The sequence below is a fragment of the Coenobita brevimanus genome, chromosome 70, assembly GCF_032717465.1.
Source record: "Coenobita brevimanus isolate Jiangsu-jjx chromosome 70, ASM3271746v2, whole genome shotgun sequence".
Lineage (NCBI taxonomy): Eukaryota > Metazoa > Arthropoda > Malacostraca > Decapoda > Coenobitidae > Coenobita > Coenobita brevimanus.
The window spans coordinates 41,261,546-41,506,723 of record NC_137023.1 but is presented as its reverse complement, the minus strand read 5'-3'; the positions used below and the strand labels follow the sequence as shown (position 1 = coordinate 41,506,723).

Genomic DNA, 245,178 nt, shown 5'->3' with positions numbered 1-245,178 from the left:
GACAAGGATGACTGGAATAGCAAGGGACACCTCATAGGGGATAGCAAGGGTGGGGGTGGTAGGGTGGGTTGCAGGGTGGTAAGGTTAGGAAGAGGAAGAAAGAGGGGAGGAAGAGGAAAGAAGAACGAGGAGAAGAGGAGGCCTAATACAATAAGAGGGGGAAGAGGAGGAGAGGAAGCCTAATACAAAAAGGGGAGGAGGAGGAGGAAGGAAGAAAAGAATGAGGAGGAGGAGGAGGAAGGAAGAAAAAGAATGAGGAGGAGGAGGAGGAAGGAAGAAAAAGAATGAGGAGGAGGAGGAGGAGGAAGGAAGAAAAGAATGAGGAGGAGGAGGAAGGAAGAAAAGAATGAGGAGGAGGAGCAGGAGGAAGGAAGAAAAGAATGAGGAGGAGGAGGAAGGAAGAAAAGAATGAGGAGGATGAGCAGGAGGACGGAAGAAAACAATGAGGGAGGAGGAGGGAGGAAGGAAGAAAAGATTGAGGAGGAGGAGCAGGAGGAAGGAAGAAAAGAATGAGGAGGAGGAGGAGGAAGGAAGAAAAAAATGAGGAGGAGGAGGAGGAAGGAAGAAAAGAATGAGGAGGAGGAGGAGGAGGAAGGAAGAAAAGAATGAGGAGGAGGAGGAGCAAGGAAGAAAAGTATGGAGGAGGAGGAGGAGGAAGGAAGAAAAGAATGGAGGAGGAGGAGGAGGAAGGAAGAAAAGAATGAGGAGGAGGAGGAGGAAGGAAGAAAAGAATGAGGAGGAGGAGGAGGAAGGAAGAAAAGAATGAGGAGGAGGAGGAGGAAGGAAGAAAAGAATGAGGAGGAGGAGGAAGAGGAAGGAAGAAAAGAATGAGGAGGAGGAGGAAGGAAGAAAAGAATGAGGAGGAGGAGGAAGGAAGAAGAGGAAGGAGAAGAATGAGGAGGGGAAGAGGAAGGAAGAAGAGGAAAAGAACAACAAGGAGGAGAAGAGGAAGCCTAATACAATACGGCAAGGAAGAGAGGAACAACGAGGAGAAGAGGAAGCCTAATACAATACTTAACTATATGAAGTACTAAAACACACAGAGAATAAACACTCAACTTTGTTTTCCTTTGTAATATTAATGCCAGCAAGGGGTATCATTAGTTTATGCTTCAAAAACTGCTTGTGGGTCAAATAATAATAATAATAATAATTTACTGGCAAACCCCTATCAGTAATTCCTCATTTAAGATACTTTCACTAAGCACAGTCTCTCTCTTAATGTCACTCAAAAATACACTTTTCACAAACTTCTTAATTAATCTCAAAGGTGTGCTGTGAAAGATCAATGTTAATTCATCTAAAAATATAATTTTTTTAAATTTAACACAAATAAATCTTGCTAGTTAGTTCTGTCTTGCATATGATCCTTAAATGCTGGAGAAAAAGTCCCTCTTGCTGGGACCCGACCCTAACTTCACGCAATCAGCAATTTACGGGAACATATATCAATTATTAAATGAGGAATTACTTACTGCTGGCATTATACACAAACAAAGCTCACAATTTACACATATTCTGTTTTTAACTGTGTGGAAAATGTGCCACTAGATCTCAGATGATCTAGATATACAGTATTTCAAAGCTATGCATATATATACTGAGGTGTACATGATGGGCCTGCAGAAACAGTTCAGTATTTTTATATCATTTGTATCGTACCATTCATGAAGGCTCCAACATGCATTCATTGGCCATAGTCACCTAATGGTGGCTGTCTATGCTGCTCAATCTCTGGCTGCCACCCTATGACCTTGTCTCGTATTTTTTTTTCCAGTCTGCCTCACAACCCTACCCCCGTAATTCACACTTCTCACCTTATGCACCCAATTGTTATAAAATTGCGGTGCAGGGCAGACACCTTCAGGTGGTGGCACTGATATAACCAGGCCATGTCCAGTGAAAAGGGCCAGATGCTCACTCACTGACCATTTAAGCCCCTGGAATCCTGACTACCTCACATATTTCTCCCTACATAAGTGCTTCAAAATTATCAACTCCAGGATTTTCCTATTCCAGACCAACACCACTACAATACCAGCTGGTGTTCTCAGTGCCAAAAATCCCTCGTGGCTAAACACACAGACACAGGACAACAAGGGGACTCTCAATGCAGAAAAACACGAACACATAAACCACCACCACAACCCAACAAGACCTCCACACAGAGTTATAAGGCTGCCTCCTACCCCCAGCCTCACTATGTACCTCTTCATAATAAGTAATCCCATGAAACAGTGAAATTTTTAGTACTGAGACAGGAATGAGTCTCCTTGATTACTAGTTCAACTGACCCTCCAGTCTGGCCCCACTTTGTCAGAGGAACATAAAAGCATTACGGCCATTCAAACCACCAAGGAAGTTGTACTATACCTATTACTTGACCACTGCCCCAAATTAGAAAGTTACCTAAATCCAAATAAAATGTGCAACCATTTTTATTTTTCCTCCTTTTTTCTTATTTCCTTTTTTTCTGTTAATAATTTATCCTGTACATACTGCCTACCTAGCCACTACAGCCATTCAAAGCCTATAACACTGCACGCCAGTACTAAATTTCACAAGATAGAGTCAATATTTTTTTTCTTGCCCCTAAAACGGCCCCCATTCAGAAGGAACTGTGCTGTGAAAATACATGGAATTTCACAATACAGGTCATCGGCTCCGACCACCTGCACTTGTCGCACTCCGCCGATGGCTGTGGCCGTCAACCTCATTTTATTATTATTTTTTTTATTCCAGAACTATATTATTTCACAGTGTACACAGTTTTTTTTTATAAATATATATATATATATATATATAGTACTTTATTTTTATTATTTCACACTGTATCTAGCTACCTATACACACAAGGCCACTACAGACATCCACAAATCTGCAGCCAAACAGGACCCTTCAAAAACCATCACCAGACACCCACCCTTCACAAACAACCCTACCCAGAGAAACACGAATACACCTACTCTCTCTCACCCTCTCTTTACTCTTTGTCTAAAAATGCCTTGTGCTCTCTCTCATGGATCTATCTATCTATTGCCAGACGCCTTAATCCCGTACGGGATGGCCACAAACGTATCGCCTCTCTCATGGATGCTGGGTTGTAAGCATAGTATATAAACACTTAAATACGATGCTGGTTATGAAGAAGAGCTATGGAAGGCATGTAATAAAAACTTGCATTACAAAAAGCAATTTAAAAAAATCTATAAGCCAAGAAACTGTTTACAATGCTGGGTGGTAACCATATAATCAAACCATATGTGCTCCCTATGTGTCAACAAGTGGGTTGGTGAAGGGTTAGTGCCCCTCCCCATAAATAAAAGTCAAATGGCCACCCCTTACGGGATTATGGCAGCTGGCAGCAGGCAGACAGATAGATAGATATTCTCATCCTATACCCAACACTAAAATTCACAAGGATACATATTTTCTTTCCTACCCCCTTAAAACGGCCCCCATTCCAACAGAACCATACTGTGAAAAACATATGGAATTTCACAGTACAAGTCACCGGCTCCGTCCACCTGCAATACCTGTAGCCGAAGTGCAGATCCGCCAGTGGCTGTGGCTGTCATCCACTTTTTTTTTTTTTCTCTTTTCCAACTTTATTTCTACTACTTCAGACGGTACATAGCAACTACCTGGATATACATGGCCACTACAGCCAAACAGAAGCCTTCAAAAACCATCATGAGACACCCACCCTTCAGACACAACCACATCCAGAAAAACACAACCTATACTCTCTCTCTCTTTTTACTCTAACTTGGTCTAAAAATGCCCTGTGCTCTCTCTCATGGATGCTGTATTGTAAGAATACAGTATATAAGCACTAAAATATGATGCTGGTTTTGAAGAACAGCTATGGAAAGCATGTAATAAGAACTTACATTACAAAGAGTACTTACAACCTATTCTCATCCTATACCCAACACTATTTTTCAGAAGGATACATATTTTTTCCTACCCCCTTAAAACGGCCCCCATTCCAAAGGAACTGTGCTGTGAAAAGCATATGGAATTTCACAGTACAGGTCACTGGCTCCGACCATCTGCAATACCGGGGGCCTAAGTGCAGTCCAGTAGCTCAAGTGCAGTCCGCCAAGTGGCTGTGGCCGTCATCCACTTTTTTTTTTTCCTTCTTTTTAAACTTTATTTCTACTATTTCAGACGGTACATAGCTACTACCTAGATATACAACAGAAACCTTCAAAAACCATCACCAGACATCCACCCTTCAGACTCAACCATACCCAGAGAAATACAACTCTAACTTGGTCTAAAAATGGCTTATGCTCTCTCATGAATGCTGAGTTGTAACAATACAGTAAACAGGCATTAAAATATGATGCCTGTCACAATGAAAAGCTACGGAGTGAATGCAGGTCTAATGTTTTGTTTCTCCCAGTGGGACACGTTAAAAAAAAAAATACCAAAACATGAAAATTTGTGCCAAGTTGGAGTGAAATGAGTATACCCAGACTTCAACACAATCATCATCTTTCTCTACTTCAATGCCAACACAATACACAACTCACACATAATGCACTATGCCCACAGTGTAATGCTTCCTGCCACACCACACCACACTCACATTTACCACAGTGTAAGGCCTCCCCCCCTCACCACAACACACTACTACAAACACTCACCACATGTACCACAGTGTAGGCCTCCTCCCACACACCACACCACACTACCACAACAGACAATCCTTCAACATATACCTTTGGGGCTGCCAGGGTTTCTGTAGTCAGTCAAGTGGGATTACAAGCCAAGATTTACTACTAATACATAGCAAATATTCTTCAAAACAGTATAATTTTGATATAATAGGTTTATCATCCACTGACAAAGGAATTCAATTTATCATGAGAATTAATTTGCTGGAAGGGAAGGTTATGACGGCCAATACAGGTGATAGGAAGGTCGGAGGCATGTAATGATTTTAGCACTACAACAACAGGGTCTCTCTCTCTCATGACAGAAATATCTGAGGTGGGAGCAAAGAACAAAGAATAAACAAGCATTAAGGGGGCCAACTATCAGTACCATGCCTAGTGAAGTGGACTAATCATCATCATCATCATCTTCGTAACCAATTATTTTTCAATCATCGTAACCATTTTTTGTTTCTTTTTCAAGCAGTCACTCCTATCCTGTTTATTTATTTTTTTTACACATGGATAAAATGCATAGGGCCCATAAAGCAAAGAGGAAACCCAAGAGAGAGTGAAACTAACTGCAAGCCCAATGAAATGGCTCATACACTCATTCACTTACCATTCAAATCCTAGTACCGGGTATCTTACACACACACACAAAACCATGGGGACATCACACATCCTTGCTCTCTCTAATTATAAACCACGACAACCCAACCCAACAGACATCAACACCATCACAAACACCCAAACGATACACAGACCAAGAAAACGCAACAATGAAGGAGAAATATCAACAGCACAGCCTAAGAATCAGCATAACGATAGTAATTCTAAAAACGTATCAACCATTGGCTGTCATGTTGGAGACCTTGCAACTTTATACAACATCGTCTGCCATCATCCAATCCTATGTCACCCCATAAGGAGTGTAGGAAGCCAGAGCTAGGCATACTGCACAAAATTATCTGCTCAACACATAATACTGCTGATTTCTGAGATGCCCTGGGTTGAAAGACGATAGAGACCTGACAGGCAAACTGGTTCTTGCTCATGCTTAGGAAAATATGGCAAATGACTGTGTGATAGGAAGAGATATATCAAAATAGTTTAGTCTATGGGCACCCGAGGATCTCTCCCTACCTATCTATCAATCTACATATAGCCTGACGCCCTAATCCATATAGTTATAATATTTCAAACACGTGGCACATTTTCCACCATACCGATAAGAGTATAACATATTCCAATTCAACATATAACTATAGTCAGTTTATTTCCTTCTGACAAAACAAGGCAACTTTTATCACTTCAGTACTAAATCATTGATGTATAACATTCAGTATGCTTTAGTGATGGGGTACGGATAAGTCTCCTGGGTTACTAGTCAAATTAACTCTCCAGTCTGACTACACTTGGCCATAAAGCTAACGGTTATGAATCTCTGTCAGGTGAAGCAAACTGACTACAGAATAAATCAACAGAAATAAAGACACCAAAAAAACACTCCCACATCAATATATAAAACATAGTCAGCCACAGGAAAAATAATATAAAATACATAAACCGTATTAACGATAAATGTTCGTATATATGCAGCGAAAAATCTCGTTAATCTCTCACCTAAATGAAGGGAATCAACCGCTATGTTTAATGAGGGGAATAAACTCAGAATAATAGTTATTTTTGGATATAAATGAAGGGAAACGACTCAAGTTGCTCATCAACCTTTGACATAAATGGTCGTTACCTAAGGATGCTTGTTATTTTTAAAATCTCAGTGCTATTTAGGACAATACATTTTTCTTTTTAATGCAGAGAAGCAGAAACTGAAAAGTGCAAGAAATAATACACGAAAGAGAGCCAAATTCAAGATATCTTACATCTGAAATTCCTGCACACATTGCATTTACAAGACTGGAGGTCACAGGCAGAGGGAAATAGAGATTGAGAAAAATAAATTCAAGTTGACCTGTTGCCAATTACAATCAACCAAAGAAGGACAAGAGTACATACTTTTTTCAGCATATTTTTTCCTGTGGCTGACTGTGCAGTGCATCACAATGACATGGTAATAATAATAATGCAAATACTGTATAACAAGAAAATGGGCATAACAATTGCCGTACAAATACAATAGCCAACATCAACAGTTCAGGAGGGATAATATATACAAAACACCTTTTTTATTGTTGGGTACACAAGCACTATGGCTTTTTGCAGAGTCCTTTTATTTGCCACAGTTATTTACGATCTTTTGGGCTGATAATACCTGCTGTTGTGGTGGTCCCTGGCTCATTTTAATTACTAAGAATCAGAGTCAATGCTGGAGAAACTAAATACTGGAATTTAATCAAAGAAAAGAGGCAATAGGAGCTCCAAAATTCTTACAACCAAGATTATCCTCTAATATTCTTCAGACGTGTGTGCGCATCTTTCAGGAGTTTACTCTGGAAAATGACACGCATATATCCTTAGCAAAGTTTCATAGCTCATTTAGCCACATCTCATTCAAGAAGGTAGATGATCAGCACACACAGATAAGCTACAACCAACTGACACTGTTTTACTTAGGCAGCAAATACTGTACTGGCAAAAATGCTGCAATTGATGCTATGTTGGTTCAGAGAAGTGGTTTGATTACAGCACTACTACACAGGCATATCCAAACACCTGCCACTGTCCTACTTAGCCAGAAATACAGGACCACAGCAACTGCAGCCCACAATTTACTAAACCAAAATACAAGGCTGACCATATATATCTGGTGTTGTTGGCTCAGTCTGCGGGTATGGGGGAAGCACGTATTTTGACAATTATGCTCCGTTTAACTGGGTATTAAATTACCATCATTCCTTTGTAAATGCTAGTTGAAACATGGCTAATATGGTGCTAGTCATGAAGAAGTGCTATGGAAAGGATGTTGGGCCACAGTGCTATCTTATTCTGCCAGTGACGTAAGGGAAATAAATCTGCATAAGGACAAAAATCTTGTCTCTTTGTGTCATGTTTGTGTCATACCTTGTGCCATGCTTTTGTGTGTCATGTCTGTGTGTGTCGTGTTTCTGCATGTCATGTCTCAGTGGCTCTTCAATTTGTATATGGATGAAGCTATAAGAGAGGTAATAGGAAGGAATCTGAATATATTGGTATCTAGTGAGGGAGGGTAAGATGTGGAAACTTCCTGAGCTGTTGCCTGCTGATGATACTGTATTGTGATGAATGTGAACTGCAGGGCTTGGTGCATGAGTCTGAGGATGTAAGAAACAGAATCCTAAAGAGAATATACGTATGGGTAAAGTTATGGTCTTGAGGGAAATCACAGCATACAGAGTGAGACTGGATGGTGAGGAAATAGATAATGAAGGTGGATCCAAGTACTTTAGAGTGATGAGTGAGGATGGAAGGATGTGCTTGAATGGGTACAGCAGGGTAGAAAGGTTGTTGGATCACTGAAAGCTGTGATAAGACGTTGAGAAATGAGGCTTAGATCCTGTTGGAAGGGCACAAGAGTGAGAGCAGTGGAAATGACCTGAGGAATGTGTGGAGTTTTATGGACAGACAGATATACAAATGAGGAAGTGGAAAAGTGCTGTGGTGCTATTAGGAGAAATACTTTGAGACAGTTTGGCCATGTAGAGGATGGGGAATGAGAGAATGACTAGAAGGTATGTGTATGATGTGAAGAGGAGGAGAGACCATGGCAGAGACAGAAGACTGGAGTGGAGAGATACAAGGGAAGGAGGTGCGAGTTGGAGAGAGGGCAGTCAAATAGCAGATGACAGAATGACATGGAGTTAATTTGTTTGTGGCCTCCCCTTATGCGATTGAGATGTCTGGCAATAGATAAAAGTCAGTGGAGGGTAAAAATCTCTTCTTACCAAAATGAGTGAACTTTAAGCAATTACTGAAGAAAATGCAAGAGGAGATATTAAATTACTTGATAAAAAAATGCAACCAATGGATGCAAACAAGTAATCACTATCAAGTAAGAAAGGGTTATGGGAAACAGAAAATGATGCAGGGTAGTGATGGTAAAGCCGACTGAGCCTCCACCATATCAATCATCAAATAATCAAAATCAATATAATAATCATCATTCATTATTATTAATATCATCACTGCAATCGTCATCATCATCATCCCAGCCTCTTCTTCCCACCTAAGGATGGGGTAAGGTATGGTTCAAAATGCAACAACAAAACACACCGGATCAGACATGTTATATATGAACCACCCTGTATTTTTTAGCATCTGTGGCACATAACCAGGACTTAACTGCATCTGTTTGTGATGTACAGGCATGTGCAAAAGTATGCCAACAATACTCTGCCAGCACTAACTTGTATTTCATATTTACCACTCTTCCCCAAATGACTAGAGGGTAACATTCCTTCTGTTGCCTGTTTTCCTGATCCCTGGAACAGACACCTTCATATGGCAATGATCAGATATTGAATGTCAGATTAATTAAAATAACAGCCTTCAGTTCCTTTACTATCCCCATACAGGAGAATGGTGGACTAGGAAAGAATAGTAACGCTGATGTGCAGTCCTTACCACATAAAATATTTCAAACAACACCTTCCATTCCTACAGCTGGCAGAGAAGTGTCTACATACTTTGCTCATGCTCAGGACAGGATTTATGCAAAACATTTCATAGCCAATGGTTGTGTACAGCTGGCCAGTTGTCTATAACCTTAGTCACTTTACTCGAATCTGGCGAAGATGTCTTCTTTCAGAGCTGATGGCAGCAGGTAAAGAAACTGGTTGTTTGATATGATTACTAATCAAAGTGGACATCTCGTGACTATCATGAGTGACAAGCCAAGTGGCTTCTGGCTACCCAGGATATAAGTTACTACACTTGGTGGTAATATACAAGTAGACAGTCATGTTGTGGTGTAAAGAGTTACAGCGCTCCAGCTGGATGTGGCAATATCCGGTATTACATCAGTCAGTAGCTAGTCCCAGGTCTCTTCACAAAATGGGGAAACAAAACATTGGTGAATGACTGGGTGGCTGTGAATGTGAGGTCCAGCATCTGATAGATGTGAACAAAGTGTGCAACGTCTGGCTTGCAATATCCACTTAAGAGCGTATGCCCAATCCTTGAGGCATTGCCTAGGCCGTAAAAAATAAACAAAAAAACTGGCCATCAAACACAACCCCCTCATAGAGCATTCCGCCCCCTTACTGTACGGCCACAACGTGATTATTGCAAGCAAGCCATGAGTGCATATTTATCTATATAATCATCCACCTGTGTGCCACTTATCCTTCCAACATATGCAATGATGGACTCCTTCTCACTGTCCGACAGCCCCCATTACCCACGTCAAAACGAATATACATCATGGCACACAATGGTGGGTTGTGTGTGCTGTAAAAGTATTGACCCAACCCCCCAGGCATCCCCAATCCCCCAAAACTCCACTAGCAGCAAAGGGACTTGGGGCCACGCTACACGACAGTATTATGGCAACTAATTCGGCGCACAATTTTTAAAGCTTATTTTTACAAAGCAGACTTTTCGTTCATTTACTGCCGGCGTAAAACTTTAATCTCCTTGGTCTGACATGGCGCATATTTTTACATCCGTACTTAGCGTTCTAACTTCCAGCATAAAACTTTAAGAATTTATACATTGCTCTGCTGCCTTATGTATTATGGTAGTTATTCCCACACCATACTTGTTACTAATCTTAATCAAACTTGTAGCATGCTTTTATAAGTATGTCCAATTTCCATCTGACGTTAAGAATACAGTAATCACTTTTCCTGCCACACACGCTGTCATGGAACAATAAGGTTAACTGCATACAAAGGGGAATTGACAGGGTCGTGGTTTGTAAACAATGAGCATACAAATAGACAGTCACGTGGTGGTGTAAGGAGTTACGGCGCTCCAGCTGGATGTGGCATTATTACATCAGTCAGTAGCTAGTCCCGGGTCTCTTGCAAAACAGGGGAAACAAAACATTGGTGAATGACTGGGTGGCTGTGAATGTGAGGTCCAGCATCTGATAGATGTGAACAAAGTGTGCAACGTCTGGCTTGCAATATCCACTTAAGAACGTATGCCCAATCCTTGAGGCATTGCCTAGGCCGTAAAAAAATAAACAAAAAAACTGGCCATCAAACACAACCCCCTCATAGAGCATTCCGCCCCCTTACTGTACGGCCACAACGTGGTTATTGCAAGCAAGGCCCGAGTGCATGTTTACCTATATAATCATCCACCTGTGTGCCACTTATCCTTGCAACATATGCAATGATGGACTCCTTCTCATTGTCCGACAGTCCCCATTACCCACGTCAAAACGAATATACATCATGGCACACAATGGTGGGTTGTCTGTGCTGTAAAAGTATTGACCCAACCCCCCAGGCATCCCCAATCCCCCAAAACCCCACTAGTAGCAAAGGGACTTGGGGCCACGCTACACGACAGTATTATGGCAACTAATTCGGCGCACAATTTTTAAAGTTTATCTTTACGATGCAGACTTTTTGTTCATTTACTGCCGGCGCAAAACTTTAATCTCCTCAGTCTGACTTGGCGCTAATTTTTTTAAAAGCATACCGGTACTTAGCGTTCCAACTTCCACACAGGGGAATTGACGGGCCGAGGTTTGTAAACAATGAGTAACGCCAGAACTGCAGGGTCGATTGGTGCGGGTGATTTAAACGGACAACATAGCGACAATATACACAAGTATCAAACAACTGGCCATAAAAAAATCTGTCCACTGTACATCAATTACAATACCAACATCAACATAATAATCAAGCAATAATCATATGCATAATTCACTTGGGTGTCTTCTAGGTGGCTCAGGAGGCTTGCTAAAAAATCACGTTAGGAAATCACCCCAGCCACAAAGAAGACAAGCCACTTTGAACTAACACCAGACACTGTTCAATTGAGAGAAACACTACTAGTAGTCAAAAGAATAAAAAATAACATGAGGAACCTTTCCATCACAAAATTCTTGCAGTATACCGGGTATCTACCTAGCTAACACTTACTGCAATATATCTACTATCTATGTGTATCTGTGTAATGTTTACCTATCTGTGTACTTTATCTATCAGCTTGAAATATTGCTGACCTGAGGCAACACCTTAGCAAGGAGACATGCTAATCATGAAGTCCAGGGGAAAGGTTTCAAAACTATCTGCTATTGGTAAACCCGGGGAATTTACTTACTGTACTCTTGTTACTCTACCCAGGCATAAAATAAGCATCTTAGCAATAGTTTATCAAGCAGAATGCTAGTCATGAAGAAGTGCAGTGGGATGGATGTAGACATGTAGTACTGTGTTATTCTACCACAGAGATATATGAAAAAAGCAGGTGAATGGACAAATCCTGGGCCACGTTACGGTGCAAGAAGTATGATAATTGAGCATAGACGAATATAAATAAGTTAAAAATCCATCCAATCAGCCATCATCCAATCCCACGTCGCCCCACAGAGGAGCGTAGGAACCCAGGGCTAGGCAAGTTGGTCCTGACATTTAAGATGAAAATAAGTTAAAAATAAAGCTCATTATTATCCTTAGACCCCCAATGCATCACTCTCAGTTGAATAAAACCATCTGGTGTTAGTTGGAATAAAGACAGTTGCTCTCCCACTTACGAACAAGAGCTAAGAAGAATTGCTGTTGAGATTAAACACTTACCGGCTTGAGATTTCATTCGGCTGTGTGGTTGCCAGCCTGATAGTGCCAGGGATTGACTCCTGGCACTGCATCATCCTAGCTCATCATCAATCATCGTCGTCGTTGATTGGCCAGTAAAATCAGCACCTAGACTAAGTTAACTGGCCTTCTATATCCTAGTGGTGGAATGATCTAGTTATGGAGCCTAGCACTAACTATTCTATCATCAATCATCGTCGTCGTCATCAATAGGCAAGTAAAATCAGTACCTAGACTAAGTTAACTGGTCTTGTATACCCTAGTGGTGGAATGATCTAGTTATGTAGCCCAGCACTGCTATCATAATTAAAATCATCATTAGGCATTATCATGATCATTCCTGACTCCTCTTCCCACCCAACGATGAGGTCAGGAGTTCTCTATTAAAATATCGTAAGTAGGGGAGCAACTGTTATACTCTGTCCATCTCAACTTGGCTTAAAAGTGATCTGGAAAGGATGCAGAGCCACAGTAATGCTAGCCTTGTCTTACTCTGCTTCTGGCCGATGAAATTAGGCTGCCAAGGACAAAACTCTCTGCCAAGTCAAGGTGGACCAACCAAAAATTTTCTAACTCACATTTCAGACGGGTGGTTGTAGCTGTAGTTGTAGTAGATGGAACTGAGATGTAGAAAGGTTTTCAGGATCAACAGCGCTGGGAACCTCTATATCTATCACAGGTATTTCCCGAGTTTTGAGGCCACTGAGTATTTTTCAACATTCACCACACAATCTTGTATCACTCTATGAGCAGCGAAGGAGCCCAGGGCTGGGTAAGTTGGTCCTGACATTAAAGATGAGAGTGACCAGCCACACTCATCCCCAAGTGGCATTACGTTAACGATGAACCCCAACCACCCTTGGGTATAGCCACTGCAAGATGAGAAAAATTGAGCCAGCACCGCCGGCTCCAGCAAGCAGCACCACCAGGATCAACTCCAGCAGGCAGCACCACCAGGATCAACGCCAGCACGGCAGCACCACCAGGATCAACACCAGCACGGCAGCACCACCAGGATCAACTCCAGCAGGCAGCACCACCAGGATCAACGCCAGCAGGCAGCACCACCAGGATCAACACCAGCATGGCAGCACCACCAGGATCAACGCCAGCACGGCAGCACCACCAGGATCAACGCCAGCACGGCAGCACCAACTCAGCAATCGCAGGAACAGCAGCCTGAGTAACACAGACGGACCCTGAAAATAAGGCAAGGTTTTAGGAGATAATCTCAAGTGTGTTTAAACTTAATCCCTTTGTCTGTGGAGGAGTTCAATATGGATCTTAATTAACCCCTAGTGTACTGGTGCTGGATGGGGGGGGAGGGATGCCTGACATTTACACTTCTCAATGCCACACCTATCCCGCAAGAGGAGAATGATGGACTACAGAAGGGTAACTCAAGCTGCAGTCCACTGGGATAATGTTCTGCTGTGCCTGGGGTTGAACTACTACTAGTACACAAGACCTAAGATGAACAAATTCATTTTACATCATCTGTCCAGCTCAATTCCCTGGTTATAGTCCCTCAAGTACTTCCTTATTCCCAGCAGAACAAGAAGTTCCGACGGCTCTGCATTATTTACCAAACTCTTCATGACTGGGTTTATTCCTGTGTTAATCTTTTGTTACAACTCAGCACTGAATAAGGACAGATGGCAGTTTAAACAGATAGATAGTGGGAAACTGGGTAGTAGATAGATTCCTTCACAATGATGGCCGTCTCCTAATATAAATGAAAGAGTCTGGTGGTAGCAAGTATATTATGACAAGAGCAGAAGGCCCCATAATACAGGTCCCTTTGGCAAAATTCAAAAAAAGTCACAATAGGACGCTTACCTGAGAGTGGAGGCAGATGGTTGGTATTACCGTGATTGGGCAGCTGGTTGGTATTAATTTGGCAGCTGGTTGTGGTTTTCTTCTCTCCTTTCTCCGTCTCTGTTGGCAGTTTCCACAGCTGGGTCAATTAACACACCTGAAAAAATAGTACACATTAGTTCCTTCCTTCCAAACCTTGATTAACAAAAGTATCTGGTTAGCAGCAAGAACAATATAACCTGGGAACAGTAAGGTTTAATTACATGGCAGTAAGAATTTGCGAAGTCTGTAGTAATAATAATAATAATAATAAATAATAATAATAGTAAAAACAATAATAATAATAATCGTTTCATTTTTAAAAGCTCCAACATGCTTGCATGAGTCGGCCTTGGTCACCTAATGGTGGCTCTCCATGCTGCATGATCAATTGCAGCCTCCCTGTTCAGTCCCTTAACCCTGAGGTCACACTTAATGACCTCGTCCCATGTATTCTCGGTCTACCCCTCATAACCCCACCCCCAATATTAACATTTCTCACCTTCCTCACCCAATTATCATCCCCCATCCTCTCCACATGCCCAAACCATCTCAATTTACCTCTCCTCATCACAACACCAATACATTCCAGTCCCATCCTACCTCTCAACTCTTCCATCGTAAACCCAACCCCCTCAGACCTTGCACACAGGGACGCACTACACATCCACCTAATCACTGTCATTTCTGTACGTCTAAGCCTGCGAATATCCTCCTCCTTTACTGCTCAGGTCTCACTACCATACAGCATGACACTCCTAACACATGCTGCATACAAAGACCTCTTAGCACGTAGGGAGAGTCCTCTCAATGTCATGAGAGGCAAGAGCTCCCTGAACTTCTTCCAACCACTTCTCACCCTAGCCACAGAGCTACCTCCAGCCCTACCTCCAGCACACAACATGTTTCCCAAAGAACAAAACTCTTCCACACACTCAAGAGATTCACCAGCAAGATCAATCCTTTCACGCCTGACAATCTCCAGCTGCTCTCCCGACACGCCGTACACATAAAATCAGCAGTATCTCACAGTATACCTCTCACAGCACTAAGATCTCTTGCACCCCCATTTATCACAAACACCGCACAAGATGGAATTACATCCCACGCCCTCGTGTCAAACTGCACATGGCCACTCTCCCTTGTCTTTGACAGTACCGCCACCAACCCTAGATATCATCACTTTTGTTTTATCTGCAGTTACCCTTAAGCCCTTGTGCCCCATACCATCCCTCCACTTCCTAAATCTTTCCTCCGCTTCCCTTTCATTCTCTGCAATCAACACCAAATCATCGGCATGCAACATCTCCCACAGGAATCTGCTTTTGAAGTCATGTGAGAGGGCTTCAAGTACCATGATAAACAGCATAGGACTCAAAACTGACCCCTGATGCACACCAACGTTCACGGAAAACTCATCACTCATATCTCCATTCACTCTTACCTGGGTGCTACCTGGGTGCGTGCACCCACATACACAGCCATAACCACCCTAACCAGCCACTCCTCCTAGTCAAGCCTTCTCATTGCCCACTTCACCACCTCTCTAGGGACTCTGTCAAAGGCCTTTTCCAAATCAACAAAAACAAAGTACAGATCCCTTTTCTTACCAATATATTTTTTCTGAAGCTGTTAACAATGAATATGGCATCAGTGGTCCCCCTACCTGGCATAAACCCAAAATGCATCTCATCAACATTCACTCTCTCTCTAATCATACCTTCTAAGACTCTCTCCATTACCTTCATTATCTGATCTAAAATCTTTATACCTCTATAATTTTCTATTTCCAGGTCATCACCCTTCCCTTTATACACATTTACAAATACATTCTTCAGCCAATCATCTGGGACAACACCATCCAATCCTACAATGCCCCATGAGGAGCGTAGGAGCCCGGGGCTAGGCAGTTGGTCTCGACATTTAAGATGAGAGTGACCAGCCTCACTTATCCCTAAGTGGCATTCACTCATAAATAATCATATTTGTCAAGTCAGTGACTAACCGCACCCCTATATCTCCTGAGGCCTTCAACATTTCGGCAGTCAACCCAGACACACCTGCTGCCTTACCCACCTTCATCCTGCCTATTGCCTCACTCACAGTAGCAGCATCAATCAAAGGCCAAGGGCCAGACACTGGATCTGCTGGCTCCAAACCTTCCCTGTCCCAGTCAAACTCCTCATTCAACAACCGGTTATAATGCTCTCTCCATGCATCTTTAATATCCTCACTGTTCACCACAACCCTTCCTTCAACATTCTTCACACACTGCTCACCTATAATATCCCGATTATCCCTCTTCATCTGATCACTTCATCACTTAAATATCATATTTTTCCTTTCCACACCATTTAGGTTATCAAACAAAAGTCTCGGTGACTCAGACTTCGCCCTGTATACCTCTCTCCTAGCCCTACGCTTGGCAGCCAAGTATTCCTCCTTGCTATAATGATAATCATCATCATCATCATCCGGGCAGGGTGAGGAGTAGCAATGTCCAAACAGCCCAAATTTGCCCAATCCAATGGGCCACGCTTTCATTCGCTCACCATTCAAGCCCCCAGAATCCTGGCTCTGTATGATACGCCAAAAACATTGACCACGTTCTGTAGCTTCACATAAACGTATCTGAGAGTCAATAATAATAATAGTAATAATAATAATAATAAAAATGCAGTACCCCAGTCTGCAGTCCACATACAGTATACGCTGGCTACAGTTTACATATTGAAGGGACAAAAAAAAGTCACCATATGCTGAATTAATCTGCCTTCCAATACAAAGAATTACAGAAATCTGCCTATATCACACTCCAGGGGTTGTTGCTGTTGATCAACCCTTGTCTGTCTAGATGAGCAGACCCATCAACTGCAGGGAAGCAACTGCCCTTCCCATGCACTGAGTCTGTATTCCCTTGCGGCTGACAGCGGGGAATAGTGTAAAAGTTTAGTTCCTGGATGGATGTCACATTTGGGTAATTCCACGAAGATGTCAACCTTTTGTGTCAAAATCAGAATTGCTTAAAAGTATATAAATTATACATCAATTTAAAGCTTAATCACTGAATTTTATGAACCTGAAGAGAAAGACAGCCTAAACTGTCAACTTGGGAAGCTGCATAAAAAACTGTCATGTTATGTCACCAGAGAGAAACCAGTGCTGAATATAGCAACTTTCATAACATCATTGACCAGAGTATGTTATTGTTTGGAATGCTGACACTGTGTTTTACTGAAAATGTGTCTATTTGAGTTGTGATTGACACTACAGTTGTCTACATATACTGTATGTTGTGGTCAGAATGTAGCATGACCTTTCAATGGAATTATTTCAGGAGTAACGTGTCTCATGTTTTTTCCTCATTTTTCCCATACACAACTAACAAACTGGAGCATACCAACATAACTTTATATTATAAACAGGTATCTCAAGGCCTTAATAATGTAATGTTGGGATACTTTGAAACAAACCCTGGTAAGCCATATGGTTTGTCACACACGTTACATGCCCACTGTGAGGATCGTTACCAGAAAATGATGTAAAGTTTCTCACGCACACCTTTGAACAAAAAATCAAAGTACCTGCACTGAAGTCCAATGATAAAACCCCTGTTTTTGTAATTTACTATGTTATCTTTAAGTTTTTATTCTTTCCAAACAGTAAATTGATTTTGCCTGGTACCTGGTGAGTGTCTCTAATGACTCCAGCTGATTATTTGAATTCTGCTGGTATTCATTTTACACATGTATCATTGTGGACTGATGGGGCAGCAGCCCACTTCAAGAACAGGTATTCTATGGCAGCTCTAACCTCTTACAAAGCCATCCACAACTGCACTGCTAAATGGAACTTTCAAGAAAGTTATCATGGCAAGAGCCCTCATGATAGGATTGGGGCTTTACTAAAACGGAATGTCTACAAGCGAGTTTTGCAAGGTCGCTGTACAATAAGGTCTGCTGTAGAATTTTATGAGGAGGCTGAACAAATAACACATAAAAATGAACTAATGTATGTGTCTACTGAACATATAAACACTGAGAAGTCAAGATATGTACAGATCTGGAAAAACTGTAAGGCAGCAAAATCCATTCACCAGTGCAGGTCAGTAAAACCTCTTGGCCACTGTAAAGTAGCACTGTATCATTTGACTGCAGACCAATCACCTTTTAAGCAGTGCTAACTTCAGGAGACTGGCTATGACCCACAATCTGACTCCAGTACTAGCAGTGATAGGGAAGGTACACCATCTCTTGCAGAAATGTCAGAATCATTCATGTCCCAGCCTGAGCCACAGAGTACTACTGATATTGAGGCAACACAAAAACCATTCCCAGGTAACTATGTACTAGTTCATTACATTACCAAGAAGCTGTCAAAGCATTATGTTGCAGTGGTAGAATCAGTTCCGGAGCCGGGCATGTTTGAAGTTAATTATTTAAGAAAGAGAGGCACTGACAAAATGGGTGATAGTCAGTTTCATTTTCCTGACAACCTGGACAGAGACGAGATCTCAGAGGATATGGTTGTGCAGGTATTGCCAACTCCTCATGTGTCAAGAATGATACGCACATTCAAAGGGGTGAACTTTCCTTCCTCAATTAACCCCTTAACCGCGGGGCGTCACTTTCGTGACGCTTGGGAGCAAGGGATCATACCACGGGGCGTCGCTTTTGTGATTCTGTGTTATTTTGAATTCACCCGGGCTTTCAAGTGGGGGCTTGTATCATCTATCAGTACTGACAATGTCCAACACTAGTCAGCACTCCTAATCTCATCTGTACTTCCATCCATTGTTGACAATTTAGCCATTTCTCCCCGTTCTTGACTCCCCTCCCTACCCCCCCTCCATTACCCTATCCTCTCGCCTGCCCGGCCATGCTACGCTAAGTAAATCTTCCCTGGAATTTTTCACTGATTTCATCCATTGAAATAAGCCCTATGTCGTATTCTTATACCAAATAATATATACAAGAAAGAAATCAGGTAAGTGAGAGTGCCATACACCTGGAATTGGCTAATTATCACCTGACAACACCTCACGTGAACTCGTTCGCTAATTTTCGCTGTTTTTTTCCCCTTGAAATATGCCGTATAATCTATTTTCGTAATAAATATACATGTAAGGAGAGAAGGGAGAAGCCTAAGTGATATTTACATTCACCTGGAACTGCCTAATTTATAATGTATTGTCTAGATTTCCTGCCAATCATATCAGTGCTACACAAAGCTGTTTCAAGATTTAACATTGGTAGCTCTGATTATATATCTCCTAAGTAGGCCTCTAATCTATTTTCGTAATAAATATACATGTAAGGAGGGAAGGGAGAATGCTAAATGATATTTACATTCACCTGGAACTACCAAATTTATAATGTATTGTCTAGATTTCCTGCCAATCATATCAGTGCTAGACTTAGCTGTTTCAAGAAGTAATATTGGTAACTCTGAATAACCCCTAAAGCAGGCCTCTAGGCTAGCTGGCCTGGCCCCTGCGTTATCAGTGTACTCTCATCTTCCGAAGTGAGAGGACGTATGTTTCATCTTGCTGACTTCAAGGCCTTTTTTCACCCCCATGCAAATGGCTCTGTGACCTTTACCCCCTACTAAACCTCGTGTGGAAAGAGGTAAAGGGCTGACAACTGATAAAAGAGTGACTACGATCTTTCTATTGAGTAAAACAGTGCAAGTGGAATTGTAAATAATGTGTAAATAATGTGTAAACAGCAAGTGAAAGTAATGAATGTAAATATATGTGAACAATGGAAAATAGTTTTATAAGTTATTTCAAGTGACAGTGCATAACACTGTAAATAAAATAGAAATGTAAATAACGTAAATAAAATAGAGAACGTAAATAGAAATGTAAATGAGTAGTATTATAAGAATACGAGTATATACCCTAGGAGTAATGAAGGTGAAAGTTTCACTCTAGCATGTCTGAATGCTATGAGTTATGAGAGTGAAGATGAAAGTGACATTCACTCTCAATGCCAGTATACAGGACGAGAAAGTGAATGCTACTTTTTTTACTGAAAGAAATTGAATCCCTACAGTGACAATAAACTAATACTACTGAAGGAAACTTATGGATAAAGACTGTAGATATATATAAGTGTTATATAGCAATAGAAATATAAAGTGTGAGGGGTTTTATGAATAATAAATGACAGACTACCATGAGCGAACTAGTGCCAGTGCGACAATCAGACGCGCTCGTAATTTCCATTGCTTTCACAGTTTTTTTTTTTTAGTATGGATCCCAAACTACTTGAAAATTGTAGAATAGTGTTTATAGTGTTTGTATCTGGCTGTGGTAATCATATTACGGGTTGTCGGGAAGTGTAAAGTGGAGACTTCGTTACCCTACTTCAGAGGTCTCCACAAGTCCTACGGTAACCGACGAAGGCTCAACAATCATTCCAGGAGAAAGCTGAAGGTATGTGCCATATGCATATGTAATTTTATTATTCTAGGACTAATAACTGATTTTTGGCAAATATTTTTTGAGAGTCTGTTGGAGCCCAAATAACCCCGCGGCACACGCAAGTCATTCGTAAACAAGCCCGCGGTGTAGGGGTTAATTAGTCTAAAAGGATGAATTTTCCATCTTCGATGAGCAAGTAGTTGATCTTTGTCTTGTTTATATCGCTGCTGTGATATACAGGTAAGCTTATCATGTAACTTTCACATCTCTTACTGGCTGTAGGGTTACCTATATTTATAAGGTAATTTCTGTTCATAATATTCAAAATTACATTGTTCTTTTCCGCTGCATCACCCCCAACCCTGGTTTACAAGAATCATGTTTTGGTTAATTTATCGTGTTTCACATTAATACATGACTTACATTGTTTTGTGATACAATTACTGTAACCTTCATAAAAGATGATTTTGTAATTATATGAGAAATATAAATCGCACAAGTAACGTTTCTCACTTTTCCTGTTACGTGTCTCACGGTCACATTTTCCTTAACAGTAGCAAAATTCTTAGGGGAAATAGAATTTGCTGGCTATGATTATGATCCTCATACACTGACATATGACTGATATAAAGCACTTCTTGACCTAACCAGTAAAATCACAGAGTTATTGAAAATACTCACGCAAAGTAAAAGGTGGGGTAGCATCGCGGTAACGTTTCTCACGCCACTTTTAAAAATTTATATAAAATCAGAATAAAAACATATGAATAATCTGACCATGGCATAATGTATTGTGAGGTGTTGGTAGTATACCTTGCAAACAGCATTTATTTATATTGCCTACATAATACAAGTGAGAGTAGATCTGTAACTTATCTCTGAATATAACGTTTCTCACAATGGAATGACCCATTTACATCTCTCCACTCAGTTAACAGGGGCACCATAGCCATAGTTGGCTCCACTTCACCTCATAAAATGGTTCACCTCACAAAAATGGTTACCATTCACAGGTGTGTGTTCCTGGGTTACAGAAGTGAAATCAAAAGTACATTCAAGTCCCTTCCTTACTCTCAACTCTTCCATTGTAAACCTAGCCCTCCCATGGTAGCATTCAAGAACACACAACACATCCATCTAATCACTGTCCTCTGTATGTCTGAGCCAATGAATATCCTCTTCCTTTACTGCCCATGTCTCACTACCATCCAGCATTACACTCCTAACACATGTCCAAGATGAATATAATTTCCTGACCAACACATATACAACATAAGGTCCAATACTTAGACTTCCTTTACTTAGCCTAAGGTGCCTTCGCGTGGTGGCACTGATGTTTGAGAGTGGTGGAGCTGCCCAGGTATTTAAACATCCCTCACCACCTTCCCTATCTCTGCATGGAGGATGATGGAAAAAAAAAAAAATGTTCATCCTTGGTTTGTATAAATCCACTGATTGTGTATATTAACCCCTAAAACGCGGATCGTCACATTTGCGACGGTCGGCCCAAAGGACAGAACGGTGGGTCGTCGCGTTTGCGATTTGAGTCAATTTTGAATAACCGCGGGCAAGCATGCTCCAGCTGGTATTGTCTATCAGTCCCGCCACCCGTGAGCTACGTTTAGCACACTTGACCTTTGTACTACTGACCTCGGTTGTTGCCAAGTCTCATTTTTTTTACCCACCGACGCACCGATGCGAGGCCCTCCCTCGTCGTGCGATATGGCAACGCGCGGACGGCTGATACGTGTCAATCTGCGCCGTCATCTCGCAAGCACTTTTTGCTATTGGGAAACGCTTGTTTCCCCAGTTGTCACACTGTCATTTTTTTGCGCGGTTTGCCCCAGAATAGTGTCAGTCCACGCAAATCTGCCACGGTGACACCATGTCTAACTCGAGCTCTTCCGAGTCTGTGCCTTCTAGCCCTCCGAAAAAGGGTTTTGTGACCTCAACCCCCTTCAAAACCTTACCAGGAACTACAAACGGGCTAAGTGACTCTGCAATAGCCTCAGAACTTTTGAAAGCCTCAATGGACTATGGCAGTGACGTCGGTGTGTGGTCGAGCCTGGCTGAGTCAGAGACACAATCTAGTGCTGATTCCGGCCCAGAAGTGATTGTTTCTGTGCCGGAGGAGACTGTGTCAGTGCCCAGCACCTCAACAGGGAAGGCTCCGGTGAGAAGGGGCCTCGAGTATGGGAAGGGGGAAAAAAGGAAGAGGAGCGGAGACCCCAGCTCACCGCCATTGTCCCCTACGCCACGTCACGCCACCGCAAGCCCGCCACGTACTCCCAGCCCTGTTCTCTCGTCCTCCTCCTCTGCTGTCCTGTCTCCTGAGTCGTCGGAGTCTCCTTCACCACCGAGAAAGGGAAGTAAAAGAGCATCTTTACATTTGAGAGGTTATCGTAGGCCTAGTGTTCGTGTTGGTAGAGTTAAGTCCCCTAGTATAAGGCTAACTCGCACTAGGCAACTCAGGAGTCACGCCACCGCGGGTGACCTTGACCCAAGTGATAATGTCCCTCCCACCACCACCACCACCACCACAACACCAACACGGCCTGGGATAGCCTCTGCCTTACCTACTGTTGCCCAGCCTGCCTCACCCACTCCCACACGACCTGCCTCACCCCCCGCCGCCCCAAGCACCTCCCAGCCTAGGCAGGGAACGCTAGATGCCTTCGTGTGGTCAGAGGGATCAGATTTTGTGCCTGAGGATCTGCCCTTTGACGACAGTGAGTGTGGACTTCAGGCTGACTTCCCTGTGGACGACGATGGTGAATGCCTTGACTACCTGTTGGCCTTCCTTGACGACGAGGTTATGGAGCACATCTGTACCGAGACAAACAGGTACGAGGGGCAATGTGCGCCAGTTCGCGAAGAAGAAGGTGAGGCGGCCACGCCATCCACGTCGCGGATGGCAGCATGGGTGCCTCTTACGATCCGCGAGCTTTTTGTATTTATTGGATTGATGTTGCTAATGCCGCACAACTGGAAACACAAGTTAGAAGAATACTGGACTTCCGACGAGCTGTGCCCAACACCCATATTCAATAAATACATGAGCCGCGATCGTTTTAGGCAGCTGATGTCTTATTTTCACTTCGCGAACAATGATGAGCCTTCCCAAACTGACCCATTATGGAAAGTGAGGGGAATCCTGAACATGATCAAGGATAAGTTTACGAGGTTCTTGCGCCCGTTCAAGAAAGTCGTGATTGACGAGTCTTTGGTATTGTTCAGGGGCTGTCTTCGGTTCGTCCAGTACATTCCAAGCAAACGCCACCGCTTTGAAATCAAGTTTTTCGTGCTGTGCGACTGCAAGACGGGGTTCATCCTTGACTTCGTCATTTACACCGCCAGCAATGTCGATTTGGATAAGACTGACCCCCTTGGATTCTCTGGTTCTGTGGTGAAAGTGCTTTTGGAAAAGTACTTTGGCGAGAATCATGTCCTGTATACGGACAATTACTATACAGCTCCTAAAATCGCCAAGTACCTTTCTGAACACGGCGTCGGCTCCTGTGGCACTGTCAGAAGTAAAAGGGCACATTACCCTGCCTTCCCCGAGGCTGAAAAGTCAAAGCGGGGAGACGTGCACCTGAAGAAATCTGACAAGATGCTTGCGATCAGGTGGCATGATAAGAGAGTCGTGAACATGCTCACCACAGTACACAAGGGTGCAATGCTGGCAACAGGGAAGGTCGACAGAAGGACTGGCGAGCCTGTGATGAAGCCTGATGCTGTCATTGACTATAACGTCAATATGCGGCTGGTGGACAAGTCTGATATGATGATTGGAGAGATTGACTGCCTGAGGAAAAATCGTCGTTGGTACACGAAGGTGTTCTTGCACTTGATTGATATGTGCATGTTGAACGCCTTCATCCTGTATAAAATCAAGAACAGGAAGCCAGCCAACTACTCTCTCAGACGATTTTCCAAGACTTGTGTCTACCAGCTGCTTCAGCGTTACGGCCAGGTTCTTTCTACAGGTCCCAAACGCCACCCTCACACACCTCCAGACCGCCTACAGTGTCAGGACTACCTTCAGCGACACCGCCTGGAGCCACTGCCAGCCACTGCAAAGAGGGGGAAAGCACTGAGGAGGTGTCATGTGTGCAGCCACACTACCAGGCAGGAAAGAACCTTTAGGCGCACCTCCTTGCAGTGCAAAGAGTGCAAAGTTCCCCTCTGTGCTTACCCGTGTTTCTTTGACTACCACAGCCTAAGTAGATTTTGAAAATAAGGGTAAGAATCTTTGAAAAAATACTGAGAGTGACAGTGATAATATTGTTTAGTTTTCTTTTACGTGCTGACAGTGACAGCCTGATGAGTGTAAATTAGTGTATGTACTTGTAAAAGCACTGACAGTGACAGTGTTTTTTGGTGTAAATAATTGTACATAGTAATAATATAAGTATTGCGAGTGACAGTCACTCCAGTGTAAGAAGATGAAAGCATATTTTCCTATTCTATGTTCTGACAGTGACAGTTTGTTGTGTAGAAAATATTATTTTTATAACACTGGACAGTGACACTGATGAATAAGGCAAAAAAAGGACAGATACAGTGAAAGTGAGCGATAGAAATGAAGTGCGAGTGGCCGACAGGAGCGAGAATAATGTGCCTGCCGTAAGGCTGAATAAACTTCGCGCCGCGGTGGTCTTCCTCAGTCCCAATCCACAATACTGGCAGTGACATTGATTTTTATGGCCGTAATAGTGACAGGCAAACGTTTGCGAAGTCCTATGATGAAAAAAAGTAGTATACGTGTTTTTGCCGAGAAAAGGCAAATGTGACAATATTGACGGGAAGATCGCCACCGCGCTGCATGTCGGCCGTGCGCTCCGTCCATTTTAGCCTTATTTTCAGTTCTTATTTACAAATACGGATTCCAAACAACCTGTACATTGTTGTATAAAGTGTACTGTGACAGATTGAGGCTGTGGTAGAAAGAAAACCGGGTTTCTGGAGGTGTGAGAGTGAAGACTTTGTTACCCAACTTTGCAAGTCTTCACAAGTCCTTTGGTAGTCAACGAAGGCTCAACATGTGGCTCAGGAGAAAGCTGAATGTAAGTACTATATGCCATAAAAATTTTAATGCTCTAGGGTTAATCTATGATTTTTGGCAAATATTTTTCCACAGGTACTCAGACCCCACTACAACCCCGCCACAGCGGGGGGATCGTCCGTACACAGCCGCGTTTTAGGGGTTAAAAAAAGAACTGACGCTAAAGAGGGATGCCTTCACCTGGTGACACTAATATACAACCTCCCTCAACCCACAATTTCAAATAAGGAGGATGGTGGAGAGGATGGAAAGTGAGAGGCTAATGAAGATAATGTATGTGAGTGAGGTGGAAGGGAGGAGAGGGAGGGGGAGGCCAAGGATGAGATGGAGGAATGGAGTGGAGAGGTATATGAGAGAGAGGGGTGTGAGCTGGGACCAGGGCAGTGAAATGGCGGGGGACAGGGCAACATGGAGGCGATTTGCTTGTGGACAACCCTTATGGGATCTGGCGTGGCGGGGGTTCCGTCGGCATAGATCATGGGTCCAGGGCGAGATGGGGCTCGGGCCTGTGCTAGAGGGTACAGGACATTGCGGTTTCCAGGCTGCCGCTTCCGCCCAATAGAGAGGGGCCGAACCTGGGAGTAGCGTCCCAGGAGGCTGCCCTATCAGTGGGTGTATAATGGCGGGATAGTTGCAGTGCCAAGACGCGCTTGGAGGGTGTCCCTGCAGCTGTCCTGGCAGGGTGCCCCGAGGCCACTACCACAGCCACTGGTAAGCTGGTGGGCTAGGGGTCCCAGATCCATTGCCTGGACCTGGGATTGTGCGGTGAGTGGGACCTGTGCTGTGTCTGTCCCCATTTAATAATACTGAAGATGACAAAACAAAAAAGGTTTCAAAGCAAGCCTGAGGACAGTAAATCACCCATGGGGATGAGGGTGGGTTCATGGAATGTGGGAAGTTTGAGGGGAAGAGCAGGGGAAGTCGTTGAGGCATTCAGTAGGAGGTGGGTGGACGTGGCGTGTTTGCAGGAAGTCCGGTACAGGGGTGGATCAGCCAGAAAGATTGTTGGGAAGGACTGTTGCTATAAGTTGTTTTGGCAGGGGAGGACAGACGGATATGGAGGTGTTGGTGTGATGGTTGCGGAGAAATGGGTGGAATATTTTATGAATGTTTTGAGAGTAAGCGATAGGATATTGGTTGTGAAAATTCTGTTGGGAAGAAAGATAGCTGTGATTATATCGGCATATGCTCCACAGGCAGGATTGGATGAATCAGAGAAAGATAGATTTTGGGATGATTTAATACGTGTAGTGGGTGGTATGCGGGATGATGAGATAGTGATTTTGGGAGGGGACTTAAATGGTCATGTAGGTGAAGCAGCCCAAGGTTATGAAGGAGTGCATGGGGGATGTGCATATGGTCTAAGGAATGCAGAAGGGGAAAGGATACTCGAGTTTGGGGAGGCAACGGACATGATTGTGTGCAACACATATTTTAGGAAAAGAGACAGTAGGTTAATTACGTATGAGTCTGGGGGAAATAGCAGTCAGATAGATTATTTTCTGGTTAGGAGGGCCGATAGGAGGTTAGTGAGGGATGTTAAAGTTATAGGAAGTGAGGAGTGTGTGCAGCAGCACAAACTACTGATTTGTGATATGGTGCTTAAAGAACAAATGATGAAAAAGAGGACTTATGTACCTAGGAGGAAAATATGGAAGCTGAAAAACCAAGTAGTAAGGGATGCCTTCTATAGCAAGTTGAGGAGAGTGGTGGCTGAACAGGGAGCTGTAGACAGAGGAGTTAATGAACAGTACAGAGCCCTCAAGAACAATTTCTTGAGAGTTACTGATGTAACATGCGGCTGGATAAGAGGACCACCAAGACATAAAGTAACTTGGTGGTGGGATGAGGGTGTAGAAGCTGCAATTAAGGAGAAAAGAAGGCTTTTCCGGGAATGGAAGAAGGGTGGTAGCAAAGAGGAATATTTGGCTGCCAAGCGTAGGGCTAGGAGAGAGGTATACAGGGCAAAGTCTGAGTCACAGAGACAATTACTTGATAACCTAAATCATGGGGAAAGGAAAAATATATTTAGGGTGGCAGGTCAGGTGAAGAGGGATAATCGGGATATCATAGGTGAGCAGTGTGTGAAGAATGATGAAGGAAGGGTAGTGGTGAACAGTGAGGATATTAAAGATGCATGGAGAGAGCATTATAACCGGTTGTTGAATGAGGAGTTTGACTGGGACAGGGAAGGTTTGGAGCCAGCGGATCCAGTGTCTGGCCCTTGGCCTTTGATTGATACTGCTACTGTGAGTGAGGCAATAGGCAGGATGAGGGTGGGGAGGGCAGCAGGTGTGTCTGGGTTGACTGCCGAAATGTTGAAGGCCTCTGGCGATATAGGGGTGAGTTTAGTCACTGACCTGATAAATAGGATTATTTATGAGTGTGTTGTCCCAGATGATTGGCTGAAGAGTGTAATTGTAAATGTGTATAAAGGGAAGGGTGATGCCCTGGAAAGAGGGAATTATAGAGGTATAAAGCTTTTAGATCAGATAATGAAGGTAATGGAGAGAGTTTTAGAAGGTATGATTAGAGAAAGAGTGAATATTGATGAGATGCAGTTTGGGTTTATGCCAGGTAGGGGGACCACTGATGCCATATTCATTGTTCGACAGCTTCAGGAAAAATATATTGGTAGGAGAAGGGATCTTTATTTTGTTTTTGTTGATTTGGAAAAGGCCTTTGACAGAGTCCCTAGAGAGGTGGTGAAGTGGGCAATGAGAAAGCTTGGCTTGGAGGAGTGGCTGGTTAGGGTGGTTATGGCCATGTATGTGGGTGCTCACACCCAGGTGAGAGTGAATGGAGATTTGAGTGATGAGTTTTCCGTGAATGTTGGTGTGCATCAGGGGTCAGTCTTGAGTCCCATGTTGTTTATCATGGTACTTGAAGCCCTTTCACGTGACTTTAGAAACGGACTCCCGTGGGAGTTGTTGTATGCTGATGATTTGGTGTTGATTGCAGAAAATGAAAGGGAGGCGGAGGAAAGGTTTAGGAAGTGGAGAGATGGTATGGGGCAAAAGGGTTTAAGGGTAAATGCAGATAAAACAAAAGTGATGATATCTAGGGTTGGTGGCGGTACTGTCAAAGACGAGGGAGAGTGGCCATGTGCAGTTTGCCACAAGGGCGTGGGAAGTAATTCCATCTTATGCGGTGTGTGTGATAAATGGGTGCATAAGAGATGTAGTGGTATCAGAGGTAGACTGCGAGATAATGCTGATTTTATGTGTACGGCGTGCCGGGGTGAGCAGGTGGAGATCGTCAGACGTGAAAGAATTGAACTTGCTGGTGAATCTCTTGAGTGTGTGGAAGAGTTTTGTTATTTAGGAGACATGTTGTGTGCTGGAGGTGGGGCTGGAGCTAGCTCTGTGGCTAGGGTGAGAAGTGGTTGGAAGAAGTTCAGGGAGCTCTTGCCTCTCCTGACATTGAGGGGGCTCTCCCTACGTGCTAAGGGGTCTTTGTATGCAGCGTATGTTAGGAGTGTAATGCTGTATGGCAGTGAGACCTGGGCAGTGAAGGAGGAAGACATTCGCCGGCTCAGATGTAAAGAAATGACAATGATTAGGTGGATGTGCAGTGCGTCCCTGCGTCCAAGGCCTGGAGGGGCTGGGTTTACAATGGAAGAGTTGAGAGGTAGGATGGGACTGGAGTGTATTGGTGTTGTGATGAGGAGAGGTAGATTGAGGTGGTTTGGACATGTCGAGAGGATGGGGGATGATAGTTGGGTCAGGAAGGTGAGAAGTGTTAATATTAGGGGTGGGGTTATGAGGGGTAGACCGATAAAGACATGGGACGAGGTCATTAAGTGTGACCTTAGGGTTAAGGGACTGAACAGGGAGGCTGCAATGGATCGTGCAGCGTGGAGAGCCGCCATTAGGTGACCAAGGCCGACACATGCAAGCATGTTGGAGCCTTTAAAAACGAAACGAAACGAAACGAAACGAAACGAGATAAGATGGTGGACTGCAGGAGAAGAGCAACATCAGCCTGCAGTCCACTATATTTCATAATCTACCTTTTGATTCACTTTCATCGCGTCACCCACAGATAAACAAACCGAGATACATGAAAGCAACAAAACCACACGTGCCCTATGGTAACATGCCACACATACCTTCACTATAAGCGCATGCACGTGCACATGCACACGCACACACACACACACACAAAGATTCATATCCTGATGGGCCTGAAGCAAAAACAAGAACAAAGAGGCATCACATTCACACACTTACCACATTCTACAGGCAGGTGTTGGGGTTAACGTCCATTACAGTTTCAAGTTAGCTGGGGATTCCTCTTCTTCTTCTTTCCGCCTCTCTCTAGGCAGCTTCCACGGGTGACAATCAACTCACGCACCTGAAAAATATATTTACACAATTACTCCTTTCCTTCTGAACCTTAAGTTTGCCTGGTAAGAAACGTATCTGGTGGTATCAAGAACAATATCATTTGGGGACAACAACAGGGTGACATGGAGGCAATTTGTTTGTGGCCACCCCTGGAGGCATCTGGCAATAGATTGATACTTTTATTTATTTTATTTTTTTTAAATGCACAGAAGGAACACAAGGCTACAAGCCCACAAGATTGTTCCCTCCAAGAAAAAATAAAAACACGATAACAGAAGCCATATTCAAGACCCAATCATTTCAAGATGCCTGGACACACTGTATTTAAAACACTAAAGATCACAGACAGTAAGAAATACAACGACAGTTCCTGAGTTGACCTGTTGCATACATGAAGTACTGAATGTAATGGTTAACTCTTGCATTTGAGAGGTTACATATTACAGTGAAAAAAAAAATATATATCACCATAGACTGAATTAATGTGTCTTTCAAAACAAAATATGGAATCAGACTTAACAACATTCAGGAACAGACTCAGCACTCTTTCTCTCTCTCTCTCTCTCTCTCACACACACACACAAATGGGGGCGATGCCTAGTAGATTTACCCCTTAATACACTTAAAGCATCATACTGGCAAGTGCAAGTGCAATAAGATTGTGTCATATCATATTGTTTATAAAGGCTCCAACCTGATTGCATACATTCGCCTTGGTCACCTAATGGCAACTCTCCACATTATTTGATCTCTGGCAGCCTCCCTATTCTGTCCCTTATCCCTGAGGTCACACTCTATAACCTCGTCCCAGGTCTTTTACAGTCTGCCTCTCACAACCCTACCTGACATTCATACTTCTCACTCTCCCCACCCAATTGTCATCCTCCATCCTCCCCACATGCCCAAACCATCTCAATCAACCCCTCATCACAACACCAATACACTTCGGTCCGATCCTTCCTCCCAACTCTACCCTCAACGTTCACACCTCTCACCCTCCACACCCAGTTGTCATCTTTCATCCTCTCCACATGCCCAAACCGTCTCAAGCTACCCCTCCTCATCACAACATCAATACACTCCAGTTCCATCCTTCCTCTCAACTCTTCATCAACATCTCTCACCATACCAGTTGTCATCTTCCATCCTCTCCACATGCCAAAACCATCTCAATCTATCAATCCTCATCACAATAATGTTTTCATGTACATTTTTATACCCTAACTCCTGTTGCAACAATAATCAACTTACATGATGAAACTAAAAAATCCCTAATTATGTATGACATGGTGGGCTTACAAAGACAGAAAAAAAAAAGATCACTTCTATATTTTTACCTTAGAAAGTGCAGAACTAACCATCTACATGATATCTCCTTGCTGGGTATAATTTAGTCAACTACTAAGGGTGTGTTTATACTTCAAGATTACTTTTCTCATTTATCTGTACCCTTAAAATTTGCACACACACACAGGTTCATTTGTGCAACATTGGGGGGTTACAGTAGTCCTTAGCTTTAACTCATCTGATGTCTGTCTATCTGTTGCAAGACGCCTTAATCCCATTAGGGGTGACCACAAACAAATCTCCATATTGCCCTGTCCTCTGCTATTTCACTGACCTCCCTGCAACTCAACATCCGCTCTCCGATCTCTCTCCACTCCATCTCATCCTTGGTCTCCCCCTCCACCTGACTCAAACAGATCTCCATGTTGCCCTGTCCTCTTCTACTTGGTTTACCCTTCTCTAACTCACACTCTGTCTCATACATCTCGCCACTCCATCCCTCCATCTCATTCTTGGTCTCCCCTTCCACCTCGAAATGAACGATCTTGAATTTGGCTCTCTTTTGTATTGTTTTTGTTTCTTTCTTGGAAGGAACATTAATGTGGGCTCAGACTGTGGTTCCTTCTTCCTCGCATTAAAAAAAAAAAAAAAAAAAAAAAAAAAAAAAAACACTTCCAGCTATTCAGACTCTTACACTCTCTTTCAGCCAGTCTAACTTTCATACACTCTACTAGTCAGTCTCTCATTCTCCATCCTTTCCACTTGGCCAAACCACATCAAAGTACTTCTCTAAACACTTTCAATCACAAAAGATTTCACATGAGCTAAGGGGTCTTTGTATGCAACATGTGCTACGAGTGTAATGCTGTATGGTAGTGAGACCTGTGCAGCAAAGGAAGAGGATATTCACAGGCTTAAATGTACAGAAATGGCAATGATTAGGTGGATGTGCAGTGCATCCCTGAGTGCAAGGCCTGGGGTAGCTAGGTTTACGACGGAAGAGTTTAGGTTGGTGGGACTGGAGTGTATTGGTGTTGTGATGAGGAGAGGTAGATTGAGGTGGTTTGGGCATGTGGAGAGGATGGGGGATGATAACTGGGTGCAGAAAGTGAGAAGAGTTAATTTTAGGGGTGGGGTTGCAAGGGGTACAGCAAAAAGGACCTGGGACAAGGTCATTAAGTGTGACCTCAGGGTTAAGGGACTGAACAGGGAGGCTGCCAGAGATTAAGTAGCATGGAGAGCCACCATTAGGTGACCAAGGCTGACACATGCACGTTGGAGCCTTCAAAAACGAAACTAGTCACACCAGGTATTGACCAGAATTTTCGGCCATGTACCTGCACAAACAGTTTGGTTTCTAAGGGTGCTGTTTCCCCTCCATAAATATAAGTTTTTTTGCTTTCGTTTTATAATCCTGACAGTCTGTTTATATGTGACAGTATGGTGCAGAGACCAAGGATGAGTTGGAGGGATGCTGTTGAGTGATATATGAGGGAGGGGGGAGTGAGTTGAGGGGAGGCTAGTAAAATGGTGGGTGACAGAACAACTTGGAGGCGTTTTGTCTGTGGCCACCCTTTGCGGGATTAGGGCGTTGGGCTATAGATAGATAGACAGATAGATAGATGGTGCAGCACAGATGATCTGCCACACAGCACACCCAAGGCAATAACCCTACATGGAGTTTACTGATGACTGACACTGTGTAGGCAGAGCTGATGGAGAATATGAGATAGTAGAAGGTCAAAAGGAATAGGGAAGTGAGCTTAGAAAGACAAAGAGAGAGAGAGAGAGAAAGACAAGTAGATAGATAAACAGATAGAGAGAAAGAGGGAGAAACTTTATTACAGTACAATGATCCCTACTCTATCATATGGAAGTGAAGCTTAGCCTTACCTTATGACACCCTATGGAGATCTCAGCCACTAAGCCTCAGTTACGCAGTGCCGTGGCATCAATATATTCTTGCAAATACCCTAGCCTGTCGCAGTAAGCGGCAAGAGGTGGTGTGTCTCCCATCTTTTGCAGGAAGGCGTCTGATTTCGGCTTGAAGGCTTCTACGGTGCAGGTTAACATGTTTGTGAAATATCCTTTGACGTGGCAGGATCTTCCCCTCTTGCTACGGAACTTTTATTCAAGCTTGGGTAGTACCAGACTCCTCCACAGGGTTAACATGCTGGTCTCATCCCTGGTGAAAGGACACAGGTCAAGGGTGAGAGCAGTGGAGGAGTGGCAAAGAGTGAAAAAATGTTATCTGAGAGGAGCATGTGGAGTGAAAAAGAGGTATATGAGAGGTGCATGTGGAATTATATGGAAAAACAACGACAAATGATGAAGGTGACAAACACTGTGATGTGGATGTGACTGAAAATGTTACGAGAAATACTCTGTGATGGTTCAGTCATGTGGAGAACAGAGAATGAGACTGACCAGGAGACTGAATGAGTGAGGTATTAGGGGAAACTAAGGCTAAGATGGTGGGATGGAGTGGTGAGAAATATCAGAGGATTTGTGAATGGCAGAAGACAGTGACATGGAGGCAATTTGTCTGTGGCCACCCCTTGAAGGATTAACGTGTCTGGTAAGACGTGTCCGACTCAGGGCCTATTTCTTGGGGGCAGTCACCTATCCCAAGGCCAAGTAGTCCTCCTACACCTCCACATGTCACCACTTCGGCGCTAACACCCACCGTCCATACTGAATACATGCTAGGGCTGTCTCATACAGGACTGGTGTACTGGTATTAGCGGGGGTACTTTTACGACATGTCGGCGGGTCATCTGGTAGATCAGGAAAGTCTGCTTTTTAGGAAATTCAAATCCTTAAACTGTTCCCTGCCCCAGCCGGGATTCGATCCTGGGTCCATTAGGACTGCAGGCCGCCTCTCTACCGATTCAGCCACCGCCTCCCCCAGATATATCTATCTATCTATCTATAGCCCGACGCCCTAATCCCGCAAAGGGTGGCCGCAGACAAAATGCCTCCAAGTCACTCTGTCACCCACCATTTGACTCCCCTCCCCCCAACTCACCCCCCCCTCCCTCATATACCTCTCAACTCCATCCCTCCACCTCATCCTCGGTCTACCCCTCCCTCTCCCTCCCTCCACCTCACCTACATACACCCTCTTAGTCAGTCTTTCATTCTCCATCCTCTCCACATGTCCAAACCACCTCAGTGAATTTCTCCTAATCTTCTCAACCACATCCACATCTACCCCACAACGTTCCTTCACTTCTTCATTCGTCAACCTGTCCCTCCATGTCACTCCACATGCTCCTCTCAAGTAACTCATTTCCACTGCTCTCACTCTTGACTTGTTCCCCTCTTGCAAGGTCCACGCCTCGCTTCCATACGTCAGGGTAGGGATCACAATACCATCATGCAGTGACTTCTTAACTTCCATACTCACCTCCCTATTTCTCATCACTGCTTTCAGTGTGCCAACAACCTTCCTTCCCTGCTGTACCCTTTCACGCACTTCATCCCCCAAAGTTCCATCCTTACTCATCACACTACCCAAGTACTTGAATGCACTCACATTCTCCATATCCTCACCATCCAACCTCACTGCACACTCTGTGACTTCATTCCTCTCAAACACCATAACTTTACTTTTGTTTACATTAACTTTCAGCTTCCTCCTCCTACACACTGTCCCAAATTCATTCACCAAACCTTGCAACTCCCATTCATCTTCACTCAACAATACTGTATCATCAGCAAACAGCACCACCGGAAGCTTCCAAATCTCACCCTCATTCATTAGGGCCACCCCCACATCCACTGCCCTACCTTGTACCTCCTTTACGACCCCATCCATATATATATTAAACAGCCATGGAGACATTACACACCCCTGTTTCAGTCCCACATTGAGATCAAAGAACTCACTCAGCTCACCATCCACTCGCACCGTAGCCCTAGCTCCCTCGTACATACTCTTCACAGCACTCAACAATTTCCCCTCCACTCCATATATTCTTAATACCTTCCACATACCTTGCCTATCTATTCTGTCATAAGCTTTCTCCAAGTCCATGAAGGCAGCGTACACTTTCCTTCCCTTCTCTAGATACTTCTCCACTAAACATCTTAGAACAAATATCTGATCTACACACCCTTTTCCCTTCCTAAATCCCCCTTGTTCTTCTCCAACTAGCTCCTCTGTCATATGCCTAACCCTATCAATGAGTATTCTACCATATATTTTACCAGTCACACTAAGAAGGCAAATACCCCTATGGCTACCACATACTTCTCTCTCCCCTTTTCCTTTGTACAGAGGAACAATTATACCTGATTTCCAGTCCCCTGGAACCCTTCCCTCTTCCCAAGCCAATCTACACAACTTCCATATCCACTCCACAACAATCTCACCCCCATATCTAAGCATTTCACCACACACTCCATCAATTCCTGGGGCCTTTCCCAGCTTAATCTTCTTCATCGCTTCCACTACTTCCGACCTACTGATCTCTTCCTCCCTCCTCTCATCTCTTCTTCTCCCAGCCATTCCCCAACCACTTATACTCACACTGCTCTCACTCTCTACATTCAACAAATCCTCAAAGTGCTCCTTCCATCTCCTCAATTTCTCTCTCTCGTCTCCACCAACAATCTATTATTCCTATCTTTCACTCCCCTACTATTTCCCCTTTCACACTGCCTGACTTTCTTTACCTCCTTCCAAAACAATTTCTTACTCTCCCTCCATTTCACACTCAGATTCCTCCCAAACTCTTCATCCACTTTCTTCTTACTCTCCTTCACCAGTCTCTTAACCTCCCTTCTCCTGCTCACATATATACAGGTAGATAAACAGACAAGGTCAAAGGGAATCTGCTGGTAATGCATGACTTCCTGTAAATGTCTGTTACTATGACCTCAATCTTGGCTATAAAAAAATAAAATAAATAAATAAATCATGCCCTATGGGTCATACACTTACATATTGAAACTTTATTTATTTATTTATAAGTGTACATTAGTGATTATTTAATGCACAGCTTCTCCCTTTCCTATAAATATTCTAATGCTTGATCATTTTAAAAACACTTCCCTACCGTTCTTCCTGCCTCCCTCCCTCCTGGATGGTGTGGAGGGTGGGAGATAATCCTGTCTATTCTTTTCTCACATGTTTGTTAAATCTTTGTAGCCTCACATCCACTCTTTTTTTTTCTCACCAGAATGAGAGACTGATGAGGAGTGTATGTGAGTGAGGTGGAGGGGAGGAAGAGGGAGAGGGAGGCCAAGGAGATGGGATGGAGTGGAGAGGTATATGAGAGAGGGGTGTGAGCTGGGAGCAGGGCAATGAAATGGCAGGGGACAGGGCAACATGGAGGAGATTTGTTTGTGGCCACCCCTTATGGCAATAGATAAATAGGTAACCTTAACATGTGGCAATAGGCCCCCTGTTATTCCTGCTTCATGTGAACGCCAGTATGAACTTGATAATTCCTCATATAACTCTCCATTCACTCTCTCATGAACAGCAGCTGCCCATTCATAAAACTTCACCAAGCCTCCATAATACTCCCTGTGCCTCATTTTTTTTTTTAATGCAATGAAGAAGGAGCCAAAGGCCAGGAGCCCACAAACTATTCCTTCCAAGAAAAAAACAAAACAAAAACAATACAAAAGAGAGCCAAATTCAAGATCCGTTCATTTCGAGATGCGTGGACACAATGTGTTTGAAAGACTAGAGATCATAATAAGTAGGAAATACAGACAAAGGAAGACAGTTCCAGAGTTGACCTGTTGCATAAATGAAGGACTGGGAGTGGGGTGTGCCTGCTGAGATAGATGAGAATGGGAGTGCGTTAGTGGACATTTGTGCTGGGAGGGGGTTGGTGATAGCCAATACCCTCTTCAGGCATCAAATGATCCACAGGTATACATGGCGAGTGATGAGAAGGGTGGGTGGTGAACTGAATGAAAGGAAGGCAATGATTGATTATGTGTGTGTGGATAAAAGGATGCGAAGATGTGTAATGGATGCAAGAGCTTAAAAAGGTTGAGGGAGTGGACTTTCTGACCACTACTTGGTGGTGGCCAGAATTAGGATTGAAGTAATATGGAGGAATAGAAGAAGGGAAAGACGAGAGGAAGGAGTAGTTGCAAAGGAAAGTGGAAAGTTTACAAGAGGATGAGAAAAAGGCAGAGTATAAGAGAGACTTGGAGGAACGATTGGGTAAATATGAATTGGAGCAGATGGGAGACGTGGAAGGTGTGTGTAGGATATTTACGGAATAAATATGTGCAGCAAGTGATGTGGTGTGTGGAAGGAAGAGAAGACGGAGGGGGGTGCAAGGAACAGCTTGGTGGACTGAAGAGGTGAGACAGGCTGTGGCACAAATGAAGAAAGCATACAATTAATGGATGAGAAATAGGGGCATGGAAGAAATTGAGAGGCGGAAGAGAGAGTTATATGTAGAAAGAAAGAGAGAGGTGAAAAGATTAGTAAGAGTAAGAAGAGAGTGGATGAGGAATTTGGAAGGAATTTGAGTGTAAAGTGGAGGGACTGTAAGAAAATGTTCTGGAAAGAGGTGAAAAGAGTAAGACAGGGTGGAAGTGAAGTTAGTAGGGGAGTGAAAGATAAAAATGGTAGATTACTAGTGAAGAAGGGAGAAAAAGTGAGCAGATGGAGAGAACACTTTAAGGAATTGTTGAACATAGAGGATGGAAGTAATGCGAGTATAAGTGGCTGGGGAATGGCTGGGAGGAGGAAGGAAGTGAGAAGACAGGAAGAAATCAGTACGATAGAAGTTGTGGAAGCAATGAAGAAAGTTAAATCGGGGAAAGCCCCAGGAACTGATGGAGTGTGTGGTGAAATGCTGAAGCATGGGGGAGAGATAGTAGTAGAATGGATGTGGAAGATGTGCAGATTGGCCTGGGAGGAAGGTAGAGTCCCGGAGGATTGGAAGTCGGGTATAATTATTCCCTTGTACAAAGGAAAAGGGAAAAAAGAAGTGTGTGGTAATCACAGGGGCATTTGTCTTCTTAGTATAACAGGAAAAGTGTATGGTAGGATACTTATTGACAGAGTTAGAGAAAGAACAGAGAAATTTGTTGGAGAAGAACAGGGAGGCTTTAGGAAGGGAAGAGGCTGTGTACGAGGGGTGATTAGAAAGAAATGACAGTGAGTCCATAAACTTTTATTAGCATGAAGAACTATCAAACTATGACTCACATTCCTTCAAAGTACTCCCCTCCATCCTCTATGCAGCGTTCCATTCTCTTTCTCCACTTCATGAAGCAAGCGTGGTACTCTGAAGACGGTATACTTCGGAGTTCTGAATTGACGGTCCGTGCCAAGTCTTGGATGCGATGAAATTGCTTCCCAGTGATGGCAGATTTAATTTTTGGAAACAACCAAAAGTCACAGGGAGCCAGGTCAGGGGAGTAGGGTGGGTGGGGGAGCAGAGTTATACCTTGTTGTTCCAGGTACTGCATAGTGAGGCGAGCTTTGTGGGGTGCAGCATTGTCGTGGTGCAGCAAAAGGCGAGACCGACGGCGGGTTGGTGCGGTGTTGGCCTTGTGTTCCAAGACTTGTGGAAGGACCTGGTCTGTGTAGTATTGGGCTGTGATAGTGGACTTTTCAGGCATCACATCCACGCATATTGGTCCTTGAGAATTGAAAAAGATGGTGAAAAGGCGCTTCCGGCTGCGAAATCCTTCCTTCAAAATCTGAGGTCGAGGGTCTTCATCGCCCAACCACACCATGTTTGACTGCTTGTCACGGGTTGTGAAGAATGAAATCCAACACTCATCTCCAGTAGCAACATCTGAGAACCGTTTTGGACCATTTGGTTCAAATTCAGCAAGCCAGACACGACAAATCCTCACCCGTTCAGCCTTTTGCTCATCAGCCAACAAATGGGGTATCCATTGATAACACTTCTTCCTCAGGTGTAATTGTTCATGCACCATGTCATATGCACTCCCATAACTGATATCAAGCTCCAAGGCTAAGAACCTAAGAGTTACAGTTGGATCCTCGTCAATGATGGACCGTGCACGGACAGTTGTTGCTTCGGTCACGGATGTCCGGGGGCGTCCAGAGCGTTGTTCATCTTTCAATTCAGTTTTTCCTGCTGTGAAAGCACGAATCCAGCGGGAAACAGTTTCCAGGGAAGGAGTAGTGTCTGGATATACCTGTAATAATTCCCCTCGAATCTCTGTTGCTTTCTTTCCCAGTTTCCACCTCGTAAAAATGTAGAACCTGCAGCCTTCTTTCGAGTAATCCATTTTTCTGGCCAGAGAGCAAAAACATGAGTGAAGCATTCACTCACAACAATAAAACAAGAAAAGTCAGGCATACGGCGACAACTTCAAACTCGTAAGGACAGGCAACTCTGCACTCTCCTTGCTCCCTTACCTCCCATCATTCAAGGTTTTCATGTTATAGCACGAACTGTCATTACTTTCAGATCACCCTTCGTAGATCAGATAGTCATTCTTAGATCTTTAGTGGAAAAGTTTCTAGAGAAGGGAAAGAAGTTGTATGCGGCTTTCATGGATTTGGAGAAAGCATATGACAGGGTGGATAGACAAGGATTGTGGAAAGTGTTAAGAACATATGGAGTAGATGGGAAGTTGTTGAATGCTGTGAAGAGTATGTACAATGGTGCGAAGGCTGCAGTGTGTGTGGATGGTGAACTAAGTGAATTTTTCTCTTTGAAAGTTGGGTTGAAACAGGGATGTGTCATGTCTCCATGGTTGTTCAATCTGTACATGGATGGGGTAATAAAAGAGGTACAAGGTAGGGTAGTGGATGTTGGAGTGGCCCTGGTGAGAGATGATAGTGTTTGGAAAATCCCTGTACCGTTGTTTGCAAATGATACTGTGTTGTTGAGTGAAGATGAAGGGGAGCTGCAAGGCTCGGTGGATGAGATTGGGAGAGTGTGTAAGAAACGGAATCTAAAGGTGAATGTAGGGAAGAGTAAAGTGATGGTCTTTGAGAGAGGTGAAGTCAGTGAATGTACAGCGAGGTTGGATGGTGAGGAATTGGAAAATGTGAGTATGTTGAAGTACTTGGGTAGTGTGATGAGTAAGGATGGAGGTTTGGAGGGTGAAGTGCTTGAAAGGGTACAGCAGGGAAGAAAGGTTGCTGGTCCTTTGAAAGCAGTGATAAGAAACAGGGAAGTGAGCATGGAAGTGAAAAAGTTACTACATGACAGTATTGTGATACCAACTCTAACGTATGGAAGTGAAGCTTGGACGTTGTTGTAAGGACACAAATCAAGAGTGAGAGCAGTGGAAATGAGTTATTTAAGAGGAGCCTGTGGAGTCACATGGAGAGACAGGCTGACGAATGAGGATATAAAGGAGCGTTGTGGTGTGGATGTGATAGGAAGCGTTATGAGGAACACACTGAGGTGATTTGGCCATGTGGAGAGGATGGACGGTGAAAGACTGACGAAGAGAGTGTATGTGAGTGAGGTGGAGGGGGGAAGAGAGAGGGGGAGGCCAAGGATGAGATGGAGGGATGGGGTGGAGAGGTATATGAGAGAGGGGTGTGTGGGTTGGGAGCAGGGCAGTGAAATGGCAGGGGACAGGGCGACTTGGAGGCGATTTGTTTGTGGCCACCCCAAACAGGATTGAGGCGTCTGGCAATAGATAGTTAGATAGTAATGCCTTCTAAATGGAGCTGAGAATTTTTAAAAGATTGACGGTAAAATAAATGGATGTAAAGCCCATTTTACTCGTTACTCTTCTGTTAAACCTTCCCATTTACCTGCCTCCTTTTATAGTTCTGGATATTTTACATCCTGTGCCAAAGAAAACTATATTTATCTAAGCAGTCGCCTTAATCCTGTAAGGGGTGGGCACTGATAAATCACCTACATGTCGCCCTGCCCCTGCCATTTCACTGCCCTCTGCCCCAAAGAAAACTACACATGGATAATGATACCAATGACTGATAATTGCTACAGAACTGCAAAGCAATACTAACCTTCGTTCCACTATGTCTTAACTTGATGTGTAGTACCAACTGCAGATATGTGGTTTGGTCCAGTCATGGATGGCGGCTAACTTGGTGAAGAGATAGAAATGGCCAGAGTTGAGTCACCAGCAATGGCAATCCTTCTACTCCTGAAAACCATCCACACCACATTACTCACTAACTCAAGGATACTGTACTTGTCTATCTATCTATACTGTATATCTATTGCCAGACACCATAATCCCGTAATAGGTGGTCGTTTGGCTGCAAGTTAGTTAGTTTATATGGAGGGAAACTAACCCACCACCAACCCACTTGCTGACACATAGGGAACATGTATGGGTTGGTTATATAGTTACCACCCAATGTTGTGAATGGTTTCCTGGCATCTAGGAAACTTTTTGGCTTGTCAATCAATGTAAAGCCACCTGAAAAAGAAAACAAGATTAACAAAAAGTGACAGAAAAGATGGCAGAAACAGGAAGAGATGAGGACAGACACAGAAAAATGAGAGAAAATGTCGCAGTCAAGCTCACCTGGCAACACACGTTTATATACGGTACTGTGATCCCTTGGTTATCATGCATACCTGGTACAAGGCTTGGTGTGTGATAAAGAACTTGCACAATAACAAAAGCACACTACCTATGGGATTTACCCTATGGTATTAACACCTGCACTTCTGGCAAACTCTGAATATCATTTAAACTCCTGTCTGTCAAAAAAAAAAAATAATAATAATAATAAAATACAAAAATAATAATAATCACAATAATACTTTCAGTATGAAATATTAAATTTTGCGCTTATTTACAGTTTCCAAGCATTTTCAGTGTTAGATATTGAAACTTCATTGACAGGTCAACTTGGGAAATATCAAGAAATAGGACCTCCTTTCCCACCCTAGGGCAGAGTGAGGAGTGGCAACGTCCAGACAGCCCAAATTTGCCCAATCCAATGGGTTATACTTCCATACGTTCATCATTCAAGCCCCCAGAATCCTGGCTCTATCGGATACGCTAAAAACATTCACCATGTTCTGTAGCTTCACACAAGCGTATCCAATAGGGTCAATCCTGATGATACCACGCTAAAAAGGGGTGCCAAATCCCTGATCATGCACTTCTCCTCACAACATCCATCCAGCCAGCTCGATCTCTTGTCAGTTCCCTAGCCTCACAGACTTCCAAACCTCTCTTCCTCACACTCATCCACCATATCTCTCCACCTTCTCCTTGGCCTACCTCACCTCCTCCCTCCTTCAAATTCACTCGGCTATACCTTTTTCACCACTCTATTGTTATCCATTCTCTCCACTCAGTACACTCTCTTCGATTCTGGTGTCCACCGACTTCCTCACTCCACATCTTTCACGAATCACATTATTTCGCATCTATCCACCTACGGTGCTCCACATACATTTCTTAGCAGTCTCATCTTAGTTGCTCTCACTCTTGACTTTTCATTTTCATGCCACATTGCAGTCTCATGTTCAAGTTGGCACTAACACTCCTTCATGTAAGCCTCATGCAGCTGCAACTCTCAATCCTCTGTTTTATATCAAGGCCTTCATTGCACCAGCTACTTTTCCTTGTCACTCTACTTTCAACTTCTTTTGCACATTTTCCTCTCTTTTCTATCACTGTACCCAAGTAACTGAACTCTTTCACCAATTCCAGTCTCTCTCGATTCACTGCAACATAGCACTGGGAGTAACCTTCTCTCTCAATAACCATCACTTTTCTACATTTACTCTCAAGGTGCAATGCTCACAGTCCATGATTCCAAAACATAACTTTTTGACCACATTACAAACATGATGGTCACAAATGTGTTGTCCCCAGCATTATTATTAAGCTTGCTACCACTACACCATAATATCAATGAGTTCTGTCTACTTTCCCATACACTGTCACTGAGAGTACCTTGTTCCTAGGGTTCTCAACAAGCACCCCAGGTTTTAAATTTAAAGCTTTCCCTATATAATGCCATTCATCTTTCCAGTGATTAACACACCTGCTGTATGTACCTAGTGCCTGTTGCCATTAAAGACGACAACGCAGTGACCTGGCTCATGTATTCCTCTACAAGAGTGGACACAACAGTCGCAGACTCTTGTGTCTCTGCAAACAACGGAAAAGTTCCCATCTGGAGGGAAGAACTACTGCTTAGAACGAAAATATCTGATTCTCCAATATCTGCCATGCTGCTTTGCGTCGTCAGCTGACCGGGGTGTTTGTTTACATTCGTCAGTACAGCTCGAGTACTGTTTTTGCGGGGCCACTTTGGCTTAAGCCAAACAGCGAAGCCAGGCTTGAGCCTCAGGCCTCACAAAAACGCGCCTTTACTTCTGGCGATGTCAGCTAAAGCACCCCTGCATCCTCCCCATTTTCCGCCTACCTACCGTCGTGATTGCACACTTGGTGGCATGGCTGCCTACATGCACGCTTTTGTGGTGGTGTCCTACCTGCTGCAGGCCTTGCTGTTTTTCTGCTGGCTCTTACTCGTGTGTGTGACGATGGCCCCACCACCTGAGATGAGGAAACAGGTGGTTCTGAATAGGAAGAAGAGGAAGATATTGGACAAGGTGGACACAGGAGAGTCGACCTCCCGCAGCCTCCGTGAATGGGATGGGGTTGCTTTTGAAAAGCCTAGTATTCCGTCAGATGGCTCCACTGTAGCAGTAAACACATTCCCGCGCTGTTTAAAAAGCATAGTTCTATTTGTTAAATATTTACACTGTTGTGTGAAATTGTGAATCATGGTAACGTCATATGCCGTAATATAAATAATACAAATAGAACATGTATATATAACGTATCATGAATTGTTTATATTTATCATAAACTGAAATTAAAATATCACTGATGGCATGTGATGGCAATCCGCCATTTCAGTGGTCCTATATTATTTAATTTCTGCTACATTTAGTGCAAGTTCGATTCTTAATACATAGTTTGTTCAGAGTGTAAAGTACGCCTAGTGGGTATCTTGACTCATCCAGTCACTATGTGGGCAGAAATTTAATGTTGAGTAAATACTGGGATTTACCATCATAAATCATCAGGTCTGAGGAACCGTCCCAAAACCAAGATCGTTTACGCGTCATTATTTGCTCGGTCTCACCGAGGACAGACGACTGTGGAAGGTAAATAAGTCAAGACATCGCCTCCAAGTGATCCACAAGATTCACACGGAGTCAAGTTCAGTATTCACGATTATATATATATATATATATATATATATATATATATATATATATATATTCACGATTATATATATATATATATATATATATATATATATATATATATATATATATATATATATTCACGATTATATATATATATATATATATATATATATATATATATATATATATATATATATATATATATATATATATCACGATTATATATATATATATATATATATATATATATATATATATTATATATATATATATCACGATTATATATATATATATATATATATATATATATATATATATATATATATATATATATATATATATATATATATATATATATATATTTATATATATATATATATATATATATATATATATTCACGATTATATATATATATATATATATATATATATATATATATATATCACTTATAGTCTTTATATATATATATATATATATATATATATATATATATATTTATATATATATATATATATATATATATATATATATATATATATATATATATATATATATATATCACGATTATATATATATATATATATATATATATATATATATATATATATATATATATATATATTTTTTCACGATTATATATATATATATTTTTTCACGATTATATATATATATATGCAAACGTGAGAACACATGACGAATAAATACTACTGCATCCTCTTAAATGTCTACCCCCAGTGAGATTGCATCCAGGTCAAGAGGACTGGTATGTGCACAAGCTACTGACTCAGTCAGTGGAAGATCTTACAAACATATGTGTGTGGACAGGTGGGCTGGAGACAGTTCTCACATGACCATACCATTAGGGACTTGCCAAGAGGGGGCAATGTGTGTGAGATATTGATGATAAGATGACCTTAAGGTATTTATTTGGTAAGCACTTGGTGAAATGTAAAAATTAAAATAACCACTAGTTCTGGCCCACTCTACCTTGTTTGACATCAAGAAATCCTGGAACAAACTCACCCAGTACACGGCAGACTTTGCATCAAAGACCAAACACAACATGCAGAGGAAGATTATGTACCCTCCCAGCTTTGCAGAAGTCAATCGCCCTATGATGATTTGGTATCGTCAACAATGTGCTGCTAGTGTGCTGGTGTGTGGCACGGAGCTGAAAGCTGCCGCTGAGAAGTTCACGAGGTTACACGACTCCCCAGACTTCAAGGCATCCAAGGGTTGGCTCTTCGCCTTCAAACTATGGCATGGCCTTACCAACCGTAAGGCCCATGGCAAAGCTTTGGATGCCATTGAGGAGGGAGTCAAGGAGTTTCAGCAGAAGGTGAAGGGCTTGATCGACCGGGGGGGTCTCACTCTTGGTAAAGTCTACAACGCTGATGAAACCAGTTTAATCTATTGCTCGCTGCCCACGAACACCCTAGCAGAGGAGAAACAAGAGCGTGTACCTGGATGCAAGCTCTCCAAACAGCGGGTATCTGCTTTGTGTTGTGCCAGTGCTAATGGAATGCACTGGCTCAAGCCCATTATTGTTGGCCGTGCAAAACAGCCTCGGTGCCTTCATAAGTTGATGGACGTCCTTCCTGTCGTTTGGTACCATTCTGTGAAGGCTTGATTCACAGCCAAAACCTTCAAAGACTGGTTTCACCAGCACTTCGTCAAGGAGGTCATCCATTATCAGACGAACACACTGGAAATCCGATGCAACCAGGTAAAGGCTCTCCTTCTCCTGGACAAAAGCATCTGCGCATCCATCCAACAAGGAGTTGGTGGCTGAGAATGGCTGCATTAGGTGCTTGTTCTTACCACCTAATACGACTGCTTTCATCCAACCAATGGACCAAGGAGTGATTGTGGCAATGGAGAGGCTGTCCCGTCAGAAGTTCTTGGACGAGGTGATGGTTGTTCTTCAGGACAAGGATGAGCACAGGGAGGGACAGGACATGCGAGGCCAGCGGACTTTGGAAAACCTTCGTTACTACAACCTTAAGTCAGCCTTCTACGACTGGGCAAGTGCATGGATAGAAGTCTCTGTCAAGACTCTGGAAAGTGTTTGGTCTTGTCTGCTTTTCGGAGCCGATGTGGTGCACGACTTTCTAGGTTTTAATGTGGATGACTTCCATGCGCGTCTTGTGGCTGGCAATGAGGCGAATGTGGACGAAGTCCGTGAGTGGTTGGATGACGACGAGGGCAATCCTGGGTATCAGATCATGTCAGATATCGACATTATATTTTCTGCTGCGAGTACAAGTACCCAGATGGAAGATTCCGAAGTGGACAGCAATGATGATGCGGACTCCTCTCAGCACGCCACTACTCCAGCCATCCCCAAGTTGAGCGCACTTCAGGAGTATGTCGAGTTTGTTCTTGACTACCTGGAACACCCGGACTGTGACAGGGAAATGGGGACCCTGAGACTTGTGGAGGAAGTGCACGCTTTTAGGCATTGCATCATCAGCCGCCAGAATCGCTGTACCTTTCGTCAATCAACCATTGACAACTTTTTCTGGCCTGTGACCCTCGTCGTGCCCAGCCCTGGCTCCATACCACTGCCTCACCAAGATCTACCTTCTACCTCTGAGCCACAGCCCAGCACATCGGCCATGGTGGAGTCTCCACTGGATGTGAGTTTGCGGCTATCTTCAGAGTCGCCCGTAGCAGGTAGCCCATCACCATGTCCCAGCGACGTGCCTCTGGGCCGCCTGCAACACCCACTCTCTGGCTCTGACAGTGAATAAACTGCAATACTTCACCACTAGACCACATGGGAATTTACAGTGTTGTGCAGTGTTACAAAATAAGAATTCAGAGTGCAAAGGATTAAGTGCAGAGTGCAACACTGGCGCGTTTCCAGTGCAGCGCAAGTAAGACTGGAATGTGCATTGTTAAAAAATTATAATCAGTGCAAAGGATCAGGTGCAGAGTGCAACACTGCCATGTTTCAAGTGCAGTGCAAGTAAGAATAGAATGTGCAGTGTTAAAAAATTATACTTCACTGTGCAGAAGATTAAGTGCTGCGCAACACTGGATTACTGTACGTGCTTCAAGTGCACCATCATCACTGTCAGAGCCTTAGAGAAGGCAGGTTAATCTTTGCGACGGCCACGGACGTGTTGTAAGTACCCTGTACACTGCTAAATATTTTCCATACTCACTTCTAATTTCTTATTCTTAGGTTCCTTTTTATTTATTTATGGTTTCTGTCCCTTATCTGTGTGCATAGGGTCTTAAATAGGTGCTGTGCATGTCAGGTAGGAAGTTATTTGGGTGGCTTTCAAAGTTAGGTTGGGTTAAGTACCTGTCCAGAGGCATTTTTCCCTAAGTCCCGGACAAGACCAAGTCCCAGATGTTGCTTTGGCTCTAATACATCAGATCTTGAAGGGATTACGGTATTATTATTTTTATTATTGTTACCATAACCAAGGGGTGGTTGGAGTCGATTGCTCATGTATTGCCACTCATGGATGAGTGAGGCTGGTCACTCTTATCTTAAATGTTGGGACCAACTGCCTAGCCATGGGCTTCTGTGCTCCTCATGGGGCAATGTAGGATTGGATGATGGATGGATAACCAAATTTTAGCACCTGGTGGTTTAGTAGGTAATTACGGTGCTCCAATCGGACTGAGCTGGTGAAGGTTTATGTCCAAGGGGTGGTTGGGGGTTCATTGCTCATGTAATGCCACTCAGGGATGAGTGAGGCTGGTTACTCTCATCTTAAATGTCAGAACCAACCTGCCTAGCCCTGGCCTCCTACGCTCCTCATGGGGCAATGTAGGATTGGATGATGGATGGATGGGATTATTATTATTATTATTATTATTATTATTATTATTACTATCATCATTATCACTATCTTGCTCTCTGATTTGTTTTCCCTCATTTTTCATCATCAGTTCTACACAGAACATAGTTAAATTTTCATTCACCACATGTTTTGTACACCTCAGTACTTTTCTACAAACCACATCCAGTAGATCTACTCAGACTCTGTTTTGTCTAAACACTCATTTTTGTACTGTACATGTTAGGACAGGATCTTAAGGGACACACTACACAAAGATACTAAGCTTTATAACATGCATTCAAATAAGTGGTTGTATAAAATTCTACCAAATGGACTCTTCCATGTTCTGTGTTGGGTGAGACATATGGGAAATAGTGATACCCCTTCATTTCATCCTCTCACTATTTTAGTCTTGGCACTTTCAAAACCATAACTTATCAATTAGGGAGACATTTTCAATAATATAATGCCACCCCTAGAGTACGGCAGCCAAACCTGTCCTCAATACTTTGAATGGGACTTGCCAATACTGTTACCATTACAGTACTGTGTATAATTCCAATATGGTTAATACATATATATTAATAAACTGTAACATAATAAATATACTGACAAAGTCAAAGGGAAAAGGAAATGGTCCCTCAAGCTAGACCTTATTTGATCATATAGCCCTGCTAGGTGACAGGAGGGCGCTACCCCTCCCGGCATGGCAGCTACCAGGCGTGGCTCGAACTCATGACCCGCCCTCCTCCCTTCCTGTTTCTCCCTGACCTTCTTGTCGCTTTTTATTACTCTTCTTTCCACTTCAGATGGTTCTACACTGAGTGACAAGCCTAATCGTTTCCTGTAACCCTGGGGGACAGGGGGACAGGGTGACACAGTGGTAGAGTGTTGGACTTGGAACTGGGGGCTTGCGAGTTTGAGCCATGCCCGGTAGCTGCCATGCCGGAAGGGGTAGTGCCCTCCTGTCATCTAGCAAGGCTATATGATCTAATGAGGTCTAGCTCGGGAGAACATTTTTTTCCCCTGTAATCCTGGAAATCATTTACAATGCTGGGTGGTAACCATTAAAGCAGACAACAGGTGATGTGAAGCCTGCTATGGTGCCCCTGCTAACTGGGTGGAGCAATGCTAATGCAGAAATCATCTAGGAACCAAACCTTTATATTATTCCCAGCACCTTGTTGTCATGAGGCACTGTCAACTACAAGGGAACAATAGTTTCCTGTATGGGACAGCCCTGCAGGGGTGGTTTCCTGTCTACTGTTGATGGGTATGCTCAGTGGGGTTGATCAACGACAAGTGTCAAAGCCAGGGACAGGAATATCATGATGCAAAATACACATGATCAGTAGTTAGCAATATGCCATCCAGTTAACTAACACCATTCCAATGTTCTGGTCATTACATTACAGTATTTTATTAGCATACACTGTGATCAATCATGGAAAAAATAAAGGGGTATTGCAAAATGTGTGCAGGCTTATCATTAAAAAAATTATTTGACCTAATTGGCATATAATTACAATATTCTGTACAGATGCAGAGTATTTTTTATGATATGGAAACCTTAGCTAAACCCTTTCTTAAGTATTGTTAGTCGTATTGCAAGAAAAAACACAGTAGAACTTGGATTATCCATAGAAAATGCCTGTAAGGTCTTCTGAATCACTTGTATGCTGGATTATAAGAAACCTCACTCTGAAGCACACTCCTACTTCATTTCCTGAACTGCTTGTCAGCAATTAATAAGTAAGAGAAATGAATAGCCGAAAAGAAACTTAGTAACAACTGCAAAATCGGCAACAGAAAAAGAGACCAGTTTAAGACAACTGGAAGAATTCTACTAAAGTGGCGCATGACAGGAGTTATGGAAAATCGAGCAATTGGATACTCAAATTTCTACTGTATTCTATACATATAATTAGTGTTAACTAAATCTCTGTCTTATCATACAATTACATTTTTGTCATTTATACAATATACATTTTTTCTTTATATATACTTATTAAATGATACCATCTACCAATAAAACCTCCTCTACAATTACATGGTTTACATTATAACACTGCCACTGGTTTATAAATCAAACCCAAGTGTCAGTTTGCTGTAATATACAGGGTGGCACACAGGTCATTTGTTTTTATGTAGAACAATATACTGTACTGTACATTAATTCCTCATATAACATGCTTTCACTTATTAAGTTTTTCTTTATACAGTAAAGCTGTTACGAACAATTTTCAGAGAACATGCCATTGCTCATCATAAATTTGTCTGGATGTGCAGTACAGGGTCAGGGTAAAATACAGATGCTAGTATTAATCTCAATCTATTACAGTAGGTACGCACAGGATGCGAGTTTATGGGCAGCAGAGGAGGTCGCGTACTAAGATTTCGTGTACTGTGAATACATAAACTTATGGGAAAAATTACATATGGGCAGCACCTCCTTTCATCGGTAACCCTTGAGACTCCTTTCAGACCTAAGTATTGTACTATACAGGGAAACTAAGACATATTACCAAAGATAAAGTAAACCAACAAGATTATGGCTTTACTAAATCAACAAGGATATGGCTTAACTAAACCAACAAGAATATGGCTGCTCACCTTCACCCAAGAGGACAACAGGCTTGATGGATGTAAGAAGGGATATGAGGCAGGGTGAGGCACCTAGCGTGCACCTCCTGCACCACCCGCCACACCACCTTCCTCACCACTCTCGTCACCAGCACTTTTAACACTTTCATTAGCTAATGCGCTCACTTCGTTTATAAACCCTTCAGAGTCTATTTCTGACACCTCAGACATCACATCCTCCTCCTGAAGCATTGGGCATCATGTCACGAGTGCGCATCATTGACATCACAAGGTGGGCAGAGTGTTGGCAACCGTTGGTGCTTCTTGGGGTGCCAATGTCGCGTGCTCGGGGTAACCCCGGATTTGGGCCAGTCTTCACTGCCGTCTCGCCTATTACGAGTTCAGGTCACGTTCTATTCAAAAATACACTAAAACTCGATAAATAATAGATCCTTGCATACTATGTGATTCACGTACTGTGAGCTCACGTACTGTACATACCTACTGTACTTATTTCTTTACACTGCTTGTGCAGTAGCATTACACAGATACCCTTACGCATAACATCAGATTTAGTTGAAACTTATATGAAGTACTCGATATGAATTTTTAAATGGCTTATGAGATCACTTTTCTTGTTGAAACATAACCCTCACTTTAAGAAACTATCACAACACAGAAAATTTTGGAAATACACCTACAATGTTGAGTGAGGAATTACTGTACTGTGTTTATTTTTCAAATGTCAACAAAATTACATACAGTAAAAAAATAAGTAAATAAATCTCTTGCTTCACTCTGCAACACAGGACAAGGTGATTTACAAGTAAACTCTCAATTATCTGTCGTATAGTGGCCAAGGGGATGTCAGATGGTGACATACTGACAGGTAGTGAAGTAGTGTTCCCCCAAACCCACCCCCCAGGGAGGTCTAATACCATATAAAACCCTATGGCAGCAGTATATAACTGCCCAAAGATAGAAAAACACCCTTAAATACTGTAAAACCCACAAAAAAATGTCACTGTACTGTAAAGCTGCCTGGAACATGTGTCTGGGCGGCAAAACAAATGGTGCAGAGTTCGACTTTTGAGCCTCCCAGGGAATTTTCTGGGGGAAAATTCATTCATTTGCTGTGGCAAATAATGACATATGATGCATACCTAAGATATGTGAGAGTAAACTGTATTGTTCAGTACTGTGCTGATTTCCACAATCATACAGTAAGTACAATTTAGCACTGTCATTCATTAAAGGGATACAGTATTAGTCTTAATACAGTTATTAACAATTATCCAATATTCTGAAAGACTTTGTCTAATTTCATTACCTATGGATAATTATATATATTTTTTTGTTGCCTGTAAAGCACATGTTGTAGTACTATATTTATGAGGGCTTATGCACCCTATTCAAAAATAAAAGAATGGAGGATGGTGTGAGAAAGAGGGGATTATTTATTATAATGTATTCTTGGTCTAACCAGATAATTTATTCAGCTTAGGTGAAATTTTGTGAGCTGAAAGGGTTGCATGAAAAATACTGTATACAGTATATAAGGGCATCAGAGTAGTGAGAGCTTAACATTTGTATGTCTTTTTAATCCATTACATGTTCAGTTTAATTTGTTCTACCTACCACTAAACTATTTCATTCAGGTTAGGAGGAACCCTATGTAGTCTATCTATCTACAGTTCGATGCCCTAATCACGCAAAGGGTGGCTGCAGACAAAATGCCTCCAAATTGCTCTGTCACCCACCATTTGACTGCCCTCCCCCCAACTCACTCCCCCCTCCCTCATGTACCTCTCAACTCCATCCCTCCACCTCATCCTCGGCCTTCCCCTCCCTCCACTTCACCTACATACACCCTCTTAGTCAATCTTTCATTCTCCATTCTCTCCACATGTCCAAACCACCTCAGTGTATTTTTCCTAATTTTCTCAATCACATCCACATCCACTCCACAACATTCTTTCACTTCATTCGTCAACCTGTCCCTCCATATCACTCCACATGCTCCTCTCAAGTAACTCATTTCCACTGCTCTCACTCCTGACTTGTTCCTCTCTAGCAAGGTCCATGTCTTGCTTCCATGCATCAGGGTAGGGATCACAATACTATCATGCAGTGATTTCTTAACTTCCTATGTAGTAAAGGGGTTCATAATTGCAAAGCAACTTATGACAGGAAAAAACAGAAAAGGCTGGGCAAAGTTCAATTAGTGGAAAAAGCAAAAGATGAGGCTGGACAGAGCTGAGTGAATGCAAGAAGAAAAAGAAAGCTGGATTGAGTGAAGACTATCAAGATGGGGGAGTATAAATGGGAATGTTTTATCAGGACTGAAGGTGGGAGGGGAGGCAGTGTAGTCAGAACAACAACCAGGAACTGGGACGTCTTGAGCTTGTTTCCCCCAGCAAACTGCAAGACCATTGGGTAAATTCTTTTTTGCCCCAGCCTTTTATTACCTATTACTGAAATAAACACCTTGAATTTGTAAACTGATGGTAATGTGTTGCTGCAGGAATGCTTGCTAGTTATATGCTGGAGTGGGGTTGCTGGAAGACATAGACAAAGCATCAGGTGACACATCAAGCCTGGGTAGCCATTTCACTCCAATCTTGTACTGTATTATTCTATTCTTGCTACCTTCAGGCAGTTTTATTGAATTTAGTACAGGTTTTTTAAAACACAGGAGTGAGGTGCAGCATTTATCAACCTCTGCAACATGGCAGGTCTTCTCTAAACTGAAAAAATAAATCATCTGAAGTTTAGAAAAATAAACTAAAAGTTCATAGACTCAAGGGGTTAAATAAGGGGTGGTGATGTCATGGTATGAAGGGAGAGCTGTTGCTGGGTTACGACAGCAAAGCCTGGAGATAGTTTTGTTGAGGGGGAAAAAAAAAATAAAAATAAAAAAAATAAAAAAAAATCGCTTGATATGGTTTCCAGCACCACATAGACAGACTTGTGTGCCCCCTGTACAATATATAAGAATATGCTTATAAACCAGTACTATAAAATATTACATTACAATGTACATGCTGACTTATTAAGTATAAGGTAACATTACAAAGGTTATGAACACATTGAATCCTAACAGTGTACATATGTATGTATGCATGTATGTGCATGTGTTTGTGCTCAAGTGCCTGTGTGTGTAAGGGTGTAAATGACAACAGTACCTGATGCAACACCAAAAATAATTTTGTGAAAACTTCAAGTTGTACATAAAAACAGTCCTTAAATTATTATCTTTATTATCTAATATATGCAATACCAGCTATCACGAGAAACATGGCCCAAGTAAACACGGGAGGGTCGCACTTATTATGAATTAAAAGCAGCAAAATTATGGAGATTTAGGGAAGAAATTAAACCAGCTGCGTACAAGAGAATAAAAAATCGAGACATTTAGAGAGAGGCAGAATCTGACCTGTTTCTTGAACTACACAGGGGATGGTTCAAGAGATATTTGGGAAGATACACATACCAGCATCAGCATCCAACCAGTTTCCCATACCACAAGGAGCTGGCTTTCACTGATTCACTGAATGGAGTGGGTAGGATACAGAAACAGGAAACCAAGGAAGTAGATGCTACATGTACAGTAATCCCTCCACTATCTGATGTAATAGAGCCAAAGGCATGTCCGGAAAGTGGTCCCGTCTGGAAAGTGGGCCCCTGGTTCCTGGACTGGTACTTAGGACCCTAACCCAGCCTAACTTTGAAAGCCACCTAAATAACTCCCTACCAGACATGCATAGCACCTATTTAAACCTATTTAAGACCCTATTCACACCAATAATGGACATAAAGCATGAAATAAATGAAAAGGAACCAAAGAATGAGGAATTAGAAGTGACTGTACCTCAGCCAGGGTACTTACAGCACGTCTGTGGCCACCTTCTCTAAGGCTTTGGCAGTGGTAAAAATGCTCTTGAAGCACGTACAGTAATCCAGTGTTGTGCTGCATTTACAGTAATTCTTTGCCCTGTGAGTTATAATTGTTTAACACTGCACATTGTTAATTGCAACACGCCAGTTTGCACTCCACAGTTAATCCTTTGCACTCTAAATTCTAATTTCTCAACACTGCACAACACTGTAAATTCCCGTGTGGTCTAGTGGCGAGGTATTGTAGTTTATTTACTGTTTATTCACAAAAAATGAGCATGTGCACCATCCATTGCGATAAGCATCTACTTGTGATCGCAGTTAAGCAGTAACTGGTGGTGAGGGAGGAGCAGGGTTGCCAAATCGGAGCCCAGCCACATTACCACACTCTTCAATTTTCATTACCAAATTTAACTTTTCATTACCAAATTAGTAAAGCTAGCATTTATTCTTCACTAACAAGTGGAAATAAATGTAATCACTCTCCTTATAATTAACAGCATGTTGATTATTTTCATGCTATGTAGGCTAGCAGATTAATCAGAGACAGCAGACAATCCACCACCTCCATCCTGCGTATCCTCATACACGTGAAAAATCCATTTGGTAATGAAAAATACCAAATGGCAACCCTTATAGGGAAGAGGGGAGGGGGGAGGAAGGAAGGGGTGAAGGGGCCGTGGTGTAAATAGCTGTTTGGCGTCATGCGGCAATTTCAAATTACGGGTAGGAAAAAAATCGGATTATGGGGGGATTTTTTTCTTTTTTTGGCCTTTTTTGGGTTCCGAAGGTCCAGGCCCACAATGTCCGGTAAGTGGGATGTCCGGATAGTATAGGGATTACTGTATTGTATTAACAAAGGAAGCAGTGGGGGGGGGGGAAGACAACTGGATAGAAAATTGATAAACAGACTGGTTGACAATTATACTGACAAATTATTTAACAAAACGGTAAAAAATTAATGGGTGTAATTTTACAAGACGGTGGTGTATACATTAATAATAAAGTAACACAGCATACGAAATATCTGATGATGTTCGCATGCTCCAGGTATCAGTAAGTCTTATGAATTTCCAATGAGTTTTCACTGTGTATCCCTTGTAGTAACTGGAACATGACTATATATATATATATATATATATACATAGGCGGAGCCTCTGTGGTAGAGTGTGCGCTTCGTACACGGGTGAACCAGGGTTCGTGCCCCGCCAGGGTGATAAACTTTGGGAGTGTTCACCTGGCCACGTGCTGCATTGGCGGACACAAGGGGTGCTGTGGTTGAACCAGTGTCGCATACTATAAAGTATGCGTGCACCCAGTCAGCTTGCACAGACCGATTATGCTTGGTTCACAAACTACGCACACATCCAAAGCCACTCCAACACTACAATTACACTTACAAGCACTTCTCACCCTACATACAATCTCTACCAGACAGCCTAAGCCACTTGGTAGAGATACATTGGCTGTATTGTCCCGACTTTGGTCGGGATAGGCCGGTCCTGCAGTGGATACTCAAACGGCTGATGGTGATGATATATACAGGCAGACCCTGAGATACAATACCCCTAGATATAATGCCTCAGCATACCAGTGCAGGTAGAAATATCACCCAACCTTGCCGAACAATGACCAAACCCAGGTATAACTATTTTCGTTTTGTTTTAAACCGATTTTAATAATAATTTAGACTTAGGTTTATTTATAATCTGTTCTTAGATTAATGTGTTTTAATCATAGGTGGGGTGAACATTGTCATTTTGGGGTGTATATATATATATATATATATATATATCCATCATCCAATCCTACGTTGCCCCATGAGGAGTGTAAAAGCCCGGGGCTAGGCAGTTGGTCCTGACATTTATGATGAGAGTGACCAAGTTCACTCATGCCCGAGTGGCATTACATGAGCAATAAACCCCAATCACCCCTTGGATATAAACCTTCACCGGTTCAATCCGACTGGAGCACAATAATTACCCACTAAACCACTAGGTGCCAAAATTTGGTTTTATATATATATATATATATATATATATATATATATATATATATAATCATCCAGACCTCCTTTTCCACCTTAGGGCAGGGTGAGGAGTAGCAGTGTCCAAACAGCCAAAATTTGCCCACTCCAATGCACCACACTACCATTCACTCATCATTCAAGCCCCCAGAATCCTGGCTCTCTCTGATATGCCAAAACCATTCACCACGATCTGTAGCTTTACATAAACATATCCAATAGAGTCAATCTGGATACTATCACATTCCCTGATCATGTGCTTCTCCTTACAATATTCTTCCCGCCAGCTCGATCTCATGTCAGTCCCCTAGCCTCACAGACTTCCAAACCTCTCTTCCTTACACACTCAAGCACCATATCCCTCCACCTTTTCCTTGGCCTACTTCAAGTTTGTTTCAGATTAGCTCAGATATGCCTTTTCACCACTCTATTGTTATCCATTCTCTCCACATGACCATACCATCTCAGTACACTCTCTATGATTCTGGTGTCCACTGACTTCCTCACTCCACATCTTTGACGAATCACATTATTTCGTATCCTATCCACCCTCTGTACTCCATGTATATTCCTCAGCAGTCCCATCTCCACTGCTTTTACTCCTGATTTTTCATTTTATGCCACACCATAGTCTCACATCCATATGTTAAAGTAGGCACTAACACTCCTTAATGGATTAAAAAAAAAAAAATCATAATTAATATAAAAAAAAACTGTGCACAAAGACAAACACAGACATGCATGCATGCACACACAAGATCACAATTACTTCCACACTGTCTTAATATTTCTGTCTTACAAGACAACATGGTCTGAATAGGTCAATATGGAATAGTATTACATGCAGGGTAGACACTGATAAAGTACATTCAAAAATATTAGTTCCCGATCAACTTATCTTTATCAGGTTCAAATGAACAGCTAAATTTTACCAGCAAGGTTCTATATACAGTAAAGTACTGATCAGTGCAGTACAGACACTGATAATACTGTATACTGTACAGAATAAACCACCTAGTCAGCTTCATTCATATGGCAGCCATAAAAACAAACTGTCCATGTAGGATATCAAAATGACCACAAGTGCATTCAGATGTAAAAAAATGCCAAGCATTTGTAGTACATAAGCAGATTTGGCTAACAAACACATCACTATGGTAAGGTTAACCTTACTTAGGAAATATATTTTATGACAGGGATGTGCTCCAATATACAGTATAGCATTTTTCATACAACTTGTACTGAAAATTGAAATAGATCAGTCAGCATTAGAGGCAGTGATGGAAGTTCAACAGGTATTCATCATCATCATCATCCTGACCTCCTTTCCCACCCTAGGGCAGGGTGAGGAGTAACAATGTCCAGAAAGCCAAAGTTTGCCCAGTTCAATGGGACACGGTTCCATTCACTCACAGTTCAAGTCCTCGAAATCCTGGCTCCATCAGATGGGGGGGTGGGGGGACACACACATACTGTAGCTTCATATACTGTATATCTATATGACAGATTCAATCCGAACGCTGTCATGTTAAAATGGGGTGCAAAATCCCCAGTTATGCGCTTCGCACAAAATTCATCCAGCCAGCTCTGTCTCTTGTCAGTCCCTTAGCCTCACCAGCTTCCATACCTCTCTTCCTCATACACTCACCCATTATATCCCTCCACCTTCTTGGCCTACCTCGCTTCCTCCCTCCTTCATATTTGCTCAGATATACCTTTTTCACCACTCTATTGTCATCTATTCTCTCCAAATGACCTAACCATCTAAGTACACTCTTTTCGATTCTGGTGTCCACAGACTTCCTCACTTCACATCTTTTGTGGATCACATTATTCTGTGTCCTATATACTCTCTGTACCCTACACACATTCCTCAGCAGTCCAATCTCCACTGCTCTTACTGTTGGCTTTTCATTTTTGTGCCACAATGTAGTTTCACATCTGTATGTTAAAGTTGGCACTAACACTCGTTCGTGTAAGCCTCATGCAGCTGCAACACTCAAGCCTCTATTCCTTATCAAGGCCTTCATAGCACCAGCCACTTTCCTTCCCTTTGTCCCTACTGTCCACTTCTTTTGCACATTTTCCTCTCTTTCCTAATACTGTACCCAGGTATTTGAACTCTCCCTCCAAATCCAGTCTCTTTCCATTCACAGTAACTGGGAGTCACCTTCTCTCTCAGTAACCATTACTTTACTCTTTTCTACATTTACTTTCAAGGCATGACACTCACAGACATCTAAAAAACTTTGACCTAGTCTACCAAGCTCTTGTCTGGTATTTGCAAGTAGCAGTGCATCATTAGCATACAACAAATTTGAGATATTCCATCCATCACCATTCATTACCACCATCATCCCTCTCTCCATTACTCATGATTTTACTTCTCTCACCACCCCATCCATAGACTACCAGTATATATACTGAACAACCATGGGGACATCACAAAACCTTGTCACACGCCCACACTGATCGAGAACCATTACCGTAACTTAGATGCCCATTTACCCTTACACATGCCTCACTATCACCATAAAAATTCTTGACGGAACCTAGCACTTTACCATCTACACTATACATGAGCAAAACCTTCCACAATCCTTCCCTGTCTATTTTGTTGTATGCTTTTTCCAGATCCATAAATGCCTTAAAGACCTTAGAGTCCTTCTCACCAGCTTTTGCTACTATCTGTCTCACTGCAAATATTTGATCCACACATCCTCTGCTACTCCTAAAGCCAGCCTGTTCGTCACTCACTAAGACTTCTGACATCTGTCTTTCTCTATAATGTTCTTCGCTTTACCTTCCCTACAACACTCAACAGACTTATGCCATGATAATTCTTGCACTCACCTCGCTCACCTTTATTTTTGTACGGGGGAGAAATCACAGTCTTTTTCCACTCTGCTGGCACAATTTCACTCACCCAAGCCTTCTTACATATCTCCAACAAGCACATCATTCTGCTCTGTCCATTACACATAATCATCTCTGTATACACCTCATCAACCCCAACTGCTTTCCCATTTTTCAGCCGCTTTGCAGCATTCTTTACCTCTGCAAGTGTCATGTATCCTAGCACGGTATTCCTTCTCTGTACATCCTCAAAACCAATCATATTAACAGTCACTTTGCTCTCTCCATTCCCATTCATCAGACTTTCAGAATATTCTTTCCATCTGGTCCTTACTTCATCCCCATGGGTTAATAATCTACCACTTACATCCTTCACACTTTCACATTTCTTTCCACTGTCATTTCTACATTTCTGCACCTCTTTCCAGAATAACATCCTATTTTCCTCCCAGCTCACCATTTACCTCCTTTTTCCTCTTCACTAGTCTCTTTACATGCTTCTTGCTCTCAATATATTCAGTTTCAACTGAACCTCAGTTCTGTATCCACTCTAGCCACTTCTTCCTCTTTTCCTCCACTACGTTCTTAACCTCTTCATTCCACCATGACACAGTTTTTCTTCTTTGTTGCTACTCTTGCCACACCACACATCGCTTTAGCATTCCTAACTAAGTAATCCCTATGTGCATTCCACAAGCTGTCCAGATCCATTTCATTCCAATTCACTGATTCTAACTCCTCCCCTACTTTGGCCATGTATTCATCTGCCATTTCTTTGATCCTCAGCTTCTTGACTTTAATCTTTCTCCCTGACAGCTCCTCTCTCATGGTCCACCTCACTTCTCAGCTTGATCTTGCATACCACAATCATATGATGTGACAAACGTCCACATCGTCCTCTCACTGCCTTCATATCTGCAACACTACCCAGCATTGATTTCCCTACAAGCACATAATCAATCAGGCGCCTTTCTACGATATCTCCATTCCATTTATGCCACATATACAGTATTTATATGCATCTGTGTTTGAAATAAGGATTACAATTGCACAACCTCCTTTCCTAACAAATGTCCTTCAGTCACATCCCATTATCATTCTCCTGGTACTCCACTATTTCCCATTATGCTATTCACAGACCAGTGCCTACTCTCCCATTCATGTTGCCATTACAATCACTTTATAACTCCTGGACATTTCTCCAACTAATTCATCCAGCTCATCCCAAAACCTTCTTTCTCTGTCTTGCTCATGTCATCAACGGGCAATATTTTAGTAATTTACTGTGGATTTATGAAAAAAAAAAATAAATAAAATAATAATAATAATAGTAATAAAACATAAGGATGGCAGTATTCAGCAAAAACTTACCATATATCAACTATTACCAGAATCTCATCCTACTTGCTCAGTTAACAATGTCCATACTCTTCTCCTTCATCTTTAAGAGCATTCACCAGAGTTTACTGAATGGCATACAATGGGACATCTATTTCTCATCTTTCAAGATTAACTTTACAAGATCATCATTCTCCTTTCACTAGACTACTCTATACCAATATTCGTCTTGCAACCTGAATATTTCTCAAGCATATACAGTATTCCCCCCCCCCCCCAGAGAGAGAGAGAGAGAAAGTAATAAGGACTAGCACCAAGCCCAAGAGGACTATATGGCACTAAAAGAGAGAGAGAGAAAGAGAGAGAGAGAGAGAGAGATTATTGAAAGAACTACAACCTGAATGATACACCCCGAGAGTCATACATATTTAGGAGGCAAAACTATGATTAGCAACCCTTATTAAATTATTCGTGATGATCCCAATTGCTCAGTGCTTCTAATATTCCACTGGTTTAGTAGTCCACCCAGGTGAGAAGTAAAATGGGCTTACAACAGTATCTCTTGGCTAGTTTATCATGACTCTGAAACATGCTGGTGGACCTTCCAGCAATGTGGAGCAAATGTTTGGACACATGGATGACATTTTACAAGCAGGAAATCAGATATAATGGCAATATAACTACTTCTAAATAAGGCACTTCTACACATGCAAGTCTCTACTTTCCTTCTTTCTCCTTCAATTACTTACAACATGCAAGGAAGGAGTCAAGTAAAAATTATCTGAAATATATGTCCCACAAACAAATTACATGAGATACGGTCAGTGTTCTGCATGTAAATGTAAATACTGGTACGCATGCACGCATGTTTACGTGTACGGTACTGTGTAAATGTATATGTACGTCTGTGTATATTAGTTTGTGTGTATCTACATATATATGTCTGTATGTACATGGCCTGATATTGTGGCTAGCGTGCCAACTCAGTAATGAGCGCAGCACACATCTCAAAGAACTCCATCACATGGTGCACTGTGCCTTGGGTCTCTTCCTCGCCCTCTGCAACAGAAAAGATCATCATCATCGTCGTCATCATCACCATCAACACCATTATCACTATCATCATCATATTTGACATCATATAATCATCTCCAATACCTCACTCTCACCTTGAAAAGAAGGGAGATTTGGCTAGTATTATTGTATATATATATATATATATATATTTATTTATTAAAAAAAAAAAAAAAAAAAAAAAAAAAAAAAAAAGCTGACATTTCTTTCCTAAAAGCAGGCAATACACTGTGCTGTACATGATCCTCCCATTCCCTTACTCATCCATGTGGCTACTGGCTGAGAAGGATTGATAAATTACATAGTGTATTGGTCAGGGAGTCAGTTAAACAAGGGATCAAATTATTATACAGGGATCACTGTATATACACGGTGTTCAAATATGGTTCATCACATTTCACAGTGGCACAGAACATTCAGCTATAACACAGCAATCTGTTTTCAACTAGGGTCTCTCTCTCTCTTTTTTTTTTTCATGGTAGGCGGGGACGCTCATCATCCTCTCACTCGATGTAGTGCTACTCTCAGGTGTCTGATCTTTCCTCTCTTCCATCCTTCTTTCCTTCCATCCTCTTCTGTCTTTCTTTCCTTCATTCTTTCTTTGTCCTTCCGCTTACAGGTGACTTTAGACTCCCTCTTCTGTCTTTCTTTCCTTCATTCGTTCCTCTTCCTTCTGCCTGTGGGTGACTCTAAACATGACAAGCCAAATGGTTTCCTGTACACCAGGAAACCATTTACTACGCTGGGTGGTAACCATATAACCAAATTTTGGCGCTTGGTGGTTTAGTGGGTAATTACGGCACTCCAATCGGATTGAGCTGGTGAAGGTTTATATCCAAGGGATGGTTGGGGTTTATTGTTCATGTAATGCCACTCAGGGATGAGTGAGGCTGGCCACTCTTATCGTAAATGTCAGGACCAACTTGCCTAGCCCTGAGCTCCTACGCTCCTCATGGGGCAACGTAGGATTGGATGATGGAAACAACAGAACTTATGGGAAAAAAGAACTTTGTCCAGACTTCCCCCACTGTCGCCCCTAATGACCCCCTAAAGCCTGCCCTAACCTTTCCCACAATGCTCTTAAAAGTACCAAACATTCATACTGCAGCCTAACAAGATACTGTACTATTAACACATTCAGTGTAATTAGAACGAACCATAAGGATCAAACAGGCTTGGTGTGGGAGAAGGTGTACAGCGGTCCTTCATGAAGTCTTGCACTTCATGTAATCACAACAAAGGTCAAGCACTGGCAGAAAATGTTATCCAGTAGTTCTGCAGGCTGGGGTCTGCATTTTGTGCTATGTGCACTACTCATGGTTTACAAACTTTTCAGACCTGACAAACAGCTACTCATGTTAACCCTCTCGAACTCTTTTGATGCAGCCTGTATTGAACTGTTTCCAAGTACTGCATGACCTCCATGGACTGGCCCAGACCTTACAAGCCACACACCCCTCACTCAGCGATGTGTGCAACATCAGAAAATGTTTCTATTCAACTTTCTCCCCTACCTTTATTTATAACTGTATTGTTATGAAACTGCTACATGTTATAAATGAATAAATGATCTTCCTATAAAAAAATAAAAAACAAAAATAAATTACCACATTTTATCGTTCACTCATTTATACAAGGCTGATTTCTCAGATATACAGTATAAACATTTTGTCAATGCTTGCTGAAAGAAAGTTGTACAGCATTTATTTGCGATGATTTTTGTTAAAAACATGACAGTTTTAGCTCCATCAGAGATATTTTTATGGCTTATGGAAGAGAAATATCTTATGGTCTTTCACCACACTGGCCGCTCTAGTAGCAGCTGACTCAACATCGTAAAATGTTTCCACTCATGTCATTCCCCTGCCCTTATTTGTAACTGCATTGTTATGAAATTACTACTTGTTATAAATGAATATATGATCTTCCTAATGAAAGAAAAAAAGAATAGAAAAAATAAATTACCATATTTTTTCGTTCACTCATTTACTCAATGCTGATTTTTGGGGGGATATAATAAAACATTTCGACAGTGCTTGCTGAATGCACTACAACTTTCCCTCAACAAGCACTGATGAAATGTTTATACATCTCTGAGAAATCAGCATTGAATAAATGAGTGAACGATAAAATATGGTAATTTATTTTCTCTTTTCTTTTCTTTTCTCTCTCTCTCTTTTTTTTGTTCATTAGGAAGATAATTTACTCACTTACAACATGTAGCTATTTCATAACAATACAGTTATAAATATGGGCAGGGGAGAAAGTTGAATGACGCAACCAAAAAATCATGGCAAAAAAATACCGCAACCTATATGGTTTGACCCAACCTGTGTCGAAAAAGTGCGAGCAGGTTGATTTCACCTAGCCACAACCTGCGTTGAAAAAGTGCGAGCGGTTGGATTTATAACTGAGCCATTGTGTATGAGAGGGTTAAACATGATTCGCCTAATGGAAGCAGGTGTTATAGGTGAACATACTGTATAACAGAAATCTTATTAATGATACTACCTGGAATGACGTACCATTATGTCATGCAACCGAAAGCTTGTAGATAAGCAAGTCATATAAACATGAGCACAGTCCTATGCATAAAATGTACACATGGTAAATGTCAAGATGCATCTGTGAGTAATCAACTTTTCAAGAAACTATTTTGCAATAAGTAATCAACTTTTCAAAAAGCCATTTTGCATAAAAGTTGCTGAATTCTATAAGACAAAACTAGAAACTTATACAAACATACATCATCTAATCCTCTGTTGCCCCATAAGAAGCATAGGAACCCAGGGGAAGTTGGTCCTGATTTAAGATGAGAGACACCAGCCTCACTAAACCCTGAGTTACATTACATGAGCAAAAAACCCTGATCACGCCTTGGATATAAACCGACACAGGCTCAATCTGACTGGAGCACCTTAATTACCCACTAAACCACCAGGTGCCATAGTTTGGTTATATGGTTACCACCCCGCATAGTAAATGGTTTCCTGGTGTAAAGGAAACCATTTGGCTTGTTATGCAGTGTAGAGTCACCCACAGACAGAAAGAAGAGGAAAGAAAGAAGGAAAGAAGAATGTAAGAGGAAGGAAGGAAGGACGAGTGGAATGGGCAGGCACCCAAGAGCAGCACTACATCAAGTGAGTCAATGGTAAGCAACCCCACCTACCTCACGATATACAATATATACACATAAAAAAAAATCTATGGCATTAAAGGAAGAGTGGATACAATATTAATAATTAGCTGAGACAACGAATACCTTCAGCTATAAAAACCATAACAGAGGAAATGCTGAGATGTGCTGAGACTGGAACTGATCACAGGCTGAGTGTATGCTGTGCAAAAAATGCATCTCTTATATTATCATCATCCTCATCCAGACTTACTTTCCCACCCTAAGGTGGAGTGTGAGGTACAGTTCAGAAAACCAGAAAGAAATTGTTAGAAAAAGTTTGCCCATCTGAATGAGCCACACTCCCATTCACTCACCATTCAAGACCCTGGAATCCTGGCTCTGTCTGATGGGTCAAAATGTATTCTGCTTATAGCTTAACATTCACTTAGGTGACAGAATCAAGTTGACAATTGTCAAGTTATCCCTGGATAGGCATGTCTTTTTTTAGTAACACCACAGGAATACCTGGGTATTATTCACCCGGCCCTAGAAGAAGAAAAAAATTTATCTATCTATCTATAGCCCGACACCCTAATCCCGCAAAGGGTGGCTGCTGACAAAACGCCTCCAAGTCGCTCTGTCACCCACCATTTGACTACCATCCCCCCTCCCTCATACTGTACCTCTCAACTCCATCCCTCCACCTCATCCTCAGTCTACCCCTCCCTCTTCCTCCCTCCACCTCACCTACATACACCCTCTTAGTCAATCTTTCATTCTCCATTCTCTCCACATGTCCAAACCACCTCAGTGTATTTCTCCTAATCTTCTCAACCACATCCACCCCACAACGTTCCTTCACTTCTTCATTCGTCAACCTGTCACTCCACATGCTCCTCTCAAGTAACTCATTTCCACTGCTCACACTCTTGCCTTGTTCCCCTCTTGCATGGTCCACGCCTCGCTTCCATACGTCAGGGTAGGGATCACAATACTATCATGCAGTGACTTCTCCATACTCACCTCCCTATTTCTCATCACTGCTTTCAGTGAACCAACAACCTTCCTTCCCTGCTGTACCCTTTCACGCACTTCATCCCCCAACGTTCCATCCTTACTCATCACACTACCTAAGTACTTGAATGCACTCACATTCTCCATATCCTCACCATCCAGCCTCACTGTACATTCTGTGACTTCATTCCTCTCAAACACTATAACTTTACTCTTGTTTACATTAACTTTCAGATTCCTCTTCCTACACACTGTTCCAAATTCATTCACCAAACTTTGCAACTCCCATTCATCTTCACTCAAAAATACTGTATCATCAGCAAACAGTAACACCGGAATCTTCCAAATCTCACCCTCATTCATTACAGCCACCCCCACATCCACTGCCCTACCTTGCACCTCCTTTACAACCCCATCCATGTATATATTAAACAGCCATGGAGACATCACACAACCCTGTTCTAATCAATATTTATTAATGAAACTTGGTATGAGTATGGAAGAACCTCTCTTGCTCACACTGATATAAGTATTAAAGAAAATTTGATGAAAGGTAGTAAAAAAAAAAAAAAAAAAAAAAAAAAAAAATCCTGAGATCATTTTTGAAAAATGATCTCAGTGTGAGTATAAGTGGTTGGGGAATGGCTGGGAGAAGAAGAGATGAGAGGAGGGAGGAAGAGATCAGTAGGTCGGAAGTAGTGGAAGCGATGAAGAAGATTAAGCTGGGAAAGGCCCCAGGAATTGATGGAGTGTGTGGTGAAATGCTTAGGTATGGGGGTGAGATTGTTGTGGAGTGGATATGGAAGTTGTGTAGATTGGCTTGGGAAGAGGGAAGGGTTCCAGAGGACTGGAAATCAGGTATAATTGTTCCTCAGTACAAAGGAAAAGGAGAGAGAGAAGTATGTGGTAACCACAGGGGTATTTGCCTTCTTAGTGTGACTGGTAAAATATATGGTAGAATACTCATTGATAGGGTTAGGCATATGACAGAGGAGCTAGTTGGAGAAGAACATGGGGGATTTAGGAAGGGAAAAGGGTGTGTAGATCAGATATTTGTTCTAATATGTTTAGTGGAGAAGTATCTAGAGAAGGGAAGGAAAGTGTATGCTGCCTTCATGGACTTGGAGAAAGCTTATGACAGAATAGATAGGCAAGGTATGTGGAAGGTATTAAGAATATATGGAGTGGAGGGGAAATTGTTGAGTGCTGTGAAGAGTATGTACGAGGGAGCTAGGGCTACGGTGCGAGTGGATGGGGAGCTGAGTGAGTTCTTTGATCTCAATGTGGGACTGAAACAGGGGTGTGTAATGTCTCCATGGCTGTTTAATATATATATGGATGGGGTTGTAAAGGAGGTACAAGGTAGGGCAGTGGATGTGGGGGTGGCCCTAATGAATGAGGGTGAGATTTGGAAGCTTCCGGTGGTGCTGTTTGCTGATGATACAGTATTGTTGAGTAAAGATGAATGGGAGTTGCAAGGTTTGGTGAATGAATTTGGGACAGTGTGTAGGAGGAGGAAGCTGAAAGTTAATGTAAACAAAAGTAAAGTTATGGTGTTTGAGAGGAATGAAGTCACAGAGTGTGCAGTGAGGTTGGATGGTGAGGATATGGAGAATGTGAGTGCATTCAAGTACTTGGGTAGTGTGATGAGTAAGGATGGAACTTTGGGGGATGAAGTACGTGAAAGGGTACAGCAGGGAAGAAAGGTTGTTGGTACACTGAAAGCAATGATGAGAAATAGGGAGGTGAGTATGGAAGTTAAGAAGTCACTGCATGATGGTATTGTGATCCCTACCCTGACGTATGGAAGCGAGGCATGGACCTTACAAGAGGGGAACAAGTCAAGAGTGAGAGCAGTGGAAATGAGTTACTTGAGAGGATCATGTGGAGTGACATGGAGGGACAGGTTGACGAATGAAGAAGTGAAGGAACGTTGTGGGGTAGATGTGGATGTGGTTGAAAAGATTAGGAGAAATACACTGAGGTGGTTTGGACATGTGGAGAGAATGGAGAATGAAAGACTGACTAAGAGGGTGTATGTAGGTGAGGTGGAGGGAGGGAGAGTGAGGGGTAGACCGAGGATGAGGTGGAGGGATGGAGTTGAGAGGTATATGAGGGAGGGGGGGGTGAGCTGGGGGGAGGGGAGTCAAATGGTGGGTGACAGAGTGACTTGGAGGCGTTTTGTCTGCAGCCACCCTTTGTGGGAGTAGGGCGTCGGGCTATAGATAGATAGATAGATAGATTTTTGAAAAAAATAAATAAATAATAAATAAATAAATAAATAAACAGTTTCGAGAGTTAACTGCTAAAAATACATGAGTAAAAACTTATATATTTTTTTCCTTATTTTATCCTCCTTCCCTTCATCCTCAACACCTCCCAAAAACAGACTGCTAACTCCTCTTTTATCAGAAAACCATAAATGAAAAATACTACTCGCACAATAGGCACAGCCAGGTGAAAATCACCTGACCGCTGTGAACAATATATGAAGACCGAGGTGTTGAGTGTCACCCACCCACCTAACACCGAGTCTCAACACACAATGCAGCTACTGAGAGAAAGAATGTTCTGGAGATAAAGGAACCATTTGTATAATACAGTGTTGCAATACCACCAGATGAACTTCACCCAGGTATGCCTATCCACGGTTAAAAAGGGGTGCAAAACCCAGGTCATACACACCTCTGCACAAATTCATCCAGTCAGTTTAATCCCTTGTTAGTTCCCTAGCCTCAAGAGCATCCATACCTCTCTTTCTCACATGCTCATTTCCCATATCTATCCACCTTCCTCTTAACCTACCATGCCTCCTCCCACCAACAAACTTGCTCAGATATATCCATTTCACCATTCTATTCATACCCATTCTCTCCACATGACTATACCATCTAAATACACTTTCTTAACACTGGTGTCCACAGACTTCCTTACACCAAATCTTTCATGAATCACATTATTCCTCATCTTATCCACTCTCTGCATTAAACATTCCTCAATTCTTGACTTTTCAACTTACGGTATCATTTTCATGCCACAGCATAGTCTCACACCTGTACATTAATAGTCAGCATCTCTTTACAAGCTTTATAATAATTAAATAATTTTGTTATTTGCAGAATACAGGATAGCAATCTGTATGGGTATTGCAAGATAGCCTGGCAAAATTTTACCTCCAGCCACCCACCCACACCCACAGAAAGGCAGCAGTCTGTTCACAGCTATATGAGCACAGAATCTTTATACTGAAGACTACAGTATGTGATCGAGCCTATAAGAATCCTATAATAATTAATAAAAACTTATACCCAGTTTCAGGCCAATGATTGTGAAAACTGCTTATATGATTTTTGCAATGGCAGTGTTGGATGATCCCGTGCAGACATGCTACCACTGGCACAAGTCAATATTATGTTTGAACCAAGATGGCCACCCCATATTTACATAAGCAGAACCCTCTTCTGAGGCCTCTACACACGTTTCTATCCTTCTATCTGTGCCTTCATCGCTAGCTTCCTTTCTGGTCGGAGGCGCGGTAGCACAGTGATAGCGCGCTGAGCTTGTGATCGGGAGGTCGCAAGTTCGAGCCTCGTCCGGGCTACCGTTGCCGGGAGGGGTAGCGCCCTCCTGTAACCCAGCGGGGCTATATGGCCTTAGTTGCCTAGCTCGGGGAATTCATTTTTTTTTCCTTTCTGGTCGTTCTATAGCTGCTGTTGTAGATGGCCATTGTTCTTCTCCTAGATCTATCAACAGTGGTGTTCCTCAGGGCTCTGTCCTATCACCAACTCTCTTTTATTCATCAATGACCTTCTAAGCTGTACATCTAACCCTATCCACTCATACACTGATGACTCCACCCTTCAACTTTCCATTCGGTTCCCGCAACGCCCATCTCACCAGTTACTTCAACAAACAAGGGATGAGGCTATGGCACACCTAATGTCTGACTTGGCTCGTATTTCTGACAGGGGTAAAAATAATCTGGTTGTTTTTAATGCATCTAAGACTCAGTTCTTACACCTATCAACCCGACAAAATCTTCCACAGGTTTACCCACTAATGTTTAATAATATTCAGCTTAATCCTGCATCATACTTGAACATGCTTGGGGTTTCATTTACTCGGGACTTATCTTGGAATGATCATATTACATCTCTTGTAAAATCTGCTTCCAAGAGATTAGGTGTGCTAAGCCATCTCCGTTCCTTCTTTACCCCTGCACAATTGTTGACTCTATACAGAGGTTTTATCCACCCCTGTGTGGAGTACAGCTCTCATGTGTGGGGAGGCTCCCCACATACAGCTCTTCTCAATAGGGTGGAGTCAAACGCTTTTCATCTCATTAACTCTCCTCCTCTTACTGACTCCAGTCAACCTGTCTCTTTGCCGCACTGTTGCATCTTTATCTCTTTAATGTCACTACTTCAGTGGTCACTGCTTCTCTGAACTGTCTGCATGCATTCCTCCACCTCTACAACAGGAGCGTAGCACCCGTCTAGCAGCAAACTCTCATCCCTTTTCTGTCCAACTCTCTAATGCAAGAGTTAACTGTTACTCCCAGTCCTTCATTCATGTAACAAGTCAACTCTGGAACTGTCTCCCTCTGTCTGTATTTCCTGCTTCCAATGATCTCCAGTCTTTCAAACGCAGTGTGTCCAGGCATCTCAAAATGATAGGATCTTGAATTTGGCTCTCTTGTATTTTGATTTTCTCTTGGAGGGAACTGTTATTGCGGGCTCATGGCCTTTGATTCCTTCTTCCTCGCGTAAAAAAAATAAAAATGTCCTCTTTCCCGTGCAGCTCATCTATTCACTTGTGTGTCCTCCTGCCGTGACCATCTCCCTTATGTTTCCTGTACATGCAGGGCCATCAACACACCATTACAAACACAAAATAACAGTGCAAGTGTGCAACGAACAGTGTAGTATGTGATATTTCGTTGAGATAGCATTTCTGTGTGATACTGAAATTTATGACTTGGAAAACACGTCAGGTATGGGTGCTACCCTAGTGGAAAGTGTGGTGCTAATGAGGGTGCCAAGGGCAAAGCTAAAAGGGTAAGACATGGCCTTTCCCTTGATGTTGCACTGGACATTGTTAAGTGCCATAAGAATAGGCACAGAGCCCCACCACACTGCTCTCCCACCACCATATCACACTGCTCCCCACCCACCACACTCCTATACTCTCCCTCGGCCTCACCGCTTTGCTCTACTCATTGCTCATCACCTCCTTCTGATGACTTGGAGTGACTGCCAAAGCCCTCTGGCTATTTCCCAACCTTGGGGAGGAGGAGGAGGGACCTTGGTGACAACTCAGACCAGCCTATGACACTCCAGGTGGGTGGCAGAACTGTTTTTGAGATTTAAGGTTACAGTATGTGGTCCCAGACCCCCAATATATCCCAACTGATCCCAAATTAAATCTACATTAATTTACAATCAATTGGTATGCAATCAGTTCTTACTTGCCATAACCTGATCATAAATCGGGTTGTTACTGCGTACAGAAACACAAAACTTGGATACTTACAAAAACTTAAGTTGTTGTACATAACATTACAGTACTGTACAGGACTTAGTTTTTCAGTACCTTAAAATCAGCATTACAATGTAACACCAGGGAATGTGGCCAACCATTTCTGGTCACCTGTATATAAAGACAGATATGAAGACAGTGACAAGACTGATAAACAGTCTGAGTGACAAGACTGATAAACAGTCTGAGTGACAAGACTGATAAACAGTCTTCTACATTACCAGACAAACTCTGCATCGATCAACTGCCATATGTATAACCCTAAAGTTCACCAGGGAAGTCACAATACACTGATACCTTGGTTATCGCCCATAACTGGTGCTGAACATAATGCGTGATAATGGGATTGCATGATAATGAAAGCACAGAACCTACACGATTTATCAACTGGTACAGGGCATCCCAAGTGCAGGTCCAAATGTTCCCTTTTACAACAATTTACATAACGAGATATATACATACATTTTATTACAGTATCAGAAACACATATAGGCATGGTCACGTTAATTGAAAGTGATGAAAAGGGCACAGTAAGAAAGAAACATGTACCACAGAGACCTAAGACGGGCTTGAGGGTAGGGGTTCTGAAGATAGGGGGTGGAGAATTAGTGTTCTCCATCAAATGGGATTAACTCCTCAAATTGGGCTTTGTCTTTGAATCCCTCAAAGCCATCAGAAATCACAGACACAGCACCACCACTGCTGACAGAAACAAGCTCAAGTGCATGATAACAATATTTCTTAGCCACAATATGTAATATGACATCAGGAGTGCAGATTTGCATCTTGCAATGACAATGAAAACCGCTGTAACCATGGGTTCACTGTACTGCCTCCAAGTCTCTCTCATCTCATCGTCATCATTCCAGCTGCCTCAAGCCACCCTCCCTCACAAACAGTACAAAAACTTGGCCCTCTTCTCGTCCACAACAGCTCTCCTAGACTTTCCTGACACACTAAACCACCTTCCCTCACAAGAATACCAACAAAATGTTCATCAACTCCCACCTGCAGTCCAAGCTACTCTCCCTCATCAAACACTAGGGATCACATTCTGTCAGGCTTTCTTGCACTTCTTCCTCTGTGACTGATTCAGCATGAAGCACCTTACAATTCTTGTCTATGCTACTTATAGCTCTGTAGTACCAACAAAAACTGCATGACTAAAATACAGAATTTTACTAATGTTTCATATTCAGATATAAACTGGTAAGGAAGAGATGCAAGAAAGCTTCCTTAACCAACAAGGATGCAGGTCCAAAAACCCTGTACCTTTCTTTGGTTCAACCACAGCTGCCGTGGACTCATTGCTGATGATCTTGAAGTCAAGAAGATGAGAGCGGTAGTCAACCTGGTAGAGCTGCAAGGCCATGTGCACATAACTTGAGCTGATTGGGTTCTTCCTCCTCACACGCACATGGAATGGGTTCACCACTTTCCATTCCTACCAGGGAGAGCAACTGAGTGAGATACTATACTGAGAAGATCACAATCAAATTTTACTAATGTAATACAAAGGTCTTCACTACTTAAATAAAGTACTGATCAGTCTAGATAAATCAAGACTTATGGTAAGAGAATTCTCAGTTTAACATATATACAGTACTTTTAACTTAACAAATACAGTATTAGCAGTACTTAAGTAATGGACACAGCCTGTTGATCATGAACTGTTTTTCTGGCTATCCAAAATGACGGCATAACTGACTTTTCTTAATCTGCTGAACATGTTTTTCATCTATCCATTCCTCATCCAACCCTGTATTGACCTACCAGAGGAAAAGAGTTTTTAAATTATGAATTTATCAGTTAACAGAGTTAACAAGTTCTGTCATTAACAAGAACATGGGTAAATCAAATTACCATTATACTCACGATATACACAGTGTGCTGTCAGAACTACTTGAACACAGATATTCAGGCTAACTGCTCCAACAAACATTAATACATACTGTACTGTATTAACCTATTGTATAACAGAATAATTTATGTTAAAGTATCCAATATATCAAGAGTTTCATCAGAACACAAAGAAGAAAAGTAAGTTAAACAATACTGTACAATATTTTAAAAAGCACTGAATGACATTGATGATGAAATCCACGACAATAATGATAACGATACAATGCTTGCAATGATGACAGCACATTCTTGACAACCTTCCCTCTCTTAACACTTACGAAGCCAAGAACCTTCATGGCCTTGTACACCTCACTCATGATGTCCAGGGGCTTGCTCTGCGACCGAATGCCTGAAATAACATAATGCAGTAAGTCTTTGTTACATGTAAAGAATGTGTTCCAAAGAATCAAAGCTATTTCCAAACATTTGGTGCTGCTGTTGTTGATCAACCCCAATCTGTCTGGCTGAGCAGACTCATCAATCAATGTCAAGCAACTGCTTGCTACATGTGTATATCCCTTGTAAGGTAACCCTACAACACCATAACATGTCAGGTAACCCTGGGTCTGCCAGATCCCAATCTTTAGAAAATCACCAAAAATACTTACCACACATTTATTCAAACAATCACTTGTGCACAATTCTTGTAGCTCTTTTCCTTCAATTTGGTTCAAAATGTATGAAAATACATGTGACGAAATACTGTTAGGAAAATTAAAATTAAAAACACTGACAAATTTTATACCACCTGAAATTAGTGGCTGCCATACCAATACTGATATGTTCCACCAGTTTTATAACAATGCCTGCTGTAGACCAATGGCAAATGTATCTTTATGGAGAAAGAGAAGCACAGTCATAATAAATAATTTTTGGAATGGAAGATATATATGGGAAAAAAAAAATCACAGGTTAGGTAACCTGGGGTCCACTGGACCCCAAAAGGCCCTTCAACAATAAAACAGAGCCAGATCCCAAAATGACTCCATCACCTCCCAAAACTAGTCTACTAGTCAGGAAGGTAGAGGGAAAACCAGATCCCAAAACCTTATAGTAATACAGTAATCCCTCCACTATCTGACGTAATAGAGCCAAAGGCACGTCCAGAAAGTGGTCCTGTCCAGATAGTGGGTCCCTGGGTCCTGGACTGGTACTTATAGACCCTAACCCAGCCTAACTTTGAAAGCCACCTAAATAATTCCCTACCGGACATGCATAGCACCTATTTAAACCTATTCAAGACCCTATTCACACCAATAATGGACATAAAGCATGAAATAAATGAAAAGGAACCAAAGGATGAGGAATCAGAAGTGACTGTACTTCAGCCAGGGTACTTACAGCAAGTCTGTGGCCGCCTTCTCTAAGGCTTTGGCAGTGGTGAAAATGCTCTTGAAGCATGTACTGAATTCCAGGGTTGTGCTGCACTTAATTCTTTGCACTGTGAGTTATAATTGTTAAACACTGCACATTGTTCTTAACTGCACCACTGCAGTTCTAACCACCAGATAAACTGCCAATTTGCACTCCACAGTTGATCCTTTGCACTCTTAGTTCAAATTTCTTAACACTGCACAACACTGTAAATTCCCATGTGGTCTAGAAGTGAGGTATTGCAGTATATTCACTGTTTATTAACAAAAAACGAGCACGTGTGGCTTCCAGTGCGATAAGGATCTATTCACAATCGAAGTTTGGGAGTAACTGTTGATGTCGGAGAAACAGAGTTGCCAGATCGCAATGGCCACATTACCAATCTCCTCAACTTTCATTACCAATTTTAACTTTTTATTACCAAATTCGTAAAGCTAGCATTTACTCTTCACTAATTATATATACAAGTGGAAATACATGTAATCACTCTCCTTATAATTAACAGCATGTTGATTATTCTCACGCTATGTAGGGTAGCAGATTAATCAGAGAGAGCAAGCAATCCACCATCTCCATCCTGTGTATCCTCATACATGTGAAAAATCCGTTTGGTATTGCATTATTCTGATTCATTACCAAACGAATTTTTCATTACCAAACTGGCCCACATTTGGTAATGAAAAATAACAAACGGCAACCCTGACAGGGAAGGGGGGAGGGGGGAGGAAGGAAGGGGGGAGGGGGGAGGAAGGAAGGGGTGAAGGGGCCATGGTGTAAGCAGCTGTTTGGTGCCGCGCGGCAATTTCAAATTACGGGTGGGAAAAAGTTCGGATTTTGGGGGGATTTTTTTCTTTTTTTAGCCATTTTTCAGTTCCGATGGTCCAGGCCCACAATGTCCGGTAAGTGGGGATGTCCGGAAAGTGGGCGTCCGGAAAGTAGAGGGATTACTGTATATGAAAAACACTATGAAATACAGCGTGGGGTCCAATAGACCCCTGGTTATCTTAGGAGGGATATACAGTCATCACTTAACATCTGCGGTTTTAACATACACAGTTTTGAATATCCGCAGATGGCTAAAAAAATAAAAAATAAAAAAAATAAAAAAATAAAAAGATCCTGTTAAACTCTGCTGACACTGCAACATTATCCCAGGCACAGTTCATGGCTGTTTTCGTACAGTAATGGCATTATCCAGTGAATGAAATATATGGTAACACTCTTCCTTTTGGAGGGAGCTGGGATGAGCACAGTAGTCAGAAGAGGCCATGCAATAGTGCACTATTCATCATTTTTAACTTTTAGTGTTCTTGTATTAAATAAAGTAGTTGTTTAGTGTTCTTGAATTAAATAATTTGGTTGTAAACATGCACATCAGGTTTTTCTTTAGTTATACAGTATAAGGAAATGGGGGGGTCCAGAGGTGTTTTTAAGGGGGGCAGCAGATATCCGCAGATTCTTAACATTCGCAGGAATCTCTGTTACCTAACCCCTGCAGATGTTAAGGGATGACTGTACTGTGTGTATATATATACTGTATATATATATATGTATACAGTAATCACTCTAATATCCGGACGCCCAATAACCGAACATCCCCACTACCCGGACCTTATCGTCCTGGGATCAAACATTCCCAAAATGGTCCGAAAATCCAAAAAAATTGGAAAAAAAAAAATCGATTTTTTGCCATCCGTAATTTGAACTTGCCGCGCGCGCCGCGTGAGAGCATTGTTTTGGTTCGTCATTCCTCCGACGTCCGATAAAGCGCCGCTGCATCCTCCCCACTTCCCGCCTGTTTCTCACCGCGACAAGACCTACGCTGTTCGCCATGGCTGCCCACGTGCTCGCTTTTGTGGTGGTGCCGTACTTGCTGCAAGGCCTCCTGCTGCTCTCTGCCCTACTCTTAGTGTGTGTGATGATGGCCCCGCCTCCTGAGAAAAGGAAGAGAGTGGTGTTGACTCTGGAGAAGAAACGGGAGATATTGGAGAAGGTTGATGCGGGTTGGTCTTCCTCACGCATTCTCCGCGAGTTCAACCCGGCCCGGTCGACTTTGTTCGATATCAAGCGTTCCCGAGACAAGCTCATGCAGTACACGGCTGACTTCTCGTCGAGAAGCAAACGCAACGTGGAGAGGAAGGTTATGTTTACCCCCAAGTATGCAGAGATCGACCGCTCCACGTTGATTTGGTATCGACAGCAACGTGCAGCTGGTGTGATGGTACGTGGAACGGAGCTGAAGGCTGCTGCTGAGAAGTTTGCAAGGCTTCACGACGCCCTTGACTTCAAGGCACCCGAGGGTTGGCTCTTCGCGTTCAAGTTACGACATGGCCTTACTAACCGTAAAGCACATGGCGAAGCATTGGACGCTAACGAGGATGGAGTGGACGAGTTTCGGCACAAGGTGAAAGGCTTGATCGACAGGGAGGGCCTCACTCTCGGTCAAGTCTATAACGCTGACGAAACTAGCCTATTCTATCGCTCGGTGCCAACGAACACTCTGGCCGATGAGACAGAGAAGCGTGTACCTGGCCGCAAGCTTTCTAAGGAACGGATATCTGCTTTGTGTTGTGCCAATGCTAACGGCATGCACCGGCTTAAGCCCATTATTGTTGGCCGTGCAAAGCAGCCTCGGTGCCTTCGTGGGGTGATGGATGTCCTTCCTGTCGTATGGTACCATTCTTTGAAAGCATGGTTCACAGCTGTGATTTTCAAAGACTGGTTTCACCATCACTTCGTCAAGGAGGTCATACATTACCAGACGAAGACACTGGGAATTCCTCGCGACCAGGTAAAGGCTCTCCTTCTCCTCGACAATGCACCTGCCCACCCGTGCGACAAGGACTTGGTTGCTGAAAATGGCCGTATTAGGTGCATGTTTCTGCCACCTAATACGACTGCTCTCATTCAACCAATGGACCAAGGAGTGATCGTGGCAACAAAGCGCCTGTACCGTCGGAAGTTCCTGGACGAGGTGATGGTTGTTCTCGAGGACGAGGACGAGAGCAGGGAAGGACGTGACACTCGAGGCAAGCGGACTTTGGAAAACCTTCGCCGCTACAACATCAAGTCTGCGCTGTACAACTGGGCTAGTGCATGGAAGGAAGTCCCTGTGAAAACTCTTGAAAATGGTTGGTCTCGTCTGCTTCTCGGAACAGATGTGGAGTACGATTTCCTAGGGTTTGACGTGGATGACTTCCATGCACGGCTACGTACGCACGGCGACGATGTTGATGTGGACGATATTCGTGAGTGGTTGGACGACGACGAGGGCGATCCTGGCTATCAGACGTTGTCTGATATCGAGATCGCGTCTTCGGTTGCTGGTGTCAGTCCCAAACTTGAAGATTCCGACGACGAAGGCGATGATGATGCATACTCCGCTCAGCAGGACACTACTCCAGCCATCCCCAAGCTGAGCGCACTCCGGGAACATTTAGAGTTCATCCTAGACTACCTGGAACACCCGGACTGCGACAGGGAGATGGGGCCCTTGGGACTCGTGGAGGAAGTGCGTGCTTTCCGGCAGCGCATCATCAATCGCCAGAATCGTCGGTCCTTGTGTCAGTCAACGATTGACAGTTTTTTCAGGCCCGTGACCCCCGCTGTGCCAAGCCCTGGTTCCACTCCGTTGCCTCCCCAAGACAGGCCCTCATGCTCCGAGCCACAGCCCAGCACATCAGCTACAGTGGAGTCACCGCTCGACGTGAGTTTGCGGCTGTCTTCAGAGTCTTCTGTAGTCGGTACGCCATCACCACGACCCACCGATGCACCCCTTGGACGCCTGCCAGTGATACTCTCGGGCTCTGACAGTGAATAAACAGCAAGAACTTCTCCACTAGACCACACGGGAATTTTGAGTGTTGTGCAGTGAAAATAACGGTGTGTTGTGTTAAGGTTTTCAAGTTGGGAGAAAAGACTCAGTAGAAAAGAAATTTAACGTAACTAACCTTCTTTGTTTTGGCTTTGGAAAATTAAAAAAACTGGGGAAAAGTTAATGTGCAACACTTAAATTAAACTGGAACATTATTTGGACTAAAGTGAACACTGTGAAAAGAACGGACTTCTGTGTGTTAGTGACTAAGTTCAGTGCAAGACTTCAGGAAGAGTGTAGTGCAAGTGCTTCAGGAAATCGTTCTTACTGTCAGAGTCCGAGAGGAGGCGGTTATTCATCGAGGTGGCCAGGGACTTGCTGTAAGTAGCCAGAATGTTTCATGTTGTACTATTTTCCATACTATATTTACCAGAATGTTTCATATTGTATTTTTTTCCATACTATACTTACCAGAAAGTGTCATACTGTACTTCTTTCCATACTATACTTACCTCATGCATGTGCAGTAGGAATGTGTTTTTCAGAGTTCGGTTAGGTTCGGTTAGGTTAGGTTCGGTTAGAGTCCATAAGTATCAGAATGTTTATTAATGTATGAACATACTTCTAAACCCACATTTTATGTTTCTTTTGCATTTATTTCAGTCATTTATGTGCCTTATTGGTGTGATTTGGGTGTTAAAGGTGCTATGCATGTCCGGAGGGAGTTGTATAGGTGTTTCTCTGAGTTAGGGTCCATAAGTACAAGTCCATAAGCTGGGGCCCAATATCCGGACGAAACCAATATCCGAACCTACCGATGGCTCTATTGATCCGGATATTGGAGGGGTTACTGTATATATATATAATATATGTACAGTAATCCCCGTACTTTCCGGACACCCCACTTACCGGACATTGTGGGCCTGGACCTTCGGCACCCAAAAATGGCCTAAAAGAAATGAAAAAAATCCCCCCAAAATCTGAATTTTTTCCCACCTGTAATTTGAAATTGCTGCGCAGCACCGAACAGCTGTTACACCACGGACCCTTCACCACCCCTTCTTTCCTCCCCCCCCCCTCCCTCCTCCCCTGTCTGGGTTGCCATTTGGTATTTTTCATTACCAAATGTGGGCCAATTTGGTAATGAAAAATTAGTTTGGTAATGAATCAGAATACAATAATGCATTACCAAATGGATTTTTCACATGTATGAGGATACACAGGATGTAGATGATGGATTGTTTGCTCTCTCTGATTAATCTGCTAGCCAACATAGCGTGAAAATAATCAACATGCTGTTAATTATAAGAAGAGTGATTACATGTATTTCCACTTGTATATATAATTAGTGGAGAATAAATGCTACTAGCTTTACGAATTTGGTAATGAAAAGTTAAATTTGGTAATGAAAATTGAGGAGTTTGGTAATGTGGCCATTGCGATCTGGCAACTCTGTTTCCCCGTCACCAACACTCCAACAGTTACTGTCTAACTTCGATCGCGAGTAGATACAGGTACTTATTGCAATGGAAGCCACACATGCTCATTTTTTGTGAATAAACTGCAATACCTCGCCACCAGACTACGTAGGAATTTACAGTGTTGTGCAGTGTTAAGAAATTAGAATTTAGAGTGCAAAGGATTATCTGTGGAGTGCAAATTGCCGTTTGAAACTGCCGGTTGAAACTGGCGTGGTGCAGTTAAGAACAATGTGCAGTGTTAAACAACTATAACTCACAGTGCAAAGAACTAAGTACAGCACAACACTAGATTACTGTATGTGCTTCAAGAGCATTTTCACCACTGCCAAAGCCTTAAGAAGGTGGCCACAGAAGTGCTGTAAGTACCTGGCTGAGGTGCAGTCACTTCTAATTCCTCATTCTTTGGTTCCTTTTCATTTATTTCATGTTTTATGTTTATTACTGGTGGGAATAGGGTCTTAAATAGGTTTAAATAGGTGCTATGCATGTCTGGTAGGGAGTTATTTAGATGCCTTTCAAAATTAGGCTGGGTTCGGGTCCTTAATTTCCAGTCCAGGAGCTACGGCCCACTTTCCGGATGGGACCACTTACCGGACATGCCTTTGGCTCTATTACATCAGATAGTAGAGGGATTACTGTATATATATACACAGATATCCATCCAATCCTACGTTGCCCCATGAGGAGCGTAGAAGCCCGGGGCTAGGCAATTTTGTCCTGACATTTAAGATGAGAGTGACGAGCCTCACTCATCCCTAAGTGGTATCACGTGAGCACTTACAGTAATTCTTTACACTGTGAGTTATAACTGTTTAACACTGCACATTGTTAATTGCAACACGCCAGTTTCAAACGCCAGTTTGCACTTCACAGTTAATTCTTTGCACTCTAAATTCTAATTTCTTAATACTGCACAACACTGTAAATTCCCATGTGGTCTACTGGCGAGGTATTGCAGTATATTCACTGTTTATTCACACAAAAAAAACGAGCACGTGTAGCATCCACTCTGATAAGCATCCACTTGCAATCGAAGTTAAGCAGTCACTGTTGATGACGGGGAAACAGAGTTGCCAGATCGCAATGGCCACACTACCAAACTCCTCAATTTTCATTACCAAATTTAACTTTTCATTACCAAATTCGTAAAGCAAGCATTTACTCTTCACTAATTATATATACAAGTGGAAATACATGTAATCACTCTTCTTATAATTAACAGCATGTTGATTATTTTCACGTTATGTTGGCTAGCAGATTAATCAGAGAGAGCAAACAATCCACCATCTCCATCCTGTGTATCCTCATACATGTGAAAAATCCATTTGGTAATGCATTACTGAATTCTGATTCATTACCAAACGAATTTTTCATTACCAAATTGGCCCACATTTGGTAATGAAAAATACTAAATGGCAACCCAGACAGAGGAGGGGGGAGGAAGGAAGGGGTGAAGGGTCCATGGTGTAACAGCTGGTCAGTACCACGCGGCAATTTCAAATTACGGGTGGGAAAAACTTCGGATTTGGGGGGGATTTTTTTCTTTTTTTGGCCATTTTGGGTTCCGAAGGTCCAAGCCCACAATGTCCAGTAAGTGCAGTGTCCGGAAAGTACAGGGATTACTGTATATATGTCCTGTAATCACCCGACTTGTCTGAGATGGCGACACGAGGCCTATTTTGCCTCGTGGACAAGACAGTGTTAGGCCTATGAGACTGGCTGCCCATGACATCTCAGTTTGAAACGTCCTCTTGCTGTGTGAGGTGCAATCGTGTGGTTCCTGTATCTACTACAGAGTTTGAGCCCCACTGTCCGGAATCCCGGATATGCCTGGTGCATAGAAACATACCCTTCATTTCGCAACATTGCAAACAGCAACCCATGGAGAACTGAAGTATCACATGGGACGTGTGGACTCCACGTGTGAAAAGTTTCAGCGGCATACCTCAAGACTGAGGCTGGCTGCGATCCTTAGAAGATAAAAGTCATTTTTTCTCCCATTTTTGACAACTTTCTTCATTTTTTCCTCTTCTATGGTAGTTTCATTTTGAAATGTAAGTACAGTAAACCCTCAATATACGATGCCTCTTTGTAAGATATTTTGCTTATACAATGTCAAAATTTTAGTACCCTATGCCCACTATACAATGGGAACGATTTGCAACAACGATGGATCATCCGCGGCTCAGTAAACACCGAATGTGCAAACGCAACAAAAACGTCCTCACACTAACGGCATTAGACCACACACACTTATCCACCGGTCCAGCCTCATTAGCTAGCCCTGCCCAGCCATGCAGTTCTGACATTGATGAGTGAGGGCTGTGAGTCCCTGTGACTGTGAGGCCGAGTCGGGACAATTCGCCGTCAGGACAATCCCCCATCATTTATTTAGGTATCAGTTTATTTACTAAGTACACTAGTTTTTTAATTATGTAAGTTATAAGAGTGATGGTGGTTTATTGTTTATATAGTAAATGTAAAATATGGCATCAAATCATGAACATTAAATGAAAAATAATAATATTAAATGTGAATCAGCTGATTTATGATCGATCCTTCATCTTAGCATAAGGCTACATACGAGACAGTGGCATTTATATAAATGCCTAATTACCTTATGTGAACGATCGACATATTTTGGAATTATACAAATAATCTTCATGTTACGTCTATATAAATGTTTCGGGATATTTCGCCATCAAGTCAATTTGCCATCACAACAATAACAAGACAATTCGCCATCGGGACTTTTCGTCGTCAGGATGATTCCCCGTCGTTTATTTTCATATCGGTTTATTTAGGAAGTACACTAGTTTTTTAGTACTGTACTTGTACCTCTTCAAAGTCGTTTTAAAATATACCCAGGATGTTGTAGTACCAATGGAAATTAATGAAAACAGCTGTGGGTGATGCTAGAACATAATTCAATGTCAACTACAGCAAGGTAGAAACAAGTTAAATATTGTCTAAAAGTGCAACTTACAAATGATATCCAAAGCCAATGCTAATGAATGAAAACAGACTTTGATAGATCCCCCTGAGAATTAGTTATCAAAGTATCAGTTAATCAGTAATAAGTATATTTATAGAATGACGGGGAATTGTCCTGACGGGGAACGTCCATATTATGACGACAAATTGTCGACTTCATGGCGAATTGTCTAGGAACCACATAAACAACCGTTGCTTGCTTCAGTAAAGGTAAGATCTACTGTATACTGTAGTTTTCATGCTTTTTTCTCTTTATTCACTATTAATGTGTTACTTTAAATGTTTAAACATAAGGATATTTCATGTATGTGAGTGCTAACGTGTGTGTATGTGAGAGTTTAGGCACATCTGGGAACGTATCCCCATTGACTCCATGTTATAATGGGATTGCTATACGATGGATTGCTTTACGATGGGGTTTTCAGGAACAGACACCCATCGTATAATAAGGGTTTACTGTAATACATAATTTACTTTAGAAATGCATGTATTTCATGTAAGAAATATAGGAATAAAATTTGTGCCATTTCTATATATACTGTATTTTTTTACCCACAAAGTTTGTCTGGAATCCCGTACATGCCTGGTATTAACGTAAGATTCCTAGGTCTGGTGATTAAGATATATATATAATATATATATACAGGAAACTCGCACGGAACACGTGGGTTTCGTTCCTACCGTGCAGTGTTAGGTGCGAAATCGTGTATATTTAAACTACTCCGTATTTTGCTCCCTAGACCCCCAAATGTGTTGTTTTGCTGTTATCTGTCACTGGTAATCACTAGAAAGCACTTTAAGTGGTTAGAAGGTTTATTTAATGTTATAACTCACAAATACAGTACTCCACAGCAAAACTTCAACACACAAATACTGTACGTAAAGGAAACATTCCAACGCCGATCATAGGTAATCATATAAATCAGGTTAACTGGTACCAGGGCTTTATTTAATGCTTTATCTTTTTTGAGTGCTTTAACTTACAAGTACATACCAGAACAGTACATATTTAACTTAGAAATGCAGTACTGTGGAAAAGCTGTACAGCAAGTCTTTAACGAACAAACAAAAAAGGCAATATTCCGACGCCGATCATGGGCAATCACATAAATCAGGTTAACTTGTTACAAGGCTCTATTTAATGCTTTAATTGCTTACAAGTACATACCAGAACAGTAAATATTTAACTTACAAATACAGTACTGTAGAAAAGCAGTACAGTAAGAGTTTAACGAACAAACAGAAAAGGCAATACAGTAGTGCACCAACTTTCGCTACAGCAGGATTCGCGGAATCCACTTTCGCGGCATGCACCAAATATTCCCTAACTTCCACCTTTGCTTGAAAAAAGTCGATTTTCGCGCACAAATTTTGGGTTTGGGACAATATTTTGAACTTTGAATTTCCTGCACCGCCCGCCCGCAACCCACCGCCATCTTGAATGAGGTCATGTCAACACTCTGTCCACCCATTCCCGCCATTGTGTACGAGTGTGCTAGCTCCATTGTGTTGGATTCTCACGGTTCAGTGGCCTCTACTATACCTGGTAGTGTGGGGGGAGAGCCTGGTGGTGTGGGGGGAGAGCCTGGTGGTGTGGGGGGAGGGCCTGGAGGCAGTGGTGGTGATAAAAAGTGGCCGGGACATTCAAAGTCGGGAGGAAAGGCCAAGGCCATAGAGGAGCTTAACCTGGATGAAGATTTTGATGGATTTGTTCATGAGAACCTAGCACAAAGGGAAATTCAGCACAGAGTGGAAGTGTTGCAGCAAGTTGCATCTGAGGAGGCAGAGAGAGAGAGTGGTAGTGAGGCAGCAGGAGGTGGCGCCAATACGTCTGGCGTGGCTAAATAAGCCCGCCACGTGCCTCGGATACTTACCCCCAACATCCATTAAACACCTCAATCTGGTCTCTGTGGTATGTTTCTCCTCATATAATGTGTACTGTACAGTTTTTATTGTTTGTATCTCACACTGCAACGTTGGGTCTGGTTAGTACTTGGATGGGTGACCGCCTGGGAACACCAGATGCTGTTGGCATAACTCCCTACGTGTCAAGTGGGGTTGGTGGAGGATTAGTGCCCCTCCCTGTAAAACATTTAACTCTAAGCCCTTGACCACCCTGTTTGGGATACATGGCGTCTGGCAATGAATGAATGAATGAATCTCACAATGCAATGTACAATAGTGATTTGATGTACTGTATTGCAAGTGAAAATGAAAATCTGATGTTACTTTAGGATAACTGGGAACCAATTAGCCTTTTTGCCATAAAGACAATGCCCCAACTTTCGCTAATTCCACTTTCGCGCATTATTTTTGGACCCAATTAGGCGCGAAAATTGGTGCCCCACTGTATTCCGACGCCGATCATGGGTAATCATATAATTCGGGTTAACTGGTTACAAGGCTTTATTTAATGATTTAACTTTATTTAAGTGCTTACAAGTACAGTACATACGAGAACAGTAAATATTTAACTTACAAATACTGTACAGTACTGTGGAAAAAACGAACAAATAAAAAAGGCAATATTCTGACGCCTATCAGGTAAGCTGGTTATAAGACTTTATTTCTTGCTTTAACGTTAATTAATAGTACTTTAAGTTGCACATACACTTACCAGAACAGTACAGTACTGTAAATATTTAACTTACAAATACTGTGCTACTGTACTCGGGAATGTCTCACTCACTGAATAATTTCCCGCCTAGATCGTCATGTAATCAAAACAAACCGCGCGCTGCGGTGATGTTCGAGGATTTGATCTTTCAAAGGCCTCTCCTGCGTTAATTTGTAGTTTTCATAATGGTTCTTTAATCTTACGTTGTCTTATATGTATCCCAGCCCTTACCGTGTATAATTGCGAGCGCGTTCTGTGAGATCGTGTTCCATGCGAGTTTCCTGTATATATATATATACATATATATATATATATATATATATATATATATATATATATATATATATATATATATACACACACACACAGGTATATCCCGGTTTAATGATGCAATTGGTTGGGTAAAAACCCATCGTTAGGTGGGGTATTGTATATTGGGGTAGATTTAACATGTAAAGGAATGGGATGCATTTTTCAGCCTCAGGTTTCCCACCCAACCAAGCCCAAAACCCCCCCAAATGAGCTCAAAAACAAGTTTAAAGCCAATCTAAATGGCCTAACAGCTGTAAAAGAAGCTAACCTAAGCCTAACACCTGTAAATAACTCACTAAAACCAACAAATAAAATCTGAAAATCATCAAATATAAGTCTGGAAAAATCAAGCTTAGTAAACTGTACCCCAAAATGCCAATGTTCACCCCAACTATGGCTAAAACACATTAATCTAAGTCTAAAAACAGTTTATAAATCAACCTAAACACACAATTTTAGTCTAAAATATCTTCAAAATCAATAACAAAAATCAAAACCCATCGTTAAACCAGGGTTTGGCCATCGTAAGGCGGGGTATGGTGGTTTTCTACCCCTATCGTTAAGGTATCGCATATCGAGGTATACCTGTATATATACTGTATATACCGTACACACACACACGCATGCATGCATGCATGCACACAAGCACGCACACACACACACACACACACGCATGCATGCACACAAGCACGCACACACACACACACACACACACACACACACACTTATTTTGTTCAAGACACTTGATTGGAGAGAATTCAGAGAATCAAAGACGCAGAAGAAGTGAGATACAGTATCTTTCTAGGCCTTTACAACTCGGGTATGGAAAAATATGTGCCAAGAGTATATGGGAGAGAAAATTGGAAAAAGGATTGGTTCAACAGATGGTGTATCATAGCAAAAAGGGAAAGAGATGAGGCATGGAACAAATGGAGAAAGAGAGGTAACGACAGAACAAAGGAAGAATACAAAAGAATTAGAAATGAATATACAAGAATCCACTGAGACAAAGATAGAAGCTTTGGAAGTGGTATAATTGACAAATGTAAGGAGGAACCTAAATTGTTTTATAGGACTGTCAATGGCACACTGAAACACAAGGAAGGAATCAATATGCTGAAAGCAGAAGGAAAGGTCAATAAAGATGCAGTAATGCCAGCTGCAACAATGAACAAAAGTTTCCAATTGGTTTTCACTTTGGAAAGTGATTTTATAGAGGGGGAGGGAGTGACTAGCAATGTAGTGTTAAAAAGTCATAAAAGTGGAAGTGCAGGAAATGGATAAATTACTGGAAGCTGAAGATATAAGCAAAGCAGCAAGGCCTGACAAGAACTCTAATTGGATACTAAAGGAATGCAGAGAACTACTGGCGGATAAGATTCATGGTTTAATTGTGTGCTCTCTAGAAGAAGGGAAAGTGCCTTGGGAGTGGAAGGGGGCCAATGTGGTACCAATGTACAAAGGAGGGAATAAGGAGGGCCCCTGAATGTTAGACCACTGTCTCTGACCACCATGGTTGCAAAACTGTGTGAGAGAATCTTGAAAGACTGGTGGATAAAATATCTGGAGGAGACAGACATTTTGGCAGAAAGTCAGTTTGGATTCAGAAATGGAGGGTCGTGTGTCTCTAATCTGTTGAGCTTTTACTCCAGGGCAACTGACGTGCTACAGGAGACAGATAGTTGGGTGGATTGTGTGTACTGTACTTACGTCTGGAAAGCCACTGACAAGGCACCCCATAAGCGACTAATGTGGAAATTGGAGCACACTTGAGGACTGAAGTGGAACCTCTTGGAGTGGATGAGAGACTTCATGAGAAACCAAAAGATGAGGAAAGTAATGAAGGACAAGATGTCAGAGAGGAGGGATGCAACTAGTGGAGTCCTGCACTGTTCAGTGCTCATGCCCGTAATGTTCCTGATTTACGTAAATAATATGGTGGATGGAATGAACAGTTATGCAAGTCTGTTTGCAGAAGATGCAAATATCATGAGGAGGATAGAAGTTGAAGTGGACTGTCAAATGCTGGAAGAAGATCTGGAAAGGAATTAAAAGCGGAGCAGGGTATGGGAAATAAAATTCAAAGCAAAAAAATGCAAAATATTGGAAATGGGTAAAAGTACAAAGAGGCCATCATTGAATTACTCAATGGGAAAAGAAACAATCACAAAAGTGAGAGAAGAGAAGGACCTGGGAGTGTTGGTCCAGGATAATTTGTCAACTAAAATACACATATAGATGTTCTGACCTATGGAATAGCCTGGACAAAGAGACTGTCCAGCCCAAAAACTTAAATGAGTTTAAAGCAAAGTTTGACTGGTTGAGACACAGAGACAGGACCCTACGAGTGTAGCCCATTTACTATGTATCTCGACTAGGGGTGTGTGTGTGTGTGTGTGTGTGTGTGTGTGTGTGTGTGTGTGTGTGTGTGTACTCACATACATGGTTAGATAACTACTGTACAGAAAGTGACTGAGAAAAGTAGCAACATAATCCTAATGGGGGACTTCAATTGTAAAGAGGTAAATTTGAAGTATGGGACTTGGGATGTAGTGAAGCATAGAGAGGCAGTTTACAGTACTATTAATTGTAGCAATGGATAATATAATGACCCAGTGGGTCAAAGAAGATACAAGATTTAGGGGGGATGACACACCAGCAAGACTAGCTTTAATTCTAACCAAAGAACCTGATGCAACTGAATCTCTGAAATATCTGTGTCCTATTGGAAAAAGTGATCATGTGGTGATAGCGTTCCAAATGATAGAAGGAACTGGGGAGACAAGAGATGAACTATACAGGCATGGAAGATACAACTTTGGGAAAGCAAACTTTACAGGACTGAGAAAGTTTTTCGATGAAGTGGATTGGGGAGAATTCTGGGAAACAAGTGAAATACAGAAGTAGTGGGATATCTTTCTAGACTTCTATAATAAGGGTGTGGAAAAGTAGAAAAGTATGTGCTACAAGTTAGTAGGAAAGGGAAACGGAGAAATGATTCATTCGATAAAAGTTGTATGATGGCAAAAAAAGAAAGGGATAAAGCATGGAACAAATGGAGAAAGAGAAGTAATGACAGAACAGGGGAAGAACATAAATGAACTAAAAATGAATATACAGTAATCACTCTAATATCCAGACGCCCAATAACCGAACATCCCCACTACCCGGACCTTATTGTCCTGGGATCCAACATTCCCAAAATGGTCCGAAAACCCCCAAAAAAAATTTTTTAAATTGATTTTTTGCCGTTCGTAATTTGAACTTGCCGCGCGCGCCGCGGGAGAGCATTGTTTTGGCGAGTCATTCCTCCGACGTCCAATAGAGCGCCACTGCATCCTCCCCACTTCCCGCCTGTTTCTCACCGCGACTGGACCTACGCTCTTCGCAATGGCTGCCCACGTGCTCGCTTTTGTGGTGGTGCCGTACTTGCTGCAAGGCCTCCTGCTGCTCTCGGCCCTCCTCTTAGTGTGTGTGATGATGGCCCCGCCACATGAGAAAAGGAAGAGAGTGGTGTTGACTCTGGAAAAGAAGAGGGAGATATTGGAGAAAGTTGATGCGGGTTGGTCTTCTTCCCACATTCTCCCTGAGTATAACCTGGCCCGGTCGACTTTTTTCGATATCAAGCGTTCCCGAGGCAAACTCATGCAGTACACAGCTGACTTCTCGTCGAGAAGCAAACGCAACGTGGAAAGGAAGGTTATGTTTACCCCCCAAGTTTGCAGAAATCGACCGATCCACGTTGATTTGGTACCGACAGCAACGTGCAGCTGGTGTGATGGTACGTGGAACGGAGCTGAAGGCTGCTGCTGAGAAGTTTGCAAGGCTTCACGATGCCCTAGACTTCAAGGCATCCGAGGGTTGGCTCTTCGCGTTCAAGTTGCGACATGGCCTTACTAACCGTAAAGCACATGGAGAAGCATTGGACGCTAACGAGGATGGAGTTGACGAGTTTCGGCACAAGGTGAAAGGCTTGATCGACAGGGAGGGCCTCACTCTCGGTCAAGTCTATAACGCAGACGAAACTGGCCTACTCTATTGCTCGCTGCCAACGAACACTCTAGCCGAGGAGACGGAGAAGCGTGTACCTGGCCGCAAGCTTTCTAAGGAACGGATATCTGCTTTGAGTTGTGCCAGTGCTAACGGCATGCACCGGCTTAAGCCCGTTGTTGTTGGCCGTGCAAAGTAGCCTCGGTGCCTTCGTGGGGTGATGGATGTCCTTCCTGTCGTCTGGTACCATTCTTTGAAAGTATGGTTCACAGCTGTGAATTTTCAAAGACTGGTTTCACCGTCACTTCGTCAAGGAGGTCATCCAGTACCAGACGAAGACACTGGGAATCCCTCGCGACCAGGTAAAGGCTCTCCTTCTGCTCGACAATGCACCTGCCCACCCGTGCGACAAGGACTTGGTTGCTGAGAATGGCCGTATTAGGTGCATGTTTCTGCCACCTAATACGACTGCTCTCATTCAACCCATGGACCAAGGAGTGATCGTGGCAACAAAGCGCCTGTACCATCGGAAGTTCCTGGACGAGGTGATGGTTGTTCTCGAGGATGAGGACGAGCCCAGGGAAGGAGGATGTGACACTCGAGGCAAGCGGACTTTGGAAAACCTTCGCCGCTACAACATCAAGTCTGCACTGTACAACTGGGCTAGTGCATGGAAGGAAGTCCCTGTGAAAACTCTCGAAAATGGTTGGTCTCATCTGCTTCTCGGAACAGATGTGGAGTACGATTTTCTGGGCTTTGACGTGGAAGACTTCCATGCACGGCTACGTACGCACGGCGACGTTGTTGATGTGGACGATGTACGTGAGTGGTTGGATGACGACAAGGGCGATCCTGGGTATCAGACGTTGTCTGATATCGAGATCGCGTCTTCGGTTGCTGGTGTCAGTCCCGAACTTGAAGATTCCGACGACGAAGGCGACGATGATGCGGACTCCTCTCAGCAGGACACTACTCCAGCCATCCCCAAGCTGAGCGCACTCCAGGAACATCTAGAGTTCGTCCTAGACTACCTGGAACACCCGGACTGCGACAGGGAGATGGGGCCCTTGAGACTCGTGGAGGAAGTGTGTGCTTTCAGGCAGTGCATCATCAATCACCAGAATCATCGGTCCTTGTGTCAGTCAACGATTGACAGTTTTTTCAGGCCCGTGACCCCTGCTGTGCCAAGCCCTGGCTCCACTCCGTTGCCTCCCCAAGACAGGCCCTCATGCTCCGAGCCACAGCCCAGCACATCAGCTACAGTGGAGTCACCGCTCGACGTGAGTTTGCGGCTTTCCTCAGAGTCTTCTGCAGTCGGTACGCCATCACCACGACCCAGCGATGCACCCCCTGGTCGCCTGCCAGTGATACTCTCGGACTCTGACGGTGAATAAACAGCAAGAACTTCTCCACTAGACCACACGGGAATCTTGAGTGTTGTGCAGTGAAAAAAATGGTGTGTTGTGTTAAGGTTTTCGAAATGAGAGAAAAGACTCAGTGGAAACAAAATTTAACATAAATAACCTTCTTTGTTTTGGCTTTGGAAAATAAAAAAAACTTGGGAAAAGTTAATGTGCAACATTAAATTAAACTGGAACATTATTTGGACTAAAGTGAACACTGTGAAGAGAACGGACTTCTGTGTGTTATTGACTAAGTTCAGTGCAAGACTTCAGGAAGAGTGTACTGCAAGTGCTTCAGGAAATCGTTCTTACTGTCAGAGTCCGAGAGGAGGCCAGGGACTTGCTGTAAGTAGCCAGAATGTTTCATACTGTACTTTTTTCCATACTATACTTACCAGAATGTTTCATACTGTACTTTTTTCCATACTATACTTACCTCATGCATGTGCAGTAGGAATGTGTTTTTCAGAGTTAGGCTAGGTTTGGGTCCATAAGTACCAGAATGTTTATTAATGTATGAACATACTTCTAAACCCTCATTTTATGTTTCTTTTGCATTTATTTCAGTCATTTATGTGCCTTATTGATGTGATTTGGGTGTTAAATAAGTGCTATGCATGTCCAGAGGGAGTTGTATAGGTGTTTCTCTGAGTTAGGGTCCATAAGTTCTAGTCCATAAGCTGGGGCCCAATATCCGAACGAAACCAATAACCGAACCTACTGATGGCTCTATTACTCCGGATATTGGAGTGATTACTGTACATGAATGAAACTTTGAAAAAGTTATACAGTAGGTACTCATAGGACATGAGTTTATGGGTGGCAGAGGAGGTCGCGTACTGTGAATACATTAACTTATGGGAAAAATTACGTATGGGCGGCACCCCCCCTTTATCGGTAACCCTTAAGACTCCTTTCATACCTAAGTATTGTACTGTACAGGGAAACTATCTAAGACATATTACCTAAGAAAAAGTAAACCAGCAAGATTATGGCTTTACTAAATCAACAAGGATATGGATTAACTAAGCCAACAAGAATATGGCTGCTCACCTTAATCCAAGAGGACAATTGGCTTGATAGACGTTCTTAAGAAGGGGATCCGAGGCAGGGTGAGGCACCCAGTTGCACCTCCTGCACCACCCGCCACACCACCTTCCTCACCACTCTCGTCACCAGCACTTTCCACCAACTAATGCACTCACTTTATTTATAACCCCTTCAAAGTTTATTTCTGACACCTCAGACACTGCATCATCCTCTTGATCCTCCCCAGGAAATGGCTCTTCTGGTGTTGAAGGGAGTGATTCCTCACTTTCTTGATGTCGCAGGTAACAGGTGATGAGGGTTTGCTTCCTTCTGTTAACCTCCTGGCTCTGCCTGTCCATGTAGCAGCGGAAGGTTCTGTCCAGTGAAGTCATCACTTCCTCCACTCGCAACTGACAGTGTTCAATGTCCTTGAATTCTTCCTTGAATTTATCTAGGGCACACAGTACCTGGCTGATCCCCATCATCGACAAGTCTCCACTCTCCTCCACTGGTGCTGGGCGGAGTGTAGGCAACCGTTGGCGCGTCTTGGGGTGGCAATGTCGTGTGCTCAGGGTAACCCTGGATTTGGGCCACTCTTCACTGCCGTCTCACCTATTACGAGTTCAATTTGCGTACTATTAAATACACCAAAATTCGAAAAAAATAGGTCCTCGCGTACTATGGGATTCCCATACTGTGAACTCGCGTACTGTGCGTACTTACTGTAGTTGACAAATGTAAGGAAGAACCTAAATTGTTTTGCAGGTTTGTTAATGGCAAATTGAAACAAAAGGAAGGAATCAATAAGCTGATAGTAAAAGAAAATGTCTATAAAGATGCAGTTACGCAAGTGCAATAATGAACAAATGCTTCCAATCAGTCTTCACCAGAGAAAGTGATTTTGTGGAGGAGGAGGGAGTGACTAGAAATGTAGTGTTAAAAGATGTAAAGGGTGAAGTGCAAGAAGTACATAAATTACTGGAAACTCAAGATGTGAAGTTGGCCCCAGGACCAGACAGGATCTCTAATTGGATACTAAAGGAATCTATCTATCTATCTATCTATCTATAGCCCGACGCCCTAATCCCGCAAAGGGTGGCCGCAGACAAAACGCCTCCAAGTCACTCTGTCACCCACCATTTGACTCCCCTCCCCCCCAACTCACCCCCCCCTCCCTCATATACCTCTCAACTCCATCCCTCCACCTCATCCTCGGTCTTCCCCTCCCTCTCCCTCCCTCCACCTCACCTACATACACCCTCTTAGTCAGTCTTTCATTCTCCATCCTCTCCACATGTCCAAACCACCTCAGTGTATTTCTCCTAATCTTTTCAACCACATCCACATCTACCCCACAACGTTCCTTCACTTCTTCATTCGTCAACCTGTCCCTCCATGTCACTCCACATGCTCCTCTCAAGTAACTCATTTCCACTGCTCTCACTCTTGACTTGTTCCCCTCTTGCAAGGTCCACGCCTCGCTTCCATACGTCAGGGTAGGGATCACAATACCATCATGCAGTGACTTCTTAACTTCCATACTCACCTCCCTATTTCTCATCACTGCTTTCAGTGTGCCAACAACCTTCCTTCCCTGCTGTACCCTTTCACGTACTTCATCCCCCAAAGTTCCATCCTTACTCATCACGCTACCCAAGTACTTGAATGCACTCACATTCTCCATATCCTCACCATCCAACCTCACTGCACACTCTGTGACTTCATTCCTCTCAAACACCATAACTTTACTTTTGTTTACATTAACTTTCAGCTTCCTCCTCCTACACACTGTCCCAAATTCATTCACCAAACCTTGCAACTCCCATTCATCTTCACTCAACAATACTGTATCATCAGCAAACAGCAACACCGGAAGCTTCCAAATCTCACCCTCATTCGTTAGGGCCACCCCCACATCCACTGCCCTACCTTGTACCTCCTTTACGACCCCATCCATATATATATCAAACAGCCATGGAGACATTACACATCCCTGTTTCAGTCCCACATTGAGATCAAAGAACTCACTCAGCTCACCATCCACTCGCACCGTAGCCCTAGCTCCCTCGTACATACTCTTCACGGCACTCAACAATTTCCCCTCCACTCCATATATTCTTAATACCTTCCACATACCTTTCCTATCTATTCTGTCATAAGCTTTCTCCAAGTCCATGAAGGCAGCGTACACTTTCCTCCCCTTCTCTAGATACTTCTCCACTAAACATCTTAGAACAAATATCTGATCTACACACCCTTTTCCCTTCCTAAATCCCCCTTGTTCTTCTCCAACTAGCTCCTCTGTCATATGCCTAACCCTATCAATGAGTATTCTACCATATATTTTACCAGTCACACTAAGAAGGCAAATACCCCTATGGTTACCACATACTTCTCTCTCCCCTTTTCCTTTGTACAGAGGAACAATTATACCTGATTTCCAGTCCTCTGGAACCCTTCCCTCTTCCCAAGCCATACCTAAGCATTTCACCACACACTCCATCAATTCCTGGGGCCTTTCCCAGCTTAATCTTCTTCATCGCTTCCACTACTTCCGACCTACTGATCTCTTCCTCCCTCCTCTCATCTCTTCTTCTCCCAGCCATTCCCCAACCACTTATACTCACACTGCTCTCACTCTCTACATTCAACAAATCCTCAAAGTGCTCCTTCCATTTCCTCAATTTCTCTCTCTTCTCCACCAACAATCTATTATTCCTATCTTTCACTCCCCTACTATTTCCCCTTTCACACTGCCTTACTTTCTTTACCTCCTTCCAAAACAATTTCTTACTCTCCCTCCATTTCACACTCAGATTCCTCCCAAACTCTTCATCCACTTTCTTCTTACTCTCCTTCACCAGTCTCTTAACCTCCCTTCTCCTGCTCACATATACCTCTCTTCTCTCTCTCATCTTCTCCCCTACCTCTACTCGCCAACCATTCACCATATGCCTTCTTCTTTTGTTCCACAGCTCGTTTCACTTCATCATTCCACCATGCTGTCCCTTGCATCTCCTCCTCACTCCACAAACCGCCTCACACGCTGCACTTATCTCTTCCGTGAATATCTTACATACGTCTTCCACCCCTTCCATCTGCTCTAGCTCATACCTTCCCAATCTTTCTTCCACTATGCTCTTATACTCTGTCCTCTTCTCACTATCTTGCAATTTCTCCACTCTTCTCACAGGAGCTGCTTCCTCCTGTCTTCCCCTTCGCCTCCTCAACCACTTTCTTTGCAGCTCTACCTTGGCCATCACTAAGTGATGGTCCGAGACTCCATTCCCCCACCCTCTCCACACCCTTGCATCCAACACTTGTCTTCTCATTCGCTCATCCACACACATGTAGTCTATCATTGCCTTTCGTTCAACAAGTTCACCATCCATCCTCCTCATTACTAAAGGAATGCAGAGAACAAATGGTGGATAAGATTCATGGTTTAACCGTGTGTTCACTGGAAGAAGGTAAAGTGCCTCGGGAATGGAAGAGAGCCAATGTGGTACCAATTTATAAGGGAGGGAGCAAGGAAGTACCCCTGAATTACAGACCAGTGTCCCTGACCAGCATGGTTGCAAAACTGTGCAAGAGAATCCTGAATGACAGATGGATAAAATATCTGGAGTAGATGGATATTTTGGCAGAAAGTCCATTTGGATTCAGAAGTGGAAGGTCGGGTGTTTCCAACTTGTTGAGCTTCTTCTCAAGGACATTAGATGTGCTACAGGACAGAGAGAGAGCTGGGTGGATTGTGTGTACTTAGATTTGGAGAAAGCCTTTGACAAGGCACCCCACAAGTGACTAATGTGGAAACTGGAACACATAGGAGGACTGAAGGGGAACCTCTTAGAGCAGATGAAAGATTTCTTGAGACACACCAATGAGGACAGTAATAAAAACAAGATGTCTGGATGAGGGAAAGTAACAAATGGAGTCCCACAGGGCTTAGTGTTAGCGCCCACAATGTTCCTGATTTACGTAAATGATACGGTAGATGGAATGAACAGTAACGCAAGTCTGTTTGCTGACGAAGCAAAGATCATGAGGAGGGTAGAAGTTGAAGACTGTAAAATGCTGCTGGGAACCTGCATAGGATTCATGACTGGAGCCGGATGTGGAAAATGAAATTCAATGCAAAAAAATGTAAAATATTGGAAACGGGTAAAAGTACCAAGAGACCATCACTGAATTATATGATGGGTAATGACTCAATCACAAAAGCAAGAGAAGAGAAGGACTTCAGAGTGATGGTCCAGGATAATTTGTCAACTGAAAAACACATTAACAATATAGTTAGAGAAACATATATCTCTTGGCTAACATAAGAGTAGCATTTCATTACATGGATGTGGAAATAATGAAAAAATTTATAATGGCCATGATCTGCCCCAGGTTGGAATATGCGGCAGTGGTGAGGTCCCCACATAAAAAGAAGATAAAAACAAGATCGAGAGAATACAATGAAGAGCAGCCAAGATGGTCTCTAGCCTGGCAGACCTGTCATACAGGGAAAGGCTGGCAAAACTAGACCTGCCTTCCTTAGAAGAAAGGAGAGAGAGGGGCGACATGATTGCAGTGTTCAAGGCAGGATGGGAGTAGAAAAAACTGACAGAGATCTGTTTGTATGGGATGGGAGAGTAACAAGAGGACATGGAATGAAACTACAAAAAGTCAAGTTGCTTGAAGACTATCAAGAAATATAGTTTTCCATATACATGCATAGACCCGTGGAACGGCCTGGACAAAGAGACTGTCCAGTCCAAAAACTTAAACAAGTTCAAATCAAAATCTGACTTACTGAGAAACAGACAGGACCCCACGAGCATAGCTCATATCCTGTATATATATCACAACTTGGTAAATACAACTAGGTAAACACACACAGACACACACACACACACACACACACAAAAGGGGGACCCCCAAATTCCCAGAATAGATTTATAGCATGAGAAAAGGAAACAGTTCCCCGCTGTGCTGGTAGGCACCACTTGCATACAGTCTGGTGAATCCTTGTCACGTGGCATCACACTGAGAGGGTCAAATCTGTATTTCTGGCATTTTTTTTTTTTTTTCACTTCGTGTACGTGACCTCTGCAGTTTTCATCCTCAAACCACTACAGCAGATTTGAATGAGCAAAGAATGTGCATTAAATTTTGCTTTTTGCTCTCGAAAACCACAGCAGAGGCAGTGACAATGCCTGGGCAAGCTCTCAAGAAGCAGGCTACAAAACACACACACACACACAAATTTACAAATGGCATGCATGTTTTAAGAATGGCAACATGTCAGTCCAGGACTGGGTTCTTCAACTTACCAAGATGCCACTTTGCTCGCTTCCCTGGTGTTCCCTTTGGTGCTCCTCCACGGTCACCACTCATGGCACGTTCCCTCAGTGCTGCAGCAGAAACAATTATTACCACACCATAATAAATATATACTCACACATACACTTAACACTCCAACATGATAAGACAACAGGTACTCTGTGCAAGTTTGCACTGCAGTTTAATGTACAGTTCTTCTATCTCACAATACAGTATTAAATTCAGATTATATATGGCAAACTATGTACTTAATCATTACAGTATACAAGTGATAATGATACAAATCTTTAATGTCTATTTATATTTCAGGGCATGAGGCAACTTATATTTAATGATTTAGTTCAATTAACTATATACTGTACTATAGGTACTGCAATTATATCATTTTGACTAAGCCAGGATTTCGTTCAGAGAAATCAGTCACTTTTTTCTGAGGATCAAAATAAATATTAACAAGAAAGCAACTACAAACTTAAGCACAGAGAGAGAGAGAGAGAGAGAGAGGCAAAAGTGATTCTCCATTAAACATTAGGAGAGCCAACATGAAAGCACAAGCAAATGGTAACCCAGCATGGCAAAAGACTACATCACTGCCACTGGATGCTCAACATACAAGAACAGAATGGTGAGCAGCATAACAACAAGACTGTGGTGACTGGAAGGTAAAGTCTGTGAGCAGAGACTGAGACAGAGTGAACCACCAACACAGGAAAATGTAGCACACTGCAGGGGAAGAAGATAGAAAAGAGCTTTACCTCTCTAAATCAAATCATCACTTTTGTACATGCAAATATTTGTGTCAACTCTCTTCAAGGGTAATCATGTGAAAATACAGATAAAAAACAGAACTCCTAAACACCTGTTGTTTCAAGTGATTTTCTTTTTATTAACATTCTGTATTCCCCGGTGAGGGTTTTAAAAATTCTATCTCTTCAAAGAACTGATTATCATGGTAAAATGTAAGAAGTTACTTGCCACATTAAACAACAGAAAATGCTGTGAAGGAACAAACCTTTCTGCCTTAATCTGTACAAACAACTGGACATATGAGAAAAGCAGACAGGAAAATAACCAATACTGTATAACTGGAGGTGACGTCCAACTTGAAACTCTGGTTTAGGGAGGTTGTACCGTACTATAAAACAAGAAGCCAGTAATAAGATTCAAAACCAGAAACCTAAAATTGAGGCTTTAGACTGCTTTACTACCTTGATTTCAATGCACTGAAAACCTTTAATGAACTGAGCTGAGCATCTTCATTTATGGTCGACATACAAAATAGACAACTGAGACCAAGCCAGTTAGTCCTTTAACCGAAAACTTCCTTGTTTATTTAAGACAAGTATCTTGTGGGAAAAGGCTATACAGACCAAGTCTCTGCTCTGCTTCTAGTGCTTTCATAAACATTTTGGCCATTCTGCTGCTTCTACAACTATTATTCCTAAAAGTTAGAAGCACAGGCCAAGCTACTGTTGATATTCTGCCCAGTGGCAAAACGAGCCAGTCAGAACTTGCAACTCTTACTCAACAGCAATATAACCAACACAGCAAGACCGTCTTGGTCCAGTTTCTCAACACTCCTACCAAGATGCTACAGTCATAAATAAAAATTACTCATAAACTTTTGTAATTTAGACATCCTCGTGCATACCACGGACGAAGAAGTTAAAATTACATCTACTGCCGATAAAAAGTTATGGTACACTGCATTAAAAAAAGGCAACACTGGTTGTATGTGTTGCAGCATACACTACATTCCCATCTTCTCTAATAATGTTCCAGTATTCCACTGAATATTACTGACATCGGTTCAGTTAGAAACACTTTCAAAGGGTCTTACTGTACTGCATATCACTGATTCAATCAACTCCTTTATGAGAGTATCTTAATATCAACACAGAAACCCATGATCGTAAGTTCTAGAATAATTCATTCATCATCCAATCCTACGTTGCCCCATGAGAAGCGTAGAAGCCCGGGGCTAGGCAAGTTGGTCCTGACATTTAAGATGAAAATGACCAACCTCACTCATCCCTGAGTGGCATTATGTGAGCAATAAACCCCAACCACCCCTTGGATATATGCAGTACTTTCACCGGCTCAGTCTGCTCAAATATAACAACTCCACATTCATTAAACTTAATATTGTACTGTTTGATGAATTCTGGATTAATTCAGATGTTCAGAAACCTATCTGAAAATGACCATTCAACATTCTAATTTTACAGTCTATTGAATTCCGTATATTTTTTACACCTCGCACCTCAGTGCTGGAAGCTTCTAGAAATTTACCAATGCTGTACTTCTGTACCTTTATCAGTTTATGTTACACTGAATCCTGACAGTAATTCAGTCCTTAAATTAAAAATATGATGTAATATGACTTAAAAAAAAAAAAAAATCATTTAAATTACTAATAATGGACAAACAATCAGTGATTTCTGTCATTCCTGCACACACTATGTGGGAAAAAAAGACTAAAGGCATGAGATACAGGAAGAAGAAACCAATCACACATATGGGCATTGCAGGCATTAATAAGGAACTGATTTATGGTGCCTCTTGTGCACTGATAATGATTTCTAGCTAAGCAAAAGTGGCACCTATAACAACCACACTTTAATTTTCCTATTTAATAAGCTGCCCAAGCTGTTAAATGTATGGCAAGTAAGGAAGGTTAATAATGAAAGAAGCTGGGAGATGGAGGAATAAGCACACACTCCTTGGATTATGTTCTCATGCACTTTGGAGGCTCCTTAGCACCACTTCCTTGCAGATTATTTCTGTAATGGCACACTGTATCATCTTAACTCTTATTTGTGTAAACTATTTTTATAATAAAAAGATACAGACAGTGCACAATAGAATTTTAAAAAATGACATGCAAAATATATCAAGAAGGAAGAACCTTAATTACAGTGAGCCACCTAAGCTCATGAATGTATGGCCTTTTGACTGAAGACTTCTGCAAGGTGTGGAATTAGTGCCCCTGACACACTGCATCATCATAATCATCTATAGTATAGTGACTTGTTGTACAATGGTACAATTATAAATAGGTATAAATATACTGTTTCATTTAGTTGTTCCAGAGGCCTTTTGTGGATACATGAATAAGAACAGCTAGTCAGTGATTCACGGAGGAAAATGGAAAAGTAGACAAATGAAAGAAAGAGAATAGGAGATGCTTGATTTAGTAAAGCATGCACATTAAGAAAAATGTTGTAGAGAAAAGGACTGCAACAGCAGACATATAAAGAGAGTCAGGAGGAAATGGGAGGACTGAATGAGTGAGAGAGTACAAAGTAAGAAAGTAACCTGGAGGTGGTTCATAATGATCATCTTTTATCAAAGGATTCAGAGAAGAAGCAGCACAGGAGGAGGAGGAGGAGGAGAAGCACAGGAAGAGGAGGAGGAGGAGGAGAAGGAGAAGCACAGGAAGAGGAGGAGGAGAAGCACAGGAGGAGGAGGAGGAGAAGCACAGGAAGAGGAGGAGGAGAAGCACAGGAAGAGGAGGAGGAGAAGCACAGGAGGAGGAGGAGGAGAAGCACAGGAAGAGGAGGAGGAGAAGCACAGGAGGAGGAGGAGGAGGAGGAGAAGCACAGGAAGAGGAGGAGGAGAAGCACAGGAGGAGGAGGAGGAGAAGCACAGGAAGAGGAGGAGGAGAAGCACAGGAGGAGGAGGAGGAGAAGCACAGGAGGAGGAGGAGGAGAAGCACAGGAGGAGGAGGAGGAGAAGCACAGGAAGAGGAGGAGGAGAAGCACAGGAGGAGGAGGAGGAGAAGCACAGGAGGAGGAGGAGGAGAAGCACAGGAGGAGGAGGAGGAGGAGGAGAAGCACAGGAGGAGGAGGAGGAGGAGGAGAAGCACAGGAGGAGGAGGAGGAGGAGGAGAAGCACAGGAGGAGGAGGAGGAGGAGGAGGAGAAGCACAGGAGGAGGAGGAGGAGGAGGAGAAGCACAGGAGGAGGAGGAGGAGGAGGAGAAGCACAGGAGGAGGAGGAGGAGGAGAAGCACAGGAGGAGGAGGAGGAGAAGCACAGGAGGAGGAGGAGGAGGAGAAGCACAGGAGGAGGAGGAGGAGAAGCACAGGAGGAGGAGAAGCACAGGAGGAGGAGGAGGAGAAGCACAGGAGGAGGAGGAGGAGGAGGAGAAGCACAGGAGGAGGAGGAGGAGGAGGAGGAGGAGAAGCACAGGAGGAGGAGGAGGAGGAGAAGCACAGGAGGAGGAGGAGGAGGAGGAGGAGGGAGGGAGGGAGGGAGGGAGGGAGGAGGAGGAGGAGGAAGTGACGCTATAAAAAAAAATACATGATACAGTATATGTATGAAACTAGGTACTGTACTAACCTTATAAGATAATGAAAAAATAAAAAAATAAAAAAAATAAAAGTACGAGATAAATACAGGTGAATGATGGTCAATTACTTTAATTAATGAGGAACATGGATGATCCGGCCTCTATCTACCTATTGCCAGATGTCATATTGTAAGTGTTCACTGAGATGGCCAACACAAAACTTTCACCATCAATGAACTCTTGATGTGGCATCAGCCAACAAACATAAAGATCCAGCAAAACTTTTAGTCGTTATACAATGCAGTGAACCTATGTAGATTAATTCTTTTTTGCTCTTAAGTTCTGATATAGTACTCAGTATAGTGCAAGCATTACTCAACTTTATACCATTGTACAAGCCACTACAGTCAAGATATCAGATGACTTTTGTGTCAGACAAAATTCTCCTGAGTTCTGGTTCTCATCTGCTAATAATGAATGAAGCACATCATGTAGAAATGATACAGCCCAATCCTCATTGTTATCTCTTAGTGATGCAGTTGAACCCTTGTTTCTAACAGTTTCTGTGGCATAAAAGTTTTCTATGTTTAACCTTTCATTATGCTTGGGGGTGCTCATCATACAATTACTCGACATAGTGCTGTTCGCAGGTATCTGTCCCTTCCTCTCTTTTCTTTTCTTTTTTCCTGCCTTCCTATTCTGTCTTTATTACCTTCATTCTTTCCTCTTCCTTCTGCCTATGGGTGACTTAACACTCCCTCTTCTGTCTTTCTTTCCTTCATTCTTTCCTCTTCCCTCTGCCTACAGGTGACTCTATACTGAGTGACAAGCCAAATAATTTCCTGTATACCAGGAAACCATTTACTATGCTGGGTGGTAACCATATAACCAAATTCTGGCGCCTGGTGGTTTTATGGGTAATTAAGGTGCTCCAATCAAATTGAGCCAGTGCAGGTTTATTATGCATGGGGTGGTTGGGGTTTATTGCTCACATAATGCCACTCAGGGATAAGAGAGGCTGGCCACTCTCATCTTAAATGTCAGGACCATTTTCCCTAGTCCTGAGCTCCTACACTCCTCACGGGGCACCACAGGATTGGATGATGATGATGATGAATGATTAACCCATACTGTGCTGGGCAAAAAAATAAACTGATACCCCTCTATGCCAGCCAATTTTTTTTTTTCCTGGCTATAAATGTGCTTAATACATCACTGTAAGATCCCTGGCACTAATAAAAGTATGAATCGAGTCAGGTTGGTGCCACTCAACCTCTGAAATCTTCGAGATTACTGAGAGAGCTAAGTGGCTGTGAGCCTGTGAACCAATTTTGGATTTTTTTTTTCCCCCGGCTAAATTGGCTTAATACATCAATATAGGATCCCTGGTACTAATAAACGTAATCACCAGAGCCAGAAAGTTGGTTGAATTGAGTCAGATTGGTGCCATTCTAACTGTGAAAACTTCGAGGTTACTGAGACAGCAGAGCGTCTGTGAGCTTGTGAACCGACTTTGGATTATTTTTGTGGGTAAATGAACTTCATACATTAACATAAGATCCTTGGCACTAATAAAAGTAATCACCAAAGCCAGAAAGTACGCTGAAATTGAGTAAGGTTGGTGCCACTCGACCTCTGAAATCTTCAAGGTTACTGACAGAGCAGAGCGGCTGTGAGCCTGTGAAGACTCACTCGCCTCCAGTGCTTCTAAATCAGTGTTATAAGTGTAGCGGAGAAATGTCTGAAGTTAGCGAGATACTTTATTACCTTCCATTTTACTTAGGCTGCTTGCAATGACTTCTCAATGCAGCAGGATGTAAATCTACGTCACCGGCGTCTTTGAAGGGGACGTAGATGTACGTCGCTGGCAAGGTATGGGTTAAATAACACTGATACAAGATAACTTTTAATATATCAGGCCCTTTTGATGGAGGAGAACTCATTTGGTCTTGAGGTATTGCCACTTGTGAAATGACATGAATACAACTGCACACCTACAGTATGAGGACTGGACTGCACTTCGCCAAAGACTTTGAGAACTACACTGCAGAAGTGAACACAGTCACTTCACAGGAGTCAACTGTATAAGTAGTATTCTTACCAACTTTGGAGTTTTTATGACACATCTTCCTCAGTGACATATGAACATTAAAGTATAAATATCTTATAGTATGTTACCATAGAAAAACTGTCACCATGAAAAAGACAGTAACAACATACACTAAAATGTTGAAAAGCAGTATGCCCAACATAGTACTATGGATGAAGTGGTACAAAGCCTCTTATGCCAATGAGAATAATGCCATATGAGTGGGAAGTGAATGAGGAACTGGATAAGGAAGCCAGACTCAGCTGCAAAACAACACTGCCAGCATCCACCACAGAAGCACTCACAGCTTGACAGGGTAGCTTGGGATCCTCCGCAGCAAGATGGTGGTAACCCTGACAGTGCTCATAACAAGGCGACTGAATTTAACCGCTAGAATTTTACTCAACCAAAATTATCTGGCATTAGCCAAAATAAATTTCATAAGTGGGCCAATAACAGAAAAACTTACTTAGAAAATGACTTTAAACTTTTTTGTCTTAGGATTTCTCTCCCTGAATGAAAATGGTCCAAATCAAGTTCTAGAGCACAACAATATCAAAGACAGCATTATTCAGGCACTGACTTTAATCCTTTGACTGCTACGATTAAAAAAAAAAAAAAAAAAAAAAAAGTGTTAGCTCTAATATTATTCCAAAGTGCTCCAACATGAAAGACAGGATTACCTGAGATGGGTTTTAAAGCTTCTGACTGCTCATATTTCTCTCAGACAAAAAAAAAAAAAAGGGTTGTCTGCTTCATTTAAACACCCCAGTGTCCAGCCATACTAAAAGGATTTTATTTATTTTTTTATTTTTAAATGGCTAGATGAGCTACAACTGAGAACTAATGATAACATTATGAATATGAGTTTTTCATTTATTCCCTTCAACAGAGTGATTTTTTAAACATTTTTTTTTTTTTTACCCCCCAATAATTTTAATCAACTTACGGAAAGAATTCTGGTACTGAATGTATTAACGAAGGTTGTATCTAACCCCTCAAGTCTGGCAAGTCTCTCCTGAGCACAACAAATTTCTTGAATTAACTGCAAAAAAATTTGTCACTGGATTATAGAGGTTAAGAAATGTATTCTCATTGATGCTGGGTGAGAGCTCAGTACCTGTACGCAAAAAATAGCATTCAACATTGCTTCATACTGTTTCTTGCCTTATTAATTTGACTTGGAATTACTATGCTATGACTCCCTTTAGTATGACAAATGATTATGCTGGGGCTGGTGTTACACCAGTATGAAAACATGCACCACGATATAAATAGATCTCGTGGAAAGGACTAACAAAGAAACAGTGTATGTTATTTTTAATTACTGGATGCTGAAAACTACATAAAGAATTCAAATAATGTCATGTACTGCAGAACTACTATCAATAACCACTATTACTCATTAAATGTGTCTTACTGAAGCATGAGCAATGTTATAAATTTACAATATTAATTGAATATAATCAAATCTGTCTTACTGAAGCATTAACAATGTTACTAATTTTCAGTATTACATACAATTGTCACAATGCCTTTCAGTACATAAACCATTCTTTTCAGGGAACTGGGGACAGTAAGAATTTATTTAATTCCTTTACTTAGTTAGATCTGAAAATAACAATAATTACTGAGACAGCACTCCATGAACAAAACCTCAAAAATTTTATTAATATTTTATTTACCAAGTAAGTTTCAGGTTACCATCAGCAAGCTAAGGAGGGTCACATGTTTACCAAGACTCACATGCTCGGAATTCAGCCTGAATCTTGCCAATACCAAGGTGGGCTGTCAAAGTGTGAAAATGATGGTGATACTCCATGTGATCAGTCACAACGGCCACACCTTTACAGTAGCATAAACAGAAATACTTTCCACTTTGCCAACTAATCTACATCGCCTAATCATTTGGATATATAGTATTGTACTTCGTTCTCTAAATTATGTATTACAGTACTCTATCGTTCTGCTCCATTATACATCTTCTCCATTCTGTTTATCTGCTTCTGCTTGCGGGTGAATGTATGTGTGTGGATGAGTAAATTGGGAGTGTGTCATCCTGTCTCGGCTACCTCCCCTTCTTCTGAGGAAGCAGCCTTGGTATACAGATAGATAGATTGCATTCTGCTTGCTTATGTGTCAATTATCAGGGATACCTTTTTTTTTTTCCCCCCCCTCCCCCCTAGGAACTGGTTAAAATGCCTCTGATGGTGTTCAAAGTCCTGTGATGGGAAGTCACATAATACTAGATTCTGAGGAGGGAGGCTGAGGCTGAGTTAAAGGAAACGGCCAAACCTGTCACTGCGGGAAAGAAGAGAGTGGAATTAAGTCTGCTACTTCAGAATAAATACAGGCAGTCCCCAACTTACAAAAATAATTGGTTCTTAAAGGTCTTTCATAAGTCTTTTTTTTTTTTTGTAAGTCAATCTCTCATTCTTATACTCTCTCTCTCCAACCCAGCCCTAATCCCATAATTACTGAGGTCAAAGTTCTTTCCCTCAACCCCATCACCTTTCTACACCATACTTACATCTGTGCTATCCTCTCTGTCTGTCTGTCTCCAGATTAAAGCGCATTATTGTCTCCGCTCCTCCACTTGTCCTCTACCCTTCACTGAACTGCAATTACACCTCACTTCCTTGTCAGTGTCTTCACCTTCTTTGATTTTCCCTGGAATGATTATTGCTTCCATGGCCGGGAGCCATCTGGGTGTGCCTTGCGCATTACGGAGGTTATTCTCTCGGGCATGGAAGCATACATTCCTTTCTCATATCCTTTGACTAATGCACAAAAGCCTTGGTTTAATCACACTTGTTCTAATGCTGTCCACAACAAGGAGAGGGCCTATAAAAGGTACCGGAGCCAACCCACCCCTGAATCACATCTTTTATACATTTCTGCCCGGAATCGCGCTAAGTCTGTTCTTCGCTCTGCTAAAAATAATTTCATCCGTACAAAATACTCTCAACTCTCTAACTCGAACTCTTCCCACTCCTTCTGGCACCTTGCCAAAAACCTATCTAACAACTTTACCTCATCATCCTTCCCTCCTCTTTTCTACTCTGATGGCTCTGTAGCTATTTCTTCTACTGATAAAGCAGATCTCTTCGCTCATACTTTCTCCTCCAATTCCACCTTAGACGATTCCGGTGCTGTTCCTCCATCACTTCCCCCCTCTGACTTCCTCATGGCTAACATTAAAATTTCTTCAGCTGATGTATTTTCTGCCATTGCTGGCCTTAGTACTAATAAGGCATAAGGGCCTGATGGAGTCCCTCCTGTTGTTCTCAAGAACTGTGCTTCTACACTTACACCCTGCCTAAGCAAACTCTTTCGCCTTTGTCAACTTGTACCTTTCCTTCTTGCTGGAAGTTTGCTCTCATTCAGCCAGTCCCAAAGAAGGGTGACCATTCCCAACCCTCTAACTATTGTCCAATTGCTTTAACATCCTGTATCTCAAAAGTTTTTGAGTCTATTCTTAATAGAAAAATTTTAAGGCATCTTTCCTATCACAACCTTCTTTCTGATCGTCAGTATAGGTTCCGTCAGGGACGCTCCACAGGCGATCTTCTCACCTACCTTTCAGACTCCTGGTCATCCTCCTTTCGGGACTTTGGCGAAAGCTTTGTCATTGCACTTGACATCTCAAAGGCTTTCGATCGAGTCTGGCATAAATTTTTAATTTCCAAACTGCTCTCTTACGGTTTCTATCTTTCTATCTGTGCCTTCACCTCTAGCTTCCTTTCTGGTTGTTCTATAGCTGCTGTTGTAAACGACGATCGTTCTTCTCCTAGATCTATTAACAGTGGTGTTCCTCAGGGCTCTGTCCTATCACCAACTCTCTTCCTTTTATTCATCAATGACCTACTAAGCTGTACATTTAACCCTATCCATTCATAGGCTGATGACTCCACCTTTCACCTTTCCATTCGATTCCCACAACGTCCACTTCAACAGGCAAGGGATAAGGCTATAGAACACCTAATGTCTGACTTGGCTCGTATCTCTGACTGGGATAAAAATAATCTGGTTGTTTTTAATGCATCAAAGACTCAGTTTTTGCACCTATCAACCCAATAAAATCTTCCACAGGTATACCCACTTATGTTTAATAATACTCAACTTAATCCTGCATCATCGTTGAACATGCTTGGGGTTTCATTTGCTCGGGACTTGTCTTGGAAAGATCATATTACATCTCTTGTAAAATCTGTTTCCAAGCAATTGGGTGTGCTAAGCCGACTCCGCTCCTTCTTTGCCCCTGCACAATTGCTGACTCTATACAGGGGTTTTATCCGCCCTTGTGTGGAGACAACTCTCATGTGTGGGGAGGCTCCCCACATACAGCTCTTCTCAATAGGGTGGAGTCAAAGGCTTTTCATCTCATTAACTCTCCCCCTCTTACTGACTCCCTTTAACCTCTGTCTCTTCACCGTAATGTTGCATCTTTATCTCTTTAATGTCGCTACTTCAATGGTCAATGTTCCTCTGAACTGTCAGCATGCATTCCTCCACTTCTACGACGGGCGCGTAGCACCCATCTAGCAGCAAACTCTCACCCCTTTTCTGTTCAACTCTCTAATGCAAAAGTTAACCGTTACTCCTAGTCCTTCATTTATGCAACAGGTCAACTCTGGAACTGTCTCCCTCTGTCTGTATTTCCTGCTTCCTATGATCTCCAGTCTTTCAAACGCAGTGTGTCCAGGCATCTCGAAATGAATGTATCTTGAATTTGGCTCTCTCTTGTATTTTGTTTTTCTCTTGGAAAGAACAGTTTTGCGGGCTCATTGCCTTTGGTTCCTGCTGCTTCCTCACATTAAAAAAAAAAAAAAAAAAAAAACTGACTCCATCCTTCCTTGCTATGACTGGCCCCCCTCCCCAACACAATTTTTTTCGTATCTACAGATTTTTCATAAGTCAATCCTTCATAAGCAGGGGTCTGACTGTACAGTAATCCCTCCAAGATCCGACGTAATAAAGCCAAAGGCATGTCCGGGACTTGGGAATAATGCCCCTGGACAGGTACTTATAGACCTCAACCCAACCTAACTTTGAAAGCCACCTAAATAACTCCCTACCAGACATGCACAGCACCTATTTAAGACCTTATTCACACAAATAAGGACAGAAACCATAAAATGAATGAAACGGAACCAGTGAATGAGAAATCAGAAGTGAGTATGGAAAATATTTTGCAGTGTACAGGGTACTTACATCATGTCCGTGACCGTCGCGAAGATTAACCTGCCTCCTCTATGGCTCTACACTGGTGAAGGTGTACCTGAAGCACGTACAGTAATCCAGTGTTGCATTGCACTTAATCCTTTGCACTGTGAATTATAATTGTTTAACACTGCTCGTTCTGTTCTTACTTGTGCCATGCCTGTTGTAACATGCCAGTGTTGCACTCTGCACTTAATCCTTTGCATTCTGAATTCTAATTTCTTAACACTGCACAACACTGTAAATTCCCATGTGGTCTAGTGGCAAGGTATTACAGTTTAGTTCACCACAAAGGCGAGCAGATGGGCAGTCAAGACGATGATTGTGCAGTCACGACGGTAGGTAGGCAGGAAGTAGGGAGGATGCAAGGGCACTCTAGTGGACATCGCTGGAACTAAGCGCCAAAGCACAGCTGCTCGTCACCACTCGGCAAAATTAGAGTAGGGATGAACACACAACGGCTTTTTTTTTTTTTTTTTTTTTTTGACCCAAGCCCAAAATGTCCGGGACTTGAGGTGCCTGGGACTTGGGTGTCTGGGTCTTAAAGGGATTACCGTACTTGCAGCTGACAGATGAAGCAAATACTGACATGAAGAAATAAAACAGAACTTCAAGAGAATGGTATATGGAGTAGTTCAGGTCATAGGAGGTAGGAAATCCCAAAACAACAACAGCAAACTTTCACAAAGTGTGAAAGAATTTATCTTTAAAATAAAGAACATGGCCATATGGACAAGGAGAAATTGCACTGCACACGGGAACTTTAAAAAGAGAAAAAAAAGCACCAAGATGAAAAATTAAAATACATTATCTGAAAATTTAACATAAGCAGATCTAAAGAAACAAAAGGAATGGAGGAAGCCTCAAGTAACCAGGCTGCTTGGTAAAGGCCTTTGTCCTACAGTGGACTGACTAAGTGATGATGATGATGATGATGACAGTGATGAATTTGAGCTGAATGATGATAACCGTAACAGCTTCCAGAACATATTTGGTGAAAATCTATCTATCTATTGCCAGACGCCATAATCCCGTAAGGAGTGGAGTATTATTTAAGTAATCTGGATTGATTTTCATTATAATATAGTACTATTGTTGTTGCTGTTTATTGCAAAATTTTTTGTGGTGTATACTGAAGTGTCATATAATTCCTCTTATTCTTGTCTTTGTTTCTTCCATCTCTGTTTCTTTCTTCATTCTCTCATTCTCTTTAAACCTTCCTCCTTACCTTTATAGCACTTGCCTAACTGTAACTACTTCCCTTCTCTTAAAATGACAATGATTTACACATACAGTACTGTAAATTGCTTTTATGTTAGGAAACTACTACTGCTACACAAATAATTAAATCCATTAAGAAATCAATGACTGCATGAATGTACAATACTATATAAAAAAAAAGTTGGCATGGTGGAAAATATACTGGTGCTGAGCTGTAATCAATGTGGCCGTACGAGGGAATCTGTTGGTACAGAGGAACCTTCCCTTTTTTAAATAATAACAAAAAGAGTTACAATTATCTGAAGTCACTCATGAGCATCATCTGCCAAACTGTCATGAAGGGGTTAAGGTGAGGAGGATTACGCCTCATCATAGACCCTGTGGTAGAAAAGATGTGACAACTTCCCATTCTGGTTTACAGCTGCTTATCTGGATCAGGTATGATTTGTATATGAGGATGGCTGTAATGTGGCATTAGGCAGTGTTGGCTCTGTCACCTGTTAAGACCATATTATAAGCATTGTGTGTTTGTTTCCTACAGATATGGTTATGATACACATTAGATAAGTTCCATACTTGCATCCATATGAAAACCTGTGTACTTTGTGCTGTAATATGTTCCAAATTTTAAACAGGAACACAATAAGCACTAATGCTGAAAGTTTCCTTAACTTAATTACTGGTACAAAATATCTAATTTCCCCGGCACTAAAAGCAGCCTAGAAAAAATATTGCACTGAAATTTATTTCACAAGACTTTCATGTATCAAACTCAACCAATATACTTTCAATCCAGCAAGATATTTTGGCCATTCCACCCGTATAAGTTGGATTTGCCGCTAGTCTAACATATCCATGACTGATTCTTCTTGGAGAGGTCATAAACCTATTAACTTCAAATTTGGTTATTGTTACATACTGAAATGGAGTTGTTCAAATCTTGTCAACAGAGTTTCTAATGTGGTCTAATATACTATCTCTCCATATGGCATATGGAACTAGAGAAAAGGTGGCTCCACTAACTTATATCCATGCACTATCTACTTAGTCATCAACTACACCAAATGCAACTGTAGTAAACACAGATTATACAAGTTAGGCTCAGCTAGAAACTCTGATGCATAAGAATTAATCAACCCCAATGTGATACAACATTCCATCATATTTCCTAGCTATTATAAGCTGCATCCAGTCATAGTGGGAATACATGTAGCTGAAAATGGCAAAGGTTATCAAAACAGAACAAAATCTGAGAATCTTGGATTGTGAATAACAAATCACTGATGATTCAGCTAACCATTCTTATAAATAACAAATCACTGATGATTCAGCTAACCATTCTTATATTTTAATTCTTACACCTTATGGAGAAAGTTTGGCAACAAATGGCTGTAGTGAAAAGAATAAATATTCTGCAGGAGGCAAGCATGAAAACTGACATTCTTGTAATGCATTATACAAAGCAATGAAAATTTTGAATCCAGCATATATCTGCACTGTAGACCACATTTGTTGCAACATTATATATATTGTACTGATGTAGATGATGCACCTTTATTATGGCGAGGAATTTAAAAAAAAGATTCAGATTCTTTTATTTAATTACTTTTCATAAGCCTAAACACCAACATATTAAAAGTAGGGTTACTTTAGAAATGATGATGATGACTATGACAATGGTGATGATAAGATGACAATGATGATATGCAAACTAAATGGGTATGCATGGTCAAATACAGACAAATGGTGTCTGAGTATAATCAGTAATCATGTGTTGGGAAAACTGAAAGCTTGCCATAAAGGTGCACAGCCTTGAGGTAAGCCTTTTGAAGTTCATGGGCTCTTCCTCATTTTATCCATTATAATAATGTCCTTTTATTCCAAACTTCCATTATAGCACATCTGGCATTAGCAGGAAAAAATCAAACGGACATCTCTTTACACAAGGGGCTGATGGAGAGCTTTTCTGATCCCTTCAATATGTAAGGTTCCTTTGAAATGCATATTACAGCTTGGTAGCAGAAAAATGTTAAGGTAAGGAAAAGTACACAAAAGGTTGCTATTGTACTTAGAGTTTGTGGTTATCATTATTATGTCCTATTTAACACTATATCATTTTCCAATATTCTGCTGGTGGGTTAGAGTCCAGTGGTGTTACTGTGTATTACTGCATACCTCCTCACTACATTAAAGTTGTGAATGACTGAAATGATATACAGTACTATATGAAGAGAATACGTTATATCAGGTAACATGCACGTCAAAACACACAAAATTTATGCAAACAGCAAAATTTGTGAGCAGCCAAAACTCATTAAGCATGGAATCCAACTCAGACTTATAAATCATTATCCTGAAATTGTTCCACAAAAAGTAGGGAAAGACTGAAATATAAAACTATAAGTCAATATTAAAATACAATTACCTAACAGATGCATATGCTGTATAAAGATTGAAAAAACAAACACTGCCATTCAGTTGCCATATTCCACTATGCTTGATATTAAATAGGTTTAAAACATGACAATTCATTATGTTACTGTATGGTGGGGTTATCAAAATACTGTAGAATACATATGACCTATTTCACATAAAAAATAAACACATAATATAACAAAAATGGGGGCATACAAAAAAGTATGTAATCAGATCTATTGGAAATATAAAACACTGAACACAAAAATTCAAATCTTTCTGCAAAATCAAAATTATACTATTTAATGATATCTACCCTGCAAAAACTACTGGACTGGGACTGGGTGTCTACCTACAGAATAATATAAATGAACACCGCAAAAGCCATTCTTCCTCAATTAATACAGGGCAAGCTAGTAAAATGGGAAAGAAGAAAAAAATCAAAAGACTCTGAAATGCAGAGTGACTGAGATGGCAAGATGAGATGAAAAAATTACAGTACTTCAAATCTGGATACCTGAAATTTATGAGCACATATCCAGAGCATATAACATGAATACATCACGAAACTATTCATATATCTAATGAAAAGACTGAAACTTGAGTGAGAAAGAGAAGTCTGAACAGACAACTCACGTGCAATCCTCTCAGGATGAGGCTTGAAGGGGCTGGGGTTGGGGTCTGATGGACTGAAGGCTGGAGGAGCAGGGTTGGGTGGAGGAGGAGAGCCACCCGTGTAGAATGCCGAGATGCTGGTAAAGACAAACAAGTTGCAATTTTACCAAAGAAGTTATACAGTATATCACATCTATGCCCAAAACTGGCTGATAATTTACAAAAAAAAAAAAAAAAAAAAAATCATCACCACCACCACCACCACCATCATAATCATCCTGACCTTTTTTTTGCCTCTATGGATGCAGTGAGGTAGGGTTCAGAAGGAAGGGAAAGTGAAAACATGATAGATGGAGAACTAATATATAGTATCTCTAATGAAATGGGTCATATGCTCATTCACTTGTCATTCAAGCCCACAGAATCCTTACTTCACTTCACAGACCTATGGAAAGTGTGCAAATTGGGGAAAGAGCCACTTTGGATGTGTGAAGCTTTGATATCTGGAAGGCATGATGGATGCAGAAGGATGAGCATAAGCTAGTTCCACTTCCTGAACGAGAAGTGGATGGAAGAAATTTATGGAACTTCTGCCTCTCCTGGCAATGATAGACTTCCTTTTGTGCCAAGGGAACACTTTGCAAAATGTGTGAGAAGAGTTATCCTGTATGGTATTGAGACCTGTTCTATAAGAGAGAAAGATATATGTGGATTGGAGTGCACAGAAATTTGAGTATTAAGATGGATGAGCAAGATCTCACTAAATGAAAGAACTGGAAATACAGCAGGAGATATGACATAAGAATATAAGCATGAAGATGCAAAACAGCAGGCCATGATGTCCTTGAGTGACTTAGGTTGCTTGCTCTTACCTACTATGAGGTGCTACCCAAAAGTTCCATTAATTTGAACACAGGGAGCCAACCGTTTGCAGTTTTGCCTTTTACCGCTGGGAGAAGTCAGCAGCATCCCTTGTGCATCAGAGTGGCCCCAGCCGTGTCTGTGAGCAGACGTGTTGTTGAGCTCGCTTACTATTGTAATGTGGTGTGCAGGTGGTTTGGCGGGTTTGCAATGGCGGACCTCGCGGAACAAAGAACCTGCATCAAGTTCTGCTTCAAGATCAACAAGATGGCTGCAGAAACTCACCGGTTGCTTTAGAAAGCCTTTGGTGACAATGCCATGTCCCAAAGCAGAACATTTTTCTGGTACAAGCGGTTCAAGGAAGGACGAACGTCCATCGAAGACGATGACCGTTCTGGATGACCGTCAATGACAACACCACCAGAAATGTTCATCAGGCTATCCTTGCAGATCATAGACAAGCTATCCATGATGTTTCTGATATCAATGGACTGTCGTATGGAAGCGTGCAACACATTTTGTTGGACGTGTTGGGCATGAGATGCATCGCCGCAAAATTTGTGCCAAGACTGCTGAGTGACGAGCAGAAGGCACATCGCGTTGCAGTTTGCAGGGAGCTCAAGAATCAGGTCAGAGATGACATCACCTTCATCTCCAGGGTCATAACTGGTGATGAATCATGGGTTTATGGTTATGACCCAGAGACAAAGCAGCAGTCATCGCGATGGAAGTCTCCCATTTCACTGAAGCCGAAAAAAGCACATCAAGTTCGCAGAACTGTCAAGTCAATGGTGATTGTTTTCTTCTATATCCAAGGGACTGTTCACATGGAATTCGTCCCACTTGGTCAATCTGTCAGCGGAAAGTTTTACTGTGAAGTTTTGCGGCATCTGAGGGAGAACATCTGCCCCAAACATCCAGAACAGTAGAAGAACAAGGACTGGGTCCTGCATCATGGCAACACCCCCGCCCCCACATCAATTGTTGCCCAGCAGTTCCTGGGTTCCACTAACATGGTAGTCATTCTCCACCCGCCCTATTCACCTGACCTTGCCCCCTGTGACTTTTTCCTGTTTCCCAAGTTGAAATTGCGCCTGAAAGGATGTCAATTTGACTCGATTGAGGAGATCCAGACAAAATCGCAGGAGGTGCTCAAGTCCATCATGCCTGAAGCCTTCCAGGGATGCATGGACTCATGGAAAAAACACTGGGACCATTGTATACATTCCCAAGGGGACTATTTTGAAGGCGAGAGTGAGAACTAGGAGGTAAAGTAACCTATTTTCCTACAAAGTTCAAATTACTGTAACTTATGGGTAGCACTTCGATGAGAGCCATCAGCATTGGCACAGGCCAGAATGGAGTGATGCTTCTTCATTGTCTTATGCCCTAGGGTGCTGCTAACACCTTTGGAAGCCTGGGTATTTTGAGGGACTGCATGCCAGAAGAGCCCAGTCTCACTCAAGTATAGATCATGCAGGCCCTCCTCCTCCGTCACCTTCCAAAGATGTTGAACAAATGGCTCCACAATATCAACATCGGTGCTGAGCATCTCCCCAGTTATGGTCTTCTTAACAACGCCATGGCATCTCCTACACATCCACAGCCAGCCATCACTACAACTGAAATTTTGAACTCCAAGGGAGTGGTAAGACTGTGTTACATCTTGGATATCCATGGCACGTACAGGAACACAATCAGCTCACTCCTGCATGTACAGTACTACTTATAACCCTTACACCGCAGGCATGTTTCCCAATGTTTTGCGTCTCAAGCGGAGTTATTCGGGCTTCGACAGACTCTCAAAAAATATTTGCCAAAAATCAGTTATTAGTCCTAGAATATTAATATTACATATGCATATGGCACATAACTTCAGCTTTCTCCTGGGATGTTTGTTGAGCCTTCCTCGATTACCGTAGGACTTGTGGAGACCTCTGAAGTTGGGTAACAAAGTCTCCACTTTACACTTCCCGACAACCCGTAATACGATTACCACAGCCAGATATTAACACTATAAACACTACTCTATGATTATCAAGTAGTTTGGGATCCATACTCCAAAAAAAACCACTGTGAAAGCAATGAAATTACGAGCGCGTATGACCTTCCCACTTGCGCTAGTTCGCTGTTGGTATTCTGTCATTTATTATTCATAAAACCCCTCACACTTTATATTTCTATTACTATATAACACTTATATATATCTACAGTCTTTATCCATAAGTTTCCTTCAGTAGTATTAGTTTATTGTCACTGTAGGAATTCAATTTCTTTCAGTAAAATACGTAGCATTCACTTTCTCGTCCTGTATACTAGCATTGAGAGTGAATGTCACTTTCACCTTCACTCTCATAACTCATAGTATTCAGACATGCTACAGTGAAACTTTCACTTTCATTACTCCTAGGGTATATACTCGTATTCTTATAATACTACTCATTTACATTTCTATTTACGTTCTCTATTTTATTTACGTTATTTACATTTCTATTTTATTTACACTGTGTTATGCACTGTCACTTGAAGTAACTTATAAAACTATTTTCCACTGTTCACGTATATTTGCATTCATTACTTTCACTTGCTGTTTACACATTATTTACACATTATTTACAATTCCACTTGCACTGTTTTACTCAACAGAAAGATTGTAGTCACTCTTTTATCAATTGTCAGCCCTTTACCTCTTTCTACACGAGGTTTAGTAGGGGGTAAAGGTCACAGGGCCCTTTGCATGGGGGTGAAAAGTCCCTGAAGTCAGCAAGAGCAAACAGACGCACCTCCACATTGGAAGATGAGAGTGAACTGATAAGGGTGGGCCGGGGTGATGGCCTACCTAGGGAAATCATTACTGCCAACGTTAGCCTCTTGACAGCAGCTAATATATAGCAGTGAAATGATTGACAGGAAATCTAGACAATACATTATAAATTAGGTAGTTCCAGGTGAATGTAAATATCACTTAGGCTTCTCCCTTCCCTCCTTATATGTATATTTATTACGAAAATAGATTATACGGCATATTTCAAGGGGAAATAAACAGCGAAAATTAGCGAACGAGTGCACGTGAGGTGATGTCAGGTGATAATTAGCCAATTCCAGGTGTATGGCACTCTCACTTACCTTATTTCTTTCTCGTATATATTATTTGGTATAAGAATTGGGCATAGGGCTTATTTCAATGGATGAAATCAGTGGAAAATTCCAGGGAAGATTTACTCAGTGTAGCACGGCCAGGCAGGCGAGAGGATAGGGTAATGGAGGGGGGGTAGGGAGGGGAGTCAAGAACGGGGAGAAATGGCTAAATTGTCAACAATGGATGGGAGTACAGATGAGATTAGGAGTGCTGACTAGTGTTGGACACTGGCAGTACTGATAGATGATACAAGCCACCACTTGGAAGCCCGGGTGAATTCAAAATAACACAGAATCACAAAAGCGACGCCCCGCGGTATGATCCCTTGCTCCCAAGCATCACGAAAGTGACGCCCCGCGGTTAAGGGGTTAACAGCTTTATGTGAAGCAACAGAATTTTAATAGCCAATTTCTCTTTGATCTGCTATACATTTAGCATGAAAAAAGAATCCTAGAAAATAAAGAAGGGGGAAGAGGGGGATTCCTGCATTATGAGAACTGAAGCCAGGATGTGGCTTTGTCATGGTCCTCTCTTATTGCGGGGTTCTCAGAAGGGAAATCAAGGAACTAAAGCATGAGACGCCTACCTATACATGGCATTAGCATCAGCAAAGCGCTTGTTGTCCACGATGAGGTTGTAAGCAATCTTCAGTTGATTGTGTTGGTCTTCAGACAAGATGGCACTCTGGACCTCAGATGATTCAACTTGGAATTTCTGTTGAAAAAGAAAATAATAATTACTACAGAAGGAGAAAGAAAAGGAGAAAGACAATGCTTTCCTTTCTTAGCTACCAAAAGTTGGTAGGAACATTAAGTACTGCAATACTGAATCAGTATTTGTGCTACTACACACACTCCTCACTCCCTATAACTTTGACATCCTTCACAAACATCCCATCAGCCCCTCTGATGTGAGCATCAAGAGTACGGTTGCGAGAAGACAGACTAAAAAGGATGTGGGACAAAGTACCTGTACTGTAATACAATGCGATCTCAAGGATAGGGGACCGATAGGGAGGCTGCCAGAAATCAAGTAGCCTGGAAAGTCGCCTTTAATGGAACGAGACTGACACATGAAAGCATGATGAAGTCCTTATACATGATACGATACGATCTCTTGTATCTAAGAACAGTCATTTTAAATAAACAGACTTTTTTATTTACCATGGGAAGAGTGGGAAGTCCTAATGCTGCAGTTTATGGGTTAAACATCATCATTATCATGACATATTTTTTTCCCACCTATGAATAGGATGAGGTAGCAGGGTCAGATTGACTACTTTGAAAAAGGATGGGGGGGAATGATTCCTAGCAGAATTATCCCTTCCTACAAGCTGGTTGACATGTATAGCTGTCACGATATTGGGTGTGTTGAAATGCCAGCTGACGTGCATAGCCACAAGTGTCTTCCCACTATCCTTTGACTCCATGACCATTTTCTATGACAACCACAAGGTAGGTAGATACCCAAGGTACCTCAATGAGGCATAGCTCAATCTGTACACGGCCATGGTAGAATGTAGAGTGATGTCTTCCTCATCATCCTCATCCGATTCCTCTCCCCCACACGTGAGGCCAATTGCATCATCAACCCTCACAAAAGTTCTGCCCTTACTGCCAGGGAAAACGCTCAGTGACTAAGCAGGTGTGTGGGAAATTGTAAATACTAAACAGGTACGCACATGTATTTTTTTTTACATAAGTGAAATGTAATGCGAGTATACGTGGCTGGGGATTGGCTGGGAGATGGAGGGATGTGTGAAGAGAGGAAGAAATCAGTAGGATGGAAGCTGTGGAAGCAATGAAGAAAGTCAAAATGGGGAAAGCCCCATGAATTGAAGGAGTGTGTGGTGAAATGCTGAAGCATGGGGGAGAAATAGTATAGTCTCACCAATCTAAAACCAAGGTTTGGGTGGAGTCCAGCCGGGTATTTCCCGGCGTACAGCGTTGCCTTGTTTCCTATACTCTGATTGGCTAGTGGCTGACCTGACACCGTCAGAACTCGCCGCTCACATCTCGCCACCTGGCGTGACAAGACTTCACCCACTTCTGTGTGTGTGTGTGTTTGTGTATGTGTGTGTGTGTAAAGACAATTATAACCAAAATAATGAATTTAAAAATCGCATTCTCTCTCTCTCATATAATTTATGATTCCTAGTATGGGCCTGGATGTTGCCGCTCGTGAGTGTTTTAACTTATTTATTTCTATTAATAAAATAGCGTATGTTCTACTGATTCCTTCAAATTATATTATAAATGTAATTGTTACATTACTTACCCAACTTAGAACTACCGTGAAAGTCGGTAAAAGTAACTACATTTTTTTCAGCAACACTGTAAAATATGTATGCCACGTTTCTTTATTGATGTACAAGAGCCATATGCATTACAAGATTACCTTCCTTTGATATGCTAGAATACTTACGTTTATACTGTATTAGTATGTGTGTACCTATCTGTGATGCCTATTACATATATAACAGAATCTACTCATCGCTCGTTTAGGAAGTATGGCATGGCTGCACCCAGCCCCAGACCCCACCCAAACCTTGGTTTTAGATTGGTGAGACTTTAGTAGAATGGATGTGGAAGATGTGCAGATTGGCCTGGGAGGAAGGTAAAGTCCCAGAGGATTGGAAGTCAGGTACAATTATTCCCCTGTACAAAGAAAAGGGGGGAAAAAGAAATGTGTGGTGCTCATAGAGGCATCTGCCTTCTTAGTGTAACAGGAAAAGTATGTGGTAGGATATTTACTGACAGAGTTGGGGAAATAACAGAGGAATTATTTTGAGAAGAACAGGGAGGTTTTAGGAAGGGAAGTGGTTGTGTATATCAGATATTCATTCTTAGGTCTTCAGTGGAAAAGTTTCTAGAGATGGGAAAGTAGTTGTATGAGGCATTCATGGATTTGGAGAAAGCATATGACAGGGTGGGTACATAAGGATTGTGGAGGAAAGTATTAAGAATGAAGTAGATGGGAAGTTGTTGAATGCCGTGAAGAGTATGTATGAGGGTGCTAAGGCTGCAGTGCGTGTGGATAGTGAAGTGAGTGAATTTTTCTATTTGAAGGTTGGATTGAAACAGGGATGTGTCATGTCTCCATGGCTGTTCAATCTGTATATGGATGGGGTTATAAGAGATACAAGGTAGGGCAGTCGATGTTAGAGTGGCCCTAATGAGAGATGGCAGTGTTTGGAAACTCCCTGCACTGTTGTTTGTAGATGATATTGTGTTGTAAAGTGAAGATGAAAGGGAGCTAAAAGGATTGGTGGATGAGTTTGGGAGAGTGTGTAAGAAACAGAATCTAAAGATGAATGTAGGGAGGAGTAAAGTTATGGTCCTCGAGAAGAATGAAGTCAAAGCAGTGAGAAGAAACAGGAAAGTGAGTATGGAGGTGAAAAAGTGACTGCATGACAGTATTGTAATACCAACTCTAACATATGGAAATGAAGCTTGGACCTTGTTGGAGGAACACAAGTCAAAGGTGAGAGCAGGGGAAATGAGTTATTTGAGAGGAGCCTGTGGATGTGAGAGGAAGCATTAGGAAACACACTGAAGTGGTTTGGCCATGTGGAGATGACGAAGAGTGAGACTGACAAGGACAGTGTATGTGAGTGAGGTGGAGGGGGGCGAGGGAGGGGGAGGCAAGGATGAGATAGAGGGATTAAGTGGAGAGGTATATTGAGAGAGGGGGATGTTAGCTGGGAGCAGGGCAGTGAAATAGTGGGGGACAGGGCGACGTGGAGGCGATTTGTTTCTGGCCACCCCTTACGGGATTAAGGCACCATCTGGCAAGAGACAGAATATATCTAGTATGTGTTATCCATGTTTTATAGTAAGTTTTACCAGTGCAATGCAATAAGTGTTACTGTTTATGGTTATTTGTGAAACAATGATTGGAAATACCTTGAGTAACCCTACCTGCTATGTGAAAGAAAACCAGGAGTGTGCAGGTGAGAAAGAAAATGGCCTGGTTGGCTAAAACTACATTTTTTCCCTTGTTACTCAGAAAATAATGGTGAATATGTGAGAAAAAGCATATTTGTGATGTGAAGTACAAAAAATGTAAGCCATATATAACATTAGTAATATTTTCACGATGCCCCTGATTAGGACAAATCAGTCACAATTTTAGTACAAGTAGTTACCTCATACTCAACCATACCATGTGAAACAGCCACAGCATTTACTTCTCAAAGTGCAATTACCCATAATCGTGATGTCAAATGCAAATATCAGTGCCGTAGTAGAGGGAAATTATTATAACTGATGCAAGAAGTGAGCACAGAAAATCAAAGAGCTGTTCTTTTCCCACACACCTACAGGGCACAGTGGCATTATGAAACAAGCAGAAAACCCTATGGGGAGCCACATGAACAGGGTGACGACTCATCTCTATGACGGAGAGTATTGAAAAGTAAAAAAGTAAGTGGAAAACTCCAGGTTTCCTCGAAGGAAGGCCGGGCAGTGTTACAACCACCACTCCGGTCAGTGCTCCCAATGCTAGCCAGCGAGTCCAAGGTCACCGGCAGTGGTACGTGCTCGGAAACAGCCCGCCAAAACAAGGAAAACCAGTCATCTTTAACTTATCCTTCCTGATTGACGGGACCACCTGGAGACCTGATGATACTTTCACTTGAAAGAGGAAGAATTGGTGAGTCTTATGTATTTCTAATTTTTTTTTCTAGCTATTTTGGTTTGGCAGATACTGTATTAGAATTTGAAATAAGAGTATTTTTGCAAAAATCATGGAAATCCCCTGTAGTGAGAAGTGGGTGATGTCAGAAAACCCCTGGCGAGTAGGAGTTAATGCACTTAAAGAATTAAAAAATTAAAATGCTCATTTACCTCACTTGTTTCAATCACAGGAGAACAGTAATACAGGCAAGTGCAAGTGCTGTAAGATATTCATTGTTCTTTTATAATCAGTGATAACTGCTATGCCAAAAATAGGGGGGAATGCCCCCATGTTCCCCCCTTAATCCGTGCCTGGGTACAATCCAGAAAATAAGGAAAGAGAAAGTATGAAAGATGAATACTATCGATAATATGCTCTGTGAAATGGGCTTGACATTTATTCAACTACTATTCAAGACCCTAAAATCCTGGCTCCACCTCACAAGCCTATCCACCAGCTGGCAGAAACAGTTAGTAAACTTTTGATTTGATTCTGACAATAAAAAGTACCAATTATCTCTAACATTACTAGGGATGCACTTAGAATTTCTATTGTGGTCAAAGCATGATCATACTAAACAGTTTATGTGATGCCTTAACAGTCAAAATAACCATCCACTGCCTGAAACAACATATTGTAAAGAGTGGCCCTACCAAAAAGTCCTCCAGGAAAAATTTCTCTCCCTAAGCAGCTACAACCCCTGCAACAACTGTCATCCCTGACAGACTGCATTAATTTGTCCTTCCAGGTAGTCAGATACATGAAGCTGTCATTTATCGATGCCTAAGTGACTATTATTTTTTATACTGAGTCCACAGTAAAGTGTAAATAAAATAGTGCATTTAAGTCCTATTGTCAAGTTTAAAGTTAATTTGCCAATTTCTTCAAATTTACAGTACCAATCGTATGAAAAATCTGTGACACTTGGACCACATCCATGGCATATGATGAGTATTTTCCTTCCTACCTGAAACTGCCTGGTATCACACACCAGGGCTGTGGGGTCGGAATCGGACATGTGGGGTTGGAGTCAGAAGCAATTATAGTGATGCAGGAGTCGGAGTCAATAAAAAAGTCCCGACTCAGACTCTGATCACCAGTAAAGAAATTTTTAAACAATGTAGATGTAATGTGGAACTATTGCCTACTGAATGACAGCTTTTTCAGTTTTATTTCTTGTTGCTGCTGCAATTCTTTTTATTATCTTTTCTCTTATTTTCCACATTTTATTTAGGATTTGTTTGTTGTTTTCCTGTTCTTCGTTTATGTTGAACATAAACACAGATGCTGCCGTCTGTCGATGGAACGACAAGAACAGAATGTAAACTGACAACATGATCAGCATATTTCTCACTGAGAGAACATGTCTGGATAATTTTTTTATTCTAGAATTTAGATCTGATCAGCTGATTAGGTCAGGTGCAGGTAACGGGATGGGCCCATTATGACGTGGCAGGGGTAAACCAGCTCTGCTGTCAGGCCCTGCTGCGGATGTCGCTGATTGCACTGCACAGTTGACCCTCGTGCAGTGTGGTGTGGTGAGGATCTGTCCCTTCTTCCCTTGGGGATTAGATGTGAATGAATGTGTGTTATGAGTAAACTGGGAGTTTGTCATCCTGTCTCAGCTACCTCTCTTTCTTTAAGGGAAGCAGCCCAAGTATACAGTATACTGTAGAAAGACAGATAGATATAATCTAGAGGTGAGTTTCTTCATACAAAATTACTAGGATCAAAATGGTTACAGCATAAAGTGACATAGAAGCATTTGCCAGTACCTGTAAGCTGTGAGGTGGGACTTTTGTGCATGTGCAAGTCAGTCCAGCCCATCCATACACCCAACATTACCTGATTAGCCACCCCGCAGTGATCGTACTCACAAATTCTCAATACAGTATGTTTATAGATTTTCTTCCTTGCCTAAGTCTAATAAAATTATAGCAAATTTAACTACCTGTGTCCTGAGTTTCAGTCTTGATTGCATTTAAGAAACTATCTTTTGTCATAATGTGGCTACAACCATTAAAATCAAACCTTTAAGGATATAAATATTGAAAGTAGCCTGACAATTCATGAGGTTATGTTGGAATGACATCTTGTTTAAGTCATCATGGGACATTTATTATAGGGAGGGTCCAAGGGGTCGGAGTCAAAGTCGGAGCCGAACACACAAGAAATCAAGGAGTCGAAGTCAGAGTTGGATGTTTGGCGTACCGACTCCAAAGCCCTGTCACAAACTGCAAGTTTTCCCATGGTGGCCAAGATAAAACAAACCTTTTAGGAACCTAATACCAGGTCAAATATAGTCCCTCATTCCATATACGCTCAAAGCCAATCCTAACTATCAATCTATAGGTAAATGCCTTAATCCCGCAAGGAGTGGCTACAAACAAATCACCTCCAAGCTGCCCTGTCCTCTGCCATCAGGTTGCCCTTCCTCCAACTCATGCCACCACCATTCATATACAGTACCTCTTTACTACACTCCTCCACCTCACTCTCGGTCTCCCTCCTCATCCTCCTCTTCCCTTCCACCTTACTATTTCCACACTGGACAGAACTAAAAAACAAAAAGCCAAAAAATACCTTCATACCATATCTCCCCCCATCCCTTATTTAAAAAAATAAATAAATTAATAAAATGAAAGGATGACATAAAGTAAGGCTCACAAACAGAAAAATAAGCAGCATAAGAATGGAAGAACTACTGACAACTCAGTGAAGTGGATCTCACACAGATCCACACATCATTCAAGCTTTCAGAATCCTCACTCCACCTCACAGGCATATCTGTCTGTACAAATCTGTTATGTATTTTTCCTTAAAGATGCATTTTGAAATAAGTCACAGGAAGAAAAACCTCCCTACAAAAGGCCATTTTCTAGTGAGCTCAGAAAGCTTTTGATCATCATGTCTTTGGCTGATTGTTTTGTGCATTACATCTTATTATTCTCTTGTACTGTACAATATCTTATTATTCTCTTGTACTGTACAATATCTTATTATTCTCTTGTACTGTACAATATCTTATTATTCTCTTGTACTGTACAATATCTTATTATTCTCTTGTACTGTACAGTATCTTATTATTCTCTTCTACCGTACAGTATCTTATTATTCTCTTGTACCGTACAGTATCTTATTATTCTCTTGTACTGTACAGTATCTTATTATTCTCTTGTACTGTATTGTATGCATGTCTGTAATATCTACATTATGCAAAAACAAGTATGCATGTCTGTAACATCAACAGTGTGCAAAAACAAGTATGCATGTTTGTAACATCAACAAAGTGCAAAACAAGTATGCATGTTTGTAACATCAACAAAGTGCAAAACAAGTATGCATGTCTGTAACGTCAACAGAGTGCAAAAACAAGTATGTATGTCTATAATATCAACAGTACAAAAACAAGTATGCATGTCTGTAATATCGACAGAGTGCAAAAACAAGTATGCATGTCTGTAACATCAACAGAGTGCAAAAACAAGTTTGCATGTCTGTAATATCAAGAGTGCAAAAACAAGTATGCATGTCTGTAACATCAACAGAGTGCAAAAACAAGTATGCATGTCTGTAACATCAACAGAGTGCAAAAACAAGTACCAGTATGCATGTCTGTAATATCAACAAAGTGCAAAAACAGCATGAAAAGTTCCTGAGGACTTCACTACAACTATATCTTTTTCTATATTAATTCTCTGGAATATTTTATTCACTACAGGACTAATTTCTTATGCTGATGGAGTTAACAGAGGCTATATCTCTTCCATCCAGTTGGAACAGTTTCTCCTGAGGTGAATATGGCCACCTAAAGGTACCAAGAATTAAATTATAATTACATAAAAGTGCAGGGGTTAACATGCCAAATACAGAAGTAGATGGGTAAGGAAGAGGTGCTATACAGTCTCCTTAACTAAAGAGAATAACCAAGGAGAATCACATACCTCACATACTTCTGACACCGCCTCTTGGTCAATAACAGAGTTGTCGTGGTCATAAGGTGGGGGGAAGAGGTAAGCAGGCAGGTCCTTCTGGAACCACTCATGTTTCCTGCAAAAAAATTTCTTTCACTCATCACTTATCATCTAATCCAGTGTTGACCCATGACGAGTGTAGGAGCCTGGGGCTAGGCAAGTTGGTCCTGACATTTAAGATGAGAGAGACTGGCCTCACTCATCCCTGAGTGGCACTGCATGAGCAATTAACCCCAACCACCCCTTGGATATAAACCTGCACAGGCTCAATTCAATTGGAGCACCTTAATTACCCACTAAACCACCAGGTGCCATAATGTGGCTATATGATTACCACCCAGCACTGTAAATGGTTTCCTGGTGTACAGGAAACCATTTTGCATTTTAAAAAATAAATACAAACCTCACAAACATCCCAGACATGCCCTAGATGCACACAAAGCACACCCCCAGCACTCTCCACCCCTTGACACCTCCAATGAGGTTTGGATCTCTGTGGGTATGGATAAAATCATTTTTTTTTTTTTTTTTTTAATAACTGAACAGAGGAAGGAAAAACAAATGAATAAAAAAAAAAATAATAATCCATACACCAGATTACTGGTGTCCTCTGTTCATAAAATTTCTTTAACAGTTAGACATGAACAGCTGTAGGTTGAAGTTTGGAGGGAAACAACTCTGGGGAAGCGAGTTCCAAAGAGATGCAGTTCGGAGAATGAAAGAATTCTGATAAGCAGAAGTTCTGCAATATGGCTGAGTGACATTCCAGTCATGAGCGCTACCAGATGCCCGTGTAGCACGAGGGAAGGCATGGAGAGGTGGCACCATGGACGCATCATCATCTGAGCATTTGCCATAAAAATATCTGTAAAATAATGCAAGGGAGGCAACATTCCTTCTTACTTGTAGGGGAGGTAGTTTATTTGTAATGGCAGGGTAGTTAATAATTCTAACAGCCTTGTTCTGAATTTTGTCTAGTTGTTTTAATGCAACCTCTCCACATCCATTCCACAAGGGTGAGCAATATTCAAGCTGAGAGCGCACATGACTCTTATATATTATAGCTAACTGCTCATCAGTGAAGAAGTTACGGACTCTGACATTGATGTGAAGATGTAAAGTTCATAAAATTCTACAGTTGCAGCTTATATATTCATCCTTCAAAAGGTACAGTGACTAAATGAGTCTGTTTGTGACATAGTTCACGACAGACACTGGTTTTGGCCACCCCTGTGGTGCAACGAAAAGCATTATTACAATTCCTTTCCCTCATTCTCCCATCACAAAAAAGGAGGAATCTTTCCCATTTCACTCCTCTTAACTCCTATAGTGCTAACAGGATCAATCGATCCTTTTTCAGGATTACACAAGATACCAAATGTGATCGAATGAGGGGCTTTGGGGAATAACTACGGACACTAGGCTTCGGCCCGACTGTGACGTATATCAATGCAAACCAATGAGAAATAAGTCCTGAGTAGGGAGGAGGGAGGATCCGGGCCCATACCCATGGTGGGGGTGGGTGATTCCTCCACCACCCATTCCCTGCCTTCCTCTACCCCAAATACCTTTGTTCCCTCTCCCCCTCCGTTGCCTCCAACCACCTCCTGCTCCCTCCCTCCCCCTCCCCCAACATCTTCCATCACACTACTGTGGTTCCCTCCCCCTTTCCCCCCCTCCCTGTTTCCCTAGGGAGGGTTATATCCCCCCTACCAACCCTCCACATCCCTGTACTCCATCTCTGCCTGTCCTCTTCTTCTTGTCGAGTCTGTCTCCCACCTCTATATCCCTGTACCATCCCTCCAGGCCTCTCCTCATCCCGCCCCCACCCCCCACCCCCATAGTACGCCATCGACTTACAACTCACCCCCCCCCTACCTACAGTACTGTTACTATTCATGTTGTGTGTCTTCATTCCATACCAGATTATTGTTTGTGTAACTGTATATACTGATGCACGAAACATAGAATTTATGTTTTTCAAGTTGTTTTAATGAATCTCCGTGTATGTACCGTAATGTTTCCTGTAAATGTTAGTAAAGTTTGTTTTTTATAATAATAAATTGTGTATTTGTGTTTTTTTCTTATACTACCATCACTACGGTAAGACCTCACTGTAACGGACTAATTGGGGCCCAAACCATTCCGAAAAAAGTGAAATTCCGATAAAAGCGACATCTGGATTTTCCCCTGCTATCCTGGACTTATTCTGATTTATCAGACATTAGTTCGGATCACACTAACGGTTTTAAAACCATTTTCACAACCATTGCAGTACAGTACTCTACTGTATAATACCTTCACTACAATAATCAAATGGTATAATATATAAAATAATACAGTACTGGATGGATAGATGGATACGGTATTGTACGCTGATAAACATGTCTCTTATTTACCTTATTGTGAAGAACACAGCTGAAGTGGTCAGGCATTCCGGATGGCTTCCGGCTTTATTGGACTTTTTCCAGAATGTAAGAATTTAGTCCGGTAGCTCCACCATTCCAATAGAAGTGAATTCTGGACTATGGAAGTTCCTTTATATTGAGGTTTTACTGTATATCGCATCATTTCATTCGTTTCATTTTTAAAGGCTCCAGCATGCTTGCATGCATTGGTCTTGGGCACCTAATGGCAGCTATCCACGCTGCACAATCCATTGCAGCCTCCCTGTTCAGTCCCTTAACCCTGAGGTCACATTTAATGACCTCGTCCCATGTCTTTCTCAGTCTACCCCTCATAACCCCACCCCCAATATTAACACTTCTCACCTTCCTCACCCAATTATCATCCCCTATCCTCTCCACATGTCCAAACCATTTCAATCTACCTCTCCTCATCACAACACCAATACACTCCAGTTCCATCCTACATCTCAACTCTTCCATCGTAAACCCAGCCCCCCCGGACCTTGCACGCAGGGACACCCTAAACATCCACCTAATCATTGTCATTTCTGTACATCAGAGCTGGCGAATATCCTCCTCCTTTACTGCCCAGGTCTCACTACCATACAGCATTACACTCCTAACACATGACGCAAACAAAGACCCCTTAGCACATAGGGAGAATCCTCTCAATGTCAGAAGAGGCAAGAGCTCCCTGAACTTATTCCAACCACTTCTCACCCTAGTCGCAGAGCTACCTCCAGCTCCACCTCCAGCACACAGCATGTCTCCCAAATAACAAAACTCTTCCACACACTCAAGAGATTCACCAGCAAGTTCAATCCTTTCACGCCTGACAATCTCCACCTGCTCTCCCCGACACGCCGTACACATAAAATCAGCATTAACTCGAAGTCTACCTCTGATACCACTACATCTCTTGTGCACCCATTTATCACAAACACTGCACAAGATAGAATTACTTCCCACGCCCTTGTGGCAAACTGCACATGGCCACTCTCCCTCGTCTTTGACAGTACCACCACCAACCCTAGATATCATCACTTTTGTTTTATCTGCATTTACCCTTAAGCCCTTGTGCCCCATACCATCTCTCCACTTCCTAAACCTTTCCTCCGCCTCCCTTTCGTTCTCTGCAATCAACACCAAATCATCAGCATACAACATCTCCCAAGGGAGTCTGTTTCTAAAGTCATGTGCAAGGGCTTCAAGTACCACGATAAACAACATGGGACTCAAAACTGACCCCTGATGCACACCAACATTCACGGAAAACTCATCACTCAAATCTCCATTCACTCTTACCTGGGTGCGAGCACCCACATACATTGCCATAACCACCCTAACCAGCCACTCCTCCAAGCCAAGCTTTCTCATTGCCCACTTCACCACCTCTCTAGGGACTCTGTCAAAGGCCTTTTCCAAATTAACAAAAACAAAATAAAGATCCCTTCTCCTACCAATATATTTTTCCTGAAGCTGTTGAACAATGACTATGGCATCAGTGGTACCCCTACCTGGCATAAACCCAAACCACATCTCATCAATATTCACTCTTTCTCTAATCATAACTTCTAAAACTCTCTCCATTACCTTCATTATCTGATCTAAAAGCTTTATACCCTCTATAATTTCCTCTTTCCAGGGCATCACCCTTCCCTTTATACACATTTACAATTACACTCTTCAGCCAATCATCTGGGACAACACACTCATAAATAATCATATTTATCAGGTCAGTGACTAACCTCACCCCTATATCTCCTGAGGCCTTCAACATTTCGGCAATCAACCCAGACACACCTGCTGCCTTCCCCACCTTCATCCTGCCTATTGCCTCACTCACAGTAGCAGCATCAATCAAAGCCAAGGGCCAAACACTGGGTCTGCTGGCTCCAAACCTTCCCTGTCCCAGTCAAACTCCTCATTCAACAACCAGCTATAATGCTCTCTCCATGCACTTTAATATCCTCACAGTTCACCACTACCCTTCCTTCATCATTCTTCACACACTGCTCACCTATAAAATCCCGATTATCCCTCTTCATCTGATTTGCCACCTTAAATATCATATTTTTCCTTTCCCCATGATTTAGGTCATCAAGTAAAAGTCTCTGTGATTCAGACCTTGCCCTGTAAACCTCTCTACTAGCCCTACGCTTGGCAGCCAAATATTCCTCTTTGCTACCACCCTTCTTCCATTCCCGGAAAAGCCTCCTTTTCTCCTTAACTGCAGCTTCTACACCCTCATCCCACCACCAAGTTACTTTATGTCTTGGTGGTCCTCTTGTCCAACCTGCATGTTACATCAGTAACTCTCAAGAAATTGTTCTTGAGGGCTATGTACTGTTCATTAATGCCTCTGTCTACAGCTCCCTGTTCTGCCACCACTCTCCTCATCTCACTATAGTAGGCATCCCTTACTACTTGGTTTTTCAGCTTCCATATTTTCCTCCTAGGTACATAAGTCCTCTTTTTCATCACACGTTCTTTAAGCACCACATCACAAATCAATAGTTTGTGCTGCTGCACACACTCCTCACTTCCTATAACTTTAACATCCCTCACTAACCTCCTCTCAGCCCTCCTAACCAGAAAATAATCTATCTGACTGCTATTTCCCCCAGACTCATACATAATTAATCTACTCTCTCTTTTCCTAAAATATGTGTTGCACACAATAATGTATGTTGCCTCCCCAAACTCGAGTATCCTTTCCCCTTCTGCATTCCTTATACCACACGCACATCCCCCATGTACTCCTTCATAACCTTGTGCAGCTTCACCTACATGACCATTTAAGTCCCCTCCCAAAACCACTATCTCATCATCCCACATACCACCTACAACAAGTATTAAATCATCCCAAAATCTATCTTTCTCTGCTTCATCCAATCCTGCCTGTGGAGCATATATAACTGCAGCTATCTTTCTATCGAATAGAATTTTCACTACCAATATCCTATCGCTTACTCTTATAACATTCAAAACATATTCCAGCCATTTCTCCGCAACCACCACACCAACACCCCCATATCCATCGTCCCCCCCTGCCAAAACAGCTTATAATAACAGTCCTTCCCAACAATCTTTCTGGCTGATCCACCCCTGTACCAGACTTCCTGCAATGCATTTTTTTCCCCACTGAAATTCTTACAGCTACTTGATTTGACAGCTCTCAGGGGAGGGGATGGGGGGGAAGGGATGAGGGGAGACGGGTGAGGGGGAGTGGATGCTGGAGTGTGTGAGTAACACCAAGAAAAGGATTTTGCATGCCTTTTTTTTTTTTTTTTTTTTTTTTTTTTTTTTTTATGACAGCTGGACACCAGGAAACCATTTACTACACTTGGAGGTAACCACATACCCAAATTTTGGTGGCTGGTGGTTTGGTGGGTAATTGTTGTGCTCCAATTGGATTGAGCTGGTGAAGGGGTGATTGGGGTTTATTGCTCACATAATGCCACTCAGGGATGAGTGAGGCTGGTCACTCTTATCTTAAATGTCAGGACCAACTGCCTAGTCCCGGGCTCCTACGCTCCTCATGGGGCAACATAGGATTGGATGATGAATGAAAGGGTGGACAGCTACATAGCTATGACGGAAGGGGATGGGGGAGGGAAGGTGGGGAGGGGAGCAGTGTTGGGGGGAAGGGTGGTGGGAGTGTGTGAGGAACACTGACAATTATTTTGCATGCTACTGTCTGGGGAAAAAAAAAAAACTGGAAAATTCTGAAGGGGGGCATGGGTGATGGGGGAAGGGCAGAAGAGAGGGAAGGGTGATAGGAGTGGGTAAGGAAGGTAATGGGAGGGGAAGAATGAGGGAAGAATGGGGTGGGGGCACACAGAAAACTGGAGTCGCCCTGCCTGGAAAGCTAACTTTTTTCATCTTTGACAGGCTATAGCTCATGAACAAATTGGTCTAAAATGCTCTAGTTTGTGGCATAAGGTGTGTAAATTCAAGCTCTAAACCTTGGGCACAACACTTTTTACTTCTGTAAGAGTAAAAAAATCAGCTCCATATACTGTACAGATTTTCACACCAGTATGGTTGATCAAACTGCGTATCTTAAGGGTTAAGTATAGGGTTCCAAGTATAAGCCACCCATTTAGTGCATTTACGGCCCCTTGGTGGCACCACATAACCAAAAGGAAAGAATGATTTTAATCGTTTCATCCTGAGGGACTTTTTCTGAGCTGAATAAAAGTCAGGCATTAGCCTGAATAAGAAAGTGTATAGCCTTGTACTGAAGAGATTAATGATTAACGCTAAAAGCTTATCCCATATTGCCCACCTTCAAGTGTTGGGGCTTGAAGCTAGGTTGCATCACTCTGATATACGTATGGGTAGTTGACCAGCCTACTCCCCTTGGTGCAAGAGTATATTTAAACAAATGGATGATTTTCTTTTTTTTTATATATACCTAGGCTGCTTCCCTCAAGGAATGGGAGGTAGCCGAGACAGGACGACACACTCCTAATTTACTCATCCACTCAAACACATTCATTCGCATCTTTCCCAATTTACTCATCCACTCAAACACATTCATTCGCATCTTTCCCAATTTACTCATCCACTCAAACACATTCATTCGCATCTTTCCCAATTTACTCATCCGCTCAAACACATTCATTCGCATCTTTCCCAATTTACTCATCCGCTCAAACACATTCATTCGCATCTTTCCTAATTTACTCATCCGCTCAAACACATTCATTCGCATCTTTCCTAATTTACTCATCCGCTCAAACACATTCATTCGCATCTTTCCCAATTTACTCATCCGCTCAAACACATTCATTCGCATCTCACCCCCAAAGGGAAGAAGGGACAGATCCTCACCGCACCACACTGCACAAGGGTCAATTGTGCAGTGCAAGCAGTGACATCCGCAGCAGGGCCCGACAGCAGAGCTGGTTTACCCCTGCCACATCATAATGGATCCATCCCATTACCCGCAGCTGACCTGATCAGATGATCAGACAAAATGCGGAAGAATATCCCCTCAGGGCTGTGTCATCATTTATTCATTCACAATTTCCCTCCGTTCATTTCTATCACGCAGAGCCACTCTTCCGTGCTCAACAGACATCCCTCTTGCATCCAACGCTCTCTTCACACTGTCCATCCGTCCTATTCGTAGTCTTCCACTCAGACTTACACCTCTCACATCAGATCTAGTTACCTCTTTCACCAATCGCTCATTATCCATTCTCTCCATATGCCCAAACCCCATCGCAACACCCTCTGCTCAACTTGATCAGCCATCTCCCGAACAACTCCAGTTCTCCTTCGCACTTCATCATTTCTCACTCGATCCATTCACGTCAATCCACACGTACTCCTCAGACACCTCATCTCCATTACATTCAAACTTTTCCTCTCTGCTATACCCATCCTTCAATACAAAGACTATTCTCCTGCATTATTCTGGATATGTACAAATCATTAACCACCACAGAAATAAACATGTCACAACAGACAGACAGATGGACAGATAGATAAACAGATAAAGAGACAGACAGAAAGACAGGAAGAACCTCTTATGGTTACATGAGGTTATTGTTGTTATTGCTTGACTCAGGCCTATTTGGCCAAGTAAACCCACCGACCATTGGTAAGCAATTATATCTATGGGGGTCATCTACAAGTATAACATGGAGTGATCTGGCAACCATTTGTGGCAAACAGCACCTTACCACAGTTAGACCAGGGTCTTTCCCATGGTGAGGTGAGAGGAAAAATGAGGAGATTTGGCTCCCACGTGGATACCACAGTGGCTACACCCATAGTGCACACATAGGCTCCTCACCAGGATCACAACAGAGGCTAATAGAATAACTGTGCACAAACAAGATTTCACCTATTAATATAACACATGGGATCCAAGAAAAGTTAATAAACAAAAATGATATACTGGTGTGTGCATGCATATTATACTCACTTAATATCTTCAATGCTGGCTCTCTTCATGGGGTCAACCATCAGCATGTGTAGCAACAGCCTCACAACACTCTGATTCAGGTAGTCTGGGATCTGGAACACTCCCGCTGAAACAAAACAAATATCACTATCTCTTCCACTAATATCTGTCCAACGATCTACAGGATAATGTTGAATCCTGGGACTGAAGGACATCCAGGAATTTCTGTCTTCATTAAATAATGACCTTATCTCCAACACTACCCTCTCTCCATCATATATTTCTCTTACTATGTTCTTGTCTATTACTTCTTCATCCATCCAACCACTCATATATTGTAAATGGTTTACGAGGTCTGTCCTAAAAGAAACCAAACTGTTTAAATAGTGCACCAACTAGTTGGTGTAGCATGATGACAATGGGACTGCTGTGTTGTGATGACTTTGAGCTTTAGTCTAACACTAGCCACATCATGTCCTGTCACTTGTTCACTGGGATACATGCACCTGAGTACATGTGTGTTTAGTGCACTTGGTGATTTGGTACAAGTTGAACAATGAAGGAGCTTGAAAAGCAATGTGTTTGTGTGAAATTATATTTCAGATTGGGAATAACTTTTATGAAGACTTTTAAAATGTTGCAACAGGCTTATGGGGAGGATTGTTTAAGACGTATGCAGTGTCACAAGTGGTTCCAGCAGTTCAAACTGTGAAGAATATCCACCTAATCCGATCACAAAACTAGACAGCCATTCACATCATGAGACGACAATTGCATAAAGAGCATGCTGCGATCTGTGGAAGCCGATGCCTGACTGTCCGTGATGTTTCTGAAGAAGCAGGAATCCGTAAAAGTTTATGCAACACAATTTTAACTGAAAAGCTGAACATGCACTGCGTTGCCGCAAAATGTGTGCCACATCTGCTAACAGATCATCAAAAAGAGAACCATGTCATGGTCAGTCAGGAACTGTTTGATTACCTGAATGCTGCTGAAAATTTTCTGAAAAATGTCATAACAGGTGATGAAACATGGGTGTGTGGCTACGATGTCGAAACTAAAAGGTAGTCGTCGCAGTAGGTCGGAACACCATCACCACAACCAAAAAAAAATCATGTCAGAGTCATTCCAATGTGAAGGTGATGTTGACTGCTTTTATTGAAAGGGCGTCATTCATCATGAGTTTGTCCCACATGGTCAGACTGTATATACAGGGCTTTACTTGGACGTCCCAAAGCGTTTAAGGGAGGCAGTATGGACAAATAAAGCTTAGGTGCTGCACCGTTACAATGCACTTCCTCATGCACTACTCCTTATCCATAACTTTTTGGTGAAACATGAGATAACTATCATCCCTTAGCCACCCTACACTCTGAATCTGGCCCCCTGCAGATTTTTTTTTTTTTTTTTTTTTTTTTTCCTAAAGCTGAAATCCACCTTGAAAGGATGCAGATTTCAGACAACAGAAGAGATAGAAAATTTATCAAGTGCACTAAAAGTATATTCAAGAACAAGTACTTTGATGACAAAGTGATGTGGCGTGAAGCAGCTAGCGTCAGACTAAAGTTCAAAGTCACCACTACAGAGTGGTCCCATCATGATCATGCTATGCCAGCTGGTTGGTGCGCTATTTAAAAAGTTCAGTTTTTTCGGACAAACCTCGTATCAATCTAACTTGCAACTTCATCTTTGGCAGTGGTAAAAGTCAGATATCTCTATACATTTCATCATGGCATTTAAGTGAGAACAACTGCCTCACTATTAAGAGGCCTGACTTCAATTTCCTCTACAGGATAACTGAGCTGGAAGACCTTGGAACATATTCCTGTCAGCTTTGAAGACCTTTTAGCACCCTTTCCTTTGTTATTTATTTTGCACATTATCAGTATGCTTTTGTGTGCCATTTATATCTTTTTAATATCAAAGCATACTGCATAAACAATCTGACAGAACACATGCATATCCAATACTAAAAAACAAGCTGACATAGGAAAGGTGCTAGAAAGCCTCCTTCCCCCAAACAAATAAGCTCCTTTGGGTCTGTGGGTCATATTCTCATCAGCTTAGAATGTCTACTAGCATGCCACCCTTACAAATTTATATAAAGATTTCACACACTAATATCACCTTACATTTATGAAATCGATGTTGATATAAAAAGACGCAATGTGGTAGGTGGGGGCGCTCACCATCCACTCACTTGATGTAGTGCTGCTCTCAGGTGTATGCCCTTTCCTCTCTTCTATCCTTCCTTCCTCTACTGTCTTTCTTTTCTTCTTTCTTTCCTCTTCCTTCTGTTTACAGGTGACTCTACAATGAATGACATGCCAAATGGTTTTCTGTACACCAGGGAACCATTTACTATGCACAGTGGTAACAATATAGCCAAATTATGGCACCTGGTGGTTGAGTGGGTAATTAAGGTGCTCCAGCCAGACTGAGCCTGTGTAGGTTTACATTCAAGGGGTGGTTGGGGTTTACTGCTCATATAAAGCCACTCAGGGATGTGTGAGGCTGGTTTCTCTCATCTTAACCTGTGGGTTGTGCAATTACCTTTTTTATCCCACTCTGTGCTGGAGAAAAAAAAAAAAAAAAGTTTTTGTTTATGATAAACTTGAAGATATACATCCAGGGAATCATCTGGTGGAGAAAAAAAAAATCTCTCTCTCCCCATCTTTGCGTAGCATCATGCGTAAGTTTGCATGAGGGTGAAGTAAAAAAAAAAAAAAAAAAAAAAAAATCTTTTTTTTAAGTTTTCTTTATTATAACCTTGAAGATAAACATCGAAGGCATCATCTGGTGGAAAAGAAAAAAATCTCCCTTTCTCTGTCTTTGCGTAGCGGAATGCGTAAGTTTGCGTAGGGGTGGAATAGTTAGTGGTGATGCATGGTCACTGGAAGGTTAGCATAGCATGAGCTGTGGCTTGCTATGCGACGCTACCCAGCCTGTGCTGTGGCTCGCAATCCACGGGTTAAATGTCAGGACCAACTTGTCTGGCCCCGCACCCCTACATTTCTCATGGGGCAACACAGGATCAGCTGATGTATGTAATACAATGCACAAATGTATAAAACTATAATGGATAAAGAAAATGCAAAATCTTACACTTGATCTTCCTGAAGAGTGTGGGGACATGCTCATCATCGAAAGGGAGTGTCCCACAAAGGAGTGCGTAAAGGATGATGCCACATGACCAAACGTCCACCTGTGCACATGTTATCAAATCACTGCCTTAAAAAAGCAAAATTAAGTGTATAACGACAGGCATCTTGTGTCGTGTTAGAAGTTGTTTTCTAAAGTCCAGGCCACAAAATGCTTGGGAGTTCCACTGGAAAAACATGACAGTATGTAATAGGTACTGACTAACTGATATCACTTGTATTTATGGTAATATATGATGAAAATTTCTAATACTGTACTTGTTGCTGATCTGTGTTTTTCTTCTTAATCTCACGGTTCCTGATTTTACAGGGTAGTGTTTGAAAGAAAAAGATATACTTTTTTTATATATTTATCAAAGCTATATGACATCTCTCAGACAAATGCTTAAAAATTTGGTGCCTGGGAGATAAAAAAAATAAGCAACTATTGTATTTTTAACCAATAACATGGACCAAGAAGTATTATTAATTCTTTCAGAACAATGTGTATGCTGCATCCTAAACAATTTTATTTACCTTAGGGGAAATTTCTTGTAATGACCAGGGTAAAAACAACAGAATACAGACTTACTTCTGGACCGGCATAGAGTTTGCCTGATATGACCTCTGGGGCAGCATAGTTTGGGGAGCCACAGCTGGTGCGCAGGAACTCACCATCTACCATGATGTTTGACAGACCTGACAAACGCAACACATCATTATCATCATCATCATCATCCGGACCTCCTTTTCCACCCTAGGGCAGGGTGAAGACTTAGTAACAACCATACAGCCCATGTCTGTCCACTCCAATGGGCCACACTTCCATTCACTCATCATGGAATCCTGGCTGTATCTAATATGCCAAAAACTTTCACCACATTCCATCACTTCACATTAATGTATCTGACAAAGTCAACCTAAATGCTGTCATGTTAAAAAGGGACACCAAATTCCTGATCATGCACTTCTTCTCACAACATTCATTTCTTGTCAGTCTCCTAGCCTCACCGACTTCCATACCTCTCTTCCTCACACACTCATCCACCATATTCCTCCACCTTCTCCTTGGCCTACCTCACCTCCTCCCTCCTTCAAATTTGCTCAGATATACCTTTTTCACCACTTTGTTGTTATCCATTCTGTCTGCATGACCATACCATCTCAGTACACTCTCTCGATTCTGGCATCCACAGACTTCCTCACTCCACATCTTTCAAAAATCACATTATTCCATATCCTATCGACTCTCTGTACTCCACATACATTCCTCAGCAGTCCCATCTCCACTGCTCTCACTCTTGACCTTTCATTTTCATGCCACACCATAGTCTCACATCTACATGTTAAAGTTGGCCCTAACACTCCTTCACGTTAGTCTCACGCAGCTGCAGCACCCAAGAGTTTGTTTCTTATCAGGGCCTTCATAGCCCTGGCTACCTTCCTTCTTTGTGTCACTCTACATTCCACTTCTTTTGCACATTTTCCTCCCTTTTCTATCACTGTGCCCAGGTATCTGAACTCTCTCACCAATTCCAGTCACTCTCCATTCACTGTAACATCACACTGGATGTCACCTTCTCTCTCGATTACCATCACTTCACTCTTTTCTACATTTACTCTCAAGGCATGACGCTCACAGACATCAGCAAAACTCCGCACTAGTCTAACAAGCTCTTGTCTGGTATTTGTAATTAGCACTGCATCATCAGCATACAACAAATTCGAGATACTCCATCCATCACTATTCATTACCAACGCCATCCCTCTCTCCACTACTTGCGTTTTTAATTCTCTCATCACCCCATCCATATACTGTATGTACTGAACAACCATGGGGACATCACACAACCTTGTTGCATGCCCAGAATGACAGTGAACCATTCACTTTGATGCCCATTAACCCTTAAACATGCCTCACTATCATCCTAAAAACACTTGAAAACACCTAGCAGCTTACCATCTAAAACGTGCATGCACAAATCCTTCCACAATCCTTCTCTGTCTACTTTGTTGTATGCTTTTTCCAGATCCATAAATGCCATGAACACCTTATAGCATTTCTCACAAGCCTTCTCAACTATCTGTCTCACTGCAAATATTTGATCCACACATCCTCTGCCACTCCTAAAGCCACCCTATTCATAACTCACTAGGACTTCTGAATCTCTCTTACTTTATAATAATTCTTCCATATACAGTATATATATATATATATATATATATATATATATATATATATTCATTCATTCATTCCTCATCCAATCCTACACTGCCCCATGAGGAGTATAGGAGCCCGGGGCTAGGCAGTTGGTCCTGACATTTAAGATGAGAGTGACCAACCTCACTCATCCCTGAGTGGCATTACGGGAGCAACAGACCCCAACCACCCCTTGGATATAAACCTTCACCGGCTCAATCCGACTGGAGCACAATAATTACCCACTAAACCACCAGGCGCCAAAATTTGGTTATATGGTTACCACCCACCATAGTAAAAGGTTACCTGGTGTACAGGAAACCATTTGGCTTGTCACTCAGTGCAGAGTCACCCACAGGCAGAAGGACGAGGAAAGAATGAAGGAATGAAAGACAGAAGAGGGCATGTAAAGTCACCCGTAGGCAGAATGACGAGGAAAGACTGAAGGAAAGAAAGACAGAAGAAGATGGAAGGAAAGAAGGATGAAGCGGAAAGGGCAGACACCCAAGAGCAGCACTACATTGAGTGAGTGGATGGTGAGTGCCCCCACCTACCACAAAGATTACAAATGAAAATATTTTGACAATAATTTTTCAGTACTCACTGTAATGCACTTGATGAGTACATGTCACAAAGACACAGACTGCACACAAACCAAAGGTCAACAAAAATTACATGGTATTACTGAGCTTTATCATTCTTTCTGAAATGAAATGAGTGAGAAGAAAACAAAGAATGTCAATGACTTTACCAAAATCGGCAATCTTAACATGAAGGTTGTGATCAAGAAGTAGGTTCTCTGGCTTGAGGTCCCTGTGAACCACCATGTGGCGGTGACAGTAGTCCACACCTGAGATGATCTGCTGGAAAAATCTTCGTGCCTCAGACTCCTTCAACTGCAATTGACATCATCTATTACCACCCTATTCTTGTACTATCAAACAATGTTATTCAGCTTCAGAGAGATGTTTCTAACTGGACAAATTTTGATACAGTCATCACTAATCCCTACACAAGTACTCTCTCCAAACTGAATAATCATAGCAGCATGTAGCAAAAATAAATGAAAAATGTCACTAGACTGAAGTCATTAACCCCTTGAATTTGAAGAAATATTTTTAAATTTTCCTTAGATCTGGAAAGAGCTGTAAAAGTGACGGGGAAACTGATGGCTATATCTAGCCCCTCACGCCTGAAAAATCTTCTCTAAGCTAAATGAAATTGTCTGGTGATAACAGCATTACAATACAGTACACAATACATCATATGGCTGAGGTCAACCCATCTGCTCTTATGAGCACACTTAATCTCTTCAACACAATGATGTGTTTCTATCTTATTCTTGTTACTATTACATGATTCTGGTCATTCTTCAAGAGGTCACTTGCAGGTGTAGGGCTAGAAACAGTCACCATAAACCCCTTTAGCAAGATGTCTCTAAGTTCAACAAATTCATCTGAAGGTACCAAGAACATACAAAACATGTCATCATTGCACCAAACGACTGCTCAAGTGAGAGCAAATCTTACCAGACAGGCTGTAAAACTATCACTATTAGTCCTTTTACTGTTATGAATGTACTTAAGTTCATTGTTAAGATTTATAGCAGGCAATTTTCTTCACCTGAGGGAATCCTTGTCTCAGTTCTGTGACTCTGTCATGATTCACAGTTGGAGATGGATGGAATTAATGTATTATAGTAATGAGAAACTAATGAACAGAAATGGAAATTCAGTGCAAATGTCAACACCTTCCTTATGACAATAAACAAGCTATTATTAAATTATATTCTCCCTACTACACAATGATTTTATCAGTAAAGATCCCTCATTTTGAAGGGGAAGGATATAATATACAGTATACCCCCTACAGTCCAAAGAATCTCTCCTAAGGTAAAACAACTCATGGTAGTATGAAGAAACTAATGACAAAGTCACTGGATTCAAAGGATTCGCATGATTCAGTTGTTGGTGTACTGACAAAGTGAAATAAAGTGCTCAAGAATATATCAGGGCTCTTGCTAACTGCCGATGGTTGCGAGCCATTTGGCTCCTATGGTTTCAGATTTACGAGCCAAATAAATTTTTAGTAGCCAAACTGACTAAGAGCCGAAATATTTTATGAACAATAAATATATTTATTTATTTATTTACACAGTCTATTTTTAAACATGCACAATGGTGACAAGGAAAGACTTAATAATCAATCACAATGTGCTTTTTTGTTCATTTAAGTGAGATTTACTTATTTTGTAGTTTACTGGGTTTTGAAGTGGATGTATTTTCTCCTCGCCAAAAGGCGACTTGCATGTAAAATTTGTTCGCCAAAGGGAAAAAATACTCGCATTTGCGAGCTGCAGCTTGCCAAACAAGAGCCCTGTACATCAACTGCAGAAGTAAAATTGGAGGTAATAATAGATGAAGTGAAATAACGTGCTCAAGAACATGTCAACTCCAGACGTAAAAATGGAGGTAATAATAACTGCATTACTGATAAACTGCAAGTACTGATGGGGAACATTCATAACAATAGTATGGAGTAAATAATGTGTTGATCCAAACCTCCATAGCACACAGGTTCTTCACCATTATCATCAATCTTTAGGAAGTACAGTACTCATTATAGGTCATGGATATGCTCCAAAATATTACAGTTTTCATAGAAGTGGTACTGTTGTTGATGTTGCTGATCAATTCCAGTCTGTCTGTCTGAGAGGACCCATCAAACTACAGGCAAGCAACCGCACCTGCAGGACCATCTCACGCGGTGTACTTCATTATGCAGTATTCCAATAATTATAATACAACCATCCATCATCCAATCCTATGTCATCCCATGAGCAGCGTAGGAACCCGGGTCTAGGCAAGTTGGTCGTGACATTTAAGATGACATTGACCAGTCTCACTCATCCCTGAGTGGCATTACATGAGCAATAAACCCCAACCATCCCTTGGATAAAAACCAACACAGCCTCAATCTGACAGGAGTACCTTAATACGTCATCTAATCCTGTGTTGCCCCATGAGGAGCATAGGAGCCCAGGGCTAGGCAAGTTGCTCCTGACATTTAAGATGAAAGTATCCAGCCTCACTCCACCCTCAGTGGCATTACATGAGTAATAAACCCCAACCACCCCTTGGATAAAAACTGACACAGGCTCAATCCAGCTGGAGCCCCTTAATTACCCACTAAACTGTCAGGTGCCATAGCTTGGTCATATGGTTACCACCCAACACTGTAAATGGTTTCCTGGTGTACAGGAAACCATTTGGCTAATCACTCGGAGTAGAGTCACCCAAAGACAGAAGGAAGAGATAGAAAGATGGAAAGACAGACAGAAGAGGAAGGAAGGAAAGAAGGAAGGAAGAGATGAAAGGGCAGCAACCCGAGAGCAGCACCACATCAGGTGAGTGGATGGTAAGTGATAATAGTAACAATATACAGATTACAGCAATGTAAAAGATTGTAATCACACCTTGCCTTTCTGCTTGATATAGTCGAAAAGTTCTCCCCCAGATGCATATTCCATCACCATGAATATGTCTGTGGGAGTGCTGATCACTTGGTACCTGCATATGAAGAGAGGATAAGTAACATAATGTTGAAATATTCTATATTTTGGCATAATCATATCAGTGAATAAATCTCACTTTATGTTAATAAGAATGGGAACACCATATAGGTAAAAATGCTTCTAAGTAAACTGAATCCAATCTCCTTCATAGCTACTCTTCCCTTGTGCTAAACAAAATAAAATGATCAATAAATAGTGTATAGCTCTGTACTATGAAGATGTACACACACACACTTTCTCTCTCTCTCTCTCAACCTGACCTTGTATTATACCGTAACTCTTCGTGATATTATTAAATCCCAAAGCCTCACAATTTGATGATGTGTGGGTGGCGGAAGAGCTTGAGGTTGGTGATCTCCCTCTTGATCTTGCTAACCATGTCCAAGTTCTTGATTGTCTTGCGGTTAAGGATCTTGATGGCCACCTTGGTACCCGTAAGAATGTGCTCTCCATCTGTCACACCCAAGTAATATTTTGTCATTAATAAATTAATACTGTACTGTACAGGTACTTCTTGTTTTAATCTGTTTTACCCAAGTTACAAGAAACATGCTCTCCACCTGTAACACCCAGGTAAGATTTTATCATTAATAAATTAGTACAGTACACCCTTGATATAACAAACTGATTGGGGGGAGGGGTGGGTCACTATAACTGAAAGTTTACTATATACAAGGGGTCAGTATTTCCAAAGGATTACAGAACTCAGTTTGCTAAACAAGAGGAGTTGTTCGGTCCTACGTGCTCAAACATAACCTAAATTAACCCTATAAAGTTTTACATGGAAAATTCAAGGATTTATGAAGCTGTACATGTAAATACGATATTGTATGAAGTTGTACATATAAATACAATACCTATTATAAGTATACAGTATAATGTAGTATTGTTAGAGTACACTTACTGTGCCAGGAAGGGATGCTATTGAATTACAGTTCTTGTGCAAAGAAGGGATGCTGTTGAAGTACACTTACTATGCCAGGAAGAGATACTGCTGAAGTATACTTATTGTGCCAGGAAAGGATGCTGTTGTCACCGTGGGCTGATTCCCTAATGTCCCCCTCATTTAGCAACCTTAGTTCGCAAAATCCAGGGGAAGTTCAGTCGCGATTTGGTTGTTCGTTGTATCCGAAATTCGCAGTACCAGAGTTCGTTATATCGAGGGTTTACTGTACTATACAGGTACTCCTAGTTTTACTCTGTTTTACCTAAGTTACAAGGAACATGCTTTCCATTTGTCAAACCACAGTAAGATTTGGTATTCAAAAAATCAGTAAAACTACCCATTATTTCAAGGTGCTTTACCCTGCTTACTGATAAACTAACTCTCAGTTTTACTAAAAGCCAAAGTAAGGTTGCATGAAAGTCAGATGTGAATGTTCTTTGATCTTGTATCTCCACATTCATAAGCCAAATGCATGGGCATCACCTAACGTGTGTTCACTCACTGTCAGTTGGCAAATTGTCTGCATACATCCTGGACTTAAAATAGCACCTTCTTGTAGCATATACTGCATGTTATTATAATCTGCTCCCAAATTAGGCACCTCATGACAAGTTTCAATAAAATTAAACTATCTCCAGGCATTTCTATCTGTACTAAGCAGTGACACTTTCCACAACACAGCCTTTTCCCCACTAGCAAAACCAGTATGAAAGGAGCCTCAAGCATTCACAATTCTAGAATACCATGTACTATATTTCTGCAATGCAATGCCAAATAGCACATCGTATGAGATATGATCCTGGAAAGGTATCTCCAGGTATTCTTCTCTCAGCTCCTCAGTAATGACTCCCTCTCCTAAATGACATCCTTTTCTCAACAAGCCATCTGACTTTAATCTGCAAGAAATGCATGTTTGTGTAATACAGTCATTGGCAATAATGTCTGTATCTTAAACCTGCAGTGATTTCCTTTCTTCTAGTACAGTACAGTACTCTGTACAGTATACTGTACTGTACTGTACTGTAAACACACTTATAATAGTAATCCCTCTAATATCTGAACGCCCAATATCCAAACATCCCCACTAACCGGACATAATCGTCCCGGGATCCAATATTCCCCAAATGGGCCAAAAACCACAAAAAATTCGAAAAAAATCTTACTTTTTTCCCACCCGTAATTTGAAATTGCCGCGTGGCGCCGAACAGCTGTTACACCATGGTACCTTCACCCCTTCCTTCCTCCCCCCTCCCCTGTCAGGGTTGCCATTTGGTATTTTTCATTACCAAATGTGGGCCAATTTGGTAATGAAAAATTCGTTTGGTAATGAATCAGAATAATGCATTACCAAATGAATTTTTCACATGTATGAGGAGGAGGCCGAGGAGGAGATGGAGGGACAGGGTGGAGAGGTATATGAGAGAGGGGGGTGTGAGTTGGGAGCAGGGCAGTGAAATGGCGGGGGACAGGGCGACTTGGAGGCAATTTGTTTGTGGCCACCCCAAACAGGATTGAGGCGTCTGGCAATAAATAGATAGATAGATGAGGATACACAGGATGGAGATGGTAGATTGTTTGCTCTCTCTGATTAATCTGCCACCCTACATAGTGTGAAAATAATCAACATGGTGTTAATTATAAGGAGAGTGATTACATGTATTTCCACTTGTATATATAATTAGTGAAGAATAAATGCTAGCTTTAAGAATTTGGTAATGAAAAGTTAAATTTGGTAATGAAAGTTAAGGAGATTGGTAATGTGGCCGTTGCGATCTGGCAACTCTGTTACCCCGCCATCATCAACAGTCACAGCCTAACTCCGATCGAGAGCAGATGCTTATAGCAGTGCAAGCCACAGGCGCTTGTTTTTTGTGAATAAACAGTGAATAAACTGCAATACCTCGCCACTAGAACACACGGGAATTTACAGTGTTGTGCAGTGTTAAGAAATTAGAATTTAGAGTGCAGAGGATTAACTGTGGACTGCAAACTGGCGGTTCAAACCAGTCCAGGAGCCAGGGACTTGTAAGTACCCAGAATGTTTAATATTGTATAAACTCACCTCTAAAACCTCATTTTATGGTTCTTTTGCATTTATTTCAGTCTTTTATGTCCCTTACTGGTGTGATTTGGGTCTTAAATAGGTGCAATGCATGTCCAGAGGGAGTTGTATAGGTGTTTTTCTGAGTTAGGGTCCATAAGTACAAGTCCAGGAGGCTGGGGCCCAATATCCGGACAGGATCACTATCCGGACATGCCTTTGGCTCTATTACAGTACATCGGATATTGGAGGGATTACTGTACTACTGTATCGTGATAAAAACTATTCTAATCGGGCCCAAATGCTATATTTAATAATGGCATGTGCCAGAGCAGATGTCAATGAGTCACTCAGGCATACAGGACCATTACCAGGTGGGGAGGAGGACGGAGGGCAGTGGTGGCCAATCAGAGATAGGCAAACTGAACAACTGTCCCTTTTGTCCCTTTGTACAGCATTTAGGTGACCCCCAAATTTTGCAAACATTATACATGTGGAGAAAATGAAAGTAATTGTAGCCACTTAGACAAATGCTCAATGTAATAAAATGCTTACAATTACAATATATCGTAGTTTATGTCACTGGACTGAAGGGATTAAACTTCTCACGTATACTATGCACAAAAGTTTGGTGATATATATTACATATATATATATATATATATATATATATATATATATATATATATAAATGATTTGCCAGAAGGTCTGAATAGTTACGGTACATGAGTATGTTCGCAGATGATGCCAAAATCATGAAACACATTAAATGTACAGTACTGACAATCATAAAAAACTGCAAGAGCACTTGGACAATCTCCACAGCTGGAGCCAGACTTGGAAAATGGATTTCAATGCCAAGAAGTGTCATGTATTAGACATGAGAATGAGTGGAAAAAGACCGCATTGGACATATAAAATGGACAATAAGATAAGTAGTAAAAGAAAAGATGAGAAGGACTTGGGAGTGATTATTCAGGATGGCTTGTCACCAAAAATGCATATAAACAGAATCATTGGTGGCACTTATGGATTACTGACCTACATGAGAGTGGCTTTTAATTATATGGACAAGGAAATGCTGAGGGAGTTGACAGTGACCATGCCACGACCAATACTAGAGTATGCGGCTGTGGAATGGTCACCTCATTTGAAGAAGCATATTGATAAACTGGAAAGGGTTCAACAGATGGCAACAAGCATTATACCATGCTTAAGGGAACTGACCTACGAGGAAAGATTGGAAAAACTGTAGTTACCAACACTGCGCATGAGAAGGGAAAGAAGTGACTTACTCATGATGTTTAGCAACGTATGAGAACAGGAAAGGGTGGATAGGGATGATCTTTTTGTGTCGAATGATGGAAGAACATGAGGTTGTGACTTCCAGTTGAGGAAAAGTAGATGTCTTAATGATCTTTAAAGGTTCAGATTCTCGAACAGAAGCATAGGTATTTGGAATGACTAAGACGAAGAGGTGGTGCTGGCAAAAAACATTCATGTGCTTAAAACTAGACTGGATAAATGTAGATATGGAGACAGGACAACACAAGCTTAGCGCAATTCCTGTATACTGTACTACAAATAGGTAAATAGGTAAACACACACACACACACACACACACAGGAACAGATGTGTGGTAATATTTGGAAACAGGGAAGAGGAAGAAAAGGTTAGGTTCGTGAGACTCGAGAGAGACACAAACCTGGTGAGAGGAATATTAGGCAAGATTAACCCCGAAGGAGACAAGCGGGTAAAAGAAATTGAGGAAGTAAGGAGGATAGGGCCTTATAAGAAAGGGGAAACAAGACCAATGAGAGTCAAGTTTACATCAGAAGGTGTAGTAAATTATATACTTAAAGTGACCTGGAAATTAAGCAAAGAGGCAGGGATGGAAAATATTAAAATAAGAAAAGATTTAAATGAAGAAGAAAGAGAAGTTTTAAAATCATTGAAGGAAGAAGTAAAGGAAAAAAATGATAAGAGGACAGAGGAAGAATGTAATACAGTACTTTTTTTTGGAGAGTAATGGATATGAAAGTAAGGAAGTAGTATTTAAGGAAACAGAAGTGAAGGAAACTAAGGGGGATGGCTGTGAAAGATCAGAAGTTGAGGAAGTGGTACTGATGGAGAGTAGGAGAGAAGAGGGTATAAAAAACATCAAAAATAATTGAAGGTGATATATACTAGTGTTGATGGTCTCATATAGACAAGGCTCGAAATTAATGATTTCTTGAGAGAACATGAACCTGATGTCATGCGCTTTGTAGAGACCAAATTAAGAGAAGATATTGATGTTCATTTGGGAGATGGTAAATACAAACTATGGAGAAAAGACAGAAAAGAAAAAATGGGAGGAGAAGTGATGAGAGCAGTGACGAACAACATAAATGTAGATACTGTGGAAATGGGAGAAGGCAGGGCTGAAGTGATATATGTGAAATTAGAAACTGGAGAGAATGCTGAGAGAGATATGGCGGTAGTGTATGTTCCCCCAAAGACGAGAGCATGGAAGGATGATGAATATCAGGAGATGTTGTCAGATATGGCTAGCTATTTACAAAAAATAATTGAAAAAAGCAATAATATAATTTTGGTGGGTGACTTTAACTGTAAAGAGGTGAACTGGGAGGAATGGTACTCGGGAGGCGGCGAGGATTCGTGGGGCACTATGTTATTAAATATAATAATGAATAATGTGATGATGCAATGGGTCAAAGAAGAGACACAGTTTCGAGGTGAAGACACACCAGCAAGGTTAGATTTACTGTTTACCAAAGAACCCGATGTAATAGAATCACTGAAATATCTCTGTCCTTTAGGAAAAAGTGATCATGTGGTCATTGAGTTCCAGATGTTAATAGGGAACGTCGAGCCAAGAGACGAGCTTCATAGACAGGGATGATGCAACTTTGGGAAAGCAAGTTTTACAGGATTGAGAAACTTTTTTGAAAATGCGAATTGGAAAAAATTCAGAGAAACAAGAGAGATACAGAGGAAGTGGGATATCTTTCTAGACCTCTATAATTTGGGAGTGGAAAAATTTGTACCAAGAGTAAGAGGAAAGAAAACAGGAAAAAGGAGTGGTTTAACAGAAGGTGTATGATAGCAAAAAAAGAGAGAGATAAGGCATGGAACAACTGAAGAAAGGTAACAACAGAACAAAGGAAGAATATAAAAGAACAAGAAATGAATACACAAGAATACATAGATAAGAAGAAAGGAATTTTGAAGAAGGTATAATAGACAAATGTAAGGATGATCCCAACCTGTTTTATAGATTTGTTAATGGCAAACTGAAACAAAAGGAAGGAATCACCAAACTGAAAGTAGGAGAGGTCTATAAGGATGCGGCAATGCAAGCAGAATTAATGAACAAACGTTTCCAGTCAGTTTTCACTAATAAAAAGGAGCTTGTGGAAGGGGAGGGAGTAATTAGAAATGTACCAGTGATAAAAGATATAAAAGTGGAGGTACAGGAAGTGTATAAATTACTGGAAACTCAAGATGTAAGGAAAGCCCCAGGACCTGATGGAACTTCTAATTGGGTACTGAAGGAATGCAGAGAAAAACTGGCGGATAAAATTCTCAGTTTAATCGTGTGTTCTCTGGAAGAGGGGAAAGTGCCACAAGAATGGAAGAGGGCAAATGTGGTACCAATTTATATGGAAGGAAACAGGGAAGAACCCCTGAATTATAGACCAGTGTCTCTAACCAGCATGGTCGCAAAATTGTGCAAGAGAATCCTGAAAGACAGATGGATAAAATATCTGGAAGAGATGAATATTTTGGCAGAACGTCAGTTTGGATTCAGAAGTGGTAAGTCATGTGTTTCTAACTTGTTGAGCTTCTACTAAAGAGCGATTGATGTGGTACAGGAGAGAGATGGTTGGGTGGATTGTGTGTACTTAGACTTAGAGAAGGCCTTTGACAAGGTACCTCATAAAAGACCAATGTGGAAACTAGAATATATAGGAGGACTGAAGGGGAAACTTCTGGAAGATGAGAGACTTTTTGAGAGACAGACAAATGAGGACAGTCATAAAGGATAGGATGTCTGGATGGAGGGAAGTAACAAGTGGAGTCCCTCAAGGCTCGGTGTTGGCGCCAGTAATGTTCCTGATTTATGTAAATGATATGGTAGATGGAGTGAACAGTTATGCAAGTCTGTTTGCTGATGATGTAAAGATCTTGAGGAAGGTGGAGGTTGAGGAGGATTGTAATATGTTGCAGGAGGATTTGGATAGGATACATAACTGGAGCCAGACATAGGAAAAGAAATTTAATGAAAAAAAAATGTAAAATATTGGAAATGGGTAAAAGTACCAGGAGGCCATCACTGAATTATCTGATGGGTAATGAATTAATCACAAAAATGAGAGAAGAGAAAGATTTGGGTGTGCTGGTCCAAGATAGTTTGTCACCAGAAAAGCACATTAACAAGATAGTTGGAGAGACTTATAAACTCTTGACTAATATAAGAGTAGCATTTCATTATATGGATGAGGAGATGATGAAAAAATTGATAGTGGCCATGATCCGCCCCACGTTAGAATATGCAGCGGTAGTGTGGTCCCCACACAAAAAGAAAGATATAAACAAGATTGAGAGAATACAAAGAACTGCAACCAAGATGGTCCCCAGTCTGGCAGACCTGTCATACAGAGAGAGGCTGGAAAAGCTGGATTTGCCTTCATTAGAGGAAAGGAGAAAGAAGGGAGACATGATTGCAGTGTTCAGGACCATGGTGGGAGTAGATAAAATTGACAAAGAAGATCTGTTTGTATGGGATAAGAGAGCAACAAGAGGACATGGAATGAAATTGAAAAAGTCAAGCTGCTTGAAGGATATCAAGAAATATAGCTTTCCTTACAGAAGTATAGATTTATGGAATAACCTGGACAAAGAGATTGTCCAGTCTAAAAACTTAAATGAGTTTAAAGCTAAATTTGACTTATTGAGAAATAGCGACGGAAACCCACAAGCAGAGCACATTCCGTGTATATCACAATTAGGTATATTAGGTAATTACATAAATATTTGGAATGACTTAGACAAAGAGGTGATGCATGAGAAAAACATTCATGTGTGTAAAGGTAGACTTGATAAATGTGGATATGGAGACAGGACAACACGAGCATTGCTCAATTCCTGTATACTACAAACAGGTAAATACAAATAGGTAAATACACGCACACAGATGAGGAGATGATGAAAAAATTGATAGTAGCGCTAATCCACCCCAGGTTAGAATATGCAGCAGTGGTGTGGTCCCCACACAAAAAGAAAAATATAAACAAGCTTGAGAGAATACAATGAGCAGCAACTACGATGGTCCCAATCTGGCAAATCTATCATCCAATGAAAGTCTAGAAAAGCTAGGTCTGCCTTCCCTAGAAGAAAGAAGAGAGAGGGGTAACATGATTGCTGTGTTCAGAGCCATGATGGGAGCAGACAAAACTGACAGAGAAGATCTGTCTGTATGGGATAGGGGAGCAACAAGAGGACATGGAAAGAAATTGAAAAAGACAAGTTGCTTGAAGGATATCAAGAAATAGTTTCCCATACAGATGCACTGACCTGTGGAATTGCCTGGACAAAGATATCGTTCAATCCAAAAACTTAAATGAGTGGCAAAGTCTGACTGATTGAGACACGAAAATGAGACCTCGTGGGCGTAGTCCATTTCCTGCATATCACAACTACGGCAGGTAAATACGTTCGTTCGTTCGTTTTTAAAGGCTCCAACATGCTTGCATGTGTCGGCCTTGGTCACCTAATGGCGGCTCTCCATGCTGCACGATCCATTGCAGCCTCCCTGTTCAGTCCCTTAACCCTAAGGTCACACTTAATGACCTCGTCCCATGTCTTTCTCGGTCTACCCCTCATAACCCCACCCCCAATATTAACACTTCTCACCTTCCTCACCCAACTATCATCCCCCATCCTCTCCACATGTCCAAACCACCTCAATCTACCTCTCCTCATCACAACACCAATACACTCCAGTCCCATCCTACCTCTCAACTCTTCCATTGTAAACCCAGCCCCTCCAGGCCTTGGACGCAGGGACGCACTGCACATCCACCTAATCATTGTCATTTCTGTACGTCTGAGCCGGCGAATGTCTTCCTCCTTCACTGCCCAGGTCTCACTGCCATACAGCATTACACTCCTAACACACGCTGCATACAAAGACCCCTTAGCACGTAGGGAGAGCCCCCTCAATGTCAGGAGAGGCAAGAGCTCCCCGAACTTCTTCCAACCACTTCTCACCCTAGCCACAGAGCTAGCTCCAGCCCCACCTCCAGCACACAACATGTCTCCTAAATAACAAAACTCTTCCACACACTCAAGAGATTCACCAGCAAGTTCAATTCTTTCACGTCTGACGATCTCCACCTGCTCACCCTGGCACGCCGTACACATAAAATCAGCATTATCTCGCAGTCTACCTCTGATACCACTACATCTCTTATGCACCCATTTATCACACACACCGCACAAGATGGAATTACTTCCCATGCCCTTGTGGCAAACTGCACATGGCCACTCTCCCTCGTCTTTGACAGTACCGCCACCAACCCTAGATATCATCACTTTTGTTTTATCTGCATTTACCCTTAAACCCTTTTGCCCCATACCATCTCGCCACTTCCTAAACCTTTCCTCCGCCTCCCTTTCATTCTCTGCAATCAACACCAAATCATCAGCATACAACAACTCCCACGGGAGTCCGTTTCTAAAGTCACGTGAAAGGGCTTCAAGTACCATGATAAACAACATGGGACTCAAGACTGACCCCTGATGCACACCAACATTCACGGAAAACTCATCACTCAAATCTCCATTCACTCTCACCTGGGTGTGAGCACCCACATACATGGCCATAACCACCCTAACCAGCCACTCCTCCAAGCCAAGCTTTCTCATTGCCCACTTCACCACCTCTCTAGGGACTCTGTCAAAGGCCTTTTCCAAATCAACAAAAACAAAATAAAGATCCCTTCTCCTACCAATATATTTTTCCTGAAGCTGTCGAACAATGAATATGGCATCAGTGGTCCCCCTACCTGGCATAAACCCAAACTGCATCTCATCAATATTCACTCTTTCTCTAATCATACCTTCTAAAACTCTCTCCATTACCTTCATTATCTGATCTAAAAGCTTTATACCTCTATAATTCCCTCTTTCCAGGGCATCACCCTTCCCTTTATACACATTTACAATTACACTCTTCAGCCAATCATCTGGGACAACACACTCATAAATAATCCTATTTATCAGGTCAGTGACTAAACTCACCCCTATATCGCCTGAGGCCTTCAACATTTCGGCAGTCAACCCAGACACACCTGCTGCCTTCCCCACCCTCATCCTGCCTATTGCCTCACTCACAGTAGCAGTATCAATCAAAGGCCAAGGGCCAGACACTGGATCTGCTGGCTCCAAACCTTCCCTGTCCCAGTCAAACTCCTCATTCAACAACCGGTTATAATGCTCTCTCCATGCATCTTTAATATCCTCACTGTTCACCACTACCCTTCCTTCATCATTCTTCACACACTGCTCACCTATGATATCCCGATTATCCCTCTTCACCTGACCTGCCACCCTAAATATATTTTTCCTTTCCCCATGATTTAGGTTATCAAGTAATTGTCTCTGTGACTCAGACTTTGCCCTGTATACCTCTCTCCTAGCCCTACGCTTGGCTGCCAAATATTCCTCTTTGCTACCACCCTTCTTCCATTCCCGGAAAAGCCTTCTTTTCTCCTTAATTGCAGCTTCTACACCCTCATCCCACCACCAAGTTACTTTATGTCTTGGTGGTCCTCTTATCCAGCCGCATGTTACATCAGTAACTCTCAAGAAATTGTTCTTGAGGGCTCTGTACTGTTCATTAACGCCTCTGTCTACAGCTCCCTGTTCAGCCACCACTCTCCTCAACTCGCTATAGAAGGCATCCCTTACTACTTGGTTTTTCAGCTTCCATATTTTCCTCCTAGGTACATAAGTCCTCTTTTTCATCATTTGTTCTTTAAGCACCATATCACAAATCAATAGTTTGTGCTGCTGCACACACTCCTCACTTCCTATAACTTTAACATCCCTCACTAACCTCCTATCGGCCCTCCTAACCAGAAAATAATCTATCTGACTGCTATTTCCCCCAGACTCATATGTAATTAACCTACTGTCTCTTTTCCTAAAATATGTGTTGCACACAATCATGTCCGTTGCCTCCCCAAACTCGAGTATCCTTTCCCCTTCTGCATTCCTTAGACCATATGCACATCCCCCATGCACTCCTTCATAACCTTGGGCTGCTTCACCTACATGACCATTTAAGTCCCCTCCCAAAATCACTATCTCATCATCCCGCATACCACCCACTACACGTATTAAATCATCCCAAAATCTATCTTTCTCTGATTCATCCAATCCTGCCTGTGGAGCATATGCCAATATAATCACAGCTATCTTTCTTCCCAACAGAATTTTCACAACCAATATCCTATCGCTTACTCTCAAAACATTCATAACATATTCCACCCATTTCTCCGCAACCATCACACCAACACCTCCATATCCGTCTGTCCTCCCCTGCCAAAACAACTTATAGCAACAGTCCTTCCCAACAATCTTTCTGGCTGATCCACCCCTGTACCGGACTTCCTGCAAACACGCCACGTCCACCCACCTCCTACTGAATGCCTCAACGACTTCCCCTGCTCTTCCCCTCAAACTTCCCACATTCCATGAACCCACCCTCATCCCCATGGGTGATTTACTGTCCTCAGGCTTGCTTTGAAACCTTTTCTGTTTTGTCATCTTCAGTATTAATAAATGGGGACAGACACAGCACAGGTCCCACTCACCGCACAGTCCCAGGTCCAGGCAATGGATCTGGGACCCCTAGCCCACCAGCTTACCAGTGGCTGTGGTAGTGGCCTCGGGGCACCCTGCCAGGACAGCTGCAGGGACACCCTCCAAGCGCGTCTTGGCACTGCAACTATCCCGCCATTATACACCCACTGATAGGGCAGCCTCCTGGGACGCTACTCCCAGGTTCGGGCCCCTCTCTATTGGGCGGAAGCAGCAGCCTGGGAACCGCAATGCCCTGTACCCTCTAGCACAGGCCCGAGCCCCATCTCGCCCTGGACCCATGATCTATGCCGGCGGAACCCCCGCCACGCCTCCCCCCAGAAGTCCGCCACTAGGTAGTGGGGGCAAAGTTTTCTGGCCGCATGCCCTTGCTGGCGCCAACCCCTGTAGCGTAGTGGGATACGTTGTGTGAAATGTAAAGTGCATGTGGTGTAGTGCATAGATAGTTAGAGGAAATGTTTGGGAGAGTATGCTGGTCTACTCTCCATGTTACTGTCACACTGAAAAGGTCAGCAAAAGGGGGATGGTTAGATAGCTAGTGAAACAGGAGCTCCAGCTCTCCCTATCACCACCATTCCTATTCCCCTCGGGAGTACTACCCTGTTCGGCCCGTGCTACGGCCTCCTCCTACAACTCGGTAAATACATATACAGTATATACACACAGAGGAAGCTGAGTATATATGACTGGGTTACATTATGGATGGCTTAAGACAAGCATGACATCTCAAGAGGACCACAGTACCCGAGATTTAGCCACATCACGTGTTAGGTCACATTTTTACTTACCTTTCTACACTTCCACAATCAGACTACAAAACAACATATTACCTGAGACACCACCATACTTTATAAAGGTACCATATGTCAAAAAAAGGTGGCATAACGTGCTAGCCTACTGCTGTACAATACTTTTGCTGGCGTGTGGTTTGTGTTGGGTATGGTACTGCAATATTCTAAAGTGGAGGGATGGAGTTGAGAGGTATATGAGGGAGAGGGGGGTGAGTTGGGGGGAGGGTAGTCAAATGGTGGGTGACAGAGTGACTTGGAGGCGTTTTGGCTGCGGCCACCCTTTGCAGGATTAGGGCGTTAGGTTAGATAGATAGATAGACGGTACATTATGATGATTTTGATTTATAATGAATAACTTGTGGGACACATGAAAATTACACACAAAAATTAATTATACAAACTGAGGTAGGTGAGGGGGCTACACTTGTGATGATGAAGGGACCTAGGGTATGTTTTCCTGCACAACAGTATTGGAACAGCCCTAAATACACAACTTGGAGATCCAGTAAAACTGCTCTGGATGATCCTTAGATGTTTTCATTGATATCTATTAACCCCTCAATATGATGATGTCTTTCACTGATTTCTTCTTGCTACCTCCATAGGATTTTATTCAGCTCTCGGGAGGTTTAAAGAGTCTCTCCTTGATCAAATAAAATAGACTGGAAACAGAAAAACAAAAAATGTCACTGGGCTTAAAGGGAACAAGAAAACTGAAATTTTCTTGATTTCTGCTCCGGGGGCCAGACAGTTTAGAAGAAATCCTGTAAGTGTTGTTTCTTTTTCTTTTTTTTACTTTCGGTATGTATTTTGTCACTAACAACAGTTACACAATGAAATTCAATATGATACAGAGATAGCTGTTCAGTTCTGCCGGTCTGACTCAAGCTGTATGCGCCAGGGTTCGGATACAATTAAGTTTGGTCTGCTTGGCAGACTTAAGTTAGTTACCCCTGCAGCCATGAAATACAATAAAATTACAACAATGCTCTTTAATGAGACTTCTACTACTGATAGCTGATATATATGTATATTTTTTTTCCCATTCACTCACTCAATGTAGTGCTGCTGTCAGGTGTCTGCCCTTTCCTCTCCTCCATTCTTTTTCCCTTCCATCCTCCTCTTCTTCCTTTCCTTCTTTCTTTCCTCGTCCTTCTGCCTACGGGTGACTTTACACTCCCTTTTCTGTCAGTCTTTCCTTCATTCTTTCCTCTTCCTTCTGCCTGTGGGTGACTCTACACTGAGTGACAAGCCAAATGGTTTCCTGTACACCAGGAAACCATTTATTATGCTGGGTGGTAACCATATAACCAAATTTTGGCACTTGGTGGTTTAGTGGGTAATTATTGTGTTCCAATCGGATTGAGCTGGTGAAGATTTATATCCAAGGGGTGGTTGGGGTATATTGCTCAAGTAATGCCACTCAGGGATGAGTGAGGCTGGTCACTCTCATCTTATATGTCAGGACCAACTTGCCTAGCCCCGGGCTCCTATGCTCCTCATGGGGCAACATAGGATAGGATGATGGATGGATGGATGGATAAAGCATAATAAATTTTCTTTTGATACAATACTGCTCAAATAACATTTACCATACCGGTACTGTATGGTGCCAAAAATGTTATGGAATATGGATAAAATTTTACCATGCACACAGTGATTCAAACTGATTTTGTACAATTTCACAGTCTTAAGGAAAGCAATTCTAATATTGTACAATATGCAACACATTTTTTTTTTTTTTAACACTATAATAAGTGAATAGGACAAACAAAACAAACCTAATTAGGGGCATCAGTGCATCAAACACATTCACATGTATGCAATTCAAAAACCAAAAGTAACCCAGTCAAAGTCACACCAAACCTAATGATTTAACCTAACCTAAACCATCCTATCTTAAACAAATCTAACAAGGGAGCCTTTGCCCCAGTCCCCCCCCCAAAAAGAAAAAGAATAAATAAAGAGACACTTATGACTGCCACTAAACCTAACATTGAAAGACTTAATACATATCAAGCCAAAAGTCTGATCTCACTTCTCAACCAGGTGCCAAATTTCAAGAGTGCATTAGGAGTGTCTGACAGATGTCTAGGTGCCAATGGTAGAACTGCGGGGAATATTTACCAGCAGCTACATATTCTAAATTTCCATTTATGGATTTCAGAGGCAAGTTTCTTAAAAAAAAAAAAAAAAAAAAAAAAAAAAAATGCACAGTATGGTAATATAAAAAAATAAATAACCTGTGAATGATCAGTTTCAATACAAAATGATGAAAAGGCCACATTCATGCTGCAAAGTATTAATAAATTATGCATCGTACCCACAAGCACAACCCTCGCACATTAGTGACATCATCCTCCTACAGCACACTCCTGTCTAACAGTACATGACTTACAGCAACTTATGTGTACCAATGTTATTAACATAATGTGACCCACTTTTGTTCATGAGTTAGAATAATAACAGATGGTAATTCTTGACCAAACAGGCCATGTGATTCCACCTATATTATAACAAACTCACAATCTTAAGGTAAGTAATTTTGATACATATGCAACACAGACCGTTAACTGTTGAATTGTGACATTAAAAAGTGATTGGAAAAAGACAAAATATGCCTATTTTTGAGTAATTAAGGAAGTGGTCAGGTCACCTGTGGCAGCATTTACCAACAACCTCTTCAACTGGACATGTCGGTGTATCCCAGGAAAAAACTATGGGAAACTTAATGATTTAACCAAACCTAACCTAACCTAACCAAACCAAACCTAATACAACCTAACCTCACTTGCATTTGACTGCCAGCATTCAAATTCAATAATGCACAATGCAAACGTTAAATATGGCCAGCTACTGGTTTATAGCTTTCAGAGGTAAGCTTATAAAAATGCCCAGCAGCCGTGGTAATCCAGGAGCACTAACAAGTACTGTAACCTATGAGAGACTTATTTCAAAAGAAAATATGGGTAAAATTATCAGTGAAGTCCCCAATCCCCCCTTTAATTTTATTTTTTCAGAAACCTACTGATTTTAGTTTTTTCTGTAGGATTCTGATTGTGGATTTCACTGCAAATTAGCCTTTGTCGAGTTTTGGCCCCACTCCCCCCTTGTACCCCTCAAAACGGGTATTTTACGAAATATTCAGCAATAAAAATCGTACAGAAATAACTAAAACAGGTTCTAAAAAGAATGATGTATTTCTATCCAGACGCCTCAATCCCGTTTGGGGTGGCCACAAACAAATCGCCTCCAAGTCGCCCTGCCCCCCGCCATTTCACTGCCCTGCTCCCAACTCACACCCCACTCTCTCATATACCTCTCCACCCCATCCCTCCATCTCATCCTCGGCCTCCCTCTCCCTCTTCCCCCCTCCACCTCACTCACACACTCTTCGTCAGTCTTTCACCTTCCATCCTCTCCACATGGCCAAACCACCTCAGTGTGTTCCTCATAACGCTTCCTATCACATCCACATCCACACCACAACGCTCCTTTATATCCTCATTCGTCAGCCTGTCTCTCCACGTGACTCCACCGGCTCCTCTTAAATAACTCATTTCCACTGCTCTCACTCTTGACTTGTGTCCTTCCAACAATGTCCAAGCTTCACTTCCGTACGTTAGAGTTGGTATCACAATACTGTCATGTAGTAACTTTTTCACTTCCATGCTCACTTCCCTGTTTCTTATCACTGCTTTCAAAGAACCAGCAACCTTTCTTCCCTGCTGTACCCTTTCAAGCACTTCACCCTCCAAACCTCCATCCTTACTCATCACACTACCCAAGTACTTAAACGTACTCACATTTTCCAATTCCTCACCATCCAACCTCGCTGTACATTCACTAACTTCACCTCTCTCAAAGACCATCACTTTACTCTTCCCTACATTCACCTTTAGATTCCGTTTCTTACACACTCTCTCAAACTCATCCACCAAGCCTTGCAGCTCCCCTTCGTCTTCACTCAACAACACAGTATCATCTGCAAACAACAGTACAGGGAGTTTCCAAACACTATCCTCTCTCACCAGGGCCACTCCAACATCCACTACCCTACCTTGTACCTCTTTAATTACCCCATCCATGTACAGATTGACAACCATGGAGACATGACACATCCCTGTTTCACACCAACTTTCAAAGAGAAAAATTCACTTAGTTCACCATCCACACGCACTGCAGCCTTCGCACCATCGTACATACTCTTCACAGCATTCAACAACTTCCCATCTACTCCATATATTCTTAACACTTTCCACAATCCTTGTCTATCCACTCTGTCATATGCTTTCTCCAAATCCATGAAAGCCGCATACAACTTCTTTCCCTTCTCTAGAAACTTTTCCACTAAAGATCTAAGAATGAATATCTGATCTACACAACCTCTTCCCTTCCTAAAGCCTCCCTGTTCTTCTCCAACTAATTTCTCTGTTCTTTCTCTAACTCTGTCTATAAGTATCCTACCATACACTTTTTCTATTATACAAAGAAGACAAATGCCCCTATGATTACCACACACTTCTTTTTCCCCTTTTCCTTTGTACAAGGGAATAATTATACCTGACTTCCAATCCTCCGGGACTCTACCTTCCTCCCAGGCCAATCTGCACATCTTCCACATCCATTCTACTACTATCTCTCCCCAATGCTTCAGTGTTTCACCACACACTCCATCAATTCCTGAGGCTTTCCCAGATTTAACTTTCTTCATTGCTTCCACAACTTCTATCCTACTGATTTCTTCCTGTCTTCTCACCTCCCTCCTTCTCCCAGCCATTCCCCAGCCACTTATACTCTATTACTTCCATCCTCTAAGTTCAACAATTCCTTAAAGTGTTCTCTCCATCTGCTCACTTTTTCTCCCTTCTCCACTAGTAATCTACCATTTTTATCTTTCACTCCCCTGCTAACTTTACTTCCACCCTGTCTTACTCTATTCACCTCTTTCCAGAACATTTTCTTACAGTCCCTCCACTTTACACTCAAATTCCTTCCAAATTCCTCATCCACTTTCTTCTTTAACTTTGTTTTTTTCATTAACCTAACCTAACCTATCCAATCAAACATAACCTATTATTAGGCTGTGCTGTATTAACTGAAGTAATTTTTTTTTCATTAATCTAACCTAACTTTGTACAGTAGGCACTCATAGTACGTGAGTATATGGGCAGCAGAGGACGTCGCGCACTAGGAATTAGCATACTCTGAATACATAAACTTATGGAAAAAATTACATATGGGTGGCACCTCCCTTCATGGGCAACCCTTGAGACTCCTTTCAGACCTAAGTATTGTACTGTACAGGGAAACTATCTAAGACATATTACCTAAGATAAAGTAAACCAACAAGATTATGGCTTTACTAAATTAACAAGGATATGGCTTAACTAAACCAACAAGAATATGGCTGCTCACCTTAACCCAAGAGGACAACAGGCTTAATGGAGGTAAGAAGGGATCCGAGGCAGGGTAAGGCACCTAGTGTGGGTTTTGGGAGAATTCGCCATCACAACAAAAACAAAACAATTCGCCGTCATTAATGATGACAGCTATGGGTGATGCTAGAATATGTATTCAAAGATGACTACAGCAAGGAAGAAACAAGTTAATTATTGTCTGATGGCAAATTTTCTCAGAACCCTAGCGTGCACCTGCACCACCCGCCACACCTCTCATCACTAACACTTTCAACACTTTCACTAGCTAATGCACTCACTTCGTTCATAAACCCTTCAAAGTGAAGTCATCACTTCCTCCACTTGCAACTAACAGTGTTCGATGTTCTTGAATTTTTCCTTGAATTTATCTAGGGCACACAGTACCTGGCTGAGCTCCATATCAACAAGTCTCCACTCTCCATCACTGGTGGTTGGCACTTCCTGGGGTAGCAATGTCAGGTGCTCGGGGTAAACCCCAGATTTGGGCCACTCTTCGCTGCCTTCTCACCCACAACAAGTTCAATTCGCGTACTATTAAAAAATACACTAAAATTTGGGGGGGAAAAAAAAAAAAAAAGGTCCTCCCATACACTGAGGATCGCATACTCTGAACTCGCATACTATGAGTGCCTACTGTATAAGGACGTGCTGTATTAACCGAACTAACCTTAAGTCACTGGCTGTTGACTTGCCTGTGTGGCTTATGGAGATGTGCTGCAGTGATGAAGTGGAGGAGTGAAGCATTCATATGTTCCTTTAGGAATAAATATCTCAAGAAATACTAACGGAAGTATTTTGTCTTCATTCCTGGACTTCGTCCAGGAATTTAATACAAGCATGGTCATTTTCGAAAAAATGTACAATGACTTTGTAAAACCCACAGCAACAACTCGGACAGGTGCCCTGTACAGTCGCCATAGCTAGGCTAAATTCAAATTCATCTGAAAGGCCTCCCTTTCTTATTTAGAGAAATTAAGGAAATAACAAAGGAATTAACTGGAGAAGAACAGGGAAGTTTTAGGAAGGGAAGAGGTTGTGTAGATCAGATATTCATTCTTAGATCTTTGGTGGAAAAGCTTCTAGAGAAGGGAAAGAAGTTGTGCAAGGCCTTCATGAATTTGGAGAGAGCATATGACAGGGTGGATACACATGGATTGTGTTAAGTACGGTAATAAAAATATATGGAGTTGATGGGAAGTTGCTGACTGCTGTGAAGAGTACCGTATGTATGAGGGTGTTAAGGTTGCAGTGCATGTGGATAGTGAACCGAGTGAATTTTTCTACCTGAAGGTTGGACTGAAACAGGGATGTGTCATGTCTCCATGGTTGTTCAGTATGTATATGGATGGGGTTATAAAAGAGATACAAGGTTGTGCAGTGGATGCTGGAGTGGCCCTAATGAGATGGGGCAGTGTTTAGAAACTTAATGTACTGTTGCTTGCAGATGATACTGTGTTGTTAAGTGAAGACGAAAGGGAGCTGCAAGGCTTGGTGAATGTCTGGGAGAGTGTGTAAGAAACAGAATCTAAAGGTGAATGTAGGGAAGAGTAAAGTTATGGTTTTCGAGAGAAGTGAAGTCAGTGAACATACAGTGAGGATGGATGAGGAGGAAATGGAAAATGTGAGTGCGTTTAAGTACTTGGGTAGTGTGATTAGTAAGGATGGAAGTTTGGAGACTGAAGTGCTTGAAAGGGTACAACAAGGAAGAAAGTTTGCTGGTTCCTTGAAAGCAGTGATAAGAAACAGGGAAGTGGACATCAAAGTGAAAAAGTTACATTATTGTGATACCAGTTCTAATGTATGGAGTGAAGCTTGGACCTTGTTGGAGAGACAGAAGTCAAGAGTGAGAGCAGTGAAAATAAGTTACTTGAGAGCAGCATGTGGAGAGACAGACTGACAAATGAGGATGTGAAGGAGCGTTTTGGTGTGGATGTAACAGGAAGCGTTAAGAGAAACTCACTGAGGTGGTTTGGCCACGTGGAGAGGATGAAGAGTGAGACCGACGAGAAGAGTGTATGTGAGTGAGGTGGAGGGGGGGAGAGGGAGGGGGAGGCCAAGAATGAGATGGAGGGATGGAGTGGAGAGGTATATGAGAGGAGGGTGTAAGCTGGGAGCAGGGCTGTGAAATGGTGGGGGACAGGACGACATGGAGGCGATTTGTTTGTGGCCACCCCTTCCGGGATTAAGGCATCTGGCAACAGATAGACAGGTTTATAATGATTGGCCTAAAACATGGGAAATTGTAATGAGGTCACTCACTGGACACAGTCCGTGATTCAATCAAATGCGCGGTGGAAACCAACGTACGAATGCACTCATAACTCACCAGATCTGGCTGACAAGACCAGCTTCCAATAAAAAATTTCAGAAAAAAAAAAAAAATCTGTATTGCCATAATTACTGGGTTGCGGTGGTAAGTGTTGGTACTTGTCACTGAGAGAACTATCCATTGGCAAACAGAAAAGTAATGAATTCCATTAGGGGCTGAACGATAACAGAACCAAAATATGGAAAGGCAGTGCCCATTTGCTAAAGAACTAATCGATCAATATATGTGACCCACTTTTTTCAAAAGTGCTACAGTAGAATAACCATTTTTTTTTTTTTAACTGCAAGGACTGATTGTATACCCACAATTACCATTTTGCAAAGTCAGAAAATGGTGTATCTGCAGGAATTTCTACCTGGGTGTAAGGATTCTTGGCTTCCTAATGAATAAAAGAAATGCACCGAGCCTGCAATGAATGACGCTGTCCTTGTGAGTCATGAAGGCCCAGTGGCCTTGTTTCTTTATTTCTAAAAATTCGAACCAGATCACATACTTACATTTAACCTTGCCGAAAGTCCCAGCTCCAAGAGTGTTTCCTATCTGGTAGTGGCCAATTTTCATCAAAGTAATGGTTTGTGAACCAGGCGCCTGACCTTGCACGGCCTCCATGGCAACGACTGCCAGCTGACTGTGATTGTTGACTTCCGTAGCAGACGACTTCATCACGCCACCCAGGACATCGCCACTCAGGATCATACTGGTATGAATACGCTAATTTAAAAAAGATTACGTACTCGTCATTTTCAGTACAGTATATTACAAAGCTCCTCAGCAAGCTCTGTTCTATGTCTCGAGCTACAAAAACGTGCATAATTATGTACTAAACGATATTCCGGACTTTCATGCCACTGAGACTATTGCCATCTAGTACACCAGGGGAGACGGCTTGGATGGTACGTCCGTACGAGTATGACGCGTTTCTCGTTGATTAACACTCCACGATGACCGTACGAGTATGACGCGCTTCTCGTTGATTAACACTTCACGATTTTGTGTGTCATCTTTGATCAGCCATGCTAACGTTCCCTGTATCATTCTAATTTCAGTATATGTACTACCGAAGCAAGTGCCTTGTTGATTTATAATTTAGATGTTGATAGGTATAAGGGGGTCCATGCTATTCGCAGGCCACCCTGCCATTATCTCCAACCAACAAACCTCCTTGGTCCACCATTTTTTTTTTTTTTCTGAAATGCACGCTCCCGCCACCAGACCCCCTACCCAGCTACGGAGCCGTAGCCCCACCCCTACCCCAGGAGGACACCACAGTGGGCCAGGTGAGCACGATGCTGGCCCAGAGCGAGACGGGCTCAACCTGTCCAACTCGACGTCGCAGGGATGCGAGACTACTTCTCGTGCGGACCAGCCCTCGTCAGGATTGGGGTGGGACTGCTCCAGATTCAGTCCCAAGCAGCACCGCGGTAACGGCCACAGGACGTACCGGGAAGGGAACGGCCACTGTACGTCCCTCAGCAGTTTCCCCCTGCAGCACCGCGACGACGGCCACCATACGCTTCGGGGAAGGAACGGCCACTGTACGTCCTTCTGCTGCAGCCTCATCTGGAGCCCGCCTCGGTGTGATGGCCACCATACGCACACCGACAGGCAAAGGCAAGAGTGGAACCGCGACTACGGCCACTGTACGCGTTGGGGAGGGAAAGGCCACTGTACGTCCCTCATCTGCCTCTTCCTCCTTCAGGAGGAGCACCGCAGCGACGGCCACTGTACGTGCCAGGGAAGGAATGGCCACTGTACATCCTTCTGCTGCTAACCCAAGGGCCTGTGGAACCACGACGACGCCCACTGTAAGCGTCGGGGAAGAGACGGCCACTGAACGCCCTTCGTTCACAATCCCGAGGGTTCTCCTGGAGGAGAAGGTCCCTTGAGCGGCCCACTCTCCACCCTGCAGCCACGCGGGACGCCCCTCTGTCTCTCCCTCCAGGTGTGGTTCCCCAGAGGTGCTGCCGTTGCAGGAGTTGTGGCGAGGCCAGGTTGCTGAAGGTGGGATCCACGCCCTTCAGCCTGCCCCTGGACGACGCCGGGTCCTGACAGACGCCTTGCGGGCGAGGTGCCGCAGCCAACCCCTGACGACCCCCCAACCTAGAGGAGACTGCAGTTCCAGGCCTCGCAGGGCCAGTCCTCAGACCCCAGGGCGGGACCGCCCTGGCCCCACTCACCGTCGGCCCTCCGCCCAGAGTAAGAGGCGGCAGGCCCGACTCCTGACGCTGTTTGGCCCCAGCCCCGAGGGTCCCTCACCAGGTCGAGGCTCTGACAGGAAAGGGCTTCCCTGCACCCCAGACCAGAAACGCTCCCGGGCCGTGACGCCCTCAAGAGCTGTCCCGTGCCTACTGCAGGAGGGCTCACCAGTAGGGCTCCCTCCGACTCCCGGGCGCCATCTCGACTAAGTCCACCTTGGCAGCCCAGTGACGGCACAGTGAGAACCCAGTGTCGTGTTAGAGACTTAACAGTGACAGTGCCGTGTATTCTATAAACAGTGAGACAGGAACACCACCAGTAAAGTGTCTCTAACAGTGCCGTGTATTCTATAAACAGTGAGACAGGAACACCACCAGTAAAGTGTCTCTAACCCCACGTACTCAGTGTACTGTGTTAGTGCCTAAGTTCCCAGGACTAGAGCAATATACAAGTGTGTGGCGATACCTAAGTGCAATAGACCAGTGTCCTACGGAGAGTCCAAGGGACAGATCATATGAACAGTGTCACCATATTTATGTGATATTCTCTTGTACAATAACTCAGGTATAATCACAGTGTCTATGTGACGTGATGTGTTATTGTTAACTAACCTGTCACTATACCCGTTTCACATCTAGTGCACCATTGTATGTATATTGAAAGGATGTTGGATTAAGGCAGTATATGTGATAAGGTGTCTTGCCGAGTTTTTATGCCCTGCTCCTTTGTAAGTGTTCTATTTCCGGTCTAGAAAGAGGACCCCGCTCAGTTGCTGGTGTCTTTAGGACGAGAAGTCGACCTAAAAACATCCAGCATAACATTTTCCTTTACTCTCTCATGAACTCTTAACATACATGTATTTATCTAGATATTTCCACTGCCAACACCACGCCTTAAACTAATATATCCTGACAGCCTTATCTTAAAGTTTTTCTATCCGGTGGTGATTGGATCGCACAAACCTCCCGCCCGATGTTTTAACATCGTAGTTTTCTTATGCAAACTCAGACAAGACAGCCAAATTATCCAGACCAAATGATACGCACAACATGTCTTATTTGAAGGCTCACTTTATGGGGCAAGACCCACACCTTCTTTTGTTGTATATGTACGCACCCTGTATACCTTAACATCTCAGATATTCAATCCAGTTACTGTTCGGAATATGACATGTGGTATATGGACATCGCACCCTTCAGTTAGGACCAGTCCCGTTCCACAGCTAACATTACGATAAAAAATGGTCCCCACTTACTTTAGGTCACAGCTCATCTCGATTTCTCATGCAATGGCTAGCAGATTGACCACACGAGGGGTGGGTCTGTGAGGGCGAGAGGAATGAGTAGACCTTAATACCCGTAGCTTGTCCAGTGCTGTCTTAGCGGAAGGTATCCATACAAGATGTTTTACGAGCATATTGCCTCCATTTCACAGTCACTTTTTGCACAGCACACGGGACGAATTTAACCCTTTCAACACAATCACATTTTATTCTTGTCATCTCCAGACGATGTTGTTCAGCTTAGGAGAGTCCCTTTGTAATGATGGGGTCAGAATGTCTCTGTCAACTACTTCACATCCTGTTGTCTCTCCCTCAACTAAATAAAACAGTTTGTAGGTGGCTAGCAGAAAACAGACACGATTAATCGGATTGAAGGGGTTAATTAAGGGAATAGTACGCTGTGGCCACTACTGTATCTTGGCTTATCCTACTCATTACATTCTGGTTGCACCATCCTCTTTTTTCAGCGTTTGACTGACACCTTACTGCAAAACCTACAATATCCATTCCCACAGGGTATAAAAGTATACTCTTGCCATCACGCCCCACAACCATTTCAGCCCATGTCACACATTTCTCTCTCTCCATTTTATCCATTTCTGCTGTGAAGTGGTGAATGACGAGGAAAAAAAAAAAAAAAGTGGAGTACCTGCCGACCATAATCTTGCGTTTTCACAGGTAAGGTAGTACATAGGGACGTATTTTAAGTGGGTCTGAACATCTTCCTTAGAGATTTTTTCTGCCAGTACCTACTTGTATGTTATTGATGCAAATGATGTCAAGACTTAAATAATATGTAATACAGTGCACATAAGAGGATGTTCAAGTGTGATATGCATAATATATAACCTTAAGAGATTGTACAAAATCTCCAAAGCCTCTTACATCCTTACCCGTGTGCATTCCTCTTGCAGACTTCAGTGAATCGGCATGTGTTCCAGAAGATGACATCCTTCCCCTACAACTGGTAGCCTATTATAAACTGGGAGAAACTCTTAGTAGGTAGCAACGGAACATTATGGGCAATATTTCTATTATTTGTTGTGAACTTAACAGCAAAAACAAGAAGCTGTGCCAAGGCACAGCAAACCCGTCCCCGGCAGTCATTTTAAAATGACGCAACAGGATATCTAGTCAAAGATGTCACATGTCTGATTTGGAGTAAATTGGGAGAAAATTGAAGATTTTATGCCCGTTTGAAATTTTAGGCCCGACCCACCTACCGCTAACTGGGGGGTGACCTCCCTGATGTAATGAGGCATGTTGTAGGATGCAGATTTGAAAGATGCACCTTTAGGTTTGGGTTTCATGTCGATATGACGAATTTGAAAGGAGCTATGGCGAAACAAAACAAAAAATCTTTGACATTTTTTGGGCCTACAGGATGTGCCTTGGCTCAGTTTGGCCCAAAATTTAGTCAGATGATCAGAAGGTCATGGCCCATCATCCCTGTAATTTTAGTCAAAATCGCACCAGTAGTTTTCACGTAAAGTTGTTAACAGACAGTCAGGCAGACAGACAAACCAGACAGACAGACAAACAGACAAACCAAGTGAAAACAATACCCGTCCCCGAGCTCCTCCGGGGCAGGGATGGGTAATGAGCGTCGAAAAAGCAACTTAGAACAAGAATTTTCTGGATCTGTCACAACATGTGAAATTGCCAGTGGTTTTGTCTAGTGCTGTACAGTACCTTCTGAAATCTCAAAATCCCCTTGGAAATATTGATAGATATGGCATGTTGAAGCCTATGTCACACTACGGGAACAGGTTATTATGGTTACCTAATGTCATACATAACTTTTCCCCCAAGAATTATAAATACTTAAACATGAATAAAATAAACTTTGCTACAGGTAACAACATGAACTAAAAATGTATTACTTTGTTTGGGTATGGTTACTTTGCTTACTGAGAATTATAATATAGTTTCTTAAACTAGAACTCGGGAGTCTTCCCTGTGACCAGTAAAACTGTGCTGCGAAGCAAAAGTAAAATAAGTACGTCGTTCCTCCAGATTCGTAAAATATTACCGGAGGAAGCTTCCACTCAAAATTTCATGAGTAAGACTTGTGCCCTCGCCGTCATGGCAATGACTTCCGGATATGTCATCTTCTCCTCCTGATTCTTGTCTTTCTGAAAAACTGTACAAATTACAAACGCCACACTAGAGCCGGTGGCTATGGGGCACCGCACTTTGTGGAGGCCTCGTAACTGGTCAGCGAAAAGATGCGAGGCAGAAGGCTGGGTTTCCCGGGGCAGAGGAAACTCCCCGCGTATGGTTCCTCGGTTCTCCTCCAGCCATAAATGATTATGGTTTTTCAGAGGTGAATCTGAAGTCTTTTAGGAGAGGTTCAGTAAAGAATTTTCCTTAATATGTGCACATTTTTTTCCACAGGCACCCAACGTATTTTTAGCAACACCTATCCTATACAGTATGCATAGCATGTGTCTCTGGTTCTTTATGATTTAGGAGTATAAAATTTGTATGATCGGTATTCACTCTTTATTGTGATGGTCCCTTTATGTGTGGGGGGCCTCAAGGCTTCAGCCTCAATAGCACCCCCCCCCCAACGCTCTTAATCAGATCCTGCCCCCCACGCATAATCATGTTCAACGTCCCCTTGACTACATGCTTTAAATTAAGTCATCGGCAACTTTCTTGATTAGTGGAAAGGATCTTTAAAGCTTGTGGGTAGCAAAACTGTATTCATTTGCACAGTACTGAACTGATAATGTTGATATCGCAGGTTTAAAACCCCGTGCGTCACAGAGATACATTATGATTATAAGCTAATAGTTTGAGGTGTCTTCCAAAAATATATCCACATGCTTAAAAAAAAAAAAAAAAAAAGAAAGAATGCCAGTACAATGCAGCTACATGAAATTCTCGTCTCAAGAAATTCTGCGGGCAAGCAGTAGCCTACTCACCCATACTCTTTACTCTAATTTGGCCTAAAATTGCCTTCCCTCCAGCCTGAATGCTGGGTTGTAACGAGATAAACGTAATTTATGATGTGTGACGAAGAGGTGCTATGAAAAGGTTAGAGCCGCAGCATTGCCTTGTTCTGCCACTGAACTACGTTAAATGAACTGCAAAAGGACAAAGGTTTGGACGAAGTTTGGGTGAAAAGGTACGCGGTTGTTTTACTGTAACCTGGTCCAGATTTTCGTCTTTTTGCAGTTTATTTCACGCAGTTCAGAGGTAGAATAAGGTAATACTGTAGTTCTACATTCTTTCTATGAAAGTTTTCATGACTAGCATCAGTTCTAGAGATAATCTCTTGCTACAACTCGGAAGTCAATATGGAGAGATGACAATTTTTGGCCAAGTTAGAATAAAAAAAGGATTTATGTACTCAGGAAGTGAGAGGCCATCAAGTCGAAATATAGGCGTCACATAGCACATCACATTGCTGGGCCGCACTATGTAAATGTTGATAGCAAATTACGTTATTGAAAGTCAGACACTGAATATGTGTAAGCAATGTCTAAAATAACCTACCTAAAAACTTCTAAAAACATCGACTAAGCTATAACCAGATTTTACATAGGCTACCGTAACCTAGTGTACTTCTGTGTGTGTGTGTGTGTGTGTGTGTTCTTACCTTACCTAATTGTTCTTACCTAATTGTATCTTTACAGGAATGAGTCAAGCTCGTATTGTCCCGTGTCTTAGACCATATTTATCGTACATATCCTTAAATTTGTGAATTGTTTTGGCACATACTATTTCATTCGGTAGTGCATTCCATTGATCAATTGCTCTGTTTGGGAAACTGAATTTCCTTACGTCTTTATCACCTCTCTTCTTATGCAGTTTTTTGCAGTGTCCTCTTGCTGATGCTTCTCCATATGTTAAGTAATCATTTATGTCTATTTTCTCCTTTCCTGATATGCACTTATATAGCATTATCATGTCACCTCCTTTCCTTCTCTCCTGTAGTGTTGGTAGATTCAGTTTATTTAGTCTTTCTTCGTAGCTTAGGTCCCTTAAGTTTGGTATCCATCTTGTAGCGGCCCTTTGAACTTTTTCAATCTTGTCTATATGCTTTTTGAGATGAGGACTCCAGACTATTGATGCATATTCCAGGGTTGGTCTAATGAATGATGTTATTATCCTTCTTAGCATGTCTTCATTTATGTATGTGAATGCTATTCTCATATTTGCAAGCAGTGTATACATGTTCCGTACCTTCTCGCTGATGTGGTCAGCCGGAGATAGTCTGTTATTGATAATCACACCTAGGTCTTTCTCTCTTTCTGATGTGTATAGGGTTTTATTTCCTAACTTATAATCCCAATCAGGTCTTTTTCCACTTTTACCAAACTTGATTACATGACACTTGTCCACATTGAATTCCATTTGCCATGTACTACTCCATTCATGAAGTTTATTTAATTCTTCTTGTAGCTCCCTACAAGAGTCTGTGCTAGTAATTCTCCTTTGTATTTTTGCATCATCTGCAAACATATTCAGATAGCTCTCATTTCCAGTGTTACTGTTTATATCATTTATGTACACTAGAAACATGATTGGTGCCAGCACCGAACCCTGTGGTACTCCACTAGTCACTTCTTTCCATGATGAGTAGTTTCCTCTTAGTACTGTCCTCATTTCTCTTTTTATGAGAAAGTCTTGCATCCAACAAAACAGTTTGCCTCGAATTCCTCCTTGATGGTACAGCTTCCATAAAAGTCTTTGGTGTGGTACTGTGTCAAAAGCTTTCTTGAAATCTAAATAGATACTGTCCACCCATCCTTCCCTTTCCTGTATTGTGTTTGTTACTCTGTCATAATAGCTCAACAGATTAGTAACACATGATTTTCCTTTTCTGAAGCCAAACTGTCTTTCTGTTATCATACTGTGTTCTTCTAGATTATTTACCCAAGCTTTTCTTATAAGTTTTTCTAATACCTTGCTTACAACACTGGTCAGTGAGACTGGTCGGTAGTTGAGAGGATTTTGTCTATTTCCTTTCTTGAATAAGGGGACTATATTTGCTTTTTTCCAAATATCAGGTAGTTTCCCTTGACTCAAGGATTTCTTGAAAATTAAAAATAATGGTTTACTTAACTCCTTTGCACATTCTCGTAACACCCAACATGAAATTTCATCAGGACCACTTGCTTTTCCTCTGTCTAATCTACTTAACTCCTCCTGTATTACTTTTTCTGCTATTTGTATATCTGGTAGTATGTGTGGACATGCGTGTTCCACATATTCCCTCTCAAAATTTTTTCTTCTGTAAAAACTAATTGGAAATTCTTATTTAGTGCTTCACAAATATCTTTCTCTTGTGTATAAGTGATTCCCTCGTCCGTGATGGACTGTATTATATCTTTTACTTTGGTTTTGCTTCTGATATAGCTGTAAAACAGTTTTGGTTGATCACTACTTTCATTTATTATATCCTCCTCAAACTGTTTTTGGGCTTCCCTCCTTATTCTTGTATAGTCGTTTCTTGCCTGTTTGTAATTATTATACGCCCTTTCACTATTGTGTCTTCTGTATCTATTCCACAACAAATCTCTTCTTTCTTTTGATTTTTTACATTCTGTATTGAACCATTTCTGTATTTTCTTATCTGCTTCTTTGTGCTGTGGGATGTACTTCTGGACTCCTATTTCATAAAATTCACAAAATTTTTTATATACAGCATTTAAATCTTGTCCTCTAAGCTCATTTTCCCAGTCAACTTCTAAGAAATACTTCTTTAGGTCTTGATAATTTCCCTTTTTATAGTTTAGTCTCTTTTTGTAACTGTCATTGCTGTTTATTATGTCATATGCTATCCTGAAGTTATAATTTAGTACTGCATGATCGCTTTTGCCGAGTGGAGGGTGATATATTAAACTGTCAATGTCATTTTCTTGCCTAGTAAATATTAGATCTAGCACTGAAGGTAGGCCTACATCAAGTCCTCTTTTTCTAGTGGTTTCCCTCACATGTTGCGTTAAGAAAAACTCTTGTACGAGATCCAGGAGCTTTTGGTCCCAACAGCTTTCTTGGCTATTTATATCTAGAGTATTCCAATTTATATTTGTATTGAAATCCCCAGTTAGTATAATTCTTTCCGATTTCTCTTCCATTTTATGTAGCAAGGATCTTATACTCTGAATTGTACTCTCTGCCAGGTCCTCATATTCGTCTCTTTCCCATGTGTTTGATCTGGGTGGCATATACAAATTGGCTACAATTACTTTACCTTCAGATGTGTCAATCTCTACTGCAATCAGTTCTACTTGTGATGGTATATCTAGGTTTATTTCCTTGACTTTTAGATTTTTCTTAGTTAATATTATAATTCCTCCTCCTTTTTTTAAGTTTCTGTCTCTTCTCCATATATTGTATTCCTCTAAGTTTAGTATGTCATTGGATATCCTTGGTGTTAATTTTGTCTCAGTTAGGTATATTATTTGTGGTTCATTTTCTCTGACAATCATTCATCTCTAGTAATTTAGATACCATTCCATCCACATTTGAGTACATCAACTTCATCATCTTGTTTATATACTTGTCATGACATGGTTCTACTAGCTTCCTCCTTTTTCTTCCATCCTGTTTGTGTACCACTTTCGTACCTGCAATCCTATTACTTTGTAAAAAAATTTCTTCTTGTCTTCTTCTGATCTTCCCTCATTTTTTGTTTTTGCTTCCTCCCTTTTCTCTTTCAGTAATTCCAGTTCCTCTTGTGTTAGGCATCTTTTTATCCATACATTTTTGAACTCCTCTTTTTCCATAAGATTCTTTGCATTTTTTAGTATCTCTTCCACAGTGTGTGTGTGTGTGTGTGTGTGTGTGTGTGTGTGTGTGTGTGTGTGTGTGTGTGTGCGTGCTTGCGTGCGTGTGCGTGTGTGTGCGCGCGCGCGCTCCGATAACAATCGGAGGCCAACATTAAAACGAAAGTCATTACAGCTATACAAGGGAATTAAAATAAACAAGTTAGTGCACCTTTATTTGGATATACCATAGTATAGTAGTAGTAGTAGTAGTAGTGGTAATTGTAATAATAGCTGCTATTATAGTAGTAGTAGTAGCAGCAGCAGCACCAGCAACAGCAGTAGTAGTACTACTACTAGCAGTAGTAAGAGGAGGAGGAGGAGAGGTGGCGGGGAGATTAAGAGCTGACATTACTAGTATCTGCAAATGTATTTTATGCAAATGATTAAGAATCAAATGCCGTGTGAACCCCTCAAATGTGAGTTGATCCAGTCTACGAAATAGGAGACCTCTGTGTACACTCCTGGGTAATCTGGCCGTGCACACCCGTACCCCCAGGACACTAAGCCCCCTACAGCCTCCCCGCACACCAGGGGGCCACCGGAGTCGCCCTGGCACGACCCCACACCGCCACTCTCCTTCCTGAATATCAAATGGAAACGTCCATTCGTGGCAGATTTGTTTGTGTCCTTGAATGCAAGGCCGGGGATGGGGGTTAGCATTACGACTGAACAGTTGAGAAGAAGGATGGGCCTTGAATGTATTGTTATTGTGATGAGGAGGGGAAGATTGAGCTGGTTAGGGCGCGATGAAAAGATGAAACACGGCAGTTGGCTGCAGAAGGTGGGAAGCGTGAAAGTCGAGGGTAGGCTGCGAGAGGCAGACCAAAAAAGACCTGGGACGGGGTCATAGAACGTGACCTCAGGATTTAGGAACTGAATAGGGAGGATGCCAGGTATCGAGCAGTATGGAGAGCCACTATTAGGTAACCAGGATGATGAATGCCAAGTTAGAGCCTTTATAAACGATACATACGAGCGAAATGATACGATTATTATTATTAATATTATTATTAGTAGTAGTAGTAGTAGTAGTAGTCGTAGTAGTAGTATCATTATTATTATTATCTTTGTCATTATTATTATTATTATTATTATTATTATTATTATTATTATTATTATCATTATTATTAAAAGTAGTAGTAGTAGTACATGTATTAGTATTAGTATTATGGATGCCATACTTGTAGTAGTAGTAGTAGTACATGTATTAGTATTAGTATTATGGATGCCATACTTGTAGTAGTAGTAGTAGTAGTACATGTATTAGTATTAGTATTATGGATGCCATACTTGTAGTAGTAGTAGTAGTAGTACATGTATTAGTATTAGTATTATGGATGCCATACTTGTAGTAGTAGTAGTAGTAGTACATGTATTAGTATTAGTATTATGGATGCCATACTTGTAGTAGTAGTAGTAGTAGTAGTACATGTATTAGTATTAGTATTATGGATGCCATACTTGTAGTAGTAGTAGTAGTAGTAGTACATGTATTAGTATTAGTATTATGGATGCCATACTTGTAGTAGTAGTAGTAGTAGTACATGTATTAGTATTAGTATTATGGATGCCATACTTGTAGTAGTAGTAGTAGTAGTACATGTATTAGTATTAGTATTATGGATGCCATACTTGTAGTAGTAGTAGTAGTAGTAGTACATGTATTAGTATTAGTATTATGGATGCCATACTTGTAGTAGTAGTAGTAGTAGTACATGTATTAGTATTAGTATTATGGATGCCATACTTGTAGTAGTAGTAGTAGTAGTACATGTATTAGTATTAGTATTATGGATGCCATACTTGTAGTAGTAGTAGTAGTACATGTATTAGTATTAGTATTATGGATGCCATATTTGTAGTAGTGTTGTAAGGAACAATTTTCTAGTGGGCTTCCAGTCTTTGGTGCTTTCTTTTTCGTATTAACACTTGCTGACCAAACAGGAAACAGGAAGGAGTAGCTGTAGTAAAGGCGGTGCATTTCTGCTGTCCGAAAAAATGCCAGCTCGATCACAGGCTGGGGCGGGAATGGTCTGGTTATTTGAATTTCATTAAAACATAAATTAAGTTACCGATTTTCGACAAGGACCACGGACATTATATTAAAAGCATTAATAGTATTACACCAGCTCTGAATGAGGAAGCCCTGACATGAATTAAATATAGACAGTGGGGATTAACGCAGTTTTTATGCAAAGATGAAAGAACCAAAGACTGGAAGTTCGAAAAATTATTCTTTCCATAAACACACACACACACACACACACACACACACACACACACACACACACACACACACAAAAGCGAAAAAACTATTTTCGAGAGGCCAGGACACACTGTATTTAAAAGACTGGGGGTTATAAGCAGAGGGAAATACAGACTCAGGAATTCTGTTCCAGAACTGACTTGTTGCATACATGAAGCTGTGACGTGTGTGGCATTGAAGAACCGCTGGGCCTTAAGGAATGTGCTGGCAAGTCTATGCCTCCCTATGCCCTGCAGTCTTTAAATTACGAGTACAACGTGTCAAGGCACCTCTTAACACATGGAGCATGTGTGTGTTTGTGTGTGTGTGTGTGTGTGTGTGTGTGTGTGTGTGTGTAACCTTACAATTACTCACCCAGCGCAAAGCATGGAGGGGAATATCTCATCGTGTGTGTAGGCTTGGGTGCAGTCCGAATCTGTGATGACTGTGAGGTTTGCGTGGAGGAGCAGGTCAGAGGCAGGTCCACCCTCAATGGTGCGACCCCACCCAGAAACACGACACACCTCTGTGTGGCGGGAGACGGTAGGCTTGGTTAGGCTAGGACAGAAAAGGATAGGATCGATGAGATAGGAAAGGACTGGATAGGATAGGATAAGAGAGGATGGGATGGGATAGGACAAGAGGGGATGGGATGGTATAGGACTGGATAGGATGGGATAGGAGGATGAGACAGGACAGAACAGGACGGGATAAGATAAGGATAGGGTAGGTTACAGGCCACGTTAGGCACCTTATGATTAGATAGTCAGCTTAGGTCAGGTTCAGCACAAACACACAGAAACTAAATCGACTGTCGTTGGCCAATGTACACCCGAAAGCACTAATCTCTCCCCCCTGTTAGCCGGAGTCGCGGCCAGTGAGCGACCAGGCGATCGAACACCCCACATCCACCGCCCCTACCCCAACCCCAAACCGTTGTTGGATATTATGTGGGACGGCCAGAGCTGGTGATGTTACAATGTGTCATGACTGTTTTTATATACAATCAGAACCAGTAGGGGTAAGTATATAAAGGCATTTAATGTGTAATACTATGCTGGTATCCACAACATACGAGAAAGGCACGAAGACCTACGACGTATTATGTGTTAGTGACTCTATACTTACATACTATATTATAATGTAACTACAGATAAGTATAGTATAGCATCTGATGAAAGATGTGATGTCGTTTCTTATACATTCTCATTCCCACCTCCATCACCCTTCTCTCTGATTTGCTGTCTCCACCAAACGCCTCTCATACCCTGTCATCCCCATCCCCACCCATTCTTAACCAACATAGAGATAATGATGAAATGATCTGTAAAGTATTAATCATATTGTATTATCACACGCTTCTGCATTATCACCAACAAATAAAAAACATACAATACTCCGGTATACCTGCCAACCATTTCATCCTGTTGTAAGGTGTTACATGACATACACTCTGCAAGTTGGACCTTGTGTTACAATGACATACGGTTGTTTATCGTTAACAGGTTGTGTGGCTTTGGACGTCCATTAATCCATATGAGCGTGGTAATTTAAGCCTTACATTATAAACTCGTAAGGATTATATTCCTGTCATTATTGGATGAACGAAACGAATCAGGGATCGGCTCTGACGAACCACGAACTCTGCTTTAACACAACAGTAACACAATGTCGTTATGTATACGATTGACCCACATTCAGTCATATACATAATGACACTGTGTCACTATTGTGACAAGTGGTCGGAATATTTTCATTAAAGCAGAGTTCGTGGTTCGTCAGAGCCGATCCCTGATACGTTTCGTTCATCCAATAATGACAGGAATATAATCCTTACGAGTTTATAATGTAAGGCTTAAATTACCACGCTCATATGGATTAATGGACGTCCAAAACCACACAACCTGTGTTAACGATAAACAACCGTATGTCATTGTAACACAAGGTCCAACTTGCAGAGTGTATGTCATGTAACACCTTACAACAGGATGAAATGGTTGGCAGGTATACCGGAGTATTGTATGTTTTTTATTTGTTGGTGATAATGCAGAAGCGTGTGATAATACAATATGATTAATACTTTACAGATCATTTCATCATTATCTCTATGTTGGTTAAGAATGGGTGGGGATGGGGATGACAGGGTATGAGAGGCGTTTGGTGGAGACAGCAAATCAGAGAGAAGGGTGATGGAGGTGGGAATGAGAATGTATAAGAAACGACATCACATCTTTCATCAGATGCTATACTATACTTATCTGTAGTTACATTATAATATAGTATGTAAGTATAGAGTCACTAACACATAATACGTCGTAGGTCTTCGTGCCTTTCTCGTATGTTGTGGATACCAGCATAGTATTACACATTAAATGCCTTTATATACTTACCCCTACTGGTTCTGATTGTATATAAAAACAGTCATGACACATTGTAACATCACCAGCTCTGGCCGTCCCACATAATATCCAACAACGGTTTGGGGTTGGGGTAGGGGCGGTGGATGTGGGGTGTTCGATCGCCTGGTCGCTCACTGGCCGCGACTCCGGCTAACAGGGGGGAGAGATTAGTGCTTTCGGGTGTACATATAAATCTAATATACTATAGCAGTAGCCGTGTGTGTGTGTGTGTGTGTGTGTGTTTTAGGCAGCTGAAACTACACATTCAAATAGCACCAAAATCGGCACAGAAATCGCAAAAAATTCGCTGATGTGAAAAAACTTGGTCCCATCACGATTGAAATACTTTTACTATATTTAATGAGCGACCACATTTGATAAAAAAACGCTGCTTCTGGCGGCCGGCATAGGATCTCCGTAGAATTTTTTGCCCACAGGTACAACTAAAATATTTCGGACTTGCGTTCGGACAACTTGGGTTCCATTCCCGAAGCTGTAAATAACACGATCAATTGGTTAGCTGCAAAAAATCCAAGTGACAACGTTACACTAGAACAGCACATAAAAGCGAGAGCCCTCCGCAGGAGCAAGTGCGAGGAGTCCGAAGGGCCCACGAGCACTTGTATCTCTCTCTCTCTCTTTATATATATATATATATATATAAATATATATATATATATATATATATATATATATATATGTATATATATATATATATATGCAAACTAACCACAGGAGAAATGAAAGGAGCGACAGTGAGTACTTTCGTATATTACATCTTCAGACAAAGTGAGACAAAAACGTAAAGGGTAGAGGTCTTTTATGCACACCCGCAGCAGGTAGTGGCACACAGAACAATGGATGACCTGAATTTTTACCCGCGGCTTAACTTATGGTCACCTGCAGCAGGGAGTGAAACACAACAAAGGATGATCTGAATCTAAAAATGCACGTGACAAAGGATGAGGGAGTAGGAGGGGAGGAAAGGGGAGTGGGAGGGAGGGGGAAGGGGGAGGGGAGGAAGGGAAAGGGGAAGGGGAGAGGGAGGAGGGGATAAATACTGCTGCTTAACTTAAGACCTATACACAGGTGTGACTACACCACCAGGAGGTGACAGGGAACAATCACGTGTTAGTCTGGGGGATACTGCTTTAAAATTAATTCAGTTAACAATTTATCACACTTAAAATGACCATAGCTCATGTTTACATTCTTTTCATATGTGCCAGAAATTAGACAAGATAAATACAGTGTACGGACAGCCCAACAGAGTAGTGGCTTGCTTCAACACAAAGCATCCAGTGATCACGATATTGACTGGACAGGCTCCAAGATTCTAGCAAGATCAAAAAGCTTAGATGAAAGAAATGTAATATATATATATATATATATATATATATATATATATATATATATATATATATATATATATATATATACTGTATTTATATATGGGGGTAGGGGGTTTTCAAGAATACTCCCCCAGTATCCCTGCTTGTCGTATGAGGCGACTGAAAGAGTTGGCGGGGGGTTAGTGTCCCTCCCCGGAAAACAGCTAACTAAAAAGATGAACAAGAAGCCTCAGGTAAAAACAAACGGACTAAATTCTTTTCACGTCAGTTTAGCCTAAAATTTCCATCTCTCCATCTCGAACGCCCGGCTGTTTAAAAAAAAAAAAAAAAAAAAATTGTTAGTCACGAAGAAGTGCTAAGAAAAAGTTGTTATCAGTGAACTACGTGAAATACTGTAGTGTTATCAGCTTAGGAGGCATCGTAACACTTCTTCCTTAGCGTTTTTTTTTTTTTTTCATATTACGTCTTGCTATCTCCTTTCATGTTATCTTTTTTGTACTGACATCGGTTGTACAAATAACATATATTAAAACCGTATTAAATGAAAAAAAAAAAAAATGGAAAAGAGGAAACACGACCCGAAATTAAGGTGAAAGAACAATGTAATGTACGAAGGTGCGGAGGCCAGGACAGATACAAGGCACGGATGGAGGCCAAGGCACAGAGGGTGGCAGAACAGATACAAGGCATGGATGGAGGCCAAGGCACAGAGGGTGGCAGAACAGATACAAGGCACAGATGGAGGCCAAGGCACAGAGGGTGGCAGAACACATACAAGGCACAGATGGAGGACAAGGCACAGAGGGTGGCAGAACAGATACAAGGCACGGATGGAGGCCAAGGCACAGAGGGAGGCAGAACACATACAAGGCACAGATGGAGGACAAGGCACAGAGGGTGGCAGAACACATACAAGGCACAGACGGAGGCCAAGGCACAGAGGGAGGCAGAACACATACAAGGCACAGATGGTGAAATCAGATTATCTTGAAGCAGACAGAAGTGTACTGGCGTAGGTTTGGATGCTGCAGTACTCCCTTCCCTTGCCCCGGTGAGGCCTGTGTGGGTGAAAGTGTGTGTTGGGTGCCTGGCCGTGCCCTTCACTCCTGACCTATGGGACTGTGACACGCATGGCTCTACTTTACTGCGTGTTTGGCGGGATAATGTATCAGACTGTTGCTGTTGTTAGCGTTAATTGTTACAGCTATTAATTCAGTGATGATGATGATGATGATGATTACTTTTTTGCCCTCTCCAGTCGATTTTACTCACCTAATTACACACTTTTAGGACTAGAGGAGCTAGACAGATCCCTATGAACCTTGTTCGAGGTCTGTCTTAAGTTAAATAAAATCACCTGGCAGAAGCAGGAAGAAGATAAATCAATAAGTCAGCTAAGAGAAGGTATTAAGATAAGTAATACTGTCTGATGGTAGAGGAAATTAATTAATACGCCTTGGGACTGATGAATTATGACAAATACAACTGTCCAGGGATAGCAAAAATATAACCTATATATCTGTCTACCTATCAAACTGTTTATCTGTCTATCGGTCCAGCGTCCATCTGTCTATTGCCAGACTCCTTAATTCAGTCGGGGGTGGCCACAAACAAATCGTCTCCACGTCGCCCTATTCTATGCCATTTGGCTACCCTCCCTCCGAATCACACACACCCTCTTTCATCTCTCTCCACTCCATCCCTCCATCTTATCCTTGATTCCCCCTCCACCTCTCCCCCCCCCATCTCACTCACATACTGTACACTCTTCTAGTCAGCCTCTCATTCTCCATCCTCTCCACATGGTCACATCGTCTCAAAGCATTTCTCTTAACATTCCCAGCAACATAAACATCAGCACCACAACGTATTTCCTTAAGTGTCTGTCCGGCCATGTGGAGAGGATGGACAGTGAGAGACTAACGAGGAGTGTGTATGGGAGTGAGGTTGAAGGGGAGAGAGGGAGGGGGGGAGACTGAGGTGAGATGAAGGGATGGAGCAGAGAAGTGTATGAGAAAGGGGGGTGTTAGATGGGGAGAAGCCAGCGAAATGGCAGGGAACAGGGCGACATGGAGGTGCTTTGCTTGTGGCCGCCCCTTATGGGATTGAGCCGTTTGGCTATAGATAGATAAGCAGATAAATAGTCTGTCTGTCTCCATGTAACTCCACATATAATCAACGGCTGCATTCAATCACATGGTGGTGGCAAGATTAAAACACACTACACTCTTTTTACTCTAACCTGGACTAAAATTTGCTATATCTCTATCTTGAATAATGAGTTGCAGTAAGAGGTTAAAAACAAGTTACGATGCTAGTCATGAAGAAGAGCTAAGGAAAGGGTGTTTAGCCATTGTCTTATCCTTCTCTACCGATGACCTACGTGAAATGAGCTGCAAAAGGACGAAAACTGGGGCCGACCTGAGGTGAAGGAAAAATAGCCATCAATGTGCAGAGGAGGATAATATGTTCAGGATGAAAAAAAAAAAAATGGAGATACAGGGGAAGGGGACACATCATGGGATATTCTCAGTGACACGTACAGTTGCCTCAATAAGTTTCGCTCCTCATATAGTTCTTTTACACTAAATTGGCTAGTCCTTCTGAAGCTTATTTCTCGCACTTCAGTGACGGGGAAAGACAATGTTCCAGTTTTACACCCTTTCCGTAGCACTTCTTCGTGATTGGCATCATATTCTAATGGTTAGCTATTGGTACAGCTCAGCATTCACAGTGGGGATATGGACATTTTAGGCCAAGTTAGAGTAAAAAGAGTTTAGCTGCTTTACTAACCTAACAGATTGCAGTAACTATATGCAACTTTACCCACACCAATATAATGTTACGAGCAGAAGGAGTTACAGAACTTTTGGAGGCAATTGTACATTACGTTTCACCCCATGTGTTTCCAGACATTTGGCTCACACTGTAGACTGATAAGGATACGCACCAAGGATAGGATGAACAGAGGGTTAATACAGTTAGACTAAAAATAATGGTAATAATAATAATAATAATAATAATAATCTACTATATTATAGCACTAGCTGTGTGTGTGTGTGTGTGTGTGGGTGGGTGGGTCGGTGTATTTTGGGCAGCTGAAACTACACATTCAAATCGCACAAAAACTGGCACAAAAATCGCAAAAAATTCGCTGATGTGAAAAAGCTTGGTCCCATCACGATTGAAAAACTTTTACTATATTTAATGAGCGACCACATTTTGACCCAAAAAATGCCGTTCCCGGCGCCCGGCATAGGATCTCCGTAGAATTTTTTGCCCATAGCTACAACTAAAATATACTATAGCAGCGCAAGAGCCCTCCGCAGGAGCAAGTGCGAGGGGCCCGAAGGGCCCACTAGCACTTGTAATAATAATAATGATAATAATAATAATAATAATAATAAAGATGAAATGAAGGATACGAATGAAGGTAGATACAGGAAGTCCTTTGACACAAGATGGCTTAATAATGATTAATTTTTCTAGAACCATTACCGTACATTTATAATAATAATAATAGATTATAATAATAATAATAATAATAATATAATCGTCATTATCATCATCATCGTACCCCAGTTCCCCACACTAACACAGCATGGGGGGGGGGAGACAGATAAAACCATATTGATTAAACCCTTCAGTACGGTGACATTTTCCATTCTGACCCCTACAGTCCAATGACATGTTTCAGAGTTTAAATCTTGTTGCCACCAGATGATTTCATTCAGCTTCATACACACCTCAGGTACTGAAGGAGTTAATCAAGGCTTTATCTAACTTAAAAAGAAAAAGAAAAAAAAGAAAAGTCAATGAAATGGAATGATAATTCTGTATTTATGGGCATGATAATACAATACCTGTACGTCACATGCATACCTACTTACGTGCTTACCTACTAAATTATGTATATTCATATTTATGTACGTAAGTTATTCCATACACATGTAAGAACTTGTTATGACCATATCTTACTGTGCGTGATCATGTAAGTCCTTATATTACATACATACATGCATACACAATACTTCAGTACGTGACAACTTACATACGTATGTTCATAAACATGGAGCAATTCCGACGTAGGAAGTCAGTGGGTGAAACATGTAGCCCAAAAGCAAAATATGGAGGCAAAGTGTGAAACAAGAGAGCAGAACCAAGTGTTCTAGGGAGCGGCACCCACCTCCTGTGAAGTTTTGGTAAGGCTGTGGCAGGCTGATGGCAGACACGTACTGGGTCATCACGAAGGGCGTCTCCAGCCTCAGCAGGGCCACGTCGTTCTCATACGTGATGCTGAAACGGATCCCCCATCACGGGCGTCATTTTAAGCGATATCTTAACCAAATGTCTTAATAAACTAATCTTCGTTTTATAGATAGATAGATAGATATAGATAGATAGATAGATAGAAAAATAAATAGATAGATAGATATAATGCTGTACGAGCATACTGAACTTACGGGTCGTAGAAAGGATGCTGTATGATAAGGTTGATCTCTGCCACCTGCTCTGTGCCTTCAGGTATGCTCAGGTCTCTCTCTCCCCCCACCACCTGTCACCAAGAGTAAGAGGCACTGGCACTTTTGAATTCCGATAAACTACGACCCATCCTAAACTTAAATAATCACATCTAACTCGAAAACAACACATTTCTTCGTGACTGGCACCATATTCTGGTGCTAACTGCTTGCTATAGCTCAGCATTCAAGATGAAAATGGAAAAATATCAAATATACTCCAAGTTAAAGTGAGTAGAGTACAGTCAAGGACAAAAATTCGCCCACTGTTTCACTACTTCACCCACTGGCCATGTCTGTCACTTCTCCCTCACGCACCATGGCCACACAAACGCACTAAGCCTCTCCCATTTTACGGTAAACAGGCAGCAGAGGAAAGGAAGAAAAAGATGAGGTTAATCATACCGAGCCTCTCTCATTTTACGAATATCAGGCAGCAGAGGAAATGAGAAACAGATGAGGTTCAGTATTACTCGAACTTTAGTCCCTGACTAAAGTTGTGGCTGACTCCTCGCATCAGGTGACGTCTTTATAATTATTCTTGCTGCCTCCGCACTTCCACCTTAGGGACGCATCTTGTACTGAAGGGGTAAATGAATGCTATAGCTCCCTGAGCTGAATAGCATCGTTTGTATATTGCAACAATATGAAAATCATGCCACTTAATGCATCCCGTGACTCAGTATTTGATAAATGGGTGCTACGTTGAGATATTTAATTGAGTATGGGAGAGTTAGTTGTTACTAAAGGGGTTAAGAAAGGCTATAGCAAACACACTGAGTTCGAAGTCTCCCCTGAGCTGAATAAACTCATGTCAGAGTAGCGTGAATCAGATGTAAGACGGTATGTTTTTTTTTTTTTTTTTTTTTTTAATGCTTATCTATGTAATGTGTAATGCTGGAACTGTTGTTATTAATATATTGTGATTATATAAGCTATAACGAAGGTGAAAACGTATTTACTGTTGCCAGTAAACTACCTATCAGTCTATTAACTTGCCTGTCTATCTACCTGTCTATCTACCTATCTATACCCTACCATCAGGGCTTGTGGTGAGGTGAAGTACCATATACTGTCTATCTATGGACTTACTCATCTATCTATCTATCTGTCTGCTCACCAATCTTCAGGTGAGGTAAAGTTCCCCAGACTATCTATCTGTCTATCTATCTATCTACCTACTTACATACCTACCTACCTACCTGCCTACTTATAACGTATTCTTAGTCCCTGTGGTAAGGTCTCCCAACTACGTATGTATAGTATTTATGTAAGGATGGATACATGTATGTCACTAATTGTTTATGCCTATCTGTCTATATCTCTGTCTATCTATCTATCTGTCCATCCATCCATCCATCAGTCTAGCCATCCATCCATCCATCTACTTATATATTTATCTATTTATCAATTTATCCATCCATCCATCTATCTGTCTGTCTATCTATCTGTCTATCTATCTATCCATCTATCCATCCATCTATGTATCCATGACATACCCTCAGTCCCTGCGGTGAAGTAAAGTCGCCTCCTTCAACGCAGTGTGCAGCGGTAAGGACAAAGGCTGCATCCACCACCACACCCCCGCAGAACTGGTACCACTGGCCCAGCAACCGCTCCTCAAAGCTCACCTGCACAGACACACACGGACGCATTTTATACACCTGGGCGTTCGTTATAGGGAAGGTGAAGAGATGGGCGTGGTGGGCAGTAGGGAGGGTGGGATGGGTTGTGAATGTTGGTGGGGCTGGGGCAGAAAAAAAAAAATGGGAGAAATGGAGTTCCCCCGAGCTAAGCCCTGTATTGGACTATATAGCCCCGCTAGGGTTACAGGAGCGAGCTACCACTCCCGGCACGGCAGCCCGGGCGAGGCTCGAACTCGCAATCTCCCGATTACGAGTCCGGCGCGCTACCACTGTGCCACGTATAGCGTATGAAAATGGGTGTTGTGGGATTTGCGGTTTGGTTGTAGTGACGGAGTACTTCAGAGTCGGTGGAGATCCCTGTCACTCTTTCTCTTATTATAAAACTGCCCCCAGCCCTCACCCTCACACGTGCAATGAATTAGGTACAGAGTGCCCACAAATTGTCTGTACAGTTTAGAAATTTATCAATAATACAAGAACTGAGATTATTTCACGCAGTTTGTTGCGTAGTAATGATAAAATTTCAAAGTTTTTCGTGACAGTATTTGGTACACCTTTACGTCACCACCACCAGCAACACGAAACAATCGGGCCATCTCCTCCGGTAAGAAATTGATGTGTTCGGGAACTCTCGACCAGCCAGATCTTAGTGAGGCAGTGCACCCTCCTATTTGAAAATGATGGTCTGTCGACGAATTCCCAATTTTGATATCATAAACTCACCAAAGACGTCGAGGTAAATATTGCCAAAAGGATGCATAGATAAACTGTGGAATGTTTAGAGCTAATTGTAGGGGAGGGAGTAGCCATTCTATAAAGTGCCTTCCATTTAACTATATCCTTTACATCTTAACCTGGCCAAGATTTTCGTCCTTTTTTCTGCTTACGTCGCGTCTCTCAGTGGTAGGAAAATGAAATACATCAGCTCTACATCCATTCCTTAACACTCCTTCGTGACTAGCAACATATTCTAGTGCTGATCTACTCTTTCAACTCAGCAGTGAAGGCAGAGTGACGACAATTTTAGGCCAAGTAAGAGTCGTTGTTGTTGTTTAAAGATTCCCTGCACCTATAGTGCAGGCCGGGCCATACATTAGCCCGGTCAGTAGGGTATGGGCTGATTAAAAAACAGTAATGGGAGAGGACAGGACATGGGAATTGCCCAGCACACACTTCCTGTCTCCGGGCTGGCTTGTGGTGTGTGTGACGTAAGAGTAAAACGAGTATAAATATCATTACCGGTACTGAGCACCCCACTAGAAACTCATCTGATAGTATCTTGTGTGTTGCGAGGACGGCTCAGCCAACTAGTGTGGGCGTGGTTGTGGCAATGGAAGCAGGGAAATGAATGAATGATGTAGGATAAATACTGCTAACACACCGAGCCGTCAACACAACACACCAGAAATTGCCCTGTTGAATGGATATGGAGTGTTATACGAGCAGGCTGTATCATGCAGAAAATACCATCACACTGCACAATACCTGATAAGGCAGCTGTCCTGGGTACGCCTCCACGCCGCCTACGATCCTTGGCCTATCGTTGTCCACCCCTGGGGCACCTGGGGTAGGGGGGCAATATAGATACTCTCTCTCTCTCTCTCTCTCTCTCTCTCTCTCTCTCTCTCTTTCCAGGATGGTAGGCAGTAGTTATCTCGTGAGAGGAAGGACAGATGTCCAACGATAACACTCATAAACAACACACACACACACACACACACACACACACACACACACACACTCTTAAAAAATCAAACTAACAATTATCTTTAAATAATTCTCTGAAATAAAAAAAAAGAGGAAAAAGAAAGAAAGAACAACAATCCAGAGTCAAAAGTATTAAGATAGAAGTCACAAAATACATTAAAATTGATAGTGTTGGTTGATGACTATTCTTGCATCAATGAATGTAACACAACATGACGTACAAGAGGGAAAAAACTTGCCTGACAGCTTTTACACGGTTATTTTTACCCTGTACTTCCCCACCAAGAAACCACTGCATAGTAACACCTCTTCCTAAGTTACTTATTCTACACATTATTTCTCAGTATTCTCCTGTGACGCCTATTCATTTGCGATTTATCCTGACCATTACACCTCAGTATCCTCTTGTTATTCGTGCCAACAGTGTTGATGTTAAAACGATACAGGAGAAAATGTGAAGTCGTAATATGCAACATAAATCGCCAGGGAAGACGTGCTAACTCTAACACATCCGATTATCCAAACAATACCGAGGAGCGAAGATCCGCACTGATATACCAATATAAGAGTTACTGGAAAGGGACGCCTTCACGTGGTGGCACCGACATACCTGAGTGGCTTCACTACTCGGTTATACAAACGTTCCTCAATTACCTCCGTATTCCCCGAAAGGAGGATGGTGGACTGCAGGTGGAGAACTTCGGCCTGCAGTCCACTGCGTTTACATTTTAGATGAACTTGGGGCTACAGCTACTGCTATTATTATTGCTACAACTTCCTCTATTATAAATTCTTGGCGCTAAGCAAGATGCAATAACATCGTGTGTTCTCTCTGCGTCGTAAAAGCCTCTGGTGGGGCTTCTTAGTCTGAACAAAATACAGTGGTCTGGTATTTAGCTAAGATTCAGGACAATGAAGGAAGTATGGTAGGTTTGTTTTCCTCTAACGGAACTGGGACACTTTAAAATTTAATAACTAATCTCCTTGGTTATTAATCAAAACAAACCAGCAACCTGACAACATCCTGCCTCCACATGAATTGACAGGGTTTAGGGATCTTTGTCATATCCCAATAAACCGATTATAGTAGATTCCGTTGCTCTCCCTGAAAACTCACCTTGGGCAGCAGACAAGAGGGCGAGGGCGAGGGTGAAGGCGAGGGCGGGAAGGACACAGAGAGGGGTTGGACGGGTTACACACATCACGGCTGCCATCACACACCTTCGTGAAAACCAAACAATGCACATCATGAGTTTAGATCCCAAGCATGAGGGGTCATATCTGAAGTGACAAAGGGAAACTTTATAGGCCTATTTACCTTCTCTCTCTCTCTCTCTCTCTCTCTCTCTCTCTCTCTCTCTCTCTCTCTCTCTCTCTCTCTCTCTCTCTCTCTCTCTCTCTCTCTCTTTACGTTACCGAAGGAAATTATGTCGACAGTAGAACAAAAAAGTAATAACATAAAGAGAATATCAAGGTATAATCTGCAAAATAAACCACTAAGAAAAATTGTGCTAGGAAGACTCTTATGTCTTTTGGAAAACGCCCATATTTTGAAGCAAATTGTCCAAAATCGCGTAAGTCTGGATAAAAACTGCACAAATAGAACACTCAGCTCCAATATACCGTTTTTTTTCGAACTTGGCCTAAAAGTACCAATTGTCCGTCTTAAATGCTGGGTTGTAAGCAGTAGATTAACGCTAGAATATGATGCTAGTCAGAAAGGGGTTTTATGGAAAGGACGCGCAGCCTTATTTATTTATTTTTTTTTTTTTCAACTGAGCTACGTGAAAGTAAACTACAACAGGACCGAAATCTTGGTCAGGTTAGGTGAACGCACTATAGACTATGTTACGGGGAAGCTGTTTCTTACCTACAAACATACAGTATTATGTTATAGTTCGTTCACTTTAACTCAGCTCAGATTTTCATCCTTTTTCATATTTCTCGTAGCTCAGTGACAATGTTGTGGCTCTGCAGCCTTTCTGTGGCACATTTTCATGACTAGCATCATATTCAAGTGTTAATCTATTATTATTACTCAGAATTCAAGATGAAGAGACGGCAATTTTTGGCCAAGGTAAAGCGAGCAGAGTATAACAGTGGGCAGCATACCCAAAATGTGATTCAATGTTGTATTCTGATGCACACAATCAGACAATGTCGCATAGAAGATTTCGTAATGCCACGTCCTTAGCGATTTATTTTCCCTCTTAAAACTTACATTTTCTTGTATCTTATGTGTATCTGCTTAATACCCACAGTTGTGTCCGTAACATGCAAGAAGATTGTAAAGGTGTGACGTGCAAAATAAATCGCTGACGAAGGGGTGTTACGAAATCTCCAAAGCCACTTAGAATACTACGTGATTATCCCCGAATTCGTTTTTTTTATTTTTTATTTCTTGTAACTTTTTGACCATTATAATTTACTCAGTAGTGGTTTTTGGGACTGGAGTGGTTAAATATATCCTTCATTAACCCAACATGAATAGTGTAACACGTCACTGGAGTTAAGTGATTAACCCTCTCATGGTCGGTACAAATCTATGCTCTGTTCACCTTAACTTGGCTCAAAATCGTCATCTGTACATCTTGAGTGTTGAGCTATAACAACAGTTTCACGCCTGAATATAATACTAATCACGAAGAGGTGCTTTTGTAGTGGAGGAGTAAGTAAAAGCTGTGTCCAACCCTTCTAGCTCGAAGTTTCTCCTATACCGAATACAATCGTTTGATAATGATAATGATAATAATAATAATAATAATAATAATAATAATAATAATAATAATAATGATAATAATAATAATAATAATAATAATAATAATGATAATAATAATAATAATAATAATAATAATAATGATAATAATAATAATAAAATTAGAATGAAAAGTTTAAAGGTCGTGTTCTTTTAACTGAGAAGGCAAACAAACAAACAAACAAACACTCGGTCTGCTGGTCAATTATGAATCCCATCATGAGTGTTACGAGTGCGTGACTTCTCTGCCTCACTATAAATGCGCTCTGTAAAGCGGCAGGCAGGCTAACCACATGATAGAGTAAGGCATATTTGGCGTCTCTACCTCACTGCCCAATGTGCCCTGTAACGTGACATGCAGACTAACCACGTCTAAAAATGTTCGGTTCAGGGTAAGACCGTCAGAAATCAGGAGCCTGCATATTGTACACATTCACCCACTCAAAATTATCATGCTGTCTTCAGGCGAGTGTATTTAGCCTGAGGGAATTATGGTACTGATGAGGTCAGATACGGCCCTCATTAATCCCTTCACCATTTGGCCGCTCTCGTTCACTGAATAAAATGATCTGGAGGTAGCCTGAATAAACTAGAATATGATGTCACCGTACTGAAAGGGTGAAGAATACACGCCATACTAATCTCAACACCGTGGTGAGCCAGTTTTATCTCGACGTGGTGTCATGGTGGTGGTGTCAGCGGGTGACACTCCCACGGGCCCTCAACTACGAGTATCATTCTCTATGGAACTGATAAAGTACCAATTTTATACTTGGGAATTACTGCACTGTATGTATGGGAAGATCTCGAAATCATCCTCCACACACACACACACACACACACACACACACACACACACACACACATATATATATATATATATATATATATATACTAAGACAATGGCACTATGACACTTCTGTACATTACCCATATTATGATATCTTCTTTATGATATGCAAACCATAATACCTCACTACAATATCCAAACAACAATACTCAACCTACACTTCCTCCGTACAATACCCAATATAATACCTCACTGCAGTACCCACAATAATACCTCACTAGAAAACCTACAGTATGATATCCACACTACCATATCCATACTAATACCTTACTATCACACCCACATTAAAATACCCACACTAAAATAATAAGAAGAAGAAGAAAAAATGCTTTCAATCAATTCCCTTTTGTAAACAGAATATACTGTATTCATGAAGGACGGCCACAATATGGATTTTGCAGAATTTTTCCATGCACCCTGTTTTTATTGGAAAAAAAAAAAAATGTAAATTATACGGCTGGATTTGGTGGAGGTAAGATAAACAAACTTACCACCGATTTTGTGCCGTACCGTAAGATTTATTTTTTGCAAGAAGGACAGTGAAAGTAGGCCACAGCACCCTCCCATGTCTCTTGTCCCTCCTGCAATAACAAATATTTACGAAGGAAAAGTTATCGCAACCTACTGTTTTTTTATCAGTCTCAATAAAAATTTCATTAGTATGCAAGTTACTCCTTCCCTTCGATGACATAGCCTATATTTGTTTTAATTATTTTTGCTTTTTCCAAATTTTATTTCAGATCAGCAGGACACAGTAGTAAAGGTGTTCATGAAGGCTGTACCGAACAAGCTGATTTAAAATGTTTGGAAATAGCAACAATAAATTAGAAAAAAAAAAAGAAAGAAAGTAATCGGACCTAAGGTACTGAGTACAAATTACTGCCGTGTTCCTTTTTCCTCCCGCTAAAACAAAGCTTAGTTACGAGGAAAAATGGCGTTAAAAAATTATAGTAGCATTAGCAGCAGCAGTAGTAGTAGTGGTAGTAGTAGTTGTTGTTGTTGTAGTTGTAGTTGTTGTTGTTGTACTACTACTACTACTACTACTACTATTACTATCTATCTATCTATCTATTGCCAGATGCCCTAATCCCGTAAGGAATAATAATAATAATAATAATAATGAAGAAAAAGAACAACAACAACAACAACAAGACTAAGAAGAAAGAGCAAAACAACAACAAGAACAAGAAAACGGATTCGAGGTGTTAAGTGCAAAATCTTCCCACGTTCTTTCTTCTTCCAGCAAAACCCAATTCTTAGTAACGATGGTAAAATTATCGCCAGCACTCCAGAGATCCTCCAACAAACATACGATCGATTCCTTGTCGTAACACATTTATTTTTATTTATTTTTATTTTTTAAGGAAGAACAGGAACAAGATACTGCAGCGCCTGTCCATGTGTCCTGTTTCTCCTACAGAGAAAAGAAATCTTAGTTACTAGGGGAAAATTGTCGCAGGTGATGTGTTTTCCCCCGCGAGGCCGACGCGCCACTCCCTACTCTGATAACGGCTTCCTTCCTCAAACGCTGCGGTGGTCACGTACTCTCAACATCTAACGTCAGACGAGGTTATGCTGTTTTATTAGTTACGGGAGCCTGAGAGTGTTAATACTGTCTCCATTACATCTTACATGGCTGGAACAACCAGTCTAATATTTCAATCATCTGAGTGAGTCATAGGAGCTGGAGTGTTTCACCTCCAGCAGACGAGCCCTATTGCTTTCTCAGATTCGTGTCTCATATCGCTTGTCAACAGGATTCTCATACATTTTTACGATCCAGTCTTTTTCGTAGCTTACTCCTATTTATTATTACTGCTATTACTACTACTACTGATACTACTACTACTACTACTACTACAACTACTACTACTGCTAATACTACTACTACTACTACTGCTGCTGCTGCTGCTGCTACTACTACTACTACTACTACTACTACTACTACTGTTATTGTTATTATTATTATTATTATTATTATTATTATCATTATTATTTTGAAGGGGAACTATGCCCTGTTCACTTAAACTAGTTATTAAATTGCCATCTCTACATCTTGAATGTTGACTTACACTAGGTTAGTACTAGGATATAATACTAGTCACGAAGAACTGCAATGCAACGGATATAGAGCCGTAGTAGTACTGTATTTTTCAGCCACTGACCTACGGGACAAAGGCTGCGAAAGAACGAATATCTCCTCCAATTAATGTGAATGAACTCGAGACTCACAGTCATATCCTGCATTCTCTGTTCCGACTTCCTCCAGCAAAAACAGATATACCCTGCGATTACTCTCCTCTTCTGCCTAAGGTTTATTTATTCATCTATTTATTTATCTTGTTTATTTTTTACGAGGAACGGGAGATGTGTGAAAACTCTGTCCTCTCTCCTAACTCCTTGCCTTGTCCTTCCCGCAAGAGTCAATCATAATTACGATTGGGAATGGATCGCAAGTTTGTACGTGAATCTTGGTCAAGAAATATGTTATTAGTTTCCATAAACTTCTTCCAGGGCAAATGACATAACGAAATGACATAACGATTCACTGGAAGTACTTTTTTCAATGTACTCAATACTACATCCAACAGTGAAGAGGCACTGGAGTGAATCAAATAGTGGTTTTGATTGATAATGGTCGTAAAACCTCACTAACTGTATCCAAACTTTTTATCTTTTATTTGTTTTTTTCTGGTCGTCGATTTGATGAGCAGGAATATTTGTGAAAGTATTTGTATGTGACTGCTACATGTGCAAGATTATAAGAGCTGTCTGTCAATGGCGGGAATGTTTTGAGATGAGTGCAAAATAAAGTTACTAGATCACCTTCATTATATAACCGTTATTTCGTGGAAAATATTTCTGTGCCACAAGAATATCACCATAGAAGCCCTGGAAGCAAAAGATTACCTCTACCTGCTGTATAATGCTCTCATACTATACCCTTTTACTCCACACCGGCTTAAAATTGTCATCCCTTCATCTTCAGTGTTCAGTTCTTGCAACCACTAGAATACAGTATATATAATGCTAGTTATGAATAAGTGACGTTAAGGATGTACTGTACCTTAACATTGTCTTGTATTGCCGTTATGTAACGAGAAATAAGCTACGCAGGGGCAAAAATCTGGACTAAGTTAAGGTAGAACGAGTGTAGTCACATCTGGCATCCCTTCTCCTTCTACATCAGATGGCTCATCAGTGATAAGGAAATTAGGAAGAATTCCTCTCTCAATGTGTTTGGTCAAAAACTTTAAGCTGAGCTGTGATGCTCTGAAACGATAACAACGTGATCACTACATTACAAATAATCAATTTGGGTTCAACAGTAAAGATATGCTAACTGCTGAAAGCAAGTATGTAGAGTAATTTTTAAACAACGTACTTGAATCGGTCGCACACGTAGGAAAAACTTGCCTACAGTGTCACGGCGTGTATGCTTCACACTTACGCATATCCGCTGCTTTCCTCCCTGACGCATCATTTCAGTGAGTCATACCAAGCCCCTCTCAGCAGTGGAATATCAGAGAAGAGTGAGAATTACAAAAGACAAAATCTTGGGAGAATTTTTGTCCCCTACTGTGCAGTACCTTAGTGGAATTGTCGAACATACTGATTTCCTGCTGTAACCATGATTTATTTCTGTAGGAAGGACAAGGAAAAGAGGGTCCAGAGTCTTCCCGTATCTATAGTTCCCCCTACAGAAACAAATCTAAGCAACGAAAGGGAATCGATAGTATAATATTTTCGAGAATCCCGCCCCAGGCCAAGAACCACTCCTTTACTACAAGGTGCTTCGCCTAACACAGTCGTCTGGCAGTGGCATGAATGACAACTCTTCTATTATTATTATTATTATTATTATTATTAATATTATCCATTCATCCATCATCCAATCCTACGTTGCCCCATGAGAAGCGTAGAAGCCCGGGGCTAGGCAGTTGGTCCTGACATTTAAGATGAGAGTGACCAGCCTCACTCATCCCTGAGTGGCAGTACATGAGCAGTCAACCCCAATCACCCCTTGGATATAAACCTTCACCGGTTCATTCCGACTGGAGCACAATAATTACCCACTAAACCACCAGGCGCCAAAATTTGGTTACATGGTTACCACCCAGCGTAGTAAATGGTTGCCTGGTGTACAGGAAACCATTTGGCTTGTCACTCAGTGTAGAGTCACCCACAGGCAGAAGGGAGAGGAAAGAATGAAGGAATGAAAGACAGAAGAGGGAGTGTAAAGTCGCCCGCAGGCAGAAGGAAGAGAAATTATTATTATTATTATTATTATTATTATTATCATTAGTAGTAGTAGTAGTAGCAGTAGCTGTTGTTGCTGTTGCAGTCCCAGGTTCATCTGAATGTGAACCCATTGGATGGGCAGGCTAAACTTGTCCCTCGTACAGTCCACCATCCTCCTTTCTAGGGATATGGGGAGGGGGAGGGGGTAACTGAAGGACGTTTGTATAACCCGACAGATCCACCACCCAGTTCTATCAGTGCCATCACGTGAAGGCGTCCCTCATCAGCACCAGGTCCTCGTATTGAAATCGTTCGTTCGTTCGTTCAAAGAATTCCTGCTCATATAGTGCAGGCCGGGCCATACATTAGCCCGGTCACTGGGGTATGTGCTGATTAAAAAATAGAAAGTAGGGAGGCCAGGACCTGGGGATTGCCATCACACACGTCCTGTCTCCTGGCTGGCTTTGTGGTGTGTGTGTGTGTCGTATTGAAAGTTATGAATACTGTTTGTAACCCTTTCACTGCGAGATGCAAGATATCTCCCTTAACCAGCATGAAACAGTCTGACAATGGGAAAACCTGAATGACTGAAAAGGTAATTATACTGAAAAAGGTAATCAAGTATTTCTGATGTCATTAATGCAAGAAGTCTCCTCAACGTTAAATAAGCAGTGACCGTTTGACAGTGAAGAAGAGAAAAAAAATGGCTTTGCACCGATTCACTTCCTACCAATAAAATTCCCTAGAACAACAACAACAGCAACAACAAAACTTTATTTTGATTCACTTCTCACTTATTTTTTCGTCCGGCAAGGGGGGGAAAATACGATTACATTCATTCATTTCTTCCCGTCAGACTCAACGGATTTACACAAGTTAATGAGTTTTCTTATTCCCACCGTCAGATCAGCCCGTTCACTCCGACGACATGATATTTTATTTATTTATTTATTTGTTCACTCATATTTTTCTTGGCTATGAACAGACGATTTCAGTTACCTTCCGATACATTTTCTCGAACTTGTCAGGCTAAATCTATCCTTCAATCGCCACATCACCACCAGGGCGCTCTCATCGGCTGAATAAGATCATATGCCAGAAAATATATAGGGTGGAGAGGTATATGAGAAAGGGATGTGAGTTCAAGACAGTGCAGACAGATGACAAAGGACGGTGTGACATGGAGGCGATTCGTCTATGGCCACCCCTTACGGTATTAAGGCATTTGACAGTAGACAGACAGATACATAAATAAACTGACAGACAGGCAGATAGACAGATTGATGAGTAGATAGACAGACTGATAGACAGAAAGACAGATAGATAGTCAGACAGATAGATATAATGATTGAGGGCAACACGACAAGCATACCAGTGACTGCCGGTGTCTGAAAGAAGCATGCGTCATAGTACAGGCGTTGCAGGAAGCCGAGGTTCGTTGGCTACTGAACACTGGCAGCCAAAAATGTTTAGCCCCATCAACGGCAGGACGTAGTGATTTTGTCATACTATCCCCAAACGATGATATTCAGTTTACAGGGGAACATTTGAAATGGAGTTACATGTAACCCTCAATAACCCCTTCACCACCAGAGATCTCCCTTAAATTGCATCAAATAGTCTGGCGGTGGCAAAAATAGAGGGTGCTTCAACCAACACTCCACCGGGCAATTTCTCGTGTGTTGCGGGGACGGCTCAGTCAGCGTTGTGAATGTACATCCTGGACCATATTTCAGTAATTTCCCACTCCCACTGCCACACCTACACCAGCAGACGAGCCGTCCCGCAACATATAAGATGCTACCAAGTGTTTCGAGTTGAGCGCCATTTACGTATCATCCTATTTTTGTGGTGAGAAACTTGAGATGAGTTTGTACTTTCTTTTCTAACTAACAAGAAGAAACTGATCGGAGGATTGTATGGGCTGCTTCATGACAAAATAAATAAATAAATAAACAAAAACATGCGGTAAGATTTCCTTTGCAAATAAAACGAGACAAACAGTTCCTGCGCACTTCCCTTGTCCTTCCTCCTGTCATAATATTATTATGACAGAATTTATCTCAAATTTGTAAATATCAGCCACGGCCTAAGATACTGAGAGAGAGAGAGAGAGAGAGAGAGAGAGAGAGAGAGAGAGAGAGAGAAACTTTCCTTCATAACGAATAAAGAGCAAGAGATATGGGAAAATTCTGCTATCTTTTTCCTTATTAAAATTTACCTCATAATTTTTTTTTTATTAAAACACGTGATAGGGGAAGATATGGTGCTTATCTTTACTACTAATACTACTACTACTACCAATAATAATAATAATAATAATAATACCATCATCATTATACTGACATAATGCAGACAAACTTTCCACTTTTGCCTAAACAACTTTTTAACGATATGTAAGATGCGAGGAAGTAATAGCATTTAATAGCTGGTATCCAAAATACTGTAGAGTCAAAACAGGATATGCGGTTAAGGGAAACGAGCATAATATGTACAGTTAGGCACAAAAATCCGACTACTGTGGCATTGCGTCTGTCACAGTTATTGGCATGTCCGTCACTGCCCTCCCTAATGCATCGAGAGAGAGAGAGAGAGAGAGTGAGAGAGAGAGTCATAATAAATGGTTACATATGCACAGTAAGCCTCTCTCAGGATATACGTATTAACCAGCAGAGATGAAATACAATGCACAAGACATAATTATTAGCTGAACTTTTGTCCCTCGCTGCATGTGCTATGAATCTGCCACTGCTGACACTCAAAGGCGAGATTCAAAAGCAAACTCGCTTGGAACTCTCTCTCTCTCTCTCTCTCTCTCTCTCTCTCTCTCTCTCTCTCTCTCTCAAAAAAAAAAAAAAAAAAAGACATTCGGAGATCCTGCGTTCGCCTTCCTTTTCCTTCCAAAACTTAAGATAATTTTCTCTCGTGACTATACTCATTTTACTCTAACGACCGAATAATCGACATCTCTCCACCTTGAATACTGAAGTGTAAGAAAACGCTAACTCTAAAATGTGATGCAAGTCACGAAGAAGTGCTGTGGGTAGGATACAGAGCCACATCTTTAGCCTACTCTGCCACTGAACAACGTGAAATAAGCTGGAAAAGGACAAAAACCTGGTCCAATTTAAGGTAAAAACGATCATAATACTTGTTTTCTTAAGAGACATAATGGACGTTCCTGCAGTCTACTTGTCCGTCCTGCGAAAAACAAATAAGTTACGACAGCGAATAGACGATTATTACAGGGTAGATATAACACTCCTCTTCCACTATGCTGGGGGATTTCTCGTGTGTTGCAGGGACAACTCGGTCAGGGTTATCGGTATTTAACTTGCATAATTTACCCATTTCCTACTCCCACTGCCACATCTACTTCCACACCAGCAGGCTGGCCCGTCCCAACACACAACACACCGCCAGGTGTTTCTAATGGAGAGCTATTCTTGGACTACCCTGTATATCACAAGTCTCGATGCTATCCTAAATTTTCAATACAGCTCGTTATGTTGCAAGCTTATTACAGTACTCTGCCTTCATGTTAATGCTCATATCACACAATAGTCACATTTCCAATGGATAAAATAGAAAATCAGTTTATTTCATCCTAGAAAGAGTGAGGTTGTTATGCATTTCTTTTTCACCTGACGGAACTGGGACATTTCAACAACCTGCATATTAAGCGGTGGTTACATGATATTTGATGATGCTTAGCCATGATGAAGGACTTCATTCCCTTAGTACTATACTCTCTTCACCTGAACTTGGCTCAGATCTTCGTTCTTTTGCAGCCAGTTTGATGTAGCTCAGTGGCAGAATTAAACAATAATATGACACTATATTCCTTCCATAGCACTGCTTCATGACTTACATTATTTTCTAGCGTTAATATACAACTCAGCATTCAAGACGGAGAGATGGCAATTTTAGTTCAAGTTAGTAGTACGAGAATAGTCAAATCTACCATCCAAGCTGACTGCACCTGACCCTCAACCAAGCTGCATGAGGTCAAGGATCTTGGTCTGGTTGAAGTAAACCCAGTACAACGTGGAGTAGGACAGAGTAAGTTTTGTATAAAGTTTTATTTATTGTTATTATTACCGTCATAACTATACAGTACTATATTATACAACTACTGTACAACATTATAATAGTACTAAAATTAGTTTTGCACTATAACCAAACATTAAACAGCATCAGCACAGCAGCACTGTTCAGTATTAACTACAGTACCTATACTATCATCAAACATTACACAACTGTTAGTGCTACACAATACTATTATCAACACTACCAACACGATCACGTATTCTATTTTATTCTTGCGATCACCAGACGACTTCATTCAGCTAAGGAGAGACTTTTCCACTGAATGACATTTGATACTATCTATCAATCTATGTATCTATCTATATACTTAGGCTGCTTCCCCCAAAGAGAGGGGGGGGGTAGCCGAGACAGGACGACATACTCCCAATTTACTCATCCACACACACACACACACACACACACACACACACACACACACATTTATTCGTATCTTAGCCCCACGGGGAGAAGGGAGGTATCTTCACCCCACCACACCGCACGAGGGTCAACTGCGCAGTGCAATCAGCGACATCCGCAGCAGGGCCCGACAGCAGAGCTGGTTTATCCCTGCCACATCATAATGGACCCATCCCCTTACATTCGATACAGCCTTTATTAACACCCTCACTAATACAGAGCTCTCCTAAGGTGGATACAATCGTCTGGTAGTTGATAGAAAAAAAATAAAAATATGTTACCGGACTGAAGGGATTAATTTTGTAAAACCATCAAATATGACGCTACTAAAATGCCAGTATGCAGAACAATGACCACAGCATTAGAGTATACATCTCCAACAGTTCATTTACACAGGTGAGTTTTACGTTTCGTACTACAGTTGATGGTGGTATTGAATTTTATTCACATCTACGGCATTTTTATTATCACATACAATATACTACTATCATTACAATTATACAATCTTCATCACACACATTATATACAGCCTATATACACACAAACTACTAATACGCTACTAGCACTACAGCAGGGGTCGGCAACCTTTTCAGTGCGAGGGCCAGAGAAAGCTTCTAGGAGTAGCCTGCGGGCCGGAGTGCCAAAGAGAACCCAAAAGTGACAGTGTACAAAAATTTTATAGAAAAGCAGGCAAACCAGTGACTAGATTACAAGAAATTTATTGAAAAACATGCAAATCAGTGACTGCCGAAAACAGTTTGTGACAATATACAAAAAAATATATCTATAGATATATATATATATATATATATATATATATATATATATAGAGAGAGAGAGAGAGAGAGAGAGAGAGAGAGAGAGAGAGAGAGAAAATATATATATATATATATATATACAGAAAAGCAGGCAAACCAGTGACTAGATTACAAGAAATTTATTGAAAAACATGCAAATCAGTGACTGCAGAAAACAGTTTGTGACAATATACAAAAATTTTGTAGAAAAGCAGGCAAACCAGTGACTAGATTACTAGAAATTTATTTAAAAACATGCAAATCAGTGACTGCAGAAAACAGTTTTATCAAGAGACATGCAAATTAGTGGGATGGTTGGTGCTGTTTGCCATGGAGAAGTGATTCAATGTCTGGATCGATTGATGAGGTAGATAAGAGCAGAATGTCATTGAGGTGGCGGTCACTTAGCTGGGAGCGAATGCGAGACTTTGTATATTTCATTTTTGAAAAGAGTTGCTCCCTGGCGATTTTCCGTGGTGCTTCTGTGGTAAAGATCTCAGTCATGCAAATTTGCCCCGCGCTGCCCGCCGCGATCACGTCGCGAGGCGCCGACTTACTCATTTAGTTGGCTAGGCTGTTGCGGGCCGGATTGTTATATAAATATCAAGCAGGGTGACGGGCCATGAGTTCGGATTCTGCGGGCCGGATCTGGCCCGCAGGCCGGAGGTTGCCGACCCTTGTACTACAGGATTCATGACATAATGCGCACACACACACACACACACACACACACACACACACACACACACACACACACACACACACATCTTATTACTCTAACCAGTTAAGAGGGCTGGAAGTGCTGGCATCCTACTTTTGTAGCTCCACACCCCATAGCGAGACGGTACATTAGGGTGGGTTTGGAGTGGGTTGGTACTGGCATCCCTCTCAGTAACCGTGGTACATCCACGGCTGGCAAAGTGGTGTGATCTGAGTGGGGATACGAAAGGAGGTAAGATGAGTATGTGAAGTAATCAGTCAGTCAAAGTGGGGATAGGGAAGGTGGGGAAGGGGATATGTGAAAAAAAAAAGTCAATAAAAGTGGGGATAGGGAGGGTGGAGAGGTAAGCATGTGAAGTAATCAATCAATCAATCAGTCTAATTAAAAGTGGAAATAAGGAAGGTACCTCCACGCCTGTATAAGGGATGGTGCAATGTGGGTGGGGATAGGAAAGGTGGTGAGGTGAGTGTGCGAAGTAATCAATAAATGGGGACGGTGGGGAGGGGGTATGTGAAGTAACCCATCTATCAGTACTTTAAGGGAAGGTGAGGAGCTGGGTGTGTGAAGTGATTTAATCATTCAACCAGTCATTCAGGTAAATAATGCCATGCATCCCCTTAGCTCCTTCAGTCAGATGACTTTATACTGGGCATACATATATATATATATATATATATATATATATATATATATATATATATATATATATATATATATATATATATATATATATATATAAAGCATCAGTAGCCACTGCAAATCCACTGCTGAACAAAGGCCTCCCCCAGCCTTCTCCACGCATTCCTTGATTGAGCCAACCTCTGCCTGGTTTTGCCTACAAACTTCTCTATCACATCCCGCCATCTCCTGTCTGGCCTTGCAGTCTCCTGGATTACAGTCAGTTCGCCTCTTGCTCCATCGCCTATGCATTTTCTTGCTACATGACCTCCCCACCTCCATTTCTGTTCTTTTTTAACCTCAATAATGAGTTTGATTTTATTTTGCTCCCTCACCCAAGTTGATCTCTTCCTGTCTCTTAAAGATATGCCCAACATTGACCTTTCCATTGCTCTTTGAGAACGGATTAATTTGTATTCCATTGATGTCAGTCTCTAGGTCTCACAACCGTACGTCATAGTTAGGATTATAAATCCATTATATACTTTTCATTTTATACATACTAGCAAATAACAGCAACCTCCCGCCACCAATGCACTCAGCTGCGCTCCGCCGTCCTCTCCCCCACAAGTGACAGAGGACCATCTACCTACTTCTACACAGAACTCTTCAAACGCCACCACCAGTGAATTCGTGTTTTCTGCCACCGCAACAGCCTAGTAAATGAGCAGAGGGAGGAGATGGAGGCCAACCTCAGCCTCGACTCCTCAGTTTCTGATCCCCCTCCCCCCCGTCTTCAGCATCAAGCCAGTCACCGAGGTGTGTCGAGATGAGGGCCACAATATGGTGCTTTATGCCTCTCCAACGTTACTGTCTCAATACATATTTTATCTTGAACAGTAAGGTTGTCTTTAGAAAGAATGTCAGTAAACAAGCTGGGATGGTCTTTAGGGGGACGTGGGGTCAGACTCAAACTGTTTTTAAAAGGCTTTTATACAAAACATTGAAAAGGCCGAGATACACGGATTCTGTGTAAGAAGGATCTCCATCCATCCATCCATCATCCAATCCTACATTGCCCCATGACGAGCGTAGTAGCCCGGAGTTAGGCAGTTTGTCCCGACATTTAAGATGAGAGTGACCAGCCTCACTCATCCCTGAGTGGCAGTACATGAGCAATCAACCCCAACCACACCTTGGATATAAACCTTCACCGGCTCTATCCGATTGGAGCGCAATTAATTACCCACTAAACCACCAAAATTTGGTTATGTGGTTACCACCCAGCGTAGTAAATGGTTGCCTGGTGTACAGGAAACCATTTGGATTGTCATTCAGTGTACAGTCACCCACAGGCAGAAGGAAGAGGAAAGAATGAAGGAAAGAAAGACAGAAGAGGGAGTGTAAAGTCACCCGTAGGCAGAAGGACAAGGAAAGAATGAAGGAAAGAAAGACAAGATGGAAGGAAAGAAGGATGAAGGAGAGGAAAGGGCAGACACCCATGTTAACAAAATTAGCCACATAATTGGGGGACCACTCAAACACCATCAACAACAGTGGGTAACGATATGAATGAAGTAACACCTTACCTCAGTATACTCATTGCGTAATGTCCAATTCTGACTGGACCAGTTCCTCCGCTGTGGCTGCACTTGAGAGGATCGGCTCACTTCGAACGTGTGGAGGGGTCTGGATGTGTTGAAGGATTTTGGTGAGTTGGGTGTGAGTGATTTGAATCTTGATGTATTGGATGTGACTGGGTTGGATGTGTTGGGTGCGGGTGGGTGGGATCTGGATGTGCTGGGTGTGAGTGGGTGGAATCTGTATGGGTTGGGTGTGGGTGGGTGGGATCTGGATGTGTTGGGCGTGGGTGGGATGAGTTTTGGTGCTCTGGGTATACATGGGATGGGTTTGGGTGCGCTGGGTATACATGGGATAGGTTTGGGTGCGCTGGGTATATGTGGGATGGGTTTGGATGTACTGGGTATACGTGGGATGGGTTTGGGTTTGCTTGGTATGGGTGGGGAAGGTTTTGGTACGTTGGGCGTGCATGGAGAGGGTTTGGGTGTGTTAGATGTGGACGGGAGATATTTGGGTGTGTTGGGAGTGCGTGGGCAGGCCGTGGATGTGCTGGGTGGAGAAGACACTGTGAAGAATGAGTATGTGGGTGTGTCTGGTGAGATAGGTAGTGAACTAAGTGAAGATGTGGGTGAGGGAGATGAATGCAACTGTGAATACGGTGTGTGTGGGTCAAAACTGGGTGAAAGAGATTCCGTGAACTCCTGGGGCGAGGCTAAGACGGGGTTACAAGGACTGTCTTCGAGCTCGCATGTGAGTTCGGCTTCGTTTGGGGAGTTTTGATCTTGACAGAGCTGCACTTTTAAGTCTCTCCCAGTCTGTTTTATCCATTTGTAAATATCTGTCCCCTGTGGAGTGAAGAGATTACATAATCTTAGCAGGCGCCCATTTATTTGTGACGGAAGAACAGTCACATAATGGGAAACATTCTAGGTGGCTTAAATGATTAAGTCACACCTCTTCCTCAGAAATTCATTTTGTCTATTACACTTCAACATCCTCTTGCATATTTTCATGTACGTTACTGATGCAAACTATGTCGATATTAAACCGATATCAGTGCCGTGCAAGACAGCACTGTGGTGTAGTACGGAAAGCTGACCACAGAGGAACGGATAGCTTCCGTTCAATCTCTTTTGTTAACAAGAATATGGTAGTTATTGTAGCTATTTGTATTTTGTCCCATCTCGTGTATTATTCTGAAGTGGAAAATTGATGACGACGATGATGATGAACTATATGACACCACATTTAAGGGACACATTTTACTTTTATGACACCAACTTTATACCAGCTCGAATGACACAGACCACATCAACGACAAGGATCTAATACCATGACACAGAGATCACATTCACGACAGAGATCAAGCTTAAGAGGCAGCGCGCCACCCAACCCACCTCACTGGTTAAGAAGAGATACTGCCCTTCCCCTCCGCGTCGGCCAACGTTGAATCCGAAGAAGTTGGTGTTATAGATGTAGGAGCGCAGAGTGGTCACGTGAAAGACGCCCTGCACGCGGTCGCTAAAGATGGCCTTCACGGTGATGTAACCATGTTCTATCTTGAGGTTCACTGGTTCATTGTCCATGTCCAGCAGGCGTTGAGTTTCGGAGGTGGCAAGCACGGTGAAGGTAGGCATCTTACTGTGTCTAAGGTGGGGAAAAAAAAAAAAAAAAAAGTTAGTATTGTCGTTGACACTGGAGGTCTCATAACATCCTTTTCTTAACGATTTAGTATGCACACTGTACGTTGATATTTTCTTCTGTTACTTACATGCTGCAAATATCAACACAGTTTGTCTAAGAGACGTATATGAGAGATGAAAGGCTTAATATGCAAACAAATCGCTAAGGAAGAAATTCCGAAGCCGAATAGTAATACAGTCCTTTATATCCATCGACAATGCCAACGTCCAGCAGTTGTTGGGTATAGAAGACAAACACAGTAAGTTGCGTATCTGGCCGTGGTGAGTTTCTGTTAGCTGAATAAAACTGTTCAACGTAAGCCGGGATAGAATACCGAGTTCTTTACAGTTAAAACATTAACCTTCTGGCTGTAGATTACATACTTAGCATTTTATTTCGGTTAACATCAAACAATTTCCCGTGTTCGAAACAAGTTAATGTATTAGGAGGGATGATCACCTTAGAGGCGGCCGCACACGTGGGTTGGTGGGGGGGGGGGGGCAGCGGGGCTAGCCTTTGAGAGCTGGGTGCTGTAACTTCCCACTCGGTAAATATTGTGAAACTAGACCACTATATGCCATATGCAGTGAGTAATGGGTACCAGAGCACTATTCAAAGGTTTAGGATGCAGTATTCCCAGTGGCACAGACAATTTTTAAGCTAAATACCGTATGTATGGTGTTTCATCTTCAGTCTCCCCAGAATCGCAGGCTCTAAGGAAGTCTTTTGCTAAATTTTCTTGGAAATGAGATTTTGGAATGTCTTAAAAACTTTGGTTTTCATGTGTTTCCGTAAAACCATACCACAGACTGAAGTTTGGGTGGCTAAAAGTCATCACGTTATAAGTTTTGGGACAAAAATACGAAATACGTAACTCGAGTTATCTGCACAATGTAATGAATATCGTTAATAGGCTGCATGTGAACTGTTATGTCACATAACTTTCAGAATGAAAATAGTAGGCTAAAGGTTCCGTTTTATTCTTTTTCCAAAAATGCCATATATGTAAAATAAATAAATACTTCGTAACAATAATCTACACAACTTATTTTGAGGGGGGAGGGTCTCCTTACGACCCATGGTGAGTCATCCTACATAGTCGATTTCCATTGGTCTTCACTGTATTTGAGGAGGCATAATCCCCCCCCCCCCAAGTCCTCTCATATTTCGAACGCTGACGATTTCTTTATGCTTGAGAGAAACTTACTGGACATGAAATCTTAAAAACTTCCTACGATTCGCTTGTGTCGAAATTTGTACTGTATAATTAAGTTACGCCGGACAGTCAAAAAGTAAATTGTGATACTATAATTTTTAACATTATTCGTGTTCTACGTTCTCCTGAGCAGGGAAAAATAGTATGATGTTAGCTGAATTACAATATAAAGGATGTATTTCACAGCAAAGGGGCTATGAGGGACTATATTTAATAAAAAGATAAAACACTTTCCTTAGCAGAGAAGGATTGAAAGGAGATGAGCATGGGAGGCGTACGCGTCGCAGCATTGTTTACATATATATATATATATATATATATATATATATATATATATATATATATATATATATATATATATATATATATATGCTATAAATATTGCACTTGAATTTGTCCACATTATTGTACTCTTGTGATTAAAACAGGTAAAAATAAAAGTGAAATTAGATATTTTTATTGCTAAAATGCGTTAAGTAGTATCTCTCCTAGAAATCATGCCCATCTCTTTTTCGAACGTGCTGGATCCGGTCCTGATCAGTCAAAAATTTAAGCCAAATGTATTTATGATGCCCAACTCCACTGAGATCATTAGATATATAACGAAACTACACTATGGTAGAACAACCAGTATTAATCGTCATTTCTTATCATTATAAAATAAGCCACTCACAACCATTCAGTCACTGTGATAGTTTAGTTAAAGAGCATTATTACGACGAATGCTATATGCTTCTTCAAAATCTTGTTGCTTTACCCAGATGTGTATATATAACTCGCGACATAGGTATTCTTGATGGTGGGAAGATTACTGACAGCCAACTGCAGACGATATTTAGAAAGTCGCCCATATCGGCCTCCTTGCTTTAAGTGATTTACGTTCCAGAATATTTACACTCTATCCACACAATTGGTCCTGGCAGCTGGTAAACAGGCAGCAATGGAACTTTAATATTATTCTTGAAACTTCAATAAACACATTTTGTATAGCTTACTGTGGATATAATAAAAAAAAAAAAAAAAGGTCCAAAAGGCCGTCCCTGTTTTCTGTCTACAGTATCTATCTACAGTATCTATCCACACACACACACACACACACACACCAACCTGCGAGCAAGAGATCTTGAAGAGAATTGACGGTGGCGTCGCAGGAAGGAATGTTTTATCTCTTGGCTGTGGCGCTCGCTCGTTGTACTCAGGAAGTGTACCTCATTGAGAGAGAGAGAGAGAGAGAGAGAGAGAGAGAGAGAGAGAGAGAGTGTTACGGTAAATGATAGTGACAAGAAAAGTAGTAATGAAAGAAATAGAATAAAATCAGTATGTATTCTGACTCATTTTTGAACATTTGAATAAAACGCGTGAAGGTAGAAAAGTAAACTGTGATGACAGTCCGACAAACAGGAGCGTTGACAATTTTTTTTTTCCTAATAATAAAGTCTGATTTAGCTGATTTACAGTGGATTTCGTAATTCATATCGGAGTTGTATAAAATTCTTGTATGTACTGTCTATCTATCTATATACCTAGGCTGCTTCCCCCAAGGAAAGGGATGTACTAACAAGACATAAAAAATTACACTACTAGATTCCATAATGAGTAGTGCATCATCCCCTGCCAACTTGTTTCATCATGCTAGGACCTTTATCAGCGTAAGACAGAGTGACAACGTGATTAAGTGGGCTAGGTGAAGAAAGCCCACTAAGATCTTTTCCTATGCGATTTATTTTTGGATAAGGTTCGTTACCTTCCTTTTGTACGTCATTTATACAGTGTTTGCTAATAGTGGAAGGATTTATGTAACAGTGAATAGGACAGCCAGGTGTAATAGGCAAGACAAAATCGTCTAGGAAAAGGCGTTCGGGAACTTTCTTAACCGACGAGAATATGGGCATACTGTATGTCGGGAAATTAGCACCTATACATAGGATTCCCTTCATATGTGCCTCTTTCTTATTCCTAATTTTTTTTTGTTCTTGTCTTTGTTTGGTCTCCCTTGAATTCCAGAATTCATGTAAAGGGTGTATAGGCCTACTTAAAGTGACACTGGAGGCCTCGTGGCATGTCTTCCCCAGCGCTTTTAAATTGTATATTACACCTTAACATTCTCTTGTATGTTATTTACGAGTACATCGCTTTAATATAGAGGGAGTTTGAATCAAAACTTACAAGAGGATAATGCGGTGTAATGCGCAGAATAAATCTCTAGCGAAGAGGTGTAGAATATCGTCACTTAAAATAAATCAAGTCACAATAAAGCATTCACGCAGACAGGATGTCGCTGAGTACGAGACCGACCAGTTTGGGTAAAATGGTGTGTTTTGATAGTGCCTTCAAGTCTACGAAAAGATGGTTGTAACAATGCTTAATAACATTAAAAATCTGTTTTGATACATACAGTATCGCAGTTTATATATATATATATATATATATATATATATATATATATATATATATATATATATATATATATATATGATTTTGATCATTTTTCTATATGGAAATTAGAATGTTATTAATACCTTGAATATTTATTGGTACCGACATTGCACTTCCTACTTGTTAGTGCACGTGTTACTGTACATGGAAACAGGTACTGAAATAAATATCTATTGTTTCATTTACAAAGTAACTATCATTTTGCTGAGAAAGCTTTTTAATAAGTGGAAAGTCCTTGCATTTAACTGTATGGTGTAATAACTGCACATGTTTCTGTGGTTAACATATAAAGAAGGATGCATAAGCAATATTGCTTTTTTATCACTTTCTTTACTTTTTCGTGTAATAAAGGAACTGATTCAAATTTCTTTCAATAATCTTTATTAACCCATTGGCGCCCAGTGTCTTTTATAAAGGATAGAACTGGGCAATTTCAAAATCTAATAAAGAAGGAAACCCCCGGCTAGGGACCTATGAGCTTCGCGACTATGAGCCGATAGGCGGAGGGCGGTACGCTCAGTACCCTTCCAGCAAACTCCCTCGCTCACGAACTCTGGGCACTAATGGGTTAAAATCCAGCGATCATAACAGTACGAGTCTTTCTTTGGGTGAATAAAATCGTACGGCAGCAGGAGAGAGAGAGAGAGAGAGAGAGAGGGGGAGGGGGCCCTACAGGTGATAACCATTCACTTTTTTTTCCCCCTTGGTCACTAATAATAGTTACTGGTGGTGTTGTGGCCCCAGACTCATATGAACGTGGACCCGGTGGGCTGCAGGCAGAAACTACCCTCCTACAGTCCACCATCTTTCTTCACGGGATAGGGAGGGAGATGAGAGACGTTTTTATTACTGCGTCTGGTTACAGTATATCGGTGGCACCAAGTAAAGGCGTTCCTCTCCAGCACGTCCTCGAGTATCAAATCAAGATGAGAATAAAGACGTGCAGTGTGTGCAGAGGGCCAAGAATGAAGGTTATAACCTGGATCACCATCAGGATGGGAGTATAGCAAAGTGAAACAAGAGGCGGTGCCAAGGAACGGCAAACCCGTCCCCGGCAGTCATTTTAGTGTTGACACAACAGGATATCTAATCAAAGATGTCATATATCATATTTGGAGTAAATTGGGAGAACATTGACGATTTTATGCCCATTTGAAATTTTAGGCCCGACCCACCTGACAGTGATCACCTACAGCTAACTGGGGAATGACCCCCCCCCCTCCTGATGTAATGAGGCATGTTATACGATGCATATTTGAAAGATTCACCTTTAGATCTTGGTTTCATGTCGATATAGCGAATTTGAAAGGAGTTATGGAGAAAAAACTATTTTTACCCCGTTTTTTAACATTTTTGGCCTTACAGCCTGGGCGTTGATCCAGTTTGGCCCAAAATTTAACCACGTGATCAGGAAGTCATGGCCCATCATCCCTGTAAATTTAGTCAAAATCACACCAATAGTTTTCGCATAAAGTTGTTAACAGACAGACAGACAAGAAAACAAACAGACAAACCGAGTGAAACAATACCAGTCCCAGCTGCCGATCAGAATAATGGCTCGGTGCACCAAGAGGTCTGTGGACAAATCTTTGCTAATAGCGTAGATGGTGGTTGTGCAGCGGGGAAGGTTAATCACCACTGTGATGCAAACAAAAGGCGAGAAACAGCTGTGGATCGTAGTCTGTATCTCCCTTAAAGCAATCACTCGCCGCTGCAGCTCACTCAGACCCTGAACTTTGTCGACCCAAGCCACATAATTCACGCCAGTATGGGTAAAGTCACCTTCAAGGGTATTGCCAGTGCTGTGGGTGCCATCAGCTGGTTGTGTAGGATTTCTGCTACGTAGCTGGTGGAGGAGGGCAGTCATCCAGCGAGTCAAGAGGTGGAGCAAGATGAAATACAAAGGAAGTGAGATTTTCATTGCAATTGACAAGATGCTGCTAATAGAAACATACAGCAGGAAAACACTGTTGCTGCTCTGTATTAAGATCTTATTTTTGACCAACCGATGACAGTGTGTGCCATCTTTGTACCCAGTGAAGTAAACAATGAGAACACAAGACAGGCAGTGGTGAGGCCCCTTAGGGGTGACCAGGTGAGCAGAGGGGTACGTGGGGTGACTTGATCTAGCTGTACCGCTACATGCTGCAGGCCACTATTCTTTCTGATAAAACAATAGGAGAGTAATAAATGTAACACAAAAAACAGTACTCGAGAAATACGATGAGTGATAAACATGGTGTTGAATTCCCCGCTGTCCGGCTTCTGATCTGAGCCGAAAAATAAACACACATAGACAGCAACCATAGCGCAATGGAGGTGTCTCATGATGGCAGACCAGATCTTCCAACCTCGATTTGGCCTCGAATTCAAGAACAGGAAGCCGTGGTTAGCCAGATTACGGTTCGCACACTCCTGGGTGGGTGGAGGGGGCTCAGAACCCCATATGCAGGAGAATCCACCCACTACCCTCACCACACCAAGCACCATCCTCACGGCCAGCACCAGGAAATTGTCATGTCCCACACCCCCTACATAACCCTTCCCACTCAGTCTCGCTGAACACGATGAGCGGCTGCCACTAATTTGTAGTTGGTAGTGTTTAACAGTAGCAACGGAGAGTGCAGAGATAAGCCCAGAGGGGGCCCACAACTTCGAAGGTTAGGACAACAAGCTATAAAGTATCCCAGTGGGCAAATGTCACATTTTTCACGTGGAAAAGATGTGGACTGGAGATGTCTAAAAGAAGTGGATATCTGATCTTTTTTTATATGTTCATTTCACGAGAATTTAAACACGTGTAATAGACGTGTTGAAATTCATCTAAAAGATGTGGATATCTGATCTTTTTTGATAGTTCGTTTCACGAGAATTTAAACACGTGTAATAGACGTGTTGAAATTCACGAGTAATACACAATAATATCTGGTGGAATAAATCACATGCATGCAAATTAGAAAGACTCTCTAAAAGCCAAATGGATAAAAAAATATATACATTCACTCCATAACTCCAACAAGTTCTTCCTATGCTGAATAAAAGTAATAATTTAGCCAGTATAAATTGTCAAATTCATCAATCAACAAAGCATTGTTAGCTTAGAAGTCGATTAACTAATACAAACTATAATCAGTTCAGGTTGGGAAGAACTTGTGGGATCTAGGGATTGAATTTAAATTATTTTTATCCATTTGATTTCTAGAGAGCCTTCCTAATTTAAGTCGTATAAACTTGTCTAATGATAAATATAACAAACAGTCAAGATGCATAATAATCATCAACGGGTTAATTTTCAATAATGTGCAAACTATATAAATGTCCTGCAAGATTCATATACTGCATACAGTACTGTAACTACATCAGTATAGTTAAGGTATAGTCAGTGGTGAACAGAACCCATGAAACTTGTGACTCTAAGGTGCAATACATCAATAGTCTGCGCAAGATTGGACACTAATGAATATAGGTATGTTTTAAATTAATACACAGAATAGTTCTTTAATTTATATATTGTGTATTACAGAAAAATCATTCACATTGCTATCTTAAAGAGTTGATGAGGTGAAAGGGTATTGTGGAACTGTATGCCATATTGAATTGGGACCGATATGGTTCTTATGTGAAGACAAGGCATGTGATGGCGTGGGTATTGAGATTTACCAAGACACTGAAAGATAGGAGACAAGGAACACATGAGGCAATGCCGGCTTATTTGACAGTGCCGGAAATAAGGACAGCAGAATCAGTAATGATTAAGTTAGCTCAAATGGAAGAGTACCCTGAGGATTACCATTATTTATCCACTGGAAAGGGCACACCAAGTAATGTTGTGAAGCAGTTAGGCCTCTATATGGAAGGTGGGCTGTTTTGTTGTAAGGGTAGGTTACAGTTGTCGGACTTGAAGGAGGAAGCAAAGCACCCTATCCTAATACCTAGTAAACATAGGTTAGCAGCTCTCCTTTCTGAGTACTGCCATAAGGTGTGTAGCCATAGTGGAGTAAGTTATGTTGTAAGTTACATAAGACAAAGATTTTGGATTCCTAGGATCAGACAAGTTGTAAAGAAGGTTTTAAGGAAATGTATAACTTGTAAAAGGTTACAAGGTGCCCCATATAGTGCTGTACAGGCTCCGCCATTACCCTACTTTAGGGTTCAGGAAGTGAATCCATTTCAAGTAACAGGAGTAGACTACACTGGTGCTCTACCCATTAAAGAAAAGGGTATCGTAGGAAAATTATATGTAGTCTTGTTTACCTGTGCAATTACTAGGGCTATACACATTGAGACGGTGTCAAACCTCTCCTGTGAGTCTTCATTCATGCCTTCCGTCGGTTCTGTAGCAGGAGAGGCTTCCCTGAACTCATAATTAGTGATAATGCCACTACATTTATAAGTGGAGCCAGTGTGTTGAGGGAGTTAAAAAATGATCCAAGGTTACAGAGTGGATTGGTAAAGGTAAATTGTGAGTGGCGGTTCATACCAGCCAGGGCGCCATGGTTCGGTGCCATCTGGGAAAGAGTGATAGGTATCCTAAAGGCTGGCCTTAGAAAGGTATTGGGTCGAGCTTTAGTAACCCGTGAAGAACTGGATACTGTATTATTGGAACTTGAGGCCACAGTCAATGACCGTTCACTTGGTTATACATACGGTGACCTTGAAGAGCCACTCCTTAGTACTCCTTCACAACTTATTAATGGGAGGCGTCTTAGACAGTTTCCGAAACAGGAAGTCAGGGATGATGATCTCACTGACATCACCTGGCGGACTAATTCGGGGATAAACAGACGTCTCCTATATGTGACAAAGATTTCACGAGATCTGTGGAGGAGATGGACCACTGACTACCTAATATCTCTCAGGGAGCAACACCGTCAATTGACATACAAGAGGGGGAAGGCAGCACCACAAGTTGGGGATGTCGTGCTGATACACGACGATGGACCTCGACTTTTCTGGCGACTAGGTCGGGTTACCAAATTGTTATATGGTCCCGATCAAGAATGTAGGGTAGTACAGCTTAGGACTAGCGCCGGTTTGACCACGAGACCAGTGGTTAAGCTGTATCCCTTAGAAATTGATATAGAAAGGGAAGAAGATGACAGCCAAACCGGCACTACCCAACACCTCCCTACACCGGTAAATGACCGAGTGATGCCCCGTTGAGGACATATCACGTCGGACCGCCTTAAGTTCCTCCCAACTATGGCGTACCCTGATTGGGACGGGACAATTGTAAATATTGTATATACAGTATTTTGGGCGGGGGAGTATGTCGTGGATTTCGGGTTTAAATATCCCGCCCACGACAGCACATTTTTGTAAATAGTTTTCTGTAATTTATAATTTGGATAGAATATTATTTATCGCTAGAGATAAATCTGGTCATGGAGAAAACAATGTATTTTTTAAAAATATTCTGTAATGTTGTTTCATTTCATTTACTTCGTGCACGAAGCTGCTCCCAGAGAGGGTAGCTCTCTACTTGCCACCAGCTAGTACAAACGTGCCTTCAGCATTCTCCAAGAATTATCCATCTCTCTCTGCATTTATTACCGTCAACACCACAGCTAAGTACTCAGGATATTTATTAAGCCTAGCATATTTACACTGAGTACTGATCAAAACGCCATATTCACATACCGTTTATTATAATCGTGAGTTGTTTTGTGTAATGCTAGGTGAAAATAGGCTCGACTTCTCATGCCTACTACACCTAACGTGGAGCGGGGTCCTCTTTCGAGACCGGAGCTTAGTGCAATAAAGAGAGGCAGGACACACAAACTCTAGGCAATAACCTTTACACGTATATTACCAAAATCAGACACAGGACAAATCAGCAGATATTACAACATAATATATAGCAATATAAAACCTTATCTAGGACATGGGTATCTCGCAGGATACTTGCTTATCTGACATTAATGCCAACACAATCAATCCTAGTGTATTCAGGGTACAGTGAATATAGGCGCGCGTGGGGAGTGAGTCTCACAAGGAGGGGGGGAGAAAAGAGGGAGGGTGCGGGGAGTGACTTGTGACGGCTAGGAGGGAGTTATGGTAATACTAGAGAGAGGCAAATATTAACAATGAGGACTACACGTTTTCCACTAGCAAAGGGACTTTGGTAATTGATTTTATTCTTGATTTACACTTACTCTAGATACTGGGACGAGAGAGTGTCGTACAAGATTTACGGGCAGCGTGAGTGGGGGAATATCACTAATACTCTCTCGTATTATTTCTTTAGAGCTCACAGCAGTAGGGGTATGTCACTACGGAGGAATCTCCAGGCGGCACAGGCTTACTAATTGTATATAAGGGACGTCACTCATAGATATAGTTCATCAGATCTTGTTCCACACACTCGTCCTTTATTCTCTCACTGTGGTTTTACTTGCCCCGATATTCACTATATCAAATCACTGCACAATACTATACTAGGTGAAATCACACTTAACCTAAATCACTTGCACTGTAGCATCACACGTATTCATCGTGGGGATAGGCGGGAACACGCCGTCGGCAATCCTGCCGGGCTAAGGGCACCGCCAAGGGGAGGCGTACCAAGAGGGCACGGGACAACTCGTAAGGGCGTCCTCTCGCGTCCTGGGCTACCCGTGGCTCCCGGACTGGGCTCAGGAGTATGGCCCTCGGGACTGGGGCCGAATAGCTCCAGGAACCTCTGCTGTAAGTCTCGGCCGAAGTGGGAGCCTTACGTAGTCCTAGGGGCGTATGGAGATCGCGCCCGGATGTCCTGGGGAGAATCGAGAGAGACTGCGGTCTCCAGCGTCTAGGGGCGCCGACAGGGGAGGGCTGCGGCATCGACTTCCACTGGGGCCCGTCAGGTGCGTCTGTTCTAGAGCCAGACGTAGGGAGCAGAGGCCAGGGGAGACTGTGAGGCCTGCCTGGGCCACTCTGGGATGGGAGGCTTGGGCTCTTGTCTCCTGCCGGGGTGACGTCTCGCTCCTTGCCTCCTTCTGTGCACCTTCGGAGCGAAAGTGGGCCGTCTCACGAGGGCGGGAGCGACAATAGGTCGTCTCTACCAGGGCACCCTCGGAGCGACAATAGGCCGTCTCACGAGGGGGGGAGCGACAATAGGCCGTCTCTACCAGGGCACCTTCGGAGCGACAATAGGTCGTCTCACGAGGAGGGGAGCGACAATAGGCTGTCTCTACCAGGACACTTTCGGAGCGACAATAGGCCGTCTCACGAGGAGGGAAGCGACAATAGGCCGTCTCACGAGGAGGGGAGCGACAATAGGCCGTCTCACGAGGAGGGGAGCGACAATAGGCCGTCTCTACCGGAACACTTTCGGAGCGACAATAGGCCGTCTCACGAGGAGGGGAGCGACAATAGGCCGTCTCTACCGGGACACTTTCGGAGCGACAATAGGCCGTCTCACGAGGAGGGGCGCCGTCTGGAGTGTCTATAACAACTCCACCCCTAGCTGGTTCAGCAATCCCACTGCGTGAAGGTAGTGTCCTCCTACGACGGCGACGGCGTGGTGGCTGCGTCACATAAAGGCGCACGGCCCGGGCTGACATATGTCGCTGTTGCCGGGAGTTGTTCCGACTGGTGGCGGCTACCCCGTGGGGTCCGTGTGGGGGTGTCGGCACATTCCCGGGCATACTGGACTGTATCTTGCTTGCCGCGTTGTCGGGGGCACTATGGTATATTTCGGGGGCACTGTTCTGTAAGTCACGCATTTGATTTTGCTTTATGTTAGTTTACAATTAAAACCCCCTACAGTGATAATAACTAACAATCTCTCTCTCTTTCATTTCATCATTCACTCCTCTCACATTCCATGTTCCCACCCTAAGAATGTCGTTTGTCCGTTCCTTAGTCGTCAACGTATGGTCCGTCCGGGTCCGAGGCGCTGTATTTGCTTTTTTAGTTAGTTCTTTTTACGGGGTGGGGCACTAACCCACCACCAACCCTTTTAGACGACTCGTACGACAAGCAGGGATACTGGGGGAATATTCTTGAAATCCCCCTACTCCCAGGGGGTGTTAGAATACTAGAGAGAAATTAGGTCCAAATTCTATCGGTGTTACAGTACCGGAAGTATAGACAAACAGTGAAAACGTGACCTAAAACATCGGGCCGTGTGTTAGAATACCAGAGGGAAACTGAGCCCAAATTCTATCAGTGTCACAAGACCAGGATTATAAACCAACTGTGATTACAGTGACTTGAGTGAGTGTAACCCGGCACTAGTAATATCATACTTCCGCCACATAAGACCTATAGCCACGCTACCTATTCCAACTACAGTGTAAATTTCCCTCAAAGTTACAGTGACTGATTCCGCTGCCCAGCACCTTAAGTGCTGTTCATTGTACTATACACCTTTATCTTGAACTATTGTCTCGACAGTATCCTGCAAGATACTGCTACTCCCGATCTCAGTATATGTTATATGATTGCCTAGATTCCTGTCTGTGACATCTACCTGTTCCACATTAGATCCATCCATCCATTTATCATCTAATCCTACGTTGCCTCATGAGGAGCGTAGGAGCCCGGGGCTAGGAAAGTTGGTCCTGGCATTTAAGATGAAATTACCAATATACGTGTAAGGTTGTTGCCCTGAATTTTTGTGCCCTGTGTCTCTCTTAGTTTACTAAGCTCCGGTCTAGAATGGGAACCCAGCTGCAGTATAGGCGTTCAAGGGACGGGAAGTTAACCCTTAAACACTTAGCATAACAGGTACAGTACCATCCATCATCCAACCTTTTTTCTGCCCCAGCAGGGACCCAGTGCTAAGTTACTCAGTTTTGACATTTAACCCATAGACTGCATCAAGGGGGTTTATGTTGTGGCAATTTAGTCTGTGTTGTGGCAAAAAGTCCAGATTAGCAATCATTGTAAAATTACTTCAAATGTAAACCACTGTTTTGTGGTAGGTGGGGAAGCTCACCATCCACTCACTCAATGTAGTGCTGCTCTCGGGTGTCTGCTCTTTTCTTTCCTCCATCCTTTTTTCCTTCCATCCTCTTCTGTCTTTCCTTCATTCTTTCCTCGTCCTCTACTTACGGGTGACTTTACACTCCCTCTTCTGTCTTTTTCATTCTTTCCTCTTCCTTCTGCCCTGTGGGTGACTACACTGAGTGACAAGGCAATTGGTTTCCTGTACACCAGGAAACCATTTACTACGCTGGGTGGTAACCACATAACCAAATTTTGGCATCTGGTGGTTTAGTGGGTAATTACGGCGCTCCAATCGGATTGAGCTGGTGAAAGTTTATATCCAAAGCGTGGTTGGGGTTCATTGCTCACGTAATGCCACTCAAGGATGAATGAGGCTGGTCACTCTCATCTTAAATGTCATGACCAAGTTGCCTAGCCCTGGGCTCCTACGCTTCTCATGGGGCAACGTAGGATTGGATGATGGATGGATGGATGTAAACCATTGTCTTGGAAATGGTATTATACATCTACCCATCAAATGCTTTTGCTCAACCCACCATAATTAGGGAGTTATTGTGGTTAGGAACTTCCCAGTTGGCTCATCAGAGCCTCAGTATTCCAGTTAGTCCAATTAGCCATAACTTGAACATGACATGCTACTTTCAATCGTATGGCCTATAAAGGCTCCAACATAATTGCATGTCAGCCTTGGTCACCTAATGGCAGCTCTCTGCACTGCTCATTCTCTGGCAGCATTCTTATTTGGACCTCATATCCCTGAGGCCACACTGTATGACCTCATCCCAGGCTTTTTGGGGGTCTGTCTCTCATAAGCCTACCCTCGATGTTCACCTCTCTCACCTTCCAAAAATTTACCTTTTCCTCTCTTCCCTTAGACACTGTCAGCCTCGCATTTAATTACACTTTATCAAAGCCTAGTTTTTCGAGATGGGTGTGATTCTTCCTCGTGTGCCAACACCATGGTAAATGGATTGTAGTAGCTTCTGTTACTTTGTTTCTGGCCTCAACCTAGGGGTGCAGACGAGAGATGACAGAAAGCCTAATATCCCAAACGTGCCACTGCTCCAGTGAGAAACTTCGTGGTGCAGTTAAAAACTCCATTCATACGTGGCAGGTCACATGCCCCTTAAGTTTTACTCAACTGGGATAAATCACATGCCATGGATCGAGGTGAGTGTGACCAACCTCACTCACCTGAGTGGCATTATGCAAGCAATAAACCAAAACTACTCCTTGCATGTAAACTCTAGCAAGCCCCATTTGGTTGGAAGCTTCCGGTGTTGCTGTTTGCTGATGATACAGTGCTGTTGAGTGAAGATGAATGGGAGTTGCAAGGTTTGGTGAATGAATTTGGGACAGTGTGTAGGAGGAGGAATCTGAAAGTTAATGTAAACAAAAGTAAAGTTATGGTGTTTGAGAGGAATGAAGTCACAGAGTGTGCAGTGAGGTTGGATGGTGAGGATATGGAGAATGTGAGTGCATTCAAGTACTTGGGTAGTGTGATGAGTAAGGATGGAACTTTGGGGGATGAAGTGCGTGAAAGGGTACAGCAGGGAAGGAAGGTTGTTGGTACACTGAAAGCAGTGATGAGAAATAGGGAGGTGAGTATGGAAGTTAAGAAGTCACTGCATGATGGTATTGTGATCCCTACCCTGACGTATGGAAGCGAGGCGTGGACCTTGCAAGAGGGGAACAAGTCAAGAGTGAGAGCAGTGGAAATGAGTTACTTGAGAGGAGCATGTGGAGTGACGTGGAGGGACAGGTTGACGAATGAAGAAGTGAAGGAACGCTGTGGGGTGGATGTGGATGTGGTTGAGAAGATTAGGAGAAATACATTGAGGTGGTTTGGACATGTGGAGAGAATGGGGAATGAAAGACTGACTAAGAGGGTGTATGTGGGTGAGGTGGGGGGGAGGGAGAGGGAGAGGTAGACCGAGGATGAGGTGGAGGGATGGAGTTGAGAGGTATATGAGGGAGGGGGGGGTGAGTTGGGGGGAGGGTAGTCAAATGGTGGGTGACAGAGTGACTTGGAGGCGTTTTGTCTGCGGCCACCCTCTGCGGGATTAGGGCGTCGGGCTATAGATAGATAGATAGATAGACCTTAACCCACTGCAACACCAGACATCGTTTCATTAAATGGCTACCACCCAGCATAGTAAATGGCTTCCTGGGATACAGTAAACCATTTGGCTTGTCATTCAGCGTGGTCAACCAAAGACAGCATTATATCGAGTGAGTGAATGGTGGGTGCCCTCACCTACCTCTTACAAATTACAGTAACACAAAACCAATTAACAACTGGACTAAAAAATATACTCCTTGAGATCAACAATTTATTGCACCACGTACTGCATGTACAGTATTTTGTTCGTAAGTACATTTCTTAAAACGAGGTGGAAATTTCTTTCTGGTATGCATGATTCAGTGCTGCACACTTTGGTACTAATACAGCCTTCAGCCTGTTGAAAGTTCTCAGACAGACATACCAAAAATAGGACTGTTTTTAAGACAATGGGCTTTATTCTAGGTGGCGCTGGAAGTTTAATAGCACCTCTTCTTTAGGTGCAGTATTTATTTTGCTTATTATACCTAAACATTCTCTCTTAAAATCTTAATATCAATACAGTGTGCATCAAGAACATACAAGAGGATACTGTGGTATAAAGTGCATAATAAATCACAAAGAAAGAGATGCTACAAAGCCTCCAGAACCATTCTGAATACTACCTAAAGTTGTGTGTTGACACACTGCCACTGCCACCTGCAATGATCTTTTTGTTCTGCACAACACAGCTACACTCTTCAAATATTACCAAAGTACTTCAACAGAAATTCAGTGATCCAGTATCATCACTCATTAGGGTAATAGCTGGGGTGTGTATGATGTTATCCTTTTTTCCAGTTAACTTTTCACACAACCCTGATAATGTGCTAGTTTTTATCTTATCTTAAGCTTTCATGATTAAATAATTCAGCCAAAAATAAATAAATAAATAAATACAATAAAATAAAAAAATCCTAACCCCATTTCCCATTAATTTCACAGAGTGTTTAGGATCCAGAAACTAGATAATAAAAACACATAAGTGAAGCTATTAACAGAATCCCATTAGAAGTGAAGGATAACATCAACTCTCATACCCTGCACCATAACCACATGACGGTGACTCTGGATGGTCTTAACAATACGATAATATATAAGAATGACCGTGTACAGGCCTAATAACACAGCAAATTGAGATCTTTCATGAATATACCAGATGGAAGACTAATCACTAATTACAAAGTTATTCAGAATACTTCAGCAACAGATGTGACACAGAAGCTGCATTGTGAATTAACCCACTCTGATACATGATCATTACCTTCAATGATACCATACTTGTACACTGAAATAAAGTAAGGTTCCATCACTGTCCATATTTTATCAAAATGAATTACAGAACAACAATCATAAACAGTGGCCTTACATTTGTACGTTTTCATAGAACAATAAACATTACAATAAGACAGTAAAAATAACATCTTTGCAACATTTCCAAAATGTTCAGCACCTGTTGATCCAATACTTAATCTATACGTGACAGCAGCCAAAGCTTAGCAAATGACCCATTCTAGTGTCCATTTGCAACCTGATTAAGACCAACAAGTGACCCATTCTAGGTGCCAACCTGTGACCTGTAATGGTGACTGACCAACAAGTGAGCCATTCTAGGCATCGACTTGTACCCTAAAAGTGACTAATTATTAGAGCAGCAAATGACCCATTCTTGGTACCCAAATGCTGTCTATAACAATGACTATTGGACTGGCAAGTGACCCATTCTAGGTGCCCAAATGTCGTCCATAACAATGACTATAAGGCCATCAAGTAACCCACCTAGGTGTTGACTTGTGACCCATTGTACCCGAAATATACATATATATATATATAAACTATCAGCATACAAAAATATCACTATCCTTTCTTGGGATGAGTGAGGTAAGGCAACAACGGGCAGTTTGGAACCTCCAGAACAACCAGGAGTATCACTAAAACAGCAGAACTTCCATTATCTACACAACACCCTTCCCAAGGCATTTCACAACACAGGAGTCCCAGCAATCCACGAATGTTAATTTCTCTTCATGTAAAAACAATGCTTCTTAATAATAAATCTCGAGATGGGATTACGGGACAGGATGATGATCTTGCTACATAAGAATGAAAAAAAAAAAAAAGAAATCAAAATGTTATAAAAGCTTCAAACTGGGTTCCTGTTTCCTATGAAAGAACACAATTCCAAATGCCAAATAAGGGAAAAAATGTCACTGGTACCTGACAAAGCCTTTGGATAACATGGTGTCAAGATAATTGAAGCTTTGCTGGATTTCTTAAAGTCATTATATTACACTGTCACACTGGAAGATGCCAAACACCCAATGTATGACAAAATGAGCTACAAATAATGGATAAAGAGTGTTTGTTAATAACACTTGCACTGCTTGGTATACCACACATTTACCTCTTCTATCCAACATTGTACTTCACATTCTTTTTACCCCCATAAGATTTTATTCAGCTCTGAAGAGACTTTTAAAAATGAGTGAGTCAAATACTGTATAGCAATCTTTGACTCCTCTAAAATCTCTCTCCTAATCAGATTTAAATGTCTCTGACAATAATAAAGGGAAAGGGGGAGGGGAAGGTAAACGGGCAATTTCTGAGGGGAAACTATGTATAGTTTGTCCATGACCCACGTGCTGTCATGGATGTACTTAGGCATCTTCTGAAACTAATACACGCAATATTATTCACCTGAGGGGTTAAAAGCGATCCTGATCAACCCCTTCATTCTGAAAGATTAAACTTCTAACATATATGGGGATAAATTATCAGTTACTCTTCTAGGAGCTGCCTAGCATGGGCAACTGGCCTACAGCAGTTATCCTCTCTTATGTTCTTATATTCGTGCTAACAATAACTAAAAAATACTGAGCTCTTGAATGACACAAATATGCTAAAAATCATATTTCAAGCAATTCATGTTCCCAGCAAAACTGAGTTGTTCCATCTATAACTTCAGAGATGCTTTATTTTAAAATCTATATGACATACGGACAGCCTGTGTGAACTTCAAGGCCCCCACCACTCTACTGTAAACAGAACTTACAATCTGAGTGATATGGAAGTAAGTTAGAGCTCTTATTCCTGCATGTATCTGAATTCACATAAAAAGCCTAAACCAAACATGACTAGAACACTGGTCAAAATGATGGAAACCATTTTTACTGGTCAACATGAAAAAAAAAATTTTTAAGTTGTTGGCAAGTTAGTTACCTTATTTAAAATTTATCCAGTTACTGAAATTGAACAATAGTTAATAACATCAAAATTGCAAAATAGGCATCAAAAGCAATTTTCTTTTACAAGTTGCCCAACTTTTTAATGATACTCAGAACCCATTATCAGTTCATTCCCACACATACTCCTGTACATTCCCATAAACATTTCTATAAATACACTTCCACACATACTATGACAAACTAGCACACATTCTTCTCAATATCCCCAACATACACAAACTAGCACACATTCTTCTCAATATCCCCAACACACACAAACTATCACACATTCTTCTCAATATCTCCAACACACACTCCAAGCATTCACAAACCAATTCCTACACAAATTTCTACAAACTCCCACACATATTCCCAAAATACTCTTAACATATTTACAACTACCCACACAAAGCAAAAGGCTACAGTTCAACCAGGATGCAATGAACAGTACTAAATTGAATTACAAATATAACCGCACAGATGAACTACTAAATGATGACTGAAGCACACACATTATTGAATTTGCCACCAGCACTACTCTAAAAGCAATAATATCCACTTTTAGGCAACAACTGCATTCCCAATGAGGGCCGATTCCGAGGCAGTGAATAAGGGACAGCTACCCCAACATGCACACTGCTATAAATCCAATCAACTCCATACTATTCTGCACAACCCTAAATACCCAACCACTTCCACATTACCTCATGCAGTAAAGATCCTATATGCAGTACAGTACTCAAACATAAACTGCTGAAATGACATTCCACTGTCCTGCCTCACTTATGACATGAGATGGTACACCTACCTACTCAGAACACTTGAGATTCAATAATTTGTTTTTGGACATATTGGGTTACATAGGAACTCATGAGGGATTATGCCACCTATTTCATGGCACAAGTTAGACCATGCCACACCAACTAAACAGGGTACTCGTTTGATTTTTTCTTCCTCAATCTGGCCTACGAAAAATGATGCAAATAAAAGTTGCAAAAGTAAAATGCACACTTTTCAGACTTACTAATTGTTAGACACCACATCTGCTGAGTGATGAAAGCTTGCCTAATCCTTTATTTCATACCAAAATGCCCTCCAGCAAATACAGGTAACCTTCATTTGTGGTTACTTTACTTAAAAGCTGATGTACTATAAACTGTGATAAATTAACACCTATTTTCACTTTGGATTACCCTCCAACCCTTGCTGAGCTCCACATTCCATATGAGGCACAATGAAGGTCTGCACAGGCCAAGCTCCAAGCCTTGTATATGGTAAAATTTCATCATCATCATCATTGCCCCATGAGGAGTGTAGGAGTCTGGGCCTAGGCAAGTTGATCCTGATATTTAAAATGTGTGTCCAGCCTCACTAATCCCCGAGTGGCATTACGTGAGCAATAAACCCAAACCATCCCTTGGATTAAAACCTGCACAGGCTCAATCTGACTGAAGCGCCTTAGTTGCCCACTAAACCACCAGGCACCATAATTTGGTTATATGGTAACCACCCAGCATAGTAAATGGTTTCCTGGTGTACAGGATACCATTTGGCTTGTCACTCAGTGTATAGTCACCCATAGGCAAAAGATGACGAAAGATTGAAGGAAAGAAAAACAGGTGAGGGATGTAAAGTCACCCGTAGGCAGAAGGAAGAGGAAAGAATGAAGGAAATAAAGACAGAAGAGGAAGCATGGAAGGGAGAGAGGAAAGGGAAGTCATTGAGGGCAGCACTACATCTACAGTGTGTGGATGGTGAGCGCCCCAACCTACATCAGTTATAAAACAATAATTCAGGATCAGCCTAGCAAGAGTTATGCTACTTACCAGTCAGAAATCAGTGTACTTTGTGCTATGACCCTCAAACAGGAGAAAGAACTGTGCATATTACATATGTCATTTTGACACAGCATTTGGCTAACAGACATCTTAGACATTAAGTAAAACTTCTTTTTAAAGGCATCTTTGACAGCATGTGTAACCAAATATGATGATACGAGATGAAACCTGTGATGATGATATATGCTGTGTATATGTTAGAATCTCAGCACAGCAAAAGCAACCAACTAATGAAAATTTCTGACAAAGTCAGGAGAAGTAGAGTACATGGAGAGGCAGAGTACAAGGAAAGACAGGAAATGTTGGTTGTTGATCTTACCAGGAATTAACCAGAGATATGCATAAGAGATCACAGCTGCACAAGTATTACAACAGAAGCTTGAAACATGCACCATCTTAAATATTGCAGCAATTTGGATCAAATGTATATGAAAATGAGCAAAAAAACACTGTTAAGCCTACAGAACTAAGTTCCACAATATTAAAAATTAGCCATTCATCACAACATCACTACTACACTAGATTATCCAGACCGAAGGAGTACAAGCAGTTGGAGTACTTCTTATTATCATACACACCAAACTCACACTAAAGCCATCCACATCAGAGTTTCTTCAAGATGCTGATCATGACAAAAATGTTTCCAGTACTTTTTCACTGCATATTGTCACAACCAGATTCACTCTTTACATCAAAATAATTTCCCCCCCTCTTCCCCCCCCCCCCCACCTAATGATGTGGCAAAGGTCCAGTGAATCAGGCCAGACACTAACTTGCAACGTCATATAAAATAAACATATTACCAGGCAGAACAGAGTCCCTTCATGATTTTTTACATTCAAAACCAATTTTTTCTAAAGCGAAATATATACATTAACAATCATATTCTCAATTACTACCAACCAGATATTCCTTCAAGCAATTGTGAAACTGTTCACAACTGGATCAACACCTGCATACAAAGTATTATTTTAACCCTTTGAGATTCCGAAGACGCGATTTCGAGTCATCGTAAATCCAACCGTTGAGATTCTGATGACTCGAATTCGAGTCATATGAAATAACATTTGTTTTTTGGTGTTTTCCATATCCTATCTGGGTTTGTTCTACATACACTATCCTGTTTATCCTTTTCCAACTATTTTGTTTTACACTGACAAGTACATCAGAGATATGCATAATAAATTCGCTTTTACCATGAATAATATCAGTACAGTGGGGCACCAATTTTCGCGCCTAATTGGGTCCAAAAATAATGCGCGAAAGTGGAATTAGCGAAAGTTGGGGCATTGTCTTTATGGCAAAAAGGCTAATTGGTTCCCGGTTATCCTAAAGTAACATCAGATTTTCATTTTCACTTGCAATACAGTACATCAAATCACTATTGTACATTGCATTGTGAGATACAAACAATAAAAACTGTACAGTACACATTATATGAGGAGAGACATACCACAGAGACCAGGTTGAGGTGTTTAATGGATGTTGGGGGTAAGTATCCGAGGCGTTTCCTCCCGACTTTGAATGTCCCGGCCACTTTTTATCACCACCACTGCCTCCCGGCCCTCCCCCCACACCACCAGGCTCTCCCCCCACACCACCAGGCCCTTTCCCCACACTACCAGGTATAGTAAAGGCCACTGAACCGTGAGAATCCAACACAATGGAGCTAGCACGCTCGTACACAATGGCGGGAATGGGTGGACAGAGTGTTGACATGACGTCATTCAAGATGGCGGTGGGTTGCGGGCGGGCGGTGCAGGAAATTCAAAGTTCAAAATATTGTCCCAAACCCAAAATTTGTGCGCGAAAATCGATTTTTTTCAAGCGAAAGTGGAAGTTAGGGAATATTTGGTGCATGCCGCGAAAGTGGATTCCGCGAATCCTGCTGTAGCGAAAGTTGGTGCACTACTGTATTACCAGCATGGATATCTGCCTGTGTGACAGCGAGAGCTTTCGCTTTTCTCTGTGAAAATTAATGTAAATTGCCATAACTTATATATCAATGGAAAGGTAAATTACTGTAGATTGGCATGGTGCAATCAAATTTCATGTAACTCTAATACTTTTTTTTTTACAAATATTTTTCTACAGAAGTGTGTGCGATTTTTCCCTTTCGGTTAACTTCTACTCGTCCTGTTGCCTTTTAGCTACCGTATTTACCTTTTTCAACCATACTACGATAAAGAGCAACTATTCATCTTTATAATGGTACCACATTCATTAGTCTACCATAAAAAGTTAGTATACAGTGGCCGATTAAGTACAAATATCGCTGCACAACGGTGCACTCAGTTTGTGCCAGGCTGAATCTGGCACAGACACAATTGGCGGAGGGCTGAAGATCTCAAAGGGTTAAGTGATGCTAACCAATATTAAATTATAAATACATTTCAAATGTATAACCACAGACACTTACAATACTCCAAGTAAAACTGAAATACAGGTAACTCGCACGGAACACGATCTCACGGAACGCGCTCGCAATTATACACGGTAGGGGCTGGGATACATATAAGACAACGTAAGATTAAAAAACCATTATGAAAACTACAAATTAACGCAGGAGAGGCCTTTGAAAGATCAAATCCTCGAACGTCACCGCAGCGCGCGGTTTGTTTTGATTACGTGATGATCTAGGCGGGAAATTATTCAGTGAGTGAGACATTCCCGAGTACAGTAGCACAGTATTTGTAAGTTAAATATTTACAGTACTGTACTGTTCTGTTAAGTGTATGTGCAACTTAAAGTACTATTAATTAACGTTAAAGCAAGAAATAAAGTCTTATAACCAGTTTACCTGATAGGCGTCAGAATATTGCCTTTTTTATTTGTTCGTTTTTTCCACAATACTGTACAGTATTTGTAAGTTAAATATTTACTGTTCTCGTATGTACCGTACTTGTAAGCACTTAAATAAAGTTAAATCATTAAATAAAGCCTTGTAACCAGTTAACCCGAATTATATGATTACCCATGATCGGCGTCGGAATATTGCCTTTCTTGTTTGTTCGTTAAACTCTTACTGTACTGCTTTTCTACAGTACTGTATTTGTAAGTTAAATATTTACTGTTCTGGTATGTACTTGTAAGCAATTAAAGCATTAAATAAAGCCTTGTAACCAGTTAACATGATTTATATGATTACCCATGATCGGTGTCGGAATATTGCCTTTTTTGTTTGTTCGTTAAAGACTGATAATAAAAGAAAAATACATTTTTGTCTTGGTATCTTTACCTATTTGCTCAGGTTTGCTGTAATGGTTTGGATCATTTGATACAATGCAACTTGTAGAAAACTGTGAATAAACTTTCGGGAAGTGAACGATAATCTGGGACATGAGACTGACCTTGACTTCACCCTCTCATGTATCATCTGTCAGTTAACCACCTGCTATTGTGATGAGTGGGTATACGATTTTTTCGCTCGTGGCCATGCCTAACGATGCATAGGTACACCCATTATCTCGACCCAGACAGAAAATACAATCTTTTTCCTCCCTTGCAAAACACAAACAACCACCCTGTTTACGAGACAGCAATATATATTGCGAAAATAACAAGGTAAAATGATAAAGATGAACGTAAAATGACAGAGAAAGATGAACATGTTGTGACGGAAGAAGTACGTTTTCCCCGTCTGTAAACGTATTTATTTCTGCTTTGTATCTGTCTTCGTAATAATTAGACTTATTGTTAGTTCTGAAACTGCATTACGATTCTATTTTTAGCCATTCTCGTGGTGTGGGAGCTGGAAGTTGTGACACAACTTCCTTATTGCTAATCGGACTGACCCTCCACTTTATTCTCCCGTGGCAGAGTCTAGCCTTGGAGGATGTGCAGTTTTCTCATTTAGGACTGAAAATTCAACTCTTTCGCTCCCTTTTCCAAGCATGGGCACAACGATAACGTAAAAAATAACTCGAAACTACCATATATATCAAAAAGGTGAAAATGTATTCATAATTTTTTTTTTTTCAGCCATTCTTAACAGATTATGTACTGAAATCATTCGATATCACAGTACTGCACTTCTAAGTTAAATATGTACTGTTCTGGTAAGTACTTGTAAGTTAAAGCACTGGTACCAGTTAACCTGATTTATATGATTACCTATGATCGGCGTCGGAATGTTTCCTTGTGTTTACGTACAGTATTTGTGTGTTGAAGTTTTGCTCTGGAGTACTGTATTTGTGAGTTATAACATTAAATAAACCTTCTAACCACTTAAAGTGCTTTCTAGTGATTACCAGTGACAGATAACAGCAAAACAACACATTTGGGGGTCTAGGGAGCAAAATACGGAGTAGTTTAAATATACGCGATTTCGCACCTAACACGGCACGGTAGGAACGAAACCCACGTGTTCCGTGCGAGTTACCTGTACTGCAAACTTTCCAATTGTTTCAAAAGAGTGGGGAGGAAGAGATGGGAAAGCTATGAACAGAGTGTCCAGTTCATGTCTCCGCTCCACCATACAGGCTTTATATTTCTGAAGTAATTTATACAAACCCTCCAACTACCATCCATTTCATTACCGGGCAATAACTTCATGGTTGCCGTACTGAATACTGAGACAACCACGAGTTAATTCCTCATTCAGGCTTATAAACACTGGATAATACAGCTTCATTTTGCCTGACAAAGGCAGATAACCAAAACATTACATTACTCCAACAAAAACACTACATTACTCCTTTCAAGGTGTAAGGTCCCAATACTAGTCTAACACAGAGCAGTACAAGCAAAGATAATGCCCAACCTATTTCTCTTTGTGGCATTATACAACTGAAAAAGCTCCAGTCATCTCTCTGGATTCAAACCAACACACACAGCAGACCTATAACTTCAACTGGAGAAACCAATACATTGACAATGCAATTAAATGAAAAATTTCACCTGACTTTGCATATGACTGCCAGTGTGTGGATGTGAGTATTTTATCACTCCTTCTCCACAAATTTTTTCCTCTGTACCTCACAACATAATAAAGTTTGGTTAAAATACATGAGTAAAACTGCTACTAAACACTGCTGTTTAACCCCTTCAATATAAGAAAACTTTTCAAGTGAATTAAATAAAAAATAAATAAATAAAACTATGAAATGAAGGGATTTGAAGCTTAAATTTGAGGCACACACTTCAGGTTTCACACCTGCTTAGGTTACCTTGTTTTCACAGCAAACCTCAATTCAGAGTAGCAATATGAAGATAAGTGTCAATATACCTCAAGGAGTTATGATTTGGTTAAATGAGCACACAGCATAGTGATTTTACTAACATGAGCATTACTATATTCTGAAGAATGACTGACACACACACACACAAATATTCATATAATCCACTAGTAAAATTCATTTACTACACTGGATCTTCACATACTGTATCATTTTTTTATATATACTGTATATGTATGTGTATATATAAGGCATCTAGCGGCAGAGTGATGTATGCACCAAAAATGGCCGATGGTGAGTTATTCCCGTCAATTTGTAGGTGGAGCCTTCTAGATCCTCCCTGTATAAAGCTACATACAAAAAGGACCCTTATGGCTGGCTGGCAGATAGGCAAGCATTGTGTGTTTTAGGCCTTGAAAACTCATAGAGGAAGTCTGCTCCCACATGGCAGAAGGAGGTACGGGCCACAAGCGGTTAGCCATTGGGAGGCCGCGTCTCAGTACTAGCCCCCAGCCTCAGCCAGTCCCCCACCTGTGTCCCCTAAACCTTGCACGTGGTTGATGGGCTGCACTGTCCTCTGCCCATTTTGAGTGCTTTTAATTATTTACAATATAAAAATTAATCCAAAATCAAGAAATTGTATTATTAATATAAAACTTTCACAACTTATTATTTTTTATGCTTATTTTTATTTCGATCACATAGTTATAACCCATGTTAATATTTTGTGTATGACCCCCAATGTGGGTGTGTGCATTTGTGTGTTTGGTTTTGGTTTGTTATTTTTTCTAAACAATGGAATCATTAAACTGCATTTTTTGAGAGCATTACATTGATATAAAACAACATTATTTTTTTCTTTATACCTTTTATGTACACATTCTTCAAATTTAAGCTTTAATTACTTGAAAGTAACCCCCTGGTGCATATGTCACTCTGCCGCTAGACGCCTCATATATACTATATATAAATATATATATATATATATATATATATATATATATATATATTTACATATATACTCAGTATTCATTCATCGATCATCCAATCCTACTTTGCCCCATTAGGAGCGTAGGAGCCCGGGGCTGGACAAGTTGATCCTGACATTAAAGATGAGAGTGACCAGCCTCACTCATCCCTGTGTGGCATTACGTCCTTCTGCCAACGGGTGACTTTACACTTCCTCTTCTGTCTTTTTTTGCATCATTCTTTCCTCTTCCTTCTGCCAGTGGGTGACTCTACACTGAGTGACATGCCAAATGGCTTCCTGTACACCAGGAAGCCATTTACTACTCTGGGTGGTAAACATATAACGAGATTTTGGCGCCTGGTGGTTTAGAAGTAATTACTGCGCTCCAATTGGATTGAGCCAGTGAAGGTTTATATCCAAGAGGTGGCTGGGGTTTATTGCTCACATAATGCTACTCAGGGATTAGTGAGGCTGATCACTCTCATCTTAAAGGTCAGGACCAACTTGCCTAGCCCCGGGCTTCTATGCTCCTCATGGGGCAATGTAGGATTGGATGAGGAATGAATGAATGAATGAATGTATATATATATATATATATATATATATATATATATATATATACTACTGTATAACCATTATTTAAGGGCAATACTTAGTCATTCACCTTAAATTAAATAGGTATGGTACTTGGTTGAAAATACACCGTACGAATTACATCACCATTAAAGTAGCACCTTGTTTAATACTGGTAGCACTTTCTGCTCTGGTAATATGGAGAAAAGGATGGGTTAGACTTTACTGTTGTAAAAAACTAACACTTTTTTGGTCAGGAATGCACAGAACATGTGTTACCTTGATTGTTTTAAGAATATAACAATGAGCAACAGCCAATCCCATTTTACTTCCAAGACGTAGGGGCTCAAGGTTATGCTACCATTGTTGAGTACAATTATGGGTATTTGACCAGTATACTTCCCTTTATGGCATTAGTATATATACAGCACATAAAAAAAAGGGGGGGGGGGAGGCAGAAGCACTTGGGAACTCCACTTCTCACTAATTTTAAAAACATTGCACTTTTTTTTTTTTTTACTACCACTGTCATTAAAGCAGTACACAATTTTCCTCTATATACATAACTGATGTGCATGTAACTTGCAATACTTTGGTGATAGAAACTCCGTGTACAAACAGCTAGATAAGGAGTTTATTACAAGCTCTGACAAAAATAGCCTGCCCTTCTTGACTGTCTGCTCAGAACTGACGCAGTAACGCCCTCTGCCCAGGCTTGAGCTCTGAGAAAGCGTGCTAGGTCAGCAAGTTTAGTGGGGGCATGTATGCATGGGGGGGGGGGTTGGCATATATACATCTGGGGTAGACATATTGTAGGGGTGGTACATGCATCAATGAGACAGCTGAGAATATGAGATAATGTATACAACAAGTAAATTACATCTTGTAAATTAAGATGATGTGCCAGTCCTAAGTACCAGAGCAGGTATTTCTCAACTACTTGGAACTTGCACAATTATGATATTAAAACCACCAGGATATACATTATGTTAAGACTGTGGAGACTTGCCTAGGAACTTGGATAAATACGATATTAAAACCACCAGGATATACATTATGTTGAGACTGTGGAGCCTCACTCACTGAACTTGTTTACTGTGTTAATTACCGCATTTCCCACCATTTAATGCCCCCCCCCCCAAAAAAAAAAAAAAAAAAAATCACCCTGTATATTATAACACAAAGGTCATGGTTTGGAGTAAGCCTACAGGTTGAAGAAACTGGTACCCACAAAACCCTGTTTCCCAAAATGGTGAAAATAACAACGAAGTATGAGAGCCAAAGCCACCAACAGTCAGAAGCGAATCACTCGACTGCTTTACTAATTACTAATCAAAATTTCAATAATACAGACTTGGATGAGTATCATCATAAATACAAATATAAACAATACTCTAAGCATTCTGTAGGATAGATATGTACTCATATGATGCAAGAAGTGATTGCACAATTGCATCAGTATACTGTAAACTCAGATGACTACCTGATAGTGGAAGCAAGGTGGCAATGTGGGATTTGTATATTTGTGTATTTCCACTTTAATTAGCTTAATACAAAATTATCTTAAATGTTAGTGCATTTATGTACTTGGGTAGCGTGATGAGTAAGGATGGAAGTTTGGAGGATGAAATGCTTGAATGGGTACAACAAGGAGGAAAGGCTGTTGGTTCTTTGAAACCAGTGATAAGAAACAGGGAAGTAAGCAAGGAAGTAAAAGTCACTGCATGATTGTATTGTGATACCAACTCTAATGAAGCTTGGGCCTTGTTGGAAGGGCACAAGTCAAGAGTTAGAGCAGTGAAAATGAGTTATTTGAGAGAAGCATGTGGAGTTACACAGAGTGACAGACTGACAAATGAGGAAGTAAAGGAGCACTGTGGGGTGGTTTGGCCACGTGGAGAGGATGGACAGTGACAGACTAACGAGGAAAGTGTATGTGGGTGAGGTGGAGAAGGGAAGGCTGAGAATGAAATGGAGGGATGGAGCAGAGAGGGATATGAGAGAAGAGGTGTGACCTGAGGGGAGGGCAGTGAAATGGCAGGAGACAGGGCGACATGAAGGCGATTTGTTTATAGCCACCCCTTACAGGATTAAGGCGTCTGGCAATTGATAGAAGAATAGATTTTTCCTTCAAAACTTTATGGTGGATGCTAAATATGAATACAGTGGTTAGTTTATTGAAATGAGTTGTTTTTCAAACTATCCCTTGTTGAAGCATGAATACGCACTACATGCTGGTCTGCATTATATGGCGGGAAATAAGGTAGCTCTGTAAGAGTTTGCGCTTGTATGTGTCATTCTTTTTCACCTGATGGTGGATCTCCACACAAGTCACTGACAGCATATCAGTGCAACTGACATGTCAATTAAATTGTATGCTTTAAAAATCTAAAGGCGATTGTTTTTTTATATGATACTGGAGCTGCATTAAGCTTGAAGAAGACAGTACAACAATTGTTAACTGAGAAGAGCAGCATTGACTTTCACAATGAAGATGATTTACCAAAACTAGAGGCATTATCATGAGGTTGTGCAAGAGCCTGTCACTGCATGGCCCTGGTCCCTGCCTTGATTTTATTTACCATGAGATGACCACACACCCCCTGAGAGTCAGGCAGTAAATGAACGAATCTGCCTTAAAGACTAGGTGGACCTCCAGCTACCATGTGACTCCCTAATGCAGTATCAATACATTTACATTGCTAACTCTTTCACTACAAAAGTGTTGATCTGGTTTATTTCTGCTCTTGCCACGTGATCTCATAAAACTCTGATTAGAAACAGTCTCCATAAACTCTTCAGAACAAATGCACCTCTTAAATAATTTTGCAAAGTTCAGAGGACTGTATTCATATTAGCAGAGGTCTCTCACAGTGAAAGGGTTAAAATGGAAAGCCCTTTGTTACCTCACTGCCACCGTCTGGGAGGATTATTTTCTTTCTGTATCAAGAATACCCAGCTCCCTCAGTATTCCTCCAAGAGGCATCAATACTGAACCCTCTGTCTAGATGTATGATGACCCCAGCCTCATATCTCATCACAGTTGTCAAGCAGGCCCCTCTTGTCCTCACATCTGTTGGTACCTCGGCTGCTTCCCCGATATGTCTTGCCCTCCTTCTTAACACTGGTATAGCACGGCTAGGGATGGAGATTACAAATAATTTCTTCACCCCAATAACATTTTTTTTAAGTTCTTGCTGCTATCACAAAATTTAAACCATTGTAACAGAGCACCTAAGTAGTAGGGTGGTTCATGAGGTTATTTCTAACCCCTGCCAGCCAGTTTTTCCTAAGCTGAATAAAATTATCTGGAGGCAACAATAATAAACAAAGAAATACAGTATGTCACCAGGTTCAAGAGGTTAACTGAAAAGTTACCCTTGAGTGCATACAAAACTGACTTCAAGTATCTGACAAAGTTTACTCAAAATATAAATATAATGATACTATTGTAACATACAACTAACTTTCAAAAAGGAAATAACTATGGTAAGCCTCACAAGCCCATGTTTACAAGGTTATATGTACCATATCTTGCAGAGATTAAAGTTACATACCATTCCTTGCAGTTTAAAACAAAAATCAATTGTGTCTTATGAATGTATGCACCAAAGCAGTGGCACAGAAATGCAAAGCAAATTGAAGCAAAGCTGTAATAGCTGAAGAAAAGGCAAATAATTTATAAAGTGTTATGCTAAACTAATTTTGCTGTTAATAGTCAGGGACCATTACTGAAATGAAGCAAAGTTTATCAATAACAAAACTCCCTGTCTATATAAATACGGTACACTGCAACTAGCGAGGATCTAATTTCTCGAGTGGATATTAACTCTGGATTCAAAATCATGCCACTAATTACATTCATAATAAAATGTCTTAAGATGAATTTTTCACAGATACTCAGCAAAATGTGGCTGAGTGATGAATGAGACACATGAGTTTTACTAAGCTACTACACCAACCTATAGGGCATGCCAGCTGATGTAGGGAAATAGAAGACTTACAGTTTCACAGAGAGTCATCTGACAGCAGTCCTCTATATTGATGCTCACACCATCATCATCATTACTCTGTCCAGAACAAGTAGACATTCCAGCCATCTTGGCTTTACCCCCAGAGCCAAAGTGCTTCTTGGGACCAAACCGTTTGACTTGCCGTGGGTGAGTGTGCGAGGCTGCAACAGGGTGGAGGTTAGAGCCTCACTGTGTACCACCTGGAGCTTCAATAAAACCTCTACTGTCACAAACTTAAAATACAGTGCATCCCAAGTAGAGCAATGTAATTATGGTTATGATTTTACTCTCACAATCAAGATACAACAGACTTTGCTGGAACTGTGTGAAGAAGCTCAGCTGAACACAGTGGGAGGACTTACTCAACACCACCACTCCTGCACAATCAGGCTATCATTTTAAAAATACAGTACACTTAACAGGTAACCACTACGCTAGCAAGATCACTTGCAACCCCTTCAACCCAAGGATGTACATTTTGTATTATTCTGCCTCTCATCAACTTCTTAAGTTTTTGGAGACCCATTGGGTTGAAAGGGTTAGAAGTTATCTCTATCAAACCCGACAACACAAAGATATCTTTATTATTTATGCAACGTTTACCAACTTTATCCAGCTTACGAGACCCCTCAGGCTGACGAGGTTAAAGCTTAGTAATCAACCAAGTTTTCAACAACACGGCAATCAAAGCAAATCATTTCTACTTTGCTAGAAAAACACTACTGATGTTATAAGTAAAAATTGTTGAAAGATAATATGATGAAGTAATTATAATTTTCATTATCAATTTCATAACAGTCAACCTACTAGATCAGAGGAGGTAAAGGAAAATGTTAAGTGAAGGACAAAAATCCATAAGTAGACAAAAAATACGGCAAACTATGTGTGGGTTTGTATGTATGTATGTACAGTGAGCTCGCCTACTGCACGAGGTCAGAGTGCACTAATCACATTGCGCGTGAGTGACCAAAAATAATAACCAAAAACCTTGAATGCGCGAGCTTACCTCACAAAATGCGAGGTAGAGGCAAGGAGTGGCTCAAAAACACCATTTTCCATTAGTACGCAACCCCCCCCCCCACACACACACACAACGCGTCCACCATCACGTGTCATGATGTTGTTGCCCAGAAATTCACGGGCATTCTACTGCGCAGCTGTATCCCAACCTGCCACAGGTGACCTGACTGTTGAGGCATTTTGACGTCGTTTTACAGTGAAGGAGGCAGTTGATTTTCTCCTACAAGCATGGCACCAAATAACACCTGCAACAGTGAACCATGCATGGCGAATGCTCGTGCTTCACTTATGCACAAACCATGAGATGGCCATTCGACCACTGGCTGAGGCTGAGGCAGCAACATTGACAGCAGCTCAAGCTGAACCAGGTTTCGAGGACGATACGTTGGCGGACATATGGGAAGTGCACGCTGCTACTGAGGAACAGCCTCCCGAGGATGTGTTGCAACGGATAGACAAGACTGATGCAGAGCCCAATGCCAGGCAGAGTCAAGTTGAGCAGCCTAGTGTAATGGAGGCCAGGACTGAGCTGTGTATGTCAAGAATAAGCAAGATCCTTGTTGCTGTGGATAAGCTCAAGGAAGAGGTTAAGGAACAGAAAGTCAGCAACCAAAGAATGGAGGAGGTTCTCGTTGGTATCGACAAAGTCTTTCATTTCTACACAGGCAAGAATAAACAGGAGAAGACAGATGTTCGTAACAAGTTACACACTGTGAGCTCAAGTTAGTAAAAGTGAGGAACCAGCTACATCGTCTGATCCTGTTCCTGTTGAGGATGAAGAGGATGCAATGCCAGATGTGTCAGCATTGGACTTCGAGGGGTTTATGGCCGAAGGGAGTGAGTTAGAGGCTCCTGAGGAAGGAGCTCAGGAGGGAAGTGTTGGTGCAGCGGGACGTGCGGTGGGGGGTTCAGCGCTATAAGTGTTGCTGTGCCTCGGAACCCCAGTTATTTAAGTCAATCAGGCCTGTTGTCTACTGTTGTTAAGGTAACTGCCCATATTTTTGTTACTGTACCTGTATCTGTAGTACAATGTCTGAAAAATATAACCTTTATTATGTCTCTATGTTGTGGTAGGTGGGGGACACTCACAATCCACTCACTCGATGTAGTGATGCTCTCGGGTGTCAGCCCTTTCCTCTCCTCTCTCCATTCCTTCCTTCCTCTTCTGTCTTTCTTTACTTCATTCTTTCCTGATCCTTCTGCCTACGGGTGACTTTACACTCCCTCTTTTGTCTTTCTTTCTTTCTTTCATTCTTCCCTCCTCCTTCTGCCTATGGGTGACTCTACACTAAGTGACAAGCCTAATGGTTTCCTGTACACTAGGAAACCATTTACTATGCTGGGTGGTAACCATATAACCAAATTATGGCACCTGGTGGTTTAGTGGGTAATTACAGCACTCCAATCGGATTGAGCTGGTGAAGGTTTATATCCAAGGGATGGTTGGGGTTATTGCTTATGTAATGCCACTCAGCGATGAGCGAGGCTGGTCACTCTCATCTTAAATGTCAGGACCAAATTGCCTAGCCCTGGGCTTCTACGTTTCTCATGGGGCAACGTAGGATTGGATGGTGGATGGATGGATGGATGTCTCTAGGGGCCAAAAATGTCCAGTATGAGGGGGTACCACCCATATGTTATTTTTCCCATGAGATTATGTATTCTCAGTGAGCGATTTCACACTGCACGAGGACCAGGACCACCCAATCTCTTGTGCACTGTGCAAGCCCACTGTATTATATATATATTAGGATGGTCCTTATTACTTGGGGGAAAGTTAATCCTGAAATATTTTGTTTGCTGACAGAGTATATTGTGAGTTTAGATGTAAACTCGAGACACCAAATTTTAACCAAACTGGATGATATTTACTGGTGCTGTATCTTACCCAAAGTCTGAGCCTAATAAGCAAAATTATTGTTGTGATAATAATCTTTTTTGTTATTGGAAAAAAGTGTTTGCTTTACTTCATTGGAGGCTACATTCTAGTTATAACTGTATTTGTTTCTTTTTTCAGGGATTTGCCTTTTGAGTTATTATTAAGCACTTATTTACTACGACTGAAATGAAATTGTCAACACCGGCGATGAAAGGCAGGAGCAAAACCAAGATTTGGCTTGCTGGCCAACCAAGTGAGACTACTTGGAAATAATTTACCTTCTTGTGGAGATGTGTTAGCACGACTTTTCTACCTGATGCTAACAGACATGAACACTGAGGGATTCAGCATGTGTTCGGTCTGAGGAACTAGGGGGGATTCTGGGAGTGAGCTCACATTCCTGCTTCTGACCCAGGGAAGTGAATCCCCCAAATCAAATCTCTCTATAAAGAATAGAGAAAGTTGGAGAAGAGTAAAAGCTGGAATACAGAAAGAGAGGAGAAGGAAAAAAAGAACTTCCAAGAACAGATGAAAGATCTCTTTGACACTGCACACATGAATGCCTTCGACCTCAGCAAAAATTGTGGGGATGAGTTATGTGACTCAGAGGGAGAAAGGGAGGCGAGGATCAATGCTGGGTTTTGATGTCAAACTCCACTGGAAAGAACGAAGACAGAGAGAGGGACAACAGACTGAATAAGAGAGGAGAGCGTACAAGGAGTCAGTGAGCAGTAAGACAGAAAATTGTGGAGCTGGAGGAAAGCCCAACTACTGATGAATACGAAACAGGAGACAATTATACAGATATAGCAGGTCCTGCCTTTTTGGCTGCAGCTCCTCCCTTGAAACGCCAAAAAGCACGAAAAACAGTTGTCGCTTCTCCAGCTGCTGCCGCTTTAGATCAGACCAAGACTTCAGACTGTGCTGCAGTCTACCTGCATTCTGCAACCATTTCTCCCTGTGGACATGATCCAACAAGGTATACTATTACAAAGTATTTGCTGATATCAAATCAAGAGTCAAAGGGAATCTGCAGAATGGCAGAAGAAACCATTCCATCCAACTGTGCCACTTGTAGTGCAATGGGATGGAAAACTAATGCCCGATGTAACAAGAGCCTATGTCGCTGAACACCTTCCAACTCTCGTCACAGGTGATGGAGTTTCAAAGCTTTTGAATGTACCCAGTTTGTAATCAGCGACAAGAAAGGCCATGGCCGATGGCATCATTGAAACCTTGAATGACTGGGGTATATCTGAACGTGTGGTAGGAATGGCATCTGACACCACTGCCAGCAGCACCAGACTGTGGTCAGGGGCAAGCACCCTTATCCAACCACAGTTGCACAAGGATCTCCTCCACCTGGCTTGTCGGCATCACATTTCTGAGATCCTTGTTCAAAGGGCCTTCACCATTTGCCCTGGAGAGTCCTCTGGTCCCAACATTCAAGTATTTATGCAGTTCAGAGTCAACTGGAATACCACTGACACAACACAGTTTCAGACCTTGAATGACAATGAGGAAATGCCAGTGACTGATAGTGGGCAATGTGATGAGCTCATTGCATTCAGCATGAAACAGTTGCAAGAAAACCAACCTCAAGATGATCATCGGAACTCCTAGAACTGTCCATTGTTGTCTTGGGTGATGTACTGTCCTGTGGAACATGGTTTCAGCACCTTGGTACTTGCCACCATGCCACATGAATGGCTGAAGTTATATACAGCATCAAAGTTTATCTTTTCCATCATCAGACAAGCGTCACACTGAAGCAAGGCCGAGGATTGAAGCAATTTGTTGTGTTCACGAGGCAATACCTGAAAAATCATGGTTCATGGCAACAAAAGCAGCTCTTGCTCCAGTAAATGATCTGAGGCTTCTCTAGGAATTGTCACTTTATCATCATAAGGACATCTCACAAGTCTGCTTAAAAGCATTTGGTCATCAGTTGTGGTATCTGTCAAAGCAATTGGTTGGATTGGCCTTTGTTGATCCAACTGTTGATGCTAAGGACAAGCTAAACATGGTGATGGCTCTTAACGAAGGATGCAAAGATCAACTAAAGAGCACAACAGCTGAACTTGAGGTGACAGTATTAAATTAGAAGACAATTTCAAGTTTTGTGACCGATAACATCAAGATCATCTTCACACTGCTTGGCCTTCCTCATTCATTCTTAGAATTTGATCCATCCACATGGTAAAGCGATGAGGATTACGAGGAAGCTAAGCGCATCCTCCAGGGGCTGCAGGTAACAAATGACTGCTAAAAGAGGGGTGAAAGAGGGGTGAAAGAGGGGTAGCAATGAATCAAGAGTGTAATCCAGAGTTGACCACGAATGAAGATCAACAGCAGTTTCCCCTCCAGGTTGTTGAGCAACACAGACAAGTATATCCAGATGCGAAAAAGGTTACAACTGGCAGCAATTACAAGCTATAAATCAAGGCAACAATGAGTGGGAGTTTGGTTCCCATGATACTCTCCCCCCCCAGGAGGGGAGGACCTAGATAACCCAATGGTATATCAACATTATGCCATAATAGTATAACTCTGAACATGATGTGGCATCAGTTAAAATGATCTAATAAGCAAGAAGATCTGCATACACCATTATTTAATCAAGAGGAACGAAGTCCCGCAGCAGCTGAAGCAAATTTTTCAAGTTGAATATTAAAGACCACCCTAATAAATACAGTATACTGTGTATATATATATATATATTTTGTGGTAGGTGAGATGGGGGTGCTCACCATCCACTCACTCAATGTAGTACTGTTCTTGGATGCCTGCCCTTTCCTCTCTTCTTTTCTTCCTTCCTCTTTTGTATTTCTTTCCTTCATTCTTTCCTCTTCCATATGTCTATGGGTAACTCTACACTAAGTGACAAGCCAAATGGTTTCCTGTACACCAGGACACCATTTACTACACTAGGTGGTAACCATATAACCAAATTATGGTACCTGGTGGTTTAGTGGGTAATTAAGGCACTCCGATCAGGCTGAGCCAGTGCAGGGTTAAATCCAAGGGTTGGTTGGGGTTTATTGTTTACATGCTGCCACTCAGGGATGAGCAGGGCTTACCACTTTCATCTTAAAATGTCAGGACTAACTTGCTTAGTCCCAGGCTCCTACACTCCTTATGGAGCAACACTGGATTAGATGATGAATGAATGAATATAATCCATCCATCATCCAATCCTACGTTGCCCCATGACAAGCGTAGAAGCCCGGGGCTAGGCAGTTGGTCCTGATATTTAAGATGAGAGAGTATAAACACACACACAGTAAAACCTCATTGTAAAAGACTAATTGGGGCCCAAGCCATTCCGAAAAAAGCATAATTCCAATCAAAGCGACATGGAAAGTGACCATAGAATGGTGGGTTGCACAGCCAGATTCAATTTTAGAAGTGCAAGAAAGAAGATGATTAAAGATAAAATGATATGCCTAATAAAAGTAAATGAAAACAAAGCAGCCTTTCAGCTGGAAATATAGAACAGATTTCTGGCTCTGAAGTAATGCTGAATGTGACATTGATGAGCTGTTGAGAGACAAAAAAAAAGTGCTAGAAGAATCAGTGGAGGTAGTAGGAAAACCTGATATAACAAAAGCCAAGAAGTACTGTATTCAGAAAAGACATTCGAGCTTATGAAAAAAAAAAATGAAAGCAAAAACAAAGATGAAATAGAACAAGCGTAATTAAGCTTATCAACAAGAGACAAAGAGAAGAAAAAAGGAAGAGAAACATGGGTCAGGTCAAAGAAACCATCACAAAAGGAAAAAGTCTGAAACAGGTCAAAAGCAAAATGGCACTAGGAATGCACCAAATTACATCACTGAAAGACAAAAACGGTGAAGGTATTAACCCGTGGACTGCGAGTCACAGCTCAGGCTAGGCAGCGTCATGCTGTGAGCCACAGCTCAGGCTGTGCTGGCCGTGCATCACTGTTAACTACTCGACCCCTACACAAACTTACGCATGGCGCTACGCAAAGACGGAAAGAGGGAGATTCTTTTCTTTTCACCAGATGATGCACTGGATGTTTATCTTCAAGTTTATAATAAAAACAATTTTTTTTTTCATTTTTTCACTACTCCCCTATTGTAAACTTATGCATGGCCCTACGCAAAGATGGAAAGAAAGAGATTCTTTTTTTTTTTTTTTACCAGATGATGCCCTGGAGGTTTAACTTCAAATTTATAATGCAAAGATGGAAAGAAAGAGATTCTTTTTTTTTTTTCACCAGATGATGCCCTGGAGGTTTAACTTCAAATTTATAATAAATAAAAACAAAAATAATTTTTTCCTTCATGTTTTGCACACCACGGGGTGGGATTAAAAAAAAAAAAAAAAGGTACTGTAATTGTGCAATCCACGGGTTAAATGAAGAGATAAGATGGTGAAGAGAGTTGAAGAATTTTACAAAGAACTGTATGCATCAAAGACAATAGTATCATTAGTTAAATTTTCAGTTGAGACACGTGAAATACCTGAGGTAACACCAGACGAAATAAATATTTCTCTTAATAATATGAAAAGTGGGACGGCTCCGGGAGAAGACGGAATAGTAGCAGATTTATTGTTGGATGCAGAAGTAGAAGTACAAAACAGATTTGCTCACTTATTAACTCAATTAAAAAAAAAAAAAAAAAAAAAAAAAAAAAAAAAAAAGGAAATTCCCAATACATGGTGTAATGCAATAGGTGTTTTACTTTACAAAAAAGGTGACTCAAAGGATCTTAGTAACTATCGACCCATTAGCTTATTATCAGTCATTTACAAACTCTTCACTAAAGTCCTTACAAACAAAATAACAATAAATTTGGAGGAAAACCAACCTTGTGAACAGGCAGGATTCTGAAGCTGGTATTCAACTACTGATCATCTACATACAGTGAATCAGCCAACTGAGAAAACTACAAAATTTAATAAACCACTGTGCTTAGGTATGGTTGATTACGAAAAGGCTTTCGACTCAGTGGAGCACATAGCAATTATAAATTCATTGCAAGAACATGGAGTGAATGAGAACATTGCAAAACTGCTCAAAAACATATATAAAGAGGGAACTGCTACAGTTAAATTACATAAGGACTCAGCAAAAAAATTTAGATTGAGAAGGGCATGCGTCACGGAGATACGATTTCACCAAAATTAATTACTGCATGCCTAGAAAGTATTTTCAGAAAGACAGGCTGGGAAAACAAAGGAGAAAACATTGATGGAGAAAAGCTAAACCATTTAAGATTTGTTGATCACATTGTCCTAATCTCGGAAACAGCAGAGACACTGCAAGAAATATTAAATGGCCTGAACAGAGAAAGTCTGAAGGTAGGGCTAAAGATGAACTGGAGTAAAACTAATGTCTGATCCACAAACACCAAACAGCGTCACCAGAAGAAATTCTTGAAGAAGTCGAGGAGTACAATTACTTGGGGCAAATACCAAAATTAACGAAAGGTCACGATAGTGAAATAAAAAGACGCATTACAATTGGATGGAAAGCTATCAGTAAACATAGAGACATTATAAAAAGTAGCTTGCAAGTTTGTATATGAAACGAAAAGTACCGTGTATAACAAACGTATAATTCCAGCCATGACATATGGTTGTGAGACCTAGAAACTGACAAAATCAATGGAAAATAAATTAATCCATTCTCAGAGAGCAATAGAAAGGTCAAGAAAGAGAACAAGAGAAAGTGAGGGAAATTTAGTAGAATGGATGAAT

General features: G+C 41.8%; 2 protein-coding genes and 1 non-coding gene across 3 annotated transcripts in view; all 3 read right to left on the bottom strand.

Annotated features, from left to right (window-relative positions):
• Positions 1-61,945: 61,945 nt before the first annotated feature.
• On the bottom strand, positions 61,946-164,791 carry AMPKalpha (AMP-activated protein kinase alpha subunit). The gene is made up of 14 exons (XM_080277513.1): positions 164,680-164,791; positions 144,054-144,195; positions 143,644-143,737; positions 140,920-141,064; positions 138,561-138,667; positions 137,934-138,033; positions 134,850-134,955; positions 126,471-126,576; positions 118,436-118,563; positions 113,871-113,986; positions 97,986-98,066; positions 73,929-73,999; positions 73,021-73,192; positions 61,946-62,063 (listed from the first exon to the last, which is right to left on the bottom strand). Exons 1-14 carry the CDS (start codon positions 164,789-164,791, stop codon positions 61,975-61,977), a joined length of 1,569 nt encoding a protein of 522 aa, XP_080133639.1. The 3' UTR covers positions 61,946-61,974.
• A 357-nt stretch (positions 164,792-165,148) lies between these two features.
• Positions 165,149-165,252, bottom strand: LOC145406522 (U6 spliceosomal RNA). Its single transcript, XR_013898546.1, has one exon. It is a non-coding gene; the product is annotated as a U6 spliceosomal RNA (small nuclear RNA).
• Positions 165,253-235,563: 70,311 nt separating this feature from the next.
• The window catches only part of LOC145406351 (uncharacterized), a 56,415-nt gene continuing 46,800 nt past the window's right edge, over positions 235,564-245,178 (bottom strand). The window contains exons 7-8 of the mRNA XM_080277511.1: positions 236,541-236,710; positions 235,564-235,674 (exon numbers count right to left, since the gene is read on the bottom strand). Coding sequence (XP_080133637.1) covers positions 235,564-235,674; positions 236,541-236,710 — 281 coding nt within the window. The remainder of the gene's footprint in view (positions 235,675-236,540; positions 236,711-245,178) is intronic.

What these genes read in the sequence shown, in the direction of transcription:
- AMPKalpha (XM_080277513.1), bottom strand. Translation starts at nt 164,791, where the DNA reads ATGGAGGCCGTGCAAGGTCAGGCGCCTGGTTCACAAACCATTACTTTG. An exon ending in ACTCTTCAGGAAGATCAAGT is followed by an intron (nt 134,956 to 137,933) that starts GTAAGATTTTGC and finishes GTTTTGTTTCAG; the next exon opens with CGGGAGTGTTCCAGATCCCA. An exon ending in TCATCCTGAGAGGATTGCAC is followed by an intron (nt 98,067 to 113,870) that starts GTGAGTTGTCTG and finishes TTTCTGCTGCAG; the next exon opens with CACTGAGGGAACGTGCCATG.